Below are 288,358 nucleotides of genomic sequence, written 5' to 3' on the forward strand. Positions count from 1 at the left end.
GGAGCCCTGGGTTTGAATCTCTATGGAAGCTTGCTGAGCCAGTCATACATTCTCAGTCTAACCCTCTTTATAGGATTGCTGTGAGCTAATGGATGCATAAGTGAAGCAAATAACTAATAAAATAGAATTTTAAAAACTGATTGGAATACAGAATTAGAATCTATATATCTAATAGAGGCATTTGATCCGCAAACTATGGATATCTAAATCATGGCCATACTGCCACTAAACAGATTTTTCTGCAGACTTGGGGGAAACCCCCCCCCCCTCAGTTGAAAGAAAAGTCTGAAATGTTAAAAAAAGGGGAGGGACGGTGGCTCAGTGGTAAAGCATCTGCTTGGGAAGCAGACGGTCCCAGGTTCAATCACTGGTATCTCCAAAAAAGGGTCCAGGCAAATAGGTGTGAAAAAACCTCTGCTCGAGACCCTTGAGAGCCACTGCCAGTCTGAGCAGACTATACTGACTTTGATGGACCGAGGGTATGATTCAGTATAAGGCAGCTTCATATGTTCATGGGAAGGGATGGTGGCTCAGTGGTAGAGCACCTGCTTGGTAAGCAGAAGGTCCCAGGTTCAATCCCTGGTATCTCCAAAAAAGGGTCCAGGCAAATAGGTGTGAAAAAACCTCAGCTTGAAACCCTGGAGAGCCGCTGCCAGTCTGAGAAGACAATACTGACTTCAATGGACCAAGGGTCTGATTCAGTATAAGGCAGCTTCATATGTTCATATGCTGATGTTCAAAATACACTGGGTCTTTAAATTCCCCTAAATTGCTCAGGCAACACACTTACCTTCATTCTACCAGGTAAAGCTGGGAGCCTGGCCACCGTGGCAGAAGACACTGGTAGCTGCTGCGCACTTAGAGCCACTCCAAGAAACTGCCGTCACTGTGTCCTGACTCTGAAGCCTGGAGCTGCTATGGTCTTGGCGATGGTGGGGAGATGGGATTCCCCCCATGAGTCTCATCCCCCACCCCGCTTGTTCATTATAATTTGCTTATAAAATAATTTTCTCACATATGTATTGATTTATAATTTTTTTCTTCAAAGGAAAAAAGTATAAATCCTAGTCCTCCACAGCGTTTTTTAAAAAAACCAAGTCAGTATCATATTTGTAATTAATATAACCTCTAGATGGCAGCAGCATTATAAGAATTCTGTGGATTTTCAAGAAAGAAAACAGAGGTGCTTCATAAAGGTCCTTTGTGAAGACGTCATCATTTTCCTTTCTGAATGTAGTGATGCTCATTTTTGGTGCAGTTTAAGTCTCCTTTTAGTCTGAGATAGCAAACTATTGAGAGACAGAGAAAACACACTAAAAACTAGGGAAACCGTTTCACGAGGGCCAAGAGCTTCCAGGAAGAATATCCACTCATGGATATATTCAATTAAATTTCAAAACCTTACTGTTTTGAAAAGCATTTGTGATGTTTATTGTATGTTTAATATTTGAAAACAACAATAGAAATGTCAATGAAGACAGTCACTTTCTATAGTGCAAGGATGTGTGTATTTGGTATATAAATGCAATGGATATGCCTATTTAATGCATTTTTATAACAATGGATACATGAGACATAGATTGACATTAGACTACAAAGATCAGTTCCCCTGGGAAAAAATTACTGCTATGGAGGGTGGACTGTATAGCATTATACTGCACGGAGGTTCTTCCCCTCCCCAAACTCCACCATCCACCCTGAAACTTTCAGGAATTCCCAATACCAGAATTGGCCACTCCACCTGAAAATGACATCTTACCTCTCTAGCAATTGGCTGGAACTCTATGGTAAAACCATAACATCTTTAGAGATTCCTAGAGAGGACTGGAAGTGATGCTACACCATTGGCTGATGCCCTCCAGGTCCCCACCCCAGCCCCCTGCTGGTTTCCAGGCTGTGCCTAACAACCCTACCCAGTCTGCCCCTACAAGAAAATTACGCTTCCCAATCCCCAGGTCCCAGAGGGGGATCCCCAGTTTTACAGGCTTCCCCCCTCCCCCAGCCAGCTGGCTAGCGGGGGAAGCCCCACCCCCACAACCATCATGCACCTCCATGAACGATTCCCATAGGGAATGAAGGGGAATTGATCCGTGGGTATCGGGGGCTCTGGGGGGGCTGTTTTTTGAGATAGAGGCACCAGATTTTCAGTATAGCATCTAGTGCCTCTCCCCAAAATACCTCCCAAGTTTCAAAAGGATTGGACCAGGGGGTCCAACTCTATGAACCCCAAAAGAAGGTGCCCCTATCTTTCATTATTTCCTATGGAAGGAAGGCATTTAAAAAGATGTGTAGTCCCTTTAAATGTGATGGCCAGAACTCCCTTGAAGTTCAATTATGCTTGTCACACCCTTGCTTTTGGCTCCGCCCCAATGTCTCCTGGCTCCACCCCCAAAGTCTCCTGGCTCCACCCCCAAAGTCCCCAGATATTTCTTGAATTGGACTTGGCAACCCTAAAGAAAATGTTTTTGAACCATGTGTTAAAAAGAGTTTCTGCATGACATGTTGAAGAGTTACTGTTAAAGTTACACATAACCTCACTCCCTGACATTTTGTGTTGGCTCTACTTCCTGCGGTAACCATTTTGTAGTTAAGCCACAACCCTGCATCAGACTTCCAAAGGCGTATGCAGGCTGAAAAAGGCTGAGGCCTAGAGTTGCCAGCCCACTGTTCCGGGCGAGGTTCCCCTCTGCTTTTGCAGACTCCTCCCCACCGCATGCTAGTGGGCCAGCAGGGTGGGCCCTGCCCCAATATGCCCCCAAATGTGTTGCAATAACATCGCCCAGAAGTTATGTAATACCACCAAGAGATTAGGGTAGATTCCATTTTTATACCTCAGACTGAAAAACAGTAACTTGCCTAAGATAGGCTTCCCAATCCCCAGGTCCCAGCGGGGGATCCCCCGGTTTTACAGGCTTCCCCCCTCCTCCAGCCAGCTGGCTGGCGGGGGAAGCCCCTCCCCCACAGCCATTATGCACCTCCTTGAACAATTCCCATAGGAAATGATGGGGAATTGATCTGCGGGTATCGGGGGCTCTGGGGGGGCTGTTTTTTGAGGTAGAGGTGCCAAATTTTCAGAATAGCATCTAATGCCTCTCCCCAAAATACCCCCCAAGTTTCAAAAGGATTGGACTAGGGGGTTCAATTCTACGAGCCCCAAAAGAAGGTGCCCCTATCTTTCATTATTTTCTATGGAAGGAAGGCATTTTAAAAGGTGTGCTGTCCCTTTAAATGTGATGGCCAGAACTCCCTTGGAGTTCAATTCTGCTTATCACACCCTTGCTCCTGGCTCCGCCCCCAATGTCTCCTGGCTCCACCCCCAAAGTCTCCTGGCTCCACCCCCAAAGTCCCCAGATATTTCTTGAATTGGACTTGGCAACCCTAGCCTAAGACCACCTAATAAGCTTTATGGCTAGGGTTGCCACCCGTCCCGATATATTGGGACCGTCACCATTATGGACCTTCTTGTCCCGACATCCTGACAAGACCCAATTTTGTCCCGATTTGCACCGTGCAAAGCGCTTTGAACACTGACTGAAATGCTAAACTACAGCCCCCAGCAGCCTTTTTGCACCACTCTTGGGCTTCTCGACACAGCCCCACCACCTCCACCCCGTTCAGCGGCTTTTTTGGAGAAGCAGAAAGCCCGGCAACAGCAGCCGGCAAAATGCTTGCTTCTTCTACGCATGTGCCAAAGCCAGGAGAAGGGGGAGGAGGAGGACAACTAAGGAGAGTTCGGCTCATTTTCTCCCCCCGCCCCTCCCACTTCGAAACCGGCATTTGAGGTAGCAGCAGCAGCAGTGGCGGCGGCGGGAGCTGCAGCTGCAGTGGCGGCAGCGGCACGCACTCTTCAGGCAGTTTGAGAGGAGGCGCGAGACCCCCTTTAGAACGTCGCGGGGGAGCAGCCGCGGCGCGCGCCTCAGGTAAACAAATTAACAGTCACTCAACTGCCTTCCCGTTACTTTCTGGGCAACGCGGCACGGAATTGGGGTGGGGTGTCCCGACGAGGTCCCAGCTAGATATGGCAACCCTATTTATGGCTAAATGAGGATTGGATGCACACCAACACAAATCTACTTTGTACAGAGCCAGGTTTTTGGTCACTGTCAGCTAGCTCAGTGTTAGCCAGCCTTAGCATTGCCTCATGTTTCTTCAGCAGTGAAGGGTCTTTCTTAACATGTGTTGCTTAAAGACATTTTAACTCAGGATGCCAGAGATTAAAAGTGGGATTTAATGCATACAAAGCAGGTGCCTGCCACTAAGCCATGGCTCCTTCCTCAGGTCTATGAGAATATTATTTATTAATAAATTAGTCTTATTGGTATCTGGCGCAGAGTGGTAAAGCTGCAGTACTGCAGTCCTAAGCTCTGCTCATGACCTGAGTTCGATCCCAGCAGAAGCTGGGTTCAGGTAGCCGGCTCCAGATTGACTCAGCCTTCCATCCTTCCAAGGTCAGTAAAATGAATCCCCAGCTTGCTGAGGGGAAAGCATAGATGACTGGGGAAGGCAATGACAAACCATCCCGTAAAAAGTCTGCCATGAAAACGTTGTGAAAGCAATGTCACCCCAGAGTCGGAAACGACTGGTGCTTGTACAGGGGACTACCTTTACCTTTTTACTATCTAGCTCTTCCTCCATGGAACTCAGGGCAGTGTTCATCAAGTTATCTGTTTTGATTCTCACAGCACTCCTGTGAGGTAGTTTAGGGAAATTTCCTCAAGGCTACTTAGTAAATTTCATGGAGGAGCAAAAATATAAAGCTAAGTGTAGAGGAATGTGCTGTACCAATAAACCATGACCTTTCTCTTGAGGCCTCTCTAGTTCAACATTAGCGTTCCGTCCCTTATCTACAAAAGCAGTGGTAGCGTGGCTATAGATTCATGCTCAATAATCACATTTACATATTATTGCATGTACAAGAGCTCCTCAAAAAGAGGCAAAGAGACCCAAACAGTTGTTCATCTTGCTGCTTATTTGCTTCTTTAATATGCTGTTAGGAGTTTAATCTGTTTCTGTGGATTTCTGGTGAAAATCTGTAATTAAAATCTGCACCATTCCCTATGTATATGTTTGCCTGTTGCACAGCAGCTGGTATATTTTTAATATTCTCATATTCCCTATGTTAGCGGGTTTCCCACAAAGCAAGGCTCCTTCCTACATTGATCTGCTGGCCAGTTGCGAAAGCCACAAAGCCAGGTTGGAGGTTAACCAGTTTGATGGAATCAAAGTCACTTTAATAACGAATAGAGATGTTCCTTTTCATCATGATTGTAGAACAGAGAGCAAAGGAAGAAAGTGTGCTCATTCTCTCCTTGTGTGGGGAACGAGGCTGGCTTTCCTCCCAATAAAGCTCGTTTGAATCTGCAGTTAATTGAAAGCTTATCTTCTCTCTGAAAACAGGAATGATATTCATAGGAAAATTCCATGTAATAATTTAATAGAATTGCTGGAGGTGACTTGTACATGTGGGACAGATAAAGAAGGTTAAGAGTTGGAGCTGCTTAATTCCTGCTGGTTCAGAAGCACCTCCGGCAACAACAACAACAAAAGGAGAGAGCGGGTGGTTGATTTTTCTTTTCTTTTTCTTTGGCTGTTGTATGATTGCGTGAACGGAAAAGGCGAACTGTCAGAATTGTTTCAGTGCCGCTGACCCTCACATGACTTGTTACCGTATCAGCAAGCAAACGATGCATGAGGCAAGGATTCTCCGTTGAGCAACTGACGGACTGCTGGGTGTAGATACACCGCAATGCAAGGCCAAGACTGTCAATCAGGTCCGTAGCCAGAATTTTTTAAGTGGAGGAGCACCAGGGAAAGCGGTGAGCCCCCCCCTCCACAAAGCCCCAGACCTAACATGAGGGGGGAGAGGCTGGTTGCACACACAGCCTAGGTGTGAGAGAAGAGGGAGGGGATGATGGAGGAGGGGTGGTTGCTAGCACGTGCAGTGCAAGAGAGGGATGGGGCAGGCTGCAGCAAGGCAATGGAGAGAACACAGCTTAGCTGCGGCTTGGGAGAGCCGTTGTTTCTTTGCTTTGCTTTGCAAAACTCCATCCAGTTCTTTCCAAGTGCATTTTGCACTCCTGGGTAAATCAGTGCACTTAGTATAGCGGCCATGAGTGTGTGAAGAACTGCCCTACCCATTGCTCCTCCCTGCCCCCTGAAGTAAGGAGCTGGGGTGTGCAAAACAGAAAGAATATTGTTGGCAAAAGCCTGCAAGGGAAGCAAGCTCAAGCTCGTGAAAGATCTTGGAAGAAAGGCTGTTCTTGTTTATGATGCACAACTGGTGCTAGGGAAGGAAGATCCGGCCCTCCACAGACCCAGGCAGGCAAAAGCAGAGGGAAGGAAGGCTCAGAATGGTGCGCAAGTTGTTGCTGCACCACCGCTTTTGCCTGCCCACAGACCCACTTTTGCCTGACCCAGACCCAGACCCAGTCAGGCAAAAGCGGAGGGGCAGCACCTGAGCCACTGGGAGCCTTCCTTCTCTTTCAGGGAAGGAAGGCTCAGACCAGCATGCATGTCACTGCCATAGCACCACTTTTGCCTACCCACAGACCTGGCTCTGCCCACAGACCCACTTTTGCTTGCCTGTCCACAGACCCAGGCAGGCAAAAGGGGAGGGGCAGCACCTGTGCTGCTGGGAGCCTTCCTTCTCTTGCAGGGAAGGAAGGCTCAGACCAGCATGCATGTCACTGCCATAGCACCACTTTTGCCTACCCACAGACCCACTTTTGCTTGCCTGTCCACAGACCCAGGCAGGCAAAAGCGGAGGGGCAGCACCTGAGCCACTGGGAGCCTTCCTTCTCTTGCAGGGAAGGAAGGCTCAGACCAGCATGCATGTCACTGCCATAGCACCACTTTTGCCTACCCACAGACCTGGCTCTGCCCACAGACCCACTTTTGCTTGCCTGTCCACAGACCCAGGCAGGCAAAAGGGGAGGGGCAGCACCTGTGCTGCTGGGAGCCTTCCTTCTCTTGCAAGGAAGGAAGGTTCGGACCAGCATGCACATCACTGTCATGCCACCGCTTTCACCACCCCAAGGCTGTGCACAGACCTGGACAGGTGAAAGCAGAGGAGTGGTGCCTGCACTGATTGGAGCCTGCCTTTCCTGCAAGGCTCAGAGCAGCGCACACATTGGGAATGGCTAGGGCATCAGGGAAGGGGTGTCTGGCGGTGCCCCTATAGGTCAGGTGGTGCCCTAAGCGGCGCCAACCTGGCCTACTCCCACTCACCAGCCCTGGGTGTCACTAGAGTTCTGTCAGAAGACAGAAGTTGCTGTTCATTCATTCATTCCCACCTGGTCTCCCTCCCTGCATGCATGAATGTATGCAAGCAGGCACCCACCCAGCTACTCCAGGGAGAGGAGGGGTGGTTAAGAGCTCAGCGTTGCTGCTGTTGGATTAGGGGAGGGACGGTGGCTCAGTGGTAGAGCATCTGCTTGGGAATCAGAAGGTCCCAGGTTCAATCCCTGGCATCTCCAAAAAAGGGTCCAGGCAAATAGGTGTGAAAAACCTCAGCCTGAGACCCTGGAGAGCCGCTGCCAGTCTGAGAAGACAATACTGACTTTGATGGACCAAAGGTCTGATTCAGTATAAGGCAGCTTCATATATGTTCATATATGTTTATAAGGTGGGATGGGGGAAGAAGGGAGGCAGGCAGGCAGGGAGGGAATGAATGAACAGCAGCTTCTGTCTTCTGCATTGTATTTATAGTGAAGTGCACTTAAAGAACCCCGGAACACCTTCATGTCCTTCTTCCCAATCCCATCTACTGTCCACTCAATAAGGAAGAAGATACTTTGGGATACTTTGTGGTACATCCAGACAAGCTAGCACTCAGTGTATTTTTTTCTCTTACAGCTCGAGCTTTTAAATACATTTAGCAGATGTACTGGCTGAATTTCATGCTGATTCAGTAGTCTGCCTTACTTCAGATAGGCTACCTAACTTTTTTTCCTTTTCAATTCCAAATGTTCATTTATTATTTTATTCTATCAAATGTGCATTTGGCCACTAAGTATCTCAAAATAAGCTTTGCAAACACTGAAAACTGCTTGAGAGAGGAAAGAGGGGCACGATGAGTTGGTGATGTTGATGGTTTCCAACCAATCAGCAGAGCACACACAGTTAAAACACAATGAGGACTCAACGTGGCTTGTGGCTGACTGCTATTTGCCCCTCAGGCTAGCAGTGAACCTCAAACTTGCCATTAAATTAAAATGCAACCCTTCCCTACATTTACCTTTCTACCTTAAGGACCAGTGGACAGAATCAGAGATACACATAGGTCTGGGAAGTTCTGTGATTGCTCGAGTGGTATTATGGATGGTGTGGCAAAATGTGTCTGCTCCGGCCTGCAGGCCCAGTCCCACCCTCCTAGGGGTTCCCAACTCCCTTGTGGGGCTTTTTCTTCTCTCTAGATTAATGTGCCGCGACTACCTGAACGATATAGGGATTTTCCACTGAGAGGAAAAGGACTCCCAGCTTCCCTTCCCACTTCTGAGGCCTTGCTTCTGTGTCTCCTGCTGACTAGCGCCTAGCAACCATGGGGACCATTTAATGACTCGGGAGTCCCTTCTGACCCGTCTGGAGCTTCTTCCAACCCCTCTGGAGCCCATTTTTAAAATACTGTGCTTGAAACAGTGTGGGTTTGTGTGGTACAAAAAAACTTCTCCCCACCTCAAAGGTTTAAAGTATTTATTAAAAAAGAAATGTTTACAAGACTACTTTTAGGACAGTGCCAGATAGAGCAAGGAAAACAAAAGATATAGACAAAAAACACAAAGCCTCTGTCCCTTTCTCTAAACATGCCCTGCCAGTTGTTAAAATAGGACAGGCTCTTTAGCTTAGCTGTTCTAGTTCCCTACCGAGTTTCAAGTACCTTAAAGTTTTCTTCAGCTCTCCCACAGACAACCACATGGCCAATGGCCACCTGCTTGCAGGAAGAGCTCATAGTTTTCCTCACTGAAGCATCCCAAAGAAAACAGACTTATTTTTCTGCTGCATGGAGCGTTTATTGTCTTTCTTTCTCTTCCCACTTGACCCTGGATAGTCCAGGTCAAGATGGCTTTTCCTGTTGTCTCCAGAAATCTACTTCCTCAGCTTCTCTAGAATTTGACACCCTCAAGTCTCTGTTCCTTGCTCAAAGAAGGGGGGAAAGAAGGGGGAGGTGTCACCATCCCTAACATTTGTATGAAAGTGAGCCTGGAAAGCCACTGATGGACTTCCTCCTTCCAGTTTGGTGTAGTGGTTAAATGTGCAGACTCTTATCTGGGAGAACCGGGTTTGATTCCCCACTCCTCCACTTGCACCTGCTGGAATGGCCTTGGGTTAGCCATAGCTATCGCAAGAGTTGTCCTTGAAAGGGCAGCTGCTGTGAGAGCACTCTCAGCCCCATCCACCTCACAGGATGTCTGTTGTGGGGGGAGAAGGCATAGGAGATTGTGAGCCGCTCTGAGTCTCTGATTCAGGGAGAAGGGCGGGGTATAAATCTGCAATTCTTCTTCTTCTTCTTCTTCTTCTTCTTCTTCTTCTTCTTCTTCTTCTTCTTCTTCTTCTTCTTCTTAGCCATTCTTTGCCCACAGAAAAGGGGAAAAAGAAGAGAAGAGCAGGGGCAAGGCCACTCCACGCCGCCCCCTGCCCCGCTGCGCCAACACACAACCACCCAGCAAGACTCTGAGTGCTGCAGAGGCTGCATGCTGTCTGGGGGCTGTCACCCTGTCTCCCTTCTGGAAGTTCCAGAAGGGAGGTGGAGAGACAGCAGCCAGATGGTGTGTGGGCATCTGTGATGCTCAGAGTCTTGCTGGGCATTCACATGGTTGCTGCACACGCCCTCTCCACCCTCCTCTGGCTTTGCGGGGGGGGGGAAGGGTGTGAGCGGTGAGGGTGCCGCAGAGGAAGGCGGTGGGCGGCAAGCAGCTCTCCTCCCGGGTGATATGAATTGCCCAGGAGGCAGGGATGGGGGGGGGAGGGACCAATTTGGTGCCCCCTGTGGTCTGTGCCCTAGGCAAACGCCCAATTTGCCTAGTGGGCAGGCTGCCACTGGAGAAGAGATTGGATTTGTATTCCGCCCTTACTCAGAGTCCCCTTCCTTTCATCTCCCTACAACAGACCCCCCTGTGAGGTAGGTGGGACTGAGAGAGCTCTCTGAGAACTGCTCTTGAGAGAACAGCTCTGTGAATTCACTCTAGCAGCTGCATGTGCAGGGGGGGGGATCAAATCCAGTTTTCCCAGATTAGAGCCCATGTGCTTAACCACTACACCAAACTGGAATAGTGTTAATAATGGATTGGCCTGAACTCACCACTCAAAAGAGTCAGCTTGTTTTAAGAATCATGATTTTATTGCATGTGTGTGATGTCATACCCTTTGGTCAGAACTCTTCCTCAACTCAGAAGAAGGTTCTGCAGCACACAGTGTTGAAGAACTATACACTCTGCTGTCTCTCCCTTTTTCATACCCAGTTGTCTGGTTGATCATTTGTAAACTATTTTTGAGTTTGTTTTGTAGACAAGAGACTGGTACCTCTATCTTTCAGCAGAACTATTTGGCTTAATAATTAATAGAGTGATCACTATTGGCAACAAAGGTAAAATGCCACACGCCATACATTTCTGTGCTGATTTAATAAAAAGTTTTCATTTTTACAGTAATTGTCTCAACAAGAAACTAACATCACTTTTCTTTTTATGAGAATACAAATTTTCTTTTAAATAGTGAGACAGTCCAATTGAGCTAGTTAATGTTATAGTGCATGATTGTCTTTACTTTCTGCAATTGGCTTTTTATTCACAATTTTACAATCGGTATAAATTTTTATCACTCCTAAGGCAAGCAGAAGAATGACTTAAACGTCAGAAAAATCACTTAGAACTGGTTACAGTGATATAACAGAGCAAGAGCAGCTGAAAGGACAAGTCACCCGTAGTGGAAGAGAAAAAGTAAGTCATACAAAATTCTGAAAGGTTACAAATGGTTAAAAGAAAGAAAAGAAAGTACAAACGGAAGGGAAGAAACACACAAATGGGAAAATATTTTACTGTGTCAACTGAATGGCTACTGGACTCTTGCTCTTTTCTACTGCTACAGACAGACTAAAACGGCTACCCATCTTGAGCTATCTTTCAGGAGGTAGATGTTTCCCCTGCTCAGATTTCTGACCCAAAGTCCTAGCAACCTGACAGTTTAAGTAAACACAGAAGAAATAGTTGAGCAGACTTTGGCTGGAAAAGTTCACACGGTCAAGGTGTCATGCAGAGATCTGAAACTTCAGCTCCTTTTACAAGACTTATTTTGGCATGTGTTTCAGTCTTTGTAGATACAATTCATGAAAAGAAGAAAGAACAAGGAATATGTTGAATGTTTTCATTCCTTGTTTTATTACTCTAATGCTTGGAAATTATTCAAGCGAAAATATTCCGCTTGTGTGGAGTCATGTGACCAAACAGATCAGCTCTTTCTCAGAAATTTCAAATTTCTGGTATATCTCAGCCATACTGGTGATACTGCAGGGTATATTTATTTCTGAGACAAACAATAATTTCACTGGAAGGGTCCCTGCAGTTTTCCCTAAAGATACAAGATTAATTCAAGCCGTCTTTGAGAGGAAACCCCTTATCTAATAGTTTTATAATATTATCAGTGGGTACTTCTCTTGAATTCAGAGAAAAGTTGCTTTTTAGCACCTTCACAGGAACTAATCTTTCAGGTGCTATTGGTTTCAGGCCCTGCAATGAGCTGAAATTATATAGTGCGCTGCTGACAAAGTCATTTTAAAATATTACACACATTGTGATTGGCTAGTGAAACACCAATCACAATGCACACTTCTAGAAGGGAATGTACTTTCTGGCAGTTTCCGGAAGTATCAGATTCAAATGTTTAGAACGCTGGCGGTTCACTGGTTTGACCATAACTGAGGAACCCAAACACTTGGGCAACTGCAGCTGCATATACAGTCATAGTTTTGAGTGTCGGTGATACTGAAATTAGGCTTGTTTTCTGTTACTGGAAGGTAAGGGGAATATGAATTAGGGTTGTTACTTCCCATTACATATTACCAGGCTAGCCCTGACCTGAATAACCCGGGCAAACCTGATCTCATCCGATCTTGGAAGCTGAGCAGGGCCAGACTAAAAATCCAGTACTGAAAATTCAGCAAGAGTCTAAAAAAGGCAGAAAACATTTAGTAGCTTAAAACAAGTATCATAAACATTTTTTGGATTAGAAGCAGACTGTTTAAAAGGTTTTAAAACACTAACCCCTTAATTAAAAGCCTGTGTAAAAAGAAATGTTTGGTCTTAACAAAAAGAGAGTAGAATAGCAATAGACAAGTCTTCAGGCAAAAGACCAACTGAAATTTCTGGACTGTTTTCAGACATAGTCATATGTAGAGCCCACCACAGTAATCTAATATTCAATCAGAGCACAGATCATCATGGCCAAAATCATGCTTTTCAAGTAAGGACAACAGCTGGTATGTTAGACAGCACTGATAAGAAGAAACAGATAAATAGAGCTGTGTGTCATCTGCATATCAGTGGTACCTCACTGCAAATACCCTGACAATCTCTACCATTGGCTTCATGTAGATGTTAAGCTGCACAAGGGACAAATGGACTCCGGTAAGACTCCATAAACGCCATAGTGCCAAATGGCAATTCCTCAGCATAGTCTTCTGGGAACAACCAAACAGGTAAGAATGAAACCATCCTAAACATAGAGATCCATGCCAGCCAAAATCTCCAGAATGATACCATGGCAAATGGTATCAAAAGCCATTATCAAGTCCATGAGAATCCATGTGGATTCACTCTCCCTGTCCCCTTCTCAGCAGAGATGATCATTCAGAGCTACAAAGGTCATTTCCAAATCGAACCCAGGCCTGAATCTAAAACTGATCTAGATGAGTTTTGGTTGAATGCTAGCTGGTTTTATTGGTCATATGTATTTCCATAGCTTGTTGTTAGACTAACTGTGATTTTATAAATCTTTGATCGATGAAAGTCACCTTGAATTTTGGATAAGTCAGGGCCTAAATTTTTACATAATTAACTATTGGAGAAATACTTACCTTGGAGAGCAGAAGAAGGTTGGCGTTTTGATCCTTGAGCACAAATTGGATTGGAATGGCAAATCTGCTGCTGTTGGGGAAATCCTATCTCTGCCTACCTCAGGATAACTTGAGATGTATATTTTGCATTTTCAGAGAAAGAAAACAATCACTTTCTATCTGACTGCTTTATCTCTTCTTCATCCTCCCTGGTGGCCTTTGCATTGGATGGATGGACACCATGGTGGATTACTACAAAATACTGGATATTCCCCAAACTGCCTCTTTGGAAGATATCAAAAAAGCGTAAGAGAAATTCTTCCTCAGATCATCCTCACTTTCTCCTCATAACCTCAGCCATGGAGTCCTGACCTTGGCTGCTTCTCCCAGTTATTGTCAGCATTTGCTAGCCGGGCCTGATATGGAGTAGAAGGGAGCCCTCTTAGTATCCAGTGCTGTTTCACAGACTTTTGACTGCAGCAGTGACAAGAAAACACAGCCAGAGAAAGATTCCTCCACTTAGGAGAAATGGTGCGGGGGTAAAAATAAATCCAAATGGAATGGGAATAATGGTATAGGAGGCAGTCTCTTGGTTGTAGCACAGATGGGTGCTTGGCCAGTAATAGGGCAGCCCAATTCAGACATACGTGGCGGGCAGCCACTCGGGTGTGGGCGGATCTATGGCACCGCTTGTTGGCTTTCAAAGGGGAGATGGTACGCTGTGCCGGGAGAGGGAAGAGAGGCCTGATGAGCAAGAGAGAACCCATCACCATGGTAATTCTGCCCAGGCACATGCCATTGGCCCACTGCCGAGGCGGGGGTGTGGGAGGCACAGGCTTGCGCGGGACCATGGAATTGACCAGGTCGTTGCACGTGACTGGGTGAGGGGGTAGAAAGCTCGCACCTGAGAGGCTGTCAATCCCCCCACTCCCTCCTGCTGTCAGAGACTCTGCCAATGGCAGGCTGGTTTCCAGGGACATGTGCGGATAAGCAGGAAGTGCCAAGTGCAGGAGTTTCCTGTCCTAGACAGTGGCTGGAATGTGTGTCTGGGAGCGGCCAGACCAAGTCCAAAAGACACCACCACCACCACCACCTGGAGCACCCTCTGGTGTTGCCCTGCTGCCGCCCCCCACTATGTGCAAGGAACACCTCCCCTGGGGGCTGAAGAACTTGGAGTGCAAGCCGCTGGGCATGAATCCACTTCAGCAAACCCCCCCCCCCCAAGTGCCCAGCGCACAGCAGCCCTGTGCGGTTGGGTTGGCTGTCAGCCTGGGCAGGCTGAGGGGCGAAACCCCCTTCCCCTGTCCAGCCACATGGGGGGCAGCGTAGCGGCTCATAGCCCATTCCCCGCCCCCAAGAACCAAGTCTGCCCACCCTCCCAGGCACTCCCTTAGAGAGACCACTGACAGGGGGGGGGGTTTGCCCCAGGAACATGCAGCATATGTCAAGCAGGAGAGACAACAGAGGGCATAGCTCAGACTTTATTTTTCCGGAACAGAGTGCAGCAATTTCCCTGGTGTGCACTGGGAAGTCTCACTGTGGGTGGGGCTCTGCTCCAAGTGCCAGGCAGAAGCAGCTGAGGGAATGGGGGGGTGGAGCAGCACACGTGGAAGCCTCTGTGTTGGAGTCCCACCTGCAAAACGGAGACAGAGATCAAGAGCACCTGCAGGGGCAGCAGCTGGAAGAGCAGGCTTCGTTTCAGCTGAGCGCTCTCTTAAAGGGACAGTCTTTGACCCACCTCCCCGCAACGGGGCATCTGCCACACACACATGCCCTATGCCCCGCCAGGGGTTGGGAATGTGGCAGAGGGCAGACCAAAGGAAGGGAACAGGTGGCAGCACAGGGGAGCGAGGTCAGCAGATGCCCCCTGCTGGAACCCACTTCCTGGTTCATGTGCCAGAGATACTTGCACACCGAGTGGGTGAGAGTGAGAGGAAGGGGAGGCGGGGGGGGGGGGAACAGTGGACTTACCCAGCCAAGGGCGACAGTCCTCGCATGCAGATTATCTGGGAGCCCGGAACCTGTGGAGACCTGAATACAAGAGCAGTTAGCCCCAGGGGAGAGATTTCTCTCACCCCCTCACAAGGCAAAAATACTGTCAAAGCAACCGCAAGGTGCAAAACCCATCACCAACATGCCTGCCTGTCCCTCACTCTAAGTCCGTATGGCCGGGAGCTCGCCGGCAGATCTTCCCGCCATGCGCTCCTCTCCCTAACAACTGAGTTGTGTGAGGCCAGAGCGGAACTATTTCTAGGAGGGGGGAGACCACGATTGGGTGCTGGGAAGGGGGCTTGTCACCCCAAAGCGCAAGGGGATTGGTGAGGCAATCATGCCACTCCCTAATGGGATTCCGAGCTTCTGCAGCGGTGCAGGCGACCTTTGTTTTTGGTTTCAACGAGTGCCTATGGGGCATGCCGCCATTTTTGCAGGCATACAGTTGCGCCTCTTGGGGGGGGGCGTGTCATGGGCCAAACTGCTTAGGAAGCTGCCTAAGCCTGGCCGCGTCCCCAACTCCACCCTCTCCTCCACCTGAACACCGAGCTCTGCCTCACTTCCACCCATGCTTGGGCGCAACCCCCAGGCGCTGCTGCCCTCAGGTGGAGTGGTGCTCGGCCGGCCCCCCATCCACGTACCTCCGCTTCGCTGTGGCGGCGCTGGTCGTAGGTCGGTGCAAACCTTTCCTGTGCCCACATACCGGCTCGTCTGCTTCCAAAAGACTTTCCGCTGCCCCCCCTCTGGATTGCTCTGTTAATTGTATCTTGTGCAACTTTACAGGTACAGGAGTAAAGTGCTAAGGTGGCACCCAGATAAAAATCCAGATAACAGGAAAGAAGCTGAAAAGAAGTTCAAAGAGATTGTGGAAGCCTACAAAGTGCTGTCAGACAGTAAGACACCCATCTTCTTCACCTTTCCAGTGTTGTTCTCTCTTTGTGTCTCCAGGATTAATTCACAATCCAAAACATCACCAAAATCAAATTATAATGCACCATTCCATGACCCCAGACCTACAAGTTGAACATAATTCTACCACCTTTTCCTTCACATAATCAGGATCAAATATAGTAAAAGAGTTACTTCCATTCACCCTTTCAATATATAACTTGTAAGAGCATTTCTGACAATTTTCATTGTTCACTTCTTCCTGATTCAAAGACTTAGATTGTTTTCATAATCCAGTGGTACTCAGTGATTCATTGAGATTTCCATCAACCAAAAGAACCATATTTCCTTCATCTGTGGGTGGGGTTGCTATGTTACCACTGGGGGCAGGGAATCCATTGTCATGAAGATGGGCAGTAAGGGAGAAACGGGGAAGGGTGATTGCAAACATCCTAACAATATGATGTTATTTCTAGAAGTGATGTCATTGTGATAATTGCCACAACAAGATTTGAACCAAGGAATTCTAAGCTTACAAATCAATCAGTTGGCTATTATTCTGAATAGAACTGATAAGTCTGTAATAATTTAAAGTTAAAGAGAAGGATGCATATAGCTCCAAATCTCCTGATATTATGTCTTCTATTCCAGAAAGCACACGAAACCTGTATGATATAAACAGCAAAGATATTTTCAAAGGAACAAGTGAGTATTCCATAGAAAAGATGGATCTTATCCTGTCTAAACAAGCTTAATGACATCACTAAGTTTGTATCCACTGCCAGTTTCTATAGGGGCTACTGTCAAGAGAATCAGAGACAGAGAATTGTAGCTTTCGATGGGAGGGTCATATAGATAAACTTTTGAGGTTAATGTATATGTCTGCCCATAAATTTTGATAAATTGCAACAAGTACCAGTGGCTGTTCACCAATGAAGTCTGGACTGTCTTGGGCCTAGGGGTCAGAAGCAAGAGTTTCTGGACATGTAGATTGTTTGGGAAATAAGAGTTCATGGGAAATGATGCAGTCTTGCCTTATGCAGTTGTGTAGACCTGGTCCTGGAGATCAATGACGGACATTAGAGCTTAATGGACTAGCAGTTTAAGGCAATATGGCTGTTCTCATTCTTTTATGGTAGAATATAGGAAGCACCTTTTGAAGCAGCTCAAATCAAGAACAGGATGGGCGTTTTCACACAGGGCTTACCCCGGAGCGACGTCCCTCTTCACCGCACAGCGTCTGCGCGGATTTCGCACCAACTGCTCCGCAGAACCAGGAAGAGCCGCCAAGTGCCGCGACTTTTGCGTCACAAATGTAAACCGCCAAAAACCAGTTTACATTTGCGATGCAAAAGCCGTGGCTCTGCGGAGCAGTTGGTGCGAAATCCGCGCAGACGCTGCGCGGTGAAGAGGAACGTTGCTCCGGGGTAAGCCCTGTGCGAAAACGCCCAATGTTTTTCCTCTGCTGCTTCTTGGGCAAGCACCAACACTGAAGATTTATACTGTTATAGAGATTGTACAGCACTAAGGAAGGTGATCAGCCTTCCAATCAGAGTTGTTTTGCTTCCCATTCTTGATCCCTGAAGAAGATACTACAGCCTTGGTGAAGTTATTAGTGGTTTTTTAAAAAATAATTTCATTTACACAGTCTGGAAAATAATGTTTGTAATTTTCTCCGTTTGGACCTCCATAGAGAGATCTGAGGCTGAGAAACACTTGTCTGTATTTGATCAGGGTGGCATCAAAATATTCTTCACAGGAAAACGTTCCTCTTCAGGTAATTTTTAAATCTTATTTGGAAGACCAGTTAGCTGTAAATCCGTAATCTCTAGCAATCTGATTGAGGTGACAACTCATTTGCTGCTAGCCTTCTGTCTGGAGCAATATATTCATACTTTTTGACAGATTTATGGAATGTTTATGAGGCAGAAATGAAGAAAAAAATGTTTTTAAAAGGTCAAATATGTTACTCACCTACGCCTATACAAAAAGATAGGTGAGGGGTAAGAAGGTAGCAAAACCTCCATGACGTGTTAGATGTATGTTAAAAGGAAATATACGCTGAAACCACAAGAAGTTGAGAAAAACAGGAAAATGTAAAAAGGTGTTATCTTAGCTAACCGCCCATGCTGGAAACTGTAGATGTTAAAGAGTGAGAAAATAAAATCTTCCTTTGTTTTAATAAGACTGACCTTGTTTCAGAAGTCCTGGGCGAGTTCAGGAAATTAGCAGTGTAGTTAGCTGTCTGGTCAGCTAGGCATACTGAGAGGCTTACTGAGAAATTGCAACATGCTAAATGCTTACTGAAATAGAAATAGATGTACTGTGCCCTGGGAGAGATTCCTGGAGATGCTTGAAGATGCGAGGCCGGGACGCTTGCTGAACACGAGATAGGAAATGGTTAGATGTGTGGTTAGGCCGAAAGCCACTGATGGCACAGGAAATGGGTTAAGCTCCAGTTCCACGGGAACAATGTGGTTAAAGATATTGTGAGTGCTAAAGGTACAGACCATGTATGGGCAGCATGTACCTTATGCCAGAGGGGCACCAATCAAATGCGGGTCTCCACCCTATTCCTGTATGATGTAATATCCTGTATGATGTATGGACAATGCAAGCTATAAAAGCTTATGCACTTCCTTGTATCGGTGTTCAGACCCACATCTTTGGCACAAGCCATGGGTCTGAGCCCACATGCATGTACTTCAATAAAGATTGCTGTTCTTTCTGATTTTGCCTCGGCCTGATTTGTCACTGAACTAAACCTGTTAAGTGACCTTTGCAGACTTTCTGCTACATTTACTCGAAGAAAAAATGAGTACTGGCAAGAAGTTATTGGATTTATACCCCACCCTATACCCTGAATCTCAAAGTCTCAGGAGGGTTTACAATCTCCTTTACCCCCCCCCCCCACACAACAGACACCCTGTGAAGTAGGTGGGGCTGAGAGAGCTTTCCCAGAAGCTGTCCTTTCAAGGACAACCTCTGCCAGAGCTATGGCTGCCCCAAGGCCATTCCAGCAGCTGCAAGTGGAGGAGTGGGGAATCAAACCCGGTTCTCCCAGATAAGAGTCCGTGCACTTAACCAGTACACCAAACTGGCTCCATTCTACCCATTTTTCCATTTGTGCTGGAAGGAGGAGGTATGATTTTACCTGATCCCCCCCTCCCCATTCTGCATGATCCCCTTTGGGGACATCAAAATGGGCTCGTCCACCTTCTTGCATCAGTAGAAAAACTGGAAGCATTCAAACAAAGCTTTGATGCTTGCTGGAAGGCTGAAAACAATGCCTGTTTGTAGGGTATATGAAGACTTATCACTGGATTTGACCTTTTGCTCAAATTGCCTTCCAGTAAAGAGCCCCTTGGCACAGAGAGGATAAGCTGCAGTACTGCAGTCCAAGCTCTGCTGATGTCCTGAGTTCAATCCTGGTGGAAGCTAGGGTTCAGGTAGCCGGCTCAAGGTTGACTCAGCCTTCCATCCTTCTGAGGTCAGTAAAATGAATACCCAGCTCGCTGGGAGGAAAGTGTAGATGACTAGGGAAGGCAATGGCAAACCACCCCGTAAAAAGTCTGCCGTGAAAACATTGTGAAAGCAACGTCACCCCAGAGTCGGAAACGACTGGCGCTTGCACAGGGGACCTTTCCTTTTCTTTCATGTACTTAAGAGCCCCGCAGCGCAGTGTGTTAAACCTGCAGTACTGCAGTCCTAAGCTCTGCTCATGGCCTGAGTTCGATCCTTGGCGGAAGCTGGGTTTTCAGGTAGATGGCTTGAGGTTGACTCAGCCTTCCATCCTTCTGAGGTCAGTAAAATGAGTACCCAGCTTGCTAGGAGGAAAGCGTAGATGACTGGGGAAGGCAGTGGCAAACCACCCCGTAAAAAGTCTGCCGTGAAAACGTCATGATGCGACGTCACCCCAGAGTAGGAGATGACTGGTGCTTGCACAGGGGCCTACCTTTCTTTTCTTCTTTTACAATGTACTTTACCAATCTGAATAGTGCCACAATGACAAAAGTGATAGGAACACAATGTATTGCTTCTGTTACTGTTATCAAGGGGCAAGCGGATGGGTGAGTCCTTCCCTTGCTCACCTGCGGCACCTTTGCCTGGAAAAGCAAAACTTAGACTGATTCCACATTAGCCTTTGTCTCATTCTCAGCTCTTGAGTTTGCGCAGGGCAGGGAGCAAGCAGGGGACATGCAGCCCCACTCCGGAGATGCCAATGCAGAATCCAGAAAAAGCGTCTTTGTGAGGAGCCCCGCACAGAAGGGAGGCGAGTGCTAAGTGCAGAATCAATCACAGTCACAGTTCTCTCCACTCACATAGTACCTGGGTTAAATACTCTGCGTAAGGTTGCCCTTGAACACTGTTTGGAAATTTAATTTGGTTTAGAAGACAGAAGCAAGTCTGTTGGATGGTAAAGATTGCAGGCACAGGGTTTAATAAGAAGAGATCTTGCAGACAGACACAAAATATGCCACACAATGTTTTGGAATAAAACCAGGCCACAGCTTTTATTAATTACATACCAAAGAGTATTGGTGAGACATGGGGGTGGATAAGGGGTGGAATTCTAGCAGGAGCTCCTTTGCATATTAGGCCACACACCCCTGATGTAGCCAATTCTCCAAGAGCTTACAAAAAAGAGCCTTGTAAACTCTAGAAGGATTGGCTACATTAGGGGGTGTGGCCTAATATGCAAAGGAGCTCCTACTAGAATTCCACCCCTGGCATGGATCCTGGGAAACTGAGTGACCTGCTCGCCACTTGGAAACAACACCCCTCAGTCTGCCTTCTGAGGAAAAACCAGAAGTAACACAAAATTATTGGTATAACAAAGGTGTAGGGTTCCCATTTTCCAGGCAGGGGCAGGAGATCCCCTGATTTTTTTTTGGGGGGGGGGGCTTTTGCCAGTTTGGTGTAGTGGTTAAGTGCATTGACTCTTATCCTGGAGAACCAGGTTTGATTCCCCACTCCTCCACTTGCAGCTGCTGGAATGGCCTTGGGTCAGCCATAGCTATCTCAGAGCTGTCCTTGAAAAGGGCAGCTTCTGTGAGAGCTCTCTCAGCCCCACCTGCCTTATGGGGGGTGGGATGGTAAAGGAGATTGTAAACTGCTCTGAGACTCTGAGATTCAGGGTGTAGGATGGGGTATAAATCCAATATCTTCATCAACCTCACCCCCAAACAGCAACATTGTGTTTTGTGTGGCTGTGACGTTGGCAACTGGGTTTATATTGGTTCCAGGCCAGCAGGGTTCATAGAGTAGATGGATGGATGTAGTGCATTTGGGTCCTATAGAGATTCTCTGGTGTGAAGTTAGGTTTGGCTTTGGGTGCCCCAGGAATTGGACCCCCTGGTTGAATTCTTTTTTGGCCTTGTGGGTTTTGTGTGGGACAGTGCCCTGAAGCTACACAGCAGTTTGGAGGGCTCTCCTCAAAACCCCCTGCTTCCCAGAGCCACTTTTCCCACGATAATTACAGTGGGGGAAGTGGCTCTAATTGTTTTTTTCTCACCATTGGGAGCAGTGTTCCTTTTGGGGTGCCCACAGATGGGTGCTGTCTTTTGGGGCCAGGGGGGTTGCATGTGGGGGAGTCCCCTGAAGCTGCCCTGCAGTTTTGGGGCCTCTCCCTCAAACCCCTCTGGCCAGAGCCACTTTCCCCACAGCTATTATAGTGGAGGAAGTGGCTAATTGGACTTTCCCCATCATTGGTGGCAATGGGCCTTTTGGGAAGCCCAAAGACAGGGACCCTCTGGCCCAATCTTTTTGGGACTTGGGGGTTTTGTAGGGTCTCCCCCTCAAGCCCCCTGCCCCCCAGTAGCCTCTGATTATGCCCTACGTTGCCATTGAGTTCAATGGCCCATAGGGTATAATGGTGGGATAGGGGCACCCTCTTTGGGTGCCCCTGGAATGGGAACCCCTGGCCCAATCTTTTTGGGACTTGGGGGGTTCGTAGAGGAGAGTCCCCTGCAGGTCCCCTGCAAATTTGGGGGCTTTCTCTCAAACTCCCTCCCCTCCAAACGGCTTCCAATATACCCTATTTTGCCATTGATTTCAATGGCCCATAGCGTATAATGGGGCCATATATTTGGAAATAGCTGTATATCTCCAATATATACGGCTATTCCGAACACCGGTATTCGAAAATATACGGTATTCCAAATATTTTGGCCTCGTATATTTCCGAATCCGATTAATTCTGAATTATTATTTTTTGCACACTCCTAATTAGAATGTCACTGTCCAACTCCCTCCCACCCCCCACTGGTGAGTCATGGGGACCAGACAACCTTACACAAGGGCAGCGGTGGTTCAGTGATACCAACTTGTCACCTGGGGTGAGCCTGGGCACAGCCCAAGCTCGGCTCACTGCATGATGTGTCAAACTCCCAGACCCCTTAAGGGAGTCCCCAAAGAAGAAGGTGGACATGCAGGCCTGTCTCCCTCAACAGCATCCACCCAGATGCACAAAACTGCCATCTGAGACAGCAAAAGAATAAACACAAAGAGACCACCCCCCCAAAGAAGGAGAGGGTGAAGAAGATTGCACTGCAGAACCCACCTGGCAGTGCAATCTAAATAACACCAGGTTGGCTGTATATCACAATTGCATACAGCCTGCCAAAACTTCAATAATCCAACCAGGCCAGCCCCCCTGGGTAGTGTGGAGCTGGCCAATGCAGTTGCCTGAGGCTCCTGCCCTTTGCTGGCCATTAGGCAAAGGGCAGGGAGGAGGCTTCTTCTGGATCCCACACAGCAACCAGGCCCTCTTCAGGTGAGTCTCAGCTGCATTTATTGGAAGAATACCCCTCTAAAACTGGAAAAATTACACTGGTTGCTAATTTTATTCCTGGAACTATTCAATGTGCTGGCTTTTAGCTAGATGAGATATCTTAAGGACTACCTGTCTTCATATGAATCTGCCTAAATACTGAGGTCATCTTCAGAACTTCTGCTCTATGAAACCCTATCCTCAATCAGAGACCAGGATTTTTCTGTTGTGACACCTCATCTTTGGAATTCCTTTCTTGTATCTGTTTGTCTGGTCAAGAGTCAGCCAAAGATGTTTTCATTTTTTCTAGGCTTTTGGTGATTTGTAACTTTTTTCGATGGTGCACATTTTATTGTTGTGATGATATGTTTTTATGAATTCTACTTTTACTGTGTTGGCTTTTATTATTTAAAGTTTTTACTATCATGATTCACTGTTTATGCTTCTAGCTTTTGTTTTGTTATTGTTTTTATAAGTTTTATTATTTTTATGCTATAAGCCACCTTGAAGATCTTAATTGAGAGCCCAGGATATAGCTTAAACAAACAAACAAATGATGTTGGTGAAGAAAGCACTAAATCTGTCATAGATTTTTCAGGGTGGAAGCAACTATAGAATCTCTGAATCTTGGCAAATGAGATCAATGACACCTACAGGTCATTTTCAGCTCCATATATTGCTGGGATGCTTAATTAGAATAACTTGAAAGAACAGATGGAGAATAATTTGGAGCTCATCTAATGTAAAGGGAGAGGCGGGGCACAGAAATGTGTGGCCTGGGAGACTTTTTGACAAACATATGCCAACCTGTGTTTCAGATTTTTCTGTATCCTTCTTCAGCGCTCCAAAAAGGTTTCACCATTTTTCCATCATGACTGCATTCATCAATGGGAAAAAAATCACAACCAAAAGGTAAGAGAGAAGAGTGAAAATCCTCCATCTTCCGTAAGCTTTCGGATCCCTATGCTGCATAACTGTTAGGGATGCTAGAATGCCTGTCAGTTTGCTTCACATTCTGTTTAGCTGTCACAGACAAGAGCCAGTTTTTCACTGATTGTTTGCTGTTCACAAAACTGTCCATTGGGTTACTTTTCATATATTCAGTACAGTGCAATTACCAGAGTTTCATACATGAGAGTTCCAGCTTCCCCCCCGTCTCCCACAGACCTGTCATCTCTGCACGTTGCTTGGCAGCTAACTGTATAACTAAACAGCAAATCAGTCAGTAAGCCAGTGATTACAAACAGAGGGGGGGGGGTTGTGTGTTTTTTTGAAAACTAGTATTTGTCTATGCTTATGTTTATTCGATTTATATCCTGCCATCCCCAGCAAGTGGTCTCAGGGCAGCTCACAACATAATAACAAAGCAAAATCAGTAAAAATATTCATTGTGTTTTTACATAGCCTTAGGGGAGGTACATTTCCCACTGAACGTCATTTAATTATCTGACCTGACAATAAAGGACCCCGGGGGAAGAATTATTTTCACCCTACTTCACAGATGTAAAAGCCATCCCCTCGTCTCAAGAGGAGAGCCAGTTTGGTGTAGTGGTTAAGTGTGCGGACTCTTATCTGGGAGAACTGGGTTTGAGTCCCCACTTCTCCACTTGCACCTGCTAGCATGGCCTTGGGTCAGCCGTAGCTCTGGCAGAGGTTGTCCTTGAAAGGGCAGCTGCTGTGAAAGCCCTCTCCAGCCCCACCCACCTCACAGGGTGTCTGTTGTGGGGGAGGAAGGTAAAGGAGATTGTGAGCCACTCTGAGACTCTTCGGAGTGGAGGGCGGGATATAAATCCGATATCTTCTTCTATCTTCTTCTTCTTCCTCTCAAAGGCAGGCGAATGAAAAACCAAAACTGCAGCTACTTCATAGCCACAAAACTGCTTGGATAGCTGTTTGACTCAGCCATCAGTGAACGGGACAGATCTGAGACAGAATGTATGAGTGATCATCAACACTTCTGACTCCCAGCCCAGTGTCAGGGTGCTTCAGTCCACCATTACTACTGCTATTTAGGGCTTTTTTGGTAGAAAAAGCCCTGGAGGAACTTATTTACATATTAGGCAACACCTCCTGATGCCAAGCCAGTCGGAACTGTGTTCCTGCTCAAAAAAAACCCTGCTGCTATCTTCCACTTCACTGTGAGAAACAGGAAAAAGGATGGGGGGGGGGAGGAGCTGGAACTCTCATATATGAAACTCTGGTAATTGCATTGTACTGAATATATGAAAAGTAACCCAATGGACAGTTTTGTGAACAGCAAATGAGTTCCTTGGGAGACAGAAGTAAATAAAACCTTCTGTCAGTGAGAGAGTTTCTGGTCAGAAGGGGTCTCCCCAAACTTCCTTTTGATTTCCCTGAAGGTTTTCCTGCTCTGCTCTGCAGTGAAACCAAATCTGACCCTGACCCTATCCTTAAATAGGTCATAATTTGATGTCTCATCGTCCCTCATCTCTGAGTATATCTCACTCAGGCCACCACAGATCTGAGGGCACAAATATAGCATCCTGTCCCCATCAGCAATGCATAGGTCATGGCATGTCATCTCGAAACTAAAGAGGAAAGCTTCCACATCGTCTCCCTTGTTGTACTTGGGAAACTTTTCCTGTTCAACAGGAGGTCTATCTCTGTGAGGACTGGGGAACTCTGCCCTCACTTGGACTTCTCTTATTTTGAGTTCATATAATTCTTTCTCCTGTTCTCTTTGTTTTTCTTTCTCCTCCTGTTCTGCCTGCATTTTGGCTACTTGTAATTGGTGTTCCCTTTCAGTCTTCATTCTCTCTACCTCCATTTTCTCTTGATCTGCCTGAATTTTGGCCAATTGTAACTGGTGTTCCCTTTCTGCCTTTTCCTGCTCTAATCTTTCTGCCCTATCAACCTTTTCTCTCTCGAGTTCCATTCTGGCTCTTTCTTTTTCCACTAAGAATTTTCCCCCATCACCTTCCCTCAGTACCTCAGCACCCACACAGAATTCCTGTAAGAAGTATAAAAAATAGGCACCAAATGTTTTTAAATTTCAGAAACCATACAAGAATATTTATTGGTTCACAAAAGGCAAGGAAGAGGGATAAAATAATATTCATTAGTTGTATTAAAAACAAATTAGTTGGCAGGCAGATGGTTGGCAAAATAATGTGTTCGCAAAATAGACAAAATGGCTTCCCAAGATCTGTTGACTGTCCCTGGCCCAAGAGATGGTCATCTTGCCTCTACCAGGGGCAGGATCTTTTTGGTCCTGGCTCCGACCTTGTGGAATCATCTCCTTATGGAGATCCAGGCCCTACCTGGCTTGTTAGGCTTTCGTAGGGCCTGTAAAACAGAGCTGTTCCACCAAACTTTGGGTTGAGGCGGCAGGTATCTCTTTATTAGATCGGTTGGCCTCTCCAACTGTACCACTCTGCTGTATCATCTTGCTATACCATCCTGCTGGATCATCCTGCTGCACTATTAACTAAATATTGTAACTGGTTTTTATTGTGATTCTATTGTGATTTTATTACTATTTATATTGATGTATTCCACCCTGAACCCCCACGGGGGAATGGGCGGGATATAAATAAACTAAATAATAATAAATCACAAAACACTAGAGGTTTGTCAGGCTGAGATACGAATATAATTTAAACAGGCAGCCTTTAAAGCTATACAAAACCTTTGGACTGGCAGGCAGTGCCTTGGCACTAGGAACACTTTGTAGAGTTGATGGTCTAGCCCTATTCTCAGGCTTGACAAATCATAAAAACAACAAACTGACATTCACTCTTTTCCACACACACTGAGGACTGCTGACTTCCGCAAAATAACTTTTCCCTCACAGACATACACACTAGCATACAGGATTCACACCTCTGAGAGCTAATTTCCAGCCTCTCACTCCTATGTGACCCACCCAGCTATAGATTCCTAGTCTGAATCTTGGGATTCCCTTCTAGCCACCAGAATCCAGTCCTCCTTTCAGAGAGTTTGCATGTTCTCAGTTTAAATTAGGAGTTTGCCCTGTTGTGCTGACAGAACCCCACAGAAAGTTTTGCCTCACAGAAGGTGCCTGGCTGTGACCCCCTTCTAGCTAGAACCTCTCTCACTGACAGAAGATTTTATTTATTTCTGTCTCCCAAGGAACTCAGCCCCACTGGCTATTCTCAGCTCCTTGTCCAGTTGCTTCACACAGCAACTCTTCAGCTTCAGTACCCAGTCTCTACTCAATTGTTCAGTACACAAGCTCCAACTCCAAAACCAAACTCTGAGGCGTTTTCTCTTCTGCAAGCCTCTTCAATTCGCTACATTTTAGTTACCATGGCTGTGTCCCAGCCAATCATTGCAAGGCTGTTCTCAGCTTCCAGGCTAAGTGCCTGAGTCCATTACGCAGGCTTTAATATAAACGACACAGAAACTTCATTGATTTACAGGTTGTTTTCAAAGAACAGATCAGCAGCACAGGTCTCCAGGCAGGCACAGGAGAAACCTGGCTGAGGCACATCAACTTAAGCTAGTTACGTCTTCAGAGAGTGGCTTGAATTTTCATTAATGCTTTCAAACACAAACAGGCTTTTACTGATTAGCCATTAGGTTGGATCCCCTTTCACACTCAGGATATCATCCACATCAGTCTGCCCTTTCCCAAGAGACAGACTAAATGGTACAAAATCTGCTCATTACCAGAGACAAGTGGCTGTTTTCCCCTTCAGGGACAGGACAGCCTCCAGGCAGTCGCATACAGTATTTACACTGATGATTGTATGCTATATCACCCCCCCACACACACACACACACAGATAAATGGCAAGCTGTCATCCATCCATGGGGCTTTTATGTTGCATTGTATAAGTAGTACTTAGACGAGAGTGATGGAAACGTGTATATATTAAGCAGGGGTTGTTTTATAGACAAAAAGGGTGGTGGAGCTCATCCAGGGATTGTTATGCGGCTACACCTACTGTTCAATGGACAAGGTGGGAAGGAGGAGGTGGAACTGTCGGGTTCAGGAGCTGTGCTCCTGTGAGCTCCCGCTGAATCCGAGGCCTGATATTAAGTAAAATAAACGTATATATAAAAGTAAATCTTATCAGATTTGAGAGAAGGAGATTTGCAACACAGCTGTATTTCTTTGAAGGGGTACATTGTCACAAATAAAATGGAAAGCAGGGAACTCTGTGTGTGGGACAGATGTCAAAGATGGATAACATGGAGGAATGAGTATGAGAAAACCAATGACTGTGTTAAAGTGTACCTGTTCCTTGATGTAAGGCCAGGCTGTCCTTGGCTAGGGCCAGGGATTTTCCTACCCTGGCCCCAATACGGTGAAACTCTGCCGGTTTCCATCCAGGCCCTGCAGGAATTACTACTGTTCCACAGGGCCTGTGAGGCAGAGATGTTCCACCAGGTATTTGACTGAGGACGGCTACAGTTTGCATAGGGTTGCCAGGTCCAACTCAAGAAATATCTGGGCACCAATGCTTCCTCTAAGCTGTGGAGTCTTGTGAACAAAAAAGCCTGCTTTGTGAACTACTGGCATTAAAACTGTGAACTGCTCCATAAATTAGTTTGCTCTGGGGCCATTTTTCCTGAGCTAAGATAAAAAAATATGTGAGTTAGAGGCTAAAACTGTGAGCTCTAGCTCACACCAACTCAGCATAGAGGGAACACTGCTGGGCATTTTTGGGGTGGAGCCAGGAGCAAGGGTGTGACAAGCACAAATGAACTCCAAAGGAGTTCTAGCCATTACATTTAAAGGGACTGCACGCCTTCCCTCCATTTGAAAATAATGGATAGGAGCACCTTCTTTGGCGGCTCATAGATTTGGACCCCTTGGTCCAATCCTTTTGAAATCTGGAGGGTGTTTTGAGGAGAGGCACTGGATGCTATCTGTAAATTTGGTGTCTCTACCTCAAAAAACAGCCCCACAGAGATACCCACAGACCAATTCTCCATTACCCCCTATGGGAATTGGTCTCCATAGAATATAATGGAGTGCCCATCAGACATTTTCCTCCCTTCCCCCTGCTTTCTGATAACCCTGAAGTGGGGGGAGCTTCTCCAAACAAGGGGATCCTTTGCTTCCAACTGAGGATTGTCAACCCTAGGTTTACATCTGACACTCCCACTTTCACTCCCCCTATTAGGAGAGCCAGTTTGGTGTAGTGGTTAAGTGTGTGGACTCTTATCTGGGAGAACCGGGTTTGATTCCCTACTCCTCCACTTGCACCTGCTGGCATGGCCTTGGGTCAGTCGTAGCTCTTGTAGGAGTTGTCCTTGAAAGGGCAGCTGCTGTGAGAGCCCTCTCCAGCCCCACCCACCTCACAGGGTGTCTGTTGTGGGGGAGGAAGGGAAAGGAGATTGTGAGCCGCTCTGAGACTCTTCGGAGTGGAGGGTGGGATATAAATCCAATATCTTCATCTACCTCACAGGGTGTCTGTTGTGGGGGAGGAAGGGAAAGGAGATTGTGAACCGCTCTGAGACTCTTCGGAGTGGAGGGCGGGATATAAATCCAATATCTTCATCTACCTCACAGGGTGTCTGTTGTGGGGGAGGAAGGGAAAGGAGATTGTGAGCCACTCTGAGACTCTTCGGAGTGGAGGGCGGGATATAAATCCAATATCTTCTTCTTCTTCTTCTTCTTTATTAGTGGCACCACCAAGTCTTGATGGCATCTTGTTTTAGGGCACCGTAATGCTTTCAGTGTTATTTAATTTGGTTTTATTCTGTTTTTGAAATGTAATTTGTTGTGAACTGCCCTGAGCCTGACTACTGGGAAGAGAGGTAAAATATTCAATTAAATTAATAATAATAAAAAGAGTGTGGGGAGGAAGTCATTGTATGAAACGCCTTCATATATCAGCCGCGCATGATTTATTTATTATTTCATTTATTTATTACATCATATTTATAATCCTGCCCTCTCCATGAATAATCAGGGCAGCTAACAGGCCAACTGGCATCTAAAAACAAGTACAGCATTATAGACGCAACATTACAAAACATTAAACATAAAACACTGTGATGCTATACTTCAATATAAAACAGGCAAGTTTTCCAAGAGTTAAGAGGGAACTGGTGGTATGACTGAGACAACATATAGAAGGTAGAGGTTGAAAGCTGATTTCCTTATACATCTATCTGAGGCGGTAAAGTCTTCATGCATTTTTTATCACCTCAGTTTTACCTGGGAGATCACTTGCCTTTAATTTGCCCATTATGAAAATTAAGGTATCAGGAGAGAAGGCTTTCCGATAGAATTGTCTATAAGGTGTTAAAGCTGGGGATTTTCAGACAAATATCTCCCCACATGAAACTCAGTTTATGGCCTTGTGACAACTTTACTACCCCAGCCCTGAGAAAGAGCGAGCTCTTATACATTGAGGGAACAGCATTACGTAAGATGGAACAACTCTGATGTGTATAGGCCAAGGATGTCTTCTTGTGAGTTGTGAACAAGGAGGTCACAATATGTAGGCTTGTCTTTTCCCTAAATCATCAGTCCTTTCTTTGTAGAGTAACCGTGTTTCCCCCCCTTCCTCTTCAGACATCTTGAGAATGAAAGCAAGTACTTGGAAGTAGAAGAGGACGGGAAGACGGTATCTATCCATGTTAATGGTAAAGTGGAATGGGGAACAAATATACCCTATATGCCCAATTTAAATGTTTTCCTCAGTGTGCATAGGGCACCGAAGAGTTTCAGAAACACTCCTGAAAACAAATGCTGAAGAATCCGATTCAGGTTTTTTTGTTTTGTTTTTAATTAAATCCTTGCAGAGCTCATTGGGGAAAAATTACAAAGTATTGTTGTTTCTTTAACCTTCTGACTGAACTCTGTAAAAAAACTAACTAATTAACTAACTAACAAACCCTCAAAGCATACCATGTTCTGTACCAAGGAAATTTAAATGCAAAATAAACAATGGAAATAAGAACACATTTGCCCACCTTAAATACATATTTGTAATACATTAGTATAAGTTGGCCTTGACTTGGATAGCCCAGGCTAGCCTGATTTTATCAGATCCTGGGAAATCATGGTGGCAAATCTGAGAATTTTCATTGGTTGGATGTGGCCTACACAGGATTGGCTTGCACTCTGTCTCTGGCATTCCATTGGCTCATTCTTCTCTCCCCCACCTACCGCTGGCTTCATCAGGCAAGAAGCCCATCTGAAGGCCACTGACCTTTGAGGGAGTCAGTTCTCTGCTGACAGGTTCTCCTGGGGGCTTACTAATCACTACTGCGTCTCCTCAGGGCCCATTGTAGGAAGTCTGCGACAGTGTCCCTCCCCCCAAACAACACTGCTGTGAAGCAAACAGTAAAACTGTGAGAGACATGTTAATGAGATAAAACAGTAGCAGTTACTTCTCTTCAACTGACACAAAAGGAATGTTCATTCACAGAAGGGAGGGGCCAGTTTCACAGCAGCAGATAAACAGGCTGCCCCCTTTCCACCTGCAAATGCTCTTCACTCTTTCTATTCAAATTAGGCTACAGTGGGCTCATATAATAGAATGGACTCTGAGCCTTTCCCCTGGGGAACCACTATTGTCAGTCTCCAGGTGAGGGCTGGAGATCACTCAGAATTACAACTGCTCTCTAGATGGCAGAGATCAGTTCCTCTTGAGGTGTGTGGGAAGAGTGAATGTCTTCACTTGGGTGGGTGGGAAGACAGCAAGGCTGGCGGGGGGCACTTACCCAGAGGCCTTTAGTGATACCTTTCTAGGTTGGTGGGAAATTCCTAAGATATCACTACAGGCCTCTGAGGGAAAGGCCTTTCCTCCTGGGGAACCACTGTTGCTAGTCTCCAAGTGAGGGCTGTGGAAGCTGACTGGGTGATTTTGGACGAGTCACAGACTTTCAGCCTAAACTGCCTCACAGGGTTGTTGTTCAGATCACACAGAGGAGAATAATATAAACTGCTTTGGTCCCCTCACACTATGAAGAAAGACTTATTTTCCTATGTAGAGGCTGCAGGGAGGGGGAAGGCAATGGAAGGCTATAAACAGAAGAAGATAGGGTTGCCAACTCCAGGTTTGGAAATTCCTGGAGATTTCAGGGGTGGAGCCTGGAGAGGGTGAAGTTTGAGGAGGGATAGGACCTCAGACAGGGACAATGCCATTTCTTACTGGGGAACCACTGGAGACCACTCAGATTTACAACTGCTCTCTAAATGGTAGAGATCAGCTCCCCTTGAGGTGTGTGTGTGTGTGGGGGGGGGGAGTCAATGCCTTCACTTGGGTGAGAAGACAGCAAGGGTGGCTGACAATTGCCCAGAGCCTCCTTCTAGAGCCCATTGTATTTTTCTTTACAACAGGCCTTACTCCTAGTAACTACATAATAATATATACAATTACCCATCAACAGTTAGCTAGTTGATTGGCATCCCACCCAATCCCAATTATGGGTAAACATCAATGGTAGGAAAAATACAGCAATTTTAGAAGATAGCTCTGTATTTTCTGCATGAGACCGTTCCATGTTATGAGCACAAAATCTGGTTCCTTTTTCTAGATATTGAGATTCTGAACTCCCACCCTCCAAGATTAAGTTTCTAATCCTTATGGCTTTGAAAGAACAATTATGAAAGCAGTAGGCTTGCCAGCCCCCAGACAAGGATCCCCTGGTTTTGTAGGCTCTGCCCCACAAGCCAGCTAGCAAGCAGGGGGAAGCGCTACCACAACAGCCATGATGTGCAGGTTTAGAAGAAGCTTGCAAACTCTTTGTGTTTTGGAATGTATGTGCACCCTTTAAATCTCATCTGGACATGAAAGCTGCGGGGGTTGAGGGGGGGAGCAGGCAGACCCATGTGGCTCTTCCCAGTGAGTGTGTGTGAGAGAGGAAGAGAGCAGAGTCTCTCTGTTTTGCATTCATTTCAGAAGTCATTTGTATAGTGAAATGGACAGTAAACAGTTAACTAGAACCTGATTATGGGATGGAGTCCCCTAGGACTCTGTCTTCCTAACTTTCATTTTCCTGTGTTAGTCTGAAGAAGTTGGTTGAAATACAGCAGATTTTTACATTCAGCAACTCCCATGAGTAAACTGCCCCAATGAGATCACAAAAGTGTGGGTTTGCAAACTCTTTATTTTGGCTGCTTTGTGAGTGTGTGTTCACTTTCATTTATTAAAAGTGCAGCTGCTGGGGAACCATTTGGAAGCAAAAAAAGAGGATGAGGAAATGACGACTGTATTCAGGGGAACTGCACTGCCGTATTTTTTATTTGTTTATTTTAGGGAATAGGGAAGTCTCTGGGCTCCATCCCCAAAGTCCCCAACTTCCTGAGTTAGACCTGGCAATCCTAGAAAGCAGTGTTAGCTACATAACTGGTAGGAATCACAACCACATTAGGACTAGGACTGGAAATTTTGAATTATTCAAACTAAGGGTTTCGGCTTAATTACCAGTTTCTTTTCCTGTACCCTGTGACTCCAGTGAAGGGAATGGACATTTTTGTCCTACTGGAAAAGTGGAGATGACTGCAGAGGTCTCTTTCAATATCTGTAGTGATCTCCCATTTCCTGGTGGGAGGGGTGGCTGACAGCAGAGTACTATTTTTTCCATCTCTCATGCTCCTTTTTGAAGGTAGATGATGTAGTGACAATGTTTGAATAATATGACCTAGTGTTTTATTTGAGGCCAAAAATTTTAATTGATTAATTTAATGGGCCTAGTAATAAATGTTTTTGACAAACAATCTTTTTAAAGATTTCTGGCCACTTTTGCTTGAGGAAGTGGTATGTGATATGCTTTCATTAACGAGCATGGCTATTGCAAGTTATACATTATTCTCTCTTCCCTATTAGGCTAAAAACATTAGAAATTCTATCACCAAGAGTAAACAGGTCGTACCGAAGGCAAAAAATCTCTCCTTTTGTGTTTACAAGAACCTTGGTCATTAACGTGTTCCCAAACCTAATTCTATGCAACTAACATCAACAACGATTTAAAAAAACTGTGTGACAGTAATGAAACTCTGCACTTCAAGATTACCTCATAGCTTACAAACATGATTGATTGATATGTGGAAGTTCTTTTGTCTGAGAGCTTCTTCTGACCAATAAAGAAGCAAGTGAGGGGTGGATGATGGGATTGCTACAGGTACTGATTGTAGGCTTATTTTGACCATTCTTATTTTACTGTTCTTCCTAGAACAGTGATTGTTTGACTAATACATTCTAGTTCTCTTTCAGGCATACCTGTTTATGATAGAAACAATAATGGAGCAAAAGGAAATGAATGGAATTACAAGTTGGACAAGAGGCACCAGTGCCCACAGAAGAACAGAATCTGGACATGTGAAAAGCGTCGGTGGGCCAACGAATGGCGCCGCTGGGCAGAAAAATGGCGAAACTGGGCAGAAGAGTGCCGTAACTGGGCTGAAGAGAGCTATCACCAAGAAGATAAGAGTTGTTCTACGTCTGCTGCTAGGAATTGCCAGAAAGATACACGGTATCCAAAGGTCAACGAGGAACATTCAAATTCAGACAAGGGTTGCCCCAGGCCAGGAAGGAGGCATCCACCATTTTCCAAGCCAGGGGAAGGGAAACCTGATCTAAATCAGAGGCAATGCAAGACAAATAAGGGACAACCTTGGCCAGAGGAGAAACTCACCAGCCCAGAAAAGGGATATTTTGTGTTTCCTAAGCCTGGTGAAAATAATTCTGGTATGGATGAAACACATGTCAGGAAAAACAAAAAGCAACATAGACCAGAGACAAAACATCCTGTGTCAGACAAGGACGACCCTGGATTTTCTAAGCCAGGGGAGGGACATGCTGACCAGGACGTCAGGACAAACAAGGGACAACCTAAGCCAGATGAGGGATGTTCCCAGGAAGACAAGGAGCATCATGGATTTCAGAGGCCAGATCAAGAGACTTGCGCTCACAAGAAATCTAGCCCTGTTCATACTGAAACAAAAGATGAAACAAAAGATGGTCACATGTCCATGTCTATGAAACAAAAGATGGTTACTGGATGCAGTTCACAAGCTGGAAATAAAAAAGCTCCTGTCGGGATACATGACCAACAGTCTGAAGAAAGCAAGCAACGAAGCATGAGAAGTGAAGGCCCTCTTGGAAAAAATGAGCAGAAGAATGCAAAGTTGGAACAGCAATGTGAAAATGGAGAGTCTACATTGAAGTCTGGACAAGAGAAGAGAACAGAATTGCACGATGTGACAAAAAAGGCTTCTGCGTGTGCTAAGCAGGCTTCCAAACCACAGCTGACTACCTGTGGTGCTAAAGGGCCACCACTGAAAAAGAAAGAGTCCCCAGTTCGGATGAGAAAGCCATGTGCCAAATGGACCAGATCTCAGACTGGGCGAAGAAAGCTGTATACCAGGAGGAACATATCCCAAGCAGGGCAGAATAGAATGCCTGATGAGCACAGTAAGGCAGGTGTTGAGTGGAATGGCCCCTGTACTAAAAGCAAGGAGGTGGCTTCAGAAAGGAAGAAGATACCTGTAGGTTGCAAGCAAGGACCACCAAATAGGAAAAAGTGTCATCTTCCACCTCTCCAAGAACTTTCTCTCCTGGCCAAAAAGAAACTGCTCAGGAGAAGGGTTTATCACCTGCCACCTGAAACAAAGGATGAAAAGCACCCATTAATCACGGAAACTAATCTCTTCCTGAACACAAACAGCCAGCAGAGAGGGAGACTGATTAAACTGCCCAGGAACATTTCACACCTCCCAAGTATTCAAGGCCAGAAGTTTCAAACAAATCAGTCCCCAAATCTAATTCATTGATCATGAATGTGACTGAGATAGCTTCCACATAAGGAGGCTCAGAGTCTTGGTCATAGATTGAGGCTGCTCTGATTCGTGCTTTCACACTATGCAGTGAAGAATCTCGTATGTGTTGGGCTCCAACAGAAAAGAGAGTCCTAAGGGAGTGGAAGAGGTATTTTTTTCCAATAAAGACAGAAGTGTAATTTGTATCACTTTTCCGGCAAGTGTATATTATTGGATGAGAAACAATATTCAGACAACACCAACTCTATGCTCAGCTAAATCTAGATTTCTCCATTTAGTACCCAACATTCAACTATCAATATTCTTTTCACAATATGTTGGTGCCCATTTAATTTTCCTAACACACTGTAATTACAAAATCATGTGTGTCAATTTTAGGTTAAGTTCCTTAATAGGACATGTAAGCCTCCTTGTAGTCATTGGTTCCAGTGGAAAACACATTTCTAGATGTACAACCCATAACGGGAATGAATCTTTCCTTTCCTTTTCCCTTTTCTTTCTCACCTTATCTATGTAGACTCAAAGCGGCTAGCAGCACAATAGGTTACAAGAAACAAAAAGCATAACAGTCCATTAAAAAAAAATTAAAAACAGTGCACAGATTCTAGAGGACTTGACTGGCCACAGAGAAAACCAGTGACCTAGCTGTTGTGCTTTGGTAAGTATGACATTCCTAGACTGCGAAGGGCTTTAAAGGTAATAACTAGCACTTTGAATTGGGTCCAGAAGCAAATTGGTAACTAACGTGCTTAATGTCGCTCTGGGCTGGACAGCCATATCTTTTAAGAAGTCCAGGGGGGAATGACCGATGAGCTCACCTATCCCAAACAAGGATCCATTGGCTCAGGGTAGGGTTGCCAAGGTTAACTCAGAAAATATCTGGGGACTTTGGGGGTGGAGCCAGGAGACTTTCACAGTCCCTAAAACAAATAAGTAAAAATATAGCAGTGCAGTTCCCCTGAATACAGTCAATTTCCTCATCCCCAAGCAGCTGCACTTCCTGTGTTCTCTCTCTCTCTCTCTCTCTCTCACACACACACACACACATACAGAGCACCCAAAATAAACAGCTTGCAATCTCACACTTGTGTGGTCTCACTAGGGCAATTTACTCATGAGTTGCTGAAGTTCTTCAGACTAACACAGGGAAACCAAAGGTTCTAGTTTATCCTACTATGCAAACGACTTCTGAAAGGATTGTAAAACAAATGGAGGGTCTGGGCTGCTTTCCCTTCCTTTCTTACAAATTCACAGCTCATTGGGAGCAGCCATGTTGTTCTGCCAGCTCACCCTGCCCCCATTCAGCCTGGCTCCTACAGATTTAAAGGCACACACACCATCTAAAAAGCAAGCATTTCCAAGCTTCTTCTAGCCTTCTGAAGTGGAAAGGCACATGGTGGCTGTTGGGGTGAGGTTTCCCCCTGCTGGCCAGCTGACTGGGGGGCCGGAAGGAGCCTGCAAAACCAGGGGATTGGCAAGCCTAGCCCAATGGCCTGTCACTCCTCAGGGCTGAGTTGGGGAGGGAGGACTGGTTGAGCCCAGGATTAGCCCTTCCTTGGGGAAGCATTTAAAAAGTCTGCTCAGGAGCAGCCAGGGAGAAAGAGCTAAATTCATCCCCAGACTGGAGGAAGCAGGTAACTAGCAGAGCAAAGTGTGGAAACTGGATGAAGAGAAACACCCTGTTCTTGCTCTATTCTGAGGCTCTATCCTGAGACATTTGCCCAACTAAAGCAGCCCTGGAGGGTGAGACAGCCCTGGACTCAGACCTGACCCCAGTGGGGCCTGGCATCCGGTATGAAGGTGACCAGGGGTCATTGTATAGGAAAAAAGGTGCTGGACCTCATCAGCACAACTCATTTGTATATGCCACCCCTGATATAACATCTGCCTTAAATCAACATCTACCTTAAAGAACTTCTTGCATCATAATTGTCATAATAAAACCTTACTCCCATCATACCTTTTAAACTTACCTTTTCCTATGTGGCCACAGTGGCCTGATGAAGATTTCCATCTGTCTGCTTTATATGTTTTGGTTATTTCCCCATTTTTGTGGGGAAAAATATTAGAAAGTTTGTCAAATCTTAAAGTTCAGCGAAATTCTCACAGGGGGTTTGTTTGAGCAATGGAGCCCAGAAGCAAGCATTTTTTTTGGGGGGGGGGGGGGAGGAAAGAAAGAAAGAGCACAAAAAATTTTGTGGTTACGGAACTCCACTCCTGTGAGCTCCTGCCCAAAATGAGGCCTGAAGGTGGCAGTAGCATGGATCAGCAGGGGTAGGTCCGCGGAGTCTAAATAAGGGGCTAACTTATGTGCTAGTAATTACAAGGTGCTTCTAGCAACAGTGATAACCTGCATATCCATTAACAAATCAGATCTAAGAGCACCCCAAGCTCTTAACTTGATCTAATAAAGGCAGCTTAAAGCCATTTAGAATTTCAGGCAGATAAACAGTGGGCGTTTTCCCACTGACCTTACTCCGGAACGACGTCCGTCTTCACCGCGCAGCGTCTGCGCGGATTTCGCACCAACTGCTCCGCAGAACCCGGAAGAGCCACAAAGTCCCGCGGTGTTTGCATCGCAAATGTAAACTGGTTTTTGGCGGTTTACATTTGCGACACAAAAGCCACGGGACTTTGCGGCTCTTCCGGGTTCTGCGGAGCAGTTGGTGCGAAATCCGCGCAGACGCTGCGCGGTGAAGAGGGACGTCGCTCCGGAGTAAGGCCAGTGGGAAAACGCCCAGTGTTTCTATGCTATAGTAAATTTTAAATTGCAAAGCAGGCACTGGAAAGCATTGCAAATTGGCATGGTAGCTTTCCTCTCCTTTCCTATGCTCCTCAAGTGGGGGTGTGGGTGGGACATCTCTCTCTCGTTTTTTTTTTTTTTACAAAAGTGAAATACATGGATGAGGAGATCTAGCCCTTGCCACTCCTACAGACCAGAAATGGTAAGTGTCCCGGTCATTACCTGCAGGGCTTTTTTTGTAGCAGGAACTCCTTTACATATTAGGCCACACACCCCTGATGTAGCTAATCCTCCAAGAGCTTACAGTAGGCCCTGCAATAAAAGCCCTGTAAGCTCTTGGAGGATTGGCTACATCAGGGGTGTGTGGCTGAATATGCAAAGGAGTTCCTTTCTACAAACAATGCCCTGATTACCTGTATTGCCAGACGACAGAAGCAGTGCATTATGTCCCTATATACTGTCACAGTGCTAATGAGTAATGGATAGTGGAAGTGGGAGGGTCAGCATCAGGGAAATATTGTATTTTAAATGATATTTAAAGCACATTTGTATTTTAAGTAAAAAATGATATTGTTATTTGAGTTTGTCTATATCCTTTACCACTGCTACAGCACCAACCAACCCCAAATCAGACTTTTCCCTGCAGCCACTGTGGCCGGACCTGCCTGTCCCATATTGGTCTTGTCAGCCACCAGCGAGCCTGCAGCAGACGTGGACTACTGCACCTTTCTTAAATCTTCGTTCGCGAAGTCAAGCCGAGAGAGAGAGATATCCTTTATAACAGGGGTGACCAAACTGCAGCTCAGGAGCTGCATGGCTCTCATATTGTGCAGTTCTTGGAAGTATGTTGGCTGAGCACCTTTTTGCATCACAATTGAGTTGTGGCCCTCAAACAGTCAGGAATCGGACAGGGGTATGGTCAGCGTCTTGGAAGCTGGGGGGCCAGAGCATGAAACAATGCAAATGCCTGCCCGAAGAGCCTCAGCTGAGCCAGCCAGGCAGGACAGTTCCCCCTAGGGGTGTGCAGAGAAAAAAAATTTGTTCAAATTCGGTTTGGGGTTGTTAAACAACAACAAAAAATCATTATTCCCTTGGAAAGCAAATCTCATATTAGGTAAATTTAAAAAACCTGAAAAAAATGGTATTCCCAGTTATTCAAAAACACATCTCACACAATACATATCACTTAGCAAAATGCAAAATATCACAAACTCAAAGGTCCAATGAGCGAAGAATAAAATTTCAATTTCCCATTCATCGTGTCAGTTTCCGACTTTAAGTGCTTGTAGACCATATGCCTGCATCCGCGGGTAAATTAAAGTGCCAGTGCCGAAAGTATTCCATGTGCAGTCAATTCTAGTTTTTCATAGATATTACTTTCATTTTCAAAGATGCCAAGCTAAAGGCTTCATCGTTTAAGAAAGCTTTTTTTTGAAAGTGGGTTGCCAACAGTCTCCGACAGTAAAGCTGCCTATCTTACTGTTTCCGAATGTTAAAGAGATGTATCCCACACATTTTTGTCAAAGAGACGTATCCCACTCATCACAACATCACAAAACGTTCTACATAGTATCAGCACTGGAGAAAACGAGAGTTTGACAAAGGTACATCTGGAAACAATAATATAGGCGGCTTTACTGTCGGAGGCTATTGGCAACCCTCTTTCAAAAAAAGCTTTCTTTTTTGTCTCTTATTCCAAGGAACTTCTTTCAAAATTCTTACTTTGTTGCCTTTCCAGTTTAAGTCTTCCCCTTTTGTATATCTTAGGATGATATCTGGCACTGTGTTCCTTATAAACGTCACATGAATCTCCCTGGGTTGTTTATGTTTCCTTGTGTATGAGGAAGCAACTCTCTGAGCCCAATATATATCTTGTTCAATCTCTTTTGCTGGGGATTCCATTACTTTGCTCAAGAGCTCACTAACTTCCTTACTTACATCCTCTCCTTTTTCTTCTGGGATATTTTGAAAGCGTAGGATATAAGTTGCCATCTCCATTTCCGATTTTACAGTTCTACCATCTATTTCCCTGTGTTTATTTTTCTCTTCTTGCAAGTTGGTGATCATAGTTGTCATTCCCCCCTCTATTTCTGCAATCTTAGAGGTCACTTGGGGAACCACGCATGCGTCAAATCGGTTAAGACGCTCCCAGAACGTACTCCCGGAGAAATTTGTTATTAAGCCATCGAAGAAGAGAGATAAACTTCTGAAAACAGTTTGAAATATTTGTGAAAGGAAGCAAGACCTGGAGGGCATCAATCAGAGTGAGTCTTTGGAAGTGTGATTTCTTATCATCTCTTTACTCTCCGCTCCCTGGGAGGAGGCCAGAAAGTGAGAAGAGAACATGGCGACTAAAAAGGAGCTGAAGGATTTAACACAGCTCATTGCTTCTTCAGAACAGAATGTAAGGGGCGATATTAAAGCTCTTAAAACAGACCTGAGACAGATGGCTATAGAAATTAAGAACATAAAAAAGGTGGCTGATAAGGCAGCCAAAAAAGCTCAAGTTAATGAAGACAAAATTAAAGAGCTAACGAGCAAATTAGCGTTTGTAAGCGATCGTCAAAGGAGAAGAAACATTCGCTTATCAGGCATCCCTGAAGAGATTACACAGAAAGACCTTGAATCAAAACTACTGGAATGGCTTGAGCGATATGATTTAAGGATACAAACGGAAGATATAGAAAGAGTACACAGATCTCTCCGCCCCAAGCCAAGCCTGGGAGCAAAGCCAAGGGATGTTATTATGGCTTTTGCAAGAGAGAAAATAAGGGACAATATTTATAAATGTTTGAAACTTCAGAAGGATTTACAGTTTGATGATAATAAAGTTATAGTAAGACAGGACCTCTCTCCAGAGACACTCCAGCAAAGAGCAATACTAAGACCTTATACGCAAAGTCTTGTTGAAAATGGAATATTATTTTCATGGGGCTACCCGGCAGTGATTTTGGTTTTTAAAGAAGGCAAGCTGCTGCGAGCTAAAAATCCAGAAGAGGCAAGAAAAATGTTGGAGAGATTGGGAATCAACATGAGGCCGTTAGAACCAGGAAATGTGGAGGAGCAAGAAGACGAGCAACAGGAACCTTGTGAGAACACTTCAAGTAGCAGTGAAGAAGAAGGAGAGTCGAGTCAGACACTGCAAAGCAAGCCAAAGCGTTTGAGAAAAGACACTGGGGGCTCTTAGTAATGAGAGTCTCCAAGGAAATTTAATACTGCTTTCAATTTACTTTAAAAAAAAATCTTTTTTTTTTTTTGGAATAAGATGGCTTATAGAGAAATATTGAAATGAGTTACATTAATTAGATAGGGAGGAAGGGAAAGGAACGTGGACCCCAACTTAGCAACGAAGAGGTCAGGAGGTTATGCCACCTGTACACCCTTTGAGGGTTCTTCTTCGGGGAGGGGGAAGGGGAAAGGTAGTGACCATCAAAGTAAGAGAGGATAGAAATGAGCACATATGTATGAAATTTACAAAGGAAAATGGTTGAGACAATTAAAATATTATCTTTAAATATAAATGGGTTGGCTTCAGATTTAAAAAGGTATAGATTGAAAAATATGCTAAAAAAACAGGGAATAGATATAGTGTGTCTCCAGGAGACCCATAAAGGTAAAAAAGATAAAAAACCCCTACTAAACTCTACACTATGGGAAACAAGGGTGGAAGCAAGAGGAACTAGGAAGGCAAGAGGGGTAGCGATACTTACACATTCTAGCTTGAAGTTAGAAGTACTGGATCAAATATCTGATTTAGAGGGAAGATATGTTTTTTTGAAATTTAAGTTGAATAGTAGGAAGTTTACAATAGTATCTATCTATGCCCCAAATATGGGTCAGGTAAGCTTCTTAAATAAGGTATTCCAGAAACTGCAGAACTTTTATGAAGGGGATGTGGTAGTGGCAGGGGATATGAATTATGATTTTAAGAAAAGTAAAACCTTGAAATTTAAGAAATGGAAATTGAAAGATGTGTTCACATATGAAGGGAACAATTCTCAACCTACATATTTCTCTAATAGATTTAAGACTTTTTCATATATAGATTATATTTTAGTAAAGGAATCAAATGAGTTAGAGGTGATGAAGGCAGTAACTGAGCCATTATGGATTTCGGACCACGCTCCTTTAAGAGTGCAATTTAGAATAAGTGAAGAGAGAAAAGAGTTTACTTGGAAATATAAGGCATATCTGCCCTTGACAGGAAAAGATCGGATGGACTTAAGAAGGGATATAGAATGCTATTTTAGAGAAAATAGGAATTCAGCCACAGAAGGAGTAGTTTGGGATGCGGCTAAGGCAGTTATAAGAGGAGCTTATATAGCTAAGGAAATTAGAATTAGAAAGGAAAATAATAAGGAAAGAAGTAGGATAGTAAATGAGATTAAACGAATACAGAAAGACCTACAGGGAAATTATAATAGGCAGTCATATGAATTATTCAAAAAACTTAAAAAAGATTTAGAGAACTTGGATTCATTATCTATGTGGAAAAAGGATATATTAGTTAAGAATGAGTACCATAGAATTAATATAAATACAATGAGAAGAATGGCGAATTATTTAAAGATGAAAAAGGAAAAACAAAAAATTGGATGTATTAAGGGAAATGGGGATAAACAATTTTTTAAAAATGCTCGGATAAGAGAGGAATTTGCTACATTTTATCAACAACTATTCAATTTGGGAGAAAACCAAAGATTCGAGGAACAGCTAGATAATAAATTAACGATAGAACAGAGAGAGAGCCTGAATAAAGAAATTACCCGGCAGGAAATAATAGAGGTATTAAAAAGGTTAAAAAACAGGAAATCCCCTGGTTTGGATGGTTTTACGGCAGAATATTATAAAGAAATGGCAGAGTTAATAATACCAGAAATGCAAAGTTTATTTAATTATATTTTAAAAGGGGGGAAAATACCAGATTCATGGAAAAAAGCTGAAATTTTACCAATTTTGAAGCCTCAGAAGGATCCCCTAGAAATAAATTCATATAGGCCAATTAGCCTGATGAATCAAGACTATAAAATATTTACAAAAATTCTAGCTAATAGACTAGAAAAATATTTACCAAACTTGATTAAGGAAGATCAATATGGTTTTGTTAGAGGTAGATTTATTGCAGATCCATTGAGAAATATATTGAATGTTTTGTTCTGTAAGGATAAGAAAACTTTGGCCTTGTTAAAATTAGATGTGTATAAGGCGTTTGATACGGTAAATCACAATTATTTAATGCAGGTATTGGAAAACTTTGGTTTTGATGGGCCCTTTTTAAATGTTGTAAGGGAAATCTATAGGGGGGGTAAAGCAGTAATTAGAATAAATGATGGGCACTCTAGAGAAATTTCGATACAGAGAGGAGTAAAGCAAGGTTGCCCATTATCTCCTTTGTTATTTGCATTAGCAATTGAACCCCTAGCAGATAGGATACGAAATAGTGGTAGAATTCAGGGATTTCAAATAGGTAAGGAAGAATTGAAATTAAACCTTTTTGCGGATGATATTTTGTTGACAATAAGTAATCCACTGCAGGCAATACGAGAATTGTTAGTTATTTTAGAAGATTTTAAGTTATGTTCGGGACTTGGAATAAACATTAAGAAATCAGAAATAATGTTTATTAATGTAGGTGGGGAAACCAAGAAGGCAATATTAGCCTTAACGGGGATGAAATCAGGAGTTAGCAAAATTAAATATTTAGGAGTTTATCTTAATAAAAATATAGAGAGGCTACAAAAAATGAATTATAATAAGGTGTGGTTAAAGATTTTAAAGAAATTGAAGGAATGGAAGAACAAAAATTTGAGTATCCTAGGGAAAATTAGAGCAATAAAAATGTTTATACTCCCAAAGCTGCTATATTTATTTCAAGTACTTCCTATAAGATTAGATCAGGAAACGATAAGGAAATGGGATGAACATATTAAAAATTGGGTCTTTGGTCGGAAAAAAGCAAGAATACAAAAAAAGTTGATATATATGCCCCAAGATGAATTAGGATGGGGAGTTCCATATTTACAAGCTTATTATGATGCAGTTCAGTTGAAAGCACTGATGGAGTTAGAATGGAGGAAAGGGGATAAATGGGTAAGACTTGAATCTGCAGTCAATAAGGGAGCAGGTAGTAGTGGAATTTACACGAGAGAGATAAAAAAGGTAATGATACAAACCGAAGGTCCAAGAAAAATAGCTTTAATTGTGTGGAAGAGGTGGAAAAAGATCTTAATGCCTTTAACCTCGAAATGGACCCCACTTAAGGATATCTGGGAAAAAGAGATGAACCCAAAATTCTATGAAGAGCTGCAAAGGGAAGACATAATAAGAGTCAAGGATTTGTACAATAGCCAAGGGGCCTTATTACCACTTCAGGAGTTGAACTGTAAGATAGGGAAACAATATTGGTTAAATCTAATGGGATTATATCAAACAATCCGACAAGAAAAGTATAAAGATGCTATTAAAAGAGATGACAATTTTATAGAAAAGGCACTATATGTGGATGAAAGGAAGAAAGGACTGTCAGGGATTATTTACCTTGAATTGGTAAAAGATAAGGAGTTCATGTATAGAACCTTAAAGAACAAATGGAATAAAGAAAAACAAATAACTGATGAGGAGGTGAATAAGTTAATGATGAATTTGAAGAAAATTAAGATAGAGAAATATAGAGAACTTGAAAGGAAGATAATCTTGAAATGGTATAGGACGCCGGCTCAATTGGCATATATGATTAAAGGGATGAAACCAAATTGTTGGCACTGTAATGCAAAAGAAGGGTGGTACTCCCACTTATGGTGGGAGTGCCCCAAGGTTATAGAGTTTTGGGGGAAAATTCGGGGAAAAATAGTGGGGGCATGTAAGTTTAATATTGATATAGATGGGGAGTTGTTATTTATGGGGGTACTGGAAAACAATAACATTGAGAAACAAAACCAGAGCATTTTCAAAGCAATGATATTAGCAGCACATGCAGTGATAGCATATGGTTGGAAGGAGAGCTTAAAATGGACCCTGGAAAGATGGAACAATTATTTGTATGAATATATACAATCAGACATATTAGAATGTTTAAAACAAGATAAGATATGGGATAGAAAAATTGAAGAGATAAAAGAGAAATGGGATATATACTTCTCATGGGTATTTAAGGGGGAAGCCAACAAAGCTATATTTGAAAAATTGGGAAAAGTGTGCTCATGGTTAAAAATTTAATTGTAACTTTAGTATGGTCACTTGGTGGGGGGGAGGGATATAAATAGGGGTAAAAATGGTGTCATAAGAGAATTGGAAATGTATTCTATGTAATGTAATATTTGAGACACAATAAAATAAAAAAAGGAAAAAAAAAATCTTAGAGGTCACTTTCTGTGTTTGTTGGCTATTAATCCAAAGTTGTTTTTGAAATTCATTCAGTTTCTCATTAGTTTTTTTTAATTTCATCTTTGAGTTCATTTTTAATATCTTGCAAGGCATCTTGATTCTGTTTAAAGCCTTTCATCATCGCTTTTTAAAATTTTTCTTATCTCATCCTGATCGATTGCTGCTGCTACTGATCCGGGCACTCCAGGTGATGTGCCTTGCGGAGCTTTTTTTAATTTTGGTCTCTTTTGTATCCATTTTCAAAGAATTTCTTTCTTTACTCAGTCAATTTAATCAATTTAAATGAAAATATTTAGTAGTTATTATCTTTACTGGTACACCTCTCTATTAGCTTCTAAGACAACTCCCCTTTTCAGAAAAGGTTTCCTTAGAAATCTATAAATGCATTCAAATGCACAAACCACCTTCAAAAAGAAAGGAACCAGACCACCTTAAATATTTACAACCACCAGGTTGTAAATGTAGACCATCCTTTTCAGTGGTCTGATATGTCACTTCCTTCTCTTTCACCTCAGCTTCTTTCCCACAGCAATCAGTTTTCACACAAATAGTTTTCTCCCTCACACTTCCTTATGCCTTCCAGCAGTCTGTTTTAAATAGTTTCTTAGCTGAGTTACTTTGCTTCTCCCACACGTCTGTTTCTTTCAGATCCCACTCAGTATTCTTCTATGCCACATCACGTCTTCTCTTCTGGTAGCACAAACTCAGTCACACCACCATTTAAAAGCAGCTACGTCGCAGGTAATTATCACAAACCCATCTTCAGATAGAGAGGGACTCTTTGCTAAGAATCCCTTTCTATCTCTTTTATTACCAAAACTTTTCAAAAAAGGGGTGACTGCCTCAGCTAAACTGCTTCAGCTAAAAGCCCCCCCCCTTTTCCTTTCCATTCTTTTTCATAGACCGTGCAGCCACTGTAATCCACAAATCCCCAGAGATGGACTGTCAAGCAGATTTATAGCTTGAGAGACCTGTTAGACTTTCAAACCCTTTATCTTAGACACTGCTATTCCTTTCAATTATCCCGGCTGTGAGTAAAAGTTAAATGCTTTGCTCATCACAGTTTATTTCTGCAGTGTTATTTTTAGAGATTTCCTGCAAAGTTCTGCCAGTAGTTTTTCTCCAAGAAAGTATAAGAAATGATTACTGTTTTTAATCTTTAAGTCCTTTAAATCATTCAATCCTCCAGGGTGTTGGGGTTGGTCACAATTGACTGGCCAGAGGCGTTTGCAAACCTTGGCAAGAGAAATAAGTGAAGCTTGACAGAGGGACCTCCATCTCATCACCACTATCTCCACAAACTCTCTCTGCTAGGGAGCACATTCCCGATGCTCTTTTAAGGGGTGTTCAACTGGATGAACCCCCTCTAAGGCTCACAATCAGAGTAGCAGCTGGAGCTATCAGCTAACCACTCTGTAGTATTGCGCCATTTTCCCCGGACTCTGAATGAATATAAAAACTTGATGGCATGGCTAAACAAAATGGATATACAATTTCATTGGTTGGTACCAGAAGGAGTATTCTTTAAATATCAGGATAAAAGATTAAATATCACATCTAAAACGACATGCAGACCAAGAATCAAGAGTATCGGAGGAAGAGAAAGAAGAGGGAAGAGAAAAAAAAAGAGAAACAAACAGTAAAAAAACTCAGGAACTTGAAGGAGAAAAAAAAGTCAAAACAAGAGCTCAAATGCAAAGAGAGCCACAAGAGATATGAGATCGTAAAGTTCATAAAGAATAATGGAGAAAAACAAACTAAAACTGATCTCTATCAATGTAAATAGATTAAATACTCCCAGAAAAAGAAAAAAAATTACCTTGCAACTCAGAAAATTACAAGCAGACATAATTTGCTTACAAGAGACACATATTATCAAACAAGATGTAAAATACCTACAAAATAAAAAGCTAGGGAAATTATATGTGGTGACAGATCGAAAAAAAAGAGGTGTAGCAATTTATGTTAAAGAAGCAATAGAATTGGGACTTCTCTTTGCCTCAGAAAATGGGAGAATATTGATAAGTGAAATTCAGCATAATGGTAAAAAAATATTGCTGGCAAACATCTATGCACCAAATGAGCAACAAGAGAACTTTTTAAAAAATTTACATAACAAAATAGTAGAATTTGACTACCAAGAACATTGTTTAATTGGAGACTTCAATGCTGTATTTGATGGAAATATAGACATGAAATCTGGGAACATAACAAAGAAGAAAAAGAAAAGCAATCAACTTCCCAAAATATTTTTGAGACTGGCAGAAGAATTAAATCTAATTGACTGCTGGAGAATGAGAAATATAAAGACGAGAGATTTCACTTACTATTCAGAAGTACATGATTCATGGTCAAGAATCGATGTGTTGGCTTTCAACAACTTTGATTAAGGAACTGGAAGAAGCTGAGAAACTGCCTAGAACCTTTGCCGATCATAACCCGCTTCAAGTGAAATTTAGAAACTATAATAAGACATTTAAATGGTCATTAAACTTGCCGATTTTAAAAAAGAGGTATTTTTATTAGAAGCCAAAAAAGAAATCACAATGTTCTTTGAACAAAATTTGAAAGAAGATATACCAAGACATAATCTGGGATGCCTTTAAAGCTTTTTTAAGAGGAATTGTGATTCGATATTCAGCAAAACAGAGAATAGAAAATAATAATAATAATAACAACAACAACAACTTTTTATTTGTATCCCGCCCTCTCCGCAAGCAGGCTCAGGGCGGCTCACAACATGTAATAAAGCATATGAAATACTGGCAAGAAAATTGGAAGCACAAGAAAAAGAATTCAAGACAAACTTGAGACAGGAGATGAAAACTGAAGTACAGATTTTGCAACATCGAATAACTTTGCTGTTGATGGAAGAAGTAGAGCGGAAATTGAAATGGGCAAGACAATTCTTTTTTGAAAATGCAAATAAAGTGAGTAGATGGTTGGTTTATAGATTAAAGAAAGAAAGAGAGAAGAAAGTACTAACAGCCTTGAAGGATGAAAATAACAGAGCAATACAAAAGTAACCAAATTAAAAAAATTGTAAAAACTTTTTATGAAAATTTATACAAAAAGCATGAAAGCCCAGACTCCTTGCAAGAAGAATACATTAAGAAAACCAAGAAAGAGGACCTCTTGAAAGAACCTCAAGCGCTACTGAATAATCCAATAACAGTTCAAGAGATTATTGGCGTAATTAAGGAACAGAAGAATAATAAAATACCGGGACCAGATGGCCTGCCGGCAGAATTTTATAAAAGTTTTGAAGATGTTCTATTATTGCTGTATAAAATGCTTCTAGAAAAAATAATGTTGATGTCTGAAATACCAGCCTCATGGAAGAGACATCGATATCCATAATACATAAAGAAGGAACAGACCCAAAAGATATTAGAAATTATAGACCCATTTCATTATTAAATGAGGATTACAAAATTTTTACGACTATCCTAGCTTCAAGATTGAAGAACGTTTTGATGAATATAATAAATGAAGATCAAATGGGATTTTTACCAAAGAGGCAGATGAGAAATTATATGAGAACAGTATTGAATGCATTGGAGTACTATCAGCAATATCCAGATAAGCAAGTGGCCTTTATTTTTCTGGATGTGGAAAAAGCCTTTGATTATGTAAACTGGACATTTATGATGAAATGTTTGGAAGGGATAGGTTGCGGTAAACAATTTAAGCAATGGGTACAAGCTGTCTACACAGAAGGCAAGAATTATTGCGAATGGAGCATTGACGGATCCAATTCAGATCGAAAAGGGAACAAGGCAGAGCTGTCCACTGTCACCTTTACTTTTTATTTTGATGTTGGAATACTTAAATGAACAAATACGGTCTGATAAAGAAATAAAAGGAATTAAAATAAGGGGGGATCCTATTAACTTCAAACGTTTGCTGATGACTTGGTTTTAATATTGGAAGATCCATTAACATCCATAAAAAGACTTAAGGAGAAATTGGAGGAATTTGGAGTAGTTGCAGGTTTTAAAGTGAATTATAAGAAAACTAATTTTTTAGTGAAAAATATGACGCAAACTCAGATTAAAGAATTAGAAGAAATATCAGGTTATGGATCTGCGAAGAAAATTAAATATTTGGAAATATATATAACAGCCATAGCTAAAACATTGAAAGTAGACAACTATGACAAATTGTTAAAAGAAATCAAGAATGACGTGGAGAAATGGCAAAACTTACAATTTTCATTAATGAGAAGGATTGCAACGGTTAAAAAGAATATATTACCAAGAGTACTGTTTTTATTTCAAATGATACCTATTCTCCTGTCCAAAATATTTTTTCAACAATTAAACAAAATGATTTCTATGTTTATACGGTAGAACAGGAAACCTAGAATTAAACTAAAAGCATTACAGGATACTAAACAATGAGATGGTTTTGCTTTACTGGATTGGCAGACTTACTACAAGGCATGTGCACTACTGTGGGCAAAAGAATGGATTACTTTAAAGAACAAAAAGTTGCTAATTTTGGAAGGCTTTGATTTAACAAGTGGCTGGCACTCATATCTTTGGTATCAAAATGTGTCGGCGAAGAATGTATTTAATATTCGTGAAATTAGAAGATCAATATATTTAACTTGGAAGTGGATGAAACCCCAAATATATAGACATATTCCAAAATGGATATTACCTTTAGAAGCATTGAGTCAACCAAAGCTATGAAGAAATTCTTACATATGAGAATTTATTGGATGAGACTGATACTTTAAAAATAGAAGAAAATAAAATGCTAGATTGGCGGACAAAAATACAATTATCGAGATATATGAAAGACAAAAAAATGGGTTTTGCAAAACAGAAAAACTAATTCAACCAAATTATAACAGGACCAGAAGAAAAAATGATTAAACAAATTTATAATTATTTATTAACTATGAAAATGCAGGACGAAATAGTAAAAGACATCATGGTGAAATGGGCACAAAATATTGGCTATAATATTGATTTAGCTACCTGGTAAAGAGTATGGAAAGAAAATATTAAGATTACAAGATCAGTCACTTTTAAAGAAATTTTCACAAGATGTTTTATAGGTGGTATATTACACCAGACAAATTGGTGAAGATGCATTCAAATGTTTCAAATAAGTGTTGGAAGGATCATGAAATGAAACTGAAAGGATCATTTCCTTCAGTTTTTCGCTAAGCGAAAAACTTAGCGAAAAATTATTGGACTTAGCGAAAAATTATTGGAAACAAATTTCGCTAAGCGAAAAACTTAGCGAAAAATTATTGGACTTAGCGAAAAATTATTGGAAACAAATTCACAGTTGTCTACAGAAAATTTTAAAGATTAATTTACAACATAAACCTGAGATGTACTTATTGAATATTTGCCAAGATTCACTTTCCAAACCGATAATCAAATTTCTGATCCATGCAGTAACTGCAGCAAGAATAATATATGCAAAACAGTGGAAAATCCAAGAAATACCTAAACAAGAGGACATTGTTCAGAAATTCTTAGAGACAGCAGAAATGGATTTGCTTTCTGCAAAATTACGAGAAGAAAATATACAAGACAATAAGAAGATTTGGCAACCACTGTATGATTGGTTGGGTGTAGTATAGGTGTGGAAATTGAGACAACTAAGCAGTAACATATTTGTATATAAAGAATATATAAGATAAGGAGTGAGTACTGTATAATATACTGAATAAGATGAAGCAATTATAAGAAATGTGTATTTGTAAGCCAAAGTAAGAAGTATAGAGAGATAGAATGTTATAAGAGACAAAATATAAAATACCAATTGTAAATGATATATAGATGGTGGTGACTGAATCAGAGGTATATGTAATGAGAACGGAAATGTAATTAAGAGAGATATTTGTTCTCTTCCTCCAACCCTGATTTCCCATAACTTCCTGCAGAATCTTCCCTTTCCCCTTTCTTATAACTAAAACTCAATAAAACTTTTAATTTGAAAAAACAAAACAAAAAAAGCTTTCTTAAATGGTGAAACCTTTAGCTTGGCATCTTTGAAAATAAAAGTAGTATCTATGAAAAACTAGAATTGACTGCACGCGGAATACTTTTGGCACTAGCACTTTAATTTACCCGTGGATTGACATGATGAACGGGAAATAACTTTGAAATTTTATTCTTTGCACATTGGACCTTTGAATTTGTGATATTCTGTATTTTGCTAAGCGATATGTATTGTGTGAAATGTGTTTTTGAATAATTAACTCACATTTTTAAATTTACCTTTAATAGGAGAGGACCAGAAAGCATCCCCCTTTTGGGGAGTTAGGGGTCTGGAAGGATCAACCTTAGGGTTTGATGACCTGGGGTGTGAGAATGCAGACCGTCCTGGAGGCTCAACTAGAGGGTGCCTTCCATTGAGATGTGCGTCTGGCAGTTGGACCCTCTGGGGCTTGCCTCCTTGCTGGGCCGGCCAGGCGGGAGCTGTGCCACACAGCTCCAGCTGGAGGGCTGGGTCTCTCGCCCACTAATGGCAGGGGAGTGGTCTGTTGAGACCCCTGGCCCTGACCAGGCTGCAGTTCTTGCTGCCGTTTAATATTATACTTAATAAAGTGGCCCTTAGTTATACCAATACCTTGTGTCTGACACTTCATTCCGACTTGGGGGTCAATGTATATTTTAAACAACAGTGGAAATGATTTAACTTCAGACCAGAGAATATAATATGACTTTTAAACAACAAAAAGCACAAATGACTATCAACCCCTCTAGCCCCCCCCACAACAAAGCAATTAAACTTTTTTAAAAATGCCTAGGCAACAACAGCCTGCCCCTCCAACCCAAAGTAGCCCTCCCTTTAACCCACTAGGCAATTAAAAAAAAACACCTAAGAGGAAAATATTTTTAAGCTTTGTCAGCAAACCAGGAGATGTCTTCTCCCTGCAGCTAGGGACAGGAGTCAGGAAGCAGGATATTCCTCCAGAAATGTTCAAGGAATTCAGCAGCAGGGTAATACAAAAGGCAGACAGCAGTCAGTCAGGTCCAGCGCAGAACAGTGGCTGAACTAGCAAGCCAGCAGCCGCACAGTCTTAGGCAGCAGAGTCAGCACAGCAAACCAGCACAGAATCTGACTCAGATTGCTTTTATGCTCTCTGGCCATGCACAGAAGATTTTCAAAATGTGAACAATCCTGTGACTGGCATGCACTACTGTGGCCCTATTGGCCAGATTGCCCATCTCCCTCCCCCATCTGCTGGCCACTAGCAGCGCAACCAGCTGCAACAGCCTTACAAAGAATACTGTGTAATTAAGGAAACACAAAGAAGGCTAGGCATGATACATTACATACTAGCCTTGTTTTTAGCTGTTGCTTTATTTAAGAAGTCCATTCCTTTGCTAATCCATTCCTGAGTATTTATGAAATTATAAATATTAACCAATCTTGAGCATTGATTTTTATTTTCAGTCAAATAATAAACTTGTTGCTAATGCAATCCCTCCCCCCTCCCATTGCCCTGACTGAGTTCATCTTTGTTTTACTACACTGAGTGATGACTGGGCTTTGCTCAGTCCTTGAGGAACGTATTCAGAATATATTGGCCTCTTAATGGATTCTAATTGTAGAGACAAAAGATCCCCCTAAAGTATGAAAGGAAGAGGATACTTGTTGTTAAGATTGTTCTCCCCTTCCCCCTGCCATTCTCATGATTCCTGGGGGGGGGAGCCGATTTTTTTCTTGCTTTTTTTCTGGTATACTTAATTTAGCTGTCAGGTCAGATCAGAGAATCTGACTCGTCTTTATAAAAGCCTAACAATGCCAAAAAGGACATTTTCCAGCTTTTCCCACATTTTGTCTTTACCAAATGCACACCTCGAATCTCATCCAACCCCCTATGGATGAAATGAAGTACTTTTTTCATGAAATGCTTAGTTCAGAGCCCCAAGATGTAGCAGTGTGACCAACATAAATAAAGTTAAAAGGACATTAGACAATTTGCGGATGCCAGATCTATTAATGGCTGTTATTACGACGACGTGAAATCTTCACATTTACAGGCAGTGCACCTTTGAAAGCAGTCGCTGGGGTCAACAGTCGTTGAAATGATATCCTCATTCTCTGCCACTGTGAGAAATGAGATGCTGGGTAAGATGGGCCCTTTGGTCTGATCCAACAGGCCTTTTCATGTTCTGAACACTCAAGGTACATTTTTTTTAATGTCAGGCTCACTTCTGACCATAAAACCCCAAGGCTGATTTGAAATTCTCGGACCGTTGTCCTTCGAATATTGTTTGAAAGTTCATTTATTAAAACAGCACCTGTTACCATCTTCTCAATTTGTTTTCTTTTTATCTGCTCTCTGATTTGGAAACACTACACACATTTTAAACCATTTCAGAGTACAAGACATTTTAAAATATAATCACCCTATCTTTGGCTCAATCGATAAACAATTGTACAATGAACATGATGAAGGTCAGCAACACACCAAAAGGCTTTCTGGAAAGAAAAGAAAAGAGAACTGCAGGTTTTAAAAGAGCAAAATTAACTGAATAGCATGTTGGAAATGAGACCAAAATATGTCTTAAAGGTAAAGGTAGTCCCCTGTGCAAGCAACCAGTCGTTTCCAACTCTGGGGTGATGTCGCATCACGACGTTTTCACAGCAGACTTTTTATGGTGTGCTTTGCCACTGCCTTCCCCAGTCATCTACACTTTCCCCGCAGCAAGCTGGGTATTCATTTTACCGAAGGATGGAAGGCTGAGTCAACCTTGAGCTGGCTACCTGAACCCAGCTTCTGCTGGGATTGAACTCAGGTCATGAGCAGAGCTTTGGACTGCAGTACTGCAGCTTTACCACTCTGCGCCATGGGGCTACGAAATATGCCTTACAGAGATATAAAAATGAATGCTCCTAAAAATGGGGAGCAAGGTCAGTGTTTCATGGTCATAGCTCAAATGTGTGTCTGTATTGACAAAAAAACTGTCCTGTGAATATGTCAAGGCAGGGAACTGAGGAACTGGGACACTAGCACTGATACCTGAGAGTCGGTTTGAAGGACTATTTGGGTTAGCAGAATGCTCAAGGCACATAACACCTGAACACAATACTCTAGGTAAGGTCTAACTAGAGCAGAGTAAAGTGATACCATCACTTTATGTGATCTGGACACTATTCTGTTGATACAGCCCAAAATCACATTGGCCTTTTTAGCCACCGCATCACACTGCTGACTCATGTTCAGTGTATGGTCCACTAAGACCCCTAGATCCGTTTTGCACATACTATTGCCAGACAACTTTCCACCATCCTATAATGATGCATTGGATTTTTCCTACTTAAATGCAGAACTTTACATTTTTCCCTGTTAAAATTAATTTATTTGTTTCAGCCCAGTTTTCCAGCCTGTCAAGATCATCCTGTATCCTGGCTCTGTCTTCTACTGTATTTTCAACCCCCTCCCAATTTAGTATCATCTGCAAATTTAATAAGCATTCCCTCTAATCCTTCATCTAAATAATTTACAAAGGTGTTGACCAAAACAGGTCCCAAGAGAGATCCTTGAGCCACTCCACTTGTCACTCCTCTCCAAGAGGATCAGGAACCATTCACAATCACCCTTTGGTCACGATCTGTCAACCAGTTACAGAGCCCTGTAACAATAACAGGATCCAAACAACATTTTACCAACTTGTCAACAAGAACATTACTCGGAACTTTATCAAATGCCTTAGTGAAATCAAGATAAACTAGATCTACAGCATTCCCCTGATCCAGCAAAGTAGTAATTTTTTCAGAAAAAGAGATGAGGTTAGTCTGACATGACTTGTTCTTGAAAAACCCATCCTGGCTTTTAGTGATTTTGGGAGGTCCACATTTGAATCCACACTGTGCCATGGAAGCTTGCTGGGTGACCCTGTGCCAGTCATACACTCACAGCCCAGCCTACATCACAGAACTGTTGTAAGGATAAAATGAACACATGAACATGTATGAATACATGAAGCAGCTTTATACTGAATCACACCTTTAATCCATCAGAGTCAGTGTTGTCTACTCAGACTGGCAGTGGTTCCCGAGGGTCTCAGCTGGAGACCTTTTACATCACCTATGACCTGATCATTCACAAGTGGATTTAGTAATTTCACACATTAAAATCCAGTTGCAAAGTACATTGACAGTGGATCAAAAGTGCATTATTCCTTGTGTGTGAAAGCATTGACACGATGTATAGTTTCACCTTAGGATGGATAACTTTAATTCAAGATGGCTGCTGTATTGCTAGGGATTACATACCATCCATCCAGCCAGCCATCCATCCATCCATCCCTATCCCTATCCCTATCCCTATCCCTCTCTCTCTCTCTCTCTCTCTTCTCTCTCTTTCTGTCTCTCTCTGTCTCTCTCTCTCTCTCTCTACCCCGGACCTGCCATCCCCTCTCCTCGCTCAAGGCTGGGGCAGAATGACTGTGTCTCGGGCACTGAAACCTGGCTGTGACGTCAGGCATGGAATGGCATGAGCTATACCGTTGCCACCCCCCCTGCATGTTGCCACCCCCCCCCCTGCATGCCACTCTAGGGCCCCACTTGTTGGCCTGCCTTTTGCCCCGTTCCCACCCCTGTCAGGGCACCATGGATACATAACTGCATGAGGGTTGTTCTCTCTCTTTCCCCTATCCTTTTTCCTACCTTCCAGGTCAGTTCTGCCTGCCATTTTGTCCTCTTCTATGCCTCTCTGACATAGTGCTAATTTTTGGAGGGACCCTTCTGAGGATCCCAACAACAATGGTTTAAAAACAGATTGAATTGGAACAGAAACAATAACACCCACACTCACACACAGGGCTCCCCCAGACCTGTGCCACAGGGAGGGCTCCTCAAGACATCTCTTCCTGCCATGCTGTCCCCCGCAAGGGCCAGGTAGGTCTCTTCCTGCAACAAGGATGCGAGGCCCACAATGGGACAGAGAGTGGGCCACCCACCTCACACAGCACCAGGGACAAACAGGGATGGCTGTGTGGCCAGGGGGCACTCGTGGGGAGGGTACATGGAACTCGATCACCAGGGGTGAGGGGTTGTGGAGAAGGGGGGCTTTGATGGCAAGACAGGGGTAGCATGCTGTTAACCATGCTCCTGCATCTCACAGAATGCCCTCCTCTGTGGCATCCCTGGCCAGCAGGCGGGCATCCCAGATGTGCCACTACACCCTCTCCCTGTGTATGTGGCCCCCAGGTCATGCAGAGGGGATGCCCATGTGCCTTCATCCTCATCCTCCCCCTCTCCCAGCACTGACCCCGGGTCAGGCAGGGGGAGGCCTTCTATGGTCAGCAAACATCAGCGGGTGGCGATGTTGTGCAGCATGACACAGATGGTGACCAACTTCGCCATCGGCAGGGGCTGCATGGTGCGCTGCCCCCCCCCATGTGGTGCAGGCAGCAGAATCTCATATTGAGCTGGCCGAACACATGCTTGGTGACCATGATGCGAGTGGCCTGGTGTGCCTGGTTGTATGCTGTTCTGTCTACGGGCACGTCCTCGGGGTACGACATCAGCAGATATGGCAGGAGCGGGTAGTCACGGTCACCTGCAGGGGAGGGAGACGACAAGGAGCCATCCTTGTGGAATGCTCTCATTGGTGGTTCATGCCTGTACCCAGGGCCGGTGCAACCACTAGGCAAACTAGGTGGTTGCCTAGGGTGCTGGGAGGGTGGGGATGCTAAATTGGGCTCACCCCCCCTCCCGGTGCCCCAGGCAAGCACCTACTTTGCCTGCCTTCCTCGCCTGCTGGCCGCTACTGCCACCTGCCACCACTGCTGCTGATGCCCGCCCCTCCATTCCCTTCCCCTCCCCCCTGTGTCTTTGGGACCCCCACACCTCCTTCCTCCCTGCTGTGCCTCCTCCTCCTCCGGACCCTTCTGCACCCCATTGCAATTTCAATACCAGAACCGGCTCTAACGCAGTCCAACTATCTAATGCCCCCTCCTTCCGGGACGATCACCCAATCGTGGGTAAAACCGTGCCGTGGGGCCAGGAGGCGCTTACAGTCTGTTAGGACCAGCATCCTGAAAGGGCAACCCCGCTGCCGCTGACTCCTCCCCTCCTCACTTCCTGGATGGAGGAGTCAGCGGCAGCGGGGTCGTGCTTTCAGGACACTGATCCTGACAGACTGTAAGCACCTCCCGGCCCTGTGGCACAGTTTTACCCGTGATTGAGTGATCAGCCGGGGAGGGGGGGCTTTAGATAGTTAGAACACGGCACTGGAGCCGGTTTTGGCATTAAAACTGACATGGGGTGAGGAAAGGTTGGAAGGGAGGAAGGAGGAGGAGAGGGGAGGTGTGGAGCCATGGGGGGGGGAAGGTGCAGGGGCACTTGGGGGGGGGGCGCCAGGCAGTGAGTCTGCCTAGGGTGTCTGGGGGCATTCTTAGCAGCCATCCCTTGCCATCTGGCCAAGCACCCAGGAGTTGGTTGAATCCTGTGGAGGTGAATATCTAAGCATCATGCACAGTTCCTGGGAACCTGGCAACCAGATCCATGAAGAGTCCCTGGTGGTCGCAAGATGCCTGCATGTTGATGCTATAGAAGTGATGCCTGTTGCAACACACCATGGGCTCCTTGCACAGAGCCACCAGGGTGATGTGAGTGCAGTCAATAGCCTCCATGATATTTGGGAACTAAGCAATCGTGGCAAAGCTTGCAGCTTGCAACTTGGCCTCATCTGTGGGGAAGCGAATGTGCTTCTGGAGTCCCGGCAGCATGGTGTCCAGGAATGCATGGAGACATCAGCTTGCTGATGACTCTGACAACTTGAGGACCTCAGCCACAACACCCTGAAAGGAGCCCGCAGCCAGGAACCTCAGAGATATTAGGATGTTTTGCAGCACAGGGATAGCACGTGTGCCTGTCTCCTGGCTGCACAGGGTTGGGCACAGATCCTGGATGGTGGCACAGTCTAGACAGAAGCGGTCTAGACTGGTGCTGTCCTCAAGGTGCAAAGCACTCAGGCGCTCCCGGTACCTCCGCACTCTATGGCGTCACAGCCACCCCCATGCAACCCAAAAGTACAGTGTGGGGAGGAGATGGACATAGCGCAGTCTTGGGGCGGGGCAGAGGCAAGAGGAGGGGGCACCATGAACCATGATCCCATGTTGGTCCTGCAGGTGAGCAAGAGCCATCGTCAGAGTTTGGGTCTCCCTGGGTCCCAACCACATGTGCCGGGGTCCGTGGGACTCACCTACCTTCATCTGCACATGATCAGGAGCTGGTGGGAAAATGGGGCGGGGCTATCTCCCTGCTGAAGCCAGACTTCTCTGCATTCCACTGCCTGTGGGAGGGATGGCGAAGGGCAGGTCAGATGTGGCAGATAGCTGGTGCCAGCCAAACTGGATGGAGATGGAAAAGGTGCTACTGTTTGGCTTGGTGGCTGAGAATGCAGCAGTTGCGCTCGCAGCCATGAGAGCTGGTGGGGCAGCTTTGCAGCACCAGAGTTTCTGGCAGCGGAGCGAGTCTCTGCTGTGGGCCCTGCAACCCATACGGAGCAGTCAACCCTGAAGCACTGGAATTACTCATTTGGGCCCGCCAAGGAACAGGTCAGACGGCTCATCATTGATGGGGCGACCTATGAGGAGGCACTGTCACAGAGCCTACTCATATCTGAGGCCCTCATGGGACCACTCATCCACTAGTGGCCCTGCCATTTGCCTCTCGCAGGTGACTCTCAGGAGTCCTTCAGCTGTGCAACCAGCTCCATGGGGGACTCAGAACCAGGAGGCATGCATGGCAAGAATATGGCAAGCTGGGGGGGGGGGGGCAGGAGCCTGCCCAGCATGGCTGGCAAGGCATTAGGCCACGTCTGGTGCCCACAGCCAGCAGCATCCCATGAGGACCTGAGTTTCCAGGCACCACCTTGGCAGGAGGACACATAGAATGATAAGGGGGTGGATGCTGCTGTTCCAAGGCTCTGTCTGACCCCAGATGACAAGCCCTAGGAGATCCCGCCAGGTGTGTGTGTGGCCATGGGACATGGGAGGCCGGTGCTGGGGGATGTGCAGTTGGGGGCAACAGCTGACCCCTGTCCACTTTCACAGGTAGCTGCACAGTAACACTAGCAGGCCATGTGGTGGAGGACCTTTGTATAGCATCCCTGAGGACACTATGGTGGAGTTGCTACAGCAGCTTCACCCAGTCTGCAGACCCTGGATCTGCCCACATTCCCTCCCCATGTCCCGGGGGTGGGGACACAGGAGAGGTAGCTGCAGCAGCCACGAGTGATATACCCGCACCATCTTCCCCCCCTTGCGAGCCACTGCGCCCTGGCTGAGAGGAGCAGGTGGGAGCGCCCCCTGAAGGGAGTGGATCTGATGATTGCCCTGAGGGGAGGGAGCTGGGTCCCCAGGCTCGGGGACCATGCCCAGCACAGAGAATCCCCTCCACCTTCTCCTCCATGTGGGCAGCCATCGAGAGGAAGCACCTGGAGGGTCAGCAGGAGTATCATGAGGCAACAGCCACAGCTCATCACTGTATGGTGGGGATGGAGGGGACGATCTCAACGGACACTGCACACCTTTCCAATCTCCTGACCACGGCAAGGCAGTCACAAGAGTGGGGGGGGGCAAGCGGCTTCTCAGCAGCATCAACTAATTGCTGGCAGCTGGGCGATAGGCTGCTCCTCCCAGTGGTGAGCAACCCCACCCCTGGGGGGCCAGCCAGGACCATGTGTGGATGATGCTGGGGCCCCTGTTCTGGGTGTTGGGGCTGCCCATGACCACTTGGGGGTTACCCAGACCACAGGGAGACGTGGCTATTCCCGTGCCCACCACCTGCGCCATCTGTGGGTCGGGACGCATGTATTTCGAGGACCCTCTGAGGGCTGTTGTTTGAATAAAGCTTTTGTCTGCACAGTGCATGAAGTCATTGTGCCTCTCTGACTGACTGTGGTGGGATGGATGGGGGGGCGGTCCTGTGTGGGGTGTTGTGTGGTGGGGAGCAGGGGGGGTTGTGAGGGGATGGATGCCTCTCATTGGCCTTGCCACCATCATCAGGTTGTTGTGCTCTCAGATCCAGAATGGGTGACTGGTGTAAGTGTGGGATGGGGAGCCAACTGGAATGGGTGCACTGCTGGGGCTGGTGCCTTTGGGTTCTCCTTGGGACAGGGCTTTCATGGTGCAGGGCGGACAGCATGCAGCTCGTGGATGGCAAACTGCCATGGGTCTGCCCCAATTCTGTGTCCAGGGGAGGGGAGGCATCATGCACGGCTAGCTGTAAGTATTTGCCAGGAGCTTCCCCATGGACTGCAGGGGCATGCCATTGGGCTGGGTCTGTGTCTGGCGCCTCAGTTACGCCTACATTAAAATGGCCAGCCACCTCGTAAGTTAGAATTGGGCTGCCCATAAAGTTTCAAGTGGTGTTAAGGAGAGATCAAACAATGATTTATGTTTGTCTTTGAAATTAGATATCATGTATGAGATTTGGAGATACCTAAACCAAGGGATTGGTTCGTCCAGTTTGGCTTCTAATTCTTGTTTAGTAAGAAATTTTCCTTTGTGTAGCAAATCAATTATACGAGTAATTCCAGCTTGTTTCCATTTAATAAATGCTGAGCGGACTTGCCCAGGAGGGAAGCAACTTTGGTTCAAGAATGTTGTTAGTAATGAATTCGATTTTACCAGTTGAGACTTGTACTTATCCCATATTGCCAGGGAGATATGGAGAGATTCAAGGTTTTATAGAAACCTGGGCAAGATTTTTCTTGAGATCATATTAGTTCTGAGGGGGGGGGGGGGGTGAACGAAAGCTTCCTCAATCTGCTTCCAACTCAAGTCAGAAACATCAGAGATCATATCTATAATGTTAGCCAAATTTGTTGCTTCATTGTATAAAAAGAGATTAGGGAAATCTAAGCCACTTGAGGTAGAAAGTCTATATAAAATATTAGAATTTATTCTTGGAGTTTTATTAGACCAGAAAAAAATGAAGGAAAGCATTTTGCCAGATTTTTAAAGTTTTTGGGTTTATTTCTATCAGGAGAGCCCTAAATAAAAATAAAAATTTGAGGAGTAGAAAACTTTTAGTCATACTTATTTTGTCAGTCCAGGAGAAGCCTTGGGAAGACCACAGTTTCATCTTTTTTCAAAATTGTTGGAAGAGATTTGAGAAATTGCAATGTAGCAATTCTGTTAAATTTGGTGGAATGATTATTCCCAGGCATCTCTGGGGACTTCTTTTCCATTTAAAAGGATATGTCTGAATGATTGTATTTTTAAGCCTGGGCAAGATGTATATAGGGACCACAAAGGATTTATTCATATTGACTATCAATCCAAAGATTGAAGTGATCTTAGAAAAAATAACTTGCAGTTTAGCAAGGGATTTTTCAGGGTTTGATTGAAAAATAATAATTAGATCATCAGCATAGAGACATATGAACAAATGAAGCTGCCTTATACTGAATCAGACCTTTGGTCCATCAAAGTCAGTATTGTCTTCTCAGACTGGCAGCGGCTCTCCAGGGTCTCAAGCTGAGGCTTTTCACACCTATTTGCCTGGACCCTTTTAGTTGGAGATGCCAGGGATTGAACCTGGGACCTTCTGCTTCCCAAGCAGATGCTCTACCACTGAGCCACCATCCCTCCCCTGCTCTCCAGGGTCTCAAGCTGAGGCTTTTCACACCTATTTGCCTGGACCCTTTTTTGGAGATGCCAGGAATTGAACCTGGGACCTTCTGCTTCCCAAGCAGATGCTCTACCACTGAGCCACCGTCCCTCCCCAAAAGACTTACAGTATGTACTTGCCTACCTATTTTGATTCTGGAAATTTGAGGATCAGTGCTCAGTAACATGGCTAGTGGTCTTATTGCAAGAGTGAACAGTAGTGGAGACATAGGGCATACTTGTCTTGTACCTCCACTTAGCTGAATAGGGTATGTTAAATGGTCATTAACTTGAATTCCAGGGGAGGTATACCGTGTCTTTGTTAGAAATTTAGGGCTGAATTTCATTTGTGTTAATGAAGCAATTAAATATGGTAGTTCAATGCTATCAAAGGCTTTCTCTAGGTCAATGGAGACTAATATAGATTCTTTATGGGCTGATTTGCAGTGTGCTATAATGTCTAGAGTTCTGATATTATCCATCATAGATCTGTTTGGAACAAATCCAGTCTGGTCTGATTCAATATAGGTAGCTATTATTTGTTGAAGCCTATTTGCCAGAATTTTGGCAAATATCTTTTCGTCACAATTTAATAATGCGATTGGATGATATGAGGCAGGATCCTCAATGTCTTTGTTTTCTTTTGGAATAGTTGTTATCGTGGCTTCCCTCCACGTCAGAGACATTTGACCTTGTTGCAGTATAAAATTGCAAACTTTAGTGAGAGGGATTTTTAAAATATGTCCTAAACATTTATAAAACTCTGGGTGAAAACCATCAGAGCCTGGGGCAGTATTTGGTTTCAGCTGTTGGATTGCTGTTAGAACTTCTTCCTCCATAATTTCTTTGTCTAAAAGGGAGGAATGTTCTTGGGAGAGGCATTTAAAGATCTTGTGTTCCATGAAGAAATTTTTAATAACCTTATATAGATTTATATAATTTAACATAATAGCAAAGCATTTGCCTATGTCTGAGGCATGAGTTTTCCTTTCATTAGCATTGTTTTTCATTGAATAAACTTTTCTGTTTGCACATTTTCTACTCACTCTCCAGGATAGAATTTTGAGTGACTTTTGATTCTTTTGCCAAAATTGTTGTCACAGATAAAGTAGCTTTTTATGGATAGCATTATTCTCTACAGATTCTAATAGTTTCCTTTTGGCCAGATGTGCTTTATAAATACGATTGTTACCAGACTCTTTATGACTTTTCTCCAGTTGTTGGATAGAATTGGTTAGCTCTGAAATTAATTTCCCTCTTTCTTTTTTCAGATGAGATGAGATTGCAATAAGCTCACCACGTGTCACTGCCTTGAAGGCATCCCATACAAGAGGAACCATTACTCCTGCATCCAAATTTAAATCAAAATATTCCTGTATTGAACTAGTAATTTGGGATGTTATCTTGTCATCTAATAAAATTGACTTATTTAATTTCCAAGTAGTTCTGTGGTGTAATTTAGAAAAATGCAGTAACTGAGACTCTATGAAAGTGTGGTCCATCTGATGTCAGCAGACTTAAACTGAGCAAGTAGAGAGGGTGAACACAGAATGTAATCAATACTGGTATATGAGTTAAATCTGGCTAAGAAATATGTGTAGTTGCATTCTGTTATGTGTAGTGATCTCCAAACATCACACAGATGGTACTTACATAACAAATCATGAAGTTTTGATGTAGTGTTTGCCAAAGTCGTCTTTCTTTTGCATTGTCCAGATCTGTCTAAAGAATAATCAAAAATCATATTAAAATCTCCTCCAACTATTAAATGGCCTTCTTGAAACTGAATGAGTTCTGCAAAAACCTTATCTAAGAAATGCCATTGCTGTGAATTAGGAGCATATATGGTTGCCAGTGTTCCCAAGTTTCCATCTAGTTTGCCTTTAAGGAATAAATAATGACCTTGAGGATCAGATAGCTTGCAAGAAACTGAAAATTAAGTGTTTTAGACAGGAGAATGGCCACTCCCCTTGATTTGGAGGACCATGGGCATGGAATTGCTGATTGTACGATTTACCATGTTGTTTTAAGAACCAAGTCTAAATCATTCCTTAAATGAGTCTCCTGCATCAAAATGATTTCAGGTTTGATCTTCAAAATTAATGCTGTCATACGTTTTTGTTTGATGCGATTGTTAAGTCCTCTAACGTTCACCAATCGAATTGTGTAATTATTCATCTTGAAATAACTGTTAGTACTGTAACAAATGAAACATACATCTAAATACACAGATATGTTCTCTTTTTTACCCCTCTTGTATTTTTTCTTTCTTTTTCTCCCTTTTCTTTTTTTTAATTTTAATGAAGTTATTGCTTTTATTTTTTATTTTAAAAAAATTGTTTTAAACGTATTTCTTCCCCTTTTTTGTCTTTTTGTTTTTTCTCCCCCCCTACTTATTTTTTCCCAAATATATGTTCCCCCTTACTCCCTCCCTCTTTCCTTTCTCTCTCTCACTCACTCTCTCCCACTCTTTCTCTCACTATCCCTTTCTGGTTTCTTCCTCTGCTATTGCTACCCCTTAAATAACTAAACCAGAATTACAAAACAGTATGTAAAATGAAATTTTTAAAAAACTGAACCTTATATAATCTTGTGTAACAAAAGGATAAAGTCAAACAGGCTTAGCCCAATATTACCTTGGGCTGTGATAAGGAACTACCTTATCCCCTGAAGAACAAACACTAGTGGGGCTGTAAAAGTAACAAACAGGTAACTATCAGTTCTCCCAACAATCTGCTCCCTCCCCCCTTAGCACTTATCTATGAATATATTAGTGCAACATGAAAATAGCAAAATAGTTAGGAAACATGCCACATCACACTTCAGTCAGTAGAGTCTGCAAGCTTATTCTTACTGTCCTTTTCAGGGGTCAGTGGGAAAAGACGCTTTCTTTTAGTAATTTTTTTGTCTTGTCCTTGTTCCATTGGTTTTTCCTGAAGCAAGGTTTGAAGGAGAAGGTTACCACTGGCTTCATCCCAAGCATAAAGTTGTTGGCAGTGGTGAAACAGTGGTGAAACATGTAGAGCGGTGAAACATGTAGAGCTTTCCAGAGGGTAGCCATCTGTAGCATTGAGACAGTTCTTGGAGTTGTTTGGTGATTGGCTTTAATTTTCTCCAGATTAGAATGGCCAGAGCCAGTTTGGTGTAGTGGTTAAGTACGTGGACTCTTATCTGGGAGAACCGGGTTTGATTCCCCACTCCTCCACCTGCACCTGCTGGAATGGCCTTGAGTTAGCCATAGCTCTGGCAGAGGTTGTCCTTGAAAGGGCAGCTGCTGTGAGAGCCCTCTTAGCTCCACCCACCTCACAGGGTGTCTGTTGTGGGGGGAGAAGATATAGGAGATTGTAAGCCGCTCTGAGTCTCTGATTCAGAGAGAAGGGCAGGGTATAAATCTACAGTCTTCTTCTTCTTCTTCCTTAGGAAGATCTAAAAAAACTTGCCCGTGCCGATCTTCAAATTTAAAAGAGTCTGCAGACTGAGAAGGCATCAAGCTGATTTTCCTGAGCTGGGCATCAGGGATGGTAAGCATTATATATCATGGAAGCTACTTATTTTTAGGTTAAGGGGCCAAGCCTGTAAGCATTGCTGAAATAAGGATAGACTTTGTCTTCTAGATTTAGCACAGAGCCAAGCCATAATGCTATGAATTGTCCCAGTTCAGAGTCCTTTTCTGCTCCCTCATGTATGCCATGAAATTTTAAGTTGGCCTGTTTGGTTTCAGTCTCTACAATGAGTAGGTGAACTTTTATGAGGGTTTGCTCTTTCTGCAAAGTGTTGGCCTCCTGCTGGATTGTTAGACCCAGTTCCAGTGCTTTATCTGCTTTTTGAGCAGTCTTAGTAAAAGAGGAGATGATTTTGTCAAGCTGAGTAGATAAAGAAGAAAAGCAATCAAAGATACCCTTCTCCATCTCTTTTAGATAAGATAATAGATCTGTACATCCTTGCTGTGTGGTGATTTGGTCTGGAGCAGGCTTGGTGACCGCCATTTTAGGATTGCTTCATTGTTATTCCACTTTTATTTTGTCGGCCTGGAAGAACTCCTTTACGGATTTTGTCTGCTTGCCAGTGGGTGAGGCTTTTATTCCGCCATTTTTTCACGTTTTCTTTTTTTAGAAAAAGTGCACAAACACATTTTTTTGGAGGAGAGAGTGATCACAGGAGGTGGAGCTCACTCAGAAGGCATCCTCCATGTTTGGCGGCCATGCCATGCCTCCCCATTCAGAAGTTAAATCCAAAGGTGAACGCAGTGGGGGCTAAACCTCACTGTAGCTGCAAAACGAGTAGCAGAAATGGAAGCAAAACGAGTAGCAGGACAGAGAAATGTGATGAGGTGCCTAGAACTGTGAAGTCACCATTGGATCACACATGGATAAGACTGTAGGAAAGGTAGGGTTGCCAGGTCTGTGCTGGAAAATACCTGGAGACTTTAGCGGTGGATCTGGGAGAGGGTGTGGTTTGGGGAGGGGAGGGGCCTCAGCATGGTACAATGCCATAGAGCCCACCCTTCAAAGCAGCCATTTTCTCAGGGGAGCTGATCTCTGCCAGCTGGAGATCAGTTGTAAAAGTATGAGATCTACAGGCCCCACCTGGAGGCTGGCAACCCTGGAAGGGTCCACAGCATGGTACCTTTCTTGGCATCCGCCAAGTATTTTTAGAAAGTGGGTGGGCCAGGTGGGGTTTTTCCCCAGCAGGGCTTATGATTGGCAGCTGGAGGCCTAATTGGCTGTGCAGATTTTAAAAACAACAATATTGCTTTGACAGTACCTGCCACCACTGCATAATGATTTTGACTATGTGACTAAACCACTGGCTAAATGCAAGGACATATTTTTGAACAATATATTCATTTTAAAAGGAATCTTGTTAAAATGAGCTTCTTCCTGAAATGTTTAACAGTACCCAGAGCGTTTTTTGTAGCAGGAACTCCTTTGCATATTAGGCTACACTCCACACACCCCTGATGTAGCCAATCCTCCAAGAGCTTACAGAGCTCTTCTAACAGGGCCTATTGTAAGCTCTTGGAGGACTGGCTACATCAGGGGTGTGTGGAGTGGACTAATATGCAAAGGAGTTCCTGCTACAAAAAAGCCCTACAGTACCAATTATAGTCTGCCATGAAAACGTTGTGAAAGCAACGTCACCCCAGAGTCAAAAACAACTGGTGCTTGCACAGGGGACTACCTTTACCTTTTAATTAAGAGCCCCTGTGGTGCAGCGTGGTAAAGCTGCAGTGCTGCAGTCGGAGCCCTCTGCTCACGACCTGAGTTCAATTCCAGCGAAAGCTGGTTCAGGTAGCCAGCTCCAGGTTGACTCAGCCTTCCATCCTTCCAAGGTCGGTAAAATGAGTACCCAGCTTGCTGGGGGGAAAGTGTAGATGACTGGGGAAGGCAAAGGCAAACCACCCTGTAAAAAAAAAGTCTGCCGTAAAAATGTTGTGAAAGCAATGTCACCCCAGAGTTGAAAACGACTGGTGCATGCACAGGGGACTACCTTTCCCTTTAATAACCTCTCTCCTGACATTTTGTGGCTGGCTCCACCTCATATGGTAGCCGCTTTGGGCTTGCATCCACCGCCCTGTGTCAGAATTCTAAAAGTGCCTTCAGACTCCAAAAAGTTGGGGACCTCTACTGCAGGAGAACACAGGGAAATCATAAGTCAGGACTGACTTAGCATGTGAAGGCACCATATTCAGGGTATCTGGCCAGGCGAAACACGATCTGAACATGTGCAGCCCAGCCCAGCCTAATTAAGAGACAGGTTCTGGCTCCAGTTTTTGGACAAGAGGCTTGAGTTCCAAAACAAAAAATGTCTCTGCAAGTTTGTAGAGTGGGGATGGTGTCAGGCAGAGTAACACGTACACTCCCGGATGGGGTAATGGTAAAGTTTCCCAGGTCCTAGGAATAGTTCCAAGTAATAGTCCCTTGGTGTAAGCATCCACGTACTGAAGCCCAGAACAAAGCGATAAATGCATTAACAGTGTTGCCCAGGCATTGTGTTTGGGTTGCTTAATCATTTTACACTCAGTAGCTCAGTAATTACTTTTTACTGTACACTTTGATTGACTACTGAGAGATCTGAACTGCTTGCCAGGAAAAGGGAGAGGCTTGGTTTCTCTCTGAGGCTGCTGTTGCTTCCAGGGAAGTAATGACTTTAAACAGGGATTACACCTGATCCTGCCACTTCCCTGGTAGTTCTCATCCTCTGTATTGTAGATAGCTTAAGGCTCACTTTCTCCATCATCCTGATGACAAAATAGTTCATTTTGAGTGCCCAGAAAAATGTGATTTGTCAATTATAGAAACATTCCTTAAGTCCATACATGTGGTTTCCCCACAGCAATGACTATTTATCATTCAACATCATTTGGAGTAGTTGTCTTTGTACATAAGCCCAAAACTGAGTCATAATCAGCAGAATAAAAAACATTAGCAGTGTTGTTCCAACACTGAGTTTGAATCATCTAATCATTTTATACCCAACAAGTCAGTTATCAGGTTACTGATAGCATGTTCATGATCCTGTTATGGATCAGGGAATGTGTTAAGACGAAATAAACAAGTCATTAAGGATGGTTATGAATGAGTTCAAGGGGAATTACAGAATGTGATACAAAGCTGCTTCATGTTTGGTAAAATGAAAACTAGATTTAACGTTTATATATTGAACATAACATTTGAACATATGAAGCTGCCTTATACTGAATCAGACCTTTGGTCCATCAAAGTCAGTATTGTCTTCTCAGACTGGCAGCAGCTCTCCAGGGTCTCGAGAGCCACCGTCCCTCCCCAATAACTAGCAGTAAATCCCGTTGTAGGAAGACATACAATGGGCCCTAGAAAAATATTCAGGAGGAGGGTGATGAGTGTGTAGGTGGCAGGCAGGCAGGCAGGCAGGCAGGCAGGCAGGCAGGAAGGAAGGAAGGAAGGAAGGAAGGAAGGAAGGAAGGAAGGAAGGAAGGAAGGAAGGAAGAATAAAAGAAAAAGAGAGATACAGAGAAAGAAGAGTAGGAAAAAGATGGGGAGAAAGGAGTGAGAGTAATGGAAGGAAGGAAGGTAGACAGACAGAGGCTGCAACCACACACAAATAATGCAGTTTCAATCCAGTTTCAAAACACTTTCCATCCGGATTTTGCCAGTCCACACAGTGATATCCGGTTGGAAGATGCATTGGAAGTGGATTGAAAGTAGGGTTCCCAGTTGGGTGAAGATACACAATAGGCTACACAGAGGAATGAAGTTGTAACCAAATAAATCAAAACCACTCTGTGAAAAATATTATTACAAAATATAATTCATACAAGGAAAAAAGTGCATATCAGCAACTTCATACATACTGCATGTGCATATTTATGCACATGTATACAACAGCAGACAAAAGACCCCCTCCCCCCGCACAGCAGTACATACATTGCTGCCACACACCACCTCTTTCTCCTTGCAAGAAAAGCTGAGCTCAGAGGAGAAGAAAGCGCCCCACTCGGGTGCTCTCGCATGAAGACAAGAGCATCCAGGTGGACCAGGCGCACTCTTCTCTGAGCTTGGAGGAGAAAAACACGCCCCGCTCAGCTGCTCTCACTTCCAAGGTGAGAGCAGCAGGGTGGAGTGCATTCTCCTCTGAGCCCAGCTTCCCTTGTGTGGTGGAGACTGCCACCGACGCGTCGTCCAGCCGCTCTCAGCTGAGAGCGGCGGGGAGGGGGCGCCCCATAGGCAAGGTGGTGCCCCAGGCCACTGCCAACCTTGCCTGCTATTGTGTGCTGGCCATGGGTCTTGCTGCCCCAGTCAAGGACTCCTGCCCCATGTGGCAGCACACACACTGCTGCCGCACACCACCTCTTTTGCCTGCCCAGGACGCAGGCAGGTAAAAGGGGTGGCGGGGCACCTCTTCGCCACTCAAAGGCTGCATTCATTTGCAAAGGAAGGCAGCCCCTGAGTGGTGCACATGTCACCCCTGCCTCTTTTGCCTGCCCGGGATGCGGGCAGGCCCAGTGGTAGGGCCTTGGGTGCCCCAGCCAGCCTCTGCCCTGCAGTCCCCACCCATGCCTGCCCTGCCACCGCACTCCCACCCATGGGAGAGCAGGCGATGCGGCATGGAAGGAGGGCTGGGCAGGCTCCTGCTGAGCCAGGTCTATGCAATGTGCTCTTGGAGGTGTGGAGCACATCCGAGAGCGCATCGCGGAGGCATTCTCCTCTGAGTCATGCTCAGAGAAGACACGCTGATGCCCTGCCCAGCTGGTTTTACCTTGAAGGCAGAGAGCAGCTGGGTGGAGTGTGTTCTTCTCTGAGTCAGGCCTTTTATAATACCTACAATGTGTCACTCAGTCATTACAAAGCCAGTAACTTGAAACAAATCACAAAAACTTTTCATCTGTTTATCCACCTAAATCAAAATCACAGAAGATTACTCCTGGCAGCCTTTCCTGGGGAAAACAAAGACAGAAAAAAATCCACCAAAATAAACAACACTTCTTTATGATAGCCATGTATCTTTTTAACATGTAGAAGTCAATACATCATATGTAAAGAGCAGGGGGAAATGCTGTTGAAGAGAAAGCATTGATCCATGTAAATGACTGTAACATTGTGGCTCTGTGAAGAAATTTCTATTCATAAGAGAGAGAGTGGATGAAGGCTACCGAAACCACCAGCATGTTCTAGATTTGTCGAGTACTCTCCTTCTCTTTTGAAATTGTTATTTTATTCACCTTTCCTGATATTGTGGAATGATTGTGACCATAAGCAGGGCGAATTTGAATACATTTAAAAAGCTGTGAGATGCAAAAAGGAATATTGAAGCTCTTTAAAGAGACAGCATTCCACGGGACTGTGAAGACTATTTTGCACGGGCTTTATTAAGCTGCATTTGCATACATTGTATTAACATATGACGCATTGACTTCTACATGTTAAAAGATACATTGTTCTCATTTAGAAATGTTGTTTATTTCGATGGATTTTTTCTGACTTTGTTAACATTAGGACACCAGAAGTTGTCAGTCAGTCACATTTTATTTGTATCCCTCCCTCCCCGCCAAAGCGGCTCAGGGCGGCTAACAAGTTGTCTGACTGGTCAGACCCAGTTGTACAGTGGAGAACCTCGCTTTTCCTTTAGCTATATTTATTTAGTACATTTATACCTCACATTTTTCCACAGTGTGGGCTAAAACCAGTGTACATAATTCTCTTTAATTTTATCTTCTCTTTGTGCTTTAGTCACTGAAGTTGCTGTTTGTGCTTTAGTCACTGAAGTTTTGTGTTGTTTGGATCCAACACTTCAACAACTTCGGCTATATTCTTCTAAATAAATTTGCCATCAGAATATGGGCATTTAGCACAAGCAATATTCCATGATATATATAAAAAAACCAGCTTCAGTCTTGTATCAGCTTCCTTACTGAACATTGTCAACAGTGTCTGCCCCCTATTTAGTGATTATTTTAACACAGTTAACTTGTTTTTCCATAATTTTTATTTAGGTGGATAATCAGATGAAAACTTTTTGTGATTTGTGATCATAGTGGTGTTTTGAGTTTCTGCCCTTGTAATGACTGACGCATTACAGATAAGACACAGCACTTTACCTCCTTTAGCAGGGAATGCAAAAACTTCCTCTCACTCTGGCTTAAAACTTCTGTTTTCATCTTCATACTTTGTTTTTTACAATTCGATGATGCCATCTTCCTTCACAAAATTTTCACAGAAATTTAAAGATGACTTTTCTGCAATCCTGCCCTCTTCTTTTTTTTCTTTGGAGTAGTTCTGCCTTCATCTTCAGCCATCAGCTCTGTCTCTCCTCCTTGACCTCAGTTCCTCCCCTTCCTCCTTTTCCTGAGCCAGTTTGGTGTAGTGGTTAAGTGTGCGGACTCTTATCTGGGAGAACCGGGTTTGATTCCCCACTCCTCCACTTGCACCAGCTAGTATGGCCTTGGGTCAGCCATAGATCTGGCAGAGGTTGTCCTTGAAAGGGCAGCTGCTGTGAGAGCCCTCTCCAGCCCCACCCACCTCACAAGGTTGTGGGGGAGGAAGGTAAAGGAGATTGTGAGCCGCTCTGAGACTCTTCGGAGTGGAGGGCGGGATATAAATCCAATATCTTCTTCTTCTTCCTTCTTCAATATCTTCTTCTTCAAGGGAGGGGGGATGACCCTGGGGGTCCCTTCCAACTCTATGATTCTGTGTTTTTGTCTATAAACTTCATCAAGTGTTCCTAAATTATGGCTGAAGGGGAAAAGGATATATTTCTATACTTCCTCCACACCATGTGCAATGTTATAAATCTCTATGTTGTGTCCTTTTGGTCACTGTTTTTTCTAAACTGAAATCCCTTACACCCAGTGCTTTTTTTTAGCAGGAACGCATAGGAATGCAGTTCCGGCTGGCTAGGTATCAGGGGGTGTGGCCTGATATGCAAACGAGCTCTTGCTAGGCCTTTCCCGCTAAAAGCTCTATGCGAAACAATGGCGATGTCAGGGGGTGTGGCCTAATATGTAAATGAGTTCCTGCTGGGCTTTTGCTACAAAAAAGCCCTACTCACACCCTTTTCTCATTTATTATTTATTTACATTATATTTATATCCCGCCCATTCTATGCAGACTCATAGATTAGGAATTCCAAACTGATTATTATTTGGTTATTTTGCTACATCATTTTTGGTGTGGGGTGATCAGAAAAGCATGGAGTATTATAGATGAAGCTACACAACAGATTTATAAAAAGACATTATGATTCTAAAGATTATATTTGCTGTCTTTTTCTTAGTAATCCCTAGTGTAGAATATGCCTTTTTCATCACTACTCCACACTGAGGGTCTAACAACATGGCACATAGTTTTCATGTCATGTCCAGGTTTGCCATAAGGATATTTTATGAGATATGTGTTGCAAGTTCCTTGTTCGGTTCCGAGGCATGTAAGAGCCTGATTTGGATTAGGGTGTTTTTTTTTAATTTTATTTTTTTCCATAACTGAATTTCTTGTCTTTTTTTGTTTTGTTTCCTGAAATGGCTAGATAAGCTAATTAACTCCCCCCTAATTACTGCTTTCCAAGCATCCCGCATGATCAATGAAGAGGTGTCTGGAGTGCTATTTTCCTTAAAATAAAAAGCCAAGGCCTTTTCTTTTTTCTTCGTGATTTCTGAGTTCCTACAAAACTTCTTAGAACTCCTTAGAAAGGACCACCTTTTAGAGGTTGAGGAATGACTGAAACCCTTTAATATACCATAAATCCAAGAATGGTCTGTAAGAAGTTTAGGAGAGGGCAAGAAGCAACAAGGGAGCTCCTCTCCCCCGTCTCTTTGTTTAGAGCCGCACCGGGCAATGGATGGGGCTAGTCCTCATGTGAACAGGTGACTGAGAGGCATGCTGGACATTTGTACAGAGACCAGTGGGCGATCTTCCACCCCTGAACCTGGCCCTCCACTGTGGGGCAGTGAAGCAGTGAGAAAAAACAGGGGTGGAAAGTGTCATGTGCTTAGGGTTGCCAAGTCTAATTCAAGAAATATCTGGGGACTTTGGGGGTGGAGCCAGGAGACTTTGGGGGTTTCAACGGAAATTAAATTATACAGTTTGGATGAGGACTGGGGGTATGGGGGGATATTTTGAAATGGATCAGGGGTTGCTATTTTTCCCATTAGATAAAATCCTCAGTACATGTGGAGCAAATGGTGACGCTTTGACTCTGAAAATGTTGTTGGTCTCTTTAGTGCTACTAAACTCGAATTGAGCTGTTCTTCTGCAGACCAACATGGCTGCCCTCTGAAACCATAATACTTACAATAGCACAATATTAATAATAAGCCTCCTAGTCGTATCCTGAAAATGCTTTAAAGTGCTCAGGAATTTAGTATAGTCCACTATGTATATCCAGGCCTTGAATGCAGCAGGAGCTCACAGGAGTGCAGCTCCTGATGGTCCCCCTCATCCTGCCCACCTACTTACCTTGTCCATTGAATAATAGGGGCAGCTGCATAACGATCTCTGGATTAGGAGAGCAGGCAGCCAGCCAGCCAGCCAGCCACCAAGAGTTTTGCCACACCCTCAGCAGCCCTCATTAACCCCTGGAGAAGCCCACGCCACTCTTTCTCCACTTCTTATGTGATTTTGGGTGGTGGGTGGCTTGCTGGCCTTTTGACTGTGTGGGGGGGTAGCCAAGGAGACCCCCAGGTGAGCGAGTCCTGCTTGGGCTGGCTAGATTTCTAGTCAGCCCAAGCAGGCCTTGCTCACCCAGAACTCTCCTTTCTTGCATCAGGTTGCTTTTGGCTGGTAGAGGTAGGCGGCCTATGCTAATGAGTTATGTTAATGAGTTATGTCCACCACCTATTTTTCTACCAAATGGCCTGTGTATATCTAAACAAACATTTTCATTCTTTATAACATAGGAATGATTCCCCCCACTCATCAGGTCTAGGATATTTATTAGCAGAATCTGTATATCTCAGTTAATCCTTTTTTCAAGATGTTTTCTTTGTAAGATTTTGAGCTATCCACGTGATATCCATTAAGTAACTACAATGTCCCTAACCTTCCCGTTGCATAATTGCTGGAGCTTGAAATTTTTTTCAGATGAGTCAATGAATGAAAATATGGATTTGTCAATATATTTTATGTGCATGCTCTACGTTAGGCAAAGATATTTTTAACTTTGTAAATATGCATTGTTCAGCTTATTTGTTTCTTAAAAAAAAGATGGCAAGGCTAATACTCAGAAGGCACCTAGAAATGTGCAGATGTTATGGTGCTTATGTCATTATGTTGGCAACTATTTCAAGCCAGAGATCAATAAAACATGTTCACAAGAGTGCGTTCACACTACACTAAATAATGTATATTGCAAGTGGACTTTCGCTGGGTAGTGTGATCGCACCCAGTGTTTCCCATTGTTTCATTCACTATTGGTGTGTGTAGTGGTATAGTGTGTATTCAAGATTGTGATGTCCCCTTTTGCTGTTAAATCAGGGATAGGATACTCAGGTTCCTTCTCCTAGGCTGGGTGCGGCCGAAACAACCTCCGTTTATTAGCAAGAAGATACAGAACTTGGAACACCTAGTGTCAGAACAAGGGAACTCATGCAGTCCACAGTTCCAGCTAACAAACAGAACTATCAGGGACTCCACCCAGAAATGTTAAACTTATTCATTATGAGGGCCAGATCGGTCAAAAATTTATAAGGCCAGGCCATCTATGCCACAAAATGTAATGCCAGGTACCAGAGATGCAAACTTTGTAAGCACAGCAGCTGATAAGCTTCAAGTTGATATGTCCATACCCCATAGCCTGAAGTTGGGTTATGTATTCATCGATTGGTTATAACTTGCCCTAAACCTGCTTGCACAGTAGGGTGAGCTAGAAGGATAGATAGATAGATAGATAGATAGATAGATAGATAGATAGATAGATAGATAGATAGATAGATAGATAGATAGATAGATAGATAGATGGATGGATGGATGGATGGATGTTAGATAGATAGATAGATAGATAGATAGATAGATGATAGATAGATAGATAGATAGATAGATAGATAGATAGATAGATAGATAGATAGATAGATAGATGAATGGATGAGAGAGAGAGAGAGGCAGGCAGGCAGGCAAGAGAGGGTTGCAGAGGAAAACCATATGGGAAGACTGGAGAGCCAGCAGTGCAGCATTGGGAAGATGCCCCCATGCTGCCTGGAGGGGAACATACCCTTTCTCTAGCCTGCTCCCACCACCAATGTTGTGAGCCCAGGCCCCAGGGTAAAAATGCAAAGTGGCTGGGTTTTGTGAGCTCCCCCCTGCCCCTGAGCCACCATGGAAGGGGACTGGAAAGACAAGTTGAACTAACTCCCCCACACATCTAGAGTTGCCGGGTCTAATTCAAGAAATACCTGGGAACTTTGGGGGTGGAGCCAGGAGACATTGGGGGTGGATCAAGGGGCAAGGTTGTGACAAGCATAATTGAACTCCAAAGAGTTCTGGCCATCACATTTAAAGGGACGGCACACCTTTTCAATGCCTCCCCTTCATTGGCAGTAATGAAGGATAGGGCCACTGTAGTTCCAGGGCTGATGTTTTTTAGTTGTTTGTGCAGAATTTTCTATCTTCTGTTTACAGCCCAGGGGTGATAACAGCCACCTGCAAAGTCTTAGATCATCTTGGCTGCTAATTAGTGGTTCTTCTTGATGGTAAACAGAGAAGATTTTTCTTCCTTGTCGAGCTGGCTTGCTAAGGCAAGGGGCTTGCCTGTTTCAATACGAGCTTGCTTGCTTAAGCAAGAGGCTGCTGTGACCTTAGTGTCAGTGAAGTGCATTTTTCGAAACCCTGAAAGACTTTGCCAGACAGTCCCTGAGGGGAGTTGCCCTGTGAAGCTCTGGACTTTATCTACGATTGGCTTGTTGCCAAGGTAATCTAGTTAGCTTTAAAAGCTCTTTTATTTTCTTTACACTGTGTGTTGGGGGAATGCCTGTGTACCCAGACTAAATTTTTGTTCATTTTTGTTCTGGTGTTTGTGTCAGTGGCTTGAATAAGGGACCAGTTGCGTTTTGGCCTTTTCCAAGAGTGCTCCTGAGGGAGTGTATGAATGCCTTGAGTATCCCCTTGCTCATTTGGGGATTATTGACCCTACTAAGAGAACAGGGTGCACTGGGCCCTGGAACTTGAATACCCAGTCTGGTGGCAGTTTATGTGGGGGAAGGTAGAAGAGCTCTGCCTCCCTCTAGAATAAACTCTAACGGGCCCTGTTAATAGGTTCCCAAGACTGGTGTCCTCGCAGGGAGATGGGCCAGAGGGGCCTACAGGGCTCTACAGGCATCTTATTTGGGGGCTCATAGAACTGGACCCCCTGGTCCAATCTTTTTATGATATAGTGGGTTCTATGCATGGAGGAGTCGCCAGTTGAGTGATTATAAGCTCTTTAATAGACATGCTATAAGAAAGGGCTACATTACAGGACTGGGGATGGGGCCTCTCGGCGCAGTTTAGATACATCTCTGGATTCCTGTGCTAGCGCATCATTGGGTCATTCAAACCGGTGGGGGCTTGTGATTGGTCTAGGGCTGCGGAGATTTGGATCTTGCAGCCCTTTGTTCCCAAGTCCCCAAGCTCAGTCCATATGGCTCCAATGAGCCTGGCAGTCACACCCAAAGTCATCCCTTGAGTCCACATACATAACGTCCCTCCCCCCTTCGTTTGCAAACCCATAGTGGACATAGTCTTTTAGGTACGTGGGCTTGCGGTGCTCTTGTGTCAACCGCCTGAGCGCTGGTGTGGGCGGGGGCATGGTGGCAGCTTCTGGCGCCCTGGGCGTAGGGCTTGGCATCGAGGTAATCTCGGCTGGCGGAGCCGGGTTCCCCGCGGTCTCTTGTTTGGGTGGTAGTCCTGGCTGCTCCGCTGTCTCGGGTGCTGGCAGGGGTGTTGCTGCTGGTCTTTCTGCTTCCTCCGGCTCGTACGACATGGTGTCTGCTGTGGCTATCAGATTTGTGCCGCTCTTGTCCCCCTCCCTTCTGGATGACTCACGTGCCTGTAATTGGTCAATGTGCCGCCTCATCGTGAAACCCCCCTCGGATGTAATCTCGTACATAACAGCACCCAATAGTCTGGAGACCCATGCTGGTATCCACGCTGGCCCACCCCCAAAGTTTTTAGCAAACACTAAGTCCCCTGTGTCAAACCCCAGGGGCACCCAGACCGCTTCTGGCACCTCTTGTAGGTCGGGAGCTTGGTCCGGGTGCATACGGTCAAGCAGGGTAGTCAGCTGCCAACCCATGAGCAGCTCGGCTGGACTGCGGCCAGTGACGGTGCTAGGGGTGGAATGTTGTGCCAGGAGGCACTTGGCTGTGGGCTTCCCACTCTCCATGTATGATGCAGCGGAGCGTTTCCTTTGTAACCCGCACCATCCTCTCTGCTTGGCTGTTGGTGGCAGGATGAAAGGGGGCCGACTGTATGTGTTTTATTAGGTTCCGGCCACAGAAATCCTGGAACTCGGCCGAGGTGAAACCCGTCCCATTCTTCGATACCAACGTATCTGGGAGGTCATGTGTGGCAAAAACCATGCAAAGGTCCCTAACGCCGCCCACGTGGATGTGGACGCTACTGGAACTACCTCCATCCCCTTAGAGTAGGAGTCCACAATAATGAAGAATACCTGCCCCTGGAATGGCCCTGCAAAGTCGAGGTGCAAACGGGACCAGTGGAGTCCCAATGTTGTGCTGGGGCACAGGGTGGTGCTGGTCGGGTCTCCTGGCATGGCTGACATCTGGCCACCCAGGATTCAATTGCTTCATCTATTCCGGGCCACCACACATAGCTGTGGGCTAGCACCTTCATGCGTACGATTCCCGGGTGGGTATCATGCAGGGCTGTTAGGACTCGCTTCCGCAATACCGGGGGCACCACCACCCTACTTCCCCACAACAGACACCCTTTATGCACAGACAATTCGTCCCTGCAGGACGCAAATACCGAGAATTCTGAGCCCACCCGGCCTTTCGGCCACCCCCTCCACACCCAGTTCTGGACTCGAGATAGAGTTTTGTCCTTCGAGGAGCAGCGGGCAATGTCCTTGGCATGCACTGGGAGGGACTCTAGCGACATGATCTGGAATGCTGGGGCTGGATCTGGGTCTGTTGAGGCAGATGACTCTGCGCATCGGCGTGGCCCATCGCCTTCCCCGGGCGGTACTTAAGGTTGTACTGGTACCCCGAGAGGAAAATGGACCACCTCAGCACCCCAAACCCATGGTGCCCGTTTGTCCAACAGTCTTTGTAAGGGCTCTGCTACCGCCGCCTTGTAGGGGAGGAAGGTGTGGTAGAAACTGAGGATTCTCAAGAAGGATTGTAATTCCACCTTGTTGGTGGGCGCCGGTTGCCTTTATTTTATCCTGGGCCGGGTAAATGGCACTTGCGTCCACCGTATACCCCAGGAAAACAATGGAGGGCACCCCCAACACACATTTCTTCCATTTCACCTTCAACCCTGCCCCGTTGAACCTCTGCAACACAGCCCGGAGGCAGCCGGCAAACTCCTCTTCAGTGGCGGCGGCTATCAGCACATCATCGAAGAACAGCTGGGCCCTGGGAATACCTTTAAGAAGGTTCTGAAAGATTCCCGGAGCCACACTGACCCTGGACTGCAAGCGCTTTACTCTGAAGGCCCCCTGATGCGTAATGATTGTTTGCAGCTCTGCTGTGGCGGCGTCCACAGGGAACTGATGGTATGCCCGCGCCAGGTCCAGTTTCCTAAAAATCTTTGCCCCCGCTAATGATGCTAGGATGTGGCTCACCACCGGAACCGGGTAGGCGTGGCCCTGCAGCGCCTTATTAATCGTGCATTTGTAATCAGCACAGATGTGGATCGGGGTGACGATGGGAGTTTCCCACTTCGTGTTCGCTACTGGTTCTAGGACCCCTCGGGCCACTAGGTGGTCTAGCTCCTCTTCAATATTGGGTCTCAATGCTAGGGGCACGTGCCTAGCCTTTAGCCATATGGGCTGCATGTCTGGGTTTAGCTGTAGCGCTACGGGGTCCACTGTGTATGTTCCCAGGTTTCCGTCGAACACAATGGGAAATTCCTCACACACGGTTTGGAAGTCTCTTTGAATGGGGGCATGATAGATACCCGTTACTCATATCCCTAGGGCCTCGAACCAGGCCCACCCCACGAGGCTACTCAGGTCCCCTTCCGCTACAATTAGGGGAAGCTTGCCCTTGAACCTCCCATATGAAACCTGGACCAGGTCCACTCCCAGGACTGCAACCTCCCAATTTTGGAAATTGCGGACTATGAATGGGGATGGTTGTAATTGGGCCTCTTCCCTGGGCATAATCCTCTAAATGTGCGGGCTGAAATGACCATCTGGCCTGCCCCTGAGTCTACTTCCATTTTGCAGGGCTTGCCATCAATGAACACAGTCATGTGGTACTTATTGGGGGATGGAAGGGGCAGTTGGCATACCTGGGTCCTCATCGTGGAGAGTGCCTGGATGTCGTCCACAAGTGCGACCTTGTGGCAGTGGCCATCTTGTTGGCGTGGAGGTTTCCCTTGCTGCTGTGCCCGGCCTTTCCGCACGTGTGGCAGGTCGTGTTCTGGAACCTGCAGGTGTGTCACTCCCCGCAGCTGGCACAGGTCCTGGGGGTGGTCGTTTCTGTTGCCTGTGCTCATGGCTTTTGTCACCTGGTGCAGCTTCAGGGCATCATCCTCATCAGAGTCTTCTGACTCTGTGGCCGGTTGCAGCTGGTGAGGGCTAGTGCCTGGGCGGCGGGCATTCTCCTTAGTCTCATCCTCGGTGGCGGTGGCTATCTGTAGTGCCTTCGCCAGGGTAGGATCATCTTCTGTAGCGATTTCCCTACGTGCCTTCGAGTCCTGGAGGCCGTGAATGAACTTCACGATCAGAGCGTCTTCAAGTTGCGTGCTGTAGTCCGCCTTCCTTCCCATGTTGAGCAGGTGGGCCAGGAAGATTGCGGCCATCTCATTAGGTTCCTGGAATCTATCGAGGAACTGTAGCCGCCAGGTGAGGCGGGTAGGCTTCGGGACGATATGGCCAGTCAGCGCCTTGATGATCTCATCGAAGGAGGATGCTTCGAGCGTTCCTGGTGAGACCAGGCCCTCTGCGTGCTGTAGGGTTGCGATTCCGCAGTTGCTCAGCAGGATGGCTTTTTTTACTTCTGGTTCGTCATCCTTGATTTGTTGCGCCACGAGATGGTACTTGAGTCTTTTGACCCAGGCTTCCCAGGCCTCGGACTGTGCTATGTCGGACTCCGGAATGGAGTTTTGATCCAGATGCAGTTGCCATGGTCAGGCCGGGCAGCAGTGCCTGTTGCATGGTAGCGCTGGAGCTCTGCATGTTTGGCGATGCTGGTTGGTCCTGGACCTCGCTCATCCAGATCCCACCTTTGTCACCACTATAATATAGTGGGTTCTATGCATGGAGGAGTCGCCAGTTGAGTGATCATAAGCTCTTCAATAAACATGCTATAGGAAAGGGCTACATTACAAGACTGGGGATGGGGCCTCTTGGCCCAACTTATATACATCTCTGGATTCCCGCGCTAGCACATCATTGGGTCATTCAAACCGGTGGGGGCTTGTGATTGGTCTAGAGCTGTGGAGATTTGGATCCTGCAGCCCTTTGTTCCCAAGTCCCCAAGCTCATTCCTGTATGGCTCCAATGAGCCTGGCAGGCACACCCAAAGTCTTCCCTTGAGTCCACATACATAACACTTTTTGAAACTTGGAGGGCACTTTGGGGAGAGGCACTGGATGGTATGTTGAAAAGTTAGTTTCTCTAACTCAAAAAACAGCCCCCCAAAGCCCAAGATACCCGCAGATCAATTCTCCATAGGGAATAATAAATTGTCTAGCAAACATTCCCCCCTTACCCGCTTTCTGATGACCCTGAAGTGGGGGGGGGGAGAAGGCCTCCAAACTGGCGGATCCCCTACCCCCACATGGGGATTGGCAACCCTTCCCCCACCTGCAGAAATGTGGGGGCAGTGACCCAGGTATGAGGCCACGTGCATGGTGGGACCCAGGCCAAGCAAAACCCAATAAGCCATGCAACACTGGCTGCCTCCATCCAAGGTGATCCATGGCAGAGCAATACTGGGGGTTCAAGTCAGAGATCATTGGCAAGCCCCATGGTGAAGGCTGCTGTATCATCTGATGGGGGAGTGGGCACCATGTGCACAAGGCCTCACATGTGGCAGAGGCCATACCATACCAAACCTTTAATGGCATAATAGATTCAAATAAAAATACACAGAATATAAAAATTTAAACATTGGAGATAAAATCAAAATGAAACCGAGCTTACAGATGCATTCAAACATGGTCAGAATTAAATTTAAGGATGTCAGCCAGAAATTTTGCCACAGCCTCACTGACCACCCCCTCAGTATCACTCAATAAATAATAACAGGTTGGCAGAATAGACAAATCTGGGGGAAAAGAAAGCTTGCCAAATAAATCTTTACGGAGGTTATGGTAAAACGAACAGTCAAGCAACATTTGCTGGATTGAGTCAGGATATTCGCTCCACAGGAGCAAAGTCTGTTGGCTAAAGGGACTCGCTGATATCTCCCTTGTAAAACTTTGGAGGGAAACACATTTAGTCTGGCCAACATAAATGCCCTGCGATGACTTGGAATGGTTAAGTCTGATAGATAATGGGGCATTTTGCATGTGGCAGAGGCCTCAGGCCACCCAGTGACCAGCACCCTCCCCCCCAAAGAGGTAGCATCTGCCTCACGTTGAAGGACACCAGGAGTTCCATGGGGAGGGAGGCCACAACTCTGTGGCAGGAGTAGGCCCCCAAGGTGTGGAGCAAACTGTGGGGATTCAGGGGTTGGCCCTACAATGGCTTTCCTCTTTCCTTGAAGGTCGGGTACAAAGGGTCGCGATTGGGGGGGAACTATCCTGGAGGCGCACGCTTGATTGTGGAGTGCCCCAAGGGGCGGTTCTTTCCCTGATGTTATTTAACATCTATATGTGTCCCCTTGCCCAGATTGCCTGAAGGTACGGGCTGGGCTGTCACCAGTATGCTGATGACACCCAGCTCTATCTGCTTATGGACGGCCGGCCAGCCTGCGCCCCAGAAAATCTGGACCGGGCGTTACAGGCCGTGGCTGAGTGGCTCAAACTGAGCGGGCTGAGGCTAAATCCAGCGAAGACAGAGGTCCTCTGCTTGGGTCGTCGGGGTCCGGGGGGGGGAAATCCCCCTGCCAGTTTTTGACGGTGCGCTGTTGATAGCGGTGGACAGGGTCAAGAGCTTGGGGGTACTATTGGAGCCTTCCTTAAAGATGGAGGCTCAAATAGCAGCCACTGCCAAGTCTGCTTTTTTTCATCTTAGGCGGGCAAGGCAGTTGGCCCCCTTCCTGGAACGTCACGATCTAGCATCAGTGATCCATGCTACGGTCACCTCGAGGCTGGACTACTGCAATGGGGCCTCTACGTGGGGCTGCCCCTGTGCCGAACCTGGAAGTTGCAGTTAGTGCAGAATGTCGCGGCCCGGCTGTTATTGGGACTCCCAAGATGGGAGCACATTCGGCTGGGGCTCCGGGTTCTGCACTGGCTGCCAATAACATACCGAGTCCGGTACAAGGTGCTGGTTATCACCTTTAAAGCCCTATATGGCCTAGGACCTGCCTACCTGAAGGACCGTCTCTCCCCACATGTTCCCCAGAGAGTGCTGAGATCGGGAACCCAAAATCTTCTCGTTATCCCTGGGCCAAAGGATAACGAGAGGAAAGCCCTATCCCGCCTGCAATCTACCAGGGATAGGGCTTTCTCTGTAATGGCCCCTTCCTGGTGGAACCAGCTGCTGGAAGAGGTGAGGGCCCTGCGGGACCTTGCTCAGTTCCGCAGGGCCTGTAAGACAACCCTCTTCCGGCTGGCTTACAACTAATCTGGCATAGGAAACTAAGTGTAGCTCTATTAGATTTCTGCTTTGTTTTAATGCTTTGCTTTGCCTTGTTTTAATGTTTTTATATTTTAAATGTCTTAATTGTGTAAATGCCTAAACTTAATTTTGTTATGTTGGATTCCATGTGTTGTGAGCCGCCCTGAGCCACCTTGGTGGGAAGGGCGGGATATAAATCATAAATAAATAAAAATAAATAAATAAATGAAGAACACCCCCTCCCCAGCTGAAGTGCAGCCACTGCAAGGGAAGGTGCAAATATGGGGGCAGTGCTGGCCACCAGCAGGCCCCAGCAGAGAATCATCCACACCCCCACATGCAAGCTCCAATCCCCATGACCAACTGGGAGAGCATCCTCAGAGCTGCAGGCTGAGCAGAGAGGCATGTGAGCCAACACGAATGTGGTTGTGGCAGCTCCCACCTTACCAGTGTGGCTGCTGTTGAATGAGTTCTGCTTGACCGCTGCAGACGAGGTTTTTTTGCCACACGGAAGCCTCAGTCAGAGTGACTCTGCCCTCTCCCCCCCAAGCAGCCACCTGTTCTAGTGGTTTGCGGGATGGATAAAAGCCCCTGGACCTTATGTCGGATACCCCTGGTCTACCCCAGTATCAGAGGGAAGAACAATAAATACACCACAGTGAAAATGTCTACAATGCAGTTCTTATCATATTTTCTTCTACTGCATGATTGCCAGTGCTGACATGCGTATCACATGGAGCTGTATTCTTTTTAAGGAGAGAAGGCAAGCAGTCATTCTTCCTGCTTCCTGTCCACACTCCATCATTCAGACTGTTATGAATATTCTTCACATTTGCCCAGTCCATTGGTTTTATACCCTGACTGACTATTGTACCTGTGTGCTTGAAGAAGAAGATACTGGATTTATATCCCGCCCTCCACTCCGAAGAGTCTCAGAGCGGCTCACAATCTCCTTTATCTTCCTCCCCCACAACAGACACCCTGTGAGGTGGGTGGGTCTGAGCTCTCACAGCAGCTGCCCTTTCAAGGACAACCTCTGCCAGAGCTATGGCTGACCCAAGGCCATTCCAGCAGCTGCAAGTGGAGGAGTGGGGAATCAAACCCGGTTCTCCCAGATAAGAGTCCACACACTTAACCACTACACCAAACTGGCTCTTGATATGCATAGACAAAAGTGCAAGCAGTCTCTCCACTTTCCCCTCCTTGCTTAACAGTATTTCTAGCATTATTGGAATAGGGTTACCAACTCCAGGTTGGGAAATTCCTGGATATTTGGGGGTACAGCCTGGTAGGGTGGGGCTTAGGAAGGGGAGGGACCTTAACAGAATTTCATGCCATACAGTCCATCTTCCATAGTGGCCATTTTATCCAGGAATCTCACGTCTGTTAAAGCCCTGTATGGCCTAGGACCTGCCTACCTGAGGGACCGTCTCTCCCCACACGTTCCCCAGAGAGTACTACGTTCCGGCTCACAAAATCTGCTGGTAGTCCCTGGGCCAAAGGAGGCCCGCCTAAAATCCACCAGGGATCGGGCCTTCTCAACAGCGGCACCTTACTGGTGGAACCAGCTGCCGGAGGAGGTGCGGGCCCTGCGGGACCTAGGGCAGTTCCGCAGGGCCTGCAAGACAGCCCTCTTCCGGCAGGCCTATAACACCTAACTGATACTTTGGATGGAACATCTTTGGATGGAACAAAATGCTCTTATAGACCGCTGGCTTTATTTAATCTTGTTTTATTAACTATGCTTTTATTGTATCTGTAAATGTTTTAAATGGAATTGTATGAATCATTATGTTGTGAGCCGCCCTGAGACACTTCGGTGAGAAGGGCGGGAAGGGCGGGATATAAGTTCATTAAATAAAAATAAATAAATAAATAAATAATAATAAATAAGTCTATAATTTCATTTTTCATGTTTATTATTTATAAATATACTAGGAGTAAGGCCCATTGTGAAGAAAAAATACAACAGGCTTTAGAAGGAAGCTCTGGGTGAGTGCCCGCCTCCCTTGCTGTTTCCCCCCCCCCCCCCACCACCTCAAGGGGAGCTGATCTCTGCCATCTAGAGAGCAATTGTAAATCTGAGTGATCTCCAGGGGTTCCTCAGGAGGAAATGGCATTGTACCTGTCTGAGGTCCTATCCCTCCTCAAACCCCACCCTCTCCAGGCTCCATCCCTTAAATCTCCAGGAATTTTCTAATCTGGAGTTGGCAACCCTGACTCCTTCTGTTTCTCTGTCCCTCTGACTTCAGGTTTCCATCACCTCCTCCCTCCATGCATCATCTACATAGGAAAATGACAGTCTTTCTTCACAATGGCAGGGTGGTGGTGAACCAAAGCATACATCATTCTCCTCTCCCCTCGTGTGATCTGAACAACAACCCTGTGAAGCAGGTTAGGCTGGAAGTCTGACTGGTTTGAAATCACCTAGTCAGCTTTCACAGCAAGAACCTGGGTCTGGCAGATCCCACTCTGAAGTCCTAACTCCTATGCCACTGTGGCTGTCATAGGATGGCTGCTGTTGAACAGTGCCAAGCAACCAGGTGTAGGGTAGCCAACCCCCAGGTGGAGCCATCCCTTCATTTGCCCCTCTGACTTCAGGTTTCCATTGCCTTCCCCCTCCCTGCAGATTCTACATAGGAAAAGGTCAGTCTTTCTTCACAGTGTGGGGGAGACCAAAGCAGCTTACATCATTCTCCTCTCCCCTCTTTGATCTGAACAACAACCCTGTGAGGCAGGTTAGGCTGGCAGTCTGTGACCGGTCCAAAATCACCCAGTCAGCTTCCACAGCAAGTACCTGTGTCTGGTAGACCCCACTCTGAAGCCTTAACTCCTGTGCCCTCCAGGGGTCATTTTGTAGGAAAAAAGGTGCACGAGCTCAGTAGGATAACTCATTTGCAAATGCCAATGAGAAAATAAAAGATATAACAATCAGAAAGAAAGAGAGAGGGAGGAGGGAGGGGGAGAAGGAAGGAAGGAATAGAGAGGAGGGAGGGGGAGAAGGAAGGAATAGAGAGGAAGGGGGAAGGCAGAGGGCAAACAGAAAAATAGGGAGGGAGGAGAAAGAAAGACAGAGAGAAGATGGGGATGGAGGAAGACAGAAGGAAGGAATGGATGGAGGGTGAGGAAGGAAGGAAGGAAGGAAGGAAGGAAGGAAGGAAGGAAGGAAGGAAGGAAGGAAGGAAGGGAGGGAGGAAGGAAGGAAGGAAGGGAGGGAGGGAGGGAGGGAGGGAGGAAGGAAGGAAGGAAGGAAGGAAGGAAGGAAGGAAGGAAGGAAGGAAGGAAGGAAGGAAGGAAGGAAGGAAGGAAGGAAGGAAGGAAGGAAGGAAGGAAGGAACCGCTCTGTAAGAGAAGCTGGGGCCAGGATCTCTGTGCAGCAATGAGATCTCTCCCAGCTGCATGCAGACCCCTGGCTGGAGGCTTCTGTTGCCAGCACACTTCTTCAGCTACAATGAATCTTTATCTGAAGAAGTGTGCTTGCACATGAAAGCTTATTTATTTATTTGACTTTTATCCCACTCCTTTCTCTGCCCTGGATAAAATTATGTTGTGGACTCAAGCATTATATTGGTATTTCATGATAAATGCATACATCATGCAGAAACAAACCCAAACCTGTCATTACGCTATCCAGAGCTTTCTCTCCCAGCTCAGCCTGTTTCTCTTCCTCTTCCTGACCTTGCGACCCTCCTGTGAGAGAATTGCAGCTTGCTTTTGGAGCTCATCTAGTGTTGCCAACTATGGTTTGGGAAATTCCTGGAGATTTGGGAGTGGAGGTTGAGGAGAGTGGGTTTGGGGAGGAAGCAGCTAAGGGAGTTGATCTTTGTAATCAGGAAGCCAGGTGTAATTCTGAGAGAACTCCAGTCCCCACCTGGAAGCTGGCAAACCTGCAAACTTCACTAAGAACTAAGTCATCACATTGTTTTAACCATTTTGATGTTAGCTGTTCTGTATGATTTGTGAAATGTGGTGCAGGGTATGAGGTTTTCTCAGAAAGAAAAACTCAGATTCCCACATGGTGTATTGCTTTATATAAAGCCCTTAGTAACATGATACATATTTTTACTCAGATTTTCTTTTACTGAGGGAAAAGTCACTACACAGATGTTGCAATTTTTCTCTTCAAAAACACTTATTTACTTAATACATATTCGTGCTCAGATTGCCCTCTATTGAGGGAAAAGTTGCTACATAGATTTGGCATTTGTTATCTTTAAAAACAACCCCCTGTTTACTTAAAACAAATCTGTGCTTCGTATTTGACTTTACTGAGGGAAAAGTCACTACACAGGCTTTGTGGTTGCCATCCATGCTTTGGTTATCTCCTGTACAGATTGTGGCTGTCTTTTTATTCCTATATTAGTATAAGCTTGACTTAGTAGCTTTTATTTTTTGTTGCTGTGTAGCCATTTTGCAGTTTTACTATTTTAATATTTTTACTTAGGTTTTATTGCATTGAACTTTGGATTATTTTTTTTTTCCATTGCTGCCAAACCTTGTGGATGGAAAGGCAGATGATTCTTTTACAGATCTGGTAGATCCATCCCATTAAAGAGTGAGATTAAAGGAGGACTTGGGAGGTGTCAGTTTTCAACCCTGAGGTGAACAACAAAACAGATATATCCTTCAATGTTCACCGTCTATCTCTTCTGTTACCAGTAGATAGGGTTTTGTCTCCAATGGAATCCAGTGAGTAGCTTGATTGCACTTATGCTTCCCTCCCATTCCTCCTCTTGCAAGGGGACCAAGACAGAAGACGGAAGTAAGCTGCCCTGAAATACAGTGAGGTAAGATATATATATTTCTAACAATAACAGTGGGGTTGCAGTGTTGGGGAAAGGGAAATCTCTTCCCACCACCAGTGCTGTCCCTAGCTGAAAATGCCTGACTGGAGTGCTATAAATTCTTGCAGGTACCCAACCCTACACTTGCTTTTAAGAATCAAACAGCATCTCCTATAGTTTGGTTCTAAACTCTAAATTAGGAAGTCCATGTTCATATCTTAACTCAGCAACAGCACTGCCAAGAGGTCTTAGCCAGGGCTTTTTTCCTGGAGAAAAAGTCGCCAGAACTCTCAAGAGGGAAATTAAGGAGAAACACACTGGTGCCCTTCATGAACTTTTAAACATTTTTTGAGAATTTTATTTCCATAAAGAGATTGCAGAATTGCATTTTGTGCAGATGTTGCCTCCAGGAAAAAAGCTCTCATCTTAGCCATGCTGCACTCTCTCCGTCTCACCCCTCCACCTATTTGTGATAGGGACCATAGCACTCCAGTCTTGTTCCATTCATACTGATCTTTCAGGTTGCCAACCAATGGCTTCCCCCTGGTGTGAGATGGGGTGTGTAGACACTGGGGGCTGCTAGTACTGTATATGAGTTAACATCACTAATGGGGGAAAGCAGAAGTAATGTTATATCAGTGTAGAAATCACAAGAAATTCTTTGGTAACACAAGAGTTTCCAGCAATTTGTAGAGTAGCATGATGTCTGTCCCAGGGTTTTCTTGGAAGTGATGTTACATTGCATGTGGCACTGGTAATTAAAAAAATATATATATTCTGCCTCCAGAAGGAACAGTGAAATTACACTCTCACTCCATGTAGAAAAAATATACACAATTGTATTCAATATGTATTCAATCTTTTCCAAAACATATCCAAAACTTTAATTAATTTTGTATTGTTTGGACAGTAGGAGTGTTGCGCACAAGACGGTTTTTTTGTCTGTACCATTGAGATATTTACAAGAGGATATGTTTTGGATATGTTCTGGAAAAGACTGAACTCATATTGAATACAATTGTATATTTTTTTCTCTACACGGAGTGAGAGTGTCATTTCGCAGTTTCCTTACCTCCGTGGTCCCATTCTCCGCTGATGTCATGAAGGAACAGTGGCAGGAAGAGCAGGTTGCTGGTGGATGGTATCCCATCATAGCAGGAGAGCTGGCAATTCTGACTGGTTCACAAGTTTCTCACAGGTGCAATTCAAGGTGCTGGTATTGACTTTTAAAACCCTATATGGCATGAGGCCAGCATAACTTCAGGAGCACCTACTCCCAACAAACCACTCCAGTCACCTTCAAATGCCTTGTTCATGTGTCCCCACCTTCTGAGGCTAGATGGATGGGTAGAAAATAGGTTTGCCAGACTATGCTTGGCAACTGGCAGGGACATGAGGGGGATGTGATGTCACTAGTGACATGACATCACTTCCATGGAGACCCAGAAGTGCCATTGAGTCGTTCTAGGAATTGGCAGAAATGCTGTGGTAACACCAGAGTTTCCAGTGATTCCTAGAGCTACTCAATATCACTTTTGGGTTTTCTCCAGAAGTGATGTCATGGCACACATGACAATGATTTTTTTAAAATCATTTTTGTCCTGCTGCTACTTGGAGTATCAGATAGTGGAGGCCTGGCAGCCCTACCAAAAAGGGCCTTTTTGATCATGGGGCTGAAATTTTGGAACGCCCTTCTCAGTGAGATTCATTTGACTCCTTCAACTGTTGTCTTCCACCAGCAGGTAAAGACTTTTTGTTTCGTTTGGCATTCTTTTGCTAACTTGTTATCCCATGGCCCTGGTTGTGTATTCATGTGTTTTGTTTAATCATTTAAAGTGTGTGTGTGTGTGTGTTTTAAATGCTGTTTTAAATGTTTTAATGTTATTGCCTTGGGGACTCTGAATTGGGTCAAAAGGTAGCCTAGAAATGCTTTTAAATAAATAAAATGAATAACACGGATGACAATAACATTTATGTTATAAACATTTCACAATATGTTTTCCATGCGTGCCTGAAGTGAATATGATGAGTGAGAGCAACATTTTTTTTTTTAAGAACAGAAATAAAAGCTAGCCTGTTAAAACTGAAAGAAGTTGGTCTTCTCTCAGAATTAATGACTATCACATGGAAAAATGAAAGATCTGAACCTCCATTGGTGCAAAATGGCATAATTCCATTCAACCCAAGGAAACTGTGACAATTTACACCAGGCATTGAGTTGGGCCTAATTAATCTGAAGCAAACATCCTGTTTCCTCAATAATCATACTAATAACAAACCTTTTCAAAACTACCACTGCTGTAACTAATGGTGATTTCTGAAGAAATGAAAGCTTAAAGGCACGCCAAGCCTTTTCCTCAATAGCCTACATTTAAACTCAAATGCAGCTTGTCTGTTCAGGGTTTTTGATTTTGACCGTGCTGAGAATCAGTAACCTCAGTGAATGTAGATTTTTAAAAAAAACTTGAGCTAGGAAAGAGGGATGTGTGTGGCAGTGCCTTATAGTCTATGTAGTCAAGGGGTCAATACAGTAAGTAAAATATTAACAAGCCTCGAGGAGTGCTAGTCAGAGTGTCTCAAAGGAAATCTTCCTTTGCTAGCACAGAACTGAATTTGCATGGTCCAATGAAAACTGCAGAAATGGCCGAGGAAGACAGCACCATCAACAGAAGACAAGAGAAGCAAAGAGGTCAGTGATTGTTCTGGGATTCCCAACCCCGCCCTTGTTATTTGAATGTCTGTACTACAGGGCCACTTTCCTTCTGCCTATGGAGCGCCAAGGCAAATAAGCTTCCCATTTTACTTTTGTAGGTTGTACTGTTCTGCACAGGTATTTATTTGCGTATGTGCAGTTCTTCTCCCCCCACAGATAGATTCCTTGTGTTGTATTGTCCCAAAAGAAGTGCTGGGTCCAATCATGAGGCTACAATGAAAAAATAATCCAGCAGGGCCAATTATTTCTTTGGCATTTCAAAAAATGCAGCAAAAACAAAAGGGAGACTTGTGACATCTTCAAGACGGATTTATGCATGGTGATGTCTCCATACTCTTCAACAGACTGAATATGTCTAACTGGAGAAGAAAAGAGACTGTACATGTGCAATTTGCATGCTGCTTACACATTATGTGGATGGATGGCCGCTATGGTTATCTTGCATTTAACCGAGACCGATTTTGCACTCACTTATAGTTAGGATTTTTGACCCCAATGTGCATTACTTTGCACTTGGCCACATTGAACCTCATCTGCCACGTTGACGCCCACTCCCCCAGCCTCGACAGATCCCTTTGGAGTGCCTCACAATAATCCCTGGTTTTCACCACTCTGAACAATTTAGTGTCCTCTGCAAACTTGGCCACTTCACTGCTCACTCCCAACTCCAAATCATTAATGGACAAGTTAAAGAGTATGGGACCCAGTACTGAGCCCTGCAGCCAGCGGCGTCACTAGGGCGGGGCCAAGGGGGCCATCGGCCCTCCCCCAGAGCATTCTCATTGGCCCCAGGCACTGACTCATGCCCCCCCCAACAGGAAGGGGCTGGCCCTGGGACTAGAACGCTGCTGCTGTGTGGGCTGGCCGGGATTCTGAAACCGGGGCCGCGCTGCCGCCTCTACCACAAGGGGATCAGCATTCTGTTCAGCGGGGGTGAGTGGGCGGGCTGGCTGGCTGAGCTTCCCAGCTCACGCTGCCGCCGAGTTGCTTGCTTTCTGTGCATGGGGGGGGGGGGGCTGGGCTTCCAAAACTCCAACGGTGCCTCTGCTGAGTGAGTCCTGCCTGTTTTCTGTGTGCCTGGGGGGTGGGGGGGCGGAGGGGCTTCCCAAACCGGTGCCGTGTTGGTGAGTTGCTTACTTTCTGTGCATGGGGGGGTGGGCTTCCAAAACTCCAACGGGGTTGGATTACGGGGGCTGGTCACGTGACCAGAGGGGGCTGGTCATGTGACCAGAGGGTGGATGAGGGAGGGGCAATGTGAAGTGGGCAGAGTTGTGTGCGGAGGGGGTGACGCAGCCCTCCAAAAGGGGTGATGCCCAATGGGGGGGTGACTTGAATCAGTTACACCCCAGGGTGCAACCCACCCTAGTGACGCCTCTGCCTGCAGCACCCCAATGCTTATGATCTTCCACTGCGAAAATTGCCCATTTATACGCACTCTCTGCTTCCTATTAATTAGCCAGTTTTTGATCCACAAGAGGACCTCTCCTTTTACTCCATGACTCTCGAGCTTACTAAGGAGCCTTTGATGTGGAGCTTTATCAAAAGCTTTCTGGAATTCAAAGTAAACAACATCTATTGGGTCCCCTTTGTCCACATGTTTTTTCACCCCCTCAAAGAACTCTAATAGGTTAGTGAGACAAGATCTTCCCTTACAGAACCCATGCTGAGTTTTCCTCAATATCTCCTTCATTCCATGGCTGGAATGAGCACTGGATCCCCTGGTGCAGCCAGGCCCTGAGAGTATGCCAGTTCTTCCATGGGTCAGGGCCTTGGCAGACAGGTTGTGAGCAAGCATTAATGAGAAGTTGCATCATATCAGCGAGGAGTGGGAGTACAAACTGGGCTGCATGTGTGATCCCTGCATCAAGGGCAGTGTCACTTTCTATAACATGCAACTAATTCAGTGGAAGTGTGACCTCTGCCATGAAGTGTGTGGGTTTCAGAGTAATGGACACGGCCAGAGGCAACAGTAGGGGAGGAGAGGAGGAGTGCGAGGAGCAGGAGAGGATGGAGGAGGGTGCACAGCCTGATAAAAGCCAGGTGAGCCAGAATCCCCAGTTCTGGTTGTCAGTTGTGAAGCGGGAGGTCAGGAGCAGTGCCTGGGGGGTGTTAGCCATGCTATAGTAGAGGGTTCCGTAGAGGTAATGGTCAGGGATAAGGGTGTACCTTGTGGAGTCCCCTGAGTTGCCTATTCTGACTTCCTTGAGTATGAGGCGTGCGATTGTGTCATATGGCCAGACCTTGCTAGCATGGCCATCCATCTCCTTTCCTGCCCTCCCACCTGGACCTGGCCAGGGTGGATGAATTGTCCTTTCTGAAGGTCAACCTCCCCCTGTTGGGCTACCCTGCTCTGGACCCGATGCAGTAAAATCATGGCTTCCAGTCTGTAAAGTACTGGGGTCGGCGCAGTAAGAGACCAGAGTCGGAAAGTGATTTCAGCAAGTTTTACTTCAGGAACACCCCTGTTCAAACTTCCCGCTCCTTTATACAATTCTTGCCCCCTTCTGATTGGTCCTTAACTATCTACACGGATTGGCTATTTAGAGGGCCCTAAGGGCCTATCAGGGTACAGTATGAGCCTGGATGTTGATTGGCTGCTTATGTTTCACCTTCCCCTGATTGGGCACGCTTAGGACTTCTCTGGAACCCTGGTGTGGAGTTCAAGCTCTGGCTTGTTCGGCTTCCCTCCCAAGTAACAGTTCTCCCATTTGAGCCTAGGACACAACACCCCTCCCCACATAGTTCCAGCTATCAGGTGACATAGTCCTGGAGATATGCCGGAGGGCGGCGGTCTCGTGTCTCGTGTCGGAGCTCCGAAGGGACTGGGCGTTCCGACTCGGTTGGTGGTTCCGCTACTGCAGAGCTGGAGACATCTGGGACGGCGGTCCCGGGAGACCAGGGGTTCAGCTGCGCGGTCGAACCCTGCGCGGTCCTCCTGCTGGGCCGAAGCGGGCTCCATGGAACCCTGTTCTGTGTCAGGCTCTCGGGGACTTACGTTGTCCGGATCCAGAGCCTCCGACCTTGGCTCCCCGGCAGACAGGCGACCCCGGAGTTGGTCGATGTGTCACCTCAGGAGATGTCCACCCTCCAAGGTCACTGCATAGGAGACTGGTCCGGTGACGTGGTCCACCTTTCCAGGGAGCCAGGCGGGGCCAGTGGTGGCATAGTTCCATGCCCACACTGTCTCACCTGGGTAGAACCCTCTGGGGGCTTTAAGGTGTTCCGGCGCTGGTCGCCTGTTTGGGGCTCGGTCAGGGTGCAGCTTGTCCAGCAGGGTGCTGATGCGGCAGCCCATGAGGAGTTCTGCTGGACTGTGACCTGTGGAGGTGGTGGGTGTGGTCCGGTAGGCTATTAGGAAACACGCCATGTCTTTTGGCCAGTCTGAGGGGCCCAGACGGTTCAAGGCCTCCTTTGCCGGGCGCACCATCCGCTCTGCCTGGCCGTTGGTGGCTGGATGAAACGGGGCAGAGCGAATGTGCCTGATGAGGTTCCTGGCCAAGAAGTCCTGGAACACTGCGGACGTGAATGCTGTGCCATTGTCGGTGACGATGGTCTCCGGCAAACCGTGGGTTGCAAAGATGGTCCTCAGAGCCCTGATGGTTGCCTGCGATGATGGCGAGGGCACCTGGACCACCTCCAACCACTTGGAGTATGAATCCACTAGTATGAGTAGAGTCCGCCCATGGAAGGGGCCAGCAAAGTCCATATGCAGTCTTGACCAGGGGGTTTTGGTGGATTCCCATGATTGCACTGGGCCATGTGGGGGGGTCAGGCCTTGACACCTGGCACGTCAGGCACCTTTTAACCCAAGCCTCAATTTCTGCATCAAGGCCGGGCCACCAGACATAGCTCCGTGCAAGAGCCTTCATGCGGACTATGCCCGGGTGTGCCTCGTGCAGGGCTCTCAGGACTCGGTCTTGCAAGGGTTTGGGGATGACGACTCTGTTGCCCCATAGTAGGCAGCCTTTGTGGGTGGATAGTTCGTCTTTCCTGGCTGCAAACGGAGTAAATTCTGGCCCAGTCGAGCCCTTGGGCCACCCCCTCCCCACCCAGTCCAAGACACGGGAGAGGACTGGATCATGAGTGGAGCGGGCAGCAACGTCGTGGGCAAGCAATGGCCTGTCCGGAAGCATGTCCATCAGTAGGATCTGATGAGCCGGGGCTGGATCTGGATCCACGTCAGGCAAGGGCAAGCGGCTCAGGGCGTCAGCATGGCCCATTGCCTTGCCCGGGCGATGCACTAGGGTGTAAGTGTAGCCGGCTAGAAAAATGGACCAACAGAGGACCCGTGGGGACAACACCTGAGGGGTCTTCCGGTCTGATGCAAAGAGGCCCAAGAGGGGTTTGTGGTCTGTATAGAGGGTAAAGGGCCGGCCGTAGATGTAATCATGGAATTTTTTGACGCCGGCCACGACAGCCAACCCTTCTTTGTCGACCTTGGCGTAGTTCTGCTCCGCCGAAGAGAGGGTCTGCGAGTAGTACGCGATAGGGACTTCGGTCCCATCAGGGAGTCGGTGGCCCAGAACTGCCCCAACGCCATAAGGGGATGCATCGCATGCAAGGACCAAGGGCAGGGTCTCATCGAAATGGGCAAGGACGGAGTTGGACATCAGGAGGCCCTTGATATCCTGGAAGGCTTTAGCGTGCTGGCGGCCACACGCCCAGGGTCGGTTCTTGTCTAGAAGCTGGTGCAGGGGTTCGGCCACCGCTGCCTTGTGGGGAAGAAAAGCATGGTAAAAATTTAGGAGGACGAGGAAGGCCTGGAGTTCTTGCTTGTTGGAGGGCGCTGGAGCATCTCTGATGGCTCACAGCTTGGCGTCGGAGAGGTGGACCCCCTGGGCATCGATGGAGAACCCCAGGAATTCCACCCGACCCAAGCCCAGGAGGCACTTCTCCAGTTTGATTTTGAGGCCGGCTGTTTCAAAACGTTGTAGGACTCCTCTAAGGCGGGCGGCGAATTCTTCAGGCAAGGCTGCCGTGATCAGCACATCATCGAAGAATGGAGTGACTCCGGGAAGTCCTTTTAAAAGAGAGTCCATTAGTTCCTGGAACAACCCCGGAGCCACACTCACACCAAATTGCAATCGCTTTACTCTAAAGGCCCCCCCGGTGGGTCACAATTGTTTGGGCGTTGGCCGTGGCGTCATCCACCGGCAGCTGTTGGTAAGCTTGGGCCAAGTCCAACTTGGCAAAAAATTTTGCGCCGGCTAGGGTGGCTAGAACGTGGCTGACGATGGGCATAGGGTATGCGTGGGCCTGAAGAGCCTTGTTGAGGGTGCACTTCTCTCTCTCTCTTGGCTTGACTTCACGAACGAAGATTTAAGAAGGGTGCAGTAGTCCACGTCTGCTGCAGGCTCGCTGGTGGCTGACAAGACCAATGCGGGACAGGCAGATACAGCCACAGTGGCTGCAGGGAAAAGTCTGATTTGGGGTTGGTGCTGTAGCAGTGCAATTCTTCCTCAATCTCCTTTTGTCCTCAAGACCAGCTATGCGTGCGTTCTCAAAGGAAGAGACAGCCTGGTGGATGGTGTGCCTCCATGCTTTGCGATCTGAGGCTAGGTCAGACCACTGGTGATGGTTGATGCGACAGGTGCCAAGGGATTTCTTCATGGAGTCCTTGTACCTCTTCTTTGGTGCCCCTCTATTTCGATGGCCGGTGGAAAGTTTGCCATACAGAGCAATCTTGGGAAGGCGGTGGTTTTCCATCCTAGAAATATGCCCTGCCCAGCGCAGCTGCGTCTTCAACAGCAGTGCCTCGATGCTTGTAACCTCCGCCCTCTTGAGGACTTCAGTGTTGGTCACAAAGTCACTCCAGTGGATGTTGAGGATGGTGCGAAGGCAGCGCTGATGAAAACGCTCAAGGAGTCGCAGGTGATGACGGTATAAAACCCACGATTCGGAGCCGTACATGAGGGTTGTCATCACAACCGCTTTGTAAACATTGATCTTTGTGCCTTTTTTCAGATGCTTGTTGCTCCACACTCTTTTGTGCAGTTGGCCAAATGCATGGTTTGCCTTTGCCAGCCTGTTGTCAATCTCCTTGTCTATCTTGGCATCTGAGGAGATGATGCACCCCAGGTAGCTGAACTGCTGGACTGTCTTCAGAACTGATTCACCCACAGTGATGCAGGGAGCGTGATAATCTTCCTGGGGTGCAGGCTGGTGGAGAACTTCTGTCTTCTTCAGACTAACTTCTAGGCCGAATAGCTTGGCAGCCTCTGCAAAGCAGGACGTCATATGCTGCAGAGCTGATACCGAGTGGGAGACAAGTGCAGCATCATCAGCAAACAGTAGCTCTCAGATAAGTTTTTCCATTGTCTTGGAGTGAGCCTTTAGTCGCCTCAGGTTGAACAGGCTGCCATCGGTGCGATAGCGGATGTAGACACCATCGTCATCATCTAGATCTACTGCGGCTCTTTGACGCATCATGCTAAAGAAGATCGTAAAGAGAGTTGGCGTGAGAACGCAGCCTTGCTTTACACCTGTGCCTATTGGGAAGGGCTCCGAGAGGTCGTTGCAGTGTCTGACTTGGCCTCGCTGGTCTTCATGTAGCTGGATGATCATGCTGAGGAACCTTGGGGGACATCCTAAACGTTCCAAGATTTGCCACAGGCCTCTCCTGCTAACGGTATCGAAAGCTTTGGTAAGGTCGACAAAAGTCACATATAGACCCTTGTTCTGTTCCCTGCATTTCTCTTGGAGCTGCCTGAGAACAAATACCATGTCGGTGGTGCTCCTGTTAGCTCTGAAGCCGCACTGGCTCTCTGGGAGGAGTTCTTCTGCAATGGTGGGCACCAGTCTGTTCAGGAGTATTCTAGCAAGGATTTTGCCTGCGATGGAGAGCAGGGTTATCCCCCGGTAGTTGGAGCAGTCTGACTTTTCCCCTTTGTTCTTGTGTAGAGTGATGATGATTGCATCACGAAAGTCCTGTGGTAGTTTGCCTTGTTCCCAGCAGGTGACAAGTACTTTGTGAAGTGTGCTATGTAGTACTGTGCCCCCATGCTTCCAGATCTCTGGTGGGATTCCATCAACTCCCGCTGCCTTGCCACTTTTCAGTTGCTTGATGGCTTTAACAGTCTCTTCTAGGGTGGGGATCTCATCCAGCTCTGTTTTCACTGGTTGAAGTGGGGTGAGGTGGATTGCTGAATCTTGAACTACGCGATTGGCACTGAAGAGAACCTGAAAATACTCCGACCACCGGTTCAGTATGGATGCCTTGTCTGTGAGGAGCACTTGGCCGTCTGCACTACGCAAGGGACTCTGAGCCTGATATGATGGACCATATACCGCCTTCAGGGCTTTGTAGAACCCTCTTAAATCACCAGTGTCTGCACACAGCTGGGTTCTCTCTGCAAGCTTGGTCCACCACTCGTTCTGAATGTCTCGAAGCTTGCGCTTATAGTCTGCACAAATCCACACCTCCCCACTGGGCTTGACTGGGGTCACGATGGGAGTTTCCCAGGTTGCGTGGGTGACAGGCTCTAGTATTCCCTGTGCAATCAGTTTATCCAGTTTTTCCTCAATTTTAGGTTTGAGCGCGAATGGAACTCGCCGCGCTCTAAGCCTAATAGGCTGCACTGTGGGATCGAGGTGTAGTGAGACCGGGTGACCTGTGTAGCAGCCCAAGGTGCCATAAAAAATGGCCGGGAACTCTTCGCAAAGCTTGTTAAAGTCCACTCCGACAGTCTTATTGACCCCCCTGATCTCTAGTCCCAGGGGCTTGAACCAGTCGAGACCCAAAAGGTTTGTAAGGTGGTTCTTGACTACTAGCACCTGCAGCTGGCTTTTGAACCCCTTGTATTGGACTGGGACCGGTCCCACTCCCAAGATAGGCACCTTATTTTTCTGGAAGTCCACTAAGGTAAACCCCGGGTCCCTGAGACGAGGCCTCAGCCTGGTAGGAATTTTAAAAAATGTCTCTGCCGCTATGATAGATGATGCTGACCCAGAGTCCACCTCCATTTGGCAGGGCACCCCCCCGATCCCTACATTGACCCGGATTTTTGAGGGCCTGACTGGCGAGGGTAGGTACTGTACCGGGTATCAGTGGGCATGGAGAGCGTCGATCTCGAAGTCTGGCTGGCCTTCGGAGTGCGCAGATCTTTGTGGGCCACGTGCTTGGGATTTGGATCTACAGGCACAGGCAATGTGGCCTTCCTTGTTGCAGAGTCGACAGGTGACATTCCGGAATCGGCAGGTCTTCCGCTCATGCTGGCCCCCGCAACTTGCACATGCAGGTGGTGTCTTGTGTCTCATGCCTTGTGGGACGTGGGTGGTTTTCCTTCCTGCTGAACGATAACCGGTTTGTAGAGCTCTGTCCTCGTCCGAGTCCTCAGTAGATGGTTCAGGGTTGATCTGGTGTGCTGCAGCCTGTCTTGTCGCCCGTGGCTCTGATGATCTGCCCTTCTCCCAGCTGGTGGCCACGTCAATTGCCTTTGTTAAGTTGCAATCAGAGAGGGACAGGAGTTTCCGCACTAGTTTTTCGTCCCTCAAGCCTCATACAAACTGGTCGAGAAGGGCTTCGTTGAGGTCTGCGAAACTGCATCGGCTTGCCACTCGGTGCAGGCTTGTTAAGAACGCCATGGCGGTTTCGCCTGCCTTCTGTGTCCTTTGTCGGAAGTCCCAGTGCCGGGTGAGCTTGGTTGGCTGGGGCAGAAAGTACTTCTCCAGAGCACTAATGATGTCATCCACCGGCGTCTCTGAGAGCTTCCTGGGTTGGAGAAGAGCCCTGGCTAAGTCCACGGTCTCCGTGCCACACATACTTATAAGCAGAGCTCTCTGCATGGTGGCCTCTGTAATCTTCCGGAAGGCCAGGTATGACTGGAAGCCTTCGACCCACGAGTCCCACAGCTCGGGGCGATCGATGCTAAAGGGCTGTAGGAGGTTGGCTGGAGCCTCCATTCTTGGCAGCGCGTCTGGGCGGCTTGCGAGCAGGGGTGTGCGCAGAGCGGAGGTGTGGACCCAGATGGCTCGGATTTAGCCACCTTTCCGTGTTCCTGGTTCTGTTGCTGGTTCTTACTGGCATCCCATCCTCGTCGCCAGTGTAAAGTACTGGGGTCGGCGCAGTAAGAGACCAGAGTTGGAAAGTGATTTCAGCTTTACTTCAGGAACACCCCTGTTCAAACTTCCCGCTCCTTTATACAATTCTTGCCCCCTTCTGATTGGTCCTTAACTATCTACACGGATTGGCTATTTACAGGGCCCTAAGGGCCTATCAGGGTACAGTATGAGCCTGGATGTTGATTGGCTAGTTATGTTTCACCTTCCCCTGATTGGGCACGCTTAGGACTTCTCTGGAACCCTGGTGTGGAGTTCAAGCTCTGGCTTGTTCGGCTTCCCTCCCAAGTAACAGTTCTCCCATTTGAGCCTAGGACACAACACAGTCATTCTCCTACATGTCCCACCATTCCTTTTCCTCTCTGGGTGACCCCAGCATGCAACCCACAGATTGTGCTCCTGGCACTTGACTGGGAGGATGGCTGCCTCTGCTGGGTAGGGTTGGACTTGTCACACAGCCAACCCAAACAACATCAACCTTACCCAGAAGAACCCTAGTGCTTCCTGTAGCAAGTAATAGTATTTGTCAGATGTGACTCATCACCGTATCACTTCTTCAGACTAATTTAGGGGACTTGGAGTGATCCCAGGCACTGGAAATAGCCTGTGTAAATTGCCCCATGTAATCTGTGCCAGGCAGTCGGATCCTTTCTGGGAACGGGACATTGGAAGCTGGTGGTGACCCCCAAGACAGTAAGTGCTGTTGTGTGATTCTCCTTTTGGAGGGGGGCACACCGTGGGGAGTGGCCATAGGTCAGTGGCCAAATATGCCCAGAAAAGATTGTTTTGGAGCTATCCTCTTTCTCTCACAGAACTGGGCAGGCATGGCAGGCCAATAGAGTCCTCTTAGTTCTCAGGGTGACTTGTCTTCCTTCCAGGCCACAGTCTGAGCTTGTCAGCATCACATATGGGTAAGGTGACTTGGGGAACTTTCACAGATCCCATGGCACAGCACATAGCCTGCATCATTCGCACCACTACCTGCACTTGGCAACTTGGCAGATTCTTCCTGGGCATGGGACATGTGTAGCGGTCAGTTTCAGTCACTGATGTCACTGAAGTTGCAGTGTTGGAGGAGCAGCCTGGGGGTGGTGGGCTTCAGAGCTTAGGTTGAGGTTGTGTGCAACTTTGCCCATCAAAGGTCCATGATGCATCCCTTTGCTTTGGGGATCGAGACTTATCCCTTTTTGACCACACCATAGCCAGGGTGATTCTGGGGGCAGGGCAGGCACTGGGCACAGCAGGCTAGCAGAGTCCAAGTTCCCATGGCAACTTGTCCTTTTCATGACTGTTGTTGTAGCAATGCAAGTAGGCCACAGGGCCTGACTGTCATTATGCCCTCTGTCAAGGTGATTGCCGTTACCACATGGCCAAGATCTTTGCCAGGGACTTGTCCTAAAGTTTGGGTGGTCTTTCCATTACCTTTTCTTTCTCTGTTTTTTCCTCTCTTCGTTCCCTTTGGGCCCTGACTCTCAGCCACCTCCCCTTATATAAGGAGTGATTCCTGACCACCAGCAACCTGCACCTTTTATGGGCAGGGCACTTCCCAGGCACAGAGTATTGGGCCACTGTCAAGAATATGTAGTGCATGTGTGCAACACATTATGGCGGCATGAGCCATGGCACCCTCAGGTTTGGGACACTGCGGCATCCTAGTCTGGCCAGTGGTCATTGTCGACATAGCAGTGGAACTCTTATCTCGAGCCACTATGGCCTTTCAGCACACCTGCTGGCAAGGTGTGTTGGGGGGGTCTGGGCAGCATTGAAGAGCTACCTGTCGCTTACTCTTGCTTGGGTAATGTCGGGGCACATCACTTTGCCAAGTGAGGTCATCCCACTGGCAAAGTGTTCATGGGACATGAGCTCCACAACCCAAGGTGACTGTGGGAGGATTGCAGTGCACAAACAGTCAACCCTTCCTGGGAACAGGATGCCAGTGGCAGTGGGTTCAGACCGAAACCCTCCTTACCATTGTGATCTGTTCTCTCAATGATAGCCAGCTGCAGCTGCCGGAGAAAAAAAGGCAAGGCGGGAAGTAGGAACTAAATGTCTGTGCTAGCCTTCTCCACAATGTGGACACTCAAATAGCTGTGCGAGCCTTGTGCTCATCCCTCTTTGCCAGTATCGGCCTACGTCATATTTGAAGTGGTGAATTTGAGATGGTGAATGAAGGCTTTGTAACTCATTATCCCCTTTCAGTTGAGGTCATATTTGAAATGGGGAATTTGAAACGGTGAATTAACGGTTTAACACTCATGATCCTAACTAGGGAATGGAATTCTAGCAGGAGCTCCTTTGCATATTAGGCCGCACCCCTGGTGTTGCCAATCCTTCAAGAACTTAAAAGGCTCTTTTTTTGTAAGCTCTTGGAGGATTGGCTACATCAGGGGGTGTGGCCTAATATGCAAAGGAGCTCCTGCTAGAATTCCATCCCTGACTAGTACAGGTATTTAATAACATGTCTTGTGTATATTTATTAGCAAACATCCCCACTGAAATATAAACAATTGGTAGCACAGAGGCAGTTCCATGTGGCATGTCACCACACGAAGGCCATGTTGTAGACTTTTCATAGCAGCATGACTCCTCCAGGAAGAAGTTTTACTGTTATAGAAAGTTGCCACATGAGATATTACAGCACTCTCAAGCAGTTAAGGCCCAGCAATGAGCCGACTTCTCCATCTTGCCTTCAAGACCTAGATTTACATTACATCACTATAAGTAATTTTTTTTCACCCATACCAATTTCTTACCATTGTTACTCAATTTGCTAATTAATTGGGCCTCACTTAGGGCCAAACTAGAGAAGATGGTGGGAGATTAATGAATGGATTTACTCAGTGTTTCTTGGTAATTAACAGCAGTTTATAGTTGGAGGAGAATCGCATTAGGGCCCTGACATGGGGGTGAAAGACCTGCTAATTTCTCTGTTTTGGGAAACACTCGAGTCGTGGCACACAAACAACCTGCAGACATGTCCCAATGGAGCACATTAACTTTTTGTTGTGATGTCATCATAGTGTTTCCCCCCCACTTCTGCCTGTGGCAGCCAATGATATAGATTGCTGGTGGGAAAATTCACATTGCGATGCTATCACAATGCAGTCTCAACATTACATTACAAGAGTGAGAGGGAAAACTTAATATTGGGCGGCCATATTCTACAGCAGCTGTATAGTATTGAATGTGTCGTTCTGCCTCTGGGATAAGGCAGCCTTTTTTTAAATTGCCATATGTGAATTGTCTTTTTAGTTTAGATATTATTGCCAGTGTCGGTGCTAGGGTGCCGGCACTAGGCTGGTGCTCCAGGCAAGGCGTGCCCCTCCACCCCACTGCGCACCCTTCACCCCCCACCCGAGCATGGCAATGGGCCCAGTTGGTGCGTTGGAGTGCACCCGTCACCCCGTTCCTGTTTGCTCCCAGCTCCTTCAACTGCCAGTGAAGGCAGGCAAAGAGGCGATGTGGCAGCAGGAAGGAGGCAGGAGTGAACAGGAAGAGGCAGGTGTGGAGCTCCTAGGGTTGCCAATCCCCAGGTGGGGGCAGGGGATCCCCCGGTTTGGAGGCCCTTCCCCCGCTTCAGGGTCATCAGAAAGCGGGGGGAGGGGAGGGAAATGTCTGCTGGGAACTCTATTATTCCCTATGGAGATTTATTCCCATAGAAAATCATGGAGATTTGATCCGCGGGTATCTGGGCCTCTGGGGGGGCCCGTTTTTTGGGGTAGAGGCACCAAATTTTTGGTATAGCATCTAGTGCCTTTCCACAAAACATCCCCCAAGTTTCAAAAAGATTGGACCAGGGGGCCCAATTCTATGAGCCCTAAAAGAGGAAGGCATTGAAAAGGTGTGCAGTCTTTTTAAATGTGATGGCCAGAACTCCCTTTGGAGTTCAATTACGCTTGTCACAGCCTTGATCTTAGCTCCACCCCCAATGTCTCCTGGCTCCACCCCCCAAAGTCTCCTGGCTCCACCCCCAAAGTCTCCTGGCTCCACCCCCAAAGTCCCCAGACATTTCTTGAATTGGACTTGGCAACCCTAGGTGCTCCCTTCCTGCCACCCCGTCTCTTGCTGCCAGCTGGTTTTATCTGCACTGGTGGCTCAGCCTACTCCATAGGCTGCTGGGGCCACCTGCAGGGAGAGGGGAGGGGGTGCCCAGCACCCCTATAGGCCAGGTAGCCACCCTAGGTGGCCACCTACCTGGCCTACTCAGACGTGCCAGGCCTGATTATTGCTATAACTGTCAATTTATAACAGCTAGTGGAAACCTTCAAAAAGACCAGAAGTGCTGCTGGGGAAGATATTTACCTCCTTAGGACAACTTGTGGCTGTAGCACACAAAAAAGGATTAAAGGTTCATGAGAGGCACCCTTGTGTTTCTCCATTTCCCTCTTGAAAGTTCCAGCACCTCTTTTTCCAGGGAGAAAAGGTCCTATACACAAAAGGTCCTATATAACAAAAACATTGATCAGAACCCAGCATCTTTAGCTCTCTTCAAATGGTAGTCTGCTGTTTCATAGAACATGCATAGAGGGGAGTCAAATTGTACCCACTGCCCACATCACTGAAGTTCAGTCAAACGTCTACAGCAAACTCCTGTGTCCATTTAAGGGTACATTCATAGGCTCCTCCACATCATCATATATATACACACTGTTGCTAATAGCCACTGATGGACCTCTGCTCCATATTTTTATCTAACCCCCTCTTGAAGCTGGCTATGCTTGTAGCCGCCACCACGTCCTGTGGCAGTGAATTCCACATGTTAACCACCCTTTGGGTGAAGAAGTACTTCCTTTTATCCGTTCTAACCCGACTGCTCAGCAATTTCATTAAATGCCCACGAGTTCTTGTATTGTGAAAAAGGGAGAATAGATGTCAGGGTGAAGCCAGTGGCAGGTTGCTTGGTCTGTCCTCACCACTGGCAGGAGATGGGGGAGGGTGGACTGATCCAAATTGGGAAACTCCCGGATATTAGGTGATGGAGTCTGGGGATGACAGGACCTCAGGGGTATAATATTACAGTCCAACCTCCAAAACATCAGTTTTGTCCAGAGGAACTGATCACTGTAGTCTGGAGATGAACTGTCCTTTTGTGGAATACACAAGTCCTACTTGGAGGCTGGCACTCCTAAGTCAGTGGATGCATTTCTGTTCCTCTCTATGACTGAAGAAGTTTAGCACTGAGAACTGAAGTGATCAAATGTATATTAGTAGCAGCTGCCACAGCAATGGTGACAATATATAAAATAGTTAACTATAACCAAGAACCAAAAATATACCTAAAATTGTTAGCAGGCTCAGCAGCTGTTCTAACAGCATTTCTTATAGGCCTGTCAGTCACATGCGCTTCACTCCTACTCTCCTCCCCCACAAACACATGAATGCTCTGAGTTAAATTTCTTGAAAAATATCAGGATAATTTTTCTTTAAAATTTTATTTGTTCTGAGAGTAAAGATGCAGTGAGATGTTTTAATTTTGAGCTAAAATTTAAAATTGAGCTAACAGTGGAATGGATGAGGAGAATTTGACTACAGTGCAATGTAGAAGTATTTGTGGTAATGTGGGCAAATTACTCCAAATTTTGGAGTAGTACATAGCAATAGGCTAGACAGTTCAGATACATTTTTATTCTCTCTGTTATTATAGTAGTTTAACTTCTTTCCCCTCTCGCAAATACCATAATCTTTATTCCATTCATTATTTTTCTCTATTTGCTCAAATTATAAACCTCTCAGAAACAGGGAGCGTTTTCCCACATAGCTTGCCTCGGAGCGACGTCCCTCTTCACTGCGCAGCGTCTGCGTGGATTTCGCACCAACTGCTCCGCATAACCAGGAAGAGCCGCGGCTTTTGTGTCGCAGATGTAAACCGCTAAAAACCAGTTTACATCTGTGATGCAAAAGCCGCGGCTCTTCCTGGTTATGCGGAGCAGTTGGTGCGAAATCCGCGCAGACGCTGTGCGGTGAAGAGGGACGTCGCTCCGAGGTAAGCTATGTGGGAAAACACTCAGGGTCTTTTTGGATAGCACAGTTGCTATTTAAACCTATGAAAATACGTCAGGCTATAAATCCAAAAACCTAAATATATGGCCCTGTTTACAGCCTCTCACAAACACAAATGCAGTGACAAGGAAGCCTTGTGCATTGAATGAATCTCTGCTGTGGCAGGTATGGGTTAAAGTCAGATGACAGATTTGGTGCAATCTGGCCCAATCTGGTGTTATGGCCCCTTCTGCAAAATCTATGACCAATAATGACCCAGTTTTCTTGCTATCTGACAAGTCTCCTGAAATTACTGCATCTGTCACTGAGTTCTTACCATATGTCTAGAAGCGAAGGGTTTGAGACTATAATATTTTGACCTACTCTATTTTCTACTTCATTTTATTGCCACATGGGCTCTGTCTGGTGGACATTTTTAATATTTGTATTTATTTATAATTATTGGTGCCTAACTTAGGTCTTTCATTCCTGATTTTCTGTACTCTTATGTCATTAAGGTCTGAGTGAATGAAATACACCTACACTAGCATCAGTTTCTGCATGGATGAAAGCTAAATAGGCGAGACTGAAAGCCAAAATGCCCTCAAAACGAGGTTGGGGAATTGTCAGGTGGGCACCTGGCTTAGTCAGGATCTTTTACCTGTGTATGCAGGATTCCACATTCAGAAAGTAATGCTTAAAATATTAGGGACTCTAATTAAGTAAAACAATTAAAATGTATTAAGAAAAGTATAGGCTTCCATACAAGATAAAATACTCATAAAATCACACATACAGTCCTAGGAAAAATAGATAGAGAGATAGAGGAACACATGGGTAGACAAACAGGGTGATATTTACCGATCGTAGTCTTCAAGAAAGGCTCCAGTGGCGACGAGCGAGGAAGTGGGAGAGGGGACCCAAAACTGATCAGGAATCGGGGATGGATCTATGCAGCGGAATTGGGATACTGCTAGAAGCACACCTGTGGGTAGCTAGTCCACAGGTTATAAGGACACTCTTGAGCCCTTAGGGGATGGGAGGTACGAGGGAGGAGGAAGGTGGTCAGCTGATGCATGACCTCCCAAAAAGGGGAGGTTTCGCAGTGACCATAAGGGCTGGACTACTGCGACAGCCAATAGGAAGTCCATTGGTGTCACCTAATTGGGTGCCCATTTCTGACCAATGAACAGACTTGGATCCTGGATACCTGAGTGAACTTTCAGATTGAAATGGACCCGGGGAAGGCTCCAAAATGACAGTTGGGGAGAAGAACAGAAGAGATTACTGGGTGGGGAGATACTTAAGACTATTAGACTTATCTAAAAGGGCCTAGGTAACACCCAGTTTACACAAAGGAACTTGGCTCTGGCTGAAGATGGTCTTCCTCTTCTTCTGTCTTCTCCCTGGCACCAGTCTTTGTCTTGAGTTCCATTAAACAAAGAAAGTGGCGGTTGGACAATTAGCCACTCCTGGGGTGGGTAGATTGCTTGCAGGCACAGGTGAAATCTGATGTGTACGTGAGCCATCTGCTTCGCTGGAATGGAGTTAAGCCTGGTAGGAAGATGGCTGCATGTGGTGTTAGCCCTCCACAGTGGATTCTATGGTCAGCGCTTCAAAACTGTTCGCCTGGATAGCTCCTGGCGGCGCAGTCTCTTCCGCTCCATGGCTGTGATGGACGCCATTCGGAACGACGGGAAGTCTTCCATTCTCCTGATGGGCACTCTTGTACCAGTCTTGAGTGCCTTTGTAGCGTTACGGCTGCTTGTACTGCATAAATCCCTTTCACCCCTGGATAGGTTTGCTCGCACTCTCTGGCCAGACGTGTGCGAGTCACTTCTCCAGGTGCTCTGGCAACCAAGCTGGTGATTACGATGTTCTGTAAGGGGGGTTTTCCTCACAAGACTTAGAAGAGAACACAGTAAATTTTTCACATTTATTTATTACACATATGTAAATTTACCTATGTAAATGTATTTCTTATACATATATAAATACATATGCGTTTATTACTCTTACATCTTGCTCTTCTTTTAGCAAACTCACTGAGAAACGATTTAGTTGCCAGACACCAGAACCTTTTAAGGAGCAAAAGTCTCCAGAGCAAATGAGCAGCTGAAAGCAAAGTGTAAGCTGCATGGAGCTGAATGCATCATTTTGCTTCAGCCAGTTGCTTTCAAATAGGCGGGGATGCCTGTGGTTCCCGTAGAATAAGCCTACTATTATAGCAGAGATGGCCCAAAGCCACAAATCTCGCACCTGATTATGAGTTCCAGCATTTGGAACAGGGATTATTGTTCAGTCCGCATCGCGCTTAGCTCAACCACCGTCTACTCAGAATACCTGAAGTGTGTCAAAGCAACTCAACAGCCCTACCCACAGGTGCCGAGGACAGCCATATGACCTTAGTAATTGAAGGGTAGTTCACTCAGTCTGCCTCATCTTTGCTCTTATCCCTCGTGATATCACTGTCCTCCTCCAGCACAGCAGAAATGTGCACAATCAGGGTTAACTTAAATCTGAACTAAACTCCGAGCCACACGGGTTGGAAATCTTCCCAGCCAACTCACCATGACAGCAAACTGCTGTGTGTGAGAGGCAAAGTGAAAAAACGGGATGGACCTCTCACAGAAAAAAGAATCTAAGGAAAATACGTCTCCTTTTATCCCTACAGGAGAGAATCCTCCAAAAAGTATTTGCCTTCCTGAGAAAAAATCCCCAGTAAGTATTGCAGCTGGCTTTGTTTTTTCCTTCTTTTAACTGCCCAAGAAAATTCTGGAGAGCTTTCTCTCAACCCACTCTCTGGCGTGCTCTGCCTCAGATAGACAACTACTGCTTCTTGCCTAATGTTGGAATTAGCATTAAAAAGTTCAAAAATGAAATCCTCTCTCGCTAACCTGGTGAAACTGCTAAAAAGACAGCTCAGACAAACAAGGAGGGCAAAGAGCCAATGGTTTCTTTGGGAATTACATCACCACTTCTTGTTTTTTGCCAGGAAAAGGTATTGTAAACATTTTCTCATTGAAGTAAAAGAGAATGGTATATAATGCGGATGAAGGAGGCAATGGACACGGTCTTTGCTCAGTTCCTAAATTCTACAGTCATTTGACAAGTGCCCACTGCTGCACTTTAAAAACATCCTTTACTTTTATTTTCTTTGCTCTCCAATGGCAACATTTCCAGGCTTTTCTAGTTTATTAGAAAAACACAGATTTTATTCCTAGCACTATATTAGTACTTACCCCAATCCAGCACCCTTAGGAGTTATATCATGTTCCCATGATATAATGGGCAAGAAAGCTGGTTTACTAGTTGCCAAATAGCCTTGCAATTCATCACAATGCACTCAAGCAAGGGCTAGACAAATATGTGAACTTTCTGAAAATAGCATAGATGAGAAGTACATTTTTAAAAGGCAAACATTTTACAAAGAGGCTGGGCACTGATATGGCAGTTGTGAGAGGTAGCCTTGTTGGTGCTTGCCAATTTGAGGTTTTTAAAAAAGGAGAGATTGGGAGAGCGATTGTGTACTGGCATATTATAGAGCTCTCAGCTTCTGAATGACTAAAAAGATAAGAGTTTAATAGGAAATTAACTGAAAAATATAAAACACCAAAACGTTTTAAATACAAATTTAATTAATTAGGTATAGAGAGGAGTAGATATATTGCTCATAATCAGTGATGTCCAAACAGGTACCTGTGACCACATTTCACAGCATGTGCTGCCTCAGTTTGTGTATCCCCTTCATAGGCAAGGTTAGAGGTTACTAGAGACTGGGCTTTCTCTCGAAGGTGTACAGACAAACAAGAAAGACAGAAACAAAAAACCTTACTAGTCTATCCTAGCCAATACTTGCTATAGCTAGCAGCTTCTCAAGGTTGCTTGCAGTTTCTCTCTCAGCAATACAGTTCAAGAAAGGACAGTGGAAGCAGTGAGGCCCTCCCCCTGAAAACACTCAACCTGGAGATTAGGGGGTGGAGTCTGGGGAGGGTGGAGTTTGGGAAAGGGAAGTATATCAGTGGAGCATAATGCCATAGAGCTAACTCTCTGAAGCTGCCATTTTCTACAGGGAAACTGATATATGTAATCTGGAGAGCAGCTGTAATTCTGTGAAATCCTGCTCAAAGGTTGGCAACCCTACTGCTATTTACTGTGTTGTATTCTATTAGTGATGGTAGTTCATTTGATGTTTTATCATTTTATTCTTTTATCCCTAATCATTTCACTCTTATGATGTCTAACAGTATCTTGTTTTTACTGTTGCCCACCAGAAGTCTTTTTCTACAAGATGGGATGGATAAAGAAATAACTGCATAAGTCACAACGAGACCCTTATTTTCCCCAGCTGCAAAATATTTATTTACTTTAAATTGTTCTACATTTCCCTCTCTCAGCATTTCAATGCCAAAGAATTTCCCTTCAGCTTGCAAAAACATCCTCAAATGTCCACAAAAACAAACACAAGTCCAACGAAAATAATGATTAAAACAGACTTAAAACAGCTTTAAATAACAATAAACTAGCCATGAAAACAAAAGGTTACCAAAGTATAAAGCATCATTAGAAGTAGCAAAAAGATTAATCTTTGATAAATGTTTTAACCTGGAGCCTAAAATTGATAAAAATAGAGATCAGGTTGGTGTCCCCAGAGAGGCATTTTTGCATTTGGTGGATGACTACAGAGATGACTGGGCAGTTTATTTATTTATTTATTTAATATCCTGCTCTCCCTGCCGAAGGCAGGCTCAGGGCGGCTCACAGGTTAGGGTCAAACAATGACCAAACAAAATAAAACATAAGATATAAAACAATTATTAAAACATCAGTATCAGTAGATGCTAGTGCAATAGTTCATACAAACAATTTATGGGCGTTTTCGCACTGACCTTAATCGGCAGCGACGTCCCTCTTCACCACGCAGGATCTGCGCGGATTTCGCACCAATTGCTGCGGAGCACCTGGAAGAGCCGCAAAGTCCCGCGGCTTTTGCGTCGCAAATGTAAAGTTGGTTTTCGGCGAAAACCATTTGCCACGCAAAAGCCGCGGGACCTTGCGGCTCTTCCGGGTGCTGCGCAGCAATTGGTGCGAAATTGGTGAAGAGGGACGTCACTGCCGATTAAGGTCAGTGTGAAAACGCCCTAAATTTCAGTAATGGCAGGGAACTAGTTGGTCGGTAATAGATGTTCCAGAGAGGACCCAGGGTGGCCACAGTGTGGTAAGATAAACCTAGAGTGATGTTTAGATTTATGGGCCTAATCCGTTGCTCTAGATGTTACTGTTATGGGAAAGCATGGTGGAAGAGTGCCGTTTTATAGGCCCCGTGGAACTGTAGGAGCTCTCACAGGGCCCTGATCTCTTCCAGCAGCTCATTCCACCAGCTAGGTGCAGCGACGAAAAAGGCCCTGGCTTTAGTTGACTTGAGCCTGGCTTCTCTGACGCTGGGAACTGTCAACAGGTTTTGAGACCCGGACCGAAGTGCTCGCTAGGGCATATGTGGGGAAAGGCAGTCCCTAAGGTATTCAGGACCCTGGCCATATAGGGCTTTGAAGGTTAAAACCAGCACCTTGAAGTGAATCCGGTTCACTATTGGTAGCCAGTGCAGTGCTTTCAGCACAGGCTGAATGTGTTCCTGTAAAGGAACTCCTATTAACAGCCTGGAGGCAGCATTCTCCACTAGCTGGAGTCGACGGATTAGGGACAAGGGCAGCCCCATGTAGAGGGCACTACAGTAATCCAGCCTCGAGGTGACCGTAGCATGGATCACAGTTGCCAAGTCATTGCGTTCGAGAAAGGGGACCAACTGCCTTGCTATCTGCAGATGGTAGAAAGCTGAATTGGCAGAGGCAGCTACTTGGGCGTCCATTGTTAGAGAGGGATCCAAGAGCACCCCTAAGCTTTTAACCTTGAGCGCCAGCATAAGTTGCACTCCATCAAGGCTCATTAAACGGACCTCCAGTCCCGGACCATGACGGCTTAGATACAGGACCTCCGTCTTCATCGGATTTAATTTCAGTCTGCTCAGCTTGAGCCACTCCACCAAAGCTTGTAATGCTTTGGACAGATCATCCAGGGTGGAGTCAGACTGGCCACCCATCAACAGATAGAACTGGGTGTCATCTGCATACTGGTGACAACCCAGCCCATGTCTCTGGGCAAGAGGGCGCATGTAGATGTTAAATAACATTGGGGAAAGAACCCTCCCTGGGGCACACCACACATAAGTGGGTGTTGTCGGGATAGTTCATCCCCAACTGCCACCCTCTGTCCCCGACCCTGGAGAAAGGAGGAAAGCCACTTCAAGGCCAACTCCTGGATCCCAGCATCGGCGAGGCAACAGGGCAATAGCAGATGATCGACCGTGTCGAACTCCACCAACGGGTCTAAGAGCATCAACACCGCCAAGCCGCCTCTATCCAGGTGCCTCTGGAGGTCATCTGTGAGGGCAACCAGAACCGTCTCTGTCCCATGACCTGGACGAAAGCCGGATTGATGTGGGTTAAGTACGGAAGCGTCATCCAGATAACTCTGAAGCTGCACTGACACTGCCCTTTCAGTAATCTTGCCTAGAAATGGCAAGTTAGACACCGGCCAATAATTTGTCAATTCAGCTGGGTCCAGAGATGACTTTTTAAAAAGGGAGCGAACCACAGCCTCCTGAAGAGGCTGGGGGAAGGTTCCTTGAAGAAGGAACCTGTTGACAATTTCCTGCAGGGGAACCAGTAGCTCCTCCCGGCCAGCTTTTATTAACCAGGAAGGGCACGGGTCCAACCTACAGGTAGTTGGGCGTGCAGTGCAGAGTACTCTGTCAACTTCCTCCAGGCTGAGTGGAGTGAAATAATCCAAAACCTGACTAGAAGACGTGCACGGGGCCTCAAGTTCATTTACTGTTTCCATGGTGGCCGGGAGGTTGCAGAGGAGTGACAAGACTTGATCTGCAAAAAAGTTTGCAAAAGCCTCACAGCCAATGTCCAATTCTCTAGCATTTGGTGTACCAAAAGTAGGGTAGTTAAAGACCGAGTTGTCCTAAACAATTGTGCTGGGCTCAAGTTCGCAAACTGTTGTCTGTCTAGCCTCTGAAAGCAGAAGAACTTTGAGAAGAAGGGCCTCTGACCATTATTAAATATGTCTTCAAAGCTGCTGGGGAAAATCTCACAAACCTCCAGCAACAATTCCTTGAGCAAAGCTGGTCTGTACAACAAATGTTGTACATGCGTGCTCATTGCATTAAAACATTACCATCTTGAAAAAGACATTCAGTTTAAAACTTGGCCTATAATTTTAAACATTTTTGAGACAAACTTTTTCACACTATACAGTTTTGGCATCTGAAGAAGATTCATTGGTATCTAAGGAGATTAATTGGCTGACATCCCAGGAATGACTTGTCGATTTCTGTATTGTTTCTCTTCGGGCCAACACCCATGTGACCTCTTGAAAAAGTCTGTGGAGTAAGACCTCAGTTTTTATTCTTTAGTTTGAAATGGCAACGTCTTAATTGTAAACTGCCTTGAGCCATGAGGAAACGTGGGATACAAACATTTCAATAAGCAAAACATGAATAAATTATAGCAGTAGTTTTTAAAATATATATATTTTTCCTTTCCATACATGTCTTATTTGGGCTGAATCGGATGATGCTTTCTGCCTGAATCTTCTCCCTGTGTGTACTATGGCAAGCAAGATCATACTTTCCAATCATCCATTGTGCATGCTTGCCTTGTTGGTCATTCATTCATGGCTGTAATTATTGACTCCAACCTATTGAGTGTAAAGAGAGCTGAAAAACATCAAGTTCCTTTACACAATGTAGAAATCAGTCATGCTATTTGGACTTGCTTGCACTAGATTTTTCATACATAACGTTCTGTTATAACCTCACACTCTTGCGTAGATACTCTGTGGGACTGGCACACCCACTGATAGCAGTCGGAAGGTGTGATCTTGATCTTAAATCATGAATAGGGAGGAATTCAAGAACTACTGGGCCATAGAGAAGTAGCTGTTTTAGATTTAAAAATGAATATGATAAAATATTATAGTAGAGCATTCCAGATTATTAAAAGTCCATCTCGGTTATTTAAAATGGGAGATCTAGACTTTATTTTGTCACCCAGCAATATGTAATAAGGGAAAAAACAGGACAAGTGAGTGGAAAATGTTTGGCAAGAGAATGGTTAAGTGGTGTCCTCCTGCCCGCCACTACTCCCATGGAAATTGTGGCCCCCCTGCTTTGCAAGAAGAACCTGTCTTTCAAGCTGTGTTGGAAACAGAATGTCTAGTCTTGCTATCAGCTGAAGCCTGAACACACTTGATTAGAAATAATACTCATACTTTTTTTTAAATTCCAGTCTCAGTCATGAGAAATGAATCAACCATCTGTGAATTCTGTGATGATACTAATGCATGAGCTTCCTGGATCACATCAAATATGAAGCTCTGTTTTTAATTGCACATGCTTTGTGAGGGGTGAACTACATGGGATGCTCAGTACTGTATAGATTTTCCTTGTCTAGTTTTGCTTTACAAAATGCAAACAAAAAAATAAATGGGAACTCTCGGCGTAAGATAGAAACCAATTATAAATAAACGAACTGCAGAGGAAAAACCATCAAGATGTTTTATACATAGAAACAAACTATTTAATCAAATAAATTCCAAAGAAATAATGAAGCACATGTCCAGATAACTGCGCATTTCAAAAACTTTATCAGAAACTGCACATTTTGAAAATTTTGTTAGCAATTGACAGGATACTGAGATTCCAACAGTTAAAGCCAACAGCACTGGTACAGTTTTTGAAGCATGCAGTTATCTGGGCACACATCTTAGCTTTTTGGCATATTTGACATCCTGGTCCACTACAGAGAAATTTCCACCCTGAAAGGCTTTGATTTATAAGGAACCAAATTCATTATTCAGAGTGGACTTATGGGCTGTTAATGGTTCTCAAGAGAACCTTTCATTCATGGATATTGGCATTGTGGTGAAGTTTTACATACACAGTTGCAGTGTCTGCAACTTTAAATGTTGCTAAGTGTCTGCGAACATTTCCTGGTTGCCTGAGCTGTCTTGCCAGCTCTGGGTATATGTTTTGTAAATGTGCCTCATTATTTCTTTCGAGTTTATTCAATTAAATAATTGGTTTACAAGAGGAGTCCTGCAAGAAACTTGCAAGGATGGAGCATTCTTCCACCTTTCTCTGTTGCTGGCTGAGTGTGCAGGCTGGGAGGACTGCAAGCAGAGGGAAAACCGGGGGGGGGGGGGGGGGGGAGGAAGCCAGCCCGGGGCCCCTAAAGGTCTGGGGGCCCATAAGCTGGTGGCTGCTTGGCCTATTTGTTAATCCATCCCTGGCTGTAACACCCATGATAGGAGCAATAGGTTTCCTTTTCACTGCCAGATGAGCTTATGTTCCTTTATACTCTATTCTGACCCTTTATATCCTGGGATAACACCACAATGATGCAACAGCACTCTGGGACAATTGCCAGTGAGCATTGTTTCCTTGTTATACAGTGAAGCTTCACAAAATTGAGAACAAGGGGATTGGCTCCGAAAGAAATACTAATGTTTGTTTTTCAGTCACGTACTGATGTATCAGGGTTTCATGTCTGAAACCTTAAGTCTTAGCTCTGAAATTACCATTTTGTTGTTTTTTTGTGTTTTCCTTTTCCATTTTAGAGTGTCAAACTCTAGATACACATTGCCAAGTCCTCATGTTTGCCAAGAAACAGCGCAAGTCATTTGTATCACACATGTGATGCGAGTTTTGGACCTCCCAGTCACACACTGGCTGTTTTCTGTTTGTGACCACAGCATGCAGGGAGAAGTGGCTTTAGTCTCCCATATGCACGTGCTGTTATCACATCCACAGACACCAGCCACGACTGACTGTAGGCCACAACTGCTGTCTGAGCTGGGAGCAAAGAGGCAAGGGTTGCTTCTGGCCTCATGGCCCGGCACTTGGGAAGTGGTTGCTGCTGGCTGTCCTAATGGCTGGGCACTCAAGTCAACAGGTGAGCCAACCTGCTAAGCATGGGTGCTTGAGGTGGGTTCTGACACAGGGTGCTATGTCAGAGCTTGGCAGCAGATTTAAACAGTGTAGGCAGGAGCACTCAGAGTGTTTCGCCCCCTCACCCTTGGCTCGCCCATCCTCCCTCCCTTCTTTTCAGGTTTTTGGTCTGTTTGCAGTTTTAAAGGTTGTATCTTGTAACAGTTTGGGCAGTTTGGGCACTGGGTGGATCTTTTTTGGGTAGGGTTTCCAAGTCCCAGCTTTTTCATTCAAAATCCATTTCAAAAATGACTTACAATGCCTCCCTCTCCGTTTTTCAACGACTGATGTGCTATTCATGTGCCGTTTTTCAGCAACTAATGAATAGCACGTTAGTCGTTGAAAAATGGAGTGAAGCATTGTATGTCATTTTTGAAATGGATTTTGAATGAAAAAGCTGGGCTTCGATAAAGCTTGGAGAGAAACAAGAGAGTGGACCAGTTTGGCCTGTCGCTTTGCTGCTTTTTGCTGGTGCTGTTTAATGCAGTGTTTCCACAAGCAGTTAACCTTAGCAAATTTGAATACTGGGACTATTTTTCCACTCTTCCTGTCTTGTTGATAAAGATTTATGGATAAAAATTTATGCAGCAAATAAATTGAGACGTTTATAACATTTTGGATTATCATCAGAGGATGCACCTTTAAATACTATAGCTGCTTAAGAAGCCGTTCCTCACGGTGCTTTGTGCTTGTTCGCTAGTCCCACCTGGGGACTGGTAGCCCTATTTTTGCAGGGAGACAGGCCTGCATGCCCACCTCCCCATTTGGGGACTCCCTTGAGGGGTCCTGGAGGATCAAACCATTATGTGGCATGCCCAGCTTGAGGACTTTTTGTGGGCTCACCACCAGGTGGCAAAGGGAGCTCCCTTTGCCACCTGGTGGTGAGCCCACAAACAGCCCTCATGTGGCAACCACAATTCTTGCTACTCTGTGGTTTCATTCCCCAGCAGGCAGGCTGGGGGAGTTTGGTCTCATTGGGCAGCAGGTGGGTCACCTGATGTTGGGATCCATCCCCATGCTGCACCAAGGCTCTTTTGACTTGTGAACAATGAAGCTGTAGCCAGTTTCCTTCCACAAAAGCGTTGTATTCTCTCTCCTCTGCATGGTCTCTCCCTCATAGGCCCTGGGCCTGCAAACTCTCCCATGGAACCTGTTGTGTCCTAGGCTCAAATGGGAGAACTGTTACTTTTGGAGGGAACTGTTACTTTTGGAGGGAAGCCGAACAAGCCAGAGCTTGAACTCCACACCAGGGTTCCAGAGAAGGCCTAAGCGTGCCCAATCAGGGGAAGGATTGAAACATAAGTAGCCAATCAACATCCAGGCTCATACTGTACCCTGATAGGCCCTTAGGGCCCTGTAAATAGCCAATCCATGTAGATAGTTAAGGACCAATCAGAAGGGGGCAAGAATTGTATAAAGGAGCGGGAAGTTTGAACAGGTCTCAGTCTGTGTGTGTGTTCCTGAAGTAAAGCTTGCGGAAATCACTCTCCGACTCTGGTCTCTTACTGCGCCGACCCCAGTACTTTACAGAACCACTACTGGCTCCATTGTAAAAATCAATTAGTTATGTAACTATGTGCAAGTTTCGCAGCAGAGACAACAGCCACTACATGGAGAAGTTTGTGGATGTCAAAACAACATATGGAAGAGTAGGCTAAAGATATACTACGTACATGTTGACATTTCTATGGATTAGAAGAAGCGTGGTGAAGTAAAAAGAAACTTTCTGGAAAATAACATAGATCGTTCACCCTGATTCAGCACTCTTCTAATGCACACACAAAGCTTCTTTTTCAAATGTTTGTGATGAAGATTCTCACCTGCCTTCCATCATGTGATATACTGTACACTTACTTGGATTTTCAGTATGAAAACTTCTGCATAACTTTCAAGGCTTCCACAGATACATCTGTGAGAATCCCTCTCCAGAAAATATATAAAGGGAAAACATGTATTCAGGCTTATTCACCTTCAATGGACTGCGTTCATTGGCAATCTCAGGGGCATCATTATTCATGTTAAACTTTGTATTTCCCTTGGGTCTTTTCTTCAGGGCCAACTGTCTTGTTCTGAATTTGAAATCTAGGTGTATTTGGCTTTGGGATTCTACAGTATGCACATAATTACGTCAGCTGTACCTATAATGCCAGACCAAGTTTTCACAGGACACTGTCTCTGTTTTTTTTTCCCCTATAGAAAATCTGTGGTACAAACTACCCTCTCAGCATTGCCTTCATTGTGGTGAACGAATTTTGTGAGCGCTTCTCCTACTATGGCATGAAAGGTGTGTGATGTATCTTTGATCATTTTTCACCGTTTTTTCTGAGGGAAATTAATCTTCCTATGCAACTTTTTTGACTTTAAAACAAAGTTAGAGTCCAGTGGCACCTTTAAGGCCAACAAAGTTTGATTCAAAGTATGAGTTTTCGTGTGCATGCACACTTCCTCAGATACATCAAAATGGAAGGTAACAATTCAGACCTATAGACAGAGGCGGAACAGCAAATTAGCATGTAACATGATGATGTTTTAAGATATGTGGAGAGAAAACAGGAATAGCAAGTTATGTTTATATGGTCAACAGTTGTTTGAATTTAAGGGGGAACAACAGTGAAGCAATAAATATGTCAAAATAGAAGATAAATGTGTAAAAGTATCCTTTGTAATTGTGGAAGGTTAACTTAGACTTTGTTGCTATACTCCATTCCTCTCCTCTCAAGCATAGAGGTAACAAACAGAATCCCCCCACTTTGTTGGGGTGGGGTGCAGTGTTATGTCAGAGATACATTTCAGTTTTTATTGCATTACATTAATATCACCATACCAATAGTGTTCTAACTACTATACCGATATATCAGGGGTGGCCAAGGGTAGCTCTCCAGATGTTTTTTTGCCTACAACTCCCATCAGCCCCAGCCAGCATGGCCAATGGCTGGGGCTGATGAGAGTTATAGGCAAAAAAACATCTGAAGAGCTACCCTTAGCCACCCCTGCAATATATTGTTTTTCAGAGCTGTTATGGCAGAGAAATCTATTTCAATATATTGCATTGCATTGCAATCACTATTTCAATAAACCATTCCAAAAAGAAATATATTAAAATACAGAGGATGTATAGCCCTTCTTGGTGAGGATAAGCTTAGCACATGTAATGACATATGGCTGCGATCAATGAAACGGCGATTAAGACGACTAGAGAGAAAATGGCGACGTACTTGTGACGAAGCTACGAGAACATCTTATAGGTCATTTATGCAGACCTATGAGATGGCAGTCCGGGCCACAAAGAAGACTTACTTTGCGTCCCAGATTGCATCTGCGACCTCGCGCCCAGTGCAATTGTTTAGTATAATTCGGTCATTAACAACTTTACCGCATGGTAAACAAAACATTAGAGAATTGGAAATTGGCTGTGAGGCTTTTGTGAGTTTTTTCGCAGATAAGGTCTCGTCGCTCTGATGCGATCTTCCCGCCATAATTGATACAGTGAAAGAACTTGGGGCACCGAGAACGTCTTCTGGTCCAATTCTAGATTCCTTCAATCCACTCAGCCTGGAGGAAGTCAACAAGATCCTTTTTGCTGTACATCCTATGACCTGTGGGTTGGACTCGTGCCCGTCCTGGCTTATAAAAGCTAGCCAGGCGTTGCTACGTGAACCACTACAAGGTATTGTCAACAGATCCCTGGTGGAAGGGATCTTTCCCACACCTCTTAAAGAGGCTGTGGTCCGTCCCCTCTTGAAAAAAGCATCTGCAGATCCGGCCGTATTGGCGAACTATTGGCTGGTATCAAACCTTCCCTTTTTGGGTAAGGTTATAGAGCGGGCAGTGGCAACTCAGCTACAGGGATTCCTGGAGGACACTTCCGCACTGGATCCGTTCCAGTCCAGCTTTCAACCAGGTCACGGGATGGAGACAGTTCTGGTCGCTCTCATAGATGACCTCATGCGACATCTGGATCGGGGCGGCTCAGCAGTGCTGTTATTATTAGACCTGTCAGCCGCCTTTGATACGGTTGCCCATCAGCTACTGACTAGCCACCTTGCCGACATGGGAATTCAGGGGTCCGCCTTACAGTGGTTGACCTCTTTTCTCCAAGATCGGGGACAAAGGGTGGTGATAAGGGGAGAATCATCCCAAAGGCACCCATGGTGTGGTTCTGTCCCCGATGTTATTCAACATCTATATGCGCCCCCTTGCCCAGATTGTCGGGAGGTATGGACTGGGTTGTCACCAATATGCAGATGACACCCAGCTCTATCTATTGATGGGTGGCCAGTCTGACTGTACCCCGGAAAATCTAGACCTGGCTCTTCAAGCTGTAGCATCTTGGCTCAGGCTGAGTCGGCTGAAGCTGAATCCGATGAAGACGGAGGTTCTCTACCTGAGCCGGGGTGGTCCGGGGGGGAGATCCTTCTGCCGGCTCTTGACTGGGTGTCACTAATACTGGCCCCTAAGGTCAAGAGCTTGGGCGTGCTCCTTGAGCCCTCCCTTACACTGGAGGCCCAAGTAGCAGCCACTATTAGATCCGCCTTTTTTCATCTTCGGCGGGTGCGGCAGTTGGCCCCTTTCCTGAAGCACAACGACTTAGCAACGGTGATCCATGCTACGGTCACCTCAAGAATAGATCACTGTAATGCTCTCTACATGGGGCTACCCTTGACGCTGACTTGGAAACTACAGCTAGTGCAGAACTCTGCGGCATGGCTGTTAATGAGGCTCCCTCGATGGGAGCACATTCGGCCAGTGCTGAAAGAGCTGCACTGGCTACCTATTGTGTTCCGAGTCCATTTCAAGGTGTTGGTATTGACCTTTAAAGCCCTTTATGGCCAGGGACCTGTCTATCTGCGGGACCACCTTTCTCCACATATTCCTCAGAGAACACTGCATTCAGGAACAAAAAATCTATTGTCCATCCCTGGACCAAAGGAGGCTAGGTTGCATTTGACACAAGCTAGGGCCTTCTCGGTGGCAGCACCAGAATTGCGGAATGCTCTCCTGGAGGCCATAAGGGCCCTGCGGGATCTTTCTACTTTCTGCAGGGCCTGTAAGACCAAATTGTTTCAACAGGCCTTTGATATTTAACCGGGAGAGAGCTGCCACCTGACATATAGATCACCGGCTGAAAAAAAGAATCCGCCTGTATTGTACATTGTAGCGATACAGCACCATGAAATGGTTTTTTAAAAATTTAAAATTGTAATTATGTTTTATTGGTTTTTAACTTGTGAAAATGAATGTTGTGAGCCGCCCTGAGTCCACTTGCGAAGAGGGCGGGATAGAAATTTAACGTAATAATAAATAAATAAATAAATAAATAAGAAACCAATATCTCTGTTAAATTCTGTCGGGGTGTTTGTTCCGAGTGTTGTAATAATTTGTAATTCAGCAATTTCTCTTTCCATTGTGTTCCTGAAGTTCCTTTGCAATAAAACAGCTACTTTGAGGTCACCCACTGAATGGGTGGGTGTTCTCCTACAGGTTGAACTATTCTCCTACAGGTTTCTCAGTATTGTGATTACTGATGTTAGATTTGTGTCCATTTATCCTTTAACATATGGTTTGTCCTGTTTGCCCTACATAGAGAACTGAAGGCATTGTTGGCATTTAATGGCATATACAATATTAGAAGATGAGAAAGTGATTGAGTCTGAGATGGCATAGTAGATGTTGTTGTCCAGTAATTGTGTTGTCTGGGTGTATGTGGCAGCAAAGAGCATTTGGGTTTATTGAAAGCTCTGGTACCAGTGCCTATGTTTACTAACTACCAGTGAGAGCCAGTTTGGTGTAGTGGTTAAATGCACTGACTCTGATCTGAGAGAACTGGCTTTGATTCTCCAGTTCTCCACATGCAGCTGCTGGGTGACCTTGAGTCAGCACAGTTCTCACAGAGCTGTTCTCTCAAGAGCAGTTATTTGAGAACTCTCTCAGGCCCACCTACTTTGCAGGGTGTTTGTTGTGGGGAGAGGAAGATAATAAGACTGTAAGCCACTCTGAGACTCCAAGTGAAGGGTAGGGTATAAATCCAATCTCCTCAAATTACATGTTGCATTATTGTGGGTGAGGAGGAGTTTGGGACTGGGGGGGTTGTCTGTGTGTAAGAAAAGGTTTCCCCACCAGTACTTGTGAAAGAGAGCTGTCATTGTTCAGTGGAGGTTTTAAGTTGTTGTTGATACATTGAACTGTTTTGAGTTGTGAGTTGTATATGACCACTAGTGGTGTTCTATTATTGCCTTTTTTGGGCCTGTCTTCTAGCAGGTTTTTTCCAAGCACGGTCGGCCTGTTTACTAGGCAGTTGCCTAGGGTGCTAGCAGGGTGGGGGCGCCGAAATCGGCCCTCCCCATGCCCTAGACAAATGGCTAGCTTGTCTCTTCCTCCACCCACCCACCCCTTCCCCTCCTCCACAGCTTGCCTGCCTTGCCTCCTCCCCATCGCTTCCCTCTTCATCCACCCGCCCCCTCCCCATCACTTCCCTCTTTGTTGCTTCCCTGTTCATCCATATGCCCTGCCTCCTCCCCATCGCTTCCCTCTTCGTCCACCTACCCCTTCCCCGTCACTTCTCTCATCATTGTTTTCCTGTTCGTCTGCTTCCCTCTCCGCCCAAACCCTCCCCATGGCTTCCCTGTTCGTCCACCCACCCCACCTCCTCCCCATCACTTCCCTGTTCATCCACCCATTGCTTCCCTCCCCTTTTCTTCCATGTTCATCCACCTGCCCCTCCCCCTCCCAGTTGCTTCCCTCTTTGTCTGCCTGCCCATCCCGCCTGCTCCCTGTTGCATCCCTCTCCTTCCAGTCACTTCTCCTCTTCATCTGCCATGTGGGCAATGGGGCACCGCACCACAGGGCACCGCCACAGAGGGGGGCGGCAAGTGGTGAGTCTGCCTGGGCACCATGCACCCCAGGGCCGGACTTGTCTCCAAGTACCATTCTAGCTTTGTTAATCTGTTTCCTGACTTCATCAGGTGGATATTTTCATTCCAAAAAGGTTTGTTGTAGATCCCCCAGGTGGGAATCTCTGTAGGAGGAGAGCAGGTGCGACTGTTGCGTAGAGCCTGGCTGTATACAATGGATCATTTGGTATGTTTAGGAGGGTAGCTGGAGAAATATACTGTAGGTATGTTTGTCAGTCTGTATATTTCCAGTATAAGGTGGTATCCATGCATCCATTGTGTATTCTTACAGTAGTGTCCAGAAAATGTATTTCTTGCATAGATTGGTTCATTGTCAGATTGATGATGAAGTGAAAATTATGGAATGCCTGGTGGAATATGTCAGGGCTTATTTACCATCAAGGCTTTTTTTTGTAGCAGGAACTCTTTTGCATATTAGGCCATATACCCCTTTGTCACACAGCAGGGGCCTAGGAGGGCCTTCTACTGGCTGCCACCACTTTGGTAGGGGTCTATATGGAAGGGCTCAGAGCACCCAACCACCCTTGTCTTTCTTATTAATAAATACCTCTTAACTGTGACTAAGGAGACGTGAGAACCCAGGCAGTATAACAACAAAAGAAGTTTATTATTAGTGCTCTAAAAACAATAAGTGGGTTATAAAGATTTAGTGCTATAGTGAATATGAAAAAGTAAAGGTTGGGGCAAATAAACAAAAAACCCTGATGCATTTAGGTAGACAGTCCCTGTTCTAATACCAAAACTCACCCCCTTGGGTAAGGGATCCTCCTACTGCCTGTTCCGGCGCTCCTTCTCTGACTGCAACCTCTCTGCCTGCAGCCTCTTCAGGAAAGAACACACCCTGTCTGTGCTTGGCCCTTTTTATGCTCTCCTCCCAGGTCCCACCCCTCTCTGGGCTAGTTTCCCTCCAAAACTTTGCCACCCAATCAGAAGGACAGAGGGGATCCTGGGAAATGTAGCCTTTAGTAATAACTCTGAGGCAGGCTTCCACGGAGACTGTACGCCTCACTAGGCCCAGGATCATGACACCCCTAATGTAGTCGATCCTCCTGGAGTTTACAATAAACCCTGTATTAAAACCCCTGTAAGCTCTTGGAGGATTGGCTACATCAGCAGGCTTGCCAATCCCCAGGTCACAGCGGAGGTTCTTCCCAGGCTCCTTCCCACTCCCAATCAGCTGGCCGGCGGGCGGGAAACCCCGCCCCCACAGACACAATGTGCCTTCCCACCTCTGGAGGCTTCAGACTTGGAAAAGCTTTCTCTTGGGATGGTGTGTCTGTGTCTTTAAGGCTGAATGGGGATGGGGGCAGAACAACATGGCTGCTCCCAGTGGCTGTGAAAGCAACCCAGACCCTCTCTTGGTTGCACATTCTTTTCAGCGGTCGATGCACAGGAAAGGTAAACTTGAACCTTTGATTGCTCTGTGTTAATTTGAAGAAGTTGGAAGTTCAGCAACTCATGAGTAGAGATGCCAAACCCCTGCTTCAGAGTCGTCAGAAACGGGGGGAGGGAAATGTCTGCTGGGCACTTCAGTATTCCCTATGGGTATAATGGAGAATTGATCTGGGGGTACCTGGGGCTCTGAAGGGGCTGTTTTTTGAGTTAGAGGCACCAAATTTGCAGCATAGCATCTGATGACTCTTCTCAAAATGCTCTCCAAGTTTCAAAAAGATTAGATCAGGAGGTCCAATTCTATGAGCCTCAAAAGAAGGTGCCCCTATCCTTCATTAGTTCTAATGAAATTCTGTAGAAAAAGAGGTGCTGGAGCTCATTAGCACAATTCATTTACATATCTCATTTGCATATACCACACACCCCTGACATCACCGGAAGGTGCACTAAATTATATCAACTTCAGCATCTACCTTAAAATGCTTCTTGAATTATAATTGTCATAATAAAACCTTACTCCCATCATCCTTTTTAAATTACTTTCTCCTATGTGGCCAGAGTGGCATGATGAAGTTTTCCATCTATCAGCTTTATGTGTTTTGGTTATTTTCCCATTTTATGTGAGGAAAATATTAGAAAGTTTGTCAAATCTTAAGAGTTCAGCAAAATTCTCACAGGGGGTTTAAACAATGGAGCCAAGAAGCAAGTATTCAGGGTGGGGGGAGGGGGAGAGAAAGAAAGAGCACAATAAAATTTAGAGGTGAGCCCCTGCCCAAAATGAGGCCTGGTAAGAAGGAATCATTGTATGTTCACTTTACAAATGAAACCATGGACCTGTACCTAGATAACTACAGGGTTTGAATTTATTATTATCATTTTATTACAAAATGCCTTCCTGCCCCCACATGGGCCACCAAAGCAGCTAACAAATTAGAACATACATAGTAAAATCATATTCTAAAACCATTTAAAACCAGTCCACTTACATTCAAAAAACACACATAATTAAAAGAATTAAAAACCGAGCTTAAATACATACAGACATAAAATAACAATTAAAACACTAGACAGGAAGGAAGGATCACTGATGGAATGAATGTAAAACAAAACAAAAAAGTCTTCATCTGCTGGCAGAAGACAGCAACAGAAAAGGACAGACAAATGTTCACTGTAACTTGTGGGCAGGGCTTTAGTTGAAGGGAATCTATAATAATAATAATAATAACAATAATAATAATAAATTTTTATTTATATCCCGCCCTCCCTGCCAAGGCAGGCTCAGGGCGGCTTACAAGACATGATACATATACCATGATATAACAATAAAATACAATAAAATACAGTTAAATATAGGTTTATAAATTTAGTTAAATAAATAATTTAAAACCGATATAAATTAATGGTGCTCGCTAGCAGAATGGAGTCATTGGATCCACCTTTGTGAGACTGAGGCCTAGAGTTGTCAGCTTTCTTCTTGATACAGGCTCTGCGTGTTTATTAATAGCAGTACACCCTAAAATTCAGTAATGGCAACAACTCAATTGTTGCAGCTCCACGTCAGTGAAAACTAAATCTCTTCAATTTGTGTCTACCATAATATTTGGTGTAAGAATACAGTGGAACAGTATGCTTATCTTTTTGAAGCTAAATGAGTCTATCTTTAGTCAGTGCCTGGATAGGAGATCTGGAAACCCCGTGTTCATCATCTTGAGTTTACTGATTGATTGATTGATTGATTGATTGATTGATTAGAGAGCCGGAGGAGGGGGCGGTGATATTATTGGTGGTCTCGCAACAACTGTTGTCATACTTTGAACCTGACGTATTTATTTACCTAAGTAAATTCTTTCTCTCTTTTTACCTCAGCTGTTTTGACTTTGTACTTCCTTTACTTCCTCCACTGGAATGAGAATACATCTACTTCAGTGTACCATGCCTTCTCTGGTTTGTGTTACTTTACACCGGTTATTGGAGCATTTATCGCCGACTCTTGGCTGGGAAAATACAAGTAAGGATGAAATGCATGTATATAGACTTTTTGCTATTAAGCAGAAGTTACAGCTCTCACAACCATTTTATGAACAAGTATTGCTAGTTTTAAAACATTTGCCTTAGTTTGCCATTGAATTACAGTGTAGTGTCTCATGAGTATAACCTACATCCCAGCATACTTTGTTATATTTAGATGTGTCAGGATCCGTGTTCTGTCTCCTGTCATGTTTTTCTTTGTGCTGTTATCTTGCTATGCAGAATGTTATGCCTTTGTGCAGGTTATTGGGCCTGCCCCCCTGTGGAGACATTGTGGGAATGTGGGGGCCTCTCTTATACCATCTGGCTGAGAATGACTTTCGTTTCTCAAGATGTAAGAGGCTGGGATCTTGGTGATCTGTGTTATAGTTAGATATTTGAAGCTATGGGGGAGGGGGGGGAGAAGCCTGTGCTTTTTGGAATTACTTAACAGTCTCTATGCCTGTTGCCCTCACTTCAGGCAAGACCTCTCTAAGGGAAAAGTCTGCACTTGTAACATTTCAATAAAGCTTTCCTATGTCTTCATAGTTGAGGTCTACCTGAGTGTTACTTGGCAAAACCTCACAAAATGTCATAAATCTGTTAAGTGATTGTTTTCATCACACTGCACTTTTGTACATCCTTTCATTGATTGGAAATAAATTCCATCGAAAGAAAGAAAGAAAGAAAGAAAGAAAGAAAGAAAGAAAGAAAGAAAGAAAGAAAGAAAGAAAGAAAGAAAGAAAGAAAGAAAGAAAGAAAGAAAGAAAGAAAGAAAGAAGTGCCATCTTAAATAGATTCAGATGGGTAGCTGTGTTGGTCTGAAGCAGCAGAACAAAGTTCAAGTCCAGTAGTACCTTTAATATAATAAAATTTTATTCAAGGTGTAAACTTTTGTGTGCATGCACACATCTTCAGATACATTGAAATGGAAGTTAGCAATTCATACATACAGGTAGAGGTAGGAAACAGTGAATTTTAGGGGAAAACATAATGAAGGAAATCAATATATCAGAATCAGAGAATGATAGGCAAATACACCCTTCTTATTTGTGGAATGCTGAGAGTAATTAACTGAGGCCCTATTTTTATGCTCCATCCATCTCTTCTCAAGCATGGAGACAACAGGACAGCATCCTCTTATATGCCCCCCCCTTGAAATTAAACCCAAATAAATGGTGACCTTTTAAACTAAGCTTGTTATTCCAGTTTGGTACTTGCATCTATTAAATACTTTTATTTTGCTGGATGCTAATTTGTTGCTCACCTTCTACCTATATGTATGGACTGGTAAGTTCTATTTCAATTTATCTGATGAAGTGTGCATGCACACGAAAGTTTACACCTTGAATAAAATTTTGTTGGTCTTAAAGGTGCCACTGGACTGGAACTCTGCTCTTATCCTAAACAGAGTTACTCCTAAATCCATTGTCATTAATGGGCTTGGAAGGTTGTAAGAGCTCAGGGCTGCAATGTAGAACAAAATAGGAGTCAATAGCACCTTTAAGACCAACTTAGTTTTATCCAGAACGTAAGCTTTCGTGTGCTCTAAGCACACTTCATCAGACGAGGAATCCAGCACAATGAGCAGAGCCACACACAGCTGGTAGGCAATGGCTCAGAATGTAAAATGGTACAGATTTAAGATCCAATGACAGAAGAGTAAAATTATCTGGTAGGCAGTGGTTTAGAATGTAAAATGGTACAAATATAAAATCCAATGACAGAATAGTAAAATTAACAAATTGAGCAAACCTTTGATCTGAGTAGCATGAGCATGCGAAAGCAACAAAACTGTAGTATGTCAAAATGTGAGAGTGTCTGTTAATGACACTATTGTTATAAACCTGGGCCAAAAGGAAGGAACAATGTATGTGTATTTGATTCTGGTTCCCGTCTAACAGTGCCCATACCAGGCAACCAAGGCTGTGTGCACATGGCCCTTTATCCACTCTTGTAAGGAATATCTTTGGAATCTGATATTGGCATCAATTGCTATTTAAAATAATTGCATTATTGTCCATGGTTAAAAGTTGTTTCTCAGGTTTTAAAGACCTCCCCCCTCACTTCATGTTAATTCCTATGAGCTCTTACACAACTCTGATGCCTTCCTCATGCATTGTCCCACTCTTCATTTCAAAAACCCCTAGTGGTATGAACGGTTAGCATCTCTTTACCCTCCTTGAGGCATTAACACAAAGGAACCATCATGTCCTTAAATGAGTGTTTGTCTCTCTGCCCCAGCAGGGCCATAGCCAAGATTTTTTGTTTAGTGGGGAATTTAGGGAGGCCAGAGAAAGAGAGGGAGGGAGGGTGGAAATAAAGCAACTTTAAATGCATTCTCCAAGCCTTCCCCATCCCCCACGCACCCAGCTTGGCTTGGAGAAGGCCAAATGGCTTCTCCCAGCTTGCTTGCTCCCTTTGTCTCACCTCCACACCCTGAGCTCCTGGATCCAAGATCAGCCTGCATCAAGAAGGTCTCCCCTCCAATCACAGGCAGACCCCACTTGGAGGCTTCTCTTGCCAACTGCCGGGCAAGGGAAGCTGGCTCCGGGATCTGCATGGGGTGGGGAAGTCTCTCCCTGCCACACACAGACCCTGCTTGGAGACTTCTCTTGATGGTTTAAATCTGCCGGGCAAGAGAAGCTGACCCCAGGATCTGTGCGGGGTGGGGAAGTCTCTCCCCATTGCACACAGGCTGTGTCACAAGGCTTCTCTTGCTCAGCAGTTTGGAATTGAAAGCTGCGACTGGGACCCTGACCTTGGAAGTGTTGGGGCTGAGACCCTGGGGCCCCCACCGTAGCTACGGGCTTGTCCTCAGGAACCTTGCACATGCCATATTTCATTCTCTCCCCCTTCACTTTACTTGGGGTTCTAATTGATGCCCCATTCGTCCTTTTAGTCAAACTTCAAATCTTCTTTTTTTAATGGAATGGGTTGAAAACTCTAGAACAATCAAGTCCGTTATTGTAAATGAATAAAAGTATAAAGCAGCTCAGCTTAGAAAGCAAAATTGTACAGTTTTTCAATGTTCCTGCTTCTGACTCCTAATGTGTAGGCATGTTGGAGGATATTAGGGTAGCCAGTGTTGTGCAAAAAAATCCTGTTCCTTTAATAGAGACTTAATGGATGCTATTTGCTAGGTGATGTTATTTTCCTTTATGGAATGAAAAGTTTCAGCTGCCCATTTCAGGAACTTACATTTCTATTAAAGGAACAAACATTTTTTTCCCCAGGTCTGTAAGCAACCCTGTGCATAAATGATACGGTGCAGCTTTTTTCTGAGGATGGAGAGTGACTGAATCTTAATCTGGTCTCTCCCACCCCCCATCCCCCGCCAAACAACTGATAGGTGGTATTCTGGCATTCCTTAGAAAGCTACATAATCCGGGTCTGGCAATTGGATCAGGTCAGACAATAGATGCAGCTGGATTGAAATCTCTGTGTTGAATTTTTGCCATTGCATAGTTATAAATGGTGTGATCCTGTTTTTAGGTAAGATGATATTGGATTCTCCAGTGTTTGGTACAATTTAGAAACTCCAAAAATTTTGTGTTTACAGTAAGGGAAGTAGGTATTGCACCTCTTATGGGGAGGCTACAAGGTTTTTTTGTTTGTTCATTTAAAAAAAAAAAGACAGATAAATAGTCAGACCCCAAACTCGTGCAGTTGAAAAGAAAAGGCCTTTGGCTCTGGTCGATGCCAGGTTGGTCACCCTATGTAGCCAACAGATGGCTCTGGTTTGAAACTTTCTGTGTTGAATAATAGTCAATACTACAATGTTGGAGTATAATTCAAATAACATTAGAGGCATTTGAACACTTAACTATAAATTACCTTCACCCGCCTGGAGGCTCTATATGCATTGATGGGAGACATCTACATTTCTCCACCGATTCAAATAGCATCCCTTGGTGCAGTTTCCCATTGGAAAAATGGCAGGGAAGGAAGGCTTCAGCCTCCTCAACTCATATGCCATGGTCCTGATCCAAATGGACCCATGTGTGCCTGAGATTAAATTCCCAACAGAGATTGTATGATACGCATGAACACATGAAGTTGCCTTATACTGAATCAGAGTCAATATTGTCTACTCAGACTGGTGTCAGGCAGAGATCCTCCACATCACCTCCCACCTAATCCTTTTAACTGGAGATGCCAAAAACTGAACCTTGGGCTTCGTGCATGACAAACAGATGCTCTGCCAAACAGATGCTCTGCCACATGCCAAACAGATGCTCTGTCCTTCCTATTTTTATCAAGAGCGTACAGAAAATTTTGACATATAGTGAAATAAATTGTACCCATTTCACATTATCTGGCATGCATCCATGGACAATAGCATAGAACACAATTTATTTATTTTATTAAATTTTATTGGATTTATATCCCGCCCTCTCTGCCGAAGCAGGCTCAGGGCGGCTCACAACAGTAAAAACATGTACAGATATTAAAAATTAACTAATTAAAACCTTAAACAATATAACAATTAAAACATTTTAAAAACAATTTGGTGCTAATAATAATAATACATTCCAGTAATTTCAGTCTTCTTGAGTATCTTCATATGTGGCTATCCATTAAAAGCAAGTTGAAATAAAGCTGTCTTGCAAGCCTTGCGAAACTGGGCAAGGTCCCGCAAGGCTCATGCTTCTTCCGGTAGTTGGTTCCATCAAAAGGGGGCCACTATAGAGAAGGCCATCTCCCGAGTGATCTTCAGTCTTGCCTCCCTCAGCCCAGGGATCGATAACAGGTTCCGTGTCCCTGATCTGAGTACCCTCTGGGGAACAAATGGGAAGAGACGGTCCCTAAGGTAGACAGGTCCTCGGCCATATAGGGCTTTAAAGGTAATAACCAGCACCTTGTAGCAAATCCGTTACACTATTGGTAGCCAGTGCAGTTCCCGCAGCCCAGGCTGTATGTGCTCCCGCATGGGGAGCCCCAATAACAGCCTAACCGCTGCATTCTGCACCAGCTGCAGTCTCCGGATTTGAGATAAGGGCAGCCCCATGTAGAGGGCATTACAGTAATCCAATCTCGAGGTGACCGTAGTGTGGATCACAGTTGCCAGGTCGCCGCGGTCGAGGAAAGGGACCAACTGCCTTGGCCGCCTTGCCCACAAACCATCAAACACTCTTTGAAACATGACTAAAATCAGCCCCTTCTGCTTTTTATTAGGAATGATCCAGGTGACCCATGAAACCACCATAATCAGGGGAGAGGTGAAGCCATCAACCACAGCCATGTATGTCAGAATTGTCTCCCCAGTCTGTTCAGTCATATTTTTCCCACAACCATGTGGGAGAATTACACTTCTGGTGGACAGTGGGAAATAAAGAAATGCTTGTACCTTTCCTGTCAGAAAACACAGGCACACATTCCATTTTCAGATTATAAATCAAGGCACTGGATTTGGCTGATAGTGTTTTCTAACTTTCTCTCTGTTTTCCTTCACAGAACAATCATTTATCTCTCCATCGTGTATGTGATTGGACATGTGATCAAGTCATTTGCGGCCATACCAATGGTGGGAAACCAGATTGTTCATGTGTAAGTAGCGGTAAGACGGACGGCAGTGTTTTGATAACATGATTATTAATTGTATTACTTTATAGAGCATTTAAACGCACATTATTATAAGCATTGTGTGAGGTCTTTTTATTTTGGAACAATATATGGACTTTTATCACTATCCTATCTGGACATCGAAACACTGAAAGGTGCCTGCCGGTGCCTTATGCTAGAAAATTCAGTCACCTTGTGATGAGGCTACAATGCGTCCAGCTTTGTTCCAGTAGTGCCCCCCCCCAATTCAGTAACCTAAGCAAGGATATTGCTGAGAAAACTGCACTTTTTCCAGAAATCAGCTCACAAACAAGCAGCAAGTGAATCTGTATTCAGATCCAAAAATTGAAACAGCCATTTTTAATCCTCTAAAATTTAATTTTATTCAAATCTGCAAATGTGTGTGTGTGTGGGGGGGCAGTGTTTTAATGGTTTTTAAAAATGGGTTTTCTCTGATCAGTGAGAAAATATTCAGCTCTTGGAAAATGGAAGGCGCGTGTAGGCAAGTAACGAGAGTCCACCCAATTGAACCCCTGCAGAATCTGAATATCAAAACTGGTTACCATGTGGTAAAGTTTTCCTGCCTATATCAGTTCATGCCAGCTGAGACAGGGAAAGTGGCCCCAATTCACAAGGCAAATGGTACTATGACTGGAGACAGGGATTCATCACAGGGTGGCTGATTACCATCGTGAATGTAATAGATAGGGCAGCTCCCAGTTATTGATTATAAGATTGGTACATTGGTCATCACTGTCTCCACTGCTAAAGTGCTTTAAAGCCCTATATGGCCTAGGACCTGTCTACCTTAGGGACCGTCTTTCCCCACACGTTCCCCAGAGAGTACTACGCTCGGGTTCACAAAACCTGTTGGTAGTCCCCGGGCCAAAGGAGGCCCGTCTAAAATCCACCAGGGATCGGGCCTTCTCAGTAACGGCACCTTATTGGTGGAACCAGCTGCCGGAGGAGGTGCGGGCCCTGCGGGACCTAGGGCAGTTCCGCAGGGCCTGTAAGACAGCCCTCTTCCGGCAGGCCTATAATACTGACTGACAAGGAAATCTTTTGGATGGAACAAAATGCATCTGTAGACCGCCGGTTTTTATCTATCTTGCTTTTATTAATTTATGGTTTTAATTTTACTTGTAAGTGTTTTAAATTGTAGTATTTGAATTATCATGTTGTAAGCCGCCCTGAGACACTTCGGTGCGAAGGGCGGGGTATAAATCCCAATATAAATAAATAAATAAATAAAAGTCATGCCTAAACTGATGACTTCTGTGCAGAACAAGGCACTTTCTTCTAAGTAAGAATGGACTACCAAATCTTGTGGTATTCAGTTCCTCTGCGTTCTTTGGAATTTTTCCATAGTTTTGGCCCAGTTTCAGAAAGGGCATGAATGATTTCACTGAGACATCTCAATACTTAATTTTCATTTTTGTTTCATACAAAATTCAAGAATGTAACGCTTGTCTAAAATATGGTAGAATCCTTGCAACCTGCATTTTGCTTATATGGGCAGCGCCACTTAAAATTTTGTTGCAAATGTACCACAGGACAGTTTTGTTGCAAATGTACCAAAGGACAGGACTAGCTCATAATAAGTGGGGATTTCTGTGCCTTTTGTTTTCTTAAGCATCTGATCGTTCAGTAATCTGAAAATTACCCCATGAAGCAACTGGTAATATGTTTCAGGTGACCCAAATTTTGCAATACAAGTAGCCCTATTGCTGTTAAAATTTTTCTTCTCATCTCTAACTCCTAGTTTATTGCAACTTCCTTTTCATTCACAGTATATTTAAAGGTTCAGGCTTCTTAAGAACATAAGAGAAGCCATGTTAGATCAGGCCAATGGCACATCCAGTCCAACATACATATATATATATATATATATATATATATATATATATACACACACACACACACACACACTGTGGCTAATAGCCACTGATGGACCTCTGCTCCATATTTTTATCTAAACCCCTCTTGAAGGTGGCTATGCTTGTGGCTGCCATCACCTCCTGTGGCAGTGAATTCCAGATGTTAATCACCCTTTGGGTGAAGTACTTCCTTTTATCCGTTTTAACCTGTCTGCTCAGCAATTTCATCGAATGACCACGAGTTCTCGTATTGTGAGAAAGGGAGAAAAGTACTTCTTTCTCTACTTTCTCCATCCCATGCATTATCTTGTAAACATCTATCATGTCACCCCACAGTCGACGTTTCTCCAAGCTAAAGAGTCCCAAGCGTTTCAACCTTTCTTCATAGGGAAAGTGTTCCAGCCCTTTAATCATTCTAGTTGCCCTTTTCTGGACTTTCTCCAATGCTATAATATCCTTTTTGAGGTGCGGCAACCAGAACTGCACACAGTACTCCAAATGAGACCACACCATCGATTTATACAGGGGCATTATGATTCTGGCTGATTTGTTTTCAATTCCCTTCCTAATAATTCCCAGCATGGCGTTGGCCTTTTTTATTGCAAACACACACTGTCTTGACATTTTCAGTGAGTTATCTACCACGACCCCAAGATCTCTCTCTTGGTCAGTCTCTGCCAGTTCACACCCCCATCAACTTATATTTGTAACTGGGATTCTTGGGCCCAATGTGCATTCTTATATTTTAATAACTTCAAATGAACTCTTGATGTGATCAAAGATAGCCTGAGCTTTTATCTTAAGTATTCCCTGGAGGAGACCCACATTTTTCCTTTAAAAGATATTCTGGATAGTTTCTAGCTGCAAAAGACATGTTCTTAAAGCCCCACCTGGTGCTTCAAATGCCTTCATACGGGTGGAAACTGGCACGATCACCTCACAGGTTCGCTTATGTATTGCTGTCTTTCTATTTTGGTATAAATTAATAACCAAACTTATTGGATTAATGAGCCTGATAATGAAAGACTCTGTGACACCTTACTGGGTTAAAGAAACTGAACCTAAATTAGCTTACTATGTGCTTTGTAAGCAGTTTATGATGCAGTTGGAAGGTAGTTCAGTTGAACCCTTCCTTAAACAAAGAATTCTAGACATTGGACGACAACAAAACTTGTCTCAGGTTAAATGTTATCTTTCAGGTACAGAAAACTTGAATGGAATAGTTCTGATGCAATACTTGCAGAATTTAGATAAACCTGATTACAGAAAAGCCTTCATGCTCATGAGGGTGAATATGCTTCCTTTGGCAGTCACTGAAGGCAAATATAAAAGGCGCCCCTATTTGCAGAGATGGGAGGACAGAGATGAGAGAGCACATTCTCTTTGAATGTAAACTTTATCAGAACATTTGTTCGGCTTATATTGTTCCTATTTGTGACCAATTCCCAGGGAAAGATTCTATTTTTTATTTAGATAAGATTTTAGTCAATAGGAATCAGGAAATTACTATGAAGGTGGCAACATTTGCTGTACAGGCTATGCCTCCACAAACAATTAACTGATAAATATTTACGAAATATTTTAATCAACTTTGTTTTATAACTAGAAATGGAAACCAATTTTTTATGTATAATATTTTATACTGTGCCCAAGCTGAATTGTATACTTTGGTTTCTCTAATGCAGCTTGTTACTCCCCCCCCCCCCTCTTTTTTGGATGGGTCTTTGACCGTATTAAACTTGACTTGACTTGAAGTATTTTCTGATTCCATCTCCAAATTTCTGCTCCATACAGAAGCTGTGCAACAACCTTGCCCTGAAAGATCTTTAGGGCCAGTAGAATTAACTGACTGCCGTATCAATTTTGTTTTAGCAAGTTTGGTCCAAAACAGGCTTTTTTTTGTAGAAAAAGCCCAGCAAGAAATTATTTGCATATTAGGCCACACCCCCTGACACCAAGCCAGCCAGAACTGCATACCTGTGCATTCCTGCTAAAAAAAAGCTCTGGTCCAAAGTCCTGAGTGCTTGATGGAATTAAACGCTGAGGTGAGATCTACAAAAGCAATGTAGAGTTGTCTTCTGCTGTTATTAGAGTATTTATGGACCAAGGCCTTCAGAGTCAAATAGTGGTCAATAGTACTATGACCCTTCCAAAGGGTAAAAAGATTTATTGATTCTACCCATTCTTACAATTTGAGCAAAAGATGGTGGCTATATAATTTAGAAGAGATATCTGATAGGCTGATAGGGTGATAGTTTGCAGGAACTTGCCTGTTACCTTTTTTGTAAACAGGGATTATAATACTTTGTTTCCAGCTGGAAGGTATAGTGCAGGTATTATCGATTTCCAAAAAGAGTCTAGTTAAAACTGGACACCACCACTGTGAATTTAAATACCTCTGGGGGGCACCTTATCTCCCCTGAATGAAATAGCTTCTCCAGTCTCTCCCCCACCCGCCCCTCAATCTAACATCTGACTATCAAAAGTTCCTGGGGGAGTTAGAGCGATTTCCTGGAATATAGGAGGGTGGCATTCTAAACTTGTGGACAACAGCTTTGAACAATATTTAAGGAATATTAAATTCCTTAAATTCAATGCCATTAAATTAAAAGATGAATTTTGATGTCATCTTTCTTCAGGAAATATCGTGCCTGGATTCCTCACGCCTCTTTGGATCTCAGCCTTATTTTGAAATTCATACATGCGGTATTCAAGGAGGGTTACAAAAACACTATGACATACTATTTAAAAAAGTGCTGTGTATCTGACAATACAGTTCCAGGAACAGCAGGGGCTCATTGGGCAGCAGGAAAGTCCACAGATAGCTGGGTCCATACCGCTGTAGATAGTCAACAACAGAATAACAACTAAACATCAACAGAACAAATCCAAATTCTTGTAAACAGACAGGCTCAGTTAATCACGTTGAACAGTTCAACTTTCAAAAGTCTGCCTGATTAGATAACAGTTGCATACATTCCAAAATCTAATTAAGGATTTGGCATCTTGTCCCAAAACCTCCTTTCAACATTGTGAATTGTCTTTTGTTCTGAAGGTATGAATCAGGTGTGAGACCTCATTCAATGCTTATTACAAGTGGCCTGGTAAGATCTCATCCTAGTGTGATAAATACAGCAGTGTTTCCAAAATTTTGCATAGCTGAGCAGACATGCTGCTTAGTTGCAGCTTTTAACATGTCCTTGAAGCATTCTGTGCACCCTTTTGCCCAGAACTTACAGATGGCCTGTAAATACTTGTGCAGTGGTGATGCTTTTGAAATTCCTGGACTGATCTACTATAACATAGACTGCAAGGAATGAGAGTCGATGTTTCAAAGACATGGCGTGGCAGATGCATCCAACGTGGGGGTTTAATTTTTGAAGGCACACTGTACTCTCATCTTTGCCATGTGTTTCCTATATTCCACCACTTTGTTCTATGGTGTGGAATGTTGTCACAGAGCAGCAGTTCTCTTGCTTGCAGTAAATATGAATGACTTAAAGGTTCCTAGTGTCCAGTATAGCCAGGAAACTCTGCTATTCCCCCCAGTCATTCTGTGGTACTGAGGTTTTCATCCCTGTTTAAAGGGTTCTGTCCATGACTGGCCTGTCTCTGATTGCTCTTGGAACGGGAGGTATCAAACCCTGTGTGGCAGCTTTCGGTGGAGACCAGTTTGAAGAGGAGCATGTAAGACTTTTGTTTATTTCCTCCATGTAGCTTTTTAATCCTTTTTTAAAGTAAAGAATTTATAATTATTTTGCTTTAGATTACACACAGTATTGAGCTTCTTTGTACAGTACATGTCTATGATATATCACAGACATGGAAGCACGTTATATATAACAATGTGTAAAAGATTCTTCAACAGGAATCGAGAAATGGGTTGGTTATTTTACTTTAATACAGAACCAACTGCAATGAAAATGTGTTGTTTGTGTCTTTGCAACTGAATCAAGGAAACAACAAAGATACTGAGCGTTTTCGCACTTACCTTACGCCGGAGCGACGTCCCTCTTCACCGCGCAGCATCTGTGCGGATTTCGCACTAATTGCTCCGCAGAACCCGGAAGAGCCGCAAAGTCCTGCGGCTTTTGCGTTGCAAATGTAAACTGGTTTTTGGCGGTTTACATTTGCAACGCAAAAGCCGCAGGACTTTGCGGCTCTTCCGGGTTCTGAGAAGCAATTAGTGCAAAATCCGTGCAGACGCTGCGCGGTGAAGAGGGACGTCGCTCCGGCATAAGGTAAGTGCGAAAACACCCATTGTCTATTAATAATCAGAGGAGCAGTATTTTTGATGATTTTGCATATGGCTATATCTTATCCACTCTGAGATTTACATTTTTGCCAATATCTGGAAAACAATTTTTAATACATGAATATAAGAACAACAGCTAAAATATAAAGTGGGATTCCTATTTGATGATGAGAGCTGGGTCGTATCACAATCACATAAATCATGTAATTCAAACCAACAATTTAAGAACAAGTATTTTCAAACTGAGAAGTATAATAAAGAACTTAAGAAAACTTCCGTCACTTATTTTGCAGCAGCAGTGTTATGCCATCGTTCCTCTGAGCACATTTATGAAAAATAATGGTCATAATTTATAATAATATTTTAATTAATAGCTAATTAGAGTGTGATTATAATAACAAGAATACACTTGTTTTCAAAAGGTCTTACAAACTGCAGCTGATTAATCACAGCACTCTTGTCTGAGAGGTTAAGTTTTGCTTTCCTGTGCTGAGAGGTTATCTAGAGGTTGTTACGGGCCAATAGTTAACCAAGCTGAGTAACCTGTGAAAGTTTCACATCCAAATACTAATATTAGAATTCAGAAATAGTTACTCTCCTTGCTTTGCTGGGGTTACTATTTTGAAGAAGAAGAAGAAGACATTGGATTTATATCCCGCCCTCCACTCCGAAGAGTCTCAGAGCGGCTCACAATCTCCTTTACCTTCCTCCCCCACAACAGACACCCTGTGAGGTGGGTGGGGCTGGAGAGGGCTCTCACAGCAGCTGCCCTTTCAAGGACAACCTCTGCCAGAGCTATGGCTGACCCAAGGCCATTCCAGCAGGTGCAAGTGGAGGAGTGGGGAATCAAACCCGGTTCTCCCAGATAAGAGTCCGCACACTTAACCACTACACCAAACTGGCTCTCCTGAAGATGGTTGTCCTTGATTCTATGCCCCAGCCTTCTATTTATATATTATCAAAAGTTATAAAAAGCGAACATAGGAGTATCCTTAACTTATGTGTTACCCAAAGAGACAGTCTCCAAATTAGTTGGGGGAATTCAGCTTTAAAGGAGACAAGGTGAGTGGGGGTCACTGGGATTCTCCACCTATGTGCATGGGTGTCTTTCCCTTAGAGAACTCTCAAGATAAATCAGCCAGATATTCAGCTGGAAAGGGTTTTTTGAAATAGGAATAAAAAGGCAAAACAAACACATACAATACACACAAGATAGCTAAGAGGAAATAAGGGAGATCTGAGGAAGCAATTTTAGGGAAAGCTGTAATTACCAGTATCAAAGAGTGAAGTCTTGGGAGGCAGCAGCAAAATGACCAGCATTTCAAAGAAGAGAGGACCCAAACAGATTTGGGGGTGTGAGGTATGGCACCTAGAACACATGCACACACACTGCTATGGAGCAGGACATCATACTTTATAGGGCAAAATTCTCCCTGTGGCAAGCTGACATACTGGCCCTCAAAACATAACTTGATGGTTTGTTTGGAGATGGGCAGTGATTTGAGAGAAACATGATGGGTTTACCTGAAGCGAACTATAGGCATTAATGGTGCTTGATGACCTTTTAAGTGCTGGTTGGGAAAAGCTACCAGGTTTTGTGAAGAGTGGTAAATGTTGCTTAGTTAGGGTAAATGAGTGAGGGGAAGCGAGACTGGCCATTGTCGAGATTAATCCACGGCATCTCCAACTAAAAAGGGTCCAGGCAAATAGGTGTGAAAAACCTCGCTTGAGACCCTGAAGAGCCGCTGCCTGTCTGAGTAGACAATACTGACTTCGATGGACCGAGGGTCTGATTCAGTATAAGGCAGCCGCATATGTTCATATGTCTGCATAAGCAATTGGAAAGAAGGGTTAGGAAAAAACCTTCTATATCGAGGTAATTTATTATCCTGCTTTTCTCCCTAATGAGGACCCAAAGTGGCTTACAAACATATCTAAGTATAATTTAAATACTTAATTAAATCTCAATTCATATGAATATTAAAAAAAAAAAAAAGATTGCACCATAGACTGGCTCTATATTCAGAAGGCTGGTTGATTTAGAGGCTGTGGGCTAAAACCAAAGGACCAAGATCATCTGACCTCACCCAGGCTTTGCACCTGCAGAAAGGAAGGGAGTTCCCAGAGTCCCCTCCCTGCACTGAGCCATCTGTAACGAATGACCCCTCCAGCTTTAAGTATGATTCTCTGTCTTGTACGAATGAAAATGTCATCTGAGAGCCAGTTTGGTGTAGTGAGAGCCAGTTTGGTGTAGTGGTTAAGTGTGCGGACTCTTATCTGGGAGAACCGGGTTTGATTCCCCACTCCTCCACTTGCACTTGCTGGCATGGCCTTGGGTCAGCCCTAGCTCTGGCAGAGGTTGTCCTTGAAAGGGCAGCTGCTGTGAGAGCCCTCTCCAGCCCCACCCACCTCACAGGGTGTCTGTTGTGGGGGAGGAAGGGAAAGGAGATTGTGAGCCGCTCTGAGACTCTTCGGAGTGGAGGGCGGGATATAAATCCAATATCTTCTTCTTCATCATAAATTTGTGTAGTCACCTAATCTTTTTCATATTCTGACATGCACAAATCTGGCCCTGAACGTGAAAGGGAATGGAATCAAAATCCGAGGACAGCTGCCAATATGTAACAGCGCTTACCTTGTTCCTGCACAGAACATGCAAAACATAACTGCATCTTGAATTCACCTAACAAGGATGTTATTTTTAGCTCTCAGAAATACGTTCCCGTGCAATAAATGGGCTAAATATTACCAAGTGAATAATGTACTGAGGATTGACTGAATGAAATATAATTACTGTCTTTCCAACTAGGACTTCTCACTTGGCTAACATCCCCTGTTCTATTCTGCTTTACTTTTTCTAAGAATGTTTTGCCAGGAATCTCGTCTAGACATGACGAGCTGTCAAGTGCTGCCAGGTTGGATTGGTTGAAGCTGTATTGGGACTAAATTATGATGCTTATTTTGAATAAGCAAATACTTCCCTCTTTGCAAACTGCACCTTCCCTTTCTGTACAATAGTAGAAGGGCAACTTTTCTTCCAATTAAATATGCATGCATATAGATGGGAGAGGGTGGAAAACTTAAATCTCGTCTTTATTTTACCTTTGTATATTGTTTTATGTCAATATGAGTGTATAATTCCCAGAAATGGACTGAGAGAAGGGGGGGGGGGGGTTGCAAATCTGATGCCAGGTTTGTTTAAAATCAGTGGCGCTTATGTGCTTTTGTTTCATTTTAGGCTCAGGAAAGGAGCAAGTTTTTCTCTGTCTTCTACCTATCAATTAATGCAGGAAGCTTGATCTCCACATTCATTACTCCTGTGCTGAGAGGTTAGTATTGATTTTGAATGAGTATGAGAATTAGTTTCAGATGCAGGCATGTTGGTCTGCTGTAGAAGAGCAAGATACAAGATTTGAGTTCAATAGCACCTTAAAGCTATCTAACAAAGGGAGCCTTGACTCTCAAATATATATATATGCTATATCCTGGCAATCTTTTTGGTTTTTAAGGTGCTAGTAGACTTCAGTTATGAGAATTAGCTGCACCACGACTATTTTGCCTTAGCGAATTTATCCTCTTGGCCTCTAAATGAAGGGAATTGCGTGTTAATTTGGAACTTTTAGGATTTGTGTTTACGGATTGGCATGAACTGGGGAAATGGTGGTTTGTGGTTTGTGAGAAACCGTGAACCACACTTCACAAATCTCCACAAACTTTTTGGTTTGCCAAACCAGCGCATGGTTCATTAGGTTTGTGACTGAGTATCCAAAAGATGTCCCTGGGCACCATCTCCAAATCTATGGGTCCATTTCCCGACCCTTCCCTTCATTGCCACCATAAGCAAGCCTCCCCTTTTTGCCTCCTCCTCCCTGTAAAAGCACTTTCCCGAGGTGCTGGAGATCCAGTTCTTCCATTGCTCACACTTCCTAGCCTTTCTCTGCCACCTCTAAGAGTCAGCCCGCTGGCACAACCTCCACAACCACCGTCAAATCCACCATACCCCCTTTTCCTTGTTAACAACTTCCTCCCCCTGCGTCAAATCCCTGTCGTCGTCCCCCACCCCCGCCCCCACACACACCAGGGAAGCTGCCACAGCTCTCACAAGTGAACTCAGAAGGCATTTAAATGCCTTCTGAGCTCACTGGAGAGTCACACGATCTCAGTGGCCCAGTCTACCATTGCTTGAACACCTGCATGTCTGGCCCACAAACCTGAACCAAACAAACTGAAAACCAGGCCACTTTGCGGTTGGTTCATGAATAACACAATTGCCTCAATCACGATTCATGATTCAATGAACCAACCTGATTCATCACAAAATTCAGTTCATAGTTCAGTTACTGCCCATCCCTAGTTGTGATTCAGCCTTGTTAACCTTTCTGCTCAGAATACAGAGGAGATGTTTAAAATTAGTAATAGATATGCATCCAGCACTGCACAAAGTGGGTACAATCTTGTCCCATGCAGGCTCAGCACATACACATGAACCAATCCCCATAGCATATCAAAAATTTCTTGGCCCACCATCCTTGTCATTTGAACACAGGTCAAGGACACGTGACTATATTGCATCAGGGAAGTCTGCCAAATGGAAGCCTGTGAAAGGAAAGCCCACACAGCTTTCCCCCTCTGGTTGGTCAAGAATCTTGAGCTCAGAGTATCCATTCCTTGTCAGAGGACAGTTGAATGGACATAAACATACACATAAGCCTCTTATACCTGGTAATGGTCTGGCATCCTAAGTTCATATGTACTCTGAGCATAGGGGTTGCTTTTTATGCTGTAAGTCTAAGAGATTCTCTCTACAGGTGGGCACAAAATATCATGCTCTAGTTCACATTTCAAATTACAGCATCGTAAGTGTTTCTGTCACACATAGGTATTTCTCTTTTAATTTGTATGTGTATGGCTGAAAATCTGTTCATTCTGATTGATGCGGTAAGGTATGAAGGCCTCCTTGCTCCTATCTTTGTAATAAAAAGGGAGATATCAAATTTATTTGCTAGAGTTAACAATGGCAAGCTGCTGTCATCTACTACATTTTGATGCTGGGCAAAATTCCAGTTTCTGCAAAACTTTGCAGTTCAACACAGGTCATTGTTAAGCCAAATAAATATAGTGCCGTAGGGTGGAGTGAAACGGGGATGATTTCTCTCTTAACCTTCATTTTTATGAGAATAAGAAGGCAATTTCCTTAAACTCCTGGCATTTTTGTGTGACCTGCATGGCATATCCTGAGCAGCTTCAAGTGGTCCCCACTGCAGATCAGAAATTATATAGTCCAAAACCAACATCTCACTTCCTGGACAGTCAAGGTTCACCTAATCCCACTGCAAACAAAATGACACAATACCATGCCCACTGAAAAAGGCAGGATTGTGAAGCTGCAATAAGGATGTAACAAAGTAATAACTATCAGCAGGACTTTTTTGGTAGAAGAAGCCCAGCAGGAACTCATTTGCATATTAGATCACACCCCCTGAATCCATTATTAGATCACACCCCCTGAAACCTTTATTCCACATAGGACTTTTTATAGAAAAAGCCCAGCAAGAACTTATAGAAAAAGCCCAACAAGAACTGCATTCCTGCTCAAAAAAAGCCCTGATTACCAGTATTTTACCAGAATTTTTATCCTGTTGGGTGTCCAACCATGTAAGAATTGTGTTTTCATTTGTTCCTGTTTTCTATAGGGCACTGTGGTGGTTGATAAGACCCAGACTCCCAACTTTGCAAACATTTCTACTCAGAATATTTGCAGCTGGATATATACCCTCGTTGAAGTTAGTCAAGTACTCCCATAAACAGAGCAAATATAATGTGAGGGGATAATGTGGAGAGAGCCAGTTTGGTGTAGTGGTTAAAATCAGCAGGTTTGATTCCCCACTTCACCACATGAAGCCAGCTGGGTGACCTTGGGTCAGTCACAGTTCTCTCAGCCCCATCTCAGAGTTTATGTTGTGGGAAGGGAAGGTGATTGAAGCCTCTCTGGGACTCCTTTGGTAGATAAGGGTAAAATATACAGAACTCCTCCTCTTAACGTAACTGGTAAAGGTAATGGTTTGAAGCCCCGCTTGACGCAAGGTACCAAATGATTTACATTACGGATTCTTTATGCTTTACTCTAAGTCTGTGTTTCCTGGCTACTATCTGACAGGCGCTGGTTCTTTCCAGTGTGGTATGTTTATAAATCAGTGCATCTGTGTGATTGTTTCACAACATGTTCATCATTGTATTAGTGTTATTAATGAAACTTATCCAGGTCAAACAAATAGTAACATTATGCAGATCTTTCTTTCTTTCTTTCTTTCTTTCTTTCTTTCTTTCTTTCTTTCTTTCTTTCTTTCTTTCTTTCTTTCTTTCTTTCTTTCTTTCTTTCTTCCTTCCTTCCTTCCTTCCTTCCTTCCTTCCTTCCTTCCTTCCTTCCTTCCTTCCTTCCTTCCTTTCTTTCTTTCTTTCTTTCTTTCTTTCTTTCTTTCTTTCTTTCTTTCTTTCTTTCTTTCTTTCTTTCTTTCTTTCTTTCTTCTTGATGAAATTATTGTATAAACCAATAGAGTAACATAGATAACCATAAAACAAATAGATACAGCAAAGTAAACACATTGAGTGTGTTCACACTGCACTAAATAGTGCATTTTACAACTGGGTTTTTGCTATTATTACACAGTAAAAATCCAGTTTCAAAATGCATTATTTAGTGTAGTGTGAATGCACTGATTGTGTTACAGAAAACCATTAAATATGTAGCAGTCAACACTAAATTAGAAATAGTTAGAAGAGATGAGCTAGAAAGGATTTGTGTCAGACTAGTTTTCTGAATGATTCAGTACATCCTTGGAATGCCCCATCTGGAAGACTTCTTGAATGTATCTGAACCCAGATCTGCATTCACACTGACATTTGTGTAACAAATTCAACCCATGCAAATCCACTAGAAAATAAAGTGTTATGACTTGGGGTGTGGGGAGTGATAATTTAATATTATTTAATATTGTGTTTATTTATTATTTACCACCCCTTAAAAAAAGCCTACCATGAAAACATCGTGAATGCAATGTCACCCCAGAGTCAAAAATGACTGGTGCTTGCACAGGGGACTACCTTGACCTTTGATATTCTGTTGCATTGTGGGAAAGGATGAAAGTGATGGAAAACAGACTGAAAATGGAGTCCTCTTTTTCACTGTCTTAGGAGATGTGAAGTGCTTTGGAGGAGACTGCTATGCTCTGGCTTTTGGAGTTCCTGCCGTTCTGATGGTTATAGCCCTTGGTAAGTACTAGATGCAGGAATGCACCACTGACAATGTTACCATCTATCATTTGGCAATACAACCAGGTATATATGAACTTTATGCTAACAGCCACAGAAGAAACAATATAACAATTTAAACAGCCTTTTAATATTTGATTTACACTCAGTTATCACTACTACAACATTCCTAGATTTGATCTGGACAATTAATGTTTTGACAGTTTTCTGTGAAGGTGCTATTGGCAAAACTTGGGTTAAGCAATCCACCTGCCATTGTTATTAAGCATGTATCTATAATATAATCTATATGATAAACTTGTATTTGTTTTATACCAGTAGACATGGCTTCCCATGAAGAATCTTGGGGATTGACATTTGGAGTATGCTAATAATCCCCCCACTCCTTTTTAAAGATTCCCTAGCCTTGATCAGAGAGCTACAGCTTCCAGGGTTATAATTTAGGAGGGCAAGTGAGGGGAATTGGCATTTTAGGTCACTTGTGAGCATTTCTCAAGGAATAATCTGTTTATTGTGAAATGTTTCAAGAGGTAAACATAAATGTTCATCAACGGAGTCAGCAGAGAACAGTAGGTGGTTCAAGCAACTGCCTAGAGTATCTGAATCAGGTTTCTCTGAAAAATCCTCAAGTGTTACTTCTTACCTCAGAAACTTTGGACAAAAGTGTCTAGGATAGGTTGCACCTGCCCCACCTGCCATGCTTTTCCAAACTTGAGCTTATTCTCCTGTTCAGTCATTTACATGACAGAAGAAATAGACTGGAATTGGGAAACCTCTTGAAGAGGGTATACATTCCATCCCTCTTCCAAACCCATATGTAAGGGTGCAGGAAATAGGTACAACATTAATTTCCCCCTAGGACAGCAATATCATTTGAGACATCCTTGCTTTTAAAACTCACTGCACACTTGCTGTTTAATTCTGAATATTCCATAATGCTGTGAATTCACATAATCCCTTCTATACCCCTATACCTCTTTGTTCCCCTCCAATGAAACGTAACAGTGGTAATGCTGGGGAAAGGATATGATTATTGAACCAATTTAACTCTGGCTGTTTTTGCACTGACCTTAATCAGCAGCAACGCCCCTCTTCACCGCACAGGATCGGCGCAGATTTCGCACTAATTGCCGCGGAGCACCCGGAAGAGCCGGAAAGTCCCGCGGCTTTTGCAGCGCAAACGGAAACCGCCAAAAACCAGTTTCCATTTGCGCCGCAAAAGCCGCGGGACTTTCCGGCTCTTCCGGGTGCTCCGCGGCAATTAGTGCGAAATCCGCGCCGATCCTGCGCGGTGAAGAGGGGCGTCGCTGCTGATTAAGGTCAGTGCGAAAACGCCCTCTATGATTCAGATATACCTTTCATTGGACAATCATGCCTTCTCTAAGCAAGGGAATATTAGCTAGGTATCTATATCAAAGGTGTGAAAGAAAAAAGGAGGTTCAAATAACACTTCAAAAGTGTTTCACATTCATTTCCTTCTTATCATTACAACCATGTAATATAAACCTCACAGAAGATGGGAGGCTACATCTGAGAAACAACAGCTTGCCTAAGCTTAACTAAAAAAGGTTGTGGAAAGTGGCAAGACTTGATACTAGTTTCTCCCTGACCTGAGCTCAGTGTTTTGAGTGCAATCCCAGAAAGAGTGACTTCGGTGAATTTAGAAGGGCGTACCTCTGCATAGCAGGTGAGGCCTGGGGATCCCCCAGAATCATCTCCGGACTACAGAAATCAGTTTCCCTGGAGAAAATTGATATTTTGGAGGGTGGACCCCACAGAGATCTCTGTCCTCCCCAAGTGCCATCCCCAAATCTCGAGGAGTCTCCCATCCTGGAGCTGACAACCCTACTGCATAGGATGGCACTGTAAATCGCTACACTTCGACATTTAATATTGTTCTTTTATATTGTTTACTTTTTAAAATTGCACGCCACAACATACACATCATAAAACCAGATAAATACATACCTCAGTCTAGATTGTATCATTATTTGTGAGTCAACGGAAGGCCAACCGTTTGATTAAAAGTGTTGTTGTCACACGTATGTGGATGGTTTGGTAATTTCTGTAATTTTCCAAACTCTGCTGAGATAATATTGCTTTTAAGGGCCTCACAGTTTGTTAAAAGAAATCCATAAACCCAAGCTGCTGTCATGCCCAACACTGAAAAGTTTTCACCAGCCAAGAGATTGGGTTTGGTCATAGCGCAGAATAGAAGAAGAAGATGAAGATATTGGATTTATATCCCGCCCTCCACTCCGAAGAGTTTCAGAGCGGCTCACAATCTCCTTTATCTTCCTCCCCCACAACAGACACCCTGTGAGGTAGATGAAGATATTGGATTTATATCCCGCCCTCCACTCCGAAGAGTCTCAGAGCGGCTCACAATCTCCTTTATCTTCCTCCCCCACAACAGACACCCTGTGAGGTAGATGAAGATATTGGATTTATATCCCGCCCTCCACTCCGAAGAGTCTCAGAGCGGCTCACAATCTCCTTTCCCTTCCTCCCCCACAACAGACACCCTGTGAGGTGGGTGGGGCTGGAGAGGGCTCTCACAGCAGCTGCCCTTTCAAGGCTGGAGTCTCAGAGCAGCTCACAATCTCCTTTCCCTTCCTCCCCCACAACAGACACCCTGTGAGGTGGGTGGGGCAGGAGAGGGCTCTCACAGCAGCTGCCCTTTCAAGGCTGGAGTCTCAGAGCAGCTCACAATCTCCTTTCCCTTCCTCCCCCACAACAGACACCCTGTGAGGTGGGTGGGGCTGGAGAGGGCTCTCACAGCAGCTGCCCTTTCAAGGCTGGAGTCTCAGAGCGGCTCACAATCTCCTTTCCCTTCCTCCCCCACAACAGACACCCTGTGAGGTGGGTGGGGCTGGAGAGGGCTCTCACAGCAGCTGCCCTTTCAAGGCTGGAGTCTCAGAGTGGCTCACAATCTCCTTTCCCTTCCTCCCCCACAACAGACACCCTGTGAGGTGGGTGGGGCTGGAGAGGGCTCTCACAGCAGCTGCCCTTTCAAGGCTGGAGTCTCAGAGCAGCTCACAATCTCCTTTCCCTTCCTCCCCCACAACAGACACCCTGTGAGGTGGGTGGGGCAGGAGAGGGCTCTCACAGCAGCTGCCCTTTCAAGGACAACCTCTGCCAGAGCTATGGCTGACCCAAGGCCATGTCAGCAGGTGCAAGTGGAGGAGTGGGGAATCAAACCCGGTTCTCCCAGATAAGAGTCCGCACACTTAACCACTACACCAAACTGGTGTCTACTGATGGATTCAACCGTCTATATCTGTCACAAGAAGCTCTTGTACTGGTGGTGGAAGGCAATTTTTGCCAGTTCCTCCTTTCTACTGCAGTGCCTCGCTTCAAGTCTAGCACAGTTCATGGATGTCACTTGAACCCTTGGGCAGCATTTCTGGGAAGGCAGAACACTACAGCAGGAAGCTGGAGATAAGAATGTTGTGTTCTAGAGAGAGCGGCAGTTGAGGTTCTTAGCACTGAACACCTTTATCACTATTTCCTCAATGTCTTCTATGTCCTGATGGACTGATGCCAGCATAGCTTGTGGTGGGGCAGCACACCGGAGAATTGCACTTGGCCTGGAGCAGCGTTCCCTCTCAGCTGTATGGGTGAGCAGCCACTCATTCACACTGGAAGCCCCACTCAGCGGCAATCAGCCTTTCAGGGTCATATTTATTTTTTTAATTTGGTGGATTTATATTCCGCCCTTTCCCAAGTGGGCTCAGGGCAGATGACTTGTACTGTCTGTTGCCCATTTTAAGATTACAGCAGTTATATTCTGCTCAGGATGTGAACTGCTCCTCTCAGTAGGGGGAGAAATTGAAGAGAGCAGTGGCTGGAGACCGTTCTGGCTGTATTTGTGATCCAGGGAGTTGCACCAGACTGCACTGCAGTGGCAATGGCAATGGCCGGAGTCAGCACTGGCTGCAGCGGCAATGCCTGGAGCCATGCTAGGCCCAGGGCAGTGGCAACAATGTTGGGAACCATAGCATTGATCCCAGGAACTGTGCCTGGCCTGGAGAACCTCACTGGCTATAGCAGCAGTGCCTGGATCCATGCTGGGTCATGAGGCCATGGCAACAAAGCAAGGTGATGTGGTGGCTACAGCATCTGCCCCTAGGGTTGCCAAGTCCAATTCAAGAAATATCTGGGGACTTTGGGGGTGGAGCCAGGAGACATTGGGGGCGGAGCCAGGAGCAAGGGTGTGACAAGCATAATTGAACTCCAAGGGAGTTCTGGTCATCACATTTAAAGGGACGGCACACCTTTTAAAATGCCTTCCTTCCATAGGAAATAATGAAGGATAGGGGCACCCTCTTTTGGGGCTCATAGAATTGGACCCCCCTGGTCCAATCCTTTTGAGACTTGGAAGGTATTTTGGGGAGAGGCACTAGATGCTATACTGAAAATTTGGCACCTCTACCTCAAAAAACAGCCCCCCCCCCAGAGCCCCCGATACCCACAGATCAATTCCCCATCATTCCCTATGGGAATCTTTTGTGGAGGTGCATAATGGCTGTGGGGGGTGGGGCTTCCCCCACTGGCCAGCTGGCTGGGGGAGGGGGGAAGCCTGTAAAATCGGGGGATCCCCCGCTGGGACCTGGGGATTGGGAAGCCTGTCTGCCCCTCACAGCAGTTCCAGTATAGAAGTGTTGTCTGCACATGTACAGAGAGCGCTTCTCTGTTCTGGAGGATTTATACCCCATTCCACCCCACCCCCCAGGTTTTTAGATTTGCCCCCCAAGGTCGGAATAAAGAGTCAGACACAATGCATTGGAATAAACTATTATTTTATTAACTTTATTAACTAACAGCATAAACAGCAAGGGTACCCCACCAGCGGCCTGGTCAGGGCTAGGGGTCACCGCGACCGCTCCCCTGCCATTAACGGGTGAGAGACCCAGCCCCCAGCCAGAGCTGAGCAACTCAGCTCCCTCCAGGCAGGCCCAGCAGGGAGGCACGCACCAGAGGGCCCCAAACCCAGACGCACGTCTCACAAGAAAGGCACCCTCTAGCCGAGCCTCCTGGACAGTCTGCATTCTCCAAACCCGGGTCTCCAAACCCCAGGTTGTTCATGCCAGACCCCAAATTCCCCAAAAGGGGGATGCTTCACAGTCCTCCCCTAGCCGCATAGTGTCCTAAACCTGCCAACTAAAGTGTCCAAAAACCTGCCAACTAAAGTGACCAACTATTTAAAGGCACCTTCCCTGAGCCAATTCCACAATCCACTGCACTGCTATGCAGGGTAGGCGAAAAACACACCCCAGCAACAGCCAATCAGCTGGGTGTAAAAAATTCCTACCCGGCTCCTCAAATGAGGCAACCAGCCAAGCCTACATAACAGACAGGGCGGGAGGGAGGGCCAATCAACGATGGAATGAACTGAGGGGAACATGGAGCTAGCCGTTAAAGTGGCTAGCCCCGCCCCTCACATTGCACGCCCAAATGGGCGACTTCTGACTCCCCCTCCCAGGGAGGCAAACAGCGCAGAAGCAGCCTAGCAGCTACGCTGCAGGCTGCAAGCTTCCGATTCTCTGCAAATCTGGGGAGTCTCCAAGTTGGAGGAAAATCTCCCTTCTGTCAATGCGGGCCAGCAAATATAAGTATCTGTAGATGGGGCCACAATCGCCTATTAGAATATAAACTAGCTATTGAGAGAAATGTCATCAATACATTTTGTCTAATCTTGTTTGAAAGACATAATAAACTCCATGATCAAGCCTACACCTGTTTCAAAGATACCTCTCCTTACCACCACCGGTTCCACAGCCCATATGGATATTTGAAATTGTTTTATCCTGAACACTGAGATTAAAATAATTCCAGAAAATGCCAAGAATGCTTTATCATTTTCACTGGTATTAAAATGAGGTTCTTTACAGAGAACAGAAGACCTGGAGATGCCGTCGGCTGATATTATAGGAATGTTTTTAACTTGTTTTATCTTTCGAAAAACAACTTGTTCACAGGATTCCAGAAACTTATTTACCATGTGATTTCTTTGTATCAGTTTGCTGTGGATGTCATCTGACACCAGCGTTTGAAAAGTACATCACATACAAGCAAATGCCACAGTTCCTTTTTTAAGAATCTGCTCAAATACATATGTTATTGTTACTGCTGCTGGTGTTATAAATCTTTGAAAATTGCGCAGTAGGCAGAATTTGGCATCAGACCATCCATATACAAACACAAGGGTAATTTAGGACTAGAAATTTTAGATTTTATTTCTCTTCTCCAACATCTTTGCAAAAAAGGTTATAATTGTTTATCAAGGGACAAAATCTCATTTGAAAACCATAGACAGTGGTGTGAAAGCTGTGACACCTCGAAGATTATGTCAATTGCATTTCTTCCTAGCATGAATACTAGTGGCACATCATACAAAACCTGCTGCTATAAGAACATAAGAGAAGCCATGTTGGATCAGGCCAGTGGGCCATCTAGTCCAACACTCTGCGTCACACAGTGGTAAAAAAAAAAAAGGAGGTTCACAAGTGGGGCTAGAAGCCCTTCCACTTTGGCTCCCCCCCCCCCCACCAAGCACCAAGAATACAGAGCATCACTGCCCCAGACAGTTCCAATAATATGCTGTGGCTAATAGCCACTGATGGACCTCTGCTCCATATTTTTATCCAATCCCCTCTTGAAGCTGGCTATGCTTGTAGCCACCACCACGTCCTTTGGCAGTGAATTCCACATGTTAATCACCCTTCCTTTTATCTGTACTTCCTTTTATCCGTTCTAACCCTACTGCTCAGCAATTTCATTGAATGCCCATGAGTTCTTGTATTGTGAGAAAGGGAGAAAAGTACTTCTTTCTCTACTTTCTCCATCACATGCATAATCTTGTAAACCTCTATCATGTCACCCCACAGTCGACGTTTCTCCAAGCTAAAAAGCCGCAAGCGTTTTAACCTTTCTTCATAGGAAAAGTGTTCCATACCTTTAATCATTCTAGTTGCCCTTTTCTGGACTTTTTCCAATGCTATAATATCCTTTTTGAGGTGCGGTGACCAGAATTGTACACAGTTTTCCAAATGAGTCCACACCATTGATTTATACAGGGGCATTATGATACTGGCTGATTTGTTATCAGTTCCCTTCCTAATAATTCCCAGCATGGCGTTGGCCTTTTTTAATTGCAATCGCAAAATGTCTTGACATTTTCAGTGAGTTATCTACAATGACCCCAAGATCTCTCCCTTGGTCTCTCTATCTTAGATGCAGCTTCACTCATCATCTCTCACTTACTCCTAGACAACAGCAATCAATACTTTGATGAAGGATGATATTTCCTGATCTGTCCGTGAACATGTCAATGGGCATTTCCTCCACAGAGAAAGAAATGCCCATTGACTTGTTCATGGATAGATCAGGAAATAACAGAGTGCCAACTTTCTACAGTTAAACTGCAATTCTTTTACAGTTGTGTTTATTGCTGGAAACGGACTGTACAAAAAGGCTCCACCTCAAGGAAATATCTTACTTGAAGTCTGCAAGTGCATTTCGGTGAGCTCATTTCTTAGTTATGGTTCTGATACATAGTTTTAAAATAGTTTTCCATTGGGGAGGGACGATGGCTCAGTGGTAGAGCATCTGCTTGGGAAGCAGAAGGTCCCAGGTTCAATCCCTGGCATCTCCAAAAAAGGGTCCAGGCAAACAGGTGTGAAAAACCTCATCTTGAGACCCTCGAGAGCCGCTGCCAGTCTGAGTAGACAATACTGACTTTGATGGACCAAAGGTCTGATTCAGTATAAGGCAGCTTCATATGTTCATATGTTCCAGGCACACAGGCTGAACATATGGGAGGGGGTGGGGAACATATACATCTTCCTGGAGCTTGGAGCTTCAGAGGAGCTTGGCCCAGGAATCAAGTCCTTTGCCTTGATAGAACTAGGAGAAAGGTGGGGTGTACAGATGGCCAAAATAAAGAAATAAATGGCCTAAATAAATTAATGCTCTAAATAAATAAATGCTACTTAGTAAAGGGGGAGGGATTTTTCATAAAACTTTCATTAATAATGAGATTATGTATCTTGGTTGAGCTGGGAGGGGAGAATGTGCGACTTCATATGCACAAAGCACAATTAATTCTGCATTTGGACATCATTTCAAACTGCAGTTAAGCACCGGTTGGTCCCAAATGCAATCTGTTGTGATCCACATGTTGTACACCTGTCTTCTAATTTCCCATGTGAAGCCTAATGCAAAACAACTTTTTACGATCAAGCTTCAGTTCACCATAATGTCCAAATGCAGGGACCTTGGTAAATTGGAGTTCGTTTTTCTCCACATAATCTGGAATTCTAAACCTTAGTTTAACCCCAGTTTAGAATTCTGGCTCATGTGACGTAGTAATTGGTTATAACATCTGAATGCCATGTTAACCCACACATATCTCATAATTGCTTCCTTTCCCTTGTAGTTTGCTTTTACAAACCGCATAAAGAATCGCTCCCAGCAGATTCCCAAGAGGGAGCATTGGCTAGACTGGGCATCAGAAAAATACTCAGTAAGTCGCATATTTGAAGTACGTTAATATATACAGATCTCTACAGATGTAGGTTATCAGTGTAATCAAAGTGGAAGTCTAATTTTCTTTAAATGTCTTAGCAAAGCCATCATCCAATAATCATGGATGCTCAGAGGATTGTCATATATTAAGGCGATAGGCTGTATGACAAAACTGTTTGTTCCGATGATCTAGATCAAAATCAGTGGGGCAAACAAATCTCAATCCACAGGTTTGTAAAGCAAGTCTGAGGGCTATTTCACACATTATGTAGCTGTTAACATAAGTCCGCTATGGTATAGATTGTTGTCAGGAAGCTACAACCAGTCCCAGCTGTATGAAGAGTGCATCTGCTTGACAGACAGGTTTCCAAACACTTTGATTGCATCCATTTTACATTATAGGAGGTGACATGTTGAGGTCCTGACGGATGCCAAAACATGCAAGTCTCTAAACTTGCCATGACTTTCTCAGTCCAAAGTAACTCAAGGAAGTAACCAAAAATTTGTCTGAAATCAATGTTGTGCAGTAATCCAGGAGTAGATCTTTGTGTGTAGAAAGCTTTGTCCTGCATAGTGCTTTCTGTTTCTCATGTTTGTTTTGAATTCCCCTTCACAGAGCAAATTGATCACGGAAGTGAAAATAGTGACCCGAGTCCTGTTCCTCTTTATCCCGCTGCCAATGTTCTGGGCTCTCTTTGACCAACAGGTATTTGTTTGTTAGTTTGTCAGTTCTTAGTATTTCACTGCCGACTTTCCCAGGCGATGCGTATTCAGAAATATGTACATGTGGCCATAAATAAATTAGAGAAATAGTTCTAGTATAATATTGTCATAGTCACTTCATAGTGGAATTTTGTTTTGTTTTCATTATCCATAGTCAGCCATTTTGAGGAAAGGCTGGATAAAAATTTAAATAAAATATACATGTAACTGAAGAAAAAATAAAAAAAGGAAATGTCTTGGGAGTGGGAGAGGAAAGGGATCTTCAAGCATTGCTTGTATGATTTGCTATCTCTCATGCATTCATTAAACTGTTGTAGTTATGATTACGCTTTCCTTTTATTCTTTCTTTAGGGCTCTAGATGGACACTCCAAGCCACTAAAATGAATACTGATTTTGTAAGTGCATAAGGTTATTCAAAATAATGCTATTTCTAATTTTAAGAACGTTTTAAATAGTGGACTTGCAGTAAAATAAAGGGTGACATTTCAAGTGATTAAAAAAACAAGTGTTCCATTAAAGATAATAATTGTGACCATAACAATTAGGAAGCCTAGTCTGAGGATGTTAGAGCAGGGAATATATGATGCTACCTTGTACTGAGTTATATATTTGGTCCATTTGGACTTGCAGCAGCACACCAGGGTCATGTGCAGAGATACTTCATAACCCTGTTATCCGAGATGCTTTTAATGGAAAATGCCAGGGATTGAATGTACAAGTGAAGCATTTCCTTCACCGCTGAGCCATGGCCCCTCCAGTACACTGTGTGGAACAGAAGATGGTGATGAGTTGGATCCATCCAGCATTTCTGCTAGTTAAAAAAAGTTAGGAGGAGGTTCCTTTGTTCATAGGACTTGAATGGGCAAAAGTAATATGCGGTGGGGGCTATAGCAGGACGGGGAACTATAGGAAACTGAACGAAAGGAAACCTGTCTGCATTGAACCCAACACACGTTTTGGATCAGCAGGACTCCTAGCATTCTTAAGAGTATGAATTCTCCAGCACGGCTTCAACCACATTTAGCAGTAGTACTGCTGCTACTCCCAGTACTATTGGTAGTAATGGTGGTGATGGTAATGGTAGTCATGGGGGTGGGGTGGTGATAGCGTTGATAGATGTTAGATTTGTATCTTGTCCTCTTGACCTTTGTATCTTGTCCTTTTCTACGAAGCTAAAGGATTACTCTTGGATTTACACATCACATTATCCGACAAGCAAAGAATGGCTGAAAGATATTTGCTTAGGTGACCATCAGGTGAGCTCCATGGCAGAATGGTTTAATGATGCACCATGATGGCTCCATTGCACAATAGAATTAGGATTTCCTAATCCTAAAAAAATAACTTTGTGTGCAGTATTATCCCAGAGATAACCCATGCATTAGTTTGCCCATGGACTTATGGAAAAGTCTGTAGTTCTGGTGCGGGAACCATAAAACTTACAGGGGGCCACAAGGAGTTAGGGAATGTGATGCGAAACATAATCTATCACTAGGACAATTCAGAATGTTAGGCTGAAGGGGCTATAATTAATCACTCATGCAGCTATATTATTTATTTATTTATATTTATAACCTGCCCTCCCCAAGAATGGGCTCAGTGGGTAACAACGTATAAAACTTACAGTCAAGAAACAGCATACACTAGTTACAAGTTAAAATGTCAAATAAATTTATTAAAATACCAGGATGGCAACAGAGAAAAATATTCATATTACACAAATCCATTGCAGATTAACACCACATTTGGGGAAGAGCTGTGGCTCAGTGGAATTCAGAAGGTCCTAGTTTCAGTACCCAGCATCTTGAGCTAAAAAGATCATGTGGTAGACAATATGAAAAGAGAGAGAGAGCCACTGTCTGTCTGAGGAGAAAATGCTGACTTTGGTGGACAGAGGGACCAATTTTGCACTCAGCTTACCTCGCTCTTCCGTTCATCTTCTCCGCGCGGCGTCCGTCGGATTTCCCACTATCTGCGCTGGAGCTACAGGAAGCCTCGCAGCTTTTGCGCAGCAAACGGAAACCACTAAAAACCAGTTTCTGTTTGCTGCAGGAAAGCCGCAACACTTCCTGTAACTCCAGCGCAGATAGTGGGAAATCCGACAGACACCACGCAGGGAAGACGAACAGGAGAGCGGGGTAAACTGAGTGCAAAATCGGTCAGGGTCTGACTCAGTATAACGCAGCTTCATGTATTCCTATGTTTACAACTGAGAGTTGACTAGGAAACTGCAAACAAAAGGGCAGGATGGAGAGTAATGTGCCAGTGGAATTAGAAAATAAAGTCACAGGAGATTAAAAACAGGACCAAGGCCATTAAAGCAAATCAGGCAAAAGTATATTTTATTACTCTGTTAAATTTCCAAACATTCCCTATGCATTTCACCAACAGGCTTCATCAGGGGAATCTGTTCAGCTTGCAGTAGTTCTTCAAAAAGAGTTGAAGAGTAAAAAATATATACTTTTACTTGATTTTGCACCTTTGGATTTGGCCCTGATTTATATCTACAGATTAAGGCATGCTAAGGCCCCAAACTATGTACTTAGCTTGTGCATGTATACAGCTGAGTAAGAACATAAGAACATAAGAGAAGCCATGTTAGATCAGGCCAATGGCCCATCCAGTCCAACACTCTGTGTCACATAAGAACATAAGAGAAGCCATGTTGGATCAGGCCAATGGCCCATCCAGTCCAACACTCTGTGTCACATAAGAACAGAAGAGAAGCCATGTTGGATCAGGCCAATGGCCCATCCAGTCCAACACTCTGTGTCACACAGTGGCAAAAAATTTATATACACACACACACACACACACACACACACACACACACTGTAGAGCATGAATGAAGAAATAGATGAATTATGATTACACGAACAAAGCCATTAAGAAATGGATACAGTTCTTTTTTTAATAAAAAATGTACAAGAGTAATTCTGCTGCTGTTTAGAGATATTATTATCTAAGGGGGTGATGCTCTGGGATCTCTCTTACATCCTACAGATGGCCTGCTTCCAATGCGTTGTTCTTTTCATGTCAAGGAGAATGCGGAGTCCACTGGGAAGTCGTTTCAGCTGCTAAGCACCCCACATTTATTGGCTGTCTGCTTCATTGCTGTCAGATCTGCCACAGTTGCCTTATTTTGTTTGCTAACCAATTTCAATGTCATTATATTTCAGGGAGGACTTGTCCTTCAACCTGACCAGATGCAGGTAGAGCAATTGCTATTATCTGGGATTACTATATCTGTCCTCCCATTGATTGAGCTGAAGTAGCAACAATTATGTAATTGCTTAACGATTTACAGCTTCGTATACGTAATCACAGTCATATGAACAATCACATAATCTACCAAAAAGCAGGAGAAACTCCTGCAGTACTAAATGGTAGTTTTAAAATGAGGCTTTGGAACATTTTCCTGTGTCTTTTTTTGATGTTCCTAAAGAATAATCCTTAGTTACCATGAATTGCTAATCTGATGCATTGTTTGCTTTTGCAGTTTTTAAATCCTCTCTTGATCCTCATCCTCATCCCAGTTTTTGACTTGGGGCTTTACCCTTTGATAAACCTGTGCAAATTAAATTTCACGTAAGTACCGACGTTCTGGTATGTCCATTGTTTCAGTATAAATTCTTGCACAGACAAACCCACGGATCCACCAATGTATGCATGCCTGCACAAACACAGAGGCATACATAGGTCCAAAACAGGAAGGCACTACACATACATACAGCCCACTAATACCAGTAGTGTGGTCTGCAGGACTCATCAACAATTTGGTGATTCGACAGGCATTACTGGACTCCATGCCCCTGCTTGGTTGTGGCTCTGAGCAGGGGCCAGCTCAGTTGTTTTCGGACATCTGGTGACAATGAAGTAGTGCCACAAATCTTAGGCAAGCTGCCAAGAGGCACCAACACCTTGGTCATTTTTTTCAATATCAATATCTTAAGGATAGTAACAGAAAATAAAGCCTGCTGATTTAGGTTTAAGGAAAACTGATGTATGGCCTGCATGTTACAAGATAACCAGTTTGGTGTAGTGGTTAAGTGTGCGGACTCTTATCTGGGAGAACCGGGTTTGATTCCTCACTCCTCCACTTGCACCTGCTAGCATGGCCTTGGGTCAGCCATAGCTCTGGCAGAGGTTGTCCTTGAAAGGGCAGCTGCTGGGAGAGCCCTCTCCAGCCCCACCCACCTCACAGGGTGTCTGTTGTGGGGGAGGAAGGTAGAGGAGATTGTGAGCCGCTCTGAGACTCTTCGGAGTGGAGGGCGGGATATAAATCCAATATCTTCTTACATGCTGGTGCTTAGTTGCCCTGAGCTGTGTGGGAGAACGGTGATCGGCCACTCACAAGGAAACGTTCCTCTCTCTCATGATTGTTAACAGGCCTCATCTTCAAAGGCCTGTCTTGTGTCTTCCACCCGCTAGACACAAGATTAGGGTTGCCCGGTCCAATTGTCGTGCCAGCAGGGGAGGAGGAGGGACTTTCCAGGATTGGGGAGGAAAACTGCGACATAAGTAAGCTGGAAGTGACATAGGCACATCAGGGATGTCAGGGAATGATGCTCTGTTTTTTGGGCAAAACTCTATGATAGAATTCAATTCAAATCATAACGAGTTTTGCCCAAAAAACAGAGCATGCCCCGTTGGGTTTTACGGGTGTCACTATAGGGGTCTCCCAGTCGGCGTATGTGACTGGCTCTAGGACGCCTTGGGCCGTGAGGCGGTCCAGTTCCGCCTCTATTTTCGGTTTTAGGGCGAACGGGACGCGTCTCGCCTTGAGCCTTATGGGCCGGACCGTTGGGTCGATCGGTAGGGTGATGGGCGGCCCCTTGTAGCTCCCCAGGGACCCGTCGAAGACCTCTGGGAACTCCCGGCAGACCCCGTCGAAATTGCTGGTCCGCATGTGGTCTACCCCCACTAGCTGGATTCCCAGAGGCTGGAACCAAGCCAGCCCTAGGAGTGTGGTCAGTTGGCGCTTGACCACCAGGATGTCTAGGGGTCCTCTAAAACTCCCTCGTTCCACATTCACCCGGGCCCACCCCACGATGTGTACCGGGTTTTTTTGAAAGTCCCTTAATACGAAGTCCGCTGGCCTCGTATGGAGGCGGCGGCGGGGGCATAGTCTCTTGAGGGTTTCCTCCGAAATGATCGAGATGGAGGAACCCGAGTCTACTTCCATGAGGCATGGGGCGCCCTCGATCAGGACCGACATTTTGACCTTGTCGGGGGCTGCAAGGGGCAGGTTCAGTACCTGTAGACTGGTGGAAGCCGTCGTGTAGGCATCCAAGGAGTCGTGATGCGCTGACGGTTGGCGGCGGCTGTTTTTGGCCCGGCAAGCCCGGGCGATGTGGCCCGTCTTCCCACAGCTGCGGCAGTCCAGGTGGCGGTACGGGCAGTCCCTTCGCTCGTGGGGGTCGCCGCAGCTGGCGCACCTGGAACCGGTGGTGGCGGTGGGCCTCTCCGTTGCTCGTGGCCTCGCGGGGGCCCGTGTGTCGGTTCTTTGCGGTCGTCGGAGCTGGAACGCGTCTCCCTCTGCTCGGACCTCTGGCTCTGCTTCACCCTGGTGTACTGCCTCCCCGCGTTGCTGGCCGTACGCCTTGGTGGCCCTCTCAAACGCCGTCGCCTCGTTGAAGGCTTGTTGTAGGGTGAGCTCTTCTTTTGCGAAGAGCTTCTGTTGCAGCCGTTCGTCTCGGAGGCCCCAGACGAAACGGTCCCTCAGGGCTTCGTCCCTCTTATCAAAACTGCAGTTCCCGGCGATTTGCCGAAGTGCCGCCAGGTAGACCGCCGCTGTCTCCCCCGACTTCTGGTCCCTCTTGTGGAAGAGGAATCGGCGGGCGACGATGGAGGGTTGGGGCGCAAAGTGGCCCGTGAGGAGTCTCACGATCTCCCCGTAGGATCTCTCGGTCAGCCTTTCTGGAGCGGAGAGGTTTCGTGCGATTTCGAAGGTCTCTTCCCCACAGACGCTCAGCAGGACGTCTCTCTTCCGGTCATCATCAGTGATCAAGTTCGCCCTCAGGTAGCACTCGACCCGTTCGGTGTAGGTCTCCCATCTCTCGGGGTGCTCTGGGTTGAATTCAGCAAGGTGGCCCGTCGTTACGCTAGAGTTCGCCATGGTGGCGGCGGGCTGCTCGGTCGTCGGTCTCTCGCCTTCCTCGTCTCCGGCCAGGGCTGGTTCCCCGCGGGGTGGCCTGGCCTAGCTAGATCCCACCTTCGTCGCCAGTGTAGTGTACTGAGAGACGAGTCGTGGTGAAGGCATAAGTATTTAATAGCTAGCACACTACCGAACTGGTTAACACGCGGTCGGGTCCGCTAATATATACAAGCATCCCGGAACATCCCCTTTGCTGGCCAGCCCAATCCTGGCCAGTTGAACTTCCCGCCCTTGGAGCTGATTGGGGTGGCTTTCCCGCGCTGCGCAAGGCGACCCGCGGGCGGCTCGGGTTGCGCGGCGCTGTGCTGATTCCAATACTCTACACTCCCCAACATGCCTATGCTATTTCCAGTTTTCATAGGCACATCACGATGATTTCTGAATTCCTGCCAGTAAGAGGGGGTTGCCCAAAACTGGGAGATCCCCACCCGCACTGGGAAGGGTCTGACAACCCTACACCAGATACAAGGCCTTTCCCATCCAAGTGTTTGGTTTAGTTTAATTAATGGTTGTTTGACTGGTATGATAGCCAGTACTTAGGGTATAAGATGCCTAGTTTTAGTTATGTATGTAGTTTTGGATTCTGGTAAGCTTCGCTATGTGTGTGCCACTCGAGGCCCATCTAATGAAAGCACAACCTGCATTTTCTGTAGGTCTTGATGCTTTATTAAAAAAATCTCCTTGTAAGCAAACCTGGATCTTTTGTATCATTTCCTTGGAATTGCTGCGAACCTTGGAGCTCCTGACAGAGCCCATCACAACTGGTGGGAGCTTTGGGCAGTAGAAGATCAGGCAAATTGTCCTGAAGTTTGTCAGTGTTTCCTGGTATAATGCGGGCAGTGTACATGTGCAACAGCTTTTGGCCCCCAGCGGTTCTGGAGGTTATGTGGGTCCCAATGTCTCCAGTATACCCAGTATGCTTCTGCAAAGGTAGGGGATCTCTCACAACTGAAATCCTCATTTGACCTCCTCTTCATCCATTTAGGGCCAGGGATATCCAAATGCATTTAACCCACTGTAAAAAATACGGATGGTATGCAATTTATTTCTTACATTCCCTCAATTCTTGTAGTTCAATAACCTGAGGCAGTTTTTCTGTTCCCCCTCTCCAAAAGAAATTGGAAGATGGAGCATGAGGGGTGGTTTCCTCCTCCTCACGCATTAATTAAATGCCAGGCATAGTATCCTCCTCGAAGAGCTGAGCGCAAGACCTCATGAATCCTTCAAGCACAGAAAATTATTAAAGAGCATATCCGTTTCAATGGCCTCAGTGCTCTCCTCATAGTAATATAACAAGCAGGCTTTAAGTTAAAGGACTGCTGAATACAGCAGTACCTAATTGAAATGCTACCTGTTCTTGTGGCTTAATATAAGCTGATCTTGGGCTCAGAGGAACATTATGATCCATTTTATATTGCATGTATATTATAATTACATTACATTTGATTTACTGTCAGGCCCATTAAAAAGATGGCAACTGGCATGATCCTTGCAGGCCTGGCATTTGGAGCTGCAGCTGTTGTAGAACTCAAGATAGAGGTAAGCACCAAGCTGCTGCAGGCAGGCAGGAAGGGAAGCATCTTTTCTGCAGATGGGTGGAGATTTCTTCTTCTCTCTGTAGCTGTTTGTTGGATGCCTGTTTTTTAAAAGTAACAAAACGGAACAGAGGTGACAACGGCTGTGGGGAAATCTGGATCAACAATTATTGGGGATTGTAGAGTCTTTCGGGATCAAGTGCCGTGTTCTACTGGAGAAAGTTTTCCTTCCAGACGTTTCGTTCTCAGCTGCGGAGAACATCCTCAGTGGCGTTGCTGCCGGAGCAGGCGCTCAGACCTTCTTGGCTGCTGTGCATTGAGCAGCACCCTCAATGCACAGCACCCTCAATGCACAGCAGCCAAGAAGGTCTGAGCGCCTGCTCCGGCTGCAACGCCACTGAGGATGTTCTCCGCAGCTGAGAACGAAACGTCTGGAAGGAAAACTTTCTCCAGTAGAACACGGCACTTGATCCCGAAAGACTCTACAAACCCTAATGATGTTACCAGCCGTGAAAACCTGAAATCTTTGATAATTATTGGGGATGTTGTAATGTACTGAGAACCGAGACGGGTTGGAGGCAACATGGTTTATTCAGTAGCACATTACAAGAGAGAGAGCACGCGGGCCGGGTCCTGCTTATATACATTACCCGGAACTGCCCCCTCGTCTGGCCAGTCCAATCCTGGTCAGTCCAACTTCCCGCCTCAGATCTTGTTGGACGGGGCGTCGGGCGAGCTACATCCGGGGACCCATGGATCGCCTCTATAGCGATCGCCATGCGGTACAACAGCTTATGTTCAAGACATAACAGATGTGCAGAGATTTTTTCTACTTGGATTTGACTCATTTTGTTCATTGTTTTTGTTTGGATGCTTCAGTTTCATGAGGTCATTTCCAAGGGAGGCTGTTAGTGAGGTAGACCCATCCTCCATTCTTTTAGCCTGCCTAAGGAGTTTTCCTCCGGCTTAAGTGGCTATTCCTTTCCGCGAAAGAGCCGCATAAGTTGGAGGAAGGCCGCTCAGGCTGGATCCAACCTGTAGACATTATTTTATTTATTTATTTATTTTACGATTTATATCCCGCCCTTCCCACCAAGTGGCTCGGGGCGGCTTACAACATAGGATCCCACATAAATAGGGTTTAAGCATTTAAACAATTAAAATAATTAAACATTTAAAACAATAAGACATTAAAAGCAGCAGAAGTCTAGTAAAACCACACTTAGTTTCTTGTGCCGGTTAGTTATAGGCCAGCCGGAAGAGGGTTGTCTTACAGGCCCTGCGGAACTGAGCAAGGTCCCGCAGGGCCCTCACCTCTTATGGCAGCTGGTTCCACCAGGAAGGGGCCATAACAGAAAAGGCCCGGTCCCTGGTAGACTTTAGACGGGCTTCTTTTGGCCCAGGGATAACAAGGAGGTTTTGAGTTCCCGATCTCAGTACTCTCTGGGGAACATGTGGGGAGAGACGGTCCTTCAGGTAGGCAGGTCCTAGGCCATATAGGGCTTTAAAGGTCATAACCAGCACCTTGTACCGGACTCGGTGAGTTATTGGACGGAGACAAGCTTTGCGGATGCATGAAAATACCATTTTCCACAATGAGCTACTTTATTGCCTTTAAGTAAGAGATACTGTGTCCTGCAGTCATTATACAGCAGCTGCAAGGGAGGGAATGGAGGCTCAGTGCCCTGTGTTAGCGCTGTACTATCTACAGTGAAATGTTTTCTCTTTATTAGGAGAACGCTATGCCTGATCCAGTTCCAAAAGAAAGTTACATTCAAGTCCTGAATTTGGCAGACAGCGATATTGAAGTGTCAGTTCTGCATCGTGACCTATTTCTGCTTTCAATAGAGCCTTTTCATGTGAGTTTATTGCTTGTTTCCGTGCTGAATGAGGGAAGCGATCCCATGGGATCCGTTTAAGTCAACAGGCCTTAGCTAAATTTCTCGGAAGACCACCCCAGGAAGCAAAGTGCATGTGATATTTGTTATTTTACATTTCTTCCCCGTAAATAGATCCTTTCCCCACTGACAGGCGTGGTGCTGTGACTTCTGGATGATGAAGGAAGCATCCGTTCTTTCAGATATGCATTCAGAACAAAATTCAACCTTCCTCCTCTTACTACCACTCTTGCCATATGGAGCGGTGACACACCTCTACAGGGCACTGTGACTTTGACATCAGAGGGCCCCCAGTGCATTTCAATAGAAAAGGCACAGATGGCTGGCTACATTTACTTATAATTAGGGAAAAAAAGGTTAATTCTTCTGTGATGAATATGTGCCAGAAAAGGTGTCTTTATATGATCTATGTTTCCCGCTGCTTTTACTCAAGCGGCATTTCAGTGTTGTTTAGATGTGAAGAGAACATACTTGAATGGGGGAGGGGGGGTTAAAAAGAAAGAGAACGATATAAAGCAGGGGGTGATTATCTTAAAACACAGTTTGGGGATATGAATATCTCCCATTTTCATTTTCTTTTAGAAGGAAACACAAGCACGTTGAGTGCATCCAGTTGGCAGACAAGTGCTTTTTTGGCATGGCTTGTTAGTGATATTAATTCAAGGAAGGAGTGCGGCTGCCTCCTGGATGGCCATTGTTTCCACCATGATTTAGGTCTGTTTGTTTTGTTCAGGCAAACACTTATATTCTGTTAGAGAAGTCTGGGCCAAATTCTTAAGCTGTCATTCTTCTTGGATTGCCCTTTCCTTGCATTTTCTTTTTGTAATAAACAATTTTATTAGTGACATATGGTAGCAAAACTATATCTACAACTTATAAAAACTTAAAGTAAAAGGAAAAAACACTTTCTACCCCATATCTTACTTTTCCCCCACCCCTCCCCCCGTTACTTGACCCCCGCCAGTGTTATTTACTTAAAGGAAACAAATATTAAAGGTACGCTTAACTATTAAAGAAAGAAAAAACCCCAACAACCAACAGTTATATTCTTATTTTAAAAACCTTAATCATTATCAAAGATTGTCCAATGTCCTTTTATTTTCCACTCTTTTTCTACGTATCTTCTGAATTTCTTCCACTCCAACTTAAAAAGTTCCAAATAATAGTCTCTTAATTTTCTTGTTAATTTGTCCATTTCACTCCAAGACATAACTTTTGTAATCCAATCCCATTTCTCTGGTATTTTTTCTTGCTTCCACAGCTGCGCATACAATGTCCTAGCAACTGAGAGCAAGTACCATATTAAAGTTGTCTTCTTTTGGAAATTTTTCCATTTGTAATCCCAGCAGAAAAGTCTCTGCCACTTTATTGAATTCATATCCCAAAATCTTAGAAATCTCTTGCTAAATCATTTGCCAAAACTTTTTAGCCCTTTCACAAGTCCACCACATATGGTAGAAAGAACCTTCGTGCTTTTTACATTTCCAACACCTATCTGGCATCTTGTTGTTCATTTTTGCTAATTTTTTTGGAGTCATATACCATCTATACATCATCTTAAAACAGTTTTCTTTAATACTATGACATGTTGCGAGTTTCATAGAATTTTTCCACAAAGATTCCATCTTTATTTCTTTATTTACATTAATTGCCCATTTTATCATCTGAGATTTCACTACTTCATCTTCTGTAGATCATTGTAAAAGTAATTTGTATACTTTTGAAATTAATTTCTCATTATCTCCAAGCAGAACTCTTTCCATTTCTGTTTGCTCCTTCCTTATTCCTTCAGTTTTGATATCATTCTCCACCAAACTTTTTATTTGTTGCATTTGAAACCAATCATACTTGTAACTCAGTTCTTCTGCAGTTTTCAGTTCTATTTTTCCACTTTGTATTTTTAGTAGCTGATTGTATGATAGCCGTTTTTCTTTGGCTGTTTTAGCCGTTATCTTTATCACTTCAGCTGGCACTATCCACAAAGGTCTCCTCTCATCACCATATTTCTTATACTTTATCCACACATTTAGTAGATTACTTCTTATATAATGGTGAGAGAAAAGGCCATCCATCTTCTTTTTTCCATAGTATAAGTATGAATGCCAGCCAATTTTTTTTCCATGGCCTTCCAACATTAAAAGTTTTTTATTTAACAACGTTATCCATTCTTTCATCCATACTAAACAAACTGCTTCATGATACAATTTCAAATCTGGTAATTGGAATCCGCCTCTCTCTTTTGCATCTGTCAAGATTTTCATTTTAATCCTTGGTTTCTTCCCAGTCCACACAAATTCTGAAATTTTCCTTCGCCATTTATCGAACTGTTTAGCATCTTTCACAATGGGAATAGTTTGAAACAGATACATTATCCTTGGTAGAATATTCATTTTTATTGCAGCTATTCTGCCCAGCAATGACAAATTGAGCTTGTTCCATTTTAGCACATCTTCCTCTATTCTACGCCATAACTTCTCATAATTATTCTTAAACAAATCAATATTTTTCATTGTTATCTCTACCCCTAGGTACTTTACCTTAGAGGTAACTTCACAGCCCGTTAGTCTTTATAGTTCTTGTTGTCTATTTATCTGCATATTCTTACACAAAATTTTAGATTTTTCTTTATTTATGTAAAGTCCCGCCAACTCCCCAAACTCTTGTATTTTCATTAATAACAAAGGTGTAACTTGTATGGGGTTTTCATTTATAAACATTATGTCATCAGCAAATGCTCTGTACTTGTAGGTATAGCCTTTTATTTGTATTTCTAGATCTTTTTCTTCTTGAATCTGCATCAATAAAATTTCAAGAGTCATTATGAACAACAATGGTGAAAGCGGGCAGCCTTGTCTAGTACCTTTGCCAACTCCCCAAACTCTTGTATTTTCATTAATAACAAAGGTGTAACTTGTATGGGGTTTTCATTTATAAACATTATATAATCAGCAAATGCTCTGTACTTGTAGGTATAGCCTTTTATTTGTATTTCTAGATCTTTTTCTTCTTGAATCTGCATCAATAAAATTTCAAGAGTCATTATGAACAACAATGGTGAAAGCGGGCAGCCTTGTCTAGTACCTTTGCTGATTTTCATTTCATCTGTAAGATCTGCATTCACACACAACCTTGCCCTTTGTTCAGAATATATTGCTTTTATAATTCTTATAAAGCTTTCTCCAAGCTCCATCTTATCCATTACTGCAAACATAAAGTCCCAGTTTAAATTGTCAAATGCTTTCTCTGCATCCTCAAAGGATAATGCTATTTCTTTTTCTGGATGTCTTTCATAATATTCTACAATATTTACAACAGTTCTAATATTGTCTCTTATTTGTCTTTTGGGAAGAAAACCAGCTTGATCTTCCTTTATAAAATTTATCAAATATTGTTTAAGTCGTTCTGCCAGAATTCTTGTAAATATTTTGTAGTCGTTATTCAAAAGCGAAATTGGTCTGTAGTTTTTCACATTTGTGGCATCTCTATCTTCTTTGGGTATCAAGGAAATAACGGCTTCTTTCCATGTATTTGGTACATTCCCTTCTGTTCTTATTACATTCATCAACTTCTGCAATTTTGGTACTAATTCATCCTTAAAAGTTTTAAAATATTTAGCTGTATATCCATCTGGCCCGGGAGCTTTCTCATTTTTCATCGCGTTGATTGCTGCTTCAATTTCTATTTTTTCAATTGGGTCATTTAAGACTTTTCTCATATTTTCGGTTAGGGGCTCAATTTTTAATTTTTGTAGATATTCATCTACCTTCTCTCTCTTTACTTCAGCACCTTTAAACAGCTTGGCATAGTACTTAAAAATTCTCTTTTTATTCCCTCTTGAGTAACTACTTCTCTTCCATCTAGCACAATCCTACTAATTATTTTGTTTTCTCTCTTTTTCTTCAATTGCCACGCCAAATACTTTCCCGTCTTATTTGCCCCTTCAAACGATTTCTGCTGAAGCCTTTTCAGATTCCATTCCACTTCTTTGTTTAACAAATGTCCCAATTGAATTTGTAATATTGAAATTTCCCTTAGAATTTTCTTTTTCCCTGGTCTTTTTCTCAGCTCTCCTTCTTTTTTCTTTATTTCATTTTGAATATCCAATAATTGTTTTTCTTTTTTCCTTTTGTCTTTATTGTTCAGAGTAATCAACAACCCTCTCATTACTGCTTTATAAGCATCCCAGACCATCTGAAAGTCAATATCTTCTTTATCATTCACTTGGAAAAAGTCCTTAGTTTCTTTTTCTAGAAATGCCACTGTTTCTTTGCTCTGTAGTAAATCTTCATTCAGTCTCCATCTCCTCAATCTTTTAGACAATTCTGTAATCCACATTATTGGGTTATGATCAGCCCCAATTTTAGGTAAAATCTCTATCTTCCTTGTTATGGGACCTAAGTCTCTAGTTCCCCACAGCATGTCAATTCTGGAAAAAGTCTTATGTCTTGCAGGGGAAAAAAGTATAGTCCCGCACTTCAGGATTAAACTTCCTCCATATATCTTCTAAGTTTTCTTGTTTAACTAATTCAAAGAAAGACTTTGGCAGTTTCCCTTCTTTCCCATCGCTTTTTTTCCCTCCAGATCTATCCAATGAGTTCTCGACTGTTCCATTAAGATCTTCCATTAAGAGTATTTGATCATAAGTCAACTCATCCAACTGTTGTATAATGTCTTTGAAAAAAGCATCCTTTGCACTGTTGGATGCATATAGTCCCAATAACAACATTCTTTTCCCACTTAATATTATCTCAACTGCTATAAATCTTCCATCTTTATCTTTAAATACTAACTTTGGCTCCAATTCTTGTTTAATATAGAAAACTACTCCCCTTTTCTTCTGTTCAGCTAATGAAAAAAATTCCGTTCCCAATTGTTTGTTCCATAAAAATTTATAATCCTTTTGTTTAATGTGTACTTCTTGCAAGCAAATTATATTACAATTTTGCTTTTTGATCCAATGAAATGTTGCCCTTCTATTTTGTGGTGAATTTAGTCCATTAACGTTCCAAGACAGTAATTTGTAATCCATCATGGTGCAAATTCTTTATTTTCTTCAAAAAATCTACTCAGCTCCTGAGCATTTGTAATTGTAACTCTCTTCCCCTGAAGTTCAAAACTCAAACCTTCGGGTATTATCCATCTGAACCTCGTGCCATTGTCTTTCAGTTTTTCTGTCAACTTTTTGTATGTTCTCCTGTCGTTTATCACTTGTCTTGGCAGCTCCTTCATGATTCTCACTTTACTGCCTCCTACTATCAGTGACTGTTCAAAGTTTTTGTTCATGATCCTTCCCACCATTTCCTTTGTCATATATCTTATAACAACATCTCTTGGTAAATTGTTTTTCTTGGCAAAAAGTGAATTAACTCTATACATGTGATCATACATGTTTTTGGTCTCATCAGGGTCTTCTTCTAAAAATTCTGCAATTATTTTGTTTATATATCCTTTCAAGTCACCATTCTCTGCTTCAGGTACTCCTCTCAGACGTATCTGAGTTTCCATTAATTTACAGTCGTGGATTGTCACTTTTTCTTGAATTTTCAACAAGGTGGTATCATGTACTTTTACTTTCTCTTCCACCCCCTGCACTTTCTTAGCTGTTTCCTCAGGTTTTTTTTTAGATCATCCACTTCTTTTTTAATCTCTGTAATAATTTCTTCCTTTAGTTCATCTATCATTCTCTTAACTCCTTTCATTATTCTGGCTTCCATGGCATCCATTTGGTCCTGCATTTTCTCTAATGAAAGAGAAGAAATTAAAAAAAAAAATAAAAATACTAAAAATTTCGTTCTCACAAATTACAAGTTTAACTACCAAATTCAAAAGATCTGAATTTACTCTTTTAGTTAAACTTTATTCTATCTTCTTCTGAGCTTCCTAGGCCAAGATATAATTTTTTTTTTAAAAAAAATTCCCCTTTAAAAAATGACGAAATTTTTGACCTCACCAATTTGCAATCTGACAGGTTCAATAGAATAGGGCTTGCCCTTTCCAGCAAGCCCAATTTCGCTGGTTTTATCAAAGATATTTATCAAAAAAGTCTCTAAAATTTCCAAAATGGCGGCCGCGATTTTTTACTCCTTCTTCAAAAAAAATTGTTTTTTCCCTTTTAAAATCACCCTAGGAGCCCACAAATAATGTAGCCAATAGTTCTTATCTTCTTACCCTTTTCCAGTTGATTCTGACAATTTTTAATGTCCCAAATTCTTTTAAAAATGATGTTTTATATTTGGCCTCCCAGCAATGGCTGCCGATGTTTCTCTATGGTATAGAGTAGGCTTTTTTCTTTACTGCTTCTTGCCTCTGTCACCTTCAACTCTCATGAAGATCTCACGATACTTGACGTACTTCCTGTCTTGCTCAGAAGTGCTGCAGGTCTCTGACGTAGTTGCTTTTGCTTTGAGACCACAAAACCGCAAGTAGACTAAACAATGAATTCCTTTTCACTTTTTAGCAGTTTTTAGCACTGTCCTTTATATTTAAACAATCCAAACTTCACCCCTTCCTTCTTCTTCTTGCAAGCTTTCTATTTTTCTTTTCACCACCTTTTAATTTTGTCCCTTTAAGCTATAAATAGCTCCGGAATGAAAAGAAAACTTCTGTACCTTTTTCTCCACTTATCCAAGTTTCCACTGGTCTTTCAAAGCTTTAGTTGTTTAGAAATGTCCAAGAAGGTTAGGATCCTGACGAGCTTATGTCAAATCAATGACTCTGAGAACTTTTGCAGACATTGACTATGCAGACTCCACAAGACCCCTCAAAGCCTCAAAGAAGTCCCCTCCAGGGCTTCTTTTCAGCCAAGGTAAATCTCTTATCAAAGTTTCCATGCAAGTCTTGGACCTTTCTCTCACTGAGAAAAGTAGGCAGTAGGCATTAATTTGCCCTCTACTACCCTGAACAAAAGTTTCAGCCTGCTCCCGTTATGAGAGACAGCTCAGCTCGGCATTTACCTTCCCCGGAAGTCATCTCATTTCCTTTTGAGGTTTTACCACTGCACCTGTGCATGACATGAGTGGCTTTAGAGTGTAGCACGGTGGGTTTAGGGATTGGCCTGTTGAACCAGGAAGGCTGAAGTTCAAATTCCATCTCAGCCATGAATTCAGGGCTGGAGTCAGCATACCTGAGGTGGGGCAGGTGCCATGGCCCAGAACTTTTGGTGGGACCCACTGCTGCTGACCCCCAACCGTGCACCTCCTTCATCACCTGTCTACCTGCACTCCCAACTGCCTAGCAGCATTGAGGAAGGAAAAGTGGGTGGTGCACAGAAGTGGAATTCCATGTGGCAAAGGCAGCAGTACTCCTAGCTATATGCATGGGCCAGTGCTGTTGGAGAAAGGGTTGCACACATGCAGGGAACTGAGTATGGGTGATAGGAAGGCTCACAACTGGGAGAAGAATACATGGGCAGGTGAGAGGAATGCAGGTGTGGGAGTGGGAAAGAGAGCATGTGTGGTTCTGTGGAGGTGGACAGATGGGGGGCTTAGGCACAGTCTGCCCAGGCTCCCCCCAAACCTGGACCTGCCCTGGCATGCATTTATTAGGTGACTTTAGGGCACAAGCAGACAAAATATAAAAGCAGTATACCCAGTGCTGCTGTAAGCCAATATGCCCTCCAAAGAGGTTGGGAAATTGACAGGTGGTCAACTTCGGCTCAAAAGGACCTAGAATCTATGTATACAGAATCCCACTTCCAGAAATTCTTGCTAAATTTACAGAGGACACTAATTAAGTAAAACAATTATGATTTTATTACAGAAAAATATAGAACACACATACAAGGTAATAGATACATATAACATACATACAGACCTAATAAAAATAGAGATAAATATATAGAGGTAACGTAAGGTGATAAGGACAAACAGGGTGATAATTACCGATCGTAGTCTTCAAGGAAGGCTCCAATGGCGACAAACTAGGGCGATGGGGGAAAGGACCCTCAACTGATCAGGGATGTATCTAAACAGCAGGAATGGGGTACTGCTAGATGCACACCTGTGGAGAGTTGGGTCAGAGGTTATAAGGACTACCTTGAGCCCTTAGGGGGTAGGAGGTGCAAGGGCGGATGACAGGTGGTCAGCTGGTACATGACCTCAGAAAAGGGGAGGCTCTGCAATGACCATAAGGGCTGGACTTATACGGTGACCAATGGCCAGTTTATTAGGGACACCAGATTGGATATCCATATCCAGCCAATGAGCAGACATGGCCCTAGTTACCTGATTGGGCTTCCAGGTAACAATGGGCAAGAAGGGGGAGGCTCCAGGGTGACTATTAGGGTAAAGAATGGGTGAGGGTATTGGGGTGAAAGTGATTAACAAGCTATCAAACTTATCTATATGTGACAATAGAGAGTCAAATTGATATCTAAGGTGACACCCGATTTATACAATAACTATGGCCCTGAGTGAAGCTGTTCTTCCTCTTCTTTACTCCTCTACTGGCACCATCTTTTGTCTTGGGTTCCGTTGGAGAAAAGCTTAGGCAGTCTGGCAGGATCCATGCCTAAGATAAGCATGATTGCCTTATGCATAAGTGACAGCTTTTGAGTACGTGAGCCTCTTGCTTCGCTGTTATGGAGTCTGGCACTGCAGGAAGATAGTTGCTGATGATGTTAGCCTACCAACATGGTTTTCCTGGTTAAGGCTGGAAGCCGCTTGCCCGGACAGTTCCTGGCGTCGCAACTTCTTTCACTGCAACGGCCGAGATGGTGCGCGCTGGAAACCCATCTGTCCTTCTGACTAGCACTCCATCGGAGATACAGAATGCTGCTGCAACGCTGTGGCTGTTAGTACTCACATGAGTCTCTTACACTCTGGTAGACAAAACCCACGCTTCCCTGGCAGATGTGTGTGAGTTGGATCTCCAGGCACCCTGGCAACCAAATGGGTGATTACGATGTCTGTATATTACTGAAATTAGGGGTCTATTTCTCACACTGCATCTCTTTTTTATATATATATGTATCTGTGGCAGCAGCACACAGATAGCCAGTGTGGTGTAGTGGTTAAGTGTGCGGACTCTTATCTGGGAGAACCGGGTTTGATTTCCCCACTCCTCCACTTGCACCTGCTAGCATGGCCTTGGGTCAGCCATAGCTCTGGCAGAGGTTGTCCTTGAAAGGGCAACTGCTGTGAGAGCCCTCCCCAGCCCCACCCACCTCACAGGGTGTCTGTTGTGGGGGAGGAAGGTAAAGGAGATTGTGAGCTGCTCTGAGACTCTTTGGAGTGGAGGGCGGGATATAAATCCAATATCTTCTTCTTCTTCTTCTTCTTCATATCAAGGAACTGAATTCTGGCATATACATTTCGCAGCTGGACATGTGCTTGGACTTTGCAATGCCTTAACTTCCTTCCTCTTGGGGAATGATACACCCTGAATCTGGTTGCCTGTGACAGGAGGAAGTTGCTTGACTTCCTTCTTAGGCTTTTGGCGGCAACGTGCTTTCTTTTCCTGCATGCCCCCTTGCTACTGTTTGCTTCCAATGTTGCTGCTGAGAACGGAAGAACCCACGCCAGATGGGTGCCTCAGATGGGAAGGGAACAACTTGTCCTTCCTCAGGTATTTGGGTACAGCATGCTTCATTCCCCTTCAAGTGGAGGAAAGGAGGAGCAGCAGCATATGCCCCCTGTAAGGGGAGGGACGGTGGCTCAGTGGTAGAGCATCTGCTTGGGAAGCAGAAGGTCCCAGGTTCAATCCCCGGCATCTCCAAAAAAGGGTCCAGGCAAGTAGGTGTGAAAAACCTCAGCTTGAGACCCTGGAGAGCAGGGGAGGGATGGTGGCTCAGTGGCAGAGCATCTGCTTGGGAAGCAGAAGGTCCCAGGTTCAATCCCCGGCATCGCCAAAAAAGGGTCCAGGCAAATAGGTGTGAAAAACCTCAGCTTGAGATCCTGGAGAGCAGGGGAGGGATGGTGGCTCAGTGGTAGAGCATCTGCTTGGTAAGCAGAAGGTCCCAGGTTCAATCCCCAGCATCTCCAACAAAACAAGGGTCCAGGCAAGTAGGCATGAAAAACCTCAGCTTGAGACCCTGGAGAGCTGCTGCCAGTCTGAGTAGACAATACTGACTGATGGACCGAGGGTCTGATTCAGTAGAAGGCAGCTTCATATGTTCATATATGTACAATTCACTGGCATGCTGAAGCATGGTAAAAGGAAGTTTGAAAAGTTATGAAGGTGAAAGCACTTGGAGCTCTCTGTTGTCTCGCCTAGCATAATTTCCCAGCCTCAGTTAAAATACAGGGATCAAAAGACTGACCAATCTTACAGACACATTGTAAGGCTTAATGAGATAATATCTATGTGAACACTCTAGTTTATAAATGTTAAACGTTATGCTATACCATGTTAATTTCCTTCATTCCGTTCTGTTAGTAAAAGTTAATCTCAACTACCTCACTGCAGCTCAGTGCAAGAGTCTCAGCTTTGCATGTAGAAGGTCCCCGTTTCTGTCTCTGGTATCTCTAGTTAAAAGGACCAGGTAGTGGGTGATGTGAAAGAACTGTGCCTGAGACCCTGGGCAGTCAGTTCCAGTCTCAGTAGACAATATTGACTGTGATTGACTGATGGCTTGATTCAGTATAAGTCAGCTTCATGTGCAGGCGAGATTCATCTGGCATAACGGTGGTGAAGGAAAACCATCTTTTGAGGACAGGGTGTGGCTCAGTGTTAGAGCATCTGCTTGGTAAGTTGAAGGTCCCAGGTTCAATCTCCAATATTTCCGGTAAGGATCAGGCTATAGGTGATGTGAGAGACCTGGAGAGCTGCTGCCAGTTTGTGTAGACAATGCTGAATTTGATCGACCATTGGTATGGCTTAGTATAAAGTATTATTCCTCCGAGCTTTTACAGGCCTAGGGTTAGCAGACCCCACTGCTGACTGGCAGGGAGCCGGGGGGGATGGGAATCACCAGATGGTATGGGGCCTTTGCTGGTGACACAGGACATCGATCCTTTGTGCATTAGAAGTGATGTTGGTGCACCATCAGGGACACTCCGGCATTGAGGTAAGACCTCGGTGTCCTTCAGGAACATGCTGAGCATTTCTGGGTGGATGGAAGCGACATCAACATGGTAGGATGCTCATGAGGCTCACCAATATTCCCCTGCTGGCCAGCTGCATGGCAACCCTATATGGACTGTCTGAGTCTGGACAAAAAAGGGAGATGCGTTCTAGCAGCTGATAGTGTTCTTAATGAAGTTTTGTTAAATTAATTGCATCTTAGTTATTTGGATGTGGGATTTGGTAGCTCCTGGACCTGGGTCCTGATTTGTTGTGAGAAAGGTGGGATTATAAATCTTTCTTTCTTTCTTTCTTTCTTTCTTTCTTTCTTTCTTTCTTTCTTTCTTTCTTTCTTTCTTTCTTTCTTTCTCTCTTTCTCTCTTTCTCTCTTTCTCTCTCTCTCTCTTTCTCTCTCTCTTTCTCTCTTTCTCTTTCTTTCTTTCTCTCTTTCTTTCTTTCCCTCTCTTTCCCTCTCTCTCTTTCCCTCTCTTTCTCTCTCTCTCTCTCTTTCTCTCTCTCTTTCTTTCTCTCTCTCTTTCTTTCTCTCTCTTTCCCTCTTTCTCTCTCTCTTTCTTTCTCTATCTTTCCCTCTTTCTCTCTCTCTCTTTCCCTCTCTCTCTTTCTTTCTTTCTTTCTTTCTTTCCTTCCTTCCTTCCTTCCTTCCTTCCTTCCTTCCTTCCTTCCTTCCTTCCTTCCTTCCTTCCTTCCTTCCTTCCTTCTTTAAATTTATATCCCGCCCTCTCCACAAGCGGACCCAGGGCAACTAACAATCAATTATAAAATATATTTAAAACATTTTGTGGTGCTATACAACTTTGATTTGGCAGGATCTTTCTTTTTTCTGTTAGTGATAATCCTCGCAGAGTTGAGAACATTCAAAATTTATTAAGAATTTTTTACAACAAATACTGAAACCTACAGTTGGAGCAGGGGGAAGTATATATGTTTATGATTCATGTAATTATGAATACAAAGAAAGCTGGGGGAAACATTAAACAAGATGAAACACAGCAAGGAATGCTACTTTGCATGCACCCAGAAAAGCTTTGTGTTTAAATGCTTGTTAGCTATACAAATACTGGCAGAATATAGTGAAGATTAGAATTGACTACTGATGAAGGTTAAAACAGAAAGTGCCTAAGTAGGATTACAGGGAACATCAAGAAGACAAAAAATAATGACTACTACATTATACAGCTTTACGCCTACCAATGAAGACACTGAAATTGTTCAAGATTCTCTAATCCTTGGCTTCATCATCAACCAAAAGGGAGACGGCAACCAAGAAATCAGGAGACTGAGACTGGGAAGGGGAGCCATGAAAGAGCTAGAAAAGATTCTTAAGTGTACAGGGCTTTTTTTCCCCTGGGAGAATGCAGCAGACCAGAGTTCCAGAGCCTCCTTGTAGAAACAAAATTTTCAAAAAAAAATGTTTAAAAGTTCGTGAGGGGCACCTGTGTGTTTCTCCTTCATTTCCCTCTTGAGGGTTCCGGCACCTTTTTCCAGAAAAAAGGTCCTGATTAAGTATAAAGATGTATCACTTGCATTCAAGATTAGGATAATTTATGACATAGTATTCCCCATTATAATAATAATAATAAATTTTATTTCTATCCCGCCCTCCCCACCTCGGCAGGCTCAGGGCGGCTAACAACATTTCATAAAAACATACAGTGGTTAAAAGCCTTTAAATTTAACAATATAAAACAGTAAACATTAACTTAACAGCATTAAAACAGTCCAGTAAGTGCAGTTATTCAGCGGTATGGTCTTAAACCGCATTGGCGGATGCTTCATTGCCGATCTTCTTAACAGTCCAGGTGTGCGAGCTTAAAAAGGGCGGTCTTGCAGGCCCTGCGGAACTGATCAAGGTTCCGCAGGGCCCGCACCTCCTCGGGGAGTCGGTTCCATAGGGTAGGGGCATTACCATGTATGGGTGTGAGATTTGGGCAATGAAGAAAGTTGACAGGAAGAAAGCTGATTAATGTGGGGTTGGAGGACACTGTGGACCACCAAAAGGACAAATAAGTGGTTTCTGGATCAAATCAAGCCTGAATTCTCCCTGGGAGTTAAAATGACTAAACCGAGACTATTGTGCTTTACATGACGAGAAGACGAGAGTGGCTGGAAAAGACAATAACGCTAGGAAAAGTTGAAGGCGGCCGGAAAAGAGGAACATGGAATGGACGAACTCACGGAAGCCGTGGCAGCCCTCCATTTGTGAGACCTGAGCAAGGTTGTTAACAATAGGATATTTTGGAGGTTGCCATAAGTCAGAAATGACTTGACAGCACTTAAAATACCCACACCCACAGAGAGAGAGAGAGACTCCTGCATGGCTGGTGCATGGGAGTAGGCAAGGTGGCTACCTTGGGTTCCACCTCGCCTACAGGTCACCTTCAGGTGCCCCCTCCCACTGCTCCACCACTCTCGGCTTCCTGGGTTGCAGACTGAGAGTGGTGGGACTGCGTGCCAGTGTGGGCTCTCCTCCAAGCCTGGCTTCCTAGCCGGGCTCAGAGGAAAGCGGCCTCATTCTGAGGCTGCCTCATCTTGCAAGGGAGGCAGCCGGGAGAGAAGCTGGGCTGCCTCTTTAGTCCACCCGGGACCTGGGCAGACGAAGGAGGTGGCGTGGCCTTGTTCCTAGCTGCCTCCCCTGTAGGGTTGCCAATTCAAGAAATATCTGGGGACTTTGGGGGTGGAGCCAGGAGACATTAGGGGTGGAGCCAAGATCAAGGGTGTGACAAGCATAATTGAACTCCAAAGGGAGTTCTGGCCATCATATTTCAAGGGACTGAACACTTTTTAAATGCCTTCCTTCCATAGGAAATAATGAAGGATAGGGGCACCTTCTTTTGGGGCACATAGAATTGGACCCCCTTGTCCAATCCTTTTGAAACTTGGAGGGTATTTTGAGGAGAGGCACCAGATGCTACGCTGCAAATTTGGGGCCTCTACCTAAAAAAATAGTTCCCCCCCAGAGCCCCAGATACCCGCAGATCCATTCTCCATTATTTCCTATGGGAATACATCTCCATAGGGAATATTAGAGTTCCCAGCAGATATTTCCCTCCCCTCCCCCCGCTTTCTGATGACCCTGAAGCGAGGGGAGGGCCTCCAAACCAGGGGATCCCCTGCCCCCACCTGGGGATTGGCAACCCTACTCCCCTGCAAGGGAAGAGAGCCTCAGAGCAAGACACAGAAGCCCCGCTGCCCCTTTTGCTTGCCTGGAACTGAGGTGGACAAAAGAGGTGGCGTGGCCTTGCTCTGACCCCCATGGGGGGCACAGGTGTGAGGATGGCCTGGGGTGGCAAAAACTCCAGTGCTGCCTCTGGACTCCTGAAAGGCTTTTTGAGTTCTGAGGGAAACGATATTCATTTTCCTTTCCCCCCTCACATAATGTCCTCCTATCCTCCATTGTAGTACTTAAGCCCTCAGAACTGCTGATACCGCTTCTCTCACATTTTAAACCATTGGCAAATTATTGTAAATATGCCGAGGAACAAGTGATGAAGTTTCAATAAGTTTGCAAATTATTGTAAATATGCTGAGGAACAAGTGATGAAGTTTTTATTGGCTGACAATTATGAATCCGTCTCACGCAAGGTTGCTAGGTATTGTTATCTGGTAATTAAAAAGCGTAGATCGTACTGTAAGTTGAGTTATTAGTGAAGGATTAGTTCGGTCCGGAATTTTAGGAATTATGGCTGTAACTGTCTATTGCCATGTTCTTATGCTGTATTATCTTATATTATTTTGTATGCTGGTCTTATGACTGTTTTTAATAAACTTTGCTTTAAGCCCCAGTACTGCTCTCCTCAGATGGACTTTCTGCACCTTCCCATTTTTGATGGTAAAGAGATTGATGCTGACAATTTTAGGGAGGATATTTCTTATGAATGTAAACTCACATGGCTGATAGTAATCATCACATCAAGCAAAAGGCTTAGAACAAAGTGGATCTAGTGAACTGATGGTAGCAGAGTGACTAAGAGGATAAAGTGATCTGGGAGATTACCTCTTCCGATCTCTCCTCAGCCGCTCAGTAACTAAGAGTCTTTCAATTTCAAACTGCTTTGCACATCTGCATTGCTGTTTGACATACAAAGCTGTTGTATAAATAACGCTCTGGATGTCCCTGAAATGTTTTGAATACTGAAAACTCTATACCAATGGAAAATACTCTGTTTGAAGCATCTGCTGAAGAGACCTGTGTTTCTTGAAAGCTTATACTACAATACAGTTTATTAGTCTTAAAGGTGTTACTGTACTCTTTACTATTTGAGATTGTAAACACTAGTTGCTACCAGCAGGGGGCCCATATTTTTAATCCCTATGGAAAATCAACAATGTAATTTTTACCACACTCTATCTGAATGAGAGTTCTGGGCCATGAAATTTAGAAAGATTCCCAAGTCACATAAAGGGTTTCCCCCCCCTTCATCATCTATTGTAACATGTAACTTTTTTTGTTTGATTTCTCTTCCCTTTTTTTTTTCTGTTTGATCAGGACCCTGATGACTACTCAAAATTAATTTTAACTGGTTCCCAGCAAAGCCTTCCTTTTAGGATACAGTATCAAGGATCGTATTTCACATTTAATCATACTGTCCAGGAAAAGTTGATATACAGCTTAATAGTCTACAAGGCAGAAGGAAACCTAACAAGCTGTCTAGTAAGTATGGAAATCAAATGGGACAAAATCATGTTTGAGAAAATTCAACATCCCACACACTTCCTCCCTTCTTCCCTCTCTTCCTCCCTCCCTCCCTTCCATGGTATGGCTTTATTGGGCATAGCCTTAAACCTAACCACACTAATATATTTTAATCTCCCTTTTCCATTCTAAGGCCAACCTAATTATAAGCATTTTTAATTTTAATTTTATGTTTAATTACTAAAAGGTATGAGACCAAGGATTTATTGACACTGGGATCCTTATCCCACAGAAGAAAGGAAAACCTTTGGTCATAGCTTATAAACTCATCCTTTTCTAACAGCAGGGTTAACCTGCACGTTTTCTACATTCCCAGGTTAATTCAGATAAAAGATTATGGTACTAGTATCTGATTTCACCAGATACTAGAGAATATGTAAATGCTGGGCCTGATAATTTGGCTGTCTGGTTATCATTTCTTAAATTGTATACACAAAAGCAACATGTTGATTGTTGCTGGAATCCAAGATGATAGTTTGACTTTTGTATACAGATAACAGACCACCTTATTGTAAAACCACCACTATTCTTTACAAACAGTACCAAATCTGCTTTCCCTCAGTTTAAGCCTCTTTAGATCAGTGGGCTTGGACTGGAGTCATTTCCTGCCCAACAAGTTCTGTATTAGGACGTCAAAATATAATCTATTGAGTGGTTAGAAACATAGTGGAAGAACAAACTTGCTCTGAAAGGTCTTCAGTTTGCAAAGATGTTTTAAATTTGTCACAGAACAAACTGTCTCAATAACAACTGATAGTTTGCTTTGGAATATTTCTGTAACGATTAAGAATTACAGTCAAAACATCCATACCAAAAACCATGGAAATCAATAGGCTTACTGTTTGACACGCCCCCCCCCACCAAAATAGTAAATTATTTTCAGTAAATCACTTCTAATTTTTTTTAAGCTAAAGCTTTAAACTTAAAAGATAACCTAAAAGCATTCTGCATTTTGATGGTAGGTCTAGAAGTTAAGCAACTTTTAAAGTTACTTATCATCTGTATGAATGAATGCTTCTAGCTTCGTATGAAAAAATGCAGATCGATACACTAGCCATTAAGTTGATAAGAGTATATCAGCTGATTAAGTAAACTTTATTTTGACTTATAAGCAGCCAAATCAGAGATGCTGGGTAATCAGGCCTTGACAAAGTACCGTATATACTCGAGTATAAGTCGACCCGAATATAAGCCGAGGCTTCTAATTTTACCCCAAAAATCTGGGAAAACTTATTGACTCGAGTATAAGCCGAGGGTGGGAAACGCAGCAGTTACTATTCCTGTGGCAGGTAAGGCCACAATGCTGCTTGCAATGAAAGATGAGGAGAATGGTGGTGCAGAACACAAATCAACAATACCAAGGCAGAAGTTATTTCTGGTCAGACTGAAAACACCAGTCCCAGCACGACCCCTCCCCCTTCAATGAGGAGAGCAGGGGGCGGCGGCTGCTGATGCTCCTCCTGCGGCCGCTCCACAACCACTCCGTTCATCCATCCATCCCACACTCTCTTCCTTCGCCCCCCACCGCCGCTCACCATCGCTGCGCTTGATCTCCACATAGATCCCTATCTGGATCTTGCCGAAGTTGGCCGCTGCCATCGCGTCATAGAGGGGGGAAGGAAGGGAGGCGAGCTTGTGATCGGGGCGCAGCCGGGTGAAGGGGGAAAAAAGGGGAGGGAGGTGGCAACAGCGGCAGCAACGGCAGTTTCTACGGGGAAGCGGGGAGGGGGAAAGGGAGGAGGAGAAAAAGGCGCCGGCTGGATACAACAGTTGCCAGGAGCTGCTGCGGCTGCGCACAACATGGAGGCGTCACGGCAGGACCGGCTGAAGGTGTGGGAGGAGCAGCAGCGGCGGGTCTCCCTTGGCGCCCGCTGAGGAGGAGTTTGAGTGTGAGGTGATTGGGGTTGAGGCCGCTGCCATCGCCTTTCCCCCGCCTCGCAGATGGAGCAGCTCTTGCCACCTCCCCAATTTGCCCTTCTCTCCGGCTAATCCCGCTGTTGTGCAGCGCTTCCTTGACGGTCTGTCTCTCTGGGCTTCACAGCCTCAGAGGATGCCGACAGAAGGTTATTATTAGCACGGCGTTAAAAGGGAGTGATCAGCCGAAGGTTGCCAAATGAGGGAGACGACAGGGAGAGTTGAACTCCAGCTTTAGCTGTCCTTGGAATTCCGGGGATGCGGGCGGAATAGTGACTCGAGTATAAGCCGAGGAGGGGTTTTTTCTGCCCAAAATTTGGGCAGAAAAACTAGGCTTATACTCGAGTATATAGGGTATGTGATATTCATGTCCTTAAGTTCCAGACCAACCATTCTTTGATTTGACATTCTTAAATTACTTTCTCCTAACACATTTTTGTGTGCTTTGCTCATGAATTTAACAAATGTAAAGGTCGAATCCATGTTACTATGCATGTCTAAAGACATTAGAAAGACTTCAAGAGTAAAGAGGGGTTTATTCATCGATGGAAACTCTTCCCCTTGACCAGCATGACTCTTAATTTCTTTTGAAAGGCTTCCACAGCTTTCTTTTCATTTTCTTTCTCTTTTTGTTCCTTTCATCATCTTCTTATGAACCTCATATCTGAGGGGCGGGGCGTCAGCTACTAAGATGGCGGACGTAGAATAGTCAAGCTCCCTTTACCCCTTTCCCTCCATGCTTTAAAAATCATGCAAAAATCTACTTTGACTGCGGCAAACCATGCCCAAGCCTGGGACAATAAAAAACAAACCCGAATCTCCTGAAAAATCTGCTATCCGGTCGTATCTATACTCAGCAAATGCGGCAAGAAAACAGACGCAACAAACAGGCCCACCATCCAAAATGGCGAACGAAACTGAAGAAATGGAACATAATCAAACAATGCCGGCTAAACCAGGTATGGCGGACGTTTTAACATCCTTCAAAACAGACATTCTGAAAGAAATTGCCCAAATACATCAGATGTTAAAACCGATGTCAAAACAACTAAATAACATCCAAGCATCCCTCCAGAAAGTAGCGGAAAGGGCTGAAACAGCCTTAGAAAATAGTATTACTAACCAGGAAAGCATCCAAGCTTTTCAAAAACATGAAGACTGGGCCATCGAGAAAATTTTTATCTTAGAGCAAAAACTCCGCAAACGTTCCATAAAATTCTGCGGCTTTGATGAGTCAGAAGAATGAAATATGAACCTTATCTCTTTTGTTTCTAACTGGCCTTCCTCCCTTATGAACCTTGAAGATGGTGTAGAACCATCAAAGTGTATAGAATCGGATCAGTACAAGCAGCAGCCAAAAAAGGCCCTCTCTGTCATATTCTCAGGGTGCAGGCAGGCAGGAGTCCAAAGCCAGTCCAAGGTCAAAGTCCAGGATGTCAAGCAGGAGCCAAGTCACCAATGCAGAATCACAAACCAAAATCAGAAGTCAATGTCCAAAAGCCAAAAGGTCAGGGTGCCAAGGAAATCAAGCAGGTCAAGATCAGGGATCAGGAAGGAGCATGGATGCAAGCCAGAGAATAGACTTGTTGCTTCCACAAGGTTACCAGGTCCTGGGTGGGAGCTATATGGAAGTCTCAATCAGCCTGCTGCCTGGGTAGCAGTGACTCTGCTAGAACTCAGGGCTGAGATATCTGAAGCATCAACGTCCCTCATGTCTTCGCTCTGAAAGTTCTTTCTGGAGCCTGCTTTGAACTCTTGAGATGGGAGGAGGAGAGCTTGGAGGAGATTGATCGTCAACAGCTGACACTGGTGCCTGGAGAGTGATTGATGGGCCAGCTGCTGTTTGTTCAGCTGAAGAACTGGCTGGCAACTCTTCCAGGTCTGTTAACCCTTCCAGCTCCTCCTCGTCAGGGCTCATGGCACTCGTGACATAATGACCGAGTTCGCTGATTACAGAACATGAAATGCAATACTGCAGGAAGCAAGAACAAAGAAAGGACTGCCTTATAAATCCACAACAATTCTGGCTTTTCCGGACTTACCTTCAGAACTTCTTCAGTTTCGCCATTCATTAAAACCCATCATGACAACCTTAATGGTGGCAAATGTTAAATACAAGTGGCTTCCAACAGGAAAACTATCGATCAGACATAACTCAACGACTCATTTCGTAACGGACACTGATTCAGGCTACGATCTCTTGCAAAAACTCCAGTTAGAAGCTCCGGACAACAGACCACGTAAATCCACAACGTGCAAACTGGACTTAACATCTACTCCTCCAAGCTGGCAAAGAATTTATCCAACAAGGACCAGGACAGATAGCAAGAAAGATAGAAAAGGTGATACCTAAAAACTTTTTTTTCATTTGCTAAAACTAAATAGCCAAAAGTGAACAACTCCATGAGGTGGGGAGGGTAAAGGTGGACTCTACTATAGTTCCTCGTAATGGCGAGTATTTTGTGTTTGCTACTCTATGTATTTTACATGGCAATCGTAGTTTGAGACAAGGTTCTCTTCCCAAGTCCAGAGAGACTGGGAGTTCTTTTGTTTTTCAGGTTTACAGTGGACATGCAACTATTTTCTTTATTGTACCAATAGGAAATGAGGTAAAGCTAAATAGCAACTTCTGGGCATTTTTATTCTGTTTTTTTATATTTTTACAGTAATATTTTAAATTCAAAAGCCTCATTAACTAGTAGTAACCTTAGAAACTACAAAAATCATTCAGGGATATTTGGGGGAAGGGGGGGATGGTTTTTGTTTGAACTGGAAGAAGGAAGGGGGTGGGGGGAAGGGAGTGGGTACTGTTACTTGGTTAATATGCTTTTTCAACTCCATAGATAGTCGACCTTTCACAAATTGCCACTACCTAAGTACAAGCTTTGTATACAATATTGTGCAGCACCTAATAATGTTATTTTTTAATGTATTGTATGATATAACTCCAACCATCTACTTTCTGCACACTCCAAATGGCTGATGCTCTCAACTTTTTACTGTAAACTGTAGGGGGCTCAATAACCCAATCAAGAAAAAAAGATTTGAGTCTGCATTGTTAAAACTACATCCAGACATCATTTGTCTTCAAGAGACTCATTTGAAATCACCCAATTACAAAATCTTCCAATCCAAACAATTTCCCCATCAATATCAAGCACCAGGCACAAGTAAGGCAAGAGGTGTTGCAATCCTAATTTCAAACCAAAATTCTGTTATATTATCTGACTCATTTTGTGACCCAAGAGGATGATATCTGTTCATTAAAGGAACACTAAGAAGTAAACTGATTGCGATAGCATCAATATATGCTTCTAATGAGCAACAATTACCATTTATAGAAGTTCTCACCCACTTAAAAAATTTTGCACATGATGACACATTAATAGGTGCTGACTTAAATTATATAATTGATCAATCCTTAGACAGATCCAACCCCCCCAAAAAAACAATTTACAAAGAACAAAACTCCAAAGATATACTAACTTACTCTCTATCTTAAACAAGTTTGAATTCCTTGATATATGGAGATCATGCAATCCAACAGTTAGGGACTACTCTTATTTCTCAGCACGTTTTCAGGTACACACCAGGATAGACTTCCTGTTAGGATCCAAAAACTTAGCGAATACAATTCTCTCAGTTGAAATTGGTTCAAAAATATGCTCAGACCATGCATGGGTCAATGTAAAAATCTTATGGTCAACTTCTCTAAGGCCCTCTAAACAATGGACTTTTAATCCAGCTCTTCTCTCGCATGACATGATTAAGGCAGATATCAAAAAAACTTTATTAAATTACTTTCAAGAAAATGTTAATGGGGAAATCACAAATGTCACACTTTGGAAAGCAATGAAACCTGTCATAAGGGGTCAAATCATATCGATCTCAGCTTACTACACCAAACAACAGAGATGTTTAAAAGAAAAGATTTTAATAGAAACTGATTGCCTAGAATGCCTTCACAAACAAATATGCAACCCAAAAACTTACCAAAAACTTGAAACTCAATGCAAGCCCCTAGAAGCCCTAGAATTGGCTGACCTTAATTTAGATATCTAATTAAAATATCTAATTAGAAGTTCATATTCTATACGCAACTTAGCCCAAAAAGTTAATTCACAAATTTTAAATCATTTTTTTAAGTTTTATAGTACACTCTACAAATCAATTTCACCTTCTCAGGACTCAGTTAATCAATTTTTAAAATCAATTAAAGATCTCCTGAAATTGAGTAAAGAACATAATCACTGAATGCACCTATTAGAGAAAAAGAAATTACAGATGCAATAAAAAATATTTAAAACAGCAAATCACCAGGATCTGACGGTCTTTCCAATGAATTTTATAAAGTTTTTCACCAAATCTTTTCTAAATACCTTGTGTGAGTTTGCAATGATGTGCTAAACTATGGTACCCTCCCAGCTCATGGTCTGAATCAATAACAATTGTAATCCCAAAACCTGGGCACGATCCTGAAGATGTGAAATCATACAGACCAATTAGCTTATTGAATCAAGACTTTAATTTTTTTTCAGCTATTCTCACATCAAGACTTAACCAATTCATCTCACAATATATCCATAGTGACCAGGCGGGATTCATACCATCAAGAAACATAACCGACAACATAGGGAAAACTGTAAATATCATCAATCATTGCCGCTTACATAAAATAGAATCAAGTCTTCTTTCATTAGACTTGGAAAAATCCTTCAACTCTATTGAAATTGGTTATCTTATTAATCTCTTTCAGACAATGGGTTTTGGGAACAACTTCATAACTGCGGTCAAATCAATTTATTATTCCCCTAAGGCCAAACTTAGAATAAATGGTGCATACTCAGAATATATTTTTTTCCTACTAGGGGCCTATCACCCATTCTTTTTAACCTTTCTATTGAATCTTTAGCTCTTCTCATTCGTTCTCAATCCAACATATCAGGAGTCAAAATTGCAAACAATACTTACAAACTATCAATGTTTGCTGAGGATGTAGTTTTATACCTCACAAATCCTATATCATCTCTATATCAGTTAAATTCTTTAATTAATCTCTTCAGCCAGATCTCAGGACTTCAATTAAACAACAAAAAAAACAGAATTGTACCCCTTGTTCCTCAAAGATTAGTTACAAATAGAAAGAAACATTTTAACTACAAATGGATCACAAAAAATTGGAGGTACTTAGGCTTGCAAATTCCTCTTCAATTAGATGAATTATATTTAACTAATTGGATCCCCATTCAGGAATCTATCCAATCAAGACTCAAGGCATGGAAAAAAAATCAATTTGGCCTGGCATGAGAAAGTTTACCTTGTTTGGTCTTTTCTCTTGCCCAAAATCATGTTTTTATTCAGGTCTTTGCCACTGGAAATAACTCGGAAAGCACTAATTCAAAGCCAGAAACTGTTCCTAAAATTTTTTTGAAATTCAAAATGCTCAAGGATCAACTACTCAACGTTCTGTAAAAGTCCACAAGAAGGAGGATACGGGTTCCCCGATATAATTCTATACCATGACGCAACACACATAGCTTCTTTAGTAAAACTAATGAATACAAATCACACATCTCCAGATTGGGTACAAATACAAGGATTCTCATACACCCAGCCTATTGGAAACATAGTATGGAACTCAGCGAAACAACGTCCTACACCTACACTCAGCTGCCCTGAGCCACTTGTGGGAAGGGCGGGATATAAATCTTAAATAAATAATAATGATAAAAAAGAATACACAATCCATTTATCTTAGGTACCTTAAAAATATGGGACAGACACAAAGAGAAGCTGGCACCAGGAATATTTCCATTATCTCCATTCCTGGACCAGAATTGGTTCCAGCCAGCACTAAATAATGAAACATATTATAAATGGTACCAAAATAATTTATACAAATTAATTGATATTTCTAAAAAATGGTAAAATCTATGATAAATCCATAATAGAAAAAAAAAGGTAAATTCAAAGTTCCCTGGTATCAATACTTTCAATTAAATCATTTACTGACTTCTCCCAATATCAAACATAGACTTACCCAGTCTTTAACTGTTTTTGAAACATTTCTTAAAAAATATTTTAAATCTCCTTATCGCAAAACAATTTCAACCATCTACAAATGCTTATTAGAAACAATGAACTCTAAAACACCAAATTACATCGTAAAATGGTCCAACGACTTAAAAATCACTATAACACAACATCATTGGCAACAACTATGGGGTTCTGAAAATTTTAAATCCTCCAACACCAAATTGAGAACCCAATTCTTCAAAACCATCGCAAGATGGTACTTAACGCTCAACCCTTCCAAATGCAATATATTAAGTCCCCTAACCGTTGGAAGGGTTGCAACATGCAAGGTACGTGCCTACACTGTTGGTGAACCTGCCCCCAAATTCTTAAATTTTGGTCTTCAATTCGGCTTTTCATTAGACAAATAATCAATATCAACATTCCGTTAAGACCAGAACTCTTTCTCTTAAACCTTTGGACCCTTTGTCCCTTTAAATTGGAAAAAATACACCTCTTGAATTATTTATGTGCAGCTGCCAGAGGTCTCATAGCCTTTGCTTGGAAATCTAACAAACAACTAACAATAACAAACTGGCTTTCTATAATACAGGAATTCTGCATAATGGACAAATTAGCGGACGCAAACTGCAATGCAGACTCAACTTACAGTATGTCTCTCTTCGAAACAATATGGTGTCCATTTTTAGAATGCTTGGCCCCATATGAAAAATATGCAAATTTTCTTGACGCTGTTAATTTAATGTATTAATTTTATTTTAAAGTGGTTCATGTACGGAACAAATTTATTGCATTAAGAGTCGACTATGTAAAACCTCCTCGCAAGCTTTACAAGTTGTAGTTAATGTTATTTTATTATAGCTATTGATTGAATGTATCGTGTTACCGTACAACCCATACAGTTGAATTGTTATATTCCAAGTCATCAATAAAAGTTTTCAAATGGGGAAAAAAAAATGAACGTCATATCTGTATTTCCAATTCTTAGGATTCTGTGTAAATAACGATCGACTGGCAGATGCTGTATTTCTGCTTTTCTCCCCCATCTTTTGTTCCCTAGTAGAATGCCACAGAATACAATCCAATGATTTATTTTCCGCCCCTTGCGTGACTTTTTTTGTTTGTGAAATTCAAACTCTTCATATATTTGATGGCATTACAGCCTCTTATCAAAAATTCATCAGTGTAGTTCAGCACTAATAACTGACAATATACAGTAATGTGATGCTAATCAAGTCTGAATTCATTACCAAGGGAAATGCTGCTGTTGACTGTTTGCAAACAATTTGTTCATTATTAATCATGTTTATCTACTATCCGTTTTACAGTTTTTCTGTTTACCAATATATCGCGGCCACAGTACTCGACGGGAAGAGAGGGGTAATTTTAGGGCTGAGAAGAAACCATAAATCCAAAAAGACATAATTAAGGAAAGAAGGCATGTAAAGATATGGCATATTTTGCAAACAACAACAATATTTATATATTGTTCCCACCACAAAATGTTGCAAAGGAGGAGAATGGGGACAATTTTTTCCTCTTCACTCTCAATACTTTCTGGTTCCCTCCAGGGAAAGCCATAGCCTCAACTACCCTTTGACTGATTCAGGAAATATGCGGCAGGAGACAAGCTGAAGAAGTTTGCTTGCGCACAAAAGCTCATACCTTCAATAAAACTTTGTTGGTCTTAAAAGTGTCACTGGACTCAAACTTTGTTTTACTGATAGGACAGCTGTTCAGTTTCCATGTCAGCCTGAGGGGCGCATATGTATGAGGGAAAACTTTCCTCTACACCTTGGCCCTGAACTAATCACAGGGGATTGATTGGGTGGGATCAGATTAGCCAGTTGTCTTGGCAATCTGTCAGCTTTTAGAAAGCTGGACCTGTTTGAGACATGCTATGTTGATCAGATGGTGCTTGTCTGGCAACACAGGCACGATCCACACACATGCAGAGTGGAGTGATCACATTGCTCCTGCACATGCATGGTGCACACAGGCCAATCACATGGCAGGAAATGTGCCACAGAAGCACTACAAGGACTTTGCCACTGGGAAGTTCCTGGTGATTCTTTAATCTGTTCTCAGGCCATCCTAAGATGAGGTAAGGATGAGCGGGCCATGGGGGACAGGTGTGTGTGTGATCGTGCACATTAAATCCAGGGGAGGAGCTATGGTGAGCCAAAATTCCCGTCCGATCACACCCATTGTCTTTTGCTTAGAGTTCAGATTCCTTTACCCACATTGGGAAAAGAGCTGAAGGGAGATACTGTAAGGCCGTTTTCCCACTGAGCTTACCTCGGAGCGACGTCCCTCTTCACCGCGCAGCGTCTGCGCGGATTTCCCACCAACTGCTCCGAGGAACCAGGAAGTTCCCGACCTTTTGCGTCGCAAATGGAAACCACTAAAAACCAGTTAACGTTAGCGACGCAAAAGCCGCGACTCTACTTGGTTACTCGGAGCAGCCTCGGAGCAGTTGGTGGGAAATCCGCGCAGACGCTGCGCGGTGAAGAGGGACGTTGCTCCGAGGTAAGCTCAGTGGGAAAACGGCCTAAGAGAATTTCCTCCTCAATCACTGAAACAGCTTATTTTTGGTGGGTGGGGGGAGGATGAGAATGCACATTCCATAAGGTAAATTCTCCACCACCATAATGACCCTTTAACTTATGAAGGAGGGATTCTTACATTTGAACAGATTGTTGGGGGAAGGTCCAATTGGAATCCCCTCTTCCAGTTGCCCGTTCATCTTCTCCCTTCCCTTCTTAGCACCTGCTGTAATCTAAGCACCTTATGTAATCATGAAATGGGTCTGAGGCAATGGAGTCCAGTTGTAACCAAGACAACTGGGAACTTTAGGGAGATGAATTACTTTACTTGTGACTGAGCCCCGGGGCATTATGATCGATAAGGGTCACCTAGCAGAAATCAAGCCATCTAACGTTGATAGAATGCATATTGCAGACGACTCCCTCTATTCAGTGGGCTCATGTTCAGAATTCATGTTGTTATGTGTACACCATTTGCTTGTAAGAAAGCTTCATGTGAGGAGAAATTATGTATTGATTTTGTCTCTTTCTTTCTAGATTAAAGACATGGGGGGAAAGCCATCAGAAGGAATGGCAGCAATAAGGTGGGGATTGATTGTGTGTGATTTGTTGCTTTGATGTTATAGTTTGATGGTGCAGAAAGCCAGTAGCGTCCCCCCGCCCCAAGTTTTGCTAGACTTTGACTTCATTGGTAGTCTCACGTGAAGGCTGCTTTATGTACCGATTGTTTTTATTACAGCTACATTCAGCAGCAGCCAGTAAGGCTAAAAGGTAAAGGGCACTGTATATGTATTCCTAAAGGCGTGATAGATTCTTGGGAGCCATAGCCGAACAGAACTCTCCGAGATGTATCTCAATTTGCACAGCATTGTGCTTGACAGACGTTTCACATGGGGGACACCAGTCCAGTGTAGTAACTGTAATAAACATAATTGTCACATAAAATATGATGTGGCTTTCAGAGAAATCTACACAGATAAGATACTATGATTCAGTTTTATGTGAGCCATAATGCACGTGAAGAACATACCATGAAGAGTTTATTGGGATCAGGTAGCATAGTATACAGTGGCGTCACTAGGGTGGGGCCAAGGGGGCCATTGGCCCTCCCCCAGAGCATTCTCATTGGCCCCAGGCACTGACCCATGACCCCCCCCCCCCAACAGGAAGGGGCTGGCCCTGGGAATAGAATGCTGCTGCTGTGTGTGGGCTGGCCGGGATTCTGAAACCGGGGCCGCGCTGCCGCTGGCTCAGCTAAAAGCGTGTGGGTGAGTGGGGGAAACTTAAATGCTGCAAAACTGGTATCTTGGATTACGGGGGCTGGTCATGTGACCAGAGGGTGGATGAGGGAGGGGCCATGTGAAGTGGGCGGGGTTGTGTGCAGAGGGGGTGACGCAGCCCTCCAAAAGGGGTGATGCCCAATGGGGGGGGTGACTTGAATCAGTTACACCCCAGGGTGCAACCCACCCTAGTGACGCCTCTGATAGTATAGAATAAAGAGTGTTGGCCTTGGATCTAGAAGACCCGAGTTCAAACACCCATTCTGTCAAGGAAACTTACTGGGTAACATTGGGCCAGTCTCCCTTGCCTAACCTATCCCACAGGTTGTTGTAGGGATGAAACCGATGAGGGGAAATGATGTTGTAAGCTGCTTTGCATCCCCACTGGAGGGGGGCAGAGCAAGGAATAAATAAACGTTTGTTCCAGAATAGTCCAAAATGAAATGGAGAAAAGGCTTCTCCCAAACCATTCTTCTTTGCCTGTTACTCCTACAGAAAGATAAAGGTTTGTCATAGAATGAGGATAATTATTTTCATTACTCCTATTGTCTGTCTTGCTTTAATTTGATTAACTTGGTCATATATGTATAACATGAATCAATAATTAATATTGTGTCTGTGTGAAATGTTAACTTCCTTTATATTCATGAAGGAAAAAGCTACCTCGTCTAAACAACAACTTGAATAATTTATTTCATCATCACTTTGCTTTAACGAAGATATGCACATGGTTTGCTTATTACAAATCATATTGCCACTGGATTTTTGAAGAGCATATATTTGGTTAAACTTAAAACCCATTTTTAAACTGGTGATAAATGCGTAGACAGATTGCAATAATTAATTCATCCCCCCCCCCGCGCCACACACACATTCTAATTATTGTTGTGTTAAAATTACACACAACGGGGGATCCGTATCAGGAGATCAGAGCCTCCAGTGCAATATATAACATTAACTGGGACCAAGAAATAAATAGGATATTTCTCTTTGTTTTCATTATACCAGGTGGAACTAGGGTTGCCAATCCCCAGGTGAGGGCAGAGGATCCTCTGGTTTGGGGACCCTCCCCCTGCTTCAGGGTCGTCAGAAAACAGGGGGAGGGGAGAGAAATGTCTGCTGGGAACTCTATTATTCCCTATGGAGATGTATTCCCATAGAAAATCATGGAGAATTGATCCGTGGGTAACTGGGGCTCTGGGGGGGGCTGTTTTTGGGGGGTAGAGGCACCAAATTTTCAGTATAGCATCTAGTGCCTCTCCCCAAAATACCCCCCCCCCAAGTTTCAAAAATATTGGACCAGGGGGTCCAATTCTATGAGCCCCAAAAGAAGGTGCCCGTATCCTTCATTATTTCCTATGGAAGGAGGGCATTGAAAAGGTGTGCCGTCCCTTTAAATGTGATGGGCAGAACTCCCTTTGGAGTTCAATTATGCTTATCACAGCCTTGATCTTGGCTCCACCCCTAATGCCTCCTGGCTGCACCCCCAAAGTCTCCTGGCTCCACCCCCAAAGTCCCCAGATATTTCTTGAATTGGACTTGGCAGCCCGAGATGGAACAGAGCCACATTTCTCTGGGTTCCTTCAGTCTTAATTCCTTTCCTTTGTACAATAAAAGCTCTTAAACCAAATGCCTGGAATGGTATAACTATCTGAAATTTCATTTATAATCTCTATTTCCCAAAAGACAAAAGGACTTGAAAAATCCTGCAACATCCAAAGTAATATTAGGATTTGGATCTGAGAGTTAGAAAGGGACGACCCTGCTTGGATTAAAATCCTTTAGATTCACCAGCTACTGTAGAATAAAATGGCATTTTTGATTAGAATATAGAGGGCATTCCAATAAAATATGAGAGATCGACTCTATTTTGCTGAGGGAGCAAGAGCAAATTCCGTCAGTAGGGAAGATACAAAAAGTGGCCTTTCATAACCGCCACTGAATGAGCATTCATTCTAGCAAGAATAAAAGCTCTAAGTGGACCAAGAGAGGTCAGATGGTAGGCATAAGAGGGAAATAATCAGAGGAAAGTATTAAAAAAAAACTGTGAAGAACAAATTCGCTGAATTCGAAGACTAGAACTATTGTAATTAATCAGCCTAATCCATTTTCAATTGTAATTGCTGATTCAGCCAGGGCTGCTACACCGATTAGGCAACCTTAGTCAGTCACCTAGGCATGGCCCCGGGGAGTGCTGAATTAGACACCCACCGTGTGACTCACAGGGCACGCCACCATGCCAAGGTGAAAGCTGAGTGATTTAAATCGTGCGGGAGGGCACCCAGGAACAGCTGCTGCCCTTCCTGTACAGCTTCAGTACAAACACAAACAAAACCTACTTTTGCAGGTGGTGTTGCAGCTGCAAAATACTGAATCTGCAAAATATTTGCCTTGCCCTTTCAGACAATGTGCCCGTTGGGCATACTGAAATGATCGGGTGTGTGTGTAATAGAAGCCCCAGCAATGTAACACCTAACAAGGACGGTAGGTCACATGCAGACCTGTCCTATAGTACAAGAACTGCTGTTCTGAACCAGACTAACATTTCATCTATTCTGGCATCCTTTCCACAGACAGTATTCAGGGAGATGCCTCTGTGAGGAATCACAAGCAGGATAGAGATGGCCTTTTTCTGTTATCAAAAGATTAAGAGTCATCTCCTCCTGTACAATTTTGCCAGCTATTTATTGAGAAAAGGCCTTTCTCTTTATTTTCTCTTCTTCAGAAGATTCAGAGGTCAGGTGGCCATAGAGACAGGATGTTATTTTAGTTGTCTGTGCCTTGTCTATGGATTTTCTGTCCTGCATCCATTTGCTTGGCACTTTTTTTAGTTAAGCAGGCTGGTTTCTCTGTAACACTCTCCCCATCATCTGGCCTTTCCTCTTTAACTGATACTCAGTCATTTCCATATTCTGTCCTTTCTAGGACACATGACATGTGCAAGAGAAGAATGATGTAAGCAATTTGGGTCCCTATTGGCAAGGTATAAATGACAAGGTATAAAATGAAGTAAATAAATACATATTCACCAGGCCCAGGCTTACAGCTATGGTGGGGGCCCCAGAACTCACAGCCCTACCACTCACCATCCCCAATTGGCCTCCTTGGCCTTCCCCGCCACCAACCCCTGATGGGCCAGTGGATGCACATCTCCCCACCCAAGCTCATGTAGTAGAAGGCGCCCACCACCAGCACCAGCGCCAACAGCTGAGTTGCCCAGGTTGCCAACATGACCCCACCATACCATTCCCCACCAGCCCTGCCATCCCGAGCCTGCCCCAGGCACACACACATGCCAACTCCTTGGCCTGCCACCCACCCACTCATTCATTCATTCATTCATTCATTGCATGGGTCTTAAGAAAGGCTGAGGAGGACAGAAGGACACAAGAGAGGCAATGAGGCTGCTTGGGCATTTTTACCTCCGGTGATGAGTACCACCACTAGGCAGGCAGACACAGGAGGGCCAGGAGGGGAGAGGGGGAAGAGGCTGTCAGTGCTCACGGGACCCCTGGAGCTGCCCGCCTCAGTTCTGCCTCCTCCCTCTCACCTGCTACCTGCCCTTTTCACATGCACGGGCTCCGGTGCCAGGAAGCTGAAGGAGGGGGGAAGGGGAAGAAGCTGCTGGTGCTTGTGGGACGCCTGGAGCTGCCAGCCTTTGTCCTGCCTCTGCCCCCCTCACTTGTCACCTGGTTAAGCCTCAAGGTGGGTCAGAATATGGGGAAGGCAGAAGCAGCAGCAGATCAGCGGCATTTTGTAATGTCATTTTTGTGATGTCATTTGACCCCCATGGCTCCCACCACTTTCACCAGTGCCCCCCACTTAAAATTTCCTAGCTATGGGCCTGGCCAGAGCAGTTTCTCAGCAGGCCAAATGTTGAGGTTTTTCTTGATTTCCTTTGAGCTAATTTACAAACTAATATTCTTCTGCATGCCTAGAGAGTCCCTTGGGCATGTAAAGAATTTGGCTTTCTCAGGGTGGGGAGAGGAGAGCTGGTTTCATTACGTTCATCATCCTATTTCAGGCTAGCCTGTTTACAGTTATGATTATGTGTCAGAATATGTAAGGAATCACAGAAGAAGGGGATAGTTTAGAAATCCCTAACCCATACTCCATATCTCCCCTCCATGAGTCTAAGCTCTTAGTGACTGGCTTCTCCACCCCATCCTTCTTTTTTCTTTCTCTTATTCTCAATGGGTCTCAATGGGCCTTCTGGAGCATTTTAAGGTGAGGACCAAGCCATTTAGAGGTTTTTTTCCTCTGCTTTTTGTTCAATGTACATGGCCATATTTTTCTGCACACTCTAGGAATCCCCAGGTATGTGGATACCCCACCCTTATTGATGGGCAGCCTTCTTGTGCAGTTTTCATTATTGATATAAACTATATCAATTTACTGTTAGAAGTGGTGCCATCTTCAGTAGCTTACTCTTGTTATGATTATTTATTAGATTCATTTGAAATGGTATAATCGTGATTGTTTTATTTATTTTTATTGTATTGTTGTATTCCTTCTGCCTCAGACCCTCAGATATGAAGTGGTCTAAAATATTCAAAATAAGTAATCTCCGGTACAGTAGAGGCATGGCGTCTTTGAACGCCGAAATTTTGTTGCTATAAGTTTTTACATCATTGCTGACACAACAGTGATGCATGTCTTACCAACAGATACTGAAATAACAAATGCCTATCTATTAGAGCAGTTTAGGGGAAAGTTATTTGTGAAATAGAATTATGAAGGAGAGATATAATCTCCCCCCACCACCACCCAAATAATTTTCCCCCAGCCACCTCATTCCACTGAATTTCTTAGGTGGCATTAATGGCAACAATCCTTTTCTTTTTCCTAGAACGGAGGTTGTGTCATTGCATGTATTGAGGTTACATATATGATTATGGGAAACAATGATAAATTGGAAGCATTTTTGGCCAGCAAGCTTGCCATAAAAATGAAGATGGAACTGCCTTCAAATAGATTGCACGCCTCCGGGAAAATCTCTGATGCTTTACTTCCCTGTATTCATTTTCTGTCATGATAAAGTCACGTTTCCTTATAGGTTCATTAATACTTTGGCTCAAGATGTCAACATCACTCTTGGCAAAGAAGAGTTTGTCAAAAGTTACAGTGCTTCAGACTACAGGAGTGTGGAAAGAGGGAGGTGAGAGTTTTGAGAAATGTTCCCTGTTTAACTAACCTCCCTTTAACCTCTTATCCTGTCAGTGGCCCTTCTAGTCAATTTCAGAGGAAAGTGGAGTTTGCTTGTCAACATAATTAATTGTGTGTCAGTTTTGGAACCGTTCTTTGTTGCATTCTCATCTCAGGTAAAGAGAGAAAATGAATTGTCGAAGTACACTTTTAAAGCAGCTTCTGCTTAATCAGTTCTCTCAATTTCATCTACACCCATCAATTATATCAACACACACTAGGACCAACCTGGAATCAACAGATAACCCACCCACCAACAAGGTCTTGGTTGGAAAAGTGGACAGACAGCGCTCCAGGAATCTAGAACTCCGTTGCTTTAAAGAATGAAGCTCGCATGGAGTGTCCATTCAGAAATTATAGCGTGACGGAAAGATAATGCAGGCAAATCCTGGGAAGAAATTATTAGAGTAATTCCTTCACACCTGTTTCATCGCAGAAGATCAGCGCTGTCAGAAGTGACATTGCAGATCTCTGCTAGGCAGGGCAGGAACAATATTTCAGTGCAATAATAGGTATGGTGCCTTTTGCTGTGTTCAAATGTAGACGGAGTCACTGTTGTGCATGCCCTTCCATTTGTGCACTCCATCCCACCCACTTCGCTGAACTATCTACCCAATTCTAGCTCACCTCAGCTCAGCTTCACCATTGGTAAGGAAAAGGACAAACACTGGACAATGATCACTGATTGCAATTCACTGCTGCTCTTCTTTGCTTTATCCATTCAAAGTACAAGCTGTTCTTCAGGAACATGTGCTGCTATAACTGGCTCCTTGAAATCCTTGCTGGCAAGAAAAGAGCAAAGATATGTACCAATGTGACTTCTTCAATATCCCAGCACTTGTCCTTACTGCAATAGGCTTGCCAGTTCCCAGGCCCTGAAAGTGGAATCCCCCAGTTTTGCAGGCTCCTCTCCACCACCAGCCAGCTGGCCAGCAGGGGAAAGCCCCACTGCAACAACCACCAGGTGCCTTTAAACCTAGGCTGCTCTTCTTTCTTTTTCCTGTTAGTCTGAAGAAGTTGGTTGAAATGCAGCAGATAGTTATATTCAGCAACTCCCGTGATTAAATTGCCCCAGTGAGATCACAAAAGTGTGTGCTTACAAACCGTCTATTTTGGCTGCTTTGTGGGTATATGTGTGTGCTCACTTTCATTTAGTGGCAGTGCAGTCAGCTGCTGGGGGGGATGAGGAAATGAAGACTGTATTCAGGGGAACAGTACTACTGTATTTTTATTTATTTTAGGGAATGCGAAAGTCTCCTGGCTCCACCCCCAAAGTCTCCAAGGTCCACCTTCAAAGTCCCCAGATATTTTCTGAGTTGGACTTGGCAAACCTATATTGCAACCATTTTGTATTTGATGAAGAGTTATGTAAGCGTAGATAAACTGGACATGGAACTGCATTTGGAAGGATATATGCTGCCTTTACTGAGTCAGGCCAAAGGCCCTTGCAACCTGGTACTATCTGCAGCAACTGATGGTGGCCCTTTATTGTACCTACTCATAGAGATCCTTAATCTTGCGGTGTCAGGGACTGAACTGGTGAAATTTTGCATGCCAAACACATTCTCTGCCACTGAAATATGGCCTTCATGCCAATTTAGACTTGCCAATCCCAAAGTGCCAGCCAGGGTTCTCCCACTTTCCCAGGCTCCTTCCCGCCCCCAGTCAGCTGGCCGGCGGGGGAAAGCCCCACCCCCACAGCCACCATGTGACTTTCCACCTCCAGAGGCTTCAGTTTCTGATTGGAAAGGCTTCCTCTTGGGATGGTATGTCTGTGTTACTTTGAAGAAGTTGGCAGCAACTCGTGAGTAGAGATGCCAATCCCTCGCTTCAGAGTCGCCAGAAACCAGTGTGGGAGGAGGGAAACGTCTGCTGGGTACTTCATTATTCCCTATGTGGAGATCGATTCTCATAGGGTATAATGGGAAATTGATCTGGAGGTATCAGGGGCTCCGGGAGGCTGTTATTTGAGGTAGAGGCACCAAATTTTCAGTATAGCATTTAGTGCCTCTCCCCAAAATACCCCCCAAGTTTCAAAACGATTGGACTAGGGGGTCCAATTCTATGAGCCCCAAAAGAAAGTGCCCCTATCCTTCATTATTTCCTATGGAAGGAAAGCATTTAAAAAGGTGTTCTGTCCCTTTAAATACGATGACCCGAACTCCCTTGGAGTTCAATTATGCTTGTCACACCCTTGCTCCTGGCTCTCTCCCCAATGTCTCCTGGCTCCACCCCCAAAGTCCCCAGATATTTCTTGAATTGGACTTGGCAACCCTATGCCAACTGCATGCTTCATCTGGCTAGTTAGTGTTCTAGTATGTGTGGAAAAGGTTAGTATGAAAGATTTTGCCCTGCCCAGTTCTCATGGTTGGTAAGTTGAAGACATTAGTTCAACCAGGTCATCCTCACAGAAAACAAATAGCGGGGCCGCAGAATCTGATTTAATGTCCATAAGATTAAGAGATGGCAATGTGCAAAAATGCCAGGAGGAATGGGATCCCATATATAAGTGGGTAAAAAGTAAAGGTGTTGATTTGGAGTAACAGAAGTTTATTGATCCTCTCCATTCCTTAGTGTGAATGAGTTTGTAGTTGTAGTGGTTTTTCTTTTCAATGGCATTGTTGTGTATTCCCTATTGTGTTCTATTGTGTTCTATTGTGTTTTATTATCTTTTCGCTTATTGTTGTTTTGGATGTATTTGTTTCTTTTTATTATTTGTTTGTTTGCTTGCTTGCTTAATAAAAAAAACTATATCCTCAAAAGAAAACAAATAGCGGTGCTTTACATTCACATGCGCTGACATGCAGGGAAGATTTTTTTTTTAACGAACGTGTGTGCGCAGTCAACCAATCTGAGAGCCACAGATTTAACGAATGAATAAATATTGCAAAGAGAGTTAGTTTCTACTAAGTTTTGTTAGCGGAGCAGCTTAGAAAACATATAAGACTAAAGCTGAAAGAAAAGTTGTAAAATAAGAAAAATTATTACATGAAGAAACAAAGCCTCCTGGTGGCTATGCCCCGTCATAAATAATTTCTGGAGACTAATCTACCAAGAAGTACATGACCTCACCTCATTTTCTCCCCCGTTCACGCCGGAATATGCTCTCCCGAATCATACAGGCACTTCGCATATTCCTACACAAACAGAGGATTTAATTTCACATATGTTTGTGGCGGCCAAATTTGCAATCGCCTCGGTTTGGAAACAGCAAAATCCTCCATCAAGGCAGGCATGGTGGCTAAAGCTGTGGGACTACTTTGTCTTAGATAAACTCACTCATGGTTTAGATCCTCATAACACCTCCCAATCTGCTTCTCTGGACTTTGTGTGTAAATGGCGTCCCTTTATTGACAAGGTCTCAAAGGACAGCAAAAATCCTAATGACCCATATCATGCTATACTGATGTCATGTCAACTGTTGTTGTAACCTGCATTTTAATAACTAACTTTGTTTATATCCATCTTCCCGCTGTATATGGGTACATTCTACACATCTGCCGATGCATTTTCATACTTGTACCTTGAACTCTATATTAATAAAGCTTTTTATTATTTAAAAAAAAGAAAAAAAAGAAAAGAAACAAAGCCATTACTAAGGCTGTGGGCTTTCCTGGCTCCCTCCAGCAGCCGTTTCTGACTCCAGAAAATTTATCCCCAAGGCTGTGGGACTCACACAGAGGCTGATTTCGCACTGACCTTTTACTGGCGCGACCACCCTCCTCACGCCGGCGGATCTGCAGGGATTTCGCACCAGAAGCGCTGGCGCAGCCAAAAGAGCCGGCAACTTCCGTCGCGAAACCAGCTCAAACAGAAACCGCCAAGAAGCAGGAAAACGTTTGAGCGGGTTTCGCGACGGAAGTAGCCGGCTCTTTTGGCTGCGCCGGCGCTTCTGGTGCGAAATCCCTGCAGATCCGCTGGCGTGAGGAGGGTGGTCGCGCCAGTAAAAGGTCAGTGCGAAAACGCCCAGAGAAATAGCCATGCAAGTTGGGAGGCAACAGTGGGGAGGGGGAAGGTGGTGAAATCACCTCTTCTGTGAGGCAGGAAGGTATGATTTTAGAGGAAAAGGACATGATTCAATCCTCTTTCCCCAATGCAGCTCCCTGACTTGCAGGGGTTGTTGCTCTTTGTGGGTCCTGCCACTGTGGGAACTTTGCCAGGATAGGAAATGGGTGCTGGTGGGAGGAAAGAGGCGGGAGGACTGTGGATCCTTAAGCAGACTTTGCAAGGTCACTGCATTGGATCCAACCCAGTGCTAGCAATTCATTATTCAGTGTAAAATTAATTCTGACCAATGTCCTTAACTTATTCCTAAAAAGCTATCTCTGAAAGTTAAAATGCTAGTCATGTGCAGTACTTAGCACAGGATTGGAATGGTGAGTTATTTATTGCCCTGAATCAACTTAAAGAAATTTGTGAATGTCTTGGGCTTTTTGGCCATGAGAGGATAATCAGGATCTATTGTGTTTCCTCTTCTTGTCAAGATACAACAATGTCAAATGCCAAACTGAAGCAGAAGAATCCATCTTGCACCTCGGCCTGCTTGATTTTGGAGCCTCATACACTGTTGTTATAACAAGAAATGTAAGTTAACCATTGAATTTTAGCTACTGTTTCCATTCTAGCGTTGATTTCTTGACTATTAAAAATGATGCCATGTTCAGGCAACCACTAGAGTGTACATACATACCAAACCTTTAATGGCATAATAGATTCAGATAAAATACACAGAATATAAAAATTTAAACATTGGAGATAAAATCAAAATAAAACCGAGCTTACAGATACATTCAAACATGGTCAGAATTAAATTTAAGGATGTCAGCCAGAAATTTTGCCACAGCCTCACTAACCACCCCCTCAGTATCACTCAATAAATAATAACAGGGTGGCAGAATAGACAAATCTGGAGAAAAAGAAAGCTTGCCAAATAAATCTTTACGGAGGTTATGGTAAAAAGAACAATCAAGCAATATATGCTGGATTGAGTCAGGGGTATTCGCTCCACAGGAGCAAAGTCTGTCGGCTAAAGGGACTCGCTGATATCTCCCTTGTAAAACTTTGGAGGGAAACGCGTTTAGTCTGGCCAACATAAATGCCCTGCGATGACTTGGAGTGGTTAGGTCTGATAGATAATTGGGCATTTTGCCACAAAAAGCATAAAGACCTAAGGAAGCTGGAGAGCAAGTGTAAGGGAGAGTTGGCCGTAATTTCGTTTCCTCCAATTCCCACAGTCTCAGTTTAATACATCTGAAGATATATGACTCTTCAGAGGTAGAAAAATCATCTACCTCTAACCCCAATTGATTGAGTTTAGACAGAAGCACTGCTGTCCAGGACGAAATATATGGGTCTCTTTTCATACAATCAAGAAGGCTGTTGGGATCTGTTCTAAAATGAATTTTGAGCCAGAATTTAAACACTGCAATCCAGGCTTTTGTCTCCACCAAAGACTGACCCACTTCAGAGCAGAGAGCAAAGTAGGACACACATTTTGGCAAACCAAGAATTTGTCTAAAGAATGAGGCTTGAATGCCCTCCACTTTCCTGGTAAAAGCTGAGATCCATATAGGGATACCATAGAGGATTTGGGCAAGCGTTTTGGCTTTGAATACTTTAATAGCTGCTGGAACTAATTGGTTGCCCCTTGCAAAGAAAAACTGTTTAATTTGAGCAGCTGAACACTTAGCCAAGTTGATGGTGTTGTTACGATGTGAAACCCAGCTTAACTTGTGGTTAAAAGTGATCCCCAAGTATTTAAAATTTTTTGTTTGCTCGATTGTTGAATTGCCAATAAACCATCTCTGTGGGCCCCAGCAATTTGAAAAGACAACTACTTTAGATTTGGTATAATTGATAGTAAGTGAATTACAATTACAGTAGTCATAAAAGGCGTTCAAATACCTTTGCAGGCCCACTCTTGTACAAGAGAGGATGGTAGTGTCATCGGCATAAAGTAATAAGGGGACCGCTCGGCCTGCAAGTTTAGGCGGATGACCATTGATGGGGGTCAAAAATTGTGCCAGGTCAGTTAAAAATAAATTAAAAAGATGTGGGGCCAGCACACAACCTTGTTTTACCCCCTTTAACACTGGGATTTTACTAGTCAAGTCACCGCTAGAAGAAAATTTCACTTGGCAAAAGGTATTAGAATGAAGTTTCCTCAAGAGAAACAGCAAACGAGGGTCCATTCCCAGGTAACCTAGCTTGATCCATAGTTGGGCTCTATCTATTGAATCAAAAGCACCCTTCAAATCGATGAAGGCAGCATATAATTTTTTTGACCCGGTATGCATATATTTTTCAGCAAGGAAGGCCAGAGTGCAGCAGTGATCCATAGCAGATTTGCCTTTGGAGAAGCCAATCTGTTCAGGACCTATGATGTTGCCTAGGCGCATCCAGTCAGTTAATCGGAGTTCTAAATGTTTTGCATACAATTTGCCCACTATAGATAATAAACTAATGGGGCGGAAGTTTTCTGGTAACTCCAACCCCCCCTTTTTGTATACTGGGATAATTATAGAGTCAAGCCAAGAGTCAGGGATGGAGCCATGCAGATCGATAAAAGAGAACAATTTTGCAAGGGGCAAGAGCCACCAATCGGCAAACTTTGTGAATACCTCAGCGGGAAGGCCATCAGGGCCAGGTGCTTTACCCGCTTTTAAATCCTTCAATAACTCACTGATTTCCTCTAGAGTTACTGGAGGCCAGACCGGCATATCAGTAACTGAGGGGTTTGCTAAGATAGGAGGGGATACACATGGGGCAGCAAAAATGTTAGAGAAGTAATCAACCCATGTTTGCTCAGAGATATTTGGGTCAGTAACAGAATTGTTTTTTAGATTACCTGAAATGATTCTCCAGAAGGCCTTATTATCGTTAGATTTTATCGAGTGGTAAAGTTGGTCCCATTTATTCTGAAAGAAAGCTTTCTTTTTGGATGTAGTAAGCTCCAGGTAGGCTGTCTTGTAAGCAATGTAGGCCTTAATTTTTGATTGGTCTTTGGAGTGACAAGCCTCTTTAAAATGAGCTCTCAGTTCTTGTTTCCAAGCTAAACAATCTGTATCGAACCAGCTGGAGAAACTAGACCTAGACAAGATCACCGGTTTAGCTTTGGCACTACAATAATCAATTAATAATGAAAATCCTGAAAGGATTGAATCATCTGAATTGGAATTTATGATTGAATCCCTTAATCTGCATAGCGCTTCAGAGCCAAAGAGGGAAGAAAACTCCCTTTCTAGGGCCGGGGACCACTTGATTTTTTTTAGAACTTTCTCAGGGGCCTTCATGGATTGGGAAGGTGATACCATATTAACCTCCAGATCCAATCGTAGGGATAGAGTTAGGGGCAGGTGGTCACTTTCTGTGCGCGGATCGATGTAAAAGTTATCGATAGATGACAGAAGGTTGGGTGAGCCCACACAAAAATCTATCACACTGCAACCCCTTGTGGAAAAAAAAGTAAAGTCATTTGCAGCTGGAAATTTGGAGAGACCATTAAATATTATAACATTGTGCGCTATGCAGAATTCAATTAATCTAAGACCCGCCTTATTGGTTAAAGTATCTTTAGAACAACGGGGTAGAGTGAAACCACTGAAAGATACACACACACACCACTCACACACATGTAGGTATTTGCATATGCATGTGTATGCCTGCAGAAATACACATACAGATTTAGTACAAGTCAATGTCAAAATAGCAAAAAGCAGGGCTCTTTTTCTAGCAGGAGCTCCTCTGCATACTAGGCCACACACTGATGTAGCCAATCCTCCAAGAGCTTAGAGGGCTCTTAGTACAGGGCGTACTGTAAGCTCCAGGAGGATTCGCTACATCCGGGGGGGGCGTGGCCTAATATGCAGAGGAGCTCCTGCTAGAAAAAGAGCCCTGGCAAAAAGTAATTAGCAAATTAGCCACAAGCAAAACAAATGAGGAACATGCTCATATTTATTTGTTTATTTAAGCATTTGAGGCCATTTTTATCCCCAGAGGGATCCAAACCAGTTTACAAAAGGAAAATTTTTCAAATTCCAAAAACAAGATTAGAAATATTTATTTTGGCAAACACAGAGTATACTCTAGCCAAAATGAAGCACTTTCACATTCTACTGATGTCACTGCTAAGTACATGCTTGATACTCCCATTGAAATCAATGTGATTTTAAACTGCTTAATTTTGACTGAGTTGTTCAACCATCAGCATAGGGTTGCCAATCCCCAGGTGGGGGCAGGGGATCCCCCGGTTTGGAGACCCTCCCCCCGCTTCAGGGTCATCAGAAAGTGGGGGGAGGGGAGGGAAATGTCTGCTGGGAACTCTATTATTCCCTAGGGAGATTTATTCCCCTAGAAAATCATAGAGAATTGATCTGTGGGTATCCGGGGCTCTGGGGGGGGGGGCTGTTTTTTGGGGTAGAGACACCAAATTTTCAGTATAGCATCTAATGCCTCTCCCCCAAAATACTCCCCAAGGTTCAAAAAGATTGGACCAGGGGGTCCAATTCTATGAGCCCTAAAAGAAGGTACCCCTATCCTTCATTATTTCCTATGGAAGGAAGGCATTGAAAAGGTGTGCCGTCCCTTTAAATGTGATGGCCAGAACTCCCTTTGGAGTTCAATGATGCTTGTCACAGCCTTGATCTTGGCTCCACCCCAATGACCCCTGGCTCCACCCCCAAAGTCTCCTGGCTCCACCCCCAAAGTCCCCAGATATTTCTTGAATTGGACTTGGCAACCCTACATCAGCAGAAGTGCAATCGTTTTATTCTCTATCCATGACAGGTTTAGTGTGCCATCTTAGAGTTGCTCTCATTGAAGTCAGTGGGCTTAGAAGGATGTAACTCTGTTTAGGGTGAAGTAATGGAATAAGTATGAGTCAGACTCCAACTCCCTAGGGTCACTGTCCAGGGCTGCCTTGCCCTCCAGTGTCCTTTCAAGGCAGGCTGCAGGAGATTCCTCAGTCACCTTGCCTACACTTCTTCCTCCTCAGCTGCCATGGCTCCTGCATTTTAAAGGAGCCTATGGGAATGGGACAGCCCCATGCTTATCCAGTGCTCTGGGACATGGGGCAGGGCTCTGGGGGGCTCTCTTTGCTGACCTCCTCCCCCATGACCTCCCTCCTTCCTCATTGCTTCAAAAGGCCTCCTCCTCAGCATGTGTGGGTCCAAGAAGGGAAGGGATGCTGCCAGCTTCATCTGCAAGGCAGGTGAAGTTCAGCCACAGTCCCACTTACCTGCTGCGGTGTGCGTATAGCAAGCTTACACGATGGCTTCCCCTGGGTTGTAAACACAATATGTACAAACAGTTTACAAATTTCCATTCGCTGTTACTTAGATCACATGGTACAGCCTTGCTCTGCCAAATAATTAGGTGCTAGATTAGGAGGATAGCTATGGCAGATCAGAAGCCAATAAAATAACATGTGCTGCATGAAGAATAAGGGAGTATCAAGATTATAGTAGTCTGAATAATCAGCGGTACAGTATATTTATTCCTATCAAAATACGAAAGCGACTGCCGTTTACGGCACTTATCTTGCCCTATTTCAATTTTTTTGTTGGAAATACCTCTGCTTTTATTATATGCCTATTCTTCTTCCCATTGACTAAGTGACTGATCTTCCCAGTCTGTCTGTTGTAATTAATCTTATGCTTTGTTCAGCATCCAGATCTATTGTGTGCTGTGAGTGATGCATATAGGTGCCATAATGTGGCCAAAATGCAGCATGTAAATCCTTGGGATCATTATTTCCTACGCTTAAGCTTTTGTCAATGTTGGCTTCCTTTTGAAGGTCTTTCAGACATTTCTCCATAGTCCAGTGAGTAATGCACATAATTACCATTAGTTCCTTTTAGTCTTCTAAACCATGGCTTCTTGTTGTCTCTCCCTTTATGGTGATTAAATGCATCTCGTAAACAATGCCAGCACCATCCTGGTAAAAGCAAAGTTTGATGATGCTTTTAATGTGGCTTTATTTTAGTCCACCAACAGAGTTCATAGTTGTTTAGTAGGCCCAGGAGGCCGGTGTTGCTGCAGGCAGCAAGGAAAAAAAACCCCTCTTTCCTCCATAAATTCTGCAGTGACATAAATGTAGCACAGGTTGTGGACTCCATCAGTAATTAACGTCATCTTTTCCCTTTATCTTAGAATTCTGCAAATTTCTCTGAAGCTTGGAAGGCAGAAGACATCCCAGCCAATAATATTCATATGGCTTGGCAGATTCCACAATATCTATTAATATCAGCTGGGGAAGTGATGTTCTCCATTACAGGACTTTCTTTCTCTTATTCTCAGGTAGAGTACATGGGACTTAGTGCATAGAAGAAAAGATTTGAAATCTAGAAGCAGTTGGTGAATGGGGGGACAGAAGAGACAGCCACACTTCTGTAGGTATGCCACTAATGCCTAATTGACACATGAAAGAAAAGGAAGTGGGAAGAGGTGGTAAAATGCTGAGGTAGTAGAATGGACTGCATCACATTAGACTATACAAGTGGAGCCCACTTCCAATACTTGTGGGGGGGATTTCATCTCCCACATATACTCTCCCCAGGATCCCCTGTAAGCTTTTGGGGCTCATAGAATTGGACCCCCTGGTCCAATCTTTTTGAAACTTGGGGGGCATTTTGGGGAGAGGCACTAAATGCTATACTGAAAATTTGGTGCCTCTACCCCCAAAAAACAGCCCCTCCAGAGCCCCAGATACCCACGGATCAATTCTCCATGCTTTTCTATGGGAATAAATCTCCATAGGGAATAACAGAGTTTCCAGCAGACATTTCCCTCCCCTCCCCCCGCTTTCTGACGACCCTGAAGCGGGGGGAGGGCCTCCAAACTGGGGGATCCCCTGCCCCCACCTGGGGATTGGCAACCCTATGCTGGCTGCAAGCTGACACCTCTTTGCCTGGGCGCCTGCAAGTTAGCCAGTTTGGTGTAGTGGCTAAGTGCACCGACTCTAATCTGGGATAACTGGTTGATTCCCCACTCCTCTACATGCAGCTGCTGAGTGACCTTGGGTCAGTCACGGTTCTTCAAGAGCAGTCCTCAAAAGAGCTCAGTGAAGGGCAGGGTATAAATCCAATCTCTTCTTCTGCCACCCACCCCAAAAGTGGCAATGGCAGTGAGCCGTTTTTGGCTTCCAGCTGCCCAGCCCACCAAAGCTTCCCCCCTCACCGGCAGCAATTGTGGTGAGTCCTGTGTGGCTCCCAGCTGAGAGGCCCACTGAGGGCCCCTCCCGACAGCAGCAGTGAGCCTTGTGCAGCTCCCAGGCTCCCTCATAGCTGCCATGTCCTACTCCCCCTCACAGTTCCAAGTGGTGTGTTCTCTGCACATGTACAGGGAACCCTCTTACTTTGTGGGGATTTAAGTATCCCTGTAAAGTTTTTTTTAAACATTTAAGACTTGTCTGCACAACTGGGGTGTGGCCCATGTGTGCAGGACGATCTCTTTCCCCTCCATGTGCCCCTGGTCCGTGGCTATGTTGAGAATTAGATACATAGACTTTGGAATGTTCGTTATGGTTTTTTTTTTTTTAAACCACCACTCCATGAGAAGAGAAGAGACAAAGGGGAAAGAACCTTTGGGCATTTTCTCACTGTCCTTACTCGGGAGAGACGTCCCTCTTCACGGCGCAGCGTCTGCGCGGATTTCGCACTAATTGCTCCGCAGGACCCGGAAGAGCCGCAAAGTCCCGCGGCTTTTGCATCGCAAATGTAAACTGGTTTTTGGCCAGTTTACATTTGCAACGCAAAAGCCGCTGGACTTTGCGGCTCTTCCGGGTTCTCCGGAGCAATTAGTGCGAAATCCGCGCAGACGCTGCGCGGTGAAGAGGGACGTCGCTCCCGAGTAAGGTCAGTGCGAAAATGCTCATCGTTTCTGCTGTGATAGCTTTCCATGTTCAGGGAGTTTCTTAAAGCCAAGGAGCATTAAAAACTAGACTCTGCCACCTAAATCTGAAGTGGTACAGTCTATTTAAGGACCTCAGCATTCTGTTGCCTCATTCTTCTGCGTGTGAAGAATGCATGTCAACCAGAGTGGGAGAGATGATAAGAAAATTAAATCCAGTGTTGGATTTGCAACATTATCTCAACACAAATGGATGGTGTGAGCCGGGCTTGCCCTGCCACTAGGCAAACTTGGTGATTTCCTAGGGTGCCAGCCTTCCGGATGTGCTGAATTGGGCATCCCCCGTGTGGCTCGGTGATGTTATCAGTGCCTTGACTAGGGTGCCAAACAGTCTAGGGCCAACCCTGAGTGTGAGAGGACCCTATGCTAACAACCTGGCACGTGGGAATGATGACCCTGCTAACCTTTGAATAGGAGGAGGGACAACCAGTGTGGTTGAAACAAAGCTCCACTTTTGACAACCATCACAGGAGCTAGGAGCTGTGTAGATCACGTGCTTAAAAATGCACAAAAATTAAATATTAAAATTCACACTCGATGCTCATACTTTAGACTGCAAGATTTGCTTTGTTGCAGCAAAAGAGGTAGTAAGGTCAGCTCATCTTTGGTCATGTTCAGGGGTCATTTTGTAGAAAAATAGGTGGTGGAGCTCATCCAGGGATTGTTATGCAGCTGCACATACTATTCAATGGACAACATAAGAACATAAGAGAAGCCATGTTGGATCAGGCCAATGGCCCATCCAGTCCAACACTCTGTGTCACATAAGAACATAAGAGAAGCCATGTTGGATCAGGCCAGTGGCCCATCCAGTCCAACACTCTGTGTCACATAAGAACATAAGAGAAGCCATGTTGGATCAGGCCAATGGCCCATCCAGTCCAACACTCTGTGTCACATAAGAACATAAGAGAAGCCATGTTGGATCAGGCCAATGGCCCATCCAGTCCAACACTCTGTGTCACATAAGAACATAAGAGAAGCCCTGTTGGATCAGGCCAATGGCCCCTCCAGTCCAACACTCTGTGTCACATAAGAACATAAGAGAAGCCCTGTTGGATCAGGCCAATGGCCCCTCCAGTCCAACACTCTGTGTCACATAAGAACATAAGAGAAGCCATGTTGGATCAGGCCAATGGCCCCTCCAGTCCAACACTCTGTGTCTCATAAGAACATAAGAGAAGCCATGTTGGATCAGGGCAATGGCCCATCCAGTCCAACACTCTGTGTCACATAAGAACATAAGAGAAGCCATGTTGGATCAGGCCAATGGCCCATCCAGTCCAACACTCTGTGTCACACAGTGGCCAAAAATTTTATACACACACACACACACACACACACATACATATATACATACACACTGTGGCTAATAGCCACTGATGGACCTCTGCTCAATATTTTTATCTAACCCCCTCTTGAAACTGGCTATGCTTGTAGCTGCTACCACCTGAGAGGTGGAACTCTCAGACGGAGGAGGCAGAACTCTCAGAAAGGTTCAGGAGCTGTGCTCCTGTGAGCTCCCACTGAATCTGTGGCCTGGTCATGTTGTTCACCAATACTTCTATCCCCTGAACTTTTAAAATATCCCTTAGTTTTCCCATATTTCCTATTGCAGCACTGTGCTTTTCTCCATGTAGGATCCTACCACATTTTCTTAAGGCCCACCCAGTTTCCTCTAGTTCATCCAAGATCTCACCAGGGAAACATACAATGTTCTCTATAAAAAAGAAACTGTGTGCAGCAATTGTAGTAATCCAAAGAGTGCAAGTGAAATAATTGCTGCTTCTTGAGCTGACATTTAACGCCCAAGCAAGATTTTTTTTTTTTTTTTAAAGTTAAAACGAAGAGAAGGAATGAGAAACAGCATCTTTTTCACTGGCAACGATGATTCAAAGCTTTGGCTTTAGAAAATCATTCAACAAAAACAAACGTGATTTAATCCAAGTCTAAAAGTATATAATGGGAAGAAGATATGTGGCTTTATAAGAACACTCATTTATCATAGGGATGGAAGATAAAGTATAATGAAAAACAATGGTGTCAAGTATGAATTAGATCAAGTGGATAGGTAGTGTGCTCTGCACAGGTACTCTGGGAGCAATTACCCTCTGGGACGATACTAAAGTTTCCATGAGTAAATGGAAAAATTAACTTTGGCTATCTCAGTTTAATATAGCTGACCTACAATTTATTGCATGAGAAGAAAATCTATAGTTCTGCTGTACAAAGTAACTCAGAATAATCCCTTTAAACTTCAAGGTCCAGAAATATGAGGCTTGCAGCAACATGGATAGGAAGATAATGGAGAGCATGTTTGCCTGGGCCTTGGGCTCTCTCAAGTCTTTTTCTTAGTACCATAACAAAGTCATATTGTGCTGATGTAGCCGCGAGTCATATCCTCCACACCATGAGGTGCAAGCTGGACACATCATAGTGCAGAATAGGGCCCCACAGCAACAAATCCAGGGCAGAGGGAAGTGTGATGTACTCTGAACCTGCAAAATGGAGGGGCTCAGAAAACCAAATCTGGTGTGGTTCAAAAGGGGTTACCAGAATATAATCTGAACCCTCTGCATAGGACAGAGCCCCCCACCAAAGGATTTGGAATGCATCTCCTAGTGAGGCCAGATCGCTGCCTATTTAGAAACAAGACTGTGGGGCTTTCCTTGTCTCCTATGTGGCAAAAAGGCCCACTTGAGGGGTGTCCCACATCTCCAAAACTCCCTGAAGAAATCTGGGCTGAATAGACCACTTATGAGTGGTAAAATCGGATGTGATCAGACAGGGAGGTAGCCACAGCAGTCCCTTGGCTTTTAAAAAGCTGCTCCAGTTAGAGGTGTGCCGCAGCAATCAGACAGCACCCACCCAACTGGTGGCACAGTTATGGGATGCACATGAGGTGCACGTGCGCAGGACAGAGCAATTATACTGTCCGCCTGGTGCCATAGTTACAGGGTGCATACAGGGTGCACACACGTTGGGCATGGCACACCTGTCCAATCAGACGACTGGGAACACACCATGGAAGCGCCTCATTGGCTTTGCTATTGACATGAGGTAAGGGCAATCGTGTTACAGGGGCAAGATGTATGTGTGTGTGATTGCACTCATTAAATCCAGAGGTGGGGTGGCTACGGCAGACCAAAAAGCCCATCTGATCACCCATAGACTCTGCTTAGGCTATTGCCCATAGTGTTCAGGACTCTGTCAAGTCGATAGATTCAATAACGAGGCCTTGTTGGTAACAAAGTAGCTAGTTTATTGATATCATAGTTCTCGACTACAAGGAGATTGAAAGACTAAAGATCATACAGTAAAATGCCAGCATATAAGGTACACTTCAAAGGGATTCTTGAGGGAGGGGTACTATGCAGGGCACATTCAAACATTGATGTTACAATTTTATTCTCAGGCCTGCTTTGGCCTTGAGCGTCTCTTCGGCTTCAACCTCCCCCGATGCCCGGCCTGAGAAGGCTCCATAATCTCTTTCACATATTCCCATTTCAAAGCACAACTACATAACAAAGGAAAGGAGGGGGGTGAGGAGAGTTCAAGCTAGCAGCATTGGCATACAGTATGGCTTTTACCCAGGTTGCTTCTCTCCTGAACCAAAGAGTGAGTGCAGGCTTGGCCAGAGTTAAAGCAGACTTGACAGACTCTTGCTATATGGATAGCTCTGGGGGAAATTCTGATACTTTTAGCCGCATCCCAAACTGCAGTGGCCTCCAAACGCAGCCTCTAAGACCCCATACCTTCTTGTTTGTTGAGGTAATATATGGTGGACGTATTGTCCATTTGAACAAGCACTCTCTTGCCCTGGAGGATATCTGCGAAGGAGGTAAAGGCGAACCTGACTTCACGCAGCTCAGGAAGGTTCACGTGAAGGACTCTGCTGAGTGAACTGAGAGTCCTTCACAGTGGGCACCCTAGCCTGTTAAGGAAGTATCAGTTGTGACTCAAAACCCACACTGGGTTCCTGTGGAAAGAGTAGCATCCTCTGTCCACCAACTGAAACGTCAAACTTGATCTGGGAATGGAGAAACAGCACCCAGGCGGATGCTTCATAGGGTCATACTTCCCAATAAACTATATAGTCAGAGAAACGACAGCCATGGTAGATGCCATAAGGCCTAATAGGCATTGAATAAACTTGACTGACCGACCCCTTTTTTCATAGAAAGGCATGAGCCGTAGCCTTAATAGGCTTGCCCAAGTCCAGGGGTAGGAAGGAAGGCTCTCTCCTGCAGAGAATCAGGTTAACTGGCCTCTGAAAAGGGAGCTGAGGACATATTTATTTATTTGAATTTTTGACCGCTCTTCCCAATAGCCGGGCTCAGGATGGTTCACAACAAGTTATAATTCCAGACAATATAAAGACCAAATCAAATAAGCAGCAAAAAACATTGCAGTTCCCTAAAAGCAAGATGTTGTCAAGTCTTGGTGGTGCCCCAATCTAGTGAGAGTGCTTCCCTCACGCCCCCCCCCCCCGTTCCCTGCTCTTTGTCCTTATTTCATCCCCAACTGTTCCTTTATTGGGGTGGATCAGGACCTCTTGGTGAGGAGCAGCCTTTAGGGAGGGAAAGCAAAGGGACAGGGAGCTACACCATGGAGTGCTGTCTTTAGCCTTTGCGTGCGGTGGCTTTGGAAAGGAGCAGCCATTTTGGAATTCAGCAACCATTTTGGGTCTCAGGCCTGTTACAAGGGAAGGGCCCTTTGGAGGGCAAGATGAGGAGGAGGATGTTCAGGAGAGGTGCATCATTCTGCAGAGGCTAGCAAAGTTAGAAGTAGGGCTGTTAAGCCCCCCGGTCCAGGCGGGTGTTCCCCCGCCTGGAAGGTTTCCGACCTCCCCTGACGTTGTCGGTGCGTTGATGTCACCCAGAAGTGCCATCATCATGCTGATGATGTTGCACGGCAGCTGCTCTTCGCGTTTCTGGGAAAACCCTATGGTTTTCCCTGGGCGCTCTAGCCATTTGGGAGGGAAAGCTCTACGGTACAGGAGGCACCATGGAGTTTTCCCCCTCCCTAATGATTAGAGCATCCAGGAAAACCATAGAGTTTTCCCGGAAACGCCTAGAGAGGCTGCAAGCGACATCACCAGTGCAGTGACATCACTTCCAGGTGACGTCATCGCGTCACAGGTGCACTTTGCGCGCGTGTGAAAGTCCCCTGCCAGGGAAGGCTGGGGACTTGGCAAGGCATCACAAGGGATTACTCTGGCATGCAAGTGCGTGGAGGGCCCCAGGGTGACTTAGAGATCCCATGTTGTGTGTTTTAATGCCAATGTAATGGCCCGTCTTCCTGCTTTAGAGGGCTGTTTGGGTAACCCTCCCTGCGGTGGGATGCTGACCGTGGCAGGAGCACAGGACAAATTGAGCAAGGCACTGGAGACCAGGACTAGTGTGTGGGAGGATCATGAGGCAGTGGTGGTGGCTGCTGCAGACCTAGAGGAGGAAGGTAAGACACGGATTTCACTGATTCCTGCTTGGCTGTGGGGACCGTGGGGCTTTGAAGCTGCCCAAGGGAGAAGGGCAACACCTTCAGCTACATAGTCTTGTGGCTTTGGAGGCCAGTCTTATTACCAGGGTATTACCACAGTCTTATTGCCAGGGTACATTGGGCAGCTCTTAAGGGGAAGGTAATGCTGTGGCAAATGTGTTAGAGTATTTTGCACGCAGCAGAAGAGCTGAAGGAGAGGGACAGGCAAAACACAGGAATTAATAGACAAGAGAAACAGTTGTATTCAATGGTAGATATATTTACCAGGAAAGTATCCAATATTCAGAGTCGTTGCCAGGCCAAGGTCATACACAGTAATCAGTACACACTTCAGTAGATAACAGTATACAGCAGTAAGTATACACAGCACGATCCAAGCACAGTAGCCTAGGATCCAACACCAGCAGTGATCGCTGCCACCCAGATAGCGGGCCTCACAGAACCCACAATCCTTACAGGCAGACTGAGCAGGCTCACTGAGCTTCCCTAAGTACACGTACCAATCATCAGGGTTGCATCAGCTCTGTGAGTCAGCACAAAGCCTAATTACAGGTGAGGTCATCCCACCTTACCTCAGTAACAGGTAACAGCTGGATCATGATGCAGCATGACTCAGCATGACATTGCAGAAACAACATTACTATTACTAAGATGGAGTCAGTCAGCCATTTTAGGACTGAGTTCCAACAAAATGCCTCCTAGGGGTGGATGGAGCTATCCTCTCCTGGCTGGTGTTCCTCACAGTGCAGTTCCTTTGGGAGCAATGCTCAGAGGGGACATGGCCATGCCTTTGGGAGATCACTTGATGGCAGCCCTTCAAGAGATTTTAAAAGGGGAGTTTGTTGATGCTTTTAGACTTTTATCTCCTGATTTGGAGAAGAAAGACAAGGCGGAGTTGGAGGAAAGGGACAAAGACGGACTAAAGAGATGGGTTTATCATACGTGGGTCAACTGGCTACGTGGTTTTTCTCATAGATCTGGGAGTCATTGCCCAAGTGCAGCCTTTGCATGCAGCCCTTTGGTTTCAATACCGGGATACAATTTATGGGGCTTATATGGACTTCTCTGGGGGAGCTTGACTTCACTATGATGCAGAATTCTGTATGAGGGCCGCAGTCAACCCTACTCTTCCTTGGGATCAAGTACACCAGCAACTAAGGCTCCAGTTGATGGCTCCCATGAAGCCCTCTACTGGCAACCAAGCTGATAGCTGGCACATCATTACCATGGGACCGGCTCTTCTAGGGCTTGGTTGGCGGGGGGGGGGGGGGGGTCCTTTCCAGCCTGCAAGCTTTGCCGGGAATTCATATCACAGGGTATTTGCTCAAAGAAGCCCTGTAAATTTCTGCATGAGTGCCCCCTTTGTGGACACACGCAAAACCCAAGGAAGCTGGCAAACACCAAGGGACTGGGGCTGCTGTTGCTGCAGCCACTTGAAAAGGTTCCCAGCCCAATAAAGCAGAGGGCACTTAGGAGATATCTGGAAGGCTACCCCAATCATGTAGATCAGGGGTGGCCAACGGTAGCTCTCCGGATGTTTTTTTGCCTACAATTCCCATCAGCACCAGCCATTGGCCATGCTGGCTGGGGCTGATGGGAGTTGTAGGCAAAAAACATCTGGAGAGCTACCGTTGGCCACCCCTGATGTAGATAGTTCTTTCCTGTTAGGGTTTACTTGTGGGTTCAAAATTCCTTATCAAGGTGACAGGATTAGTTTCACGTCACCTAATCTGCCTTCAGTGAAAGGAAGGGAGCAGATGGTATGCGATAAAATAGACAAAGAGTGCCATGAGGGCAGGGAACTGGGATCATTTACAAGCCTAATATTGCCTCACCTAAGGGTGTCATCCCTAGGTGTGGTACCTAAGAAGGAAGGTGACTTCCACTCATTCATCACCTTTCTTACTCAAGTGGTGAATCAGTTAATAATGCTATTCCTGAGCACTGACATTCGGTGTGGTACACTTCTTTTGACCGACCTGTTAAAAGTTGTGTGTACAGTAGGTGTGGGCCAGGGGCCAAGATGGCAAAATGTGACATTAAATCTGTGTTTCACTTATTACCTGTGCACCCAGATGACTTTGATCTTCTAGGATTCTCCTTTGAGGGTCATTTTTACATGGATAGGGCTTTGCTTGGTTTTCAAGTGACGCAAAAGGCCGGGAACTTCCTGGTTCCTCAGAGCAGCCTCGGAGCAGTTGGTGGGAAATCCGCACAGACGCTGCGCGGTGAAGAGGGACGTTGCTCCGAGGTAAGCTCAGTGGGAAAACGGCCCTGAAGATTGGGTTCCAGTGATAAATAAGCCTCCAAACTGAAGAAAGACAGATGAGACATCTTGATATCTAGAACAGACGTCTTTGGAAGGGCTTCTTTAGTTCCATGAACTAAATACTGGAAAATTGTCTCTCCTTGGTGATTGGAAAGACTGCTTTTGAACTGTCTTCCGTTAATGTCTTCTTGCTACATTCTCTTGTCTATTTGAAGTTCTATGTGCAAGCTTTGTCAGGACACCACTGACCTTTACATTACACTGTTTGGTTGTTTAAAATTTATGGTGTCTCTTAGAGGTTTTTTTATTTACACAGCTGTACGCTAAGATCCTGTAGTTTCGCTATAATCCCGAGGTGGGGGCAGGGGATCCCTTGGTTTGGAGGCCCTCCCCTCTCTTCAGGCTAATCAGAAAGCGGGTGGAGGGATGTCTGCTGGGCACTCCATTATTCCCTATGGAAACCGATTCCCGTAGGGTATAATGGAGAATTAATTTGTGAGTATCTAGGGCTCTGGGGGGCTGTTTTTTAAGGTAGAGGCACCAAATTTTTAGCATAGTATCTGGAACCTCTTCTCAAAACACCCTCCAAATTTCAAAATGAGTGGGCCAGGGGGTCCAATTCTATGAACCCAAAAAGAAGGTGCTCCTATCCTTCAATATTTCCCATGGAGGGAAGGCATTTAAAAGGTTGTGGTCCCTTTAAATGTGATGGCCAGAACTCCCTTTGGAGTTGAGTTATGCTTGTCACAACCTTGCTCCTGGCTCCACCTCAATGTCTCCTGGCTCCACCCCCAAAGTCTGCTGGCTCCACCCCCAAAGCCCCCAGATATTTCTTGAATTGGACTTGGCAACCTAGCTAAAATACATATAAAAACATCTAAAATGCATACAAAACATAAAACATTGGTTAGGAAAGAGGATCACTGAGGGAATGCCAAACACACACACACACACGAAGTCTTCACCTACTGGTAAAAGACAGCAACAGAAGGGGACACACAAATTTCCCTGGGGAAAGAGTTCTAGAGCTTTGGTGCCATGAACAAAAAGGCCCTCTCCTGAGTTGCCACCTACCTATCAGAAGGTTGGGGCACGAAAACAGGGCCTTCACAGATGACCATAATGGTTGGGTGGTTCTTTAGGCATGTCGGTCCCAAATCACATAGATCTTTGGAGGTCAGCTCAAGCATCTTTAATTGTGCCCAGAAACAAACAGGAAGCCTTCGACACGGAAGAAGTCTCTGCCTGCCCTGCCACATGCAATTGCAACAGCCGGTACAATCTCACAGCACTCCCAAACAATGTTCCCTCTAAGCTGTGGAGTCTTGTGAGCAAAAATTCTACTCCATGAGCTACCAGCATTAAAGTTGTGAGCTATTGCATAAATTAGTTTGCTCTAGGGCCATTTTTCCTGAGCCAATACAAAAATGTGTGAGCCGGAGGCTAAGCAATGGTGAGCTAGCTCACACTAACTCAGCGTAGAGAGAACACTGCTCCCAAATATTCCGCTGTGAGAATCAGAACGGCTGGACTCAGATACCAAAAATGTGCATATAAAGTGGACCAAGACTGAAGTGATATGGTCCTAGCAACCCACTCCAGTCAACATCTTGGCTACAACATTCTGTACCAACTGAGGTTTCAAAAAACTTTTCAAGGGCAGCCCCACACAGAGGACACTGCAGTAATCTAGTCTAGATGTAATCAGGGCATGCGCTACAGTGGCCAGATCTTTTTTGTCCAGGAAAGGTCACATCTGGCTAACCAGTCAAATCTGGTAAAAGGCATCCTTGGCCACAGCTGCCACATGTGTATCCAGCAGTAAGCTTGGGTCTAACAGCACCCACAGCCTATGCAACCCCATACATAATGGGTGACACCTTGTGATCGTCTGCCATCAGTAGCACTTCCAACTTGTCAGGATTAAGCTTCAGTTTCTTAGCCCACATCCACTCCAAAACTATCTGCAGGTGCTGATTCAAGATTTCTACAGCCTTCTGGGGATCAGCTGGAAATGAGAGATAGAACTGAGTGCCATCCGCATCAGTGGCGGAGGGAGGGGGGGCGGGGAGGGCGGGCCGCCCCAGGTCTGGCGGGTCTGGGGGGCCCCTTGGCAATGCCAAGGGGCCCCTCAGAAGCCGGCTGCACTCGCCGCCTTCCCCGCCCGCGCGGGGCCCGGCGGCGGTGGCGGAGGCCGGAGAAGCGGCGGCGAGGCCGCTGGAGGGCCTCCAGCGACCAGTGCCGGCCTCTCCGACGCTTCCTCGGCTCCGCGACCGCCGCAGGGCCCCTCGCGTGGGCCTCCAGTGCAGGCGGAGGCCGGGGAGGGCGTCGGAGAAGCCGGCGCTGGTCGCTGGCCTGGAGGCCCTCCAGCGGCCTCGCCGCCGCCGCCCTGGAAGCAGGTAAGAACTGGGGAAGCGTGGTCAAGTTACTGTGGCTCCATGCACTTCTGAAAGTTCTGTGCCTACCAATTCCAAGATTCATATCTTTACCACAATCAATCCTTTTTCTGCAGCTTCTGACTAACCCTTAAGAGAAATGCACTGCTCTATAGAGGTAGGCTGAAGAATTTAGAGCTGAGTTAGAACTACAGTCCCATATGATTTAGAATGCTCTCTCTCTCTCTCTCTCTCTCCACACACACACACACACACACACACACACATCCAATGCTGTGTTCACTGTGAGAATGCCAAATTGTTCAATTGCTCAAGTTAGTTTATACTCATACTGAGCATATGAAGCTGCCTTATACTGAGCCAGACTGTTGGTCTGCCAACATCCTCATTGTCTACTCCGGCAGGATCTCCACCAAAGCTCTTCCTCATCCTCTGATATCTGACTCTCTTAACTGGAGATGCCAGCCACTGAACCTGGGATGTTCTGCATCCAAAGCACATGCTGTACTACTGACCACCCCCCCCCCCCAACTCTACTGCTTCTACGATCATTCCAGGCCCCACAATCTACTATGCACAAACTCAGCAAGGACTACTTCCTGTATTGTAAAGAGACTTGCAGTAAATGCTACATGAATATATCCTTTACAAATGTTCATTCATTTACTTTTGTATCAGGGTGTGAGGATAAAGGGCTTTTCCACATGCTTGATTTACTCCTGATTTTCTTGGCAGTCAATCCACAAAAACTGGAATAGTTTTGGACATGGGATTTTTTTTTTTTTTTTGCACATCTGCCCTCCCTCTGCCTTTTCACAGTTGTGGAGTCAGTTTGTTTTCTTCCACACATGCCTTAAATAATCAGGATTTTCAAGGGAGGGTTCTATCATCATTGCTGGCATCACAATACCCCCTCCTTTTTATTTTTATGCATGCTTATATCAATAGTGTAGCTGAATTTTTTAAAAAAGATTGAAAATGAATACAAACTCAAAATGAAAAGAAAGAGCAGGGGACTCCACTGGCATATGGAAGGCTGCTTGAGGTAGCAATCCTGGGGCGGGAGGTGGTGGCAGCTGGCTATTGTGGGAGGGTCAGTGTGAGTTCCCCCATTCCTGCCTGCCTGCCTTTTCAACAGAAAGCCTAAAAGGGGAGCAGCTCTGCCACCTATCTGTTTATGAACTGTATGCAATGAATTATGGCTCTTCCAAATTGCATTTGTTTTTGCTGGTGCCAGAAGTTCCTTCCTTCCTTCCTTCCTTCCTTCCTTCCTTCCTTCCTTCCTTCCTTCCTTCCTTCCTTCCCTCCTCCCTTCCTTCCCTCCCCCCCTCCTTCCACCCTCCCTCCCTCCTCCCTCCTCCCTCCTCCCTCCCTCCCTCCCTCCCTCCCTTCCTTCCTTCCTTCCTTCCTTCCTTCCTTCCTTCCTTCCTTCCCTCCTCCCTTCCTTCCTTCCTTCCCTCCCCCCTCCTTCCACCCTCCCTCCTCCCTCCCTCCCTTCCTTCCTTCCTTCCTTCCTTCCTTCCTTCCTTCCTTCCTTCCTTCCTTCCTTCCTTCCTTCCCTCCCTCCCTCCCTCCCCCCTTCCTTCCTTCCTTCCTTCCTTCCTTCCTTCCTTCCTTCCTTCCTTCCTTCCTTCCTTCCTTCCTTCCTTCCTTCCTTCCTTCCTTCCCTTCCCTCCCTCGCTCCCTCCCTCCTTATGTTCTTATGTGACACAGAGTGTTGGACTGAATGGGCCACTGGCCTGATCCAACAGGGCTTCTCTTATGTTCTTATGTGACACAGAGTGTTGGACTCGATGGGCCACTGGCCTGATCCAACAGGGCTTCTCTTATGTTCTTATGTGATGCAGAGTGTTGGACTGGATGGGCCATTGGCCTGATCCAACAGGGCTTCTCTTATGTTCTTATGTGACACAGAGTGTTGGACTGGATGGGCCACTGGCCTGATCCAACAGGGCTTCTCTTATGTTCTTATGTGATGCAGAGTGTTGGACTGGATGGGCCACTGGCCTGATCCAACAGGGCTTCTCTTATGTTCTTATGTGACGCAGAGTGTTGGACTGGATGGGCCACTGGCCTGATCCAACAGGGCTTCTCTTATGTTCTTATGTGACGCAGAGTGTTGGACTGGATGGGCCACTGGCCTGATCCAACAGGGCTTCTCTTATGTTCTTATGTGACACAGAGTGTTGGACTGGATGGGCCACTGGCCTGATCCAACAGGGCTTCGCTTATGTTCTTATGTGACGCAGAGTGTTGGACTGGATGTGCCACTGGCCTGATCCAACAGGGCTTCTGTTATGTTCTTATGTGACGGAGAGTGTTGGACTGGATGGGCCACTGGCCTGATCCAACAGGGCTTCTCTTATGTTCTTATGTGATGCAGAGTGTTGGACTGGATGGGCCACTGGCCTGATCCAACAGGGCTTCTCTTATGTTCTTATGTGACGCAGAGTGTTGGACTGGATGGGCCACTGGCCTGATCCAACAGGGCTTCTCTTATGTTCTTATGTGACGCAGAGTGTTGGACTGGATGGGCCATTGGCCTGATCCAACATGGCTTCTCTTATGTTCTTATGTGACAATACTGACTTTGGTGGACCCAAGCACTGATTCAGTGAAAGGGAGCTTTGTGTTTGTGACTGGAGTGGACAATACTGACTTTGGTGGACCCAAGCACTGATTCAGTGAAAGGGAGCTTTGTGTTTGTGACTGGAGTGGACAATACTGACTTTGGTGGACCCAAGCACTGATTCAGTGTAAGGGAGCTTTGTGTTTGTGTCTTCTGGTGCAATTTTGTTCTCAGATCCTGTATTTACTTCATCAGTATATGGGATAAGGCACTTTCTCAACTGTGCTGCATAATGCAGCCTATTTATTTTGTCCTGTTTGCTCTGTTGGCTCTATCTGCGCCACCTTCATCACTTTCGGGGTGTGGATCCCCCAGTGGGGTGGTCTCCCGACCCCCTCCGCCGGCTGTTTCTGATAGCCCTGCGCCCCCTCTTTCATTTGATATGTGTCCCGTGCGGATGCCACCCTCCCGCCGGGAGATGCCGCAAAATGAGCCCCCTTGAGGCTTATGGCGGCAGGGCTCGGGGGAAGCGAGCTAGACTGCTGTTCTTTTGAGGGGTTATAGAGTGTTTCGAGCCCATCCCTGTGGCATCGGTCCCATCGTTGTGGGACCCAGGGGGGCGGCTCAGCGGCCCGCTGAAGCAGCCTGTCGGTCACTTCCGGGTTCCTGTCCTGCATCTTGACCTGTGTTATTAGTGACAGTGATGAAGGTGGCGCAGATAGAGCCAACAGAGCAAACAGGACAAAATAAATAGGCTGCATTATGCAGCACAGTTGAGAAAGTGCCTTATCCCATATACTGATGAAGTATATACAGGATTTGAGAACAAAATTGTTTCCGGCGGTGATATTTGGGGGATTTTTGGGGACGTCACAGTAAGTGCTGTGAAGTCACTTCCTGTTTCCGGCAGTGGCATTTGGGGGAAATGATGTCATTTGGGGGAAGTGATGCCACAGGAAGTGATGTCACTTCCTGCTTCCGGCAGGTGGCGCGGGGGGGGGAATGATGTCACAGGAAGTGATGTCACTTCCCGTTTCCGGCAGGTGGCGCGGGGGAAATGATGTCACAGGAAGTGATGTCACTTCCTGTTTCCGGCGGTGGCTTGCTGTCGCCGGAAGTGACGTCACTTCCTGTTTCCGGCGGCGTGCACACACGTAGGGGGGCCCACATAAATCTTGGGCCCCGGGCCCCGAAAGCCCTAGCTACGCCACTGATCCGCATATTGGTAGCAACCCAGCCCATATCTCCAGATGACTTCGTCTAGTAGTTTATGTAGATGTTAAAGAGCAAAGGGGACAGATGGAATCCTGTGGGATCCCATAGGCCAAAGGCCAAAGAACTGAACAGCTGTCACCCAGCACCATCTTCTGAAACCTACCTTTCAAGTAGGACCAGAACCACAGCAGAACTGTACCTCCCAGTACAGGTAGGTGGTCCAGAAGGATGCCAAGATCAGTTGTATTGAAAGCTGCTATGAGATCCAAGCGTATCAACAGAGTCACACTCCCTCTGTCCATCACCTGGGGCCAGAAATCCACCAGGGTGAAGAAGGCTGTTTCAGTCTCATAACTAGGCCTGAAAGGGGTCTAAACAATTTGCCTCATCCAGGAAGGCTGATCAGCCACATCCATTTGATGACTGCAGCATTAATTCGTGAAAGTCACATGTGGATGAGATATGGAGACCAAAAACCTCAGACAGAACTTCCATATCAATTCACCTTAGGTATAGCGCTTTTTAAAATAGAATTCATTCGCACATTTGGTGGTAACTCATCCAGAGGTGCAACAGCCCCGTGGCGCAGAGTGTTAAAGCTGCAGTACTGCAGTCCTAAGCTCTGTTCATGACCTGAGTTCAATCCCTGGTGGAAGCTGGGATTTTAGGTAGCCGGCTCGAGGTTGACTCAGCCTTCCATCCTTCCAAAGTCGGTAAAATGAGTACCCAGCTTGCTGTGGGGGGGGAGTGTAGATGACTGGGGAAGGCAATGGCAAACCACCCCGTAAAAAGTCTGCCGTGAAAACATTGTGAAAGCAACGTCACCCCAGAGTCGGAAACGACTGGTGCTTGCACGGGGGACCTTTCCTTTTCCTTTCCTTTCCCATCCAGAGGTGAATACCCAAGTACTGTGCACTCATGTGTGAATTTCAGTACCAGAAGGCATTTTGCTACAGCTTACTTTGCCTGAGAGTTTACGTACTCTAAAACGATTCAAAAATATAAAATAAACAATACGTTATGAAATAAAAACACCGAGATTGCGTACAACGAATTGAAATTATATACTCTTAATGACATAGCCTGTTGACGTTAAAAGTAAATAATTTCATTCTGCTGTATGCAGTTTCAGTGTCTTTACTGTTTGATTTATAGTTAACTGGTTTTAGTTTGTATCAGATGTAATATTCAAAACAGGTCAACGAAAATAATTCAGAATGCTTTAATAAATAAATGAAATATTTTGTTTAGCACCTTTTTGAGCTTTTTCTTTTTTTAATCTGATGCTGAGGAAACAAAATGTGTGGTGTAGTAAGAACAGGATCTGGGAGATCCGCATTCAAATCCCCACTCTGCCATGGAAGCTCACGAAGCAAACCTGAGCCATTCACTCCCTCTCAGCCTATATCTCTCCAGGTTGTTGTGAGGATAACATTTAGGACAGAAGAATGTTGTGAGCAGCTTTCACTCCCTATTGTGATGAAAGTCAAGGCGTGGATGAAGTAAATGAATGAATGAATGACTTTCCCAATATTTGGATTGTGTTTACCAGTTTCCTTTCTGTTTTTTTCAGGCTCCCGTCAGCATGAAGTCAGTGCTGCAAGCGGGCTGGCTATTAACTGTAGCCTTTGGAAACGTTATTGTACTCATTGTTGCCCAGGCTGCTCCTCTGAAACAGGTATGGCGCAGAATATTTTATTTATTAGTTGGAACGGCAGTAAGTTCTGCAAGGCCCTGATCTCAGGTGGGAGCATGTTCCAGCAGGTAGGGGCCAGGACAGAGAAATCCCTGGCCCTGGTTGAGGCTAAGTGGACATCCTTTGGGCCAGGGATAACTGGCCCAAGTGGACTTCCTTTGGCCAAGGGTGCTTCTGTTGATCAGGGGGGGGTGGTATATGAGGAGAGATGGTACCTTAGCTATGCTAGTCCCAGGCCACTCAGGGCTTTAAATGTTAGTACCAACACCATGAAATGGATCCAGAACTTAACTGGTAGCCAGTGCAATTGGCAGAGCATGGGCTAAATACACACCCTCATAGGCATTGCAATTAGTAGGCCAGCCACCATATTTGCACCAGCTGGAGTTTCTGGCTCATAAGAACATAAGAGAAGCCATGTTAGATCAGGCCAATGGCCCATCCAGTCCAACACGCTGTGTCACACAGTGGCAAAAAATTTATATATATATATATATATATATATATATATATATATATATATATATACACACACACACACACACACACACACACACACACACTGTGGCTAATAGCCACTGATGGACCTCTGCTCCATATTTTTATCTAACCCCCTCTTGAAGGTGGCCATGCTTGTGGCCGCCACCACCTCCTGTGGAAGTGAATTCCACATGTTAATCACCCTTTGGGTGAAGAAGTACTTCCTTTTATCCATTTTAACCTGTCTGCTCAGCAATTTCGTTGAATGCCCACGAGTTCTTGTATTGTGAGAAAGGGAGAAAAGTACTTCTTTCTCTACTTTCTCCATCCCATGCATTATCTTGTAAACCTCTATCATGTCACCCCGCAGTTGACGTTTCTCCAAGCTAAAGAGTCCCAAGCGTTTCAACCTTTCTTCATAGGGAAAGTGCTCCAGCCCTTTAATCACTCGAGTTGCCCTTTTCTGGACTTTCTCCAATGCTATAATATCCTTTTTGAGGTGCGGCGACCAGAACTGCACACAGTACTCCAAATGAGACCGCACCATCGATTTATACAGGGGCATTATGATACTGGCTGATTTGTTTTCAATTCCCTTCCTAATAATTCCCAGCATGGCGTTGGCCTTTTTTATTGCAAACGCACACTGTCTTGACATTTTCAGTGAATTATCTACCAGGTTCAAGGGTAAGCTCGCTTAAAGAGAGTTACAGTGATCCATTCTGGGAGTGACCATTGCATGGGTCATTATGGCCAGGTCTGGGTGGAGAGATAAGGAACCAATTGCCTGACCTGCTGAAGATGATAAAAGGCAGACCTGGCAACCACGATGACCTGGGCCTCCAGAGAGAGTGAGGTACCCAGCATCACCCCTAGACTTCTAACCCTCAATTTAGGCTATCAACAGCATTAGGACTGAGGATGCTGGGAATTTCATTCTGCCCACAGAATGCCTGGTGGTCCCTTCTTAAAGTGGCTTAGGGCAATTTATTTGCCAGCAATTGCTATCTTTTGGGTGAGGATGGTCTGGAGCAGATGGAAGTTATGTTTTTGGAATTATGCATAGTGACTGAAACAAAGCATGGAGCCTGGTGGTTGGGTTTTTTTAAAAAAAAAAAAAAATAAGTTATTTCTAGTACACCCAAGGCTGCTCAGCTGCTGAAGGGCTTGAGGGTTCTAGACTGATTTAGGACTACAACAAGCCCCTACTTAATAAGCTGCTCACACGCTATCATCTAGTCATTACTGGGTACTCCCTGGACAAATTAACTTGTATCCAACCATGTCGTTCCAAAGGCTTAAAGAGTATTTATGTTCTCAGACGAGGGATATCCAGGGGTTGCTTTGTAGAAAAATAGGTGGTGGAGCTCATCCAGGGATTGTTATGCAGCTGCACCTACTATTCAGTGGTGGGGAGGAAGAGGGGGAACCCTCAGGAAGGTTCAGGAGCTGTGCTCCTGTGAGATCCTGCTGAATCCGAGGCCTGAGGATATCTATTTCCACTTACTATTTCCCCCTTTCAGTGCAGAGCCCCACCTTGCCCTCTGTGCTGTTCCATGAGGTCTGCTCCCCACAGGAGTCAGTGGGCTGCAATAGAAAGCCCTCCTTCACAAAGTTCACAGGTGGTTGGATACACACACTATTGTTGCTGCTCCTGCTGCTACCATTTGCATCCCACCTATCCAGGGCAACATAAATTGGTTGTTGCTTCCCCGCCTCCCACAACAGTGATATGTTAGCTTGTGAAACAACTGATGGCTTAATAGCACTGGCTGACCTTTGTGGCAGAGTGGGAATCTTAAGAACAATACCACACTGTTTTTCTTCCATTATGAAGAGCCCTGATGGATCAGGCCAGCGGTCCATCTAGTCTAGCATTCTGCTTTATGCAGTGGCCAACCGGTTGTGTTAGACAGCGAACAACTGGCCTTTCCCTGATATTGCCTCCTGCCAATGGCATTCGGAGATTTGCTGCCTCTAAATGTGGAGGTTCCCCTCAGTCACCACTGGGGGAAGGAGAAAAAGTGTTCTGTGTCCACTCGCTCTATCCTGTCGCAGTTTTATAAACGTCTATCATGCCCCCTTGCCTTAGTCATGTCTTTTCTAAACTGAAAAGTCTCAGACTTTCTTCATAGGGAACAAACCCTTAATCATCTTGGTGCCGCAGGGCTCGGTACTGGGTCCCATGCTCTTTAACTTGTTCATAAAGGATTTAGAGTTGGGAGTGAGCAGTGAAGTGGCCAAGTTTGCGGATGACACTAAATTGTTCAGGGTGGCGAGAACCAGAGAGGATTGTGAGGCACTCCAAAGGGATCTGTTGAGGCTGGGCGAGTGGGCGTCAACGTGGCAGATGCGGTTCAATGTGGCCAAGTGCAAAGTAATGCACATTGGGGCCAAGAATACCAGCTACAAATACAAGTTGATGGGGTGTGAACTGGCAGAGACTGACCAAGAGAGAGATCTTGGGGTCGTGGTAGATAACTCACTGAAGATGTCAAGACAGTGTGCGTCTGCAATAAAAAAGGCCAACGCCATGCTGGGAATTATTAGGAAGGGAACTGAAAACAAATCAGCCAGTATCATAATGCCCCTGTATAAATCGATGGTGCGGTCTCATTTGGAGTACTGTGTGCAGTTCTGGTCGCCGCACCTCAAAAAGGATATTATAGCATTGGAGAAAGTCCAGAGAAGGGCAACTAGAATGATTAAAGGGCTGGAGCACTTTCCCTATGAAGAAAGGTTGAAACGCTTGGGACTCTTTAGCTTGGAGAAACGTCGACTGCGGGGTGACATGATAGAGGTTTACAAGATAATGCATGGGATGGAGAAAGTAGAGAAAGAAGTACTTTTCTCCCTTTCTCACAATACAAGAACTCGTGGGCATTCGATGAAATTGCTGAGCAGACAGGTTAAAACGGATAAAAGGAAGTACTTCTTCACCCAAAGGGTGATTAACATGTGGAATTCACTGCCACAGGAGGTGGTGGCGGCCACAAGTATAGCCACCTTCAAGAAGGGTTTAGATAAAAATATGGAGCACAGGTCCATCAGTGGCTATTAGCCACAGTGTATGTGTGTATATAAAATTTTTTGCCACTGTGTGACACAGAGTGTTGGACTTGATGGGCCGTTGGCCTGATCCAACATGGCTTCTCTTATGTTCTTATGTTCTTATGTCACTGGTTAGTTAATTTCACTATTGTGTGGCACGCTGCTTAGCCTCTATGGTCCAGCACCTGGTTTGTTTCCTTTCCTAGCCTAGCTCTGCTTTCTCAAACACTGCCTGTTAGTTTGTGCTACTGAGCAAGCTACTCTGCTACTGTGGCACCACAGTAGCAGAGTAGAGAGAGAGAGAGAGAGAGAGAGGGCGTTTTCGCACTGACCTTCAAGTGGCGCGACCACCCTCTTCACACCGGAGGATCTGCCCGGATTTCGCACAAGAAGCGCCAGCGCACCCAAAAGAGCCGGCGACTTCCGTCGCGAAACCCGCTCAAACGGAAACCGCCAAGAAGCAGGAAAACGTTTGAGCGGGTTTCGCGACGGAAGTCGCCGGCTCTTTTGGGTGCGCCGGCGCTTCTTGTGCGAAATCCGGGCAGATCCTCCGGTGTGAAGAGGGTGGTCGCGCTACTTGAAGGTCAGTGCAAAAACGCCCAGAGAGATTCATTGTAGTAGCATAAAGAGCCAGGGAGTTCTTAAGAACTTTCAGGAGGCATAGTCCAATTCACGGTATTGTGCTTTATGAGTACCCCAGATTTGTATTTCAAACCAGGTAAGCGTTAAATTTTGCAGCACGACTCCTTTCAATGAGTTGGGACTTAAATTAAAATTTGCAGAGAGAGATTTAAAATTTAAATGATTGCCTATAATTTAATGGATGCTTAGGGTCATATTGGGATCTAATGGATATTATATATATATCTCCCAATAGCGATGAATGAAGAAGTAACAATGTAAATAACTTGCAGAGAGGGGAAGAGATGGGGAAGTGTCTGGTTAACCTGCGTAATGGAGAAAAAGGCCATTGAGCAAATGAGCAATTAACTAATGAAGCTATGGAGATGATGTGACAAGCAGAGTAGAATGCAATTAGTGCTCCATTCAATTTAGAGTCCTCCCTCACAAATTAATGACTCGAAAAAACCCAACAATGCCAGGGCACTCAGCTGAGCAAGTATGTCGTTATAATCTGTAATACCAGTAATAATAAATGTGTGTTACTGAAAAGAACTAAATAAACCAAATTTAATTTCATGCCAAGGGCCACTTTATGTGTGCAGCAGCGACTCCTAATTTATATGGTGTGAGGACATCAAGTTTGTAAACGCTCATTCTCTGACATTCTTGTGCCCTTCAGGATTGCACCAAAGAAGCCTCTGCCTGCCCTGCCACATGCAATTGCAACAACCGGTACAATCTCACAGCACTCCCAAAACAATGTTCCCTCTAAGCTGTGGAGTCTTGTCAGCAAAAATTCTGCTCCATGAGCTACCAGCATTAAAGTTGTGAGCTATTGCATAAATTAGCTTGCTCTAGGACCATTTTTCCTGAGCCAATAAAAAATGTGTGAGCCGGAGGCGAAGCAATGGTGAGCTAGCTCACACTAACTCAGCGTAGAGAGAACACTGCTCCCAAATATTCCGCTGTGAGAATCAGAACTGCTGGACTCAGATACCAAAATGTGCATATAATTCTAGTACATGCAATGTTTTCAACTCTTGATGCTACACTGAGGAGACCTGCTGTTGTTTCACACATTAACAACTTCCCCACGTGGTGCACTATCACAAGCTATCTGAGGCTAAAACTGATAAACTACAATCATTGTGAGATTATTTGGGCCAGGAGGGCCACGGTAGCTGGTTGTCTTAATGCTTGGTGTAGTGGTTGTCTTAATGCTTGGTGTAGAGCCAGTTTGGTGTAGTGGTGAAGTGTACGGACTCTTATCTGGGAGAACCGGGTTTGATTCCCCACTCCTCCACTTGCACCTGCTGGAATGGCCTTGGGTCAGCCATAGCCCTGGCAGAGGTTGTCCTTGAAAGGGCAGCTGCTGTGAGAGCCCTCTCCAGCCCCACCCACCTCACAGGGTGTCTGTTGTGGGGAAGGAAGGGAAAGGAGATTGTGAGCCGCTCTGAGGCTCTTCGGAGTGGAGGGCGGGATATAAATCCAATATCTTCATCTACCTCACAGGGTGTCTGTTGTGGGGGAGGAAGGGAAAGGAGATTGTGAGCCGCTCTGAGACTCTTCGGAGTGGAGGGCGGGATATTAATCCAATATCTTCATCTACCTCACAGGGTGTCTGTTGTGGGGAGAAAGAGAGCCAGTTTGGTGTAGTGGTGAAGTGTGCGGACTCTTATCTGGGAGAACCGGGTTTGATTCCCCACTCCCCCACTTGCACCTGCTAGCATGGCCTTGGGTCAGCCATAGCTCTGGCAGAGGTTGTCCTTGAAAGGGCAGCTGCTGGGAGAGCCCTCTCCAGCCCCACCCACCTCACAGGGTGTCTGTTGTGGGGGAGGAAGGTAAAGGAGATTGTGAGCCGCTCTGAGACTCTTTGGAGTGGAGGGCGGGATATAAATCCAATATCTTCTTCTTCTTCTTCTTCTTCTTCTTCTTCTTTCATGTAGTATACCAGGTGTGGCCAACGGTAGCTCTCCAGATGTTTTTTGCCTACAACTCTCATCAGTCCCAGTCAGCATGGCCAATGGCTGGGGCTGATGGGAGTTGTAGGCAGAAAACATCTGGAGAGCTACCGTTGGCCACCCCTGTAGTATACCATTTGTCAAGATGACAGCATTCTGCTCCTTTTTTCTGAGGTTATCTATGTGTTTCCAGGGATTGGCAAATACGGTCTCAGCACTAAAGACACATTCAAACGACCCTTAAGCATCTAGGATTTTATGGGAAACTATTTGAAAGTCCTGTATGTGTTACTTGAAAAGCTGTATGCCTAGTCAGTGACTGCATTCATCGTCTGGTATGATAATGGGATAAAAGCTCCGAAAGTAATCCCTATGGTGAAATGTCAAAAATAAATCTTGCAGAAAAAGAATCAGAAAAAATCATAGGATATATGAATGAATTTTATATATAAATTTATTTGTAGTTAATAAAAAAAAATATTTTTTAAACAGATGGCATAACAATATGATGCAGCACAGCAGCACAGTAGGATAGTACAGCAGGGGAGGCCAACCGATCTAATGAATAGATTAGATCGCTGCCTCACTCAAAAACCTGGTGGAACAGCTCCATTTTACAGGCCCTACGAAAGGCTAGCAAGCCAGGTAGGCCCCGGATCTCCATAGGGAGATGATTCCATCAGGTTGGGGCCAGGACTGAGAAAGACCTGACCCTGGTAGAGGCAAGACGGGCATCTCTTGCGCCGGGGACAGTCAGAAGATCTTGGGAGGCCAAACGAAGCGACCTTCGGGGCATATATGGTTCATGTGGTATGTCTTGTGCTATGAGACAGATCTTGATTCATGAGCTGGGTGTCGTGCTATGAAGTAGATCTTGGTTCATAAATTAGATATTGTGCTTTGAGACAGATCTTGATTCATGAGGTAGGTGTTGTGCTATGAGGTAGATCTTGGTGGGACACAACTCATGAAGAGGGAGATGTGGATGGGGGGTGGGCTGGAAAAGATTATTCTTGAGGGGGGCAGGAATTGTGAGGAGATAGATATAGACAGAGAGAGGCTGGAAGTGCCAAGTCTGAGTGAACAAAAAGCCTAAGGAGGCATATGGGCAGGGGGGACAGCAGCCACATAGCCTTAGAATCATAGAGTTGGAAGGTACCTCCAGGGTCATCTAGTCCAATCCCCTGCACAATGCAGGAAACTCATAAATACCTCCCCCTAAATTCACAGGATCCTCATTGCTATCAGATGGCCCTCTAGCCTCTGTTTAAAAACCTCGAAGGAAGGAGAGGCTACCACCTCCCGAGGAAGCCTGTTCCACTGAGGAACTGTTCTAACGGTCAGGAAGTTCTTCCTAATGTTGAGTCATAAACTCATTTGATTTAATTTCAACCCACTGATTCTGGTCCTACCTTCTGGGGCCACAGAAAACATTTCTGCACCATCCTCTATATGATAGCCCTTCAAGTACTTGAAGGTGGTGATCATATCACCTCTCAGCTGCCTCCTCTCCAGGCTAAATATGCCCAGCTCCTTCAACCTTTCTTCATAGGACTTGGCCTTCAGACCCCTCATCATCTTCATCACCATCCTCTGGACCCGTTCCAGCTTGTCTATATCCTTCTTAAAATGTGGTGCCCAAAACTGAACACAATACTTACCAGAACTGAGTAAAGCGATACCATAATTTCACGTGATCTGGAAACTATACTTCTGTTGATACAGCCCAAAATTGCATTTGCCTTTTTAGCCACCACATCACACTGTTTACTCATGTTCAGCATATGGTCCACTAAGACCCCTAGATCATATGAACATATGAAGCTGCCTTATACTGAATCAGACCCTTGGTCCATCAAAGTCAGTATTGTCTACTCAGACTGCCAGCGGCTCTCCAGGGTCTCAAGCTGAGGTTTTTCACACCTATTTGCCTAGACCCTTTTTTGGAGATGCCAGGGATTGAACCTGGGACCTTCTGCTTACCAAGCAGATGCTCTACCACTGAGCCACCGTCCTTTTCATGCATACTACTGCTAAGACATGTCTCCCCCATCCTATAGCCATGCATTGGATTTTTCCTATCTAAATGCAGAACTTTACATTTATCCCTGTTAAAATTCATTTTATTGGTTTTAGCCTAGTTTTCCAGCCTGTCAACATCATCCTGTACCCTGTTTCTGTCTTCTATTGCAACCCCATCCAATTTAGTATCACCTGCAAATTTAATAAGCATTTCCCCTATTCCTTCATCCAAATCATTTATAAAGATGTTGGTTGGGGATGGACTAGATGACCCTGGATGTACCAACTCAATGATTCTAAGTCTCCATTTAAAGTAAAATCTAAGCAAGTCTAACCTACTCAACTGCTTGGGAATTCTGTGTATAGCTATCAGAGTGTCTCAATTTTACCTTGTTAAGTAATTATCTTTTTTTTTTCCTCTTTCCAGTGGGCTGAGTTTGTCTTCTTTGCTGCACTTCTCTTTGTTGTGTGTGTCATCTTCTCCGTCATGGGATATTTTTACCATAGTATCAACCCAGAAGAACTAATTGATAAAGACAGCAAGCAAGATACACCAAGCAATAAAAACATGATTGGCCTTGTGAAAAAAACAAGGCTATAAGATAGCTATGGACACTGAAGAGGGGGGGGGGGGGTTGCCTTCTAAAAAACCCACAAAACGAAAGTTTGGAAATGGACTTCTTGCTGTTTTCTTCAGAAAATGAGCTGGATATAATGGAAAGAGCAGTATGGTTTTAAATCTGCCTGTCTCTTCTGCCCCCATCAATTATTAGAAATAGCTCTTTCAAATAGAAGGAGAGAATAAACAAAAAATGCTGAAAGACAAATGAATATCAGTTAAAGTAGTTTCCAGTCCTACAGGTTAGGGGAAAATATAAAATAGTTAAAAGAGTTTTTGCTTAATTTACTTTTTCCTCCATTTGTTCCTTTTCAGTGTCTCATAGGCTGTACAACTACTGGCATCCCAAAGCCATAGTGGGCACATACCGCTTCCCAGGGGTTTTAGCGTAAACCGCTAAAACCCAGTTTGCGTTTGCTACACAAAAGCCGCGGCACTTCCTATAACTCCGGCGCAGATAATGGGAAATCCAACAGATGCTGCGGAGAGAACAGGAACGTGACCGCGTGGTAAACTGTGTGCGAAAACGGTGTATTTCTCCCAGAATTGTTCCACAATAATAGCAACATATCACACACACTTTCTTTTCCGGTACCTAATTTGTACATGCCAATATTGTTCTAAACAGACCTTTATAAAATATTTTCTTGACTAACACAGGGATGGTCCATGTGAGTATTTCAGCGGTAAGCTGCAGTACTGCAGTCCAAGCTCTGCTCATGACCTGAGTTCAGTCCTGGCGGAAGCTGGTTCAAGTAACTGGCTCCAGGTTGAGTCAGCCTTCCATCCTTCCGAGGTCGGCAAAATGAGTACCTAGCTTGCTGGGGGGGAAGTGCAGATGACTGGGGAAGGCAATGGCAAACCACCCCATAAAAAGTTTGCCGTGAAAATGTCATGATGCAACGTCACCCCAGAGTCAGTAACAACTGGTGTGTGCGAAAATGGTAACACTCATAGTGACCAATGGAAAACCATTGTGTGGTCCATGGATGTTTGGACAGGGAATAAAGAGGACTCATTTACCATATGTCTCCTCAGTTATTTTTACATGACAATGAGATTAAAAGTAAATCCAAAACACAGAGAAACAGGCCTGGCTAAGTGACTACAAACAAAACAGGTTTTTTAAAAAGTCATGCAAATCACAGACTGAAAGAACTGTTGACACTTACGTCCCAAAAGTAATTATATTATTGTACTGCGCTTTGCAAGACAGCAATTTGGGGAGAAGGCAGCAAACCTTTTATAGCGAGGCCAAAAAACCCACCCATTACAAAGCACAATGTTTACTCAGTAAGCCTGATTACGTATTCACTTGTTTACTTCTTTCTTTTCTTGTTCTCACTATGTTTAGGGATCATTCCACATATTGTTTGTGCTTCAGGAAATGTGTTGGTTTGCCTAATTTTGTTTTATACATAATGCAAATTAACTCACTCTACTATGATGACTTGTGAGCAGCTTACACATTCAACCATTAATAGGAAATAGGCCTCTTTCTCCCTCATTCCAAATCCCGGTTTTGAAAGAACAGCTGAATTCCAGAAGTGGTAAGCATACACGATTTTAAATTCCTGGAACATTTAGATTTTTATATGTCTTTGTGCTGGACATTTGGTTTTGCATTAAATGACTTAACATTATGGGTGTCATTTTCTTTTGTTATGAGATTATCGTAATATAAAGGGTTTCACATTAATATCAGCAGAACGTGGTTCTGCTGCCCCAAAAAGATATTCTTAACATCTATGTCATTTCCAAAAGGTCTTTCTTTAGAGGAAGAAAAAAAATCAGTAAGGTTAGCATGAATATTTAACATCCTTGGAACTTAAATTAACAGAATCCATCTGTAGTGTATCAGTAACAACATTCGCCCCGCGCGGAAGCTACTGGGCTGTCCCAGAAGCCTCCAGCGCAGGGCGCGGAATCACCCGCCAATCAACAGCTGCGGCGGGAAGTTCAACAGGTCAGGATTGGCCTGACCGACCCAGTAGGCTGTACCGGGAATTGTATATAAGCGGGGCCCGGCCCGCGTGCTCTCTCTCTCTTGCAACGTGCTCCTAATAAACTATGTTGCCCTACTCTCGTCTCCGCTTCGAGTACGTTACACTGGCGACGAGGATGGGATTCTAGCCTCATCGGCTACAATCGGAGATCTTGGGCAACGAACGACCGGCCACGACCGCCGCCGCCACCATGGCCAACCAGAGCGGGAACACCGGTTACATCGAGCCCTTCGACCCTGCAATTCCAGAGGGGTGGGAGTCCTACTCGGAACGAGTCGAATTCTACCTCCGGGCCAACAAGATCACCAACGCCGGATCAAAGAGGGATGTTCTCCTGAGCGTCTGCGGGCCAGCCACGTTCGAGATCGCCAAGGGTCTCTCGGCTCCCGCCCGCCTCACGGAGAAATCCTACGAGGAGATCATCAGGCTCCTCACGGGCCATTTCTTGCCGCAGCCCTCACGGGTGGCCCGCAGATTCCTGTTCCACAAAAGGGACCAGACCGCTGGAGAGTCAGCCGCGGACTACTTGGCGGCCCTCCGCAAACTCGCCGGGAACTGCAACTTCCCCCAGTTGGAGGAAACCCTGGCCGACCGATTCACGTGGGGCCTCCGCGACGAAAGGCTCCAGCAGAAGCTCTTCGCCAAAGAAGAGCTCACCCTCCAGGGCGCCTTCAGCGAGGCGGTAGCGTTCGAGAGGGCTGCCCGGACCTTTCCCCGGGTCAAGACCGAGACCGCCCACCACGAGGAGCTGGACCCCGAGCACCAGGACGAGGGGGAAGCCTTCCAGACGCGCCGCGCCGCAGGACCAGCTGCCCGAGCTCCACAGCGCCCCCGAGACAGCGAACGGCCGAGCCAGCGCACTAACGAAAGGGCCAAATGCGCCAGCTGCGGCGACCCCCACGATCGGAGGAACTGCCAGTACCGGACCTGGGACTGCAGGAGCTGCGGGAAGACTGGCCACATCGCGCGAGCTTGCCGAGCCAAGCACAACCGCCCGCGACCTACCGCGCACCACGAGGCCACGGAGTCCCACTCAACAGCCTCCACCTCACTTCAGGTACTGAGTTTGCCCCTGACCACCCCCAACAAGATAAAGATGGCGGTCCTCATAGACGGGGCCCCCTGCGTCATGGAAGTGGACTCGGGCTCCTCCATCTCCATAATCGCGGAGGAGACCCTGAGAAGGCTACGCCCCGGCCAGGGGCTGCAGCTGCGGCCGGCAAATTTCATATTGCGGGACTTCCAGCAAAACCCGGTCCAAATAGCGGGGTGGGCACGGGTGCAGGTGGAGCGGGGGTCCTTCAGAGGCCCCCTAGACATCCTGGTGGTCAGGCGGCCGCTTACCACCCTCTTGGGTCTTGCATGGTTTGGCCCCTTGGGAATCCGAATAGAGGTGGCGCGCACGACCACAGCGGGAGGGTTCGGGGAGGTGTGCAGAGAGTTCCCCGACGTATTTGATGGGTTGCTGGGTAGTTACAAGGGCCCGGCCATCTCCCTACCGCTCGACCCGACGGTCAGACCGATCCGGCTCAAGGCAAGGAGGGTCCCCTTCGCCTTGAAGCCCAAGATCGAGGCAGAGTTGGACTGCCTAGTAGCACAAGGGGTCCTGGAGCCGGTCGATTACGCCATGTGGGAGACCCCCATAGTGACTCCGGTCAAACCCAATGGGGACGTGCGGATATGTGCAGATTACAAGTGCACAATTAACAAAGCGCTCCAAGATAACCCATACCCGGTGCCAGTAGTCAGCCATGTCCTGGCCGCCCTGGCGGGGTCAAAGATTTTCGGGAAGCTGGACCTGGCACAAGCCTACCAGCAGCTCCCGGTGGACGCCAAAACGGCTGAGGCACAGACGATAGTTACCCACAGGGGGCGTTCAGGGTGAACAGGTTACAGTTTGGGGTCAGCGTGGCTCCGGGAATCTTCCAGAGCATAATGGATGCTCTCCTTAAAGGGATCCCCGGAGTCCAGCCGTTTTTCGACGATGTTTTAATTGCCGCCCCGGACCCTGAGGAATTCCGCAACCGCCTCCAGGAGGTGCTCCGCCGTTTTCAAGCCGCTGGACTAAAGGTTAAAAGGGAGAAGTGCATGCTGGGGGTACCACGGGTGGAGTTCCTGGGCTTCGCAGTGGACGCGGAGGGAATCCACCCGACCGAGGAAAAGACCAGAGCCATTGTTCAAGCCCCAGCCCCCACGTGTAAAGCAGAGCTACAGAGCTTCTTGGGGGTCCTCAATTTCTACCACACGTTCATACCCCACAAGGCGGCCCTTGCCGAACCCCTACACCGACTACTGGACAAAAAAGCTCCATGGGTGTGGGGGAAGAAGCAAGCCGCCGCCTTCCAGGCAGTTAAGGATGTTCTGGTCTCCAACGCGGTGCTGCACCACTTCGACGAGCGCCTTCCGGTCATCCTGGCATGCGATGCGTCGCCCTACGGGGTGGGCGCTGTCCTGGGGCACCAGTTGCCGGATGGCCGGGAGGTCCCGGTCGCATACTACTCACGCACCCTGACGTCGGCGGAACGGAACTATGCACAAATCGACAAGGAGGCCTTGGCCATAGTAGCGGGGGTCCATAAATTCAACGATTATTTGTATGGGCGCCGGTTCACAATAGCGACGGACCATAAGCCGCTTTTGGGTCTGTTGGCCCCAGACCACCAAACTCCCCAAATCCTGTCCCAGAGGGTGTTGAGGTGGAACCAATTCCTCAACTCGTAGACCTACGCTCTGGTGCACAGGGCGGGCAAGGCAATGGGTCACGCGGACGCACTTAGCAGGTTGCCACTCCCAGACACAGGCCCCGATCCAGCCCCAGCACACCAGGTCATGTCGATCGAGGCACTCCCGGATCAGCCCCTCCACGCGGCGGAGGTGGCCAAAGCCACCGGAAAAAACAAAACCCTAGCACGGGTGCTCGACTGGGTGGTGAGGGGGTGGCCAGAGGGGGACATGGGGGAAGAGTTCAGACCCTACAAAATGCGAAGGGAGGAACTAGCAGCCCACAAGGGGTGCCTACTATGGGGGAGCAGGGTAGTGGTCCCCCCCCCCTACAGAAACGGGTTTTGGAATCACTTCACGAAACACACCCAGGCATAGTGAGAATGAAGGCCCTAGCCAGGAGCTACGTATGGTGGCCGGGGATGGACAGGGAGATAGAGAACTGGGTCCGGAGATGCAGCACATGCCAGGAGTCGCGGCCGGACCCACCCAGAGCCCCAGCTACACGGTGGGAGACCACGAGGAAACCGTGGTCCCGGCTCCACATTGACTTTGCCGGGCCGTTCCAGGGACAGATCTTCCTAATCATTGTAGATGCATACACAAAATGGTTAGAGGTCATCCCCGTGGGGTCTACCTCGTCAGCAGCAGCCATTAGAGCATTACGCAGGGTCCTGTGCATCCACGGTATCCCGGACACCATAGTCTCGGACAACGGGACAGCGTTCACATCGGGGGAATTCCAGGCGTTCCTCCAGAGGTACCTCATTAGACACATCCGGTCAGCTCCCTTCCACCCGGCCACCAACGGCCAGGCCGAGCGGATGGTCCGGACAACAAAAGAGGCCCTGGGCAGAATAGTGCAAGGCGATTGGGACCACCGGCTAGCCGCGTTCCTCTTCGACAACCGGGTCATTCCAAACCCAGTCACCGGGGTCAGCCCAGCTGAGCTCCTCATGGAACGCAAGCTCACCACACGGCTAGACCGCCTACACCCCGACAGAGCCTCCGATGTACGAGGGTCCCCGGAGGTCAGAGACGCGGCTAGGGGGTTCTTCGCGGGGGACCCAGTGTTCGCCCGCAACTACGCTTCAGGCCCAGAGTGGGTAGCCGGGCGGGTACTACGGGTTGTGGGTTCCCGCCACTACGAGGTATCCACCGAAGGGGGCCAGAGCCTACACCGGCACATCGACCAGTTGCGCCGCCGGACTCTCCCAGAGGTACCCACGGAAACGAGGGAGGGGGCCGAGGAGCATCCAATGACACCCGCGCCGGCACCAAGGCCACACCCACCGGCAGAGGCGGACCAACCCTCGGATCCAGACCCACAGCCCCCCGACGCTCAAACCCCCAGGGAAGCCCCGGATGCGGAAGGGGCCCCGGCACCACAAGCAACCCCAAGGCGTTCAACACGGGAGCGTCGACCTCCCGCCTACCTCCAGGACTATGTCACTAACTAAGGGGGGAGGAGTGTAGTGTATCAGTAACAACATTCGCCCCGCGCGGAAGCTACTGGGCTGTCCCAGAAGCCTCCAGCGCAGGGCGCGGAATCACCCGCCAATCAACAGCTGCGGCGGGAAGTTCAACAGGTCAGGATTGGCCTGACCGACCCAGTAGGCTGTACCGGGAATTGTATATAAGCGGGGCCCAGCCCGCGTGCTCTCTCTCTCTTGCAACGTGCTCCTAATAAACTATGTTGCCCTACTCTCGTCTCCGCTTCGAGTACGTTACACTGGCGACGAGGATGGGATCAAGACAATAAAACAGTCCCTTTATATGCAATGTGTTTGTTTGTTTTTTCAGTTGCATTACCAATTGCCCATTCATCGCTGTAATTAGTCATGGGAGAGAATTAAAACATGGTTTTTAGAAGTAATTTTATCCTGACAAACTAGATTCAACATAGGGTTGCCAGTCCCCAGGTCCCAGTAGGGATTTCTCTGGTTTTCAAGGCTTCTCCCTGCTGCTGGCCACTTGGCCAGCAAGCAGCAACATTGCTGTGTGTCATCCCCAATGTGACATTAGGGGATGTCACATGGTGATGCTCTGGCATGAGGGCAAAACTGTAGGGTTTGAAGCTGGTTTTCCCGAGGTTTATCCAAAAACTAGAGCATTGCTGCACAATATCCCCAATGTGATGACATCATTTCCGGTGATGTCATCACAGTGGGGACATCCTGGAAAGCCCCCCAAATCCCCCCGCTGGTGCAATGAGGGGACCTGGCAACCCTAATTCCACAGTGCAGCAGGATCTTCGCCATGGCACTCGTTCTATTTATTGCTTTGGAGTTTGCAGTATTAGATAGAAAGGGTTTGAGCTGTCCTTCGTGTTAGTTAGAGCTACTGCAAATCCACTTGTTGGCAGCCATTTTGACCCATAAGGGGAGGAAAATCCAAACACAACAGTGTGGTCATATATTTATTAGACAGACAGGCATTAATACACACACACATCCACAGAAATCGCACTGGACTAAGAACTGTAAGCTGCATAATAAATACTAGTCAGATACTGAATAACTGACATATCGCATAAAAGGAGTCATAAAAGTCTGTGCAAAGACAGAAGATTATCAAATATGCCTAGTAGCAATTCCATATCATGTTCCCATACAAGGAACAAACAATATACATAATGAGCATATCAGAAATATTACAGTATCTAATAAACTCTGGCTATTATCTCATTTCAACAGTGAACTTCATAAAAACCATTTTCCACATCGTTCCTTTTAAGCCATTATTATTACTGAAGCACCCCTAGAGGGATCTGAACCCTTTAATCTTTCTATAAAAGTTGTGTCATGACTGACATATACCCTGTTTCCCTGAAAATAAGACCTACCCAAAAAATAAGCCCTAGCAGGATTTCTATGCATTTGTTAAATATAAGCCCTACCCCGATAATAAGACCTAGTGATGGGCGTGGCTATGCAGCGTATCTGCATAGCCACGCCATGCATTTCAGCGCGGAGCGGTAAGGAAGACTGAAATGGAATTCCGGGTCTGGAGAGTTATGACAATGTTCCAGAAGATGACTTAACTGTATTTGAATAAATGTAGATTGTTGTATCATACTTAATAAAAAATAAGACATCCCCTGAAAATAAGCCCTAGGGTGTCTTCTTGAGAAGAAGCAAATATAAGACAGTGTCTTATTTTCGTGGAAACACGGTAGGTGATGATAACATCAGTAGAAATAGGTGTCATAAAACATGGACAGACAGAAGATTACTTTATAAGCCCAATGTCAATATAGTCCCTGGATGGTACAGCAGGTAATACTAATGGGCACATTCAGCACTCTTCTGTCTTTGTTATGCAATGTTTATACTGATTTTATCATTATCTATGTTTTAGGTATCATATAAACGAAATCCCTCACACACAAAAAAGAGAGCAAATGTTCACATTCACCATAACTTGATGGTCGTTAAGCAAAAACAAAGAGCTGAGAGCAGAGGTGTAGTGTATCGGCAGCCATACGCGCCATGCGCAGAGGCGACTGGGCTGTCCCAGGTGCCTCCAGCGCGGGGCGCGAAATCCCCCGCCAATCACCAGCTGTGGCGGGAAGTTTAACAGGTCAGGATTGGCCTGACCTGTCCAGTAGGCTGTACCGGGGATTGTACATAAGCGGGACCCGGCCCGCGTGTTCCCTCTCTTGCAACGTGCTCCGAATAAAGAATGTTGCCCTACTCGCGTCTCCAGACTGAGTACGTTACAAGAGTGCAACCCTCTTAAGAAAGAGCAGAGGAATTGTTACACAGACTCTGCTGGGTTAAGTTGTATTGGAGACAAGATCTCAGGTTGCATTGGTGGAACACATACGCAATGGCTGCTTTTCTTTTGAGACACAAAACAAAACCCCACAGTAATTGTGATCAGTCTCCACCACTAATCAGAATGCACATTGTTCAGTAAGGCAAAGAAACAAATAAAGCATGTGGTATGTGCTTGTTCTTACATCAGCAATGCTAATTCAAATTAATTAAAGAATAAAGGCTTAATTCTAATTAAACCCAGCAATATATGACACCACCACCCACCATTTTTTTTTAATCTTCAGCCTAAATAAAAGTTTTCAGGGAGAAGTCAAAGGTCTTATCTCAAGCATTTATAAAATTCTGATTTCGGTTATGTCACAAAAGCCTATACAAACGCAATTATTTTGGCAGGATATTTGTAAGCAGAATATCCAAGAGGAGGATTGGCACTCAATTTATAATTCGTATAGGCTTAAGTCTAATGCATTTACTATTCATTTTAATTCTTTTAAGGTGTCAGATCAATGGTATCTTACTCCTTGCAGATTACACCGTTTTCAGATTGCTGTGAGTGCAAAATGTTGAAAGGGATGTGGTAATTTGGGGACTATATACACTGTTGGTTGTATTGTCCTCACATATATCCATTTTGACAGTTGATTTTACAGTATATATATATGATAACAGGAGTCAAGGTTCCCGTCAGGCCAGAAATCCTTTTGTTATCTATGCTACCAGTGAGCTTTGGAAACAAAAGTAGAAATATTTTAATTACAACTCTGCTAGCAATTGCTAGGATGGGGAGCTAAAAGGGGAGCTAAAATGGGGAAATAAAAGCCCATTCTTTATCATCATGGCAAAATAAGGTGTGGTAATGCTTTGTCCATGGCAAAATTATTAGCTATCATCTCATGCCAAACTTGCACAGTTATCAAGAAAAATTTACAGGAGTATCATATTTGACTCAGCAAAATGTGATTCCAAATAAGGCTTATTATTGGGACTTGCTATTTTTCTAATACTTGTCATTCCTTATTTGTATCTTCTCTGTAGCAAATATGTATTTGTCTTTGTTTTAATGTATTGTCATATTGGTTTGACGTATGTTAAAAATAAAGATGATTTCAAAAATTAAAAAAAAAAGTTTTGTTGAACTCACTTCTTTGGGATGTTGTAGCTGGTACTAATAGATTGTCTTGTTTTCTGCTTATATTTGCTGTCAATAACATTGCCCTGGATGACCTAGGCTAGCCAGATTTTGTCAAGTCTCAGAAGCTAAGAAGAGGAGGCTCTGACTAGTATTTGGATGAGAGACCTCCAAGAAATACCAGAGTCATGACATTGTGGCAGGCGATGGCAAACCAACTATGAACCATCTCTTGCTTTGAAATCCTATGGGGTCGCCATAAATCAGCTGTGGCTTGACAGCAAAACAAAAAAAGTTGCAAATCCACTATTAGAAAGCAATCTTAAAACTGGTCTACTTTGAATTAAGTCCCATGTCATTCAATCAGGCTCACCCCCCAGGAAAATGTCTTTAGGACCGCAGTCTTCTTACATCAGTCCCTCCAGGAGCTTTTCCAAATTGCAGCAGTAATTTCCTGTAAAGCTTCCTCCTTCTAATCAAAGAAGCAGCTTGTAAACTGACAGCCGCAGTTTACAGATTCCTCTTCCTAATGTCTCCCTGCCCTTGTCCCAATACCCACAGGTATTTCTCTTTAATGGAAGCTTAAGCTGGAGAATCCTGCAGGAATCCAGGCTGCAGCAAGCGTTTTTGCACAGCAAAGAGAAATTGGTTTTAGTTCACTAAAAATCAGTTTCTGTTTGCTGCGTGAAAACATCGACGCCTGCTGCAGCCCCGGGGCAGATAGTGTGAAATCGGAGGGAAGCCGCACTGAGAAGACGAACATGAGAGCGGCGTAAGGTGAGCGCAAAATTAGTCCCACTCTTCCCGGAACCAAAGAGGGCTCTGTATAATGCCGGTCATAAAAGGCTCTGCCACCTAGGGAATTCAAAGCTAGACTATTTAGAGCAGGAGGAGAGAGGCATAAAAGGTGTTTTCACTGTGTTCCCGCTTGTTCTGGAGATCCATCTTTATCTGAATTTTCACTTGTTATGCCTCACCAAAGCTCCTCCACCCTCTCTTCGGAATCTGCAGAAAGTAACTGCAAAATGTTCAAGCGATATTTTGAGGGGAGCAGTATTGAGACTGAGGAGAAAACCCCAGTCACAATCTGAGAGGCCGTTTTCCCACTCACGTTTTACTGGCGCCACGACCATCCTGACGCCGGCGAATCTGCCTGGATTTCGCAACAGAAGCGCCGGCGCTCCCAGAAGCGCCGGCGCTTTCCGTCGCTAAGCCAGCGCAAACGTTTTCCTGCATCTTTGCGATTTCCGTTTGCGCTGGCTTAGCGACGGAAGTAGCCGGCGCTTCTGGGAGCGCTGGAGCTTCTGATGCGAAATCCAGGCAGATTCGCCGGCGTCAGGATGGTCGTGGCGCCAGTAAAACGTGAGTGGGAAAACGGCCAGAGAGTCTCATGCAGTTCATGTTTCCCTTACTCTGTTTTGAAATCTGGCAATGAAATGGGTAGGAAGCCAGTTCATGGTCCCAAGATTATTTTTAGGACTGTTTATAAATTTAGCTGTTTGGCTGCAGCAACATTTTCTGGCACAGTTCAGCAGTGACAGGAGATAGCACATTCACAGAATTCTGGGAACCCAGCATGTAATTTCTTTCTATTTGAACATATGAAGCTGCCTTATACTGAATCAGACCCTTGGTCCATCAAAATCAGTCTTGTCTACTCAGACTGGCAGCGGCTCTCCAGCGTCTCAAGCTGAGGTTTTTCACACCTATTTGCCTGGACCCTTTTAGTTGGAGATGCCGGGGGTTGAACCTGGGACCTTCTGCTTACCAAGCAAATGCTCTACCACTGAGCCACCATCCCTCCCCAAATTATCCCACAAATGTTAGCAATTAAGGAGAAGAAGCAGAATTGCAGAGACTCAAAGTGGCTTAAAATCTCCTATATCTTCTACCCCCACAACAGACACCCTGTGAGGTGGGTGAGGCTGAGAGGGCTCTCACAGCAGCTGCCCTTTCAAAGACAACCTCTGCCAGAGCTATGGCTGACCCAAGGCCATTCCAACAGGTGCAAGTGGAGGAGTGGGGAATCAAACCTGGTTCTTCCAGATAAGAGTCCATGCACTTAACCACTACACCAAATTGGCTCTCCCAGTTTTTCTCCATCTCTGTTTCCAGGCCAGTTCCAGCACAATATTGTACAGCATTGGGGTAGCTCATACATATTAAAATGTTTTAGCTGAAGAAGTGCTTGGTAAAGATAAAATATCATATTGGGGGGGGGGAGTTACAAAATGTACTTCAGGGCAGTTTGGCTCCACAGTTTATAATGTCTATTTTCTTTACTTGTATATGTACATATATATACCAAGTAAGAATAATATTTTATGCACCTGATGAAAATTCATGGCGCAATAAATGTGGTTCTCTTTATGGAGCTAGAAGACTGTTTTGTCCTCTGCCATCCGTGTAGAACCATACAGTAAGGCACCTGTTTGGACTGGATCCAAACCAGCTTTTCCACTGGTGAAAAAAGGAGTCTCTTTTGACTACAGAAAAGGCTATGTTGGGGAATCACATGAACTAAAGCCATGTAAGCTGGGGGGGGGGGCTTTAATAAGGAGGGGAATTCAGTGAGATTGAGCCAAAAAAAAGCTGCTAAGGTCTTTGTGTCCTTACATTTCGATCTCATGCTTTAAAAAAAACCCCTTAGAAATATGCAAGCTACAACCCACACTATATCCTGTTTCTGTCGCTATGATGTTAAATATCCTATCTAGTAAGTTCCAATGAATTTGGTGCAATTTAATTACCACATGAAAGTGTTTAGGATCATGTCCTTGACTTGTTAATGAGTCATACGATACAGAAGTTTTGCAGTGGCAGTCGCATGGACTTGACTGTAACTGAGGATGACACCTGCCCCCGTGTTTATTTCATCTGTTCAGTCTCTCCTATTGTTCCTGACTCCTTCTGCAGTTCTCCTAGATGAAGCTGTCGACGAACTGACACTTCCATCTTCTCCATCATGACTTTCCATTATGGCTCCCCTGAGTTCTGTTGAACTGCGTTCTTGGCTCTTGAAGCAAGATAAAACTGAGTGAATCATGATCGCCATTCTTGTCTGCATAGACACCCTTTTCATCAAATACCAAGATTAAATTAGGTTCGCCTGATAAATTGATTTGATGAGCCAATTTGTATAGTGTACATAATATTTATAAAGGAATTGGGGTTTATTATATTAAATTATATAATATATTAAATTATATTACTATAATATATTAAATTATATATTATATTATGTTATAAATATTTATAATATTTGTAAAGGAATCTGGGTTAAACAAGCATTGCAATAATGAAGACTTCTCAAGACTCTCCTGTGACTTGTGCAGTGTCCTTTATTAATTGACTCCCTATTTCCTGACCATAGAAATAAGATTGCCAAAGTTTCCAGAAATAAGGTTTCCACATCAGCTGAGTTTCTTATTCTGGATTTTCTACACTGATTGAAAAATTCTACTTCTCTTGTATTTTAAATTATTAAAAATGGAAATAAAATAAGGCAACAATTCTGCCTACTTGTACCAAGCACATCAGACATCTGTCACGTTACTTCAGATCCCTTAATCTATGATTTTATAACAGGGTGCATCAATTATGAAAAACAAGAATGGAATTTTTATTAGGACCAACCAAATTGGCATAATAAATTGAAAACAAAATGATCACGATTAATTTGGAGCTGCTTCTTAAAGGTATTGAGCTGTAACAAACATCCAAGGTAGCCATGGAAAAGATGGCCAAGGGATGTTAATTCAAGCATTGATATTGGGGGGATACTTTGAGAAGGGTGGGAACTGGATGGATCTTTACAGCCTGCATTGCTCCCTGCAAGTCCATACATGGCTGGATCTTCCACTAGGCAAACGAGGCAACTTCCTAGAGTGCAGATTCACGAGGGGCGCAGAATCAGGGTCAGGAGGAGGAGCAGTTTGAGTCCAGGATATAGTTCCCTTTAGCCTGTAAAAAATGCACAGAGCAAACTAATTTACGCAATAGCCAAACTGCTTGCTCAAAATTTTAATGCCAGTAGCTCACGAAGTAGAATGTTTGCTCACAAGACTCCACAGCTTAGAGGGAGCTTTGACTGCCAGGGGAGGTGGGGGTGTGCAACCTGGCCCCAGCAACCAGCAGGGCACTCCAGCAGGCCCTTGGGGTGGGAGAAGGAAGGGGGCAAGCAGAGCCTGCCATCCAAAAGCCTCCAGCAGGCTTGTCAAGAGGGAGAGGGCAGCATGCGACCTGGCCATTGCAGCTAGCAGGGACCTCCAGCAGGCCCTTGTGGTGGGAGGATGGAGTCGCCACCTGAGCCTGCCATCCAAGGGTATCTCCATTTTCCAACAGCCTTGTCTCTTCAGGTGCCCATTGGGAGGAGGAGACAGGAGAGGCACACAGCTGAGCCCACCATCCAAAGACCTCTAGCAGGCTCATGGGGCACCTGTTGCAGGGGGAAGTGGGAGGATGCACACAGGCTGAGCCTGCCATCCAAGAGTCTTCAGCAGGCTTGTCAAGAGGGAGAAGGTGGCATGCAACTTGGCCATTGCAGCTAGCAGGGACTTCGAGAAGGCCCTTGGAGTGGGAGGAGGGAGGGGATGAGTGGCCACCTGAGCCTGCCTCCCAAGGGTTTCTCATTTGTTAGGTGCCTATGCGGGGGGGAGGAGACAGGAGGGGGTGCAGAGCCTGAGCAACCATCCAAGGGTGCCAGTCTCCAGGTGGAATCTGCTGCCTGCCACACCAAGCAACCTGCAGCTCTGCTATGCTTGGGCACAATGAGTTTCCCTCTCCATCCAATGTTAGTTCTCATCTGCCCTTCTGTCGTGAAGGTTTTCATAAGCACATGCATCGTTTAGGGAAATCCCACCCACCTTTCCTCTTTCTCTGTCTCTTTTTAAATTCTGTAAAACTGACCAGCCGGATTCTAGTGGCCTTGTTCAGTATGAAAGGGAATGCCTCAATTAGGAACACAAGTTAGCGTTTCAAGTCTGGCAATTTTTTATGATGAGTTCCTTGTGCCTATTCTTATAGACTGCAGCAATGTAATCAGAAGAGCCCCCGTGGCGCAGAGTGGTAAAACTGCAGTCGGAGCCCTCTGCTCACGATCTGAGTTCGATCCCGGCGGAAGCTGGGTTCAGGTAGCCGGCTCAAGGTTGACTCAGCCTTCCATCCTTCCAAGGTCGGTAAAATGAGACCCCAGCTTGCTGGGGGGGAAGTGTAGATAACTGGGGAAGGCAATGGCAAACCACTCGGTAAAAAGTCTGCCGTGAAAACATTATGAAAGCAACATCACCCCAGAGTCGAAAACGACTAGTGCTTGCACAGGGGACTACCTTTACCTTTTTAAAAAAATATGTTAAAAATATGTAAACAGAGGACTGCCTGTTCTATATTTCTAGCTATTTGCATGGTACTGCTTTGAAACTTGGGGAGGTTTTTGAGTTTTTTGCTTTGCCTTATGCAGCCCTAGAAGTCACTTGGTGTGGCCCTCGGGGATTGCTGGGCCGAACCGAGCCATGTGGCAGCCTCCCTGGGGCCTGGTTGGCCAGCGAGGATTGTGCAACCCAGCCATGCTGTGCAGCAGCCTCCCCAGGGCCCAGCAGGGATCACAGGGGCCAGATGTACTGTGCGGCAGCCTCCCTGGAGCCTGGCCGGTCGGCCAGAATTGCTGCAGGGCCTGGAAAAGTTACTGTCCCAGTTCAGTTTGCACTTGATTATCCCAGAGGGTGTGGCCTAATATGCTAATGAGTGTGTGACCTAATATGCTAATATTAAGGGATGTGGTCTAATATGCTACTCTGTTCCTGCTGGGCTTTTTCTATAAAAAGGCCCTGGACCTATGCATTTGCCTAGAGCGGCGGGCCAGGTATGTGTGTGTGTGCCAGATTAGGCTCTCTCCACATGACTTCAAATAGAAGAACAATTATTTCTCCCTCAGCAGAGCACTGTTTTTAAAGTTGATAATTTTATATGGCCCGCGAATGATGTTATAAATATCCATATGGTCCTTGGCAGAAAAAAGGTTCCCCCGCCCACCCGATTTAAAGGCATATGGTGTCTGTTGGGACAGTACTTCCCCCACTAGCCGGCTGGCTGGCAGAGGGAAGGAGCTTCCAAAACTGGGGGATCCCCCATTCAGACCTAGAGACTGGCAAGCCTATAGATGTAAAGGTAAAGGTAGTCCCCTGTGCAAGCACCAGTCGTTTTTGACTCTGGGGTGACGTTGCTTTCACAACGTTTTCACGGCAGACTTTTTACAGGGTGGTTTGCCATTGCCTTCCCCAGTCATCTACACTTTCCCCCCAGCAAGCTGGGTACACATTTTACCGACCTCAGAAGGATGGAAGGCTGAGTCAACCTGGAGCCAGCTACCTGAACAAGCTTCCGCCGGGATCTAACTCAGATCGTGAGCAGAGGGCTCCGACTGCAGTACCAAAAGGTAATAAATCCCACATACCAGTTTTGTGCTCACCAACAGTAATTATTGCAGATCAGGAAGCACGCCAGCCCTAAGGAAGAAAACTGTTATAGCCGCTCTCACATAATAATTAATTAAGAGATATCATAATTCATGTTTATAATCTATGAGATGTCACAGAGTAATTGATTTTTTATAGTTCAATGAATATTAATAGCAAGGCTGCAAACAAAAGTTGCAAAATAACTCATTTTCGGGGATACCCCCTCAGACTTTGATCATGAAGTGTGCTTCTAGCACACGAAAGCTGACATTCTGAATAAAACTTTGTTGGTCTTAAAGGTGCGCCTTGACTCTTGCTTTGTTCTACTGCTTCAGACCAACACGGATGCCCCCCTGGATCTACTTCCAACCTCAGAAAGCGCAGAACTTCATCCCTCCAGGTATGTGGTGGTCAGTCTTCAATCAGATATTGACAGTCTCTCAGTTTGCTTCAATTATATATGCCAGGGGTGGCCAACGGTAGCTCTCCAGATGTTTTTGCCTAAAACTCCCATCAGCCCCTACCAGCATGGCCAATGGCTGGGGCTGATGGGAGTTGTAGGCAAAAAAAATCTGGAGAGCTACCGTTGGCCACCCCTGATATATGCTAGTGAGAGTAGCCAGATCATACCTACCATACCTGCCAAAGGAGTGTGGTGAATTTCACAGGCACAGGAAATCCTTGGGGTCAGATTAGTTTTATTGAAAACTATTCTGAAACAATGGAGATGCAGATTTATGCTTCTATGAAGGTTTCACGTATGCCAACCAGGCTGAACGTTTCAACATCCCAAACCAGTTTGGTGTAGTGAGGAGAGCCAGTTTGGTGTAGTGGTGAAGTGTGCGGACTCTTATCTGGGAGAACCGGGTTTGATTCCCCACTCCTCCACTTGCACCAGCTAGTATGGCCTTGGGTCAGCCATAGCTCTGGCAGAGGTTGTCCTTGAAAGGGCAGCTGCTGGGAGAGCCCTCTCCAGCCCCACCCACCTCACAGGGTGTCTGTTGTGGGGGAGGAAGGTAAAGGAGATTGTGAGCCGCTCTGAGACTCTTCGGAGTGGAGGGCGGGATATAAATCCAATATCTTCTTCTTCTTCTTCTTTTCCCATTCTCAATCTACTGCCCATCAGCTTCATCGGATGCCTTATAAGGATGGGATCAATCCTACAATAACCATACTGGGAAGTGTGACAGACTGTCAAATGTTAATGGTTTTGTCTCTTCCCTCCAGTCCCTGGGCTGTGCCATCTTCAAAATATATAATAACACAGTGTGAGAACTTTTGAGTTCAAACATTATTCTGTGGAGACTGTCAGTTAAGAAATGACTGTTAGGAACTGACAGTTGAAGAAATGATGGTTTAGCACTGATTGAGGACTGGGAAGGAGGTAAAGCGGAGTGACAGAAGGTCCCCATTCGAGCTGAAAAGGGACAGAGCTTCTAGCGACGAGAAGTAATTCCTGCTCAATGAAAAGGAAGACAGCTCTAAAAAGAGGAGTGATCACTTGGTCTATACATACAGAAGGATTTTGGAAATTTGTTTGTACTTTCTTGCCTTCTAAACATCAAGTGTCTAAACATGAGAGCCAATTTGGTGTAGTGGTTAAGTGCGCAGATTCTTGTCTGGAAGAACTGGGTTTGATTCCCCACTCCGCCACTTGCACCTGCTGGAATGGCCTTGGGTCAGCCAGAGCTCTGGCAGAGGTTGTCCTTGGAAGGGCAGCTGCTGTGAGAGCCCTCTCAGCCCCACCCACCTCACAGGGTGTCTGTTGTGGGGGAGGAAGATAAAGGAGATTGTGAGCTGCTCTGAGACTCTGAGATTCAGGGTGGAGGGCAGAATATAAATCCAGTGTCTTAAATTCAGAAACCTATGCTTGCAATTTAAGCAGAAACTGAAAAGAAAGCCTCTTTCCTCAAGGTTTCAAAAACCTTGTGGAAAAGGAAAGAACACTTATTTGTTGGCAACATATCTGGACTTAGTATGATTAAGAAGGTACCTCAGTTTTTATTATCAGTTTACCTCATACATCCTACTCCTGGTTCCACCTGACCTTTCCCCCCTCCAAGTTAAATAAAATAGTTTATCTTTTGAACTTTCATGTGCCTCTCATGTGCCATTACAGTAGAAGAATATTAGTGGGTGGTTTTGTCTCTTCCCTCCAGTCCCTGGGCTGGGCCAGCTTCAAAATATATAATAACATGACAACGTGGGACTGCTATGATCCAACAAATAAGAAGAAAATAGATGTAGGAACGGCCCAGCAAGAAAGAAAGAAGAAACAAAGGGAAAATCTGAAGGAGAGAAGAGGGCTAGATCGCCACAGGAAGCTTGGACATAATATCCATGTGTGAGAAAAGCAATTATTAACAGCTGTTAGGCACATAAAGCACTAAATTTAAGGCACAAATTCTACCTATAGAAATGAACAGCAGTTACTATGCAAGGATGCTATTGTGCTTGCAACACTATAGTATGTTTGTGCAATTCCTGTTAATTTCAATTGTTCCTGCAAAGGACTGTGTTCTAGGTGGACTGTGGCTAGACAAATGCCCACTCACCATTTAATTATCCATCATCTATGCCATGTGTACATCAGCACATGTATGGTTTTTTTCTGTGTGGAAGTGTCCCTAGATTACATTAGATGTTCCAAAAGGGCTCTTTTGGAACATCTTCATACAGGTTTCATTTATTTTATAATTAACTTGCAGCTGGATGAATGGTATTTAATATGCAACATATTTAATTCTGGATTGACCTGATTTATTGTGTAAAGCAAACCACAGGTGAAGGTTTTAATTAAGCATTGTAAAGCAAAGCAAACCACAGGTGAAGGTTTTGATTAAGTAGTTGGTGACTCTGGTTCAGTGTGTGAATTGAAACTGAAGTGGTGATAAATTTGGTTCCAAAGGCAATGCATCATTTTGAATACAAAATGTATTAAATTTATTGTGCAATGGATTTGTTACACTGCATGATATATAGCTTATACAAATGTGCTCTCTCTTTTTTTGTGTGCTACTTCTGCAGAATTTTAAATGTTCCTAAGTCACTATCCCATGGGAGGATGAATTGCGACTGTTTTTAAAATTGGCAAGACTGAAAGGCATCTCAGAAACTAGTCTTGATAAATCATATTAGGTCTGATTCTGATGTGAGACCAGTGAGGCAAAAGAACTTACCTGTGATGATTTTGTGAGGTGTAATGACGTGACTATGACCAGGACATCGGATTGTTGTAAACCACACAGAGAGCACAGCAAGGGAAGGTTCAAAAGATTTCCAGCATCCTCGATCATAAGATGGCATGAGCAGGAATGTTCCTGGCATAAAAACATCATGGAGTTCCACAGATGTAGGTTTTAGTTCCCTCCTGCAACTATGTTTCCTGTTGCCGGGTGCTCATATAGGGCAGGAAACACATCTCATCCTGCACCGCCCACACACGAGCAGTTCAGGTGTTGGGGTGACTAGGGTGGTGGAGGAGGTGCAAGGGGATAAGAGCATCAGAAGCGGCTTAGGATGTTGACTAAACACTGCCCACTTCTACACCAGCAGCAGAGTTAACACCAGCCCTGTATTAGCAGAGCACCAGCGCATTTTTGAGAGATGCTGGGATATCTCGAAGTTACACAAGCATTAGGCTTAGGATGGGGCCCTTCAAGAAGTAATGTATCTGCTGTGGTACCAATTCTTTTTTTAAAAAACCAAACAAGGATTTAGGCTGCAAAGTAAAATTGAAACCTAAAACATATGGCCCTAAATTAATAAGCAGCAATTCCATCACATCAGGATCAATGGAGCAGAATAATATCTACCCACTAATAATGGCTTAATAAAATGAATGGCTTCAGCTTTGTCATGAATTACTTTAAAGCAGGAGATTGCGGAATGGCAATATAAACAACCATTGATTTTGTTTTCTGTTTGAGAAAGTACAGTATCACAAGTAAAATATGACTTCACTCTGCCTTATAACTGGTATCAGGCAAAGCTGCGCATCGTTGGCAATAACGGATGCAAAGGGAAAGCAGAAGAGGCCCCTTGCGGCTCTTGAGTTAAGATTAGATGAATGAAAGGAGCATGATGCAAAAAGATGAAAGCTCATTCATGATGCTTGTGACCATCCAAATCTAACACGATCTCATTAATAATGCATTAGACTAGACTAGCCAGTTCAGCTCCATTAACTGAAATTATATGATTAATGACATTAAAGGCGCCTGGATTGATTTAGGAAAACAAATTACATCCATAGTTTACTCTGCAGCCGGCAAGGAAACTCGTAGCTGAAGCTTTAACTAGCCATGCATCTTGATTCAATGCATGGGATGGTGGGGAGGGACGGTGGCTCAGTGGTAAAGCATCTGCTTGGTAAGCAGAAGGTCCCAGGTTCAATCCCTGGCATCTCCAATTAAAAAGGGTCCAGGCAAATAGGTGTGAAAAACCTCAGCTTGAGACCCTGGAGAGCCTCTGCCAGTCTGAGTAGACAATGCTGACTTTGATGGACCAAGTCTGAGTAGACAATACTGGCTTTGATGGACCAAGGGTCTGATTCAGTATAAGGCAGCTTCATATGTCCATATGTCCATGTTCACACAGAAGCAGTTTTACCATGTTCAATGATTCATACTTCCCAGTAAGGGTACATAGGATGGCAGCTTAACTGAATAGAAGTTTTAATGGATTTAAAAAATATTTATTATTTAAGGTTAAGAAGCAACTTGCCCCTAGTCAGACTGGCTAGTGATTAGAAAGTGAGATTGCGACCTGTTCATAACTTTTATGGAGTATTCATATTTTGGGAGCACTGTCCATCAATAGAAAAATCTGCTCTTGAATGATTTCTATTCATTCGGAAGGGTCCTTCTTATATCATGATACAAGTGGATCATGTCAGTAGTACTACCTATGAAAATTCTGGAGAAATAGACTAAGAAACTGCCCTGGCCTAGATGGCCCAAGGTAGCTCAATCTTGTCAGATCTTGGAAGCTAAGTAGGGTCAACCCTGGCTAGTATGTGGATGGGAGACCTCCAAGGAATATCGAGGTCTTGCTATGAAGGTGGGCAAAGGCAAACCACCTCTGAACATTTCTTGCTTTGAAAACCCTATGGAGTCACCGTAAGTCATCTGTAACTTGACAGCAGAAAAGAGAAGCTAAGAAATAGACTCCATGGTTCAAGTGGCAAGGATCATGTCATACAAAAAGGATAAAGTCTTTTAACGAAGATCCTCCATGATCTTGGGTTACAAGCTTCAAACCTATAGCTGTTTAGCATTGCAATATCCCCAGATTTCCCATAGTTGCCTAAACTACAGCCCATATTTTGAGAGATGCTGAAAATCTGACATACATAAAAGGCATTTCAGGGTAGCAATTCAGCATGTAGGTAGATCTGCTTAAGTTATGCTGCGTTTGGTGAGCTAGAAGAATGTGAAAGTTTGATATCTTCATTTCTAAGGTCTAAATCATTTGAATCTGTGGACCCAAAAATGTTGTAGTTCATTTTCTTTTCAATTATTTATTCTGTAACCAAGACAGAGAGGACTTTCAGTTTCATTTATTACTCATTCAAATAGATGTGTAGAACTTTTGGGTCAGCCATAGCTCTGGCAGAGGTTGTCCTTGAAAGGGCAGCTGCTGGGAGAGCCCTCTCCAGCCCCACCCACCTCACAGGGTGTCTGTTGTGGGGGAGGAAGGTAAAAGAGATTGTGAGCCGCTCTGAGACTCTTTGGAGTGGAGGTCGGGATATAAATCCAATATCTTCTTCTTCTTCTTCTTCTTCTTCTTCTTCTTCTTTTCCATTCTACTTGCTCTTCTCTCCTCGTAGTCCAACAGAACTAAGACTCCTTTAAGTTTGTTCCCAGCAGCTCAGAACCTACCCATCTGTTCACCTGTTTGCAATCAATACAAAAAAACCTCTGGAGGGAAGAATGACTAATGAATGTACATCTGTTTTCCCACAATGACTGAAACAAGTTGAAGGAGGCCTGCAGCATGGGAGGTTACCTTTTATGGACTATTTCCTTTCCATCTTCTCAATCCACTCACTCCTAATCAAAATGCAAACTGTAGCCCCAGAGTTTCCTTGTTGACATAGCATAGCCCTCTGCAGCAGATCAACAGGCAAACATTCTTTGTTTGTCTCTATTTTCTCATTTATTTAGAAGTTAATTGGTTCTTCAATGCCTATATTTTCATGTTTGTTTTCATGTCTGCAAAAATTAATTTGGTGGCGATATTATATCCATCCTTTCCTCCTCATTTTTTTCCTTTTCTTTTTTTTAACATGCTCTCTTTTTACAAGCATCATTTTTGCCAAGGACAGCCCTGGCTCTAGATGGATTTGGTCAACTGAGCATACAAATGCCAAGAACAACAGAATTCTACCAAAAGTTTAATAACTGTGTGTCAGCTTCCTCGCTGCCCTCGTCAGCCGTGAGGACCTCCAAGGTGGGGAACCAGGCAGTTTGCTGGTTGGGGAAATCAGACTTCTCCAAGAGGGCGGTTGAGTGTCACTGGGCTCCCTGACTTGGAGTCTCTTGGGAAGGCTCCCTGGCACAGGGTCTCTCTCTCTCTCTCCCCGGCTCAGGCCTGCTCGTTCTGTTCCCACAGAGTGAATCCTCACGTTCCCTCAGCAACCCCCTTTTTATTTCCCCGTCTTTTCCCCGGTCCTCCCGGCTGAGCCAATGGTGTTGGGTTTGTCTAACAGCCCGTGAGACACACCTGGCTCTCCTTTCCCGAAGATTCTCCTCTCTCCCGCCCTGCCTGGGAGTCTCCCTTCTTTGCCAAGTGGGGCTGATTACAGTCAGCTCCCTGGTATGCCTTTCCTCCCTTCCTGACCCTGGATTGACCTCACTCGATGAGGAGGAGGCCTGGACGCTGGGCTTGTCTCCACTCTGCTCGGTCTCCCCCTCATTTCCGGTCATGTCTGGATATGGCCCAAGGTCCCCTAATGCCCAGGGGCTTGCCCCAGCGAGTGGTCTCGCTGCCCTCCTGGGTTGCAAGTCCGGGTCTTGGCTTATCAGACCTGGACACTGCAATTATGTGAAGTGGTTTATTTTGTATATGGATCTGGATTGCTTAAGGTTCTGCTCAAGTGAATAATTGTTACCTCTATGGCTGGGTCCAGATGGCCAGTTTAAGCCAACATAGGTACGGCCCACAGACAGATTAAAAAATCAAGTTCAAATATGCACATTTGCCTCCCATCCCACTCCCACACTCACCCCGTCCTCTGGCATCTCTGAGGCAGGACAAGAAGCTACCACTTTGAAAGTGGTAGCAAATCCTTCTGCCACACACTGTCTGTGTGGTGTAGTGGTTAAGTGTGCGGACTCTTATCTGGGAGAACCGGGTTTGATTCCCCACTCCTGCACTTGCACCTGCTGGAATGGCCTTGGGTCAGCCACAGCTCTGGCAGAGGTTGTCCTTGAAAGGGCAGCTGCTGTGAGAACCCTCTCCAGCCCCACCCACCTCACAGGGTGTCTGTTGTGAGGGGAGAAGACATAGGAGATTGTAAGCCGCTCTGAGTCTCTGATTCAGGGAGAAGGGCGGGATATGAATCTGCAATTCTTCTTCTTCTTCTTCTTCTTCTTCTTCTTCTTCTTCTTCTTCTTCTTCTTCTTCTTCTTCTTCTTCTTCTTCTTCTTCTTCTTCTTCTGTCTTCCCGAGTGTCTGAATGCGGGAGTGCACAAGCAAGGTAGATTGGTGGTATGAACGCACCAGGCTGCCTGAAGCTGCTTCTGGTGGTGGTGTTGTTTTTAAATTGTAAAAAATAGCCACCAAGCACATAAGTACATGAAACCCAAACTGAGCTAAGGGAATGGTGCTCAACAACTGTCTGACCGTGCTAAAGCACTCCCTGTGCGAGACATGGGCAACTTGGATGAGAGCGTCTGAACAGGATTCAGCCACTCCATTTTGAACTGGCCTGATTTGGGATGCCTCCCATGTGCCCAGAGCTGCCCATCTGTACTCAGCCTATTGTGTTTCATCCATCAGGAGAACACTGTTCTGGAACATTATTCAGGAACTCCAGATTGATTACCCAAGGCTTCAGTACTCAGCAACTTTAAATTGCCAAATAATGATCCAGGATGCCTGTAATGCTAAAGACACTTTCCTGGGAATAAACCAGTAAGCTTACGTAATACTTACTTATGAGTAGACCTGCTTAGATGGCTACCTAACAGTTCTTATCATTGGAATTCCATTTCCATGGAAGATGATGCTCATGTCAGAACATTCTGATGTGGACATTATCTTACAGATCATCCATGATTTAGAGATCAAATGTATCTAGCCCTAAACTATTTACAGAAGTCGTTAATATTAGGCAAGTATCATCGATGTATATGGAGACGTGCCAATAAGGCTATGGCTACAGTCCAACAAAAAATTAGGCCTGCTTTAATAGTGTGCTATTGTGAAATCCTGTTGGATTTGATGGTATAGTGCCAACAATGGGTTGTGACTGTGCTGTACTGAGGTGACCACAGCTAACTGGACTTGAGTTACTGCTTATTGTATTGTCCAGCTTTTATACTCAGCAAAATGAATTTATACTAGTTAAGCTGTCAGATAAAAATAAAAATAAAACCCATTTCATTATATCAATGTATTAACCACAATTTCATGATCCTGGAAACGTTCTACTTCCCCAGATCATCTTAACTTTCTTCCCACCTCTACCATTAAGTGTTTGTATAGGCTCTTAGGGCCCAAAAATGAAATTGTGGAAATTTAAATTAAATACTCAAGTACACATCCCCAGAAAGAAGAATGCAGGGCCTGAGTCACTTCCAATGTTTACATAAGAGAAGCCATCTTGGATCAGGCCAATGGCCCATCCAGTCCAACACTCTGTGTCACACAGTGGCAAAAAATTTTATACATACACACACACTGTGGCTAATAGCCACTGATGGACCTCTGCTCCATATTTTTATCTAAACCCCTCTTGAAGGTGGCTATGCTTGTGGCCACCACCACCTCCTGTGGCAGTGAAATTTGAGGAGAGACAAGGCCCTCCTCCTCATGTGTTGGTGATACACCTAGGTTTGATCAAGGGCAAAGCCCTGGTCATTCAGGCAAAGTCTGATTTAGCAGTCATTAAGAGCCAATGGTCAGGATGCAGATAGTTTTTTCTATAATGTTGCCCCACAAGGTTTGGCACAGTTTGGGATAGGGTTCCACTGGGGGAAGGGTTTCCCCCAGTTTGGAAGCCCCCAACCTGCCAGCATGGAACTGGCTGGCTGAGGGATCCCTGCCCCTGAAGAGCTCCATCGGCGCCCGATGTGCTTGGAGCAATCACATTACCCAGAAATTATATCATCACCCCAGCATGTTGCACGGGGGACACACTAGCATTAGGGTAACAAATCTATGGCATTCCCACCTGGAGCCAGGTAAGACCTGGTAACCCTAGTTTGGAAGATTCCAGGTGTTTAGACCGGGCCAGGCAGAACACTAGCCACCAGCTGTGAAATTCTGTGGAGGGTGGTTTGGGTCTCTTCCTTCTGCACCCTGACAGATGGGCCGAGTTGACAGATGTAGTTATTCATTTATTTATTTAATCAAATTTATATCCCACCCTCCCTGACGGGCTCAGGACAGCTAACAACAGTTAAAAACCACAGCGAATATTTAAAAACAGACTATGCAATAAAAACAATTCCATACATTTCCCAACCATGAAATCCAAAATGCACGTCTGATTACCTGTATTTGCCCAATGAGATTGTCAGTGCTGTGGGACATTAGCTACCTCTCCTTAACGGTCGAAGGCAAGTTTAAATAGTTCGGTAAATAGCTCTGTATAGGAAGGCCAGTGTGCACTTCCCAACAAGGGCAATGATATCTTTTTAGAAGACTTACGGCAAGGGGTGCAGGCAGCTTTAGGCTGCCAGGTGTGTGTGAAGCCCTAAGCAAGGGGCTTGGCCTTAGCTGTAGCGGGGAGTGCAGTAAGGAAGTTGAAATGGTGAGCACCTAGGCACGTTCCTGTTGGAAATTAGGGTCCCCCAGGAATGGCCTTTGCAGCTCAGGGCTGGGAATGGGGGATCTTTCTTTTGAGTTCCCTGGTTCAGCTTATCCCTGCACGCCACGCAGCTTCTGGGATGGCAGGCCAGAGGCACTGCCAATCGGCCAGGCCACTGATTGAGAGCCACACGGATGGCTCGAGATTGGGGCAAGTGTCTTGCCCTATGGAGAGCAGGGAGGCTGTCAGGTGGTAACACCTGCCCCGTTCTTTCTGAACTTTTAGGCATCCCCTCACCGTTTCAGTTTATAAATAATGAAACAAGTGGCCCTTGTTAAATCCATCTCTTGTGTCCATCTCTTCATTTCAGCTGTGAGGGAAATATCTTGTATCTGTCACTCTCAGCGCTCTTCAGACTCTGTTGCATCTCTGCCTCTTTCCCAGGATTACAGAAATTCCTATATGCGCAAAAGTGCATCCGTTTCTTCACTGATTTGAACACTATTATTGCATCCCCACTTCGGAGATGACCCGCTATGAGGTAAGCTGCATAAAAGTGGTAGTGCCTGAGTATTTCACTATTTGGAAAGCGGTTTTAAGCAGGCAATTTTACCCCTCCCCTTCCTAAAAAAAATAGATCCCATTTCATTTCAAAGACAGGAATGGCTTGTGTTATCATTTAATTCCCCAGAATGTAAATGTAGATGAACTCCAATTTTTAGTTCTAGTCAATTTAAATTACTTACTTACATGGCTTAATCCTCTGCCCTAAGATAATATTGTATCTGTCTGAAGCATATTTAGGAGCTACAATATAGTTGGCATTTTGATCGTATTTTCAAATGCGTAATAATCGGATAATGGTGTTGCACTGCACTAGGAAATAATTAAGTAACGGAATGCAACATTTTGACTCTTATTATCCACTCAGTTTTAACACAGTGTTGTTAAGACTGGTAAATTCATGCGAGTATTAAGTATCACAACTCATGCCATGTCCTTAAAAAAAAAATCAGTAAAAACCCAGCATAAAGAACTTTGAGCACATAACATTGGTTCAGGCCAATGATCCATTTAGTTCAGCGTCCCTCTCAGCTTTCAGTAAGGAAAACCAACAATAGATTGTCCTTAAGCATGAGGCTCTTCTCTTCCACCAAGCATGTTGATTGATCCATCAGCTGATTGCTATACACCCTGAATTCGCTCTGTGGATACTGCCAGCAGAACTCACTGTTTAGCATGTGACACGAACAGTGCTGTTTGATTCCCTTCCTCAGGGTACTGTGCCACAAGAGAATCTCAATATGGATAATCTTTTCTCCTTTTCAAAATGCATTGTGCCCCATGGCAGCAATAGTACGGTCGGTCTACTACAATGTCTTGCCATAGGCCATAAACAGCCCAGCTACTGATAAAAGTTGAGTTAATTGATGGCTGCAAAGTTCCCGTTGGTTGTTGAGCTCTGTCAACAAATCACAAGAGGACCTACATGGATAATCCTTCTTTTCTGGCAAATGGCAAGTTCTTAAAGTGGCTTTCCCATCACTGTCTTTTTACTCAGCCTCTCCTCCCCTAAAGCAAATAGCCATGAAGTGCCACCCTCTAGAAACCTGCCCAGATAATGTCAGGAGGACATGAATTATCGCTTCCCAGAGCAGAGAGATCAGCAGATAAATGGTTCCAGTGACATATCTGTCTGCCTTCTTGATTAATTCACACTTAATGCTACTAATTTTCTTCAAACTTAAATAGGATTCCTGACTATTAATATTACCAATGATACAACCAGGTGTAATTCTCCGCTTTGACTGGAATCTGTCAGAGGCATCACGAAAGGAAGGAACATTGAACAAAATGAAAAGTGAAGACATAAAATGCCAACAGACGGTCTAGCTGTTCACTCTAACGCCTGTGCCAACTTGGCAAAAGCGTCACTTCAACTATGAAATAAGAGGAAAAAAGAATATAAATCTTCCTCTGAGGCAGGGGGATCACTACAGCTGAAGATGATATGTTAAATATGAGAAGGAGGGTTCAATGTGGTCCTAAGCCTGGGATTCTACCAGGAACAGTAAAAACAAAAACAAACTGCATGACACCTTAAGGACAAGCAGATTTATTATAGTACTAGCTGTAAAGCCCGTTGTAGGAATAAATACAATGGGCCCTAGAAAAATATTGGGGAGGGGGGCTTTGATGAATATTTGGGTGGCAGGAAGGAAGGAAGGAAGGAAGGAAGGAAGGAAGGAAGGAAGGAAGGAAGGAAGGAAGGAAGGAAGGAAGGAAGGAAGGAAGGAAGGAAGGAAGGAAGGAAGGAAGATAGACAACAGTTTGCCTTTGACTATCCCTTCCTATTAGGTCTCCCGGGAAACACTTGTTGTAACTATGCTCTACCAACTCCAGATGAGCTCTGGGATGAGAAGAGGAATAGGCAAAGTCTATGTGGATGTTTAAAAAGAATAGTTCCCCAGGTATTCTGAAGTAAACACAGTAGAACAAAATTTCACAAGACACTAGTCAAGTTGGCCAGTGTATGATGTGGGAGTAGATACCTTGATTGATGAAATTCAGAGTGTCCTCCTCTTTCTTCCAGCACAGAAGAAAATCCTGTAGCTAATTAGCAGATGTTAACTGAATTCAGTATTCCAGTTCCACTTTTGATCCTCAGATCATAAGTATGTTGAACAAAATGAACGAGTGACATAAATAGAAAACAGTCCAGTGTAGATTTGCAGTTGCACTGAAACAAGACAAGTACAGAGTTGGAAAGGAACCAACTAAGAAATGGAAGGAGAATTTTGGGACTGAAACAGGGAGAACAGAATTTAAAGTTCAGACCACATCTGTATGTTGCCTTTGCTATTGTTCTATTTTGTCCTAGCATCTATTCCCCTTGAGCAAACTATACAGAGAATTCAAGCACTCTCTCACTTTATCATGGGAATTAACATCCTGCAGGTATCTTTATGGCCAACTGTCTAAATCTAAAATGGATTTTTGGCGGCAAGCTAGCAAAGTATTCCATGCAGAGAACAAAAACTGAGCAATCATGGGAAGATTTTATCTGCGGAAGTGCCTTTGTCACAAAGTGTCATAAAATAAGTTTTATTTTCAACAGCTCCCTGAGGACTTAAGGAATAAATACCCAGGGATTCACATAGTGGTGAAAGACAATAAAATGTTTTGAGGTCAATGGGCTATGGAGAAGTTATGTACAACAAGGAACAGATAGAGACTTCTACAAATCTGTCTGCTGAGGCATGCTGACAAAATGAAGATACAGAATGTGTAGTACAGATGACACTCTTTAAGTAATGACTATGAGACCCAGTGAGTTTTAAAAAGTGAATTCTTTTTTACCAGATGGAATGTGTGAAAAGGTCTTCCCAAAGATGCTATCTAAAGAAGAGCCAGTGAATCTCCTAATGCTATTTATGCAACCAAATATTCAGGATAATCACTTCTAATCAATTCTGACTTCTGACACATTCAAAGCGGTATAAATTAGAGCAAATTAGAATTAAATATGTTACAGAGAGTCAAAAGCCCAGCAGCTATAAATGATAATGCACAGAGGGCAAATACAAAAAGCCCCCATATGAAGAAAGATTGTTCATCTGTGGGAAGGAGAAGATAGAGACAAGGGAACATGTACTATTTGAATGCAAACTTTACCAGAATATTTGGGTGAGCTATGTATATCTGATCTATAGTCAACTTCTGGGGAGAGATACCAGATTTTATTTAGGTAAGCTTTTAGCTGACAGAGACTAAGAAATTACCTTAAAGGTGGTGGCATTTACTATTCCAGCTATAAGACACCAGAAAAAGTCGTTAGGCAAAAATATTTAATTATTTCATCAATTTTAAATCTAAAATTTTAGAACTGGAAGATTGGGATTTGTACGCCCAGGTTTTAAATTGTGTCTGCCTTGAATTGCATATTTTGTTGTTTGGTTATACTGCATATTTTGTTATGCTATGCTATGCTACTCGATGGGTCTCTGACTGTGTTAAACAGATTGACTGATTCAATGATAATGTAAATAATAGTAAGATTATATGCCAAGTTGGACAGAGCATAGAGATGAGTACATATAAGGCAAGGTATTTAGCCAAAGAATGTTGTTGGATAATAACTTCTGAAGCCTGAGTTGTGTGAACCATTTCAATGTATGCACGTCTGCCTCGAGATAATTTAGCCAATAGTTGGCAAGAATCTTTGGTGGTCATTAGCAGGATCATTGGAGCACGTCATAATGCAAGAAGTTGTGTGTTAATTCACTGTTACTCAATGTGACTATTTGTCTAACCAAGGATCCCCAATGTGGTGCCCATGAGTGCTACGGCACCTGCCAAGTGTTTTTATAAAGTGTGTAGGGTTGGGTGGGGCTTCTGCCCAGCACAAGTTTTCTGACTGGCCACTGGAGAAATGATTAGCTGTGCAGATCGGGTTGCTAAACATGGCCTGGCAACCAGCAAGAGACTGTGGGTAGGGTGCAGCCATCAGCGATGTCACACCTCTCTAGGAATCACTGAAAACTATAGAGTTTCTGCGATTCCTAGAAAGGACTGATGTCGTTTCCAGCTTTTCCCTGGAAGTGATGTCAGTCCTCTCTAGGAGTCACTGGGAACACAATGGTTTTGATTATTGAGCTTCTGGTGACTCCTAGAGAGGCATTACGTCACTTCTGGGTTTTCACTGATGGCCTGCTGTCAGCCCAACAGACTTTTTTGATTTTTCATTTTGCTCCCACTACCACTCACAGCTGGGGGCAAGCAATCTGATGTACAGATGAAAAGGCACCTCTTAAACAGAGCTTCTGCATGAAATGTTGAAGAGATATTATGTATAACCTCCCTCCCTGACATTTTGGGGTTGTCTGTATCCTGTGGCAGCCATTTTGTCCATATGCCATTTGACAGAATTCCAGCAGGCTCGAAGGTTAAGGACCCTTGGTCTAGACCAAGGCTGACAACATTCTTTCATTTATGTTTCCCCAGTCTATTTGAAAGAACTGAGTGCCAATGATCCACCTCACACTTGAGTGTAGATCTGCATGTGCAAATGACCACAGATTGAACTTATTTCTCTTTTTCATTTCTCTTCAGTCACATGTACAAGTGATTCTTTCCCAAGGGTAAGATAATATTTCTCCCAAATCTCACGACCTGTTTACAGCTTCTTCCACAGAATGGCAGCAATTCACTTAGGAAAAGAACTGTAGTTGTGGGATTGCATCTCCACAACAGATGAAAAAGGTTAGGAACAGAGGTTAGGAACAAGTTTTCATAAATGTGATTTTGTAGGACTCCACCACGTTCAAATAAGTGTAAGAATATTGTTTTGTAGCCGCTTCATGATATTTGGTACAAACTTCATGAAGAAATTGATTTACTAAACAAACTGGAATTGCATTAACATTCTCCTGAGCAGCTGCACAAGGTCAGGGATGATTTGCCAACAATCCAATTTTCACCAAGGCCTGGTGCAATTAAAGTCTATTACCGTATATTATATATTATAACTTCATGCATATCGATTCAAAAAGTCAATGGTTCTGGATAAACTAATGCACAGAGTACTAACTCAAGATCTATCCACTTGGATTTTAAAGTAAAATAAATTTGTCATCTCTAGATGACTTGTCTAATGTCAGCAAAGTGCCAGCTTTGAAGTGTTACTGTTGTAAATTGAATGCATTTAATGCTCTAGTCTCCACTTACAGAGTCCAAAAAGATAGGAAAGTCTAGACAAAACACCCATGGGAGACATAGGTTAATATGTGTCACTTGGCAGCCTTGTTTCTGGAGGTGAAATAATAAAAAATTAAATGGGTGATCCTGCAAAGTTAAAAAATTAATTCACACCTTTTTTTTTCCAGATAAGGGAGAAATAGTCATAAGAACATAAGAACATAAGAGAAGCCATGTTGGATCAGGCCAACGGCCCATCAAGTCCAAATTTTATATACACACATACACTGTGGCTAATAGCCACTGATGGACCTGTGCTCCATATTTTTATCTAAACCCTTCTTGAAGGTGGCTATACTTGTGGCTGCCACCGCCTCCTGTGGCAGTGAATTTCACATGTTAATCACCCTTTGGGTGAAGCAGTACTTCCTTTTATCTGTTTTAACCTGTCTGCTCAGCAATTTCATCGAATGCCCATGAGTTCTTGTATTGTGAGAAAGGGAGAAAAGGACTTCTTTCTCTACTTTCTCCATCCCATGCATTATCTTGTAAACCTCTATCATGTCACCCCGCAGTCGACGTTTCTCCAAGCTAAAGAGTCCCAAGCGTTTATATTTATATAAAGCAATTTATATAAAGCTAGGAATAAGGCCCATTGTGAAGAAAAATACAACAGGCTCTAGAAAGAGGCTCCGGGTGATTGGGGTGATTGCCTCCCCACCCTTGCTGTCTTCCCACCCACCCAAGTGAAGGCATTCACTTCCCCCACTTCAACGGAAGCTGATCTTTGCCATCTGGAGAGCGGTTGTAATTCTGAGAGATCTCCAGCCCTCATCTGGAGAGTGTGCGACCAAATAGAGAGTCACGGCAGAGAGTGACTGTACAAAACCCGAAGGTTCCATGATGACCCGCCTCCAAAGAAACAAAGGTAAATGGCAAACAAAGATCTATAATATATAAGCACTCTCATACAAGCACACTAGAAACATACCCTGATATACAGAACACTCATAATAAGTACAAAGGAAGGAATGTAATCAAATAATTGTCCAAAACAGAGTCCTTTCCAATTTCATCAATCGTCCTTCAATTTCAAGGGAATCCTTGGTCCAGCTTCTCCTGAGGAAACCATGTAGAGTTCCAATTCCAAACAGATTTTATAACACAGCAGCGTAGCAACGAGGTCGTACTTTATATTCCCTCATTTCACTTGAAGCTTTGACAAGCTTTCAAAAATGATATTGCAGAGCACAGCAAGATCCCAGCTGTTTGAACACGTCCAAGTCACAGTTTCAAACGTCTTGCCAAGGGACTCTGTTTTGAACAATTATTTTATTATAGTCCTTCCTTTGTACTTATTATGAGTGTTCTGTATATCAGGGTATTGTTTACTTTGGCACCTGGGGGCTGCAAAAGACCATACCCATAACATCTTCCCAGTATCACAAAACATGTTCCAAGCTCTTCTTTTCAATCATGAGACTGATCTTCTTGTTTGTCAGGGTTGGAGGAGTTTGTCAGGGTTGGAGGAGTTTGTCAGGTGTGTCTTTGGCAGTCTTCATTTGGTCAGCAATCAGCAGTACATGGGACTTTCCGGTGTTGCAGGACGGGGTTCAAGAAAAAGTACCCTTGAATAACATAATAATTAGGGTTGCCAGATCCTAGCTCACTGCCTGTGGGGGATCCTGGAGTCTTTTGCCACATATGCAGAGCTCACGCGGCATGATGACATCACTTGGAAATGACAACATCATGTTGCTGCCATTGCATGCAATGCTCTAACTTTGGGGCAAAACCTCTATGAGTTTACTCCAAAACCAGAGCACTGTCACATGATGTCAGCACCACAATGATGTCACTTCTGAGTGACATCATTGCATAAACTGGAGAGCCAGTTTGGTGTAGTGGTTAAGTGTGCGGACTCTTATCTGGGAGAGCCAGGTTTGATTCCCCACTCCTCCACTTGCACCTGCTAGCATGGCCGTGGGTCAGCCTTATCTCTGGTAGGAGTTGTCCTTGAAAGGGCAGCTGCTGTGAGAGCCCTCTCCAGCCCCACCCACCTCACAGGGTGTCTGTTGTGGGGGAGGAAGGTAAAGGAGATTGTGAGCCGCTCTGAGACTCTCCGGAGTGGAGGGCGGGATATAAATCCAATATCTTCTTCTACCTCACAGGGTGTCTGTTGTGGGGGAGGAAGGGAAAGGAGATTGTGAGCCGCTCTGAGACTCTCTGGAGTGGAGGGCGGGATATAAATCCAATATCTTCTTCTACCTCACAGGGTGTCTGTTGTGGGGGAGGAAGGGAAAGGAGATTGTGAGCTGCTCTGAGACTCTTCGGAGTGGAGGGTGGGATATAAATCCAATATCTTCTTCTACAATGATGTCACTTCTGAGTGACATCATTGCATAAAGGACATCATGCAACAACATCCCTATTTGCGGATGGGTTTCCTCTACTGGCCAGCTGTCTGAGGGCAGATTGGAGCCCCAAAGGCTGGGGGATACCCTGGCTGGACTGGGGAGGGGAGAGTCTGGCAACCCTAATGATAATGCATGTTCAGTCTGGGGGCCAGTCTTTTCTCCCTTGTGTGTGAAGCCCAGTCCTGTACATTCTGGTTTTCACGGCATCTCAGCAGCTGCTTAGCTTCGTTGGCAAAGTTAATATCCCACATCCTCTCATGGGAGGGGTCTTCTGTTGTAAAAATCAATTTAAACAAGCTTGGACAAAGTTTAGGCAAGTTTCAGATAAGTTTGGGCAAGCTTCCCCCCCTTAACGAAAGCTTTCTCTCAATACCAGGAGGTGCTTTCCCAGCATTTACAGCTACTTGCAGGTAGATGTTCCTCATGGAATGTACAACAATCAGTGCTATATCGTTGCGGTCTCAGCAACAGTCACCATTTCTGATAGCAAACTACGCAAAGTCAGGGTTTGAAATCCATTTTGTTCAGAGATGGAGGCTGTAACTAGTCCAATTCAGGGCCAAAAAGGTACCAGATTAACAAAACCCAACACTCAATTGTATTTAAGAAAGCAAGTCCCTTTTTGGCTGATACTATTTCACCATGAGCATGGGGAAATCGCATGACTGAAAGCTGCTTCAGGTAAACATACATCATCTCTATAGGAAAGTAGCATGTCAAGACAAAGCCAGAAGAACCTTGATACCTGATATGATAGTATTCAATGCATTTCTTTAAAATGAAGCAGTGTTCAAACATGACCACCATTCCTACTCGCGGTCTGAAATAGCACAGCCTAGATCTAACCCCCGCAGAAAGAAGATATAGTTCTCCTTCCATTTCACTAGGTAAAACTAACCTGTGAAAAAATAGTCGTCGTCTTAATTCTTGGCTCTGTGACTATTTATTCTGAAAAAGAAATTATACAATTCAAGAACGGCACTGCCAAGGTTCATTGTAACATAAAGAATATTTTTATGAACAAGTAATAAACCTTTGGACAGTGAAATCTGCAAGTGGATTGCTGACACCAGAATAACAACCAGCAAAAACGTGATATACACACAGATATAACACAGTATGTCAGAAACAACTATAAATCAAAAGCTCCGCTTAATCCATCAATGGTGGAGTGGGAGTGATTTGATAGTCAGATTTCATGCATATATTCTTCCGCTCACTTTGTTATGGGCGAACTTATTTCAGTGACCTTTTAGCAGAATTTAAATGGGAGCTATGACAGCATACTCAGTGGAGGATACAGCCATAGATAGCTCAGATAAGTGAGGGAAGCAAGGGGACTACTAACATCTATTAAATGTAGGTTTGCCATTTCAAAAGGAAGGCTCATTTGGGAACTATATATCACAGATGAGGACCTCTGCTAATGTAGATAAGTTATATAAAACAAAGTGTCCTAAACAGTTTACTCTGGCATGAATGGTCATAAACCATAGCCTTCGCCCATGGTGAAGTAGGCGGTTTCCTTTGACAGTGTTGTTAGCCAAATTGCCCTCAAAAGAAGTGTGGGGGGAATTAATTAGGTGGACAAACATGGCAAAAATGACACAGGAGGAATAATCTATTTATACCAGAGTAAGTCCTCCCAGGAGCCCATTAAATAACGAGGGGATTTTTACCCTAAAATAGAATTTATTAAAAAACACTCAAGCATACAAGAAAACACAGATTTTCAAAACACATAAAGGCCTTAGAAAAAATAGGTAGGGAAATAAAGAGATGTTTGCATTAGCAGGAATTGTAGCGATGAGGGGTGAAACCGATACTTGTCCAACAAATGAAGAACAGAGATTCCTCGGTGAAGACATGATAAGGGAGGGAAGCAAGAGAGGGAAGCTGCACTCCCAATAAGGGGCCAAACTGATGAGGATTGGGGGGGGGGGGGCTCTGGCAGCAGGGTACCATCAGAGTCACACCTGAATGGCAAAAAAGCTGGTTTTATATAGCCAATTTCATATCCCTAGGCAGCGTCTCATATAGGGTTGCCAATCCCCAGGTGGGCGCAGGGGATCCCCCGGTTTGGAGGCCCTCCCCCCGCTTCAGGGTCGCCAGAAAGCGGGGGGAGGGGAGGGAAATGTCTGCTGGGAACTCTGTTATTCCCTATGGAGATTTATTCCCATAGAAAATCATGGAGAATTGATCTGCGGGTATCTGGGGGGGGTGTTTTTTGAGGTAGAGGCATCAAATTTTCAGTACAGCATCTAGTGCCTCTCCCCAAAGTACCCCCCAAGTTTCAAAACGATTGGACCAGGGGGTCCAATTCTATGAGCCCAAAAAAAGGTGCACCTACCCATTATTTCCTATGGAAGGAAGGCATTGAAAAGGTGCCGTCCCTTTAAATGTGATGGCCAGAACTCCCTTTGGAGTTCAATGATGCTTGTCACAGCCTTGATCTTGGCTCCACCCCCCAAAGTCTCCTGGCTCCACCCCCAAAGTCTCCTGGCTCCACCCCCAAAGTCCCCAGATATTTCTTGAATTGGACTTGGCAACCCTAGTCTCATAATGAGATTTGCTTGCCCAGTGATGATTCCCAGGATTTTGTCAAAACAATTTGATGGATGATGATGGTTCACTGGATGCGAACCAGATTTCATACAAAGAAATTGGAGTGGCCAATTTAGGGTCTGATGTTTACTCAGGGCTTTTTTTGTAGCAAGAACGCCTTTGCATATTAGGTCACACACCCCTGTTGTAGCCAATACTCCAAGAGCTTACAGGGCCCTTAGTATGGGGCCGACTGTAAGCTCCAGAAGGATTGGCTACGTCAGGGGAGTGCAGCCTAATATGCAAAGGAGTTGCTGCTGCAAAAAAGCCCTGCGTTTACTATTGTAACACCTTGGAAGGAAACAATGGGAAAACAAAAGGGATGGGGAGGAGGGAAGATGGGTGACAGGATGTGGCTGGAGATGGGCGAGATGTTCCAACGATGTTCTGTTGAGAAAGAGATTCTTGTTGATGGGCATCAGGAAGATTCCTTTGTCTTTGAGAATGATGAGTCCTTTGAGAATAACTAGTCCTTTGTTAACAGTCAGGCATTCGTATTTGCATCTCCAAAGCTTATGCTGGATTCTGGAATGTGGTGCGTGAAGAAGAAACCTTCTCTGCGTGGCTGTTTTCAGGAGACTGTGTTGTCTTCTCTCAAGGATGCTTCTGGACTTGTCTTTTGGAGACAGAGGTGCAGTTGCTGATTTGCAGGGCTGGGCAGCTAGTAGAAGTACAATCCGGGGTTCGTGTGTCTTTGTGGGCACAGGTTACCCATAATATAGCAGCTAGGCAAGGAGCATGTCAGGCCTGGCCTGGCTAAATGCTGTATATAGTCCATGAAGGCCAAGTGCCCATACCTAATCTGAAATAGCTGCCAGGTTGTTACAGCGTTAGTCATAATGTCACTTAGTTTCAATTAAATATTGCTTATGAAATTCACGCCACAGTGGATAGGACCATAAAATGTCGCAGCACTCTTCGGACAGGTTGACCATTAAAATTTTAACATTATTGTACCTGTATAAGATGTTAGGGCTTCGTTCAAAGTTTCCGTACAATCACAGTATGACAAGCATCCTAAGAAGTCTGTAAGAAATAACTTGCTTATATTCACTCCCTTTTCCACCCTGAACTATAATTTCTAAGAAACAGGGTAATTACTATTAAATCCATTTAAGGGGCAAACTTCATGTTACGCTCCAATATATGTAATTTTCTCTTGACATTTTTTCAATGGCATGGAAGCTCATGAGGCTGCCGTCTTGAGAGGGGAATTGTTTGTGAGTGCTTTTCTGCTCCAATCAAGCCTTCAAAATGCTTCCTCCTATTTCCTCCCTCAGCTGGACAGGGCAATCGCGAGCAGAAAGGAGTTGCTCAGGTCTGCAGTCACTCAAGAATAGTTTATTTATTTAAAACTCAACTAGTAGGGTAGTGGGAGGGAAGTTGGCATGGGATAACCTGATCTCATCACACCTTGGGAGGTAAGCAGGGTTGATACTTGGAAGGGAGACCACCAAGGAAGACTGAAGGCAATGGTGACTCACTTCTGCTCCTTACTTGCCTTGAAAGTCCCTTTGTGAGGTTGCCATAAATGGACTGATTTTCCGATGCTTTAAACACACAATAAGAATTGCCAACATATGTATCCTATAGTTGCGTTGCCAGAGCTTAACCACAGCTTCTTTGTCAGGCGCAAAGAAGCATGAGGAGTGAGCAATTTCCAGGGGAAGCGATAGTGGCAGCAGCAGGGAACAGAACAAGACTTAAGACAAAAGAGAAAAAACAGGCATGCACAAAACAAGATCAAATCCAGGGATCTGAATTGTGCTAGGAATATGGGGAGTCAGTGCAGATCCAGGTAGGGTTGCCAAGTCCAATTCAAGAAATATCTGGGGACTTTGGGGGTGGAGCCAGGAGACTTTGGGGGTGGAGCCAAGATCAAGGCTGTGGCAAGCATCATTGAACTCCAAAGGGAGTTCTGCCCATCACATTTAAAGGGACAGCACACCTTTTCAATTCCTCCCTTCCATAGGAAATAATGAAGGATAGGGGCACCTTCTTTTGGGGCTCATAGAATTGGACCCCCTGGTCCAATCTTTTTGAAACTTGGGGGGTATTTTGAGGAGAGGCACTAGATGCTATACTAAAAATTTGGTGCCTCTACCCCAAAAAACACCCCCCCAGAGCCCCAGATACCCACAGATCAATTCTCCACGATTTTCTATGGGAATAAATCTCCCTAGGGAATAATAGAGTTCCCAGAAGACATTTCCCTCCCCTCCTGCCGCTTTCTGATGACCCTGAAGCGGGGGGAGGGTCTCCAAACCGGGGGATCCCCTGCCCCCACCTGGGGATTGGCAACCCTAGATCCAGGAGCACTAGTATAACGGCTTCTTAAATGCAAGCCAGTGTCCACATTCAGACAACAATATGGCAAAAAATACTGTATAGTTTTTAACAAACTTCCTTTAGAGCCCAGATTACAATTAATACTTTTTTTAAAAAAAGTTTGTTCTCTTCAATTATTGGACACACAGTAGATTGCTTAAACTGTGGTTATCAGACTTGGACAGGTATTGGAAAGGGAAGCAGCCAAAAACAAAACTGACATATATGTTATGAGCATGCCTGACTATCATGCCATTAATTAATTGATTAAAATTAATGGACAAATTAATTTTATACCCGCAGGACTCGGATTCAGCAGGAGCTTACAGAAGCACAGCTCCTGAACCTTCCTGAGGGTTCCCCCTCCTCTTCCCCACCTACCTTGTCCATTGAATAGTAGGTGCAGCTGCATAACAATCCCTGGATTAGGAGAGCGGGCAGCCAGCCAACCAGCAGGGGCTTTGCCACACCCCCAGCAGCCCTCATTAACCCCTGGAAAAGCCCACGCCACCCTTTCTCCACTTCTTATGCGATTTTGGGCGGTGAGTGACTTGTTGGCCTTTTGACTGGGTGGGGAGGGCGGCCCAGGAGAGCCCCAGGTGAGTGAGGCCTGCTTGGGTTGGCTGGATCTCTAGCCAGCCCAAGAAGGCCTAGCTCACCCGGGACTCTCTTTTCTTACATCAAGTTGTTTGTAGCTGGGGGGGGGGCGGCATATGCTAATGAGATATGCTAATGAGCTCCACCACCTATTTTTCTACAAAATGACCCCTGTATACCAGGATGTTCACTGAATCCTTAAACCACTTACTGCAGTTTCTGGAACCTTTTGAAAAGATCAAGATTCTGGATCTTAACAAGTCTTGGTAGTAGCTAAATGAATAATTCTTCAAAAGTGGAAAGCAGTAGCTATGCCACATACTGAAATATAAACTGAAGCAATGTTGGAACTTGCAATCAGATAAAATGTTCCCTTTAGTAGCAGTAAACCAATATGAAATATATTGTGACAGTGGATTTATTTGGATATTAACATGCGTGTGTTGAGTTGTATACAGTAGGGATGGCCGATGGTAGCGTTCCAGATTTTTTTGCCTACAGCTCCCATCAGTCCCAGCCAGCATGACTGATGGCTGGGGCTGATGGGAGTTGTAGGCAAAAAACATCTGGAGAGCTACCGTTGGCCACCCCTGCTATACAGTGTGGGATTAAGCAGTTGCTCTGAAGCCAAGCAGGAATTTTTGGTGACTGTTTTTAATTCCTGAAAGAGTTCCCCACCACCACCTCTGGCTTCATATTGTATCAGGGAGCTTAAGTTTATGTAAACAGATCTGGTTAATATAGAGTGATAAGGTCCTAACTGAGGAGGCAGGTATGAGACTGGTAACAGTACTAGCCAATTTACAAGCCAGGGTGGACTCATCCAAAGCTCAAGTAGGGCACTTGCTGGTAGCACACTAAAGTAAGAGGTACTTATCTGAAAGGAAATAAGTAAAAACTTGTGTCTTCAACTGATTACTTAAATTTTAAAACGATTTTTTAAAAAATGAGATGGGCAGGAAAACTAGACAAGCAACCTTGAGGCAGCTATTAATGAAGGAAGTTTGCTTAAGTCTGCCACTTATTGGCTATGTGGTAGGGTTGCCAATCCCCAGGTGGGGGCAGGGGATCCCCTGGTTTGGAGACCCTCCCCCTGCTTCAGGATCATCAGAAAGTGGGGGGAGGGGAGGGAAATGTCTGTGGGCGTCAATGTAACAAATGCGGTTCAGCGTGGACAAGTGAAAAGTAATGCACATTGGGGCCAAAAATCCTAACTATAAATAAAAGTTGATGGGGTGTGAACTGGCAGAGACTGACCAAGAGAGAGATCTTGGAGTTGTGGCAGATAACTCACTGTTGAGACAGTGTGCGACTGCAATAAAAAAGGCCAACGCCATGCTGGGAATTACTAGGAAGGGAATTGAAAACAAATCAGCCAGTATCATAATGCCCCTGTATAAATCGATGGTGCAGCCTCATTTCAAGTACTGTGCACAATTCTGGTCACCACACCTCAAAAAAGATATAGCATTGGGAAAAGTGCAGAAAAGGGCAACTAGAATGATTAAAGGGTTGGAACACTTTCCCTATGAGGAAAGGTTAAAACGCTTGGGGCTCTTTAGCTTGGAGAAATGTCAACTGAGGGGTGACATGACAGAGGTTTACAAGATTATGCATGGTATAGAGAAGACAGAGAAAGAAGTACTTTTCTCCCTTTCTCACAATGCAAGAACTTGTGGACACTTAATGAAATTGCTGAGCAGTCGGGTTAGAATGGTAAAAGAAAGTATTTCTTCACCCAAAGGATGCTTAACACATGGAATTCACTGCCACAGGAGGTGGTGGCAGCTACAAGCATAGCCAGCTTCCAGAGGGGATTGGGTAAACATATGGAGCAGAGGTCCATCAGTGGCTACTAGCCACAGCGTATTGTTGGAACTCTCTGTCTGGGGCAGTGATGCTCTGTATTCTTAGTGCTTGGGGGGCATAGTGGGAGGGCTTCTAGTCTCCTGGCCCCATTGATGGACCTCCTGATGGCGCCTGGTTTTTTTGGCCACTGTGTGACACAGAATGTTGGACTGGATGGGCCATTGACCTGATCCAACAAGGTTTCTCTTATTTAATAATAATATTTAATATTTAATAATTTCATTCATGCTTCTTCCTCCCCAATATTCAAACTCTTTCTTTTTATCCCTGTAGCATAATAACTTCATTATTTACTTGTTAAAATGCCACTTAGCACAGCAAGGATTTTGCCTGAAGAACTCATCTTTCATTTCCAAGCAGCACAAAAAAATATTCTATAAAGAAAATTGTTCTGGAAACCACCACAGTCATCCCTAATGCTTGAAAAGATTGAGCCTGTAGTAGAACAGATTTTTTTTCAAAAGTCTACAAAAACTAAGCTTCAAGGATTTAAAAGTACTTTTCTAAGACTAATTCACCTGGCCAGTTTCGACAGAGCAAAGTCAATTACTGTTTACTTCATTGCTCAATGAACAGGCTGTACAATTACTTTACCATTTCTTCAGATTCTGACCACTAGATTCTGGTTCATTCTTTGAGGATATCCTGACAAGAGCCATATTGGCGATTTGGAGACCTTATTGGAAGTCCAGTATGGGGCCCTAGAATCTCTGCTACCCGATTGTACCAGGCACATGTGAGCTACCATTGGCATCAGAAGCCAGCCACCCAAGCCTCAGACAGATGTAAATGTATATTTAGGGAGGGTACAAGCAAGAGAAAGGCTCTGCTTTTCTTCCTTTCCACCCTTCCTTTGGGAGCTGGGGCTAGGAGTGGTTGGTTTCCTCCCAAGCGTGGGGCCTGCAGTAGCTGCCCCTGTTGCCCATTGGCTAAGATCATCAGTGCATGCTGGGTGGCAGAAGTCATTTTATGAAGACCCAGGTCCTGATTTGAAAAGAAATTTTTGGAAACAACCAAGGGAAGTGCATTTTCTCTTTCAATTTCCTTCCTCTTTTCATGACCTTTAGTTCATGGCTCCCTTTCCAGTTTTTTCTAATATATTATATTTAGGGGTGGGCACAAACAAAAAGGAGGTTCGTGGAGGTTCGTTGTTTGTGGGGTTTGTGAACCATGAACCTCTATGGACAAAAAGGAGGTTCGTTGTTTGTGGGGTTTGTGAACCGTGAACCTCTATGGACAAAAAGGAGGTTCGTTGTTTGTGGGGTTTGTGAACCGTGAACCTCTATGGACAAAAAGGAGGTTCGTTGTTTGTGGGGTTTGTGAACCGTGAACCTCTATGGACAAAAAGGAGGTTCGTTGTTTGTGGGGTTTGTGAACCATGAACCTCTATGGACAAAAAGGAGGTTCGTTGTTTGTGGGGTCTGTGAACCATGAACCTCTATGGACAAAAAGGAGGTTCGTTGTTTGTGGGGGTTTTGAACCATGAACCTCTATGGACAAAAAGGAGGTTCGTTGTTTGTGGGGTTTGTGAACCATGAACCTCTATGGACAAAAAGGAGGTTCGTTGTTTGTGGGGTTTGTGAACCATGAACCTCTATGGACAAAAAGGAGGTTCGTTGTTTGTGGGGTTTGTGAACCATGAACCTCTATGGACTTTCCTGTTTAACAGTTCAAGTTGTGGTTGGCTCATGAACCACTCCCACGGACCACACAGATCTTCATGGAAAACATGGCAGTCCATGAAAGATGCAAATGCATGGACCGGGCTCATGGACGATGAACCAGACCCCAGTCTGTGATGAAATTTGGACCGTGAACCGATCCATGCACACCCCTAATTGTGTTATTCCCTTGTACCACTACTGACTGCCAAGTAAATATATCTTTGTAAAAGTGCTACATTTCTCATTTAAAATGAATTAGCCGGATGTTCACAAGTTAAAAGCAAATTAGGCAGCTTGATGTGAAGCCTGTGAATTAGAGTTTTAAACAGCATGCTTAGAGGCTGCATGCTGTCTATTCTGGAATAGTCCCAATAAAATGAATGGAGCTATTCTAATGTAAATGGTTTTGAATCTGCTCATCTTCGAAGTATCCAGGGGATTTCTGGATACAGATAAAACACGTGCAGTGGATTTTTGAATAAACACTTATAGTACATAGTACATGGTACTAGACTGGGAGGAATTGGCAATGGTGAAAGAAATTAAAACTCAGAACCATAAAGTTGGATCTGTTGATAAATAGGTACCTGCCAAGGGACCGCTTGACCCAAGAGCACTTTTAATGATGATGGATTTCAGCAGTTGTTAGAACAAATGTCTAATGTATTGAAATCATTTGTGTTCATTTGCAGCAAATGATTACATTAAACTACTATTTATTTGGGTTACTTCTCTAATAATTATATGCACGATTGTTTCAAGCTGTGCAGTCAGGAGGTTTTCAACTCACAATGCATCATAGCTTACTAGAAGGATAATTTACTGAAGAACCAGCCAGGTGTCAAGACATGCTGGACAGAGAATAATTTGGCGAATTTGAAAACTGAAATCCATGGTTACTCCAGAATCATAACACTACAATAAATGGGACACATCTAAAATAATGATGTAACATATGGATTGTGGCCCATAAAAGACTAGGAAATTCCCTTATAGTATTTAGCTTGGTTCATTAGCTTGATTCATAACAGTATTTCTCATTTACATAGCACTTTCTGAATGTCCCAAGCGCTTCCCATATTTTAGTTCAATAATAGGGTAGATTGATATTTGTAAAGAAACTAGCTTTGCTTGAAATAAAATTATGCCTCTTCTGATAGACCTAATAAAGAGAATTGCGGGAAGCTGCGTCTCATAAGAAAGCTAGAGGCATCCTGGTATGGGGACCCAGGTGTAATGGATTATGCTTGCATCAAGACTAGGCCAGGAAGGAAGAACATTCCCAGGTCTTGCTATCAGCCACCTCATTAGAACTAACCCTGATGAATATTTGCTAACAAGATTTGATTCAGCTGCAGATAATCAAATAATCTATGTGGCAGGAGATTGACTGGCTCCTGAAGTCGGCCTTGTTGCTGCTGGACAATGAGGCATGCAAACATACAGTTTTCAGTAGGATTTAGGAAGGAAGGAAATAGCTGGTCTTGAGGCTAGACTCTGGCTAGGAGGTAAGCAGTTCTTGAGACTGCAAAGCATGAAATGCTGAGATAATTGCTCTTGAGGCACAGAAGTCTGTCAGGCATGTTTAGAGAGAAGAAGAAGATATTGGATTTATATCCCGCCCTCCACTCCAAAGAGTCTCAGAGCGGCTCACAATCTCCTTTCCCTTCCTCCCCCACAACAGACACCCTGTGAGGTGGGTGGGGCTGGAGAGGGCTCTCACAGCAGCTGCCCTTTCAAGGACAACTTCTGCCAGAGCTATGGCTTACCCAAGGCCATGCTAGCAGGTGCAAGTGGAGGAGTGAGGAATCAAACCCGGTTCTCCCAGATAAGAGTCCGCACACTTCACCACTACACCAAACTGGCTCTCCAGTTTGGTTTGTTAAGCTTCCTTGTTTGGTTTGGAAACTTTGGTTTGTGAAGCTTCCTTGTTTTCTTATTGTCCTGCAGACTTTTGAAAGTTATATTTTAGAATCCTAGTTTAATAAACTATTTTTGTGGTATTTCCTTGAAATACCTTTGACTATGATCTGAATCAGGACCTTGGGCCAAATTTGGCATACCTACTGTAGTAAACCTTGCAGGGCTGACTTTCAGAGTTAACAGCTGGATAAGGCTGGACACTTGGTTCTTCAGTCTCAGAGCTTAGAGGAACGGCTGGTAGCCATAGCTGGTGCTTGGGGGAGCCTGACCCCCAGAGTGTTACCATCCCAACGGGGCTTTGGATAGGGACCCCTTGACAATATTATCTCTATATTGTAGCAGGATCAGGGTGAGGTGAAGCTAGCTAGTTTCTACCTGTTACGATCATGACAGCAGCAATATTTGAACCACAGATTTCACGGGCTATAGCTCAGCTCTTCCGCTATTACACTGAGTTACTGTTCTGCAGGTATCTTGGTATACTTGTCCTCTGTGGTACACACTGTGTTGGCTCTGCAAAAAAGATCCATACAACAGGGACTTCAGTGCACAGATCACTTTCCCCCTTCCCCTTCCTGTGGCAGTCCAAACCTCTATCCACCCACCCCTCATTCTGCTGTTTTAGGATGGGGGACCTTCAGGAGGAACATGGGGGAGGAGCTGAAGGGCTGCCACCAGAGGAGGGATCAACAACAAAAACACCACCTCTTTGTGTGAGCAGATCTTTTTGATAGCATCCAACCCTATAGCTTGGACTGTACAGGCTGAATTCTGTGAAGCAGGCAATACAAACATTGCTGCCTTGCTTCAGAGAACTGGGCCAGAGGGCTTTTTGTTCTGTGATTCAATGATTGTGTGCATTTGGGGGCTCACTTCCTTAATATGCTTTTTACCACACAAATTATTTATCAGCATGGTATATCATTGTGATCTAGGGAAGCCAGCCTCCAGGTGGGTCCTGGGGCTCCTCTGAAATTATGCCTCATTTCAAGGCTACAGAGATCAGTTTTCCTGAAGAAAATGGATGATTTTGAGGGTGGACTCCCCAGGCTCCACCCACAAATCTCCAGGAGTTTCCCAACCCATATTTGGCAACCCTGCCCCCACTGTCACCTCTCAGTGTCCCCCGGCCACCCTTGCGTGTTCTCCCTTTTCAGATATCATATCACACCTGTAACATTTGCGTTCATAGCACATCAACACTCACCAAAACACCACCCCTTCCATTCGGATGGCTAATCCCCATACAGGAAATACCCACGTGGTCTGGCCTACCCACGTTAACAAGCCAAAGCAGCAAGAGGCAGTCTTGTCAAAGCTATTTTTGTGTCATAAAGGCAACTCAAGTTGACTTCCTTTTAGAGCACTGAACTAATCGATCTGATACCTTTTCAGACTGTGAACAACTTGCAGCCTGTAAAATCTTTTCAAGTGTCACCAGGGAACTAAGAGGTACAAAAGATATTTTTTTTTACTCGTGAAATTAAGAAAAAGAGTAATTTTCTAAGTAAAAGGCTACAAGTGTCTTTTTCTCTCTTGCTTTCCATGCCTAAAAGCATTTCTTCAGTCTTGACAACTTTGCATTTGTCAGGGTTGGTGTTCTTTGTTTTTTTAAAAAATATATATATAGAAAGACCAATCTTTGTAATTACACCATTTGTAATATAAACAAAATGTACAAGATGAAAAGGCTGTAGGTCCCACAGCTTTTTCATTGTTTGCCCTTCAGTCTTCTTTGATAAATGGAGGCTCAGGGAGACTATTTTTCTTGCATTCATGCTAAACTAGAGACAAGACTATTTTTGCTCCTTTATGACAAGAGACAAAGGAGCTGTTGTGCATTTCAAGTTTCTGGGTGCTGTTCTTTATTTCTTCTGAGCAATACAAGGAACAATGGGTACATCAGCCCAGAAGTGTAAAGAGTGAACAACAACAACAAAAAGAAGTAGTCCCCGTCCATATGCTGTCACCCGGGACCTTTTTATGACAACGAGGCAGCATGCCCCCGTCCCTCTATTATGCAGCCACCCTGAGCCCGCTTCGGTAGGGAGGGCGGAATATAAATGGAACAAAATAAAATATAATAAACAAATAAACAAATAAGGCATGAACTTAAATGGAAAATTTGTGAGTGCCTTTTTCCCTTTGTCCTAACCAGACAGGGAGGAAGAATATGCTATATCGAATTGTTGAACCTGGAGTTCCCTATGACAATAACTGACTGTTCTGTTAAAGCCGCATCAAAACTATATTCAGCAAATGGATGGTCTATTCCATACTGCAATGGAAGAGACTATCCCATGTGATTCGCCATGCTTACAGGAGCCTGCCATATTGCTGCTTACCAGAAACTTAGCAAGATTCCTGTTCATGCAGTTTCAAGAAGCCAGAAAAAACAGTTCTATGGAATTTCTGGTGGGCCATCATCCATGGACTGTGGGCACATCACAAGCCTGGACAATCCCTTTGTTATTTCTTTCTTTTAAAAACAATAGGGAAAAAACCAGGGAGGGACTCAAAAATTCAAATAGAATTTTTAAAAAGGAAAAAAAAGATATACATAGAGACATTTAAGACTGAACCATCCCTAAGGCATGATGCTTAACAGCAACCAGTCAAGAAGAAGAATGTAGCACAAGGTTTTTTTCATCAGGGAATTCTGCAAGGAGATATGCCTTAATTCTTTTCTCCCAGTTTCTGATTCTCTTTGCTTCAAATCTTACCTTACTTCTAATTTAACTTCCTACCTTAATACTTACCATACATTTGGGTATCTTGCTCTGATTTGTTGAGAGGAGAGAAGAAAAGTACAGCTTCATGTAGAAAATGAATAGAAATGCCAGATTGAAATATATGGAGCTTTGTTTGGTGAGGATTGCGGTTCGTTGGCAACTGTTCTTTTCATATGCTTTGGCTTTGCATTTTTATTGGTTCTCATTCATGTTTATATAGCACTATCAATTCAATCTATGCAGCAAAAGGAGACAGGCCCCCTGCTGCAAGGAGCATACAGAACACATTTGGAGACAAGGGGTGATAGAGGGAAGGGAAGGGAGAATAAATATAGGATGAATATTGTACTTACTTTGTACAAATGGCTACCTTGCCTTTCCAAAAGCTCTTGGCTTGCACTAAAAACAAATGAAAATCATCTTTGTACAGTAACCAGTAAAACAACAAATCTAGGAAAAACAGCTTATATAACTAACTCAACCTTTAATTTTTAAACATGCAGGGTCTCTGTAGTGACATCCAGCTCCTTGCATCTGGGATTTTGTGGGCAATGCTCCCATGTCTGAAATGATGGCTCCAGGCAAAGAGAATTCCACATCCCTCTTTTAAAAAGAGATCATTCATGGTTCCTCCTATGCATCATAATTCTGATAGGGATGAGCACGAACTGGTTCATGAACCAAAATTTGGCCTGAACTTGGTCCATTTCAGAGTTTGCAAACCAATGTTCAAGGAAGGAGTCTTCCCAGAACATTTCCCAGACTTGTGGCCAGTTCAATTCAGCACTGACTAGCCATTTAAACCTAGCAGCTGAGTGGCACAGGGTCCACTGGTCCGCTATTAGGTTTAAATGGCTGGTTGGCAGTAATTTAACTCTTGAAGGGGGTGGGAAATGAAACTGAAGGCTGAAGTGACTGGCAGCCATTCAAATGGAGAGGGGAGTGAAACCAACAGATTAAATGGCTGCCAGCCATTTAAACCTAATAGCTGGCCAGTGGACCTAGTCTACTGTTAGGTTTAAATGGCTGCAAGCCATTAAAACTCTTGTTTCACTTCCTCCTTTTGAAGTGGGAGAAGCAAAACCTGGGCATCCCTCCCTTTCTCCTGGCCCTGGTGAGCCATAGCTAGGAGAAAGGTGGAAAGGAAGTCCCGTCCAGGGTAATCCCCACCTGCTTTCTCCCAGCTGCCGGAATAAAGGGGGAACTCAAACTCTCAGGACTGGCTCAGTTCAGGTGGTGCCCTTTTGAGTCATATCAGTTTGGAATTTCTTTGGGGTTGGTGCCCATCCCTAAATACTGATCTTGGACACATTTATTTATTTATGTATTTATTTATATGATTTATAAACCACTTTTCTCCCTGAGACTCAAGGTAGATTGCATAGTCTAAGTCAAATGCAGTAAGCAGGATAGGTCATCCAGCGAACAGCGCAATTGGATTTGAACTATAAAAATCTGAAAATGAGCAGAAGTCTAAAACAGACTTGAAACAAACCTGAAACAAAGCATAAACATTTAAACGTGATGTGTTAAATGGTGTAGAAATGAAATAGTTGGAGCATACTTAAAGTGGTAGTCAACAATACACTAGTATAAGCCACAATCCCTGTCCTTTTACGACTGCAGCTTTCTGAACCAGTGCAGTTCAGTACAGTCTTATTACCTGTACAAAAAAAGACCTCTTAAATAATTCCATTTTGCATAGCTGGCATAAAGCCTGGAGAGTGGGAGTTTTCTTTGTCAGACAGGCCATTCCACAAAGTGGGGGATACAACAGAGAATGCACAAGTTTGAGTGGTTAATTATTATGGACTTCCCAGCTGTGGAAACTGCATTTTAAAAAATAAATAAATCAAGGGCTCAAGCTAGGCAAATGAAGCACTTTCAAGTATCACTGGTTTTAGTGCTCTGTGATGCAATCCTGTACAGAGTTACACCCTTTAAACCCCATTGATTTCTTTGAACTTAAGAAGGGTGCAGCTCTTTTTAGGATTGCACTCTTACATGTCATTAAATATCTCACTGGATGGGATTTTGAAATACTTAACTGCCTGGATCATGCAGTAGGGACATTATTATTATTATTATTATTACTATTAAGTTTTACTTGTATCCCGCCCTCCCCGCCTAGGCAGGCTCAGGGCGGCTAACAGCATTCAATAAAACATTATACAAAATACAATAATTAAAACAACATTAAAATTATACATAGTTAATACATATCTTAAAACTAATCCAGCATATATAATCTGTAATTTAACAGCAGCAGAGATGTTCCGGGCGCTATTTATCCATTTACATATTTAAATGATGACAAGAATCATTAAAGAGTCACTTTGTTGGATCCTCCGTTCGGCCATCCTCTGTCAGCAGTCTAGGACGGCCTGCCTAAAGAGGATGGTCTTGCAGGCCCTGCGGAATTGGTCTAAGCTCCGCAGGGCCCGCACCTCCTCCGGGAGTTGATTCCACAGGCACGGGGCTGCCACGGAGAAAGTCTGTGCCCGCGTGCTCTGTAATTTTGCCTCCCTTGGCCCAGGGACAGTCAGCTTGTTCTTCCCTGCTGACCTCAGTGCTCTTTGGGGCTCGTATGGGGAGAGGCGGTCCTTCAGGTAGGCAGACATAAAGTCTAGGTAGGAGAAAACAAGGAAGAAAAGTCAGGATGCAAGAGAAGAGGAGGTTCTCTGAAGAGAAAGAACCTCAGGACTGTTGGCCTCACTTTTGGAAGGTTGTAATAGGGGCGGGCATGAACCAAGAACATAGAGGTTCATTTTGGTTTGTGGGTCTGCATGAGCCACAAATCTTCACAAGCCTCCCTGGTTAATGAACCTGTTAGTTTTGTGGGGCTTGTGACTCACCACTTGGACTTCACTGGTGTGTTGCATGCTAGGGATGGACACAAACCAAACTATGAATCGTGATTCAAGCTAAAAATGGCTGATTCGTGGTTCATTCCAAACGGGTTCATCTGATCCTGCCGCACCCAAACACAAACATGAAATGGACTTTTCTCTTGGCATGTTATTTGGTTCATGTTTGCTTCGTTTTCCCAAACAGCATGGTGCCAGAATGATTCCCCAGCCCCTGAGCTTCTGGTCAGTTTGCAGTGAAAATGACCAGAAGCCACAGCTCTGCTCTCCCCCAGCCCCTGAGCTTCTGGTTAATTTCCTGGAGACTGAACAAAAGTGGAGGGAACTGGGGAGAGCAGAGCTGCTGCTTCTAGTCAGTTGCTAAGCTTCCTGGGGATGAAACCAACCAGAAGTGGCAGGGTGACTTCCCTTTCTTTCCCCAGCTTGACATATTTCTAGGAGAGCAGTTTACTGGGGGCACCTGTTTTGGGGGGCTGTAGCTCAGCCCCCCAAATTCCAATTTGCACCAAACTTAGAAAGCAGGTAGAGGAGAGTCTGCTGAAGAGCCTGCCAAGGTTTGGTGTCTCTAGCCCACTCAGGGGCCATTCTATGCCTTCCTGGACTGAAAAAACCAATGACCCACAAATTGTTCAGGAAATTTAAAAAAAAAATAAACCGAACCACTTAATTTGAGCAACCTAATGAACCACCATTTTCACATTCCATGTCCATCCCTATTGCATGCCTTCCAAAAGCCATTTAAAAGAATGTCCTTTTAAAATGGCTTTTGCAAGGTGGCACACCGCGCACAAGTGAAGTCAGAGCAGCGGGTTCATTCACTTCCAGGTAAACTTGCTGCTTGGACTTCACTCATGTGATGCATCTTGCAAAAGCCATTTAAAGGGAAGGGAATGTCTCTTGAAATGGCTTCTGCAAGGTGCACTGCTGTAGCCTCAACTGGGGCTCTGCTGATAGCCTGGTTCAAATTGAACTGCCCAACAGAGCCCCCAAAGAAGCTGATCCTGCAGGGAGAACTTGCCTTCAGGCTGGTCTGAGGCTTTGCTGGGTAGCCTGGTTCCAACCACACTGCCCAACAGAGTCCACAAGTTATTTCAGTTATGATCCTTTGGAAGCTGTTAGGTGGAAATGAATGCCTCTTGCTTCTCCCCCCACCCCTTCCCACCATGAGCCCCATGGACCTCTAAAAAACCTCATGGAAGGGTCATGGATAGGGATGGACATGAACTTCAGTTTGTGAACCATGACCCAGTGATTTTCGTGATGAATTTAGGCTTGTGGGGAGGTTCATGCCCATCCCAATTTTTTTTACCTTTACTTTGAAAATCCAGAATTTCACAATGACTTCAGGGATTAAAACCTTTATTTTTTTTATTTTTATTTTTTATTTTATTCGATTTATATCCCGCCCTCCCCACCGAGGCGGGCTCAGGGCGGCTTTGAATTGGCTGAGCATTTCAGTCAGCGTTCCATCCATATATTACTTGTCCTGTCGTAGATCCATAATGTAGCAATGCTTTTTTTAAAAAAATAACAAAGACTAAGGGGGAAAAGGCCTTATTAACTGCCTTAATTTTTCAGAGTCATGTTCTGTTTTAGGAATCATGAAGCGTGTGGCTTACATTTGTAAAGAATTTTTATTTTCCTTTTAAACACGAGGAGCTGATTTAAGAGACTGCAAGGGACAAGCAGGGAATTTTAACTGAAAAGATATATCGATTTGCTGCAGGATGTGGAGCAAAAAATGACCACTCTTCTGGGAAGAGCACAACTGAGTTCTAAAAGTCACACCAGTTTTCCCCATGTGTTTATGAAGATTTGGCATCTCCTGCACACTGAAGTTTCTATAAACTTGAATAATTGCTCTAGTCGGAAGTTGCTATTGTATGTGCTTTTCTGTGCTTTCTTTGTTTCATTGAATTTTTCCTGTAAACATAAAAGAGAATGCAGGGCTTCAAATACTCTTTGAATTATGGCAAAGGACCAAATACACATGAAGGAAGGAAGGAAGGAAGGAAGGAAGGAAGGAAGGAAGGAAGGAAGGAAGGAAGGAAGAAAGAAAGAAAGAAAGAAAGAAAGAAAGAAAGAAAGAAAGAAAGAAAGAAAGAAAGAAAGAAAGAAAGAAAGAAAGAAAGAAAGAAAGAAAGAAAGAAAGAAAGAAAGAAAGAAAGAAAGAAAGAAAGAAAGAACTTACCTCTCTCAAATCAATAGTTGCAAGCTTCTGTACCTGTGCATCAACTATTAAAGCTCACAAATGTGGATAATTTTGCTCAAATATCCCTCAGACTTCAAAAAGTCTGATATTAAACAGAGGGTGTTCTTTCTAAAGTAAATTTCTTCCTAAGAAATAAAAGACACAAGAGTCCTTCTGAACCAGACCAGCGCTGCATCTAGTCTAGCATCCTGTCTCACATAGTGACCAACCAGTTCCTCTAGAGGTTCAAGAACACGGCACAGAGTTTGTGGTCTTCCCTGAAGTTGCCTCCTGGCACTGGGATTCAGGGGTTTATGGAGGTTCCCTTTAGTGACCATAGCTAGTAGCCATTGATAGACCTATCCTCCATGTGTCTGTCTAATACCCTTTTAAAGCCATCTATGCGTGTGGCTATCATTGCATCCTCTGGCAGCAAATACTATGTTGTAATCACTTGCTGCGTAAAGTGTTGGAATGAGCAACTCAGCATGTCTGAACATGGCGAGGTGCTACATCATTCTAAGCGTGCCTAGGTGTTCTCTCCTTGAATGGGACGTCTCACTTTGTCTTAACCTGGGAACTGCCGTCCTGCCCCCTACCTCCCTCTCTCTGTCTCTCTGATAGGGAAAATACCCTCTCCCCTTTTAATTGCAACCTGAATGTGAACTGAATCTACTTGAATGAAGGTCAATTTACCTTTTTTTGCAATATACATCTTGGAAGATTTATTTCCTGCACTCACTATCTGTAATGTACTCCGAGACGAGATGTGTAGAAGGCAACATGCTTTATTAGATGGCACATCACAGAACAGGGCAACGCGGGCTGGGACCCGCTTTATATACATTCGACCCGGAACCGCCCTCCAGCTGGCCAGCCCAATCCTGGCCAGTCAAACTTCCTGCCACTGATCATGATTGGCGGAGTCTTTTCCCGCGCTGCGCAGGGCAACCAAGGGACTTCCCCTGGTCGCCTCTGCTGCAATGCCGCGCGGAGTTCTAGTTAATCCCAAGACACTACACCAGGGTTCCTCAACCTTTTTAAATAGGGGGCCAGTTCACTGTCCCTCAGAGTGTTGGAGGGCCGGACTGCCGTTACTGTACAAGGCTGCGGGCCGTCAGTTCTCCGTCTTCTGCATCTCTCTCCCTTCCCCACACCACACACCCCGGTCTGGGAACTCACCTCACCTCGGTATCACCTCACACTCTGTCTCCGCCGCCTCAGCCCAGTGCTGGAAGTGTGCGTTGCTAACGCAAGTTTAGGTCGAACGTCACTTCCGGTCTGATTTTGCCATAACCCGGCGGACCGCATAAACGTCCTCAGCGGGCCGCATCTGGCCCGCGGGCCGTAGGTTGAGGACCCCTGCACTACACTATCACTCTTTTGTGACTGGGCAAAACTCTGCTATCTTGACCACTTCATCCTCCGGCAGTGAATCCCACATTGTAGTCCCTTGCTGTGTAAGGAAGTATTTCATTTCGTCTGTCCTGAATCTACTGCCCATCAGCTTCTTTAGATGCCCTCCAGTTCTCGTGCTTTGGGAGAAGGAGAAAAGTTTTCTGCATCTACTCGCCTCACTCCGTGCGTAATTTTATAAACCTCTCTCATGTCTCCTCTTAGTCATCTCTTTTCTAAACTGGAAAAGTCCCAGATTCTTCAGCCTTTCCTCTTAGGGAAGGTGCTCCAACCCCCTCATCTGGGTGACCCTCTTCTGCCCCTCCCCCAGCTCCGCAATGTCCTTTCTGACATATGGTGACTAGAATGGCGCACAGTATTCCAAATGAGGCCACACCATAGATCTCTATAGGGCCATTATAATATCCCTGCAAAACATTGGGTAGCCCCCACTCCCCTTCATGTGTGGTTTAGTCATTGAAAGGTATTTTAGAGAGAAATAGGTTGCTTACCTGAACCTGAACAGATTTCTGGAGCAGGAAGACTACAGCAACACCCGACCTTAAATGCTGATGTGGACCTTGTATATTCTTTCTGAGGAAACCCAGAGTAAAGGGGGTCTCTCCTGCGTCTTCTTGCCTTCCCTGCCTGAATTCCCAAGGTCAACTATCCTGTCAGAAACCCTATTCAAAGCACTGTTCACAAGCCCCAGGAGCAGTGTTCCCTCTAGGCTGAGTTAGCGTGAGCCAGCTCTCACATTTTTGTCTTA

General features: G+C 44.8%; 2 protein-coding genes across 5 annotated transcripts; both read left to right on the forward strand.

Moving 5' to 3' along the window:
• The first annotated feature begins 16,582 nt into the window (after positions 1-16,582).
• Positions 16,583-35,421, forward strand: LOC132589726 (uncharacterized). Its single transcript, XM_060262451.1, has 5 exons — positions 16,583-16,630; positions 17,619-17,702; positions 23,516-23,609; positions 30,214-30,284; positions 33,863-35,421. Exons 3-5 carry the CDS (start codon positions 23,569-23,571, stop codon positions 35,419-35,421), a joined length of 1,671 nt encoding a protein of 556 aa, XP_060118434.1. The 5' UTR covers positions 16,583-16,630; positions 17,619-17,702; positions 23,516-23,568.
• A 52,874-nt stretch (positions 35,422-88,295) lies between these two features.
• On the forward strand, positions 88,296-233,232 carry SLC15A2 (solute carrier family 15 member 2). 4 transcript variants are annotated; one of them, XM_060261865.1, is made up of 25 exons: positions 88,296-88,313; positions 90,010-90,052; positions 90,911-90,999; positions 108,734-108,780; positions 118,307-118,394; positions 126,280-126,421; positions 131,878-131,970; positions 137,450-137,549; positions 141,356-141,446; positions 145,309-145,386; positions 152,828-152,910; positions 153,827-153,913; positions 154,532-154,621; positions 154,990-155,034; positions 157,819-157,851; positions 158,139-158,227; positions 162,254-162,335; positions 164,065-164,190; positions 179,738-179,902; positions 190,978-191,024; positions 196,777-196,878; positions 201,410-201,509; positions 207,075-207,221; positions 224,354-224,458; positions 233,042-233,232. In XM_060261865.1, the coding sequence occupies exons 3-25, from the start codon at positions 90,936-90,938 to the stop codon at positions 233,213-233,215; spliced, it is 2,178 nt and encodes a 725-aa protein (XP_060117848.1). In that variant the 5' UTR covers positions 88,296-88,313; positions 90,010-90,052; positions 90,911-90,935; the 3' UTR covers positions 233,216-233,232. The 4 variants fall into 4 exon arrangements, with proteins under 4 accessions (XP_060117848.1, XP_060117849.1, XP_060117847.1 ...); XM_060261866.1 differs by lacking the exon at positions 88,296-88,313 and having other exon boundaries at positions 90,036-90,052; positions 90,916-90,999; XM_060261864.1 differs by lacking the exons at positions 88,296-88,313; positions 90,010-90,052 and having other exon boundaries at positions 90,817-90,999.
• The last annotated feature ends 55,126 nt before the right edge of the window (positions 233,233-288,358 follow it).

Source organism: Heteronotia binoei, chromosome 21 (assembly GCF_032191835.1).
Source record: "Heteronotia binoei isolate CCM8104 ecotype False Entrance Well chromosome 21, APGP_CSIRO_Hbin_v1, whole genome shotgun sequence".
Classification (NCBI taxonomy): Eukaryota; Metazoa; Chordata; class Lepidosauria; order Squamata; family Gekkonidae; genus Heteronotia; species Heteronotia binoei.

Coding starts and splice junctions, on each gene's coding strand:
- SLC15A2 (XM_060261865.1), top strand. CDS start 90,936: ATGAAAACTGCAGAAATGGCCGAGGAAGACAGCACCATCAACAGAAGA. Junction 118,395..126,279: donor CTCCTACTATGGCATGAAAG/GTGTGTGATGTA, acceptor TTTTTACCTCAG/CTGTTTTGACTTTGTACTTC. Junction 154,622..154,989: donor GGGCTCTCTTTGACCAACAG/GTATTTGTTTGT, acceptor TTCTTTCTTTAG/GGCTCTAGATGGACACTCCA.
- LOC132589726 (XM_060262451.1), top strand. CDS start 23,569: ATGACTGCATTCATCAATGGGAAAAAAATCACAACCAAAAG. Junction 23,610..30,213: donor AAAAAAATCACAACCAAAAG/GTAAGAGAGAAG, acceptor CTTCCTCTTCAG/ACATCTTGAGAATGAAAGCA. Junction 30,285..33,862: donor GGTATCTATCCATGTTAATG/GTAAAGTGGAAT, acceptor GTTCTCTTTCAG/GCATACCTGTTTATGATAGA.